The sequence below is a fragment of the Lonchura striata genome, chromosome 11, assembly GCF_046129695.1.
Source record: "Lonchura striata isolate bLonStr1 chromosome 11, bLonStr1.mat, whole genome shotgun sequence".
In the NCBI taxonomy this organism is placed as follows: domain Eukaryota; kingdom Metazoa; phylum Chordata; class Aves; order Passeriformes; family Estrildidae; genus Lonchura; species Lonchura striata.
In genome coordinates this window covers 7,315,945-7,568,735 of record NC_134613.1, presented here as the reverse complement: position 1 = coordinate 7,568,735, position 252,791 = coordinate 7,315,945, and the positions used below count along the sequence as shown (strand labels likewise).

At 50.7% G+C, this 252,791-nt stretch overlaps 8 protein-coding genes across 14 annotated transcripts; 4 read left to right on the top strand and 4 right to left on the bottom strand.

Moving 5' to 3' along the window:
- Positions 1-20,206: 20,206 nt before the first annotated feature.
- OAZ2 (ornithine decarboxylase antizyme 2) lies at positions 20,207-32,724 on the top strand. Its single transcript, XM_021554251.3, is given in 6 exon segments — positions 20,207-20,379; positions 23,523-23,598; positions 23,600-23,680; positions 28,299-28,474; positions 30,279-30,364; positions 32,120-32,724. Coding segments are annotated over 6 exon segments (573 nt in total). The 5' UTR covers positions 20,207-20,359; the 3' UTR covers positions 32,254-32,724.
- A 1,658-nt stretch (positions 32,725-34,382) lies between these two features.
- ZNF609 (zinc finger protein 609) lies at positions 34,383-95,087 on the bottom strand. 5 transcript variants are annotated; one of them, XM_021554249.2, is made up of 10 exons: positions 94,992-95,087; positions 80,575-81,439; positions 48,037-48,262; positions 41,411-41,498; positions 38,694-41,049; positions 37,923-38,289; positions 37,588-37,763; positions 36,891-37,107; positions 36,742-36,820; positions 34,383-36,592 (listed from the first exon to the last, which is right to left on the bottom strand). In XM_021554249.2, exons 2-9 carry the CDS (start codon positions 81,319-81,321, stop codon positions 36,747-36,749), a joined length of 4,251 nt encoding a protein of 1,416 aa, XP_021409924.2. In that variant the 5' UTR covers positions 81,322-81,439; positions 94,992-95,087; the 3' UTR covers positions 34,383-36,592; positions 36,742-36,746. The 5 variants fall into 5 exon arrangements, with proteins under 5 accessions (XP_021409924.2, XP_021409921.2, XP_021409925.2 ...); XM_021554246.2 differs by having other exon boundaries at positions 36,751-36,820; XM_021554250.2 differs by having other exon boundaries at positions 36,751-36,820; positions 80,590-81,439.
- Positions 95,088-98,379: 3,292 nt separating this feature from the next.
- Positions 98,380-126,598, bottom strand: TRIP4 (thyroid hormone receptor interactor 4). The gene is made up of 13 exons (XM_021554199.2): positions 126,469-126,598; positions 125,949-126,115; positions 125,616-125,752; positions 123,494-123,727; positions 122,237-122,315; positions 120,197-120,326; positions 119,696-119,911; positions 119,267-119,393; positions 118,398-118,585; positions 116,955-117,079; positions 116,555-116,646; positions 102,430-102,532; positions 98,380-98,623 (listed from the first exon to the last, which is right to left on the bottom strand). The coding sequence occupies exons 1-13, from the start codon at positions 126,552-126,554 to the stop codon at positions 98,556-98,558; spliced, it is 1,752 nt and encodes a 583-aa protein (XP_021409874.2). The 5' UTR covers positions 126,555-126,598; the 3' UTR covers positions 98,380-98,555.
- A 350-nt stretch (positions 126,599-126,948) lies between these two features.
- PCLAF (PCNA clamp associated factor) lies at positions 126,949-128,986 on the top strand. The gene is made up of 4 exons (XM_021554200.2): positions 126,949-127,001; positions 127,084-127,173; positions 127,603-127,744; positions 128,542-128,986. The coding sequence occupies exons 1-4, from the start codon at positions 126,956-126,958 to the stop codon at positions 128,597-128,599; spliced, it is 336 nt and encodes a 111-aa protein (XP_021409875.1). The 5' UTR covers positions 126,949-126,955; the 3' UTR covers positions 128,600-128,986.
- Positions 128,987-135,041: 6,055 nt separating this feature from the next.
- Positions 135,042-231,315, top strand: CSNK1G1 (casein kinase 1 gamma 1). Of its 3 annotated transcripts, XM_021554254.3 has the most exons (15): positions 135,042-135,117; positions 154,747-154,851; positions 175,178-175,593; positions 180,174-180,214; positions 184,454-184,523; positions 201,539-201,690; positions 207,280-207,514; positions 209,806-209,891; positions 211,366-211,450; positions 213,067-213,215; positions 214,815-214,919; positions 219,095-219,202; positions 222,779-222,885; positions 225,098-225,121; positions 228,064-231,315. In XM_021554254.3, exons 3-15 carry the CDS (start codon positions 175,416-175,418, stop codon positions 228,116-228,118), a joined length of 1,395 nt encoding a protein of 464 aa, XP_021409929.1. In that variant the 5' UTR covers positions 135,042-135,117; positions 154,747-154,851; positions 175,178-175,415; the 3' UTR covers positions 228,119-231,315. The 3 variants fall into 3 exon arrangements, with proteins under 3 accessions (XP_021409929.1, XP_021409930.1, XP_077641991.1); XM_021554255.3 differs by lacking the exon at positions 225,098-225,121; XM_077785865.1 differs by lacking the exon at positions 154,747-154,851 and having other exon boundaries at positions 135,073-135,117.
- A 1,407-nt stretch (positions 231,316-232,722) lies between these two features.
- Positions 232,723-234,611, top strand: PPIB (peptidylprolyl isomerase B). Its single transcript, XM_021554264.3, has 5 exons — positions 232,723-232,892; positions 233,281-233,394; positions 233,516-233,609; positions 233,985-234,169; positions 234,282-234,611. Exons 1-5 carry the CDS (start codon positions 232,737-232,739, stop codon positions 234,402-234,404), a joined length of 672 nt encoding a protein of 223 aa, XP_021409939.1. The 5' UTR covers positions 232,723-232,736; the 3' UTR covers positions 234,405-234,611.
- Positions 234,612-234,788: 177 nt separating this feature from the next.
- SNX22 (sorting nexin 22) lies at positions 234,789-239,072 on the bottom strand. The gene is given in 7 exon segments (XM_021554196.3): positions 234,789-235,105; positions 235,107-235,167; positions 235,296-235,372; positions 235,483-235,577; positions 235,685-235,789; positions 235,880-235,963; positions 238,953-239,072. Coding segments are annotated over 7 exon segments (564 nt in total). The 5' UTR covers positions 239,025-239,072; the 3' UTR covers positions 234,789-235,035.
- A 554-nt stretch (positions 239,073-239,626) lies between these two features.
- Positions 239,627-252,403, bottom strand: SNX1 (sorting nexin 1). Its single transcript, XM_021554283.2, has 15 exons — positions 252,260-252,403; positions 249,097-249,199; positions 248,133-248,266; positions 247,532-247,604; positions 246,445-246,488; positions 245,368-245,509; positions 244,140-244,218; positions 243,812-243,887; positions 243,022-243,135; positions 242,823-242,916; positions 241,724-241,929; positions 240,976-241,119; positions 240,527-240,607; positions 240,167-240,238; positions 239,627-240,043 (listed from the first exon to the last, which is right to left on the bottom strand). The coding sequence occupies exons 1-15, from the start codon at positions 252,389-252,391 to the stop codon at positions 239,993-239,995; spliced, it is 1,545 nt and encodes a 514-aa protein (XP_021409958.1). The 5' UTR covers positions 252,392-252,403; the 3' UTR covers positions 239,627-239,992.
- Between the last annotated feature and the right edge of the window lie 388 nt (positions 252,404-252,791).

Here is a 252,791-nt window from a genome sequence, read left to right as displayed (position 1 = left end):
GCACCTCTGGCAAGTCCTGCTCGGCCAAATCCTGCCCCTTCCCTGCTCTGCAGTTGTTTGAGTGAAGGTTTGACCGGTTGCTCAGTGAAAACATCGGCTTCAGGGATGTGGAGCAGAAGGACAGGACATGGCTTGACCCAGAGCACTGAGACAGTCAGTGTTATTGGTGTCCTGAGTGCTCATGTGTGGTCCTACCCCCAGGATCTGGCCCAGGCTCCTCAGGGTGTCAGGAGATCCAGCTTTGGATCTCTCAGCCAGGTGCCACCAAGTAGAGTACCATGTCCCATCCTCTCCAGAGCCACCTCTGACCATCAACAGGGCTCTGCAGGCCTCATCCTCTACTACATCACCTTCATCCCTATTAACACATATTATGGATCATATGGAAGGGAGAAATACTCCCAAAGTTTGCCCTTAAGTATCTGGACAGCCAAAGAGGGCCACCTCTGTAAGGGAGGAGATGGGCAGCTTTGAGCTGTGCCATGTGATATGTCCCCTGGCCACAGCAGAACACACCAACCCAAACTCCCTGAGAGGAAGGCATCCCATTTTCACCAAGGTTATTGATGTTCAGCCCCTCTGCACACTGGAGGCCTTGTCAAACAAAACAAAAAGACTTGTTGTGGAGGAATCCTTGGCAACACGACCAACATACACATGACCTTCCGACTTGGAAAACAGATTGTCAAAAACCCAAGCGAGCGCTCCCGCCACCCGTGGCATGGCTCAGCTCCCCAGCCACTGGCGCCAGCCTGGGATGCACAGTGAGTCCCAAAGCCTGCTGGAGCATGCCAGAGAGCAAGAGGGGATGTGTAGGATGGACATCACTCCAGCCTGGATGTGGCACTTTCTCTGTGGCAGCTGCAAGCTTGGAAAAGCTCTTTATCAGCTCACTTATGATGTCTTTCCCCAGGACACTCCCAGCTCCCATGGGTGCCCCTCAGGCAGCCCTCTGCACATCCACTCTGGGGTATGTGTCCATGGGTGCCCTCAAGGGTAGGAAAGAAATCTCCTTGCAGCTTCCTCCTGTGCTGTTCTCCCAGTGCTGAGCATTGCAGAGCACAGCTCCATTGTTAGACACCCTGTGTGATACTGCCCAGCATGGGGGAGGTCCCAGCATGGATGTGGCACAGAGGAGATTTCCTGCTGACTCCAGCTTTCCATCTCCTCTGGCCAAGCAGGACCCATGCTCCCCTCCTGGAGATGACACTGCCCATCCAAGGGTGCAACCTGCTGTGTAAAAGCCGCTGCCAGAACTCTGAAGGCTGCTCCTCAGTCATGTGAATAAAGAGAGGTATTAACTAGTTGGGAGGATGAGAGCCAAATGAAGCATTGCCTTGCAAGAGGCTGCTCCATCCATCCTGCTTGTCTTTGGGGAGAGAAGGGAAGGTGGAGGGCAGCACTGGGGCAGGCCAGGGATGGCAGCATGGCTCCACTGTCCCTCCTGCCCTCCTTGAGCTGGGGGTACAGTGAAAGACAATGTGCTACAGCAACACCCTTCCCAGTGCTGTTTCCACATGGGGGATGCACCACAGCCAAGGCTCCTGCTCCACCTGCGGGGTTTTCACACACTCCTCAGCTTGGCCACAGCCCGGAGCTCCCGACAGGCACAGTTAGTGGCCCGTCCCCATCCCCAGGGCACCCCAAGTCTCACCCTTTAGAGTTTCCAGCCTTGGCAGCAAACTAATACATCTTCTCAGTTTTCAATCCCAGCAAGGCCAGACTTGTTTAAATTGGGTTGTTTAGAAGACTTGGTGTATGTTGGACACCCAGCCTGAAAGACTCAGCTCATGATGAACGTTTGGCAAAGTCCTAAAACCAGGGAAAACAAAGAATTTTATAATGGGAAGCACTGATCCCTGAGATGAGCTGTAATTATTTCTGTCCTGCTTTGACCACAGTGCATAAACACTGAGGACTGACGGCACAAGGGCCGATTTTCCAGAGTTGATCCCTTTGGCTGATGGGACAAACTGTGGTGCAAAGTGCCCGTGTTCCTGCAAGGAACATGCTGAGCTCTCATCTGCAGTCTAGGCATTTCCCCCCAAACCCCTATGAAACACCCATTGCATCACTGACCATCACCAGCGCAAACCTCCCTGTAAAAATTCATTTTCACGCAAGGAATACAGCTTGGAAAATTCCAGCCTCAGTGGGGAACAACAAGCAAGGGGCTGTGATGGAAACTATTTTGCAACCTTAATTATTTTACCCCAAAGGCTGGCAGCCTGTAATCACATTAGTCTCCTTGAGAAAGCCTGCCCTACCAGAGCCCCTCTTGCCCTCTTATCACTCCCCCCAGGTCCTGAAAAGAGCTTGCAGGGAAGCTCAGGGGCCTGGTGAGCCCCTGCATGCAGCCTGCCAGGCAGATCCCGGGAATGCCTGATTTATAGTGTTATGCTTCATTCTGTTTACGCCAGGCGAGTTATTTAAAACGAGGAGAGTGAGAGGAGCCCGGGTTTTGTTTAAAAGTCCAGCAAGGAGATTTGCCTTAAATAGTCAAGAGCTGAGGTTGGAGGGGAAGCCGCCCAGCAGCATGGACCTCCGGGATGGGAGAGGAGCTGGCACCCGCGGGGGGAGCTGGCTGGCTGAGGGAGAGGTGGCAGAAGCCTCACGTTTAGCCCCAGGGAGTTAAAGCATCCTCACAGCCCCGGCTTTGAGTGGCCTGTGGCACCCAGGGACATGGGTCACCTCCACAACATGAAACACAGTTTTAGAGGAGAAACAGCACTTGTCTCACAATGCTCTGAACTCTCGTCATGGCAATCCAAAAAGCTGCTCCATAGCCAGAATTGGCACGGTCATCCCAAAGGAAGCCATGCACAGACTGGCACAGCCCCAGCTCTGAACCCTCTGGGCAGCCCCTGCCAGCCCTCGATGCCTCCTCCTCCTCAGGGCAAGGCTCAGTGTGAGGCCACACTGCTGGAAGGGCCTCCCTCGGGGGACTGACATGAGCTTGGTTTGCTCAGTGCTGTGCACAAATCTGATTGCTCTCTATAAATACATCCGGGGTCAACACCAGGGACGGGGAAGAGCTATTTAAACTCAAGGGGGATGCTGGCAAAAACAAAAGGCTATATATAAACTTTCCATGAGCAACGCCAGGCTGGAGGGAGGGTTTTAACTCCTAGAGCAGGGGGGTGGAGAAAGAGCCCCACAAGGAGTGGGGTGAGGCAGTGGGATGGGGCCAGACATGTTTCACTGTGTCCCCAGGGTGGGTGACCTCAGTTTCCCTCTATCCTCAAGACCAGTAAAACCAGCTGAGGGGCCGGGAACCACAGAGAGAGCTCCCAGCCCCACTTCAGGCAGGACAGCAAGGGGCAAGAAGCTCTTCAGATATTTTTCAACTTTCTTGACTTATTTGGTCAAAACTGCTGAGGAATTAATCAGAATAATAAGTAACTGGGGTGCCTCAACACACTCAGCAGCAAGGATCAACTGCTGAAAGGCTGAACTGTTGTACCAAGCCTGGCACCCCTTCCTAAGCCTTTCCCTGCATCACTGCTATTGCCTGTATCCCACAGAATTCCTGATCCTCCTGCCCATCCTGCACCCTGAAGTTCTGCACCCACTCTTAGCACATGCATCATCTGCTAATCCCTAACCCTGGCAACCTTGCCCATCCCTGAACCTCTCTGATCCTGCACCCCAAGGAGCCATGATGTCTGCTCCCAGCGTACCCATTGGATCCACCTCCCAGATGCTTGAACACCAACAGTGGCTTGTGAGCATGGGTGAAAAACATTGTGTTTGGGAGGTGTTGTGGAGATGGTGATGAGGAGGACAAGGAGCTACATGGGGGGCAGGCTGGTGTCATGGCCCCAGTTAGCAGTCAGGCTTGTGGGACACTAACCTGACAATTTTTGGAACTTGTCTCAGATGGAACTGAGGCCAGGACATCACCAACCCCAGCAGAACCATTTGCAAGGTGGGGGATTAAATATTCAGAGAGGTTAAAGCAATTCAGTGTCTCCCATGGAGCAAGGATGAATATTTCAGAGGAATGAGCACCCTAAAGAGGGCTGGGAGCCAACTGAGCATTGCAACAAACAGCCACCTGGTCAGCACAGTGGCCATGGTGTGGTCTGGCAGGGATGCTTCTGGCAGGGATCGACTTGGAGCAGCCCATTGGAGCATTGGCCAAGGAGGACACTTCTTCTGGAGATGTACCACGTCTTCCCGCTCTGCCCCCAGGGATGCTACAGCCGTGAGGGTTTGTTCCCATGCACACAGCTATCCATTAGGTATCCCAGTCACTGCAGAGTGGCTTCCTGGCAAGTGCCAAGGCAGACCCTGTCTTCCCAGTTCCCCCCAGCTCCCCCCATCTCCCTCACCCCCTCCAAGCAGTGTGGTCACTGTGCTCCCACACTGTTACCCCACATGCTGGGCTCGCTGTAGGGGGAAGGTGGCAGCGGTCAGTACAGAGGACATTCATTCCATCATGGGAAATCCCTCTCCTCACCCCAGTCCACATAATCTGGTCCTTTCCAGGCTGTATGAGGAGGGACCTGACTACATGGACAGTGAAGTGTGGGCTGTACCTAAAGCCCATAAACACTTGTCACTGTAAATTAAAGCAGACCTGCCCCTATCTGCCACTCTCCCAAATCCCCTAAGCCGCAGCCCAGAGAGCAGCCCCACCGGCGCCGGTTTTGCAATGACCAGGGGAGTGTGGGGAGTCACGTCCTGGGTGAAAGGTTCAGGTCCAAGCCAGAAGAGCTTCTGGAGTAGAGTAAAGGCTGTGGGATTTGGGATGCACTGCCAAAGGATGCGCTGGCACCTCGCTGTCCCAACCTGGCACAGAGGTGCAAGGCACTAATGGACACATGCCCCCTTTGCTCTCAGCAGAGTCAGCGCAGGGCAGAACTCCAGTGTGTTGGGAAGGGGTTTTAACTCCTGCTACATCCCCCAGGAATGACAGCAGCAGGTCCAGGAGCCAGCAGAGCAGGGATGTCAAACTTTGGGGTAGCAGGAGGCAAGGCAGCATGGCTGTCGGCACTGCCGCCAGAGACTCAACCAGCACTGGGGCCACATTCCCCAGGGAGAGATAAAAGCAACCGTAAAAGGGGAGACCTGTCACTCAGGCTGGCCTGGCTTGTCTCAGCACAGCAGGGAGAGTGGAGCACCACTCAGCAAGCGGGTGCCACTGCAGCTTCAGGGGCTGAGGGCCACCTTATCAGCTGCATGTCACAGCCGAGTGCTCAGGGATTGCTGAGTGATGCCAGGGAAAGCACCAGTTCACCAGCCACCTCTGAGCAGTCTCAGCTCTGTCCCCTCTGTGATGGCAACCTGCAGCCTTATGCCCAGTTGGAGCCATCACATCCCATCCAGCTCCACTGGCCACCTGGTCCACACACCACATGTCCCCGAGCCACTGCAGCCCTTCAGAGGGAAGTTGGGATGGCTCCTGGGTGAGCCCAGGTTTTCCAGGGGTACAGCCATCCTTGGTTCCCTCCACAACCCTCTGCACACAAGGGAGAGGGAGCTCAGACAAAGGGAAGGCAGGAGAGAGCAGCCCCCCTCCAAAGGAGTAAGAAATGAGACCCTCAGCACTCCCAGGGCAGAGTATTTCCAGCAGGAGCTGGGGGAGAAGCCACCGTCTGCAGCAACTTTTGCTTACGATGAGCAAAACACTCAAGATCCATAAGCAGGAAGAGGCTCTTTTGGAGTGAACTGCAAAATATTGTCTTTGCATGGCTAAACTCCCCCGCTTGTGCCTTCTCCTTCTCTCGGGGAGAAGGTTCCTTCCTGCTCACCCATCCGCCAGGGCAGGGTTCCTCCTCACAGTCAATTAGTGAGCCGGGGTCGGGGGTCAAGGGGCTTCCCGAGTTCACAGCGCCTGTCTTTGAACGGCTGCTGAGCGACGCCAGCACCGAGTGGCACATCGAGGGCAATCCCCATGGCTGTCCTGGGACACGCTGGGAACAACCAAATTGTGTGTGTGTGTCCCAAGGGCTGCAAATTCCCCTCCTAACCACCAGCTGCTGGGTCCCCCTCTGCACCCAGCTCCCTGCTTCATTCCTCCCTCAACCTGACAGCCTCCAGCTGCCGGCCCGGCCCCCACACATCCCTCTGAGAGCCTTTGCGGCCACATCCCACTACTGGCAGGTTTGCAGGGGTGGAGGAGGAGCCCACATCTCTCCAGTTCCACCTCAGCACCAGCACACCGATGTGGGCAGCCCCACTACATGCCAACCCCATTGTCAGCCCCCTACAGCCCTGTGCCAGCACCATCCCCTTCCTCTGCAGGCCACGCTGCAGCAGGCCAGTGGCCGCTATCAAATATTGATGGTACTGTGTGGTAAATAAGCATTATGAATTTATGACTTGCTGAATTAAACAGGCCCTGCTTGGGCTGGCTGCTGTTCGGCGAGGCGGAAGGAACAGTGCCACTGCTGGCACATGCAGCGGCAAGGCACGGCCCCACAGCCCTGCAGACCCAAAGCAAGCCCGGGCTTTGGGAACACCCAGAGCCCTGCAGCCCTGGGTTGCACCAGGCAAAGGGTTCCTTCCCCTCCTGCAAATGCCTCGCTGCCCTCTGTATTTCAGCTCTCCTCAGGGCAGCTGACAGTGCAAACTTCCCCCTCCTTGGAGCTGCAGTACCTCGGAGCAGAGGGAAGGGAGTGAATTGAGGCTCAGGTTCACCGGTTTAAACAACAGTGAGTCCAACACTATGGTTATGTGAGTAACTGGGTTAATTAATAACATGGCAACTGTTGCCCGACACAGGAAAGAAGCACAAAATGATTCTGCTTTGTACAAAGGGGCTGGTGGAAAGTCACCTGTGGAAACCCCAGGCATTGGAAAGGAGAGATGTCCAGTTGAAAGAGGCTGGTTTGCCACAGCCATTTCAACATGCTGGATGAAAAGAGAATCACAGACTGGCTTGGGTTGGGAGGGAGCTTAAAGCCCACCTCCTTCCAATGCCCTGCCACAGGCAGGACACCTTCCACTAGACCAGGTTGCTCAGATCCCTGTCCAACCTGGCTTTGAACACTTACAGGGATGGGTGTGAGAGGGTGGCATGGCTTGACATCTGAGCCTGGCTGCCTCTCTGGAAGATGTTTGGGTGTCCTTGTGAACACCTTCACAAGAAGCGAGATGTAAGGACAGGATGGTGGGAAAGGAGATGGGATAAACACTGCAGCAGCTTGTGAGACACCACCGAATGTGGGCCAGGGAGGTGAGTGCCAAAGGAAAAGCCAGGGGATGGGATTTCCAGGATTGACACAAGAGGGAGCACAGGGAAACATAAAAGCAGCAAGAAAGGCTCCCTGCCAGCACCATTTCCCAAGGGAGCACCATGCAGGGTTGGTCCTGTTTATCAGGACAATAGAATCACAGTTTGGCTTGGAAGGGACCTTCAGAATCATCTTGTTCCAGCCCCTGCCACTGGCTGGGATACTTTACATTAGACCAGGTCACTCTAAACTCCTTCCAGCCTGACTTTGGATCAAACTCAGAGAAGGAAATATTTTTGCCCATCCTGATATGGCCCTTTACACCTTTTACACCTCCCTGCCACACAACAGATTGGCCACTCAGTTAGGCCTGGGACACTGTTGTCACCATGTCTCCTGTGAAGTGGCAGCAGGGTGTCACCAGGCCTGGCTGGACCCATTCTTAGCAGATGGGACCCCCACCCTCACTGTTAACACAGCAAATGATCTCCTTAGCCCCCTTGGTGTGCCAGGCTGGGGTTGGCTCCCAGCACCGAGTACATCCTTCAAGGATGTACTGTGGATGTCCTATCAACAAAGCCACTATCCTGGAATTGCAAAGTTCCCTGCACTTGGGTGACCTGCTTCTCAAATCAGCCCTGGCATGTCTTCTCCAAGCTCCTCTTCCTTAAGTGACAGTGGAGTCACCAAGGAGGATTGGCAAAGGGGCTGGCTGGGGTTGCTGCTTTGAGTCACTGCGACCCCCTTCCCACCCCATCTTCCTGTCCCCATTGGGTGTCCAGGGCTTTGCTACCCAATGACAGCAGGAACCACAGATGCTCCTGGCACACTTGGCTCATCACACATCAGGCAGAGCCAGCTGCACTCTTTCACCACCACTGAATTTATCCCTGAAGACCCCCTCCGGGGTACAATCAGTTCCCATCACCGGGTGATGCTTCACTCCCACCCCCGCAGTTCCCCCAGCTCCTCCCCCAGGGCAGGACGTTCCCATGTGGTTGTGCTGGCTGGGCTGGGAGCAGCCCTGTTCACACGGGACAGGCAGTGGGGCTGGATCCCCGAGGATGCTCCAGCCTGACTACCAGGGAAGAGCCCACAGACTTCAGCCTAGCACCGGGGGGGGACCTTGCTGTGCCCCTACAAGCCGGCCCCATGCACCACCAGGGCATCAGCTCCTCTCCCTGGCTGCGCAGGGGCCGCAGGGTGTGTGCTGGCAGACCAGGCATGGCTTCGGTGGGTCGGTGCCCTGCTCACACCGAGAAGAGGGGAAAACCAAACATGGCATAAGACCACCTCAGGTGGTCCAGCAGGGTCCTGACATCACCTCACACTCCCCCTCATGAAACCACGGAGGGTTTGGGGTGCTAAGGAGGCTGCAATGAATGCCATGGCATATGCTCACATGCCAGACCTGGGGATGACTCCGTGAGCTTAAGCCACATCACTCCCTCCCCACCGATGACCACCGGGAATGGCCAGACAAAGAGCAGAGTCCAGCTCCCCTGCTGGATCCACACCCGAGGAGCCCAGGGAGCTTTAATGCTAATTAATCGAGCTTCTAAGACAACAGAAAAAGCTTATTCCTGTATGACTGCAGTGTTAAAATCAGAGATATTGCTGACCCTGCGTTTGTCCAGTGAAGAGTCCTGGGAGCTTGAAATTCCAGCCAGCACAGGGTGCAATGCTCAGAGCTCGTCCTATTGGAAAGCGCAAGCGGAGCTCAGGAGGAAAACGCTCGTTGAGAAAGAGTGACCCCAGCTGTCGCGATGGGAGGAAACCATTGCTGGAAAGCTCAGCCGGGCTGCTGCTCAGCTGTGTGACGCCAGACAGCGAGAGGTGGAATCTCTGGGGCAAAGCGTGAAACCACTGTGGGGAGACACAAGACAGGAACACAAGTTACAGGGTCTCGCAGGGGACTCGGCTCCCCATCCTTTTCCAGCAGGAGTTTGCTGCAGGGAGAGTAAAGCAGGGTGGTTTGGCATTAAAACATTGGAAAATATATTTGAGTCACAAAAATTCAGCTGGGATTTAAATGCACTGAGCTCTCCATTTTCACTGTCAGCAACACTGAGACACAGCACTGTTCCTGGTGTCACTTCCTGGGACAGGGCACCCTCCTGTCCCACACCATCCATCTGTAGCCTTACAGAGCCACAGGAGTTGACAGGAACCCCAAAAAGGGGAATACAGTCACTAGTGGGAATGTAGGGGATGAGGACCAAGGGAGGGACAAAAGACCAGTAACAGATGAGGTGACAAGTGACACTGACAGGGGCTGCCTGGAGATGTACCGCAGCAGGAACAGGGTGGCTGCGGGGTGAAGATGAAGCCTGGGTTTGGTCTCAAGGACCCCTCACCCCACAGTGCTCCCTTCTGGCTGCTGGGCAGATGGGGTACAGCCCCCTCAGCATCACTCTCACACACGGATTTACTCCATCACAGTCTAGGACACCCTCAGCAACTGACACAAGCCAGGGAAATACGGACTAGCCTGAGAACACTGCAGAATATAACCCACCAGCTGCCTGAAAATCCATCCCACACCACCCAGAGGCTGTGATCATTGTTCTGTGTCTCAAGGACCAATGAAGAGGGCAACCACAGCTTTGGGTAGGAATTTTTTCACTGCCACAAATAGAAATTTATACAGGAAAAGCTCTGCATCTTGCCGTTGCTTCCCTGCTCTGTTGTTGCTCCCTTTGGCTTCCAAGCAATCCCCCATTCCTGTCCCAAATAAACCACCTTCTTCACATGCATCCAGCCCTGCTGCAAGAGAGTGACCTGGAAATGCATGGAGAAAACAGCTGGAAGATGGTGGCTGAGCTGAATGTCCCATAAAAGCCCCACAGGGCCATTGGTGGAAGCAGGGCTGGCAAGGCTGCACTTGGGACAGGGCACTGCTGCACTCATGTTTCTGGGGCTCTTCCTGTAGGATAATGGCCCCAGCAAGTCCTTAGAGAGATCTAAAAGACAAGGAACTCTGAAACACAGCCCTTTTTGAGCAATTGAAAGGAAAACTTGGCAAATAGTTTTAAAAATGCTTTAACAAAAATGCTGTCAGGGCTAAAAGTGACACTTTAATAATTCCCGAGCAATCAGAGGTTTTAGTGTTCAGAGGTGGCTCCTCTCTTAACAAAAAGGAAAACACTCAAAGGCACGTGAGGCATTTCAGCTGGTCCATAACAACCCGCCCAGCTTCACACAGCATCCAGCGCCCGCTCAGACAGGGGTAGGGCGGGGGAGCGATGGCTGAGGAGGGAACAGGGTGCAGGGTGAGCCGGGCACCCACACTTTGGTGAGGAGCACATGGGTGCAGTGATGGGAACACGAGGCTGGGCAGCGAGGGGCCGTGTGCCCCAGCCGGAGGTGTGTGTACCCCGTGCACCCCAGCTCCCCATGGCGCTGCAGGACTCCTCGCCCGGGGAGCGGAGGCAGTGCCGGGTGCTGCTCCTGGCTCCCGGCGGCCCAGCTGCTGCTCCTCGGGCCAGTTCCCACGACCTGCTGCACTTCCTGCGGCTGGCGGCTGTTGGATGGCTCCGGGACGTGGTGGCGGAAGCGCTGCGATTTGGGTGGAAGGGGAGGCCGAGAGGCGGCCTCAGCCTGGGAACGGCCTCCATGTGGTGTTCCCCACGGCCGTGACACCCGGGCTGGGATCTGCTGGCGGCCAGGAACCGCTCTGCCTGCCCCCAGCGGGTCGGTGGATGGATGGCCTGGGAGAGAAGTCTTGGGAAACTTGGTCCCGAGTGATTTCTGCTCCGTGTCCTGCACAAGGCTGTACCCTAAGCAGAGCCATCACATGAGTTTGTAAAATGCCCAGGGTTGGCTCCAGCCCAAAACCACTTCCCCTTGTTCCAGACGGGCCGGCTGAAAGGGGCATTCCGGGAGGCAGGTGCTCCCAGCCTTGCAGTGGTTCCCCTCCCTTCTTCGAGAGATGTGCAGGAGAAGGCAGGGAGCAGCAGTGCTTCCCTGCTTAGACTGGGCACCAGAGCTCATAGAGACATCTATCTTAAGTATGTTCCACACTGACTCATCACACACATGGCAGGGCAAAGCTATCCAAAAACAGAATTTGGGAATGCCCTCCATGTACATATCTTGGGAAGCTTTATATCCAGAGCACTACAGATGGCAGCTCATAAATGCCTGACTCAGCTGTTTGATGGGCATGTTCTCAAGTTTCTTGCAAAACATTTAGATTTTCAGGAGCTTAGGATCTCTTGAAGCTTAGAACTGGAGCTCCAGGACAGCAGGCTGCCCCTGCACTTGGTGACAACAATTACAGCCCAGTCTGCACCTCGTTTGGGTCTCCTGAAGGAAAGAGGTCTCAGGAAAACTGTTTAGCTGTGGGCTCTTGAAGACTAACATTTGATTTCTTAGGGATTCCTCCTGATGGTCAACACACCAGGATGAATCCAGCTGGAGTCACCTGCAACTCAAAGGTGTTCCTGTCCCAGATCACAAGCAAAGCCATGCAGAGCCTGGGAGGCCCTTTTCCTGTCTCCCTGTTGTTTCTTTCCTCTCCATTCTTTGTGCAAAGCTGTGTTGGAATAACACTTCCGTGGAACAAGGAGAACTGCAAGGTAATTGGGATGAAAAGGTTTGGCATCTGGCCATGTTCTGAGCTGACAAACCCTCACCCTGTGTCCCACTACAGTTACAACAATACTGGAAAGCTACACTCAGAACACTCCCCTGCCATAAGCCCCAGGCCTGAGTGGCTGCAGAAGACAGGGCTGCCCAACAGGCAGAGGAGCACAGAACATCACTGCAGGCATCCACAAACACTCACAGGAGCTCTGAGAATAAAGAGCTCTTCTCCTACCTCATGGAGGCACAAAACTTTCCCAGCTCTGTTCCTTGCTCCCAGGCAGACACACACGCTCTCAGCTTGCTGTGGATATGTGCCAACAACCCCCAAAAGATTTGCAGTCATCTTTGCGAGGTAAAAACCAAGTTATTCATCACTTATCGTAACAGGAAACTGCATGAGGAACCTGATTTCACTTTCTTTGTATCAGTTTGGCCCCAGAGCTCCAGGTGATGGGAGATTTGAGATTTTGAGTCTTCTATGATGGTAGTGTAAACTTTGTCTGTAAAAGAGCTCATGGTATTTTGCTCATTCCTCTCCCAAACTTATTAAATTTCCTAAATTAAACTTTTAGCTCCTCCAGAATCCAAGCTTTTTCTCTCCCTCTGCATGTCCAAGCAGTGGTTTCTTGGAGAGATTCAAATAAAGGTAATTTTATAAGAGTAAATTAATTGGATCTTAAAAAATCCAAAGCCACAGTAACTTTGAATCACAGGGAAAGACATATTTGGTGGGTTTGAAACAGGAAAGGTCCTAAGTTTATATTAGATTAAGATATTTAGCATATTGTGAATAAATAACTGAGCTGCATCACTTGGAAGAACATCCATTAGGCCAAAAAGCACAAAATGCAAGGAGACAAACACCTACATACACAGGCATTCATAATAAAACTATCCAGAGGACAATTTTAACAGTATTTGGGTATTATAAAGGGGCTCATCTCCATAAAATGAGCGACCTGAGGAATAGCAGCACCTTGGCTTGTGGTTAACACACTGCAGCTGCTGACAAGAGCCAGAGGCTGGAGCATGGCAGGCAGCTTTGCAGAAAAATTTTCTTCCATCAGCCTGTTGCCTCTGCTTGCAAATGGTGCAGAGGGCTAACACCCAGCCAGCCTCTGCAGGGAGCCCCCAGCGATTTCACTGAGCCTGCAAATTCCTGTGGGACTGCAAAAACAGGAGCTTTATGAATCCAACTGCCCTGGAACAGAAACGTACCAGCAGACATCTCACACACAGTGAGGCACGGAAAGGAAGAACCCATACAGATTTGGGTGTTTTGCAGGGAGTGCATCCCCAAACCCAGGTGGCAAAATCCATGTTTACATGTGAAAGAGAGAAACAACATGGAAAGAAACAACACTACCTTTTTTCCAGAGGATGGGACAGGGGCATGATCATGTTCTAGAAATATCTGGATCTCAGAATGAATCCTCTGAGTGAACCAGTACAGTGAAACAGGCCTGGACACATTATTATGGGGGTGTAGAATTGAGAAAAACAAAATTATTAAAGCAAAATGAGGTGTTTTGCCTGGACAGGTCCTTGAGCTTCTTGGCTCTTTGTTTCCAACGGCTTCAGCACCAGCACAGGAGGTGTCAGCAGACAGGAGCTCTGCAGCTGGGGGTGATTCCTCAGCCCTGAACCACTGGTGCTGCCTTGCAGCATCCCCAAGAACCAAGCCCCTGTGTCAGATCCATGGGACCCACTCCTTGGTTCACTCTTTAAATCAAACATGTAGGAAGAGTGAGGCTTTGGGTGCTGCTGGTGTCACCTCACCAGGGAGCTCCCTCTGCTCACAGAGTTTTGGGGCAGTATTTTAAGGATTTCAGATCTGCAGGGACTCCAGATTTCCAGATTTGGGGTTTCCAAGATTTCCTATTTTATGATACAGCCATAGGTTAAGATGAATGATACAAAACAAGCTCCCCCAAGACGCAATTCTGAGTTCTTGACATGTGAAATTTCTAAGAAGCTTCACTCAGGACTGTGAATGCCATGGGCAGACACAATACTTTAATTTTTTTAGTGTCCTTGCAGTGTGCAGTCAGCTTGTCATCTTAAAAATGCAACTCCAAGAGGCCTTTTGGATTTTTGGCTGGAGTAGCAGTGGCTTATCACAATGTACCAACACACCACCCAGTCTTTTCCACAACTCCACCTCTGCTCATGGGAATGTTTCCTAAAGTATTGACCAAAAAAAAAAAAAAACCAGCTTTTGTGCAAGTCCCACTGCTGAGAGGCAGCACACAGGCCCTGTTTTGGCTAAGTTCAGACAGCTCCATCAGAAACACCTCCAGTTCCATCCATCCCACCTTCACACAGTGCCTACAAGAAGCCAAGACAAGACCTCTTTTTATCTTTTTTCTCTTTTTCTCTTTTTCTCTTTTTCTCCAGGGACAAGCAGCAGAGCTGCTTTTCCCAGCTTATATGTGAATGACTAGAGAGAGGTGAACAACACCTGCCATGTATGAAATGCACAGGGAGCAAGGATGTGCCAGGAAAGATGAACTCATTGTAAAAATAATTGAAAGAGCTTTTAAAGGAATCAATACAAAGCCCTGGCTGGATTCAGATGTGCAAATGCCAGCAGCAAGGCACCTCCCCACCACCCAAGGGCTTTCCTGTATGCTCCTTTTTATCAATTTGTCCTTGATTTTATCCCTTTTTTGTCTCTTTGTGCCACCCACCAGACCTTGCACTGAGTATCCTGGAGTGTGTCGTACTCCACAAGCAAGTATGGAGAAAAGCTTCAAGCCCAGAGCAGCAGGGATGATGCAGAGGAGCTACAGGCAGTGGAAACAGGGACAGAGAATCAAAGAAGCATTTATTTTGGCCAAGGAAGAAGTGACCTCCGGAGCAAAGCCCAGCTCCCACAGATATTCCTCCCTGCCAGCTCGGCTGACGCAGTCCAGAGCCGGAGCTGCATGCCTGAGCCTCACATGCACACGTTCCTGGCTTGCTGGAGGCTCTGGACTCCATGGATTACTTCCTCCATCATACCCCACTCCCAGGTTCTGCTGCACCAGATCACCACAGGGGGAGGAAGTGCCTTTTTTTTTCAGTGATTGCCAGGAAAACCCCTCTGCCTCTTCAGGGCAACCCATCCCAACACTCACTGCTTGGAGGGACAGTCAGGGACTTCTCTGGCATGTCTTCCACACGGCCATCTCATCATCCTAACAGAGTCCCCTCCAAAGGCATTGACACTGGCCCACAGCATCCTTCTGGAGCACAGGGCTCATCAATGACACAAGCTTGTGACAGACCCCTCTCATGGTTTGCCATCATGTCATATCACCAGCCTATCCCCCTGACACCATCCAGCTCCTCAGCCCACCCCAATAACACCCAAATTCAGGCTGCACAGGAACACCTTTGCTTGGTGCTGATGCACATCCCACTGGCATGAGGAGGGACAAGGTCTCCTCCGAGCACAGCAGTGGGAATTCATCCCTTGTCATGATTTCTAAGTTTTATTCTGCCCATTCCCTGGCTGCAGGCCTTGGACACACCAGTTATTGCTGTTTCCTGAAACAAGACGTTCCCTGACCTCCTTTTCCCTCATCACTAATTCACACCGAGCAGGTTTCAGCTCAGCTCATGCATGAACTCCACGCTGGCACCACTTAATGGCTAAAGAACGAATTCTGACAAAGCTCATTAAAAAGGAAAGCCACTGATGTCAGCAACATGCCTTAAATCTGACCCTCGGCTCCAGGCAGGTCTGCCAAGAAATCAAGTCATCCTGCTGGAAATATAAAGGGAGAGCAGAAAACTATCAGCACGGTTTGGAAGGAACCTCATTTGCTGTTACAGATGTGAAGGAAATCAAAGACACAGGTGAGTGACACCAACCAATTTTACTGTTCAAACAATTAAAACCCACCTTACAGATTTACAGTTGCGCTCTCAAGACAATTCCAGACGCACTGATGGGCCAGCTTTAGGGAATTTATGCACAGCTTACCTCAAAACACAGGAAGCCAAAATCCCAGGAATGCTCCTGGTGCTGTTTTGGTTGTAACAGACACAAACATGTCAGCACAGGAAGACCAAGCTGGCAGAAGGGCTGGGTCTGAGGTATGAAAACAAAATTCTCTGGCAGGGTTCATTTTTGTTTTTTCCTTAGGAAACAAGATCCTCACATTAAAACGAGGATCAGCCACGGAAGGGGGATGAAAAGGCACTGTTGAAAACTTAATTACATCCCCAGATACATGTCCAGCCCTAGAAAGTTCTGAATGACACATTTCTAACAATATTTTAAAATAACTACAGGGTATTAATTACACTAAAATCTACCAACCCTTTTCCCTCTTTGTCTGGAAACCTTTGGAAGTGTTTTCCATTAGGCAAGGCTTTTAAGCAGAGCCAGCTGTGCAGCACTCCTGCAGGTACCGAGGAACTGTCTGTGTCATGTGATGCCCATCACACACCCCAGTGCTGCCTGCACTCCGCTGCAGGGAGGACGCAGCAGGAAGGCACAATGCAGCAGTGCCTGGGGGAACAAACACAGGGAAAGGCTGCCTCCATCCCAGTGCTTCCCTGGTACAATCCCCTCTCCCTTTTCTGAACGGCCGCACCACCGCGAGGTCAGCAAGAGCCGCGGTGACTGCATGGCCACGAAGCCACTGAGCTGGTGAACTCACTCCTGGCACTTTCTCATGCGCAGGCAGGGCCAAGGAAGAGCACGGAGAGAATGTCGGAGGGACAGCCTGTCCTGCAGGAACCCCACTTGCCTCCATGGCCCCAAACATCTGGGCAGCGTCTCTGCTGTCAGCCCTGTGCTCAAGAAGGCCGTGACCGAGCGATCTGGCCTTGGCCTCACCTCTCTCCCACCTTAGAGTTTCTGTCCTGGTGGCAGGCAGCCCTGAGAGGCCAGAGCCACCTGCCAGCCCCAGCCCGAGAGTGTCACTGGCTCCAGGCACAGACGGGCTCTGAGTCTCCACTCCCCTAGCTGGGGAAAAATTGGTCATTTCTTTCCATAGTTTGTCCTCATGGGAAGTATTTTTAAGAGCTACACGGTCCACATTTAATCACAATAGTTAAGGAGATGGTCAATTAGTGCTTGCAAGCTTCTAAAACAGAGATGTTGCAGACTGAATCTGTTTTGCATCTAGAATTTGGGATAGTCAACCCCAGAACCCATTGTGACAGAGTAAAGCTACTTGGAGATGTCTGTCCTTCATCAGACTGGCTGTGGCAAAAAGAAACTCTCCAAAAATATGGTGCAACAGCATTTCTCACTGCCAAAATCCTGGGCAGGGTGATAAAACCCGGGGAGAGCAGGAAGGCCCTGAGGCACAGAGGGAATGGAGCAGTGCAGGACCTCGCAGGGCAGGGAAAGAGAGAGCCAGGAGCATTGCAGGCAGTGTGGTCAGGTGACAGTGACAAGGGAGAGGACAGGCAGGACATGAGCCCAAGCAAGGTGTTTTCTGCTCTGTGAGATGCCTGCCCGGGGGCATGGGAGCACAGGGGCAGCTCTGGCCATGCCCAAAATATCCCACGGCAGCTCCTTGCAGGTTAAAGCCTCACATGGCCAAGACTGGCAAATAAAGAACCTGCTGGCCTCTACTGGCACAGGCGCCACACAAACAGTGACCCTGCAGCCTGGCTGTCAGGCCCAGTCTCATGTGGCAGCTCTGCCACCCCAAAACTGTGGTGCAAGGGCGTGTCCCGATGCCAAACCCCAGGCAGAGCAGGAATGATGAGCCCATTGCTCCCAGCAGGGCTCTTGGTGCTGTCTCCTCTGCACTCGGGACACTAAGGCACAGAGCAAGTGACATGATTGGTGCTCCATGGGTTTGGCACTGAGACAGGGGATATTTCTTGGGGGCAATGTCCCTCTTTGGCCTCCATCCTCATGGCTTGCCAGGACCCCTCTCAGTACACGCAGCACCCTCCCTGGTGGGCTCATGGGCACAGACCCCTAAACCAGCACTGACAAAGCATTGGAGAGCTGTAAGCAGCACCAGACACCTTGTGCTTCACACACTCTCCTCCTCAGCACAGATGGGGACAGAGTGACACGCAATAAAAAATAAAAACCCTTCCCAGGGAGATGCAAAAATAATACTATGTACATTCCAGCTTCCCAAACAACAATCGCCTGAGAAGCCAGCACTGTGGGAAAGTCTCAGTTCGCTTTTCCTGGGCATTATAAATAGAATCAGAGCTTCAAGCAGGGCTGGAAATGCAGAGGAAGGGGGAAAAGGCCATTTAACGGGCTCTGTTTGAACTTGGGCCCTGGCTGATGTCCAGCTTTCTGCAGAACATCTGGTCCTTTCCTGCTGAGCACGGGGCAGCGCCACTGCACTGGGAACCAGGAAGCCCCAGCCCAGGGATACTTGTCAGAACCCAGAGGCCTGAGCCTACTGGGGCATTGCTCCTCAGGCTGCTGCATGTGTCAGGAGCTGCCTCTGCCATGCCCAGGTGTGAGATCAGATGGGTCAGCGTGAGATTCTGCAGGATTCCAACCCTGGGGGCTGGGCTGGCATCCACAGGGACTCCACAGCTTCTCTTCCAGAGGGCTGCTCAGTCCCTGATCCCATGGGACGGCTCAGCACCCAGCAAGCTCTCTTGCAGGACTGAAGCCCACAAGTTCTTCCATCTTCCTGGTTCTCCAGGAGCCTCATCTTTGGCTCTATGACTCCTTTTTTCTCATGGATACATTCCTCACCAAAAGCCCCTGCAGAATCCTGTCATGGGCAGCTCCACATTCTGTTATCCATGTATTTATTCTTTACACTGGCCCCTGTGTTATGGCTGGCTCCTACTTACTGTTGCATCCCAGGCCACATTTGATGCATCAGCAATGTACTTTAAGCAGAATGTAGGATCATCATGTGAGGAGATGGTTTAGGTTGGAAGGGACCTTAAATCCCATCTAGTTGCAACCCCTCTGCCATGGGCTGGGACACCTTCCACTGTCCCAGGTTGCTCCAAACTCTGTCCAGCCTGGCCAGGGACACTTCCAAGGATGTGGCAGCCACAGCTTCTCTGGGCACCCTGTGCCAGGGCCTCCCCACCCTCCCAGGGAGGAATCTCTTCCCAATCTGTTACCTCTGCACCAGTGGCTTCTTCTGTGTGGCTCCGCTGTCCATTCCTCGGCTGTGTCCCCAGCCTCTCGTCCCACCGCCTCTGCCCCTGCTCCTGCCTGGCCCTTGTCACTTCCCGCAGCCTGGGCCTGGGGCTGCGGACACCTGGCACCTGGGAGCCGAGGAGGGCTGGAAACCTGAGGGGGGGACAGGGACCCCGTGGGGAGAACCGGGACCCAGGAGATAAACGGGAGCCCGAGGAGAGCCGGGAGCCTGAGGGGAAAACCGGGACCCTGGGGAGAACCAGACCGTGAGGAGATCCGGGAGCCCGTGGATAACCGGGACCCTATGGATAACCGGGACCCCGTGGATAACCGGGAGCCCGTGGATAATCGGGACCCCGTGGATAACCGGGAGTCCGTGGATAACCGGGACCCTGTGGATAACCAGGACCCTATGGATAACCGGGACCCCGTGGATAACCGGGAGCCCGTGGATAACAGGGAGCCCGTGGATAACCGGGACCCTGTGGATAACCGGGACCCTATGGATAACCGGGACCCCGTGGATAACCGGGAGCCCGTGGATAACGGGGACCCCGTGGATAACGGGGAGCCCGTGGATAACCGGGACCCTGTGGATAACCGGGACCCCGTGGATAACCGGGACCCTATGGATAACCGGGACCCCGTGGATAACCGGGACCCTGTGGATAATCGGGACCCCGTGGATAATCGGGAGCCCGTGGATAACCGGGAGCCCGTGGATAACCGGGACCCTATGGATAACCGGGAGCCCGTGGATAACCGGGACCCCGTGGATAACCGGGAGCCCGTGGATAACCGGGACCCCGTGGATAATCGGGACCCCGTGGATAACCGGGACCCTATGGATAACCGGGACCCCGTGGATAACCGGGAACCCGTGGATAACCGGGAGCCCGTGGATAACCGGGACCCCGTGGATAATCGGGACCCTGTAGATAACCGGGAGCCCGTGGATAACCGGCACCCTATGGATAACCGGGAGCCTGTGGATAACCGGGGCCCCGTGGATAATCGGGAGCCCGTGGATAACCGAGACCGCGTGGATAACCGGGAGCCCGTGGAAAACCGGGGCTCCCAGGCGCGCTCCCCTCAGGCGCGCTCCCTCAGGCGCGCTCCCTCAGGCGCGCTCCCCTCAGCCCCTCCAGGGACGCGGCCGGCGCGCGCGCCCTCGTGGCTCGGTGACGTCACGGGCGCGGGGCGTGGCGAGTCGGGGGCGTGGCCGGGCGCGCGCCTTTGTTTGGGCGGCCGGTTCCCAGGCAGCCCGCGCGGCGCGGGGCGGGGCCGGGGGCGGGGCCGGGGCGCGCGGCGCGGGGGCGTGTCCGCGCGCGGGCCCGCGGGGTCAGTCGGAGCGCGGCGCCGAGCGGAGCGGAGCGCAGGAGGGGACGGCCGGGGCACCGCCGGGCACCAGCGCCAGCAGCGCCGACAGCGCCGACAGCGACCGCAGCGCCGACAGCGACCGCAGCGCCGACAGCGACCGCAGCCGCACCGCAGCGAGCGCACGATGATAAACACCCAGGACAGGTGCGCAGCGCGCTCCCCGCCCTCCCTCGCTCCTCAGCGCGGCGGCGGCGGGCGGGCCTGGGGCGCGGGCGGGCGCTGAGGCGGCGGGGAGGCCGCGGGACGTGGGGAGGCCGCTCCACTTTTCCCCGTTTAAAATCCCCATCAAGGCGTTTCTTCCCCCTGGAGGAGCCCCCCGGGAGTGGGTCTGGGCTCGCCAGGGCCTGAGCACCTCTCGCTGAGCAGCCCTGGCGGCGGCGGGGTCCGAGCGCTCCCTCCCCGCGCCCCCCGCACCTCTCTCTGCCTAGAAGGAGGTGGCTTTTCCAGGCGGCTTAGGTGTCAGCAGCCACGAACTTGCAGGATCTGTGTATTTTTCTCAGCTGACCGATTTATCTTGTATGTCTGTTCCTTGTTTGGAGTCCCCCGAGTGTCATTTCCTGCGCCTCTGTCGCCGATAAGAGCCCAGAGGATGCGTATGAAGCAGCCTCGGTTCTTGCCCGTTGCCTGTGTAGGAGTTGCTTGAGCTGTGCTGTGTTCATCAGATGGTTATTTACAATTTACTCCTCAAATCGGGCTCCTGAATATTTGTCTAACAACAATAATAATAGTAATAACAATAGTTGTTATATTATTCAAGTGTAGCTGGATCTCCAGAACCTGTTTTGGGAAGGGGAAGAGAGGAAAACAAACAAAACAGTCCTTTCTCCAACGTCAGGAGAGCTCTGCGGATCCTTCCATCTGGCCTAAGTGTTCAAAACAAATAAAACCCCCAAAACACAAGGGAATGTGTTCGTTTCAGCCCCTGATGTGCTGGTGATGGTCTCAGCCTGGCTCTGTGTGCCGGAGCTGCTTAGGAGCAGTGATGATGGGGCTCTGAAGTTGCTGAGCTGCCCTTTGCACTTCCCAGGGACAGGGCACGAGGTTGGGATCGCTGGGAGCTTAGCGAGTTAAAATTACACCCGCGGGATGAGAGTTTAACACCGACTTCCAGCTCCCCTTTCGGGCAGGGCACAGACCAGCAGCTTGTACTGAGGAGTTTCTCCAAGGAAAGGCCTTGGTGATCTAAATGCATCTTAATTTCAACCAAGCTGCAGGAAAGCAGCTCCTCCAAGGAGGACAGACGTCAGAAGGGAGCACAAGCCTAACTTAAAGCTACAAACAGACCTCGGGGAGAGTTGCTGTTTGCACAAGGATGGATGAAGGGATCAGATGTTGGTTGTTTGCATGAATTTCTTCCCAGCGAGCTGAAGCACAGCTGGAGAAAGCAAAAGTCCTTTTAATCTGTGCCCTACACACACTCTCTTCCCTGAGGGTGCTGGTCTCAGAACCCTAATCCTTGTGGGGGATAGTGGTGGTGTGCAGGGACCCTGATTTTGGGGGGAGGATAGTGGGAGGTGTGCAGATTTGGGCCAGGGATGTGCAGGCAGCAGCTGAAGGGGGCTGGTGTTTTGACTTCTGCATGTGCCAGAGGAAGTGAAACCGGGAAGTGTCTTTGGCTGCCTCTCTGTTTTAATTTTTTTTTCCCACAACTCCACTTCATTATCCAGTTTCTCTATGCCTTGGCCGCAAGTTGGAAAGAGCTATCAATAGTACATTGTTGGCTGGAGGGTAGAGGGAGGAGGGAAGGGACTAACAAAGCTGCCAACAGCTTTCGGGGGTGGGGAAGCACAAAGTGCTTTGTCATCCTCTCGACATCCTCTACTACTGAACACACACTGGCCCATTGATAGCCCCAGGCACAGCAGGGAGCACAGAACACCCTGCTTTGCCCCCAGACATCTCCTGGTGTATTTAAACTGCCTTTTCTCCAAGATAATGCCTGCTCTAGCACATGGGAATGCTGCCCCAGTGCCCCGTCTAGCAAACCTGGGGGAGGGAATATGTGGAGGAAGAATATTAGTGTTTCCTGTAGAAAGATGGTTTTGGTGGTAGGTGGTATGCAGAGATCCATTCTGCCTTGTGCATTTGCACGTTATGTTTTTGGCACTCGGAAATGCCAAACTACTTGTAGAAGTTTGTTTGCAACTGGCACAGGCAAGTTACAAGGCCAGGTTAGATGGGGTTTCGAGCAACCTGGTGTAGTGGAAGGTGTCCCTGCCTATGACAGGGGTTGGAACTGATCGGCTTTAAGGTCCCTCCCAGCCCAAACCAGTCTGATTCGTTTTTCTAGGCATCTGAGGTGGTTCTAACAGTGCAGCTCTGCACTTGGTGTTTGGATACTTAAGCCTGTCTGCCTCGTGGACAGGGATTAGAGTGGAAAAACACTGCATTGGGAACCGCTTCAAGTGAGAAGTTTCAGGGCAGACCGTGGTTGTCAGAACAGCTGCAGAATTTATCCACTTCAGCCTCGCTCCCTGCTCATGGAAGCCCTCCCTGACGGTGTTGTTTTGGTGGTGCTTCCATAGCTTTGTGCTGCTGTGTTTCACAGTGGCAGCACTGGAGAAGGACTGGTTTTCCTACATGGCTTTTGCAGGCTGTGCTAGAGGAACATCACTGGGCCTCAGCACAGAGCTTTTGTGGTGCTGAGAGAGGAAACAAGGCTCCAGAAGTCAAATAATTTGCTTTGATGAGCTTCCTAAAAGCCAGAGCCTGCGTCCAAAGCCATTCTGGAGGACCACATGTAGGATATCCAAATAAACTTGGAAACTGCAAGGGAAGTGTGTTTTCTTGCTGTTCAAAGTAGCTCTGTGGGGTGAACTTGTAATTTTTAGGGTTGGGGTGGAGGATGCTTGCATGGTGCTTCATGTGGGTGTGAAAATGTTGCGATGGACATTGTGGAGTGTATTGAAGAACCAGCCCTTTCATTTCTCCTGGGTTTGAAAATGTGAAACTTAAACCTTCTCCTCCTGGGCCCTGTTGATCTATTTGTAGATATTTGCCTCTAGAAAATGTGTGCTCATCTGGTCATGTGTTCCCAGCCATCTGCTCCTGGCAGCCTTCCAGGCCTCCCTTATTAGCATGAGGTTGCTCAGCACTCTCTGAGTTCCTGGCCCCTTGTCCATTCCCAACAAAACACTCTGGGTCTGGTGCCACTGGGGCAGTTCGATGTTGATATCTGGGTGCTGTGAGGAGCAAGGATACAAATGATTTGGGGGTTTGAGAAGCTGGAGCCTCTGAAATGTGACCCCTGCTAATGTAACACGGTGCTCTCTCTCTTTTTCTTGCAGTAGTATTTTACCTTTGAGTAACTGTCCCCAGCTGCAGTGCTGCAGGCACATCGTTCCAGGGCCTCTGTGGTGCTCCTGATGCCCCTCACCCACTGTCGAAGATCCCCGGTGGGCGAGGGGGTGGCAGGGATCCTTCTCTTTCAGCTCTGATATATAAGGTGAGATACATTTAACGTCTAAACACTGACCTGTACCTGTGCTACAACTGTATTCATTTCCTTTCGCAGTCTGATGGGAATAAATGCAAAGAACTCCAAGATAATAAGTGGGAGAACAGGTAATTTTTCAGGGACTGAGCTGCAGATAGGTCTCTGCTGCTTAAATATCACCTGTTTATTAAGAAATGAGAGACCATTGTACAGCAGATCATTCACTAGCCTGTCCCAGGGGCCTGCTGCAGCTATTGTACGTGGAGTCTGTATTATCCAAACGTGAAAGGGCTTCTGAAATGCCTGGCAGAGAAAGGAAGTGAGAAGCAGAAAGGTGAAATGCAGCAAGGGAGGGGTTGATAAGCTCCTTCCTGCACCCTGGTCCAGAATGTGAAGCTGTCAGGGCCTGGGAGCTGCCTGAACCGAGGTGCAGGTGGGAGAAGCAGCTCCCAGACAAGGCTGTTTCTAGAACGTTTGCACAGGCAGGGCAAGATCAGGAATGGTTTGTGTCTGCAGGCTTGCAGCTGTCTCATTTTGTGCTCCTCTTCATTCCATGGGACCTTTCCTTTAGAATAAGGAGACCTGGCTGCTCCTTCCTCTAGAGTAATTTGTGTGACTTGGCTCACATCTGTCTCCCTTCTGGGACAAGGGCTGCTTTTAGATTCAGGTGAGGCAGACTGAGTTTATGCTGACCTTGCAAATTTGGCTGTTGACCCAGGGGTGTTGTCATAGGTGTCAGACCTGATTTTTAATTAACCTGTGGGTGGCACACAGACATCACCTGATGAAAAGATACAGACCCTTTTGGGCCACAGCTCCCAGAGTCTCCTCCTGGAGTTCCTGAGAGAATCACACACCTCATGGTTGCTTTCAGAGTTTCCTTTGTTGAGTTTTCAGCACTTTCCTCACCTGCTTCCCTTGCAAAATGCCAGCCTCTGAGCCTCCAGTGACAAGGTCCCATCAGTTTAATGCTCAAGGTGAATTGTCACAGATGTTTGGGGGGTACAAACTCCAGAGAAGCAGCACAGTGGGCTTCCTGTCACAGAAAGAAGATACAAAAATAGCTTCAAGAGGGCTCAGGACAAGTAATGAATCCCCTCTGGGTGGGAAATGGGACCCTGCAGCCAGAGCTCCTGCCAGCCAGCTTTGCAAAGCCTTGTGTGTGCACCAGGCAAGGCCCTGAGGTAGAAAACAGGCTCAGCATGGAGGAGGAAGGTGGAAGGAATAATGATTTAGAGACTTTGGAGTGTTTGACTCCAGTACAGCCCTAAACTTGCACAGATTTTGGCAGTGGTGTGTAGGCAGGAGGATGTCATCCAGATAGCTGCATCCCAGAAATATGGATGGAATTCCTCCTGGATTTATTGCTTGACAAAACTAGCAGGCTCTGTCAGAAAATCAGCCCCATCTGTAACAAAGAATTATGGAATAGTTTGGGTTGGAAAAACCCTCTAATTTCATTGAGTCCAACTGTTCCATCAGCACTGCCCATGTTCACCACTAGCCCATGTCCCCAAGTGCCAAATCCACAGGGCTTTTGAACCCCTCCAGTGATGGTGATTCCACTTCTCTGGGCAGCCTCTGCCAGGGCTGGACAGTCCTTTCAGTGAAAACATTTTCCCTAATATCCAACCTGCTCTAGCCTGGAAATGGTTGAGGTTATTTACTCTCATCCCATTCCTTGTTCCCTGAGAGCAGAGCACAACTCCCACCTGGCTGCATCCTCCTGTCAAGGAGTTGTAGAGAGGTCCCCCATGAACCTTCTTTCCTCCAGACTGAGCCCACCCAGCTGCTCCTCGTCAGGCTTGTGCTGCAGCCTCTTCCCCAGCTCTGTTCCCTTCTCTGGGCATGCTCCAGCCCCTCAATGTCTGTCATGGAATGAGGGGCCCAGAAGTGACCCCAGGATTTGAGGTGTGTCAGACCGCAGAGCGGTGACAGGGTTCTGTCTGCCCTCTCGGTGACCTGCTCGGTCTGGCAGTACTGTAGTTACAGCAGCTGAGCTTTTCAGCCAGCAGCCACCGGCATGACCTGGAAAGGCATCTGGATCTGAAAGTTTAAATCCCTTTTCCAGCTGTGTCAGCTGTTCCAGTCCAAGGGATGGCCTTTCCCAACACACCTGCCTCTGCCGGTGCATGCAGCACTCAGATACACCACTGCCATAAACTGGGGCTTCCTGTAACTGTTGGGATTTTTGTGTTAAGAGACTTTAAGCTCAGCCCTCCATCCAGGGAGCTTTGCTGGAGCTGGGAATACCACAGTGCTGCCAGATGAGGTGTGCCCTGGCTGGCAGAGTTGACAGGAGGCTGCAGGTGTAGCACCTGGCAGCAGTGGGTGCTTCCACAGCTTTCTCCAGCCACTTGTCCAGGGTGGATCGTAACATCCTTCCTTCTGGCCTTGCCAACATACCAAGGCCTCTCCCCATCCTTCCTGAGACATCTGAGGAGCAGAGCAGGGCTGGAAAATCTTGTGTTCAGTGAATTGGAACCAAGTGGAAGTTGGTCTTTGCAGCTTTGTGATGCTGAAATGGAGCTGGAGGGTTGGGGAGCCAGGGTTTGGGCAGCTGGGTAAAATTCAGTCTGGTGGCAGGGGGTTTTGACCACAGGAACATGGCAGGGGGATTTTGTGTGGGGATTTTTCCAGGGTGAACTAGAACCAAATGCTTGTTGTGTAAATAAGATTTTGCTTTGAGCAGCTTCCAAAGAATTTTGGGCTGTTGTTGCTGCTTCACAGCAGCAGCTCACAGAGCCCTTCTCTTCCCTGACATCTCTGTTTGGATACCTAGAAATAAAGTGTCAGCTGCCCCAGCCAGGCTGTGTAAACGCAATTCCCACTGAACCGGGGGAACTGGTTCTGCTAATCCCTGTGGTCGTGCTGCCTTTGGCTCCTGGGCTGTCACAGAGGGGTTTCAGTGGAGCAATCTCACTGGACATAATTTCTGGTGACAAGGAAGTTCTCGACCAAACGGCTTAGAATGCTTTTTCCTTCCCATGGCAGTGCCAGTCTTCCCACTCAAAGGCACACCTCCCATGTGTCAATCCCAGCCTGCTTTCCTTCCCTTCCTCACCTAGTTTTAGTTTTGTGAGCATGGGAAAAGCATGATCTGTGAGCTTTTCTGGAGAGAAGGATGTTTTCTGGAACAGAAACACTTTCTGCACTGAAACAGCTGTAAAGTGTCCTGTCAAGTCACTGCTGAAGGAAATGCATATAAGCCTCTTGGATTTGTTTTTTGTAAGAACTTCTGTGTTCAGCCCTGCCTCTCTCTGCTGGCTCCATCACAGCCACAGCCTGACCTCACTGGAACAGTTCTCAGTGCATTTCTTGGTGTGCTCAGCCACTCAGACTTCCTTCAAACTCAATGAATAAACTTGTTTCCTACAGGATATTTATTCTGGTGAAGTGTAAACTTGTTTTTCAGCTCAGCTTTGTGAGCTTTCAATGAAAGGCAACTTCCTCTGCTCAGCTTTCAGAGGCCAAACTGCTCCCACTTTGCACATGGTATTACTTTGTCACCAATGTGAATGTCCTCAGAGTCTTCTCTGTCATACAGTAGTCAAACCAAGGGGCATCTATTTTAAGACAAGAGGTAATAGGAATTAAAGCACTGGGACAGTGGCTTGAGGTGCCTGTAAGGGCTTGTAAGGAGCTGCTGAATTAATCAGTCTGTTAAAATATCTGGAGGCTGGACAGCGCTCACCCAATGACCCAGAGGAGTGAAGCACTGCCCACCCACCTGCTGAGGAGGGAGGGACACATGGCTCTCCAGGTGCTCTCATGACTGGGTATCTGCTTTACTGCTGCCCTTCAAAGCTGCGCAGGTACCAGTGAATGTGAGGGACAGGGACACACGAGCTGTCACCAAGTACAGGGGACAGCTCAGCTTCACTGCAGTAACAGCGTTAACTCAGGGCTCCGCTTCTTTCGCTGCGGCTCTTTGCACTGAAACGTGGAAATCATTACTGGGCAACCCAAGTGCCTGCAGGAATTGTCCAAAGGAATGGGGCTTTAACCACTGAATTGTTTTCTAGGAACTGCTGAGCTGATCCCAAGTAATCTGCATGCTTGGCATCCTCATGGGGCAGGACTGGGGAAGGACATGTGCATTTGTGGTCTCTGGAAAAGACCTCCTCGCAAGCTTCAGATCTGCTCTGGAATTTCCCTGCACTCTGTGTTTTTCTCCCTTACACCAGGAGGCAAACCATAAAATCTGGGAAAGCAATTTGTGGTCACTCCTGGAACAGAAAGGCTGTGTTGGGGATGGGGGAGGCACCAAACCTGGCTGGGCTGTGGTAGCAGAAGCTCTGTGTTGGGTGTTGGGTCCAGTTGTGTTCTTGGAAGGGCAGTTCATGAAGCACCACCAGATGTGGCTGGAGCCTGCAGTGAAGGAGTGGAGTCTTCTAGTCAGAAATTTAATATTATGTCAATATGTAAAACTACATTCCTGTAACAGGAAAACATGGCTAGAAATCACTCTGAGGGCTGAGAACTGTGTGATGTGTCCATGAGCCAGCAAAAGGAGAAGGGAAAAACATAATCCTGTTCTCAGTAAAACCCTAAGACAATTTCTTTACATTTGCTTTCTCCAGTTGTCCCCTGGCAGTTCAGGACTTTACATTTTTCATTTTCCCAGGATGAGAAGATCACTGTTAGCCAAGATGTCCCAGTGCATGAAGGGAAGCCTCACATTGTCCACTTCCAGTACAAGGTCACAGAGGTGAAGACCTCCTCCTGGGATGCAGTGCTCTCAAACCAGAGCCTCTTTGTGGAAATCCCTGATGGATTATTAGCTGATGGAAGCAAAGAAGGGTAAGTTCTGATCCTGATGGTGTAGCCATGGCTCCTGGAGGACAGGACTTCAGTTACGTAACTGTGGATGGACACCCCATCCCTGGAAGTGTTCCAGGCCAGGCTGAATGGGGCTTGGAGCAACATGGTCTAGTGGAAAGTGTCCCTGCCCATGGCAGGATTTGGAACAAGATGAGTTTGAAGGTCCCTTCCAAACCAAACCATCCTGGGATTCCATGCTGTGTGTGGAAAATGGGCTGCGCAATAGCAGCTCTGTTTGTGGTTTGTGCACATTCTGCTCCCTTGTCTGCGGAGTCCCCCACAGGAATTTTTTCCCTCAGTGATATTCCAGATGAGTTACCATTTTTTGAGTCCCAACACTAATGAAAAACAGGCAATAAATGAGCAGAGTGAATCTTTGTATACTTTGGTATAGAAAGCCAACAAGATTTTCTCTGATATTTTATTACTTTTTAATTTTATTTTTCTGCTGGCCACTTGGCAAGCCCATCTTGGCAGATTTTCCTCTCTTTCAGGGAACTAAAAACCTCTCCATCCTATGGATGCTCTCCTCGTTAGTAGGTGGATCTGCTCTTGGAGCACTGCTGCACTGGTGCCGGACTCTGCCAGGAGCTCTGATTTTTCTCTTGGCAGAATCCGGTCATGTTTTGTCCAGACAGCTCTGCTATGGGAAGTTTGTGTAAATGCAGCTTCCAGAGCAACTCCTTCCTGCCAAGTGCTGTGCCAGAGGTCTCCGCTGCAGTGTAGATGTGGCTTTGCTGGATTCGTCTGCAGAGCAATCAGCTCCTCCTAAATCTCCAAGTAGGCTTCATCCCTCAGTGACACAATCCAATTAAAGAAAAACCCATCACTGGGCACCTGCAGGAAGTGGCAGTGTGGTTGCTGTCTCACACTTGTCTCATTTGACTCTGAGTCCAGATAGATGTTTGTGTAGTTTCTCCGGTTGGCCCGTAAATCTCTGGGCTCTCCCTGGAATGGGTCCTTCTGGGAGGGGATTTATTTGCCAGTGTCATTGTGACTTAAAGCGCAATTTTGTCAGGTTATTTTTAGCTGGGTGAAACAGCCGAGGAGAGGCCAGAAGCCATAATTAAAGTAGTTCATTAACATATTAACAGAACCCTTGCAAATTTAATCTCCTGCACTGCGCTGACAGCTGGTTACTGAGATGTGGAGTCTGTCACTGCTCTGGCAGCGCCAGTGGTTGCAAGTGACAGCAGTCGATCAGTGTGCCACCCTGGAGGCTCGCAGAGGGGTTACTGCAGCACTGCTTCCATCAGGAGGTGGCAGAAATAATCCAGCTGGAAAGGCAGGAAGCGAGGATTCAGGGGGCAGCAGCTGTGCCATCCAGCTCAGGAAATGGATTTGCCTGCACACATGTTCTCTAGGGATGGTTTGTTCTCCTTTTCTGCCTGCCATGAGCGCAGTTCTGGGAGGTTTTCCTTCCCAAAAAGCACAGAACTCCCAGAGTCCCCATATGCATTGCCAGGGAATGCAGCCTGCTCTGGGAGCAGCTGCAATATTTCGCTTCCTGACTACGAAGGCTTCAGTCCCAAAGCACCACGGGTGGGGAGGGTGTTTGTGGCTGTGAGGACAGGAACTTATCCTACTCGGAGCAAGGACAGCTCTTGAATCTGCAGGGCAGGAAGCCCATTGTTTCAGCACCCATTGTTCGCTGGAAGGCGGCTGTAAACAATCTTTGTGTCCGAAATCATCCAAACAGTTGATAATTTGATAATGCTCAGAGGCTTCCTCAGGACTGGACTTCCCAGAGCTGATGTCCTTTTGTCTTCCCCCTCCTTGGCAGGTTGTCAGCACTGCTGGAGTTTGCTGAAGAAAAAATGAAAGTCAACTATGTCTTCATCTGCTTCAGAAAAAGCAGAGAAGATCGAGGTGAGGGCTGCCTTGCACTTGGGTTCACTCCTGACACCCCACACGGTGCTGCTGAAGCTGTAAAGAAACTTGGTCATCCCAGGGCGAGACCTGCGGGACCCTCCCTGTGCAGGAATTGTTATGTGCATAATTCTTATAGGAATAGTTTTGTGTGGAGGAAATAAGCCCTTTTTGGAGAGTAAGGGTTGAGGGCATGTTGCGGTTTCTCCAGCAGATCTGCTGGATACAAACAACTTAGTCCAGTGGAAGTTGTCCCGGCCCATGGCGGTGGGGTGGAACTTAATGAGCTTTAAGATCCCTTCCAGCCCAAACCAGTCTGGGATTCCATTCATCTGCTGCCCTGCCATTCAATACTCTGGTGCAAAAAGCTGCTCCTGAATGATTTGGGGTGATTTTCTCATCCAGTGCCAGTTAATGTTCCCCTTTTGGTGAGCAGTGAAGTCTCTGTTTGGCACCAGGCTGCTGTGACATGGAAGGTTAAACCAGAGAGGAGTTATTAGATGGAAAACAAGCACTTAGAGCCTGTTGCCCTGAAATTCATCAGCTTTTTAAAGATCTCCTGGCACTTCTGTCCTTTCCAGGCTTACAGGTAATCCTGGCTCTGGCTCAAGATGCTTATGGCTTTGGGGGCTGCATTAGGGTCTAAAGATAGACGTGCTGGGAGAGGGATTACAGCCTGGGGGGGTGGGGGATGTACCAGGCTGGGAATGTGTCACTCTAAATCCCACCAGAGTCAGGCTGTATCCTAGCAAGTAATTCCAACCCAATTCTAATTTTACTCTGCAGCTTCATGAGCTGCCCCAGCTTCTCTGAAATGAAGGGCCTTAGTAAAGCTGATCTGAGCCCAGGAAGATGTCATCATCCCTCATTACCATGCCAGGAGTAATTTCAGAATCAAGTCCTGGCTGTTATGTCACCACTAGCACCGGTTGCATAGGTGGCCCCTGTGGAGGCTGGGGACAGGGGACAGCCAATGCCAGGGGTTTGTAGGAGTTCTGGAGTGGTCCAGATCCTGGGTCCGTGTCTGTCCAGCTGAAATTCAGTGCTGCCATAAAATATCTTCAGGAGCTCCTCTGCATTATCACTCAGTGTCCTGGAGCCAACTGCCCAAGAGTGCTGTAGGGATGGGATGCTGCACTAGGGTGAGTGTCACAGGTCACAGGGCAGCCATTGCTTCAGTGACACAGGCACTTCAGTGACACAGGTGCCACAGAACCGTATCTGTCTGGGCTGGCCCCACTCTTATTCCCACGAGTAACCTAAGTGGCTTTCCTGGGGTCCCACCCCGACCAGTGCACAGTTGTCTGGAGTTTCCAATGAGCTCCAGCACCTCCTTGTGGAGACAGCAAATGTCTTCCTTGTCCCTGAGCAGATTCCTCTTCGCTGCTGTCTGTCCTCTGTCGGTGCTCAAGGGGTGCTGGGGCAGGACAAATCCTATGGGATGGCCACCTCCATCCTGGGAAAGCAGGGATGTGCAGATGGTGCAGGCAGACAACCAACGATTTCACAGGGGATAGAAGAAACATTGCAGGAGAAACATGGACAAAGCTGCACAGCTAAAATCCCTTCACACTTAGGAGCAGCTGCAATCAGTACAGGAGGAGACAAAAACCCCTGCTGGAGAAGACTGTGCTTCTCTCCATAGGAAGCTCTTGATGCACTCACAGAGGGTGTCCCAGGCACTTTGATATTTATGGCTCAAGGGAGAGGGTAAAGAGGATTATTCCTGGTGGTAACAGATCTTCTCTTTGGTAGCTCCACTCCTGAAGACATTCAGCTTCTTGGGCTTCGAGATCGTGCGGCCTGGCCACCCCGCTGTCCCGTCGCGGCCGGACGTGATGTTCATGGTGTACCCCCTGGATCAGAGCTCTTCCTCCGATGAAGAATAGCAGCAGAGCGGAGCTCCAGTGGGACCCTGACATGCTGTGGAGAGGAGAGAGGACCACCTCCTCTCCTGAGGAGAGGGAAGCAGAGCTTCTGTTGGACTGCAAGCGCATTTCTCATTGTTAGATTGGGCTGTGTATCCCCAGAGTTGACTCTCATTGAAACATGTTGCCTAGAGAACTATCTATCACACATGTAATCATCACTAGGAAAAGGAAGATGTTCATGAACTGGCATAGGAGCTCTTCCAATGCACCTGCATGGTGTGGGAGCCCCGGGGTCAGTACCACCTTCGGGACTCCTCTGAACCCCACTGGTGCCTCCTGCCCACCCAGCGTGGGCTCAGCTGGGACACAACCTGTTCATTTCCCATTCAAGACCTTAAAAACAGCCTGGCTTGGTGTGGGGCACATGCAGGAGACACTCAAGTTTATCCTTTAACACTACATTAAACCCCCCATACATCTCCACTCCAATGCTGGTTTAACTGGTCTAACCTTTTTTTTTTTCTTTTTTTTTTTTTTGAAACTTCTTGCTCTTCCAGCTTTTGTTTTACGCAGTCTTAACCCTGTTCCACGTTCCCACTACACTATCACAGCATTCAATAAAAGGGGCATTCAGATGAACTTCACATACCTGGGGCTGCTTATTTGGGAGGACCAGTTTCCTTACCTGCACTCTGATGGTTGGTCCAAAGAGCCAAGAAAAGCTCCTGCCTTTACCCTCTGCCCCAGGATGGGTCTGGAGCAACCCCAAGCCCTCAACTCTGCTCCTACTTATCTTTCCACAGGGATGACCTCAAGGCTTGAGATGCCACCAGTGGCTGTATCCAAACCAAAGCGTTGTGTGGAGCCTGGCATATTCTCCCCATCCAGGGGCTTTTTCCAGGAAAGGGTCATGGTGCCATGGATCCATGGTGCCAGCAGTAGGTCATGCCTCACCCCAGCCTTGTCCCTGTCCTGTAGCACTGTCCTTGTATCGTGGCTGGCTCTGTCTGGCAGCCCCCAGGGAAGGGGGAGGGAAGGGGGCTGTGCCCCAGGGACATGCCCTCAGCTCTTCCTGGCCTGGCTCCTTGTTGTGGGATTGTTCCTGTTGTGCCCTTGCCCTTCACGGATGATTCTATTGGGAACTGGACCAGAGTCATTCCATATCCAGCATGGTGTTTGGTTAGGGAGAGGTGGGGCTGGGATATGAGTGTATGTGAATAAATAATCATAAATTTGGGTCTCTTTTGCCCTCTTTCACCTCCATGTAACCAAGAGGGAAAGGAGTTCTACTCCCTTCAGCAGGGCATTAGACTCTCTACCAGTTTAAAATAAATGGGCTGTACTCAGAAAGAGGAGCCCTTGGGAATGGGTGTTCCCTGGCTGAAACTGCTGAGAGCTGCTGCTGGCTTGAGAAGGGCCCAGTTTTATCCCTTCTTGTAGGAGCTGCACCGACTCTGGCCCAGGACTGGTGGGTGCCTCTTGTGTGTCCCTGCATGTGCCAGTCACTGGCTGCCACTCCATGGTGCTCCAGGCTGGCACATCCCAGCTGATGGGATAGGAACCAATTTGCTGCTTCTTACTGGTAAAATTGACTGGCAAAATGTAGGATTCTGTTCACAGGAGCTGGAAGCTGTGCCACACTGCATGTGTTTCTCTGGCAATTTCAAATCCTCTCCTGCCCTGCCTCAAGTAAAGGAGGGCAAATGTGGATTTCTCAAATTGCCAAATGCCTTCCAAAACACCCTGTGGAAAATCTGGAAGGTGCCTGTGGTGTCCCTGGGTGCTGCTTCCCACATGGATCACCTCCGTGACAAAGCTGGAGGAGCCAAACCCTGCCTTGTGCCTGCCCCGTGCCTCCAGTACCTCCTGTACCCTGGGGCCATGGTGTAGGGCAGGGCCTTGGTGCCAAGGGGTTCGGCCCTGGGGGGTTCTGCCTCCAATCACCAGGTCTGAGCTCAGCTGCAGCATCCACCAGAGCCATGAGTGCTGGGGCAGAGGTGGATCCAGGGGTCAATGAGCACCAAGAGCCTTCTCAGATGCCCGAGATGGGGAAACCCCATCTCCCACCCCCAAAAATAACTGGCCACGCTCTTTAGGGATAAAGGACCAGACTTGGGGGAACAGCAAGAAAAAGCCACCCTCACAGGTTTGTGATTGTCTCTTAAAAAGATTTATTCTCCCTCCTTGCCTAAATGTACAAAGGCAAGAAGAGTACAGTTTGTATATATATATATTTATATATATATATATAAAAAAACAAGGAACTTGGTCATAATGTACACTTTACAGAAGGGCAGAGTCAGGAAGACTGAAATGAAACCCAACACAGCAACGCCAATGGAAACGAGCTATAAACACCAACGGTCTGACACCGGGTCTGGGGGTGGCCCCGTGGGCAGCAGCTGGCCCAGAGAACCTGGAAAATGCCAAACCTCAAACCTATTCTGCATAAACTGTTGTTTCATTTAACACCTAAAGGGAGACTCAACTGGGACCCAACTGGGAAGGTGGGGAGCAGCACCCCGACCCCCTCCGACTGCCAGCAAAGCCTGTGACACCCCAACACCCCCAGGCACTTCCTCTGCGCCGCTGGAGCCGCTGTGGGCCCCGGCCGTGCTGGGAGCCCGGCTGTGCCGGGCCGGCCGAGGCTGGAGGTAGGAGCAGCCAGCGGGACACTCCTCCACGGGTGGGACGTGAGGCTCTCCAAAGCACCCCGACCCCACCAGGCCCCAGTCCCGTGGCTGCATGTGGCTGGCTCTGTGATGGGTGTGGGGTGGGTCCATCAACCCACCTTGTCCCTGCGGAGTGTGCTGGGCCACGCGGCCCCGTCTCCTTCCAAACACAACAAAGTGGAAGAAAAATGAGTCAGACAACAAGAGCAGGCTGGGGCCACCGTGCCGCCGGCACCTGAACTGGGCCGAGAGCAGCCAGCACCTCCTTTCCAACTGGGCACAGTGGGATGGGGAAGAAACGGGGAAAGAAAACAAAACCCAAAACAACAGCTTTCAAACAATTGCTTTTTACAGTATGTACAGAGCCCAGCAGGCAGAGCATCCCCGTACAGCGGCCCTCGGGGCCGGGTGCAACACGGACACACACGACTGAGACCGATGGCCCCCATGTCCCCCGGCCGGGCAGCGGGAGAGGCGGGGGCAGAGCAGGGGCGGCCCGGCCGCTGCGGGGCCGAGGTAGAGTGTCGGCCTGGGGTGAGCCGCTCTGGGGCTGGGGGCAGAGGACCAGAAAGCCCCTGTCCTCAGAGCTGGGGAGCAGGCAGGAGTGGGGACCGTCTTCCTCCAGGACCTGGTGCCCCCAGCCCTGGCGCGAGGCTGGAGCAGGGACCGGCACGGCCCTACATGCCTCTGGCAGAACCTAAGTGTGCTTGTTTCTTGCTGCGCCCTGCCTGCAGCCTGGGGAAGCTGCCCTAAAAGCAAAAGGTGGATAAAAAGGGGAGCCACAGCCCCCCACAGCAGGATGTGCTGCCCCAGGGTTTGGGGAGCACTTGCCATGATAGTGGGGCAGAGGAAGGGCTGGGATTTGTGGAGTTGCAGCCCCGAAACCAAAGCAAAAGCCACAGGCAGGAGCTTCGGGCAGGTCTGGACCGTGCACAGCCTGGGGGGCCCTGGCAGCCTGTGGGGTGACAGACGCAGCCCCCAGCTCTGTCCCCTGCTGCCCCCAGCCCCACGGAGCCTCAGCCCCCAAGGGCAGAGGCTGCTTTCCTGGGGCCAAGAGCTTCCCCAGCCCCACTCTGGCCACTGGCCACATGCTGGTGGCTCCTGCCCACAGGCACAGAGTTGTGGGTGCTGTGGGGTGCAGGACCAGATGAGGGATTGGGAGAGCTCCACAGCTGCCTCCAGCCAGGCTGCCACCCACCCGCCTGGCTCACACTAGCCCCCTGACACCCGCCAAGGCTCTGTGAGCCAGTCCTTCCTTCCTTTCCTGAGACTGTGGCCACAAGGCAGGCTCAGCCCATGTTCCAAGTCCCTGCCTGCCCCCAGTCCTATTGTGAAGCAGCAGCTCACAGAGACACGGCAGGGTCCCAAATTCATCAAGAAACCTCAGTGCTTCTGTTTCCTCTTCATATGCACCAGGCAGGTGAGTCGCCTCCACCCCAAGTGCTGGTGCTCAGTAGAATAAATATATCCGCAGGTACCAGCTCACCACTCCACAAAGAGGGGTGGGGTGGGGAGTCAGTGTGTGTCCGACGAGGGGAGAAGACACAGTCTGCCTCAGATCAGGGCAGGAACGTCAAGCAGTACAATTAACACCATTCAACTGATGTCTAAAGGAGTCTCCAGCACTTCTCCATGTGAGCCAGTCACACGTCTTGTACAGCCCAGGCATCCCGGTGTGTCACATCCTGCCACGACCCAAGGGCAAGTCAGCTCCCGCGAGCCCCAAGGCCGTGGGCAAACCCTAAACCCTCGAGGGCATCCCGTGAGCGCCCATCCCGGCCACCTCGGCCCGGCCCGGCGCGCACGCGGAGGTGCGGCAGGAGCAGAGCCTTACCGTTCTCACCTCCGCGGAGGCGGGTATAGGGAGGGAGCGGAGCCTTGCTGGCTGGCAACGATGGCTGTGGAGGAGAGACCTGGCGGGGAGAAGACTTGTCAGAAGCTGGGAGACAGGGCCCTCCCCCCCCAGCCCAGCCCCACTCTCACCTGTTGCATAGGGCAGGTTGTACTGTGCTGGCAGCAGCGAGTACCCGAGGTGGTGGTGGTGGTGATGCGTCGAGAGCAGGCGCTGGGAGGGCGACGTGCGGGGCCGGTCGCCGCTCCTCTCCCCTGCACCCGCTCCCCCGACGCTGCTGCAGCTCCCACCGCCCCCCACCACCCCACAGCCACTGCGGTCCCGCTCCTGAGACGTCTTCTCGCTTATCTGGAGAGGAGAAAGCAGACACGTGCTGAGGGACATGACCAGAGACCCCGGGGCACGTATCGGGATGTTCCCTCTGCCTTTGCCCAAAAGGTTCCCATGGGGTGAGATGCCAAAAGCCATGTGGAGGACACAGGGCCTGTCTGAGGACCACTCTTTCCTTGCTGTGTCCAAGCTCTATCTCCCAGCTCAACCCAGGAGGAGCCACAGGATGGAGACAGCCCCCACATCCCACCTGCCAGCTCCAGGGCTGAGGAAAAATGTCACCTGGTTGCTGCAGGGCCTGGAGATGCCTCAGCATGGAGGCACAGGCTTGGCTGGTCCATCCCAAAGGATTTGTAATGTTGGAATCCATGGCTGCAGGTCCCCCGCAGCAGCAGAAACAGCAAAACCACATGACAAAAGGAGCTGCTGCCACGTTATTACAGGACCTAGGGACTATCCCACAGAGCTGGGCGAAGCCAGCGCCCTGCTGATGCTCACCGTGGGTGATTTGCTCTTGTAGTGGCTGGCATGCTGCTGCAGGATGTCAAGGGCCTTGGACTCTGAGCTGGATTTACAGCTCACGCTAGGGCTGGCTCGGGACTTGTCACTGTCATCACTGCCAGATGCCTTGCTCCCATACGGTGAGAAGGAATAGCTGGAGGGTAGGTATGATCCTGGGGGAAGAAGAGCAGTCAGGGCACCCAGAGTATTCAGGCAGCACAGTGAGAGCATGTGGCTCTGTATGTGTGTGAGAGGATGTCCCACAGCCACCCCCCACCCTGAGAGCAGGGACAGCTGGGAATGGACACCCGTTGAAGCTCCCAGCTCCCTACCTGGGTAATTCTGCATCATGACGGTGGGCATGGCACGGTAGCTGGGGTGGTTGGGGTCATACGACTGGCTGTAGGAGTAGCCGTGCATGTACGGGATGTAGGACTGATGCTGCGTGAGGGGTGAGGACACGGGGACGTGGACACTGGGCCTGGGATCCTTCCCCACCATGCGAGCCTCCTCGGTGGGGGTCAGCTTGCACTCGGAGCTGCTGCTCTCCTTCCCGTCCTCTTTGGACGAGGCTTCTTTGCTTCGATTTCTTTCTTCCTTCAACTTTCGGTCCCTCTCCTCTTTCCACCGCTCATCCTCTGTCTTGATGTCTGAGTATTTTGCTGGGTACACATAGGTCCACATCCGGGGCTCAGCTTCCTGCAAGAACAGCTAACCATCAGAACAGCTGCCTCCCCCTGGCCCTGCCTGTCCCAAAACCTGCCTGTGTTTGGAGGAGACTGGCAAACCCCATTCCCCTGCCCCGGGCTCTCCTTGGCCTCCACTTCCCACAAGAACAGCCAATCACCAGCTGCCTCCCCACAGCCCCACCTGTCCCAACTCCAGGCTGGGTTTGGAGGAGATCAGCAAACACCACTCCCCTTACTTGGGCTCTCCCTAGCTCATCTGTGGCATCACAGCCCCACCCTTTTTCTCTCATGGAGTCCCACCACAAGCAGAGGACAACATGTGCTCCCTGAGGTGATGGCCCCAGCAAAGCCCGGTGAGTGGCTTCCTCCAGGAGCAAACCCAAGACTGGGCTGGCAGACAGGGCAGGGCATTACCTGTCTGTACCAGAGAACAGGGTCCACCTCCGCTTGCCGGCCACACTCGGAGCCAGCCTTCGTCTCAGCCGTCTCCTTCCCTAGGTGACCAGCCTCACTCAGCTTCACCTTGAGCCCCTCGGCGACCTGGCTGCTGGACAGCTTGGATGAGTCCTCCAACTTGGGGATGATGACGGATTTGGCCATATCAGGGCCTCCCTGCTCCTTGGGCTTGCTCAGCCCCGACTTGACGAGGTCTGTGAGGCTCGGGGCTTTGGTCAGCGTTGGGGGCATGGGTGGCTTCTGCTTCCATTCTTCTTTGAGTGCCGCCTCCCTCTCTTTCAAGCCCAGCTCTGCCTTCTTCTCCAGCCCTCGCTGCTGCTGCTGCTCCAGGCTCTGCCGCTGCTTCTGCTGTTCCTCGTACTGCTGGCGGTAGGCAGGGTTGGTGCTCAGCAGGTGAGCATGGTAGCCCTGCTCGCTGTAGCCATAGGGTGGCACGTAGGCATACTGGTTGTAGTAAAGGGACTGCATGTACATGTTGGGGCGCTGCTGGATGACTGAGGGCTGCTGGCTGGAGCCACTGCCGAGCTCTGCCTTCTTCTCTTCACAGCCTTCACTCTTCACCTTCACCTCCGGGTTCTCCTGCTCCTCGTCCTTCTTCAGCTTCAAGGTCTGTGTATCGGCTGCAGACTGCCCACCAGGGTTCAGAGGTCCCGGGCTAGCTTGGGGGTAGCCAGGGGAATAGTAGGTTTCAAAGCCTTGGTAGAAGGGAGACTCCTTGCTCTGCGGTTGTGGTGGGAAAAGAGCTTTTTTGGCGCCTTCCTTGACTAGCTGCTCTGGATCCTTTGCCTTCACGCTCTCCAGCTTGCCCTCCCCATCCTCCCCAGCATCAGAGATGTCCGAGTAGGCCGGGCTGTTGGTCTTCACCGAGCTGGCCTCTGCCCCATTCTGGGTGACAACGTGCAGTGGGGTCAGGGGCTGGGCTGGGTTGGTGTTCTCCAGCCGGCTGGCCCCGCCGATGGAGGGACTGGGTGCGTTGTCGGTGAAGCTGTAGATTTTATCTGCCTCGGCCTTGATGCTGGCAAGCCGGCTCTGGTGGGGGTCAGATGAACCGTTCAGCAGCCCCTCGCCTTTCATCCCCAGCTCACTGGATTCCCCCCGGAAAGGGCTCTTACCTTCCTCTGCTCTGCAGGCTTTTCCAGGAGTCAAAGGGTTTTCCACCTCTTTGGGCTCTTTCTTCTTCTTGTCTTTCTTCTTCTTCTCCTTGGAAGGAGTGAGGGCAGGATTGACAGTGAAGGGCTCTCCCATCACTGTTGGCTTGGGCTGGATGGGTTTGAGCTGGGGGCTGTTGGGCATGGTCTGGACCACAGTTGTGGCAAGGCCAGCAGAGGAGCCAGGGCTGGCTGTGGTCAGCGTGGCAGTCTGGAAGGTGTAAATCGGCTGCGGGGGGATGGCTGGAGCAATGGGTCTGGCGGACTTCAAGCTTTTGGAAGGAATCTTCTCCTGTTTAGCACCAGAGGCCTTCTTTGACTTGTCCTTATCAATGCACCGCTTCTCCAGAGAGTCAAAGTCATCGTTACTCGTTTCATCGGCCACCGAGGGACCATCCTCAGAGCCATCATTGGACAGAGCACCAAGGTCTGTGTCCCCTTCCCCACCCACCTTCTTCTTGCAGGGGACCTTGGCGCTGAACTTGCTGGATGGGGAGGGGCTGTGCGGCTCCATCAAACGCACCTTGGGGGTGGCCGAGCGAGCAGGTGAGAGGGAGCCCTTCTGTGTCCCGGCAGCACCGTTGCAGCTCCCGATGTCGGCATGCAGGGAGGGCTCCTCGCCATACTCGCTGTCCACATCCGCCTCCAGCTTGCTGTCGTCATCCGTGTGTGCGTGGGCCTGGTGGTACTTCAGCCCATTGATATGCTTGTACTTCTTGTTACAGTTAGGGTGGGGACAGTCGATGAGGATGGGAGAAGGGCAGTTGCGCTCCAGGACAGCCGGCTCCACCTTGACCGTGGCAGGTGGCACTGTGGCCGAGCCCATTGAGTTTGTGCGGATGCGCTTGCTGCCCTTGGAGTCCTCCGAGCTGGAGTTCAGATCCATGTCAGAGAGGGGTTTGCTCTTCCGCTTGGTGACGGAGGAGGGACTGGCCTTCACGTCCTCGGCGGTGCCACCAGGCGGGGTGCGGTGGTCCGAGGAGTTCTGGCTGCCCCGGCGCCCCTTGCTGTTGGCTCCCGCCCGGGTCTTGCTGCTGTTGCTGGTCCCTTTGCTGTCCGAGGCAGCGGCCGTCTCGTTGACCGGCGTGTTGCTGTTGGGGCGCATCCGCTTGCCCCTGCCCCGGCCGTTGCGCATCTCCAGGTCACTGGTGGGAGAGTCACAGAACCTACAGGGAGGAGGACACAGAGGTTTTAACAGAGAGATGGCTGTGCTGGGCTGTGCTGCCCCCAAGGCACAGCGGGGACCCCCTTACTCCCCTCACTCTCAATCCCATAGACTTCTCTTCCCACTGATTGATAAAGAGGAACCAGAGAGGTCCCCTGGGATGTGCTAAACTGTCTCTGGTCCCCAGGACAAGGGACATGTGACTGCAGAGGCAAAGAGTCATGGGAGCAGCTGGGTCGGGCAAGGAGGAGATGCCAATCCCTATGGCAGCCCCATGGGCACAGGGCAGAGTGTCCCAGGTGCCATGGGGACCATACAGGGCCCGATTTGTCCTCAGCGTTAGGAGCCCCCCAGCCACTTACCGGGGAGGTGCCCAGTCATGCTGTGTGCAGTCCAGCAGTGTCCCCACGTATGTCTTGTTCCTCCAGGTGACGTTGACCACCAGCATCCCTGCAAGGCAAGGGAAAAAGATCAGATGGGGCCAGGTGTGATCCCACAGTGCCAGGAACCTGCCCCTCATGACAGGCAGGAGGAAGAGCTTAGCTCTAGAGTTGAAGGAGGGTGGACAAGTGGTCATGGGCTCTCAGAAGAGGTGAGACACTGAGCTCAGGGCTAGAAAGGTATCAAGATGGGAGTTGGAGACTCCCAGCTCATCCCTTCCCTTGGCATGTCTCACCTAAACTCTCTTCCTGTTCCTTATTTTCATGGGATGTTCAAACCCAGTGACCCCCAAAGTGCTGTGGGATTTCAGGGGTGACCTGAAGATCCACATTGGCTCCATGTGTGCTCAGGTAGGATAGGGAATGTGATCTCCAGGGACAAAGAGCTGGGAAAACCCTGGGGGAAATGCAGAAAGCTCCTAGCAAGGCTGTGTACCCCAAAGTGGAGCTGTGAACTCTCCATCAGGGCTATGAACGAGCACGGCCATGAACCTCATGACCCTCCAGAAAAAGCTGCTACAGCCACTAGATGGCAAGCTGAGCCCAGCATTCCTGCTCAGGTTGACTCTCCCTGGCAGGAAAACCCAATCCTGGCAGAATATCCCTCCCTTGCCCTAGGCCACTTTACTTCAGCGTCTCCACGGGAATCCCTCTGCCCTATATTTCCATCTGGAGAACCATCCACAGGGCCACATCCTCCCGTCATGGAACAAAGTCACTGGGTATTCAGAAAACCTTGGAGTTTCAGTTTTTCCACACTGATTCAGAAGAACTGCCTGGCTCACACCCACACCGAGGCTGAGGACCCTCAGCACCTCTTCTGGGAGGCAGAGGGGTCTTCCACAGCACCCCTTAGCACTGTGGTGTCTCCTCCTTGCCACAGATCACTCTGATTTCCGCACAACCGGAGCAGAGTCTGCTGTGCCAGGCACATTTATCCAAGCAAGGTAAAACTCGGGACCGCATTTGCAAGGGCTGATGAGTGCAGCAAGATATACGGCCCTGGGAGATGGATGGAGCCGAGGGAGCCCGGAGCAGCTGCGCCTGAAGCATGTTTATAAATCTCAGCCCACATCCCCCGTTGTGCTATGCCAGCAGCCAGCTGCAGGCTTCGGCGTGGATAATACATGGAGCCAAGGCCCGACACGTGGGGCTCCTTCTGAAAGAGAAATTAAATGCAGACCTTCTCTTTTTCCTTTCCCTCCTGGAAAATGTTGTGAGCAGATTATGGGAAGACATGGTGCCAGCACACGGCCAAGAGCCACAACTGGCTCATCCCAGTGAGCAAGAGATGCTGGGTTCTGCCTTCAGAAAAAGGTGCTGGGGACTTGCCCTAACAAAGACATGGCCAGGATGTGATGATGGAGACAATGTGAGAGAAACCAACTGCTGGGAACCCACAGCCCCATGCATAGAAAGATCAGTGGAACACTGGAATCCTGGTTCCAGGCAACCCAAAGAGGGCATATGGAATGTGGCCTTTTGTTTTTCTTAATGCAGCAGTTTTTGGCAGGCAGAAGCCTGTGCCCCTTTCCTTAAAATCCAAAGAAGCTCCTGGTTGCATCCTGCACCCCAATCCAGCCCCACCATTCCCAGGTGGGGCACTCTGGGGAGCTGCTGTGGGATCCTCCCAGAAGCTGTCCAAGGATCTGGGAGCCACTGAGGAACATGCAGCAATAACCCAGGCCCCGTCCCTCCCAGTCCCTCTGCTCTCCCTGCCAGTTCAATCCCTCTGAAGGCAGAGAAGACCACATGAGCTGCTGGAAGTTAATTGCATGGCAAGCCACTGGAGTCTGCTGTGCATTCTGGGGCCAGTGTGTGATATTAGGTGCTGGCATTTTTCCTCCCCATCACCACAGTCACAAGAGAGAGATGAAAGAGGAAGGAGCAAAACGAGCTGGCACCGTGTCTCCTTCCCTGTTGGAACGCCAGACCTCCAACACACACCAGCCTATATTTAACCCACTGCAACCAATCATACCAAATCCCCTCCTAATCCTCCAACAATAACCCAGGACAATTTAAACCCCAGGATAGATGCTAAGCAGCTTTTTTCACCCACTGTGTCCCCCTCCCACGGCAGGATGATGAGCAGGCACAGGCATGACAAGGGCAGCAGTGAGGAAGCAATACTTTCACATCTCCAAGAACACTGATGCTCTTGAACAGAAGGAATCCCACTTGGGTAATTCCCATCCCACCTGGTTTCATGGGAAGGTGACACCTCTGAAACTCTTAAGGAACCAATATCACTCAAATCTGGGTGCAAACCACTCAGCATCCTGCTCACCAAGTGTTCACATCAGAGTTGTATCCTGGCTGGAAAATTAAGGGTTGGTGATGGTATGAAGTTGCCATTCAGGAAGGCAGCGTATGAGAAAATCCTGGGATTGCGTGGGATGGAGGAGAAGGTGTTGTGAGCACCAGGAGCCATTTTATTGGGGCACATTTCCCCCCTTTCCAAAGATTAATCCCCCAAGCCCAACCAAGAATGCCTCCATGAATTCCTCCTCCACCTGCGTCAGTTCCAGGATACCCTGGCTTTGGGATACCTCAGCTTTAGGATGCCACTTCTTCTATTAATTTCTTCCCCAGCAGAGATCCCACCTGACCTGCAGTGTCCAGGCTTTGGGACACAAGACCAAAGCTGTTCATGGCCATCATGCTCCTGCCAGGAGACAGGGGACACCATGGGGCTGTCCAGCATAATTGTCACCTCGCCCAGTAAGGAGAGATCACTCACCAATTACCATCACGGGCAAAAAAGACCCACCCTGGGTAAATTAATTTAATTTATTGCAGATCAAATCAGAGTAGGGTAATGAGAAATAAAACCAAACCTTAAAACACTTTCTCCTGGCTTCTTCCCAGGCTTACTCCTAATTTCTACATCTCTGTCCCCAAACAGCACAGTGGGGTGGGGAATGGGAGCTGCTTTTTCTCCCCTTCCTAAATACATTATCCTGCCCTCATCGCTGATAGGCTCTGCCTTATCTGACCTTGTCTAACATGGGGGAGGTTTCTGGTGTCTTCTCACAGAGAAGTCCCCTCTATCAAACCTCGACAGGCAACACGAACATGTTTTCCCCGACAGGCCCAGAGGGAGACAGGATCATCCCATCATACCATGCAGGGATGGATGCTCAGATGGTGCATGACTGTCCCTGGCCATCCAACTGCTTTCCAGGGACTGCAGCACATGGAAAGGTCACTGCCCTGGACTCCAGGAGAGAAGACTATGGCCTCTTCAGAGACCTGTCTGACAGAGTTCCATGGGATAGAGCGCTGGAGGGAAGTGGGATCCAAGGAAGCTGGATCACATCCAAGGATCACCCCTAGTTCAGGAGCAATGCATCCCAACAAAGAGAATTCAGGTGGAAATGCCAGGAGGCCTAAAGGATTAACAAGGAACTCTTAGAGAAACTCAAACACACAAAGGAAGCCTGCAGTCAGGATAGCCCACAGCTGAGGGGCTCAATGACTTGTTTGTCTTGATTTTCTCCAGCAACACCTGCTCCAGCCACACCACCTGAGATGGAGGAGGAAGAGACAAGGACCGGGAGTAGGAAGAACCACCCATAAGAGAAGCTACAGGTCAAGAAGAAGACCTTAGAGTCCTTTCCAGTGCAAAAAGGTGATCTAAAAGAAGGCTGAAAAGGGACTTTTTGCAAAGCCAAGAAGTGACAGGCCAATAAGTAATGGCTTTAGCTGAAAGAGGAGAGATTTAGATTGGATATTAGGAAAAAATTCCTTCTGGACAGGGTAGTGACACCCTGACACAAGTTTCCTAGAGAAGCTCTGGCTGATCCATCCATAAAAGTGTTCAAGTCCAGGGTGGATGAGACTTGGAGCAACCTGCCTTAATAGAAAGTGTCCCTGCCCATGGCAAAGGGTGGAATGAACTGGGCTGAGGCCCCTCTCAAACTAAGGGTTTGTGTGATTCTGTGATTCTAAACCTGATGCAAGCCAAGAGCTGCTCCAATGCTTTGGGGTCCTTCCAAGCACTCCAATGAGGCTGCTGCATCCCAAGGAGCAAGGGGAGAAATTAATCCCTCTGGAGACATTGAGGAGAGTCTCCAGATGCTGGAAGCACCTCATCTGACTTTGCAGACATGTCCTTGGTGTAGCTTTCTCCTCTGTTTCCTTTGGGCAAGGGGAGATGGTTGCTGCATCCCTGAACATTTCACAAATTACAGTTTCCAATAGCCAGATCCAGCATCACCCTTGACTCTGTCTTTGGCAATGGGAAGGCAGGGGAGAGATGCCAGGCAAAAAACAGGGATGGCTCCCACCCTGCCTTTACACTCAAGGACGAGAGATGCCATGTGACTGGAGCCAAGGCACACAGCAGACCTAAAGAGACCAAAGGCAGTATCAGGGCTCGCCTTTGTGCAGGACTGGATGCGAAATCCTTGCTCCCAACAGTAACAACCATCAGCAGCTGGAAGAGAAGCATCTCTGTGTGAGTTCACTGAATTACCACAGACTAAAAATATCTGGGCTGTGGGAAATCACAGGACACCTTCAAGGCATGCTCCGAAATGGTGGCTGCGGAAGCGAGGGGCAATGCGGACGGACGGGCAGACAGGCATGGAGCTCCACAGTGGGGTAAAGAGCAGGAGAAAAAAACAGCAACCTCTCCCATGGCAAGGCCTCTCAACCAGGAATTGGCAGGGAGGGATGTTTTTGTGCTCCCTGCCTCAGGCATGCCCAGTTCATTCATCCTGGCACGGTCACTGTGACCCTCTCCTGATTTCCACCCAAAACCACCATACAAGGTCCAAGCTCTTATCAGCTTTGCTGCTGCCCATGGGGCTCTCCAGCAGCCCTGGGATTTTCAGGGAGCTCTGCTGCTCCAGGGCTTTTGGGTTGAGGGAAGTCACACCAGGACAGCAGGTTGATGGAGCTGGAGAGATGGCGGAGCCCCACAGCTGGAGGGTGCCAATGCTCCTCTGTGCTGCTCTGTCTCCCAAAACCCAGCCCAGATGTGCCTCAGTTTCCCCAGATGAAGGTGGTGTATCCTACAAAGTGACCAGGCTCTTGGAGACACTGTTCATGCAATGTTGGAGAGGTGGTAGATCAGTGCAGACCTTCCACATGTTTCTTTGGAGCAGATCCACCCTGCAGATCCTCTGGCCCTGGGATGCACAGAGCAGGGTTCCTGAACTCTCCTGCTTTCTGCTTCTTCTCACAGGTTTTACATGTGACATCCTTCTGCTTTGGAGCAGCAGAAAAAACACACTTACAGCTCCCAGCTGCTTTAATCAGGGTGATTTTTTTATTTCCATATGGAATGAATGGCATAGCAGAGGAGTGTGGAGGTCCCCATCCCAAGCTAGACATACGAGTCCTTCCTGGCATCCACTGCTCTCTTCCCAAACAGCTCAGGTGCTATTCCTCAATATGCTTTTTCCAAGGGGAACAATTTCAGTGCTCACATCCACATCAGCAGCCACTGCAGCACTTGGTCCTGCACCAACCACGGTTTCAAAACCAGTTTGCCAGTAGGAAGACAGAAAAGGCAAATTGGGCCCACCCCCACCTTCCCAAAGCATGGGACAAGAAGAGAACCTCACTGGAAGCAAATAATGGCAATGGAGATTTCAGCTCCACGTCCATCACAGATAATAAAGAGTCTCAGTGAGAAGTGGCTGGGATAAAGGCCAACAGCTTCATTTTCCACACAGAATAGCAATGGAAGAGTGGGAGCAGATGTCCAAGAGGAGGACATGGATGCCTGGCTGAGACGACCCATCAACCAGCCTCCACCACCACTGCTCTCTCACCTTTGTGTTTCTGGACTGTTTCTGCTTCTAGACACAAACACAAGGAGCTCACCCTGTGCCTCCCAAGGCAGAAACCTCCAACATCCCACTCAGGCTAGAGGGAAGGCCAAGTTCCAGCACTTCCCATGGGCCACTGAGCCACCTATTCATCCCTGCATTCCTTGGCAGAGCCCCAAGAGCAACGAAAACCCATCAAAGGACCTGGGAAAGCAAACCAAGCTGTGCATGGATGAGATGAGCTCCAGTGGAAAAAAGATTGGATTGGCTTGGCAAGAGAGCTGAGAGGCTGATCTCCCACTGAGTCGATTTTGAGAGCTCCATTGGGGTTTTTTAATCCAGCAGGAGATTTCTGCTGCCTCCCAGGGTTTGAGTGTTTTTGTGACAGATCTGCGAGTTGCCAAGCAAAAATGAAGTCAACTCTGTTGAATTCCCGTGCTGGCTGGCACGGCCTTTCCCCTGGTACCTCCAGAACAAGTCAGCTCTTGTCGAAGGACAGAGAAATGGCGGCTCAGATTTTTGCCTGCTGTCTGGGCAAAGGGATAACACAACACATGGGGCTGACGCAAGTATTGGCCCATTACTCCCTTTACTGGACTGATTATGGACTGCTCTCACACGGCTCTCCTCTGTCCTGACCCCCCAATTGGTGGCAGGAAAGCCCAGGACATGCCAAAGAACAACACAGCAGGGACATGGGAAGGAAGGGACTGCTGCAACTCCCCCATGATGCTGTCAGAGAGCAAGAAGCTCTGAGACACTCACCGTCCTCCGTCTCCTGCCAGACGATGCCCTCCAGGTTCACGCTGGTCCCAGGCTCGCAGGGGCCCAGGCACTCGGGCTCGGTGGCCAGGGCCACGTCGCAGGTGTTCACCCCCACCGAGCGGGTGCGTACCATGATCTGCTCACACGGCGACGAGATGTCGTTGTTGACGACAGGGACAAGAAGATGCAAGGGCAACACTGCGGGCGTAGAGACCGGAGATTCCATCTGTGGGGAAAAAGAGAAATGTGGTCACCGTCAGGAATACTGTTGGGAACACAGCAAGTATCAACAGACATTCACATTCCTGGAAAACCTCAAGCTCAGGACTGCCACCTTCAGTTCACATCTCACACCCCATCAGAGGACAAGGATCTCACAGAGTTCTGCTGCCCTGGCGTGCCCATACCCATGTAGCCCTGGGGAGCTCTGTAGTAACAGAGATCACACCCAGAACTCCTTGTGCAGGAGATATCAGTGCTCCTGCTTGAAAGAGCTCGTGGCAGGTTCCTTCCCCAACGGCTTCTGTAATCATCCCTGGTGAGGATACCTCTTGGCTATGGCTCAGATGTTAATGCAGTCAATGACTTTGGACCTGATGGCTGACTAGAAGAGCCTCTGCTCAACTGGCAGGACAGGACAAACAAGTAGCAGACTCCTTCCGGCACCCATGAAAACCAACATCCTTCTCCTTCCAGAACTACCCTGTGACCACCTGCAGACACAGGCACTTGGATCATAACCCTCTTCCCTATGCAAGTATCTGCTTCAGAGCCTGATCCAGCCATTGTGCTCTCTCTGCACACAGAAACCAGATCCCACAGCCAGAGCCGGGCTTGGAAAGCCAACAAGCCAACATGCCAAGTGGAAGCTCAGCCAAGCAACCCTGCTGCTGAGAAGCCAAGGTCCTTGGCCGCGATGCCACGCAAGCAGATTACAGCAGTGTCAGGGGGAGGATGGCTGATGGGTTGATTCTGTGGCTGGCCAATGCAAGGTGGAGACCTTCCCATCCTTTGGAGTTCATCAGCCAAGCCAGCACAGCCAGCCACTCGCGCCTTGGCTTGCAAGGACCTGCAGCAGCTCTGGGGTGAGTGGCTCCTCTTCAGCTTAGTCTTCTTCTCTTCACCATTTGTGATCTTTAGACACTGGGCTACCTCAGAAGAGAAGCAGACTGAGGAAACTCATCACATCCAAAGCAAATGCTGACCTGAGTTCCAGTTTCAAGCAGGCAAAGATTCCTCTAGAGCACCCAGTTCTACTCCCAGACCCTCTAAAACTCTGCTGAGGGAAAACAATAGACCTGAAGAGCCCAAGTTTGTGGTTACCAAGTGTGGACATGGGCACCAACCTTGCTGCTGACTCCCTTCCTGGTCCTGACCAGCTGTCAAATTTGCCTGCTCCCTCTCCTGCTCACACATCTCCATCCTTCAAGCACGGGAAACAACTCCAGGAAAACCTTGCACATCCAACCTAGCCTGCCCCACCCAATAGGGTGCCCACAACTACAGCAAGTGCCTGGAGCATCCCACCTCCCCACCAACTCCTGACCCACAGATTCTTTCCACATCCCTGATGACACAAATCTCTAGGCAGAGGAGCAGAGAGGAGGATATCACATCCTGGCTCTGACAGGGCAAATAGATTTGCCCTTCCAGAAGAACACAAAGCACTTTCTGTCTGCAGCCCTCTCCTTGTCCTGCATCCATCCTCTCTCTAGATGGTTCATCAGAGCAACATGCAGCCCACCTGGCACTAAAGATGGCCTAGAGGTCTCAAACAACAGCAGCTGGACCCCACAGTCCCCTCCCCAGCAGCACAGCTTGTCATCCACAACCACCTCCAATCTCCCAGCAACAGAACCAGCTCTCCCCAAGGAACCCATCTCCAGACCACCCACCTCCAAGGCTGCCACAGGGCCAGTGGCCCAACTGCACCCCATGGGACTCAAGAAGACTGATTTTGGCATAAAACCACCTCAGAAGGCTGCCAGAGGAGCTTCCAGAAGACTCCCACAGGAAAATCACCCCCCAGAACACAGCAACGTCATCAGCAGATCCAGGGCAAGATGCTCCAAGGAAGCATGAAGCTTCTTTGAAGGGACTCCTCAATGCCACATTCTGCAAACCACAAGTCAGTCTCCAGCAAAGGAAGAGCCAGGGAAGAACCAGGCAGGGCTGCCTGGCTTGGGTGGGCAGCAGGAAGAGCCCAGGGAGTGGCAGGGATCACTCGCCCCCATTTCCCGGGGAGCGGTGGCTGTGTGTGCACATTGGAGACCTGCTGAGACCGTTCAGCTTCCTTCCACTCTGCAACAGAAACCACAGCGCAGCTCAGGAGCGTTTAATTACAGTTCCAGCTCTGCTAATTATCGCCCGGTCACATTCGTAATCTGCATTATGCCATGGTGCATAATAAGCAGCTCACTGAGATCTCTAATAAGCAAGGCGGCTTGATGGGATTTCATATCTCACCCTGCTCTGTAATAAACAGCCTCTTTCAGCAGCCGTGGGGAGACAAGGCGGCTCTCCTGCTCCCTTGCCTGAAGCTCCAGAGCAAAATAAAAGGGTTCAGGATGGTTCTTCAAGGGTGAGGGCAGGAGCAGAGGTTCCCCACTGGGACACAACCAAAAAAAGCTGAAAGCCATGCTGGAGGAAGAGACATATGGATCAATCCCTGAAATTCACCTCCCCCTCTACGTGTGCCTTATCTCCCCTTGTCATAATCTTTTCACCGTCCTGCTTTCTGAGCAAGGTCAGGAGATGCAGGATGGCTGGGAGAGCCCTACTACCATGGGGCAGCTCCTCTGGCTCTTCCCCTCAGAGGGAGAGAAGGAGTCTGGGGCAATGCTGGCCTGGGGGTGGTGGACAGCACTCACACCCCATGGCAGTGAATTTCACATCACCTCCAGGGCTGTGCTAGCTGAGATCCCTGGCTCCAAAAATGAGCCTTGAACCTTCTGGCTACCCCCCCATACCACTTTTGGGCCGTAAATACCCCTTGCAGAAATAAAATATATTTCTCTTTCCATGCTGGGTAGGCTCTAACATTAAATACTGGCTGCACTCTAATAACTGCTGGAGGAACCTGGTGTGTCTGCAGCCACCCCTGTGGGAGTTACGTGGGGTGAAGCTTCTGTGTGCCAGCGCTGGCCATCCGTGTCCGCCCGCCGCTGCCTCCTGTAATGAAAGCCCTTTGTGTTGCTGGCGGAGGCTTTCCCATCACGAGGAACGTGCTTTCACCACTGCCGAGGACAGAAGTGGAACGGAGCCAAGCCTGGGCGGCAGCGGCCAGCACAGCCTCTGCTCACCGTGGGGAAAGCAAATCCACCGAGACTCCAGAGTGATGCCAATGGCGCCATGGGATGCCAGGCTCTGGGGGATAATTAAAACCTACCCCTCGTTACAGCCCCCCAGGAAGGTGGAACGGGGTGCCACATGAAGGGAAGTACAGCAGTGGGTGCTGGCATGGAGAGATGCACACGGAGCAGTTCCTGCCATCTTAGCAGCACTGGTTCCTCAGCATCAGCTGCCCTCAAGGGGACATCACAGCAGCAATTATTAATGAGAGAGTGAGAAGAGGGCAAACAAGAAATGAAACACCCCACTGGTTTTAATGCCACTCCCTGGACCATACAGACCACCCATTCATATTTATGAGAATTTTGGTTTGTCCCCAGTAATAAATGTCAGGCAAGGAAAATGCATTTTGGAGTAATAAAAGCCAAAAGCAAAAAACCCCAAGAAGAGCAACTATCAAAGATATCTGTGGTGCATTTCCAAGGGCAGAGAGGGTACAAAGGTGTAAGGCACCCCCAGATCTGCACCCCATCTGTCAGGCAGAACTCAGGGTGAGACCACCAAAGCATCTGGCATGGTTCTAGGCTCCAGTGTACCCCCACATGAAGAAAGTATGCAGCACATGTACCATTTTTCTCACCTACAAGGTCCTTTCACTCCTGCAGACACAGACACAAGAACAGCCAAGAGGGAGCCTTTTTACTAGTCACAAACTCATGACTGTGTGAGTATCAGGAGACAGAACATGGACTAAAGGTGCTCCACCACAGGAGCATTTCTCTCAACACATCCCATGTCACCAATCAATTCAACTCAACCTCTGGGAGCTTTGATGTTCTCACTCCTGCTCTGGTCTGTCACTACATGCCCCACAGCTTTGTTTTTTCAGAGTATGAGCTGGGAACGTTAGCTTCCAGCTCCTTGGTGAGAAGGAGCTTCTCCAGGGAGAAGATCCACCCAGGTGACAAGCATCTTCAGTGGGCATCTCTAGACCCCAAAACCACAGAACCACTGTGCCTTTTCCCCTCGCTGACCTTGGAAGGAATTTCAGAGTCTTCTCCAACGTGACCCCCAAAGCCAGGTATGCAGAGCCTGAAGACAAAATCCCTTTGTTGGCTCTACTGCCCACTATGTCTATGATTCCATCTTAAATCCACCTGCAAGCAGAGCTCCCAGTCACATCCCCCAACAACATCCCAACACACTGGAGGTACTTAACCCCACGCCACATGCAACAGGCTCCAGAAGATCCCCTCCCCAAACAGTGCAGGTGCCCCTTAACACTGACTGTTGGCTGGCTGGATTTCTCCAGCAAGAAAGCAGCCAACAAGAGCTTCCAAAAAACACCCACGGGCAGGGAAATAATGGTGGCACAAGCGTCAGGTCCAAGGATGGAGCCAGGAGTGTGGTCTGGGGCACTGATCTCAATGCTGTTGCCCACTGCTCTTCCCTCTTGCTATAGCAGGAAGTTGAGGTCGCTGACATCAAGATGTGAAAAAAGAATTCTGCTCTAGACAAAAGTCTCCCTTCCCTGGATAAACACAAGCTCAAATAAACAAAGCCAGTTATTTCTACAGGCCACAGGAATACTTGGGGAATATATTCCTTAGCTGGCAAATCTGAGCCCACAGGGCAACAGGGCAGTTGCTCCAAGAAAAAGGGATTGACATTTGCAACAGCCTCCTGTTACCAAGAAGCAGTAAATGCCAGAAGGAAGGATTAATGCTTCCATGTGCTTCCATCTGTGCAGAACGGAGTGGGCTCAGCATCACACTCCCTGAGTTCACTCCCCAGAGAGGACAAGCGAGCGTGGGACCTCCTGGCCAGCACCACCACCAAAGAGCCAGGCAATTCAGATGGGAAGTAAGGAGTTTTAAGGAGCAGAGGTCCCAGTTTTCCAGCTCCAGGGAAATTAGCATCCCCCTAAAAACATGCCAAGAGAGGCCAATTCCCCACCACTCTCCTTCACTTGCTCCCAGTGCTCATAACCCTCTGCTTCCACCCGTCAGATTTGGGATTCATGGCATCTCCCAGCTGTGCGGCTGTTGATGCCAAGCTGTAATGGGAATGCTCTACCTACAAAAGGTGCCTCCGTGTCCTTTCCTGGCCATGCCAAGCACCTGTGCTCCAGCTTTGAGATCCAGGAGGGGGTTTGCCTCCATCCATCCAAACACCTGGCTACAAATCCCTGCAGAACGGCCAGAGCAGATGGTGGACAAAAGGATGGCACAATGCAGCACAATGCTGGGGTTGGCTGCACATTCCCAGCTCAGACTCATTTTTATCTGGGTACTTTGGGGCAGACCTGGCTGAGGAAGTCTGTTCTGGCCATAGGTGAGTGGGCCACAGGAACCAAAACCTGGAAGAGGATTACCTGCATAAAGCTCACATTCCCCACTAGCACCACCAAAACCAGACCCAGACATACCAGTTAATGGGAATATTGGGGTGAGACATCCCACCCAGTGACACTGGAGGTACAACCTCCCACCATGGCAGTGATAGGGGACCGATCCAAATATCCAGCTGATGCAGACAGCTGGATGCTATCAACCTCAGCCACACTGCTGGAGAAATGCAAATACAGCCCAGCATGACTTACGACGAGCCGCTTTCTCTCTGCAGAGGAGAGGGGAATAAAATCGCTGTTTGAACACAGCCTGTCTTATCTCAGTGCTTGCAGCGTTTTGAGATCAAGAGGAGGCAGACACCGCAGAGGCATAGTCTTGCATATTACTGTGTCTTCAATAAAGCCAGGAATAGTATCCAAGGCAGACGTGCTGGCACCAAGTCACCTGCTCCAACCACTTACAAGACTATCAGATCTGCTCCTGGAAGGGAAAAAAAGGTGTCTCCAACAGGAGAGAGGTAGTGAAGAGCAGTGATGAAAGGGGACAGGTGACATAAGTGAGAGACATGGGAAAGAAATCCAAGCTGGGACCTCTGTGCATCAGTCCCAGCACATGTCACTGGGTCTCCATTCAGCCATCATCAACCACTGATATCCCACAGATGGGCCATGGGTCTCCTCATTTATTGAATTAAAATGCGAAGCAGCTCAGTTGATGGGAGAAAAGGGAAAGATCCCATGTGGGAAAGCAATGGAGATGCATCTGGGTCATGGGAAAGCAGAGATGATTAGAAACATAGAGCCTGACCACGGATGGCTACAAGCATCCTTCACAATGACCAACCCAGCCTCCAGCCCCTTCTTCAGCACTGCTGCTGCCATGGTCACCAGTCAGCCTGACCTCTGGCAGTGCTGCCTGAGCAGGAAAGCTCTGATGACAGCAAGTGACTTCCCACTGGGAACCCAGGTCTCCCACCACACCCCACAACCTGCACCCACCCTTCTGTCAACACAGCCAACCATAGGTGGTTGGCTTCTCATATTGCTACTTCCTGCATCTCCATCCTCCAGCATCCCCTGCACTGCTGACACCAGCCATGTCTCCTGCAAATCAAGTTTCTATGTGGAAGAATCACTGTAAGGGGAAGTCTTGCTTTTGCTTATTTTCTTTCCACCAAAATAACTAGGCAGCTGCACCCGAGGATCTGAGCAGTGCTCAATAGCTGCCATTAACAGCACTTGCTGACCAGCACATTTAAGCAGGCAAAGGAGAACATAAAAGGTTTCACAGCGCCTCAGTGCATCAATCTCCTGGAAGGAGGATACAAATCTATGAGACCTTTCACAAACCACTGGCAGCTCCAGCCACTGTTAAGAGCCATCTCATAACCACCAGTTCCACAAACCTGGCCAAAGGACACAAACCTGGCCAAATGAAACCTGAATCTGCAAGGCAGGCATGAGAAATTAGATGAAAAAACAGGATTTTTGTGGCAAGTGGCTTTAACTTGTTTACAGGGTCTGCCTTGTGCTACATAGCACACTGGCCAGCATCCTGAGCACCAAACACAGGCCCCACCACCCTAGGGATGGTGGCCTAGGGATGAAAAACATATTGCAGAGCTTGGAATCTCCATTCCAACAGCTCAAGAGGTAAGTCTGGTTCCTGGAGACAGCAAGACCACAAAAGTTACCAACAAACCTTGGCAAGGAGCACCAATCAAGCACTGCAAGCCAAAGTTGACACTTGGTAGGTCAGGGCTGAGCACAAGAAGCTGGCACAGCAGCTCAGCTCTCTGTTAGGCAATAACACGGCTCCACCTGCCTGCCTCAACTTTTCCTTCAGTTTTTTCACCCATTTTTTCCTCTGCCTCAGGCTCACAAATCTAAACCCCTAAAACACGGACAATGTGGCTGCTAGACCTCCAGAAATTCAAGTCAGGGCATAGCCACGTGTGCACACACACCCACAACCCTACATGCAAACTCAGAGCATTAATAATTCAATTACTTTTAATTAATGCTTATCCAGTCACAAAGTCCTTACCTTTGAAAAGCTGCAGTACACAGGAATCAGTCAGAAGGGAGACAGCTCAGGATTTACAAATCATTTCAGTACAAAATTGGATTCTTGTAAATGTAGAAGGAAGAAGATGGATCCAAGCCTTGAAGTAAAAATTACCTGGGCTCAGACCTATCTCATCTAGGATGGGTTCCTCTGCTTGCTCAGTGCACAGTCCAGGGACCAGCTTTGTCCACATCCATCCCAATAGCCAGTGCTCACTTCCAGGTGAGAATGGACAAAGCCACCACGACCATTCTGTCACTATGAACCATGGTACACAACACAACCAGGTGCACAGATGTGGTTTTATTACACCACTAAGAAACCAACTTTTGCCCTCATAAAGCACAAGAGATGATGTGGTAAAAGGCCCTGGTGTTTTCAGAGCAGAGCTGAGAAAGAAGAGATGGAGTGTGGGATAAAAGACGGGCTTTGTTTGGGGGTGTTTTGATCAACCAAGCTGTGAATGTGGTGTGGGGACAGCTGCACCTTCCACAATAGCCAAAGCTACGGCATTGGGTTGTGCCTTCAAGGCCTCAAAGAGGGCCAAAAGCAAGTCCCACTCACATTCAGAATCCCTGTGCAAGAAAACTGGGGGAATATGGACTTACAGACATACATAAAACAGACAAGCACCACCCCAAGGTGATCCTTTCAGTGACCTAGAGGGGATCATCTCCAAGATGCCATCTTAATATCCCAGAATGGTTTGGCTTGGAAGGGACCTTAAAACTTATCTCATTCCATCCCCCTGCGTGGGCAGGGACACCTTTCACTAGTCCATTCATGACAGAAAAGGACACAAGAGACAAACTGAAGGAAGTTCAAAGAAGAGGCACAAAAATAACAGGCTGAGGGGATTGGTTTGGAAGAGGAGATTAGAAGAGCTAAATATGGATAGCTTGGTTCAGTGACAGCTATGTGGGGACACAGCCATAATCTACAAATACATGGGGGATGAAAACATCAAAGGAGAGAGAGGAATTACGCAGAGGATGATGCAGAGGAGCAAGGAGGAAATGGGATGAATCAATGAGAGGAACGTTTAAGACAGACATTGGCCACAGCTTTCTGGCAGGGAAATTGTTCCTAAGTATACCAGTATTTTCCAAGTGAGAAAATCCTTCATCCTTCCATTGCACTGCCCTTCTTCCTTTCCTACAACTCTCCATTAATATCATACAACATACATCACTCCCCACAGCACCCCCTAAAAGCTGCTGGCACCCGAGACCCACCCTGTGCCAGGTTCTGAATCCCCAACAAGTCACATTCAAGGTCTTCCCAACACACGGCAGCAGCCCTTCTCCTTTTAGAGAGCCAACATCCAGCAGCTTTGGAACTGCCCAAGTTCAGATTAGATTTTCCAGGTTTTGGCAGGGTTTTACTTAAATTTTGGCAGAGTTATCTTTTCTTGATGTTCTTCCACACTGCAACCACGACAACAAGCATCTCTGATGGGGGAGCAGCTCCAGCTCTATGGTCCACCTCCATGGCTGGACCAGAAGGTTCATGGCCAAGCAGGTAAGAAAAAAGTCCTTCTCTTATCACATTTATCTCCCAACAAATGACAGTGGCAAGATGGACAAGATGGAACATTTTCTAAGCAGTTCTCCTGCACAATAAGCTGTCTGCCCATGGCTACAAACAGCATTTGGTCCGAAAGTTGCTGTGGATTGTGGACAAGAAGCCAAGCCAGGTGCACAGGGCTCACACCTGTAAAATTTCTTTGGGGAAGGGGTGGGAGGGAAGGAGACAACTCTCAGCCCCTGCAAAGCAGGGTGCACCTCCTGAGGCACCCACACAGTTCCTGGAGGAGGTCTAGCACAGGGAGGATACCAGAGTACCACAGCTGTGACCTTGCTTTGGTGGCACCATGAGAAGCATCATGTCCAGACCACGGGGTACATGTAGCTATGGACTGGGTGAAAAAGAGGCAAATCCATTCATTGGATGCTTCTCCCAGAGACTTTCCATCACATCCCACATACACCACCAACACCAAAGCATTTTTACACATGGGTTGTAGCCAGGTATTGGCAGCTCCTGGAGAGGCTCAATTCCAGGTTGAGACACACATATTTCAGATGCAACAAGCAGCAAAGTCTAGGATGAGTTTCAGATCTATTTATCCCTCAGGCAAAAGGAGACATCTTCCTTCCATCTATTTAATATTAAAAACCTGCTTTGGTATGATGTGCACGTCCCAGCCCCTGCAGGCTGCACGTTTAGGAAGCCGCCCACTTGGCTCTCATCTCCTCTTCTTTGTAGGTTTTGCTCCAGTTGCCAGGAGAGATCCTGGTGCTTTCCAGACACAAAGCCAGCTCTGTTCCATGGCCTGATGGGGAGGTTACAAGAAAAGAGAGAGCAAGAAATGAGCCCAATCACATGACACACAAGAATGTGGGTGAGGAAGATGGTGTCACCACATGTGTCTCATACCAGTGACCACAGAGAGGGGACTGGTGTCTGGAATGTGCCTCTGTCTCCCAGCACACAAGATGGAAACCTCAGGCTAACACGGGAATGACAAATGTGCTGTGTCCCACGACTGCATCACCCCCACTCCCCAAACCCGTTTTCCAGCAAGTTCTTCCAATAATACTATTTTTAAAACAGCACAATTCAATATTCCTGTTCTGTCCGATAAATGCTGGGCTCACCCCAACACTTCAATCAACAGTTTGCACCCATGTCCATCAGCTCCCATCAGGAACATGCAGGAATTGGTGCCTGCAGAACACAGCAAATTCCACAGGAAGTTTTTTAAAGCCAATTCCCAAAGTTTTATTAATTATTGAAATCAAGATGCTGCCTCACTATCCCTGCACAGAAGAGTGCCTGGGCACCGACCCTAAAGCAGCAAAACGTGCTCATATTGCCATGAAATCTCTAGCTGAGCTGCAAGAGGAGCAGGAACAAGTTTTCTACATGAACCCACAGGGTCCCATCACCTTGCTCTCACTCCAGACTTTAATTCCAGCCTCAAGGATAAAAAGCAGTTTTCCTGTCTTTGGCTCAAATGCCTCCTGGTGCCTCTGTTCTGATCACAGAATCACAGACTGGTTTGTGCTAGAAGTAATCTTAAAGCTCATCTAGATCCAAGCCCCCCACTGCGGGCAGGGACATTTGCCAGGAGGAGGCAGAGCCGATGCTCCCGTGGGAGCCAATGCCTGGCTGCTGGACACAGCTGGGCTGTGATGCCTGAAGGTCTCACCTGGCAGGTTTTGTGCTGACGACCAGCAGCCGCCAGCGGTCGAGCAGCAAGGCTGGGGAGGATCGATCGCTCCCTGCAGGGAAGCTGAGCAGTGGGGGAGAAGAGGAGCTGAGCCAGAGCAAGGCTGAGTGTAACTCATCACCTGCAGGCCACCTACAGCCAGGGAGCAGCGGAGCCACAGTGGGGCTTTCACTACATCTCAGAGAGCAGAGAGAGCTTCGTGATTCGCATCACAGGACTGCCGCTCGCAGCCATGCTCCTCCTTGAGAGTACTCCACATAAAAATAGAAAAATAGCTTCAAGTAGCTGCTTCATCAGCTCCCCATACCAAGGGGAAGAGCTTGCATTGAAATCCAAATCAGCCTCCACCAAACAGGGATGGATGCTGACACCACCCATGGCTGAAGCTTTCCGCTAGTCCAATTAAGCTCCAGGAAGGTTTTTAGCTTCTAACCTCGCATTCCTCAGGCTATATGCAGGGATACCCATGGGTCACCAAATTCCATCTAACGAGAAATTGTTCCCCTTTGCCATAAAACAGTAAAATGAGAGCAAAACTGTCACCACTGAAAAAACACCATCCAATGCCACCTTCCACTCAGCAGCACCTTAGACAGCATATAGACATGTCAAAATGAGATGTCAGGGGCTGGTGGACACACAGACCAGAGAGTAGCAGCGCCAAGTTTATATTCAATCAACACTGTATTTTTAGCTGGCATCCCTAAAATATGGCAAAGATACTGCTGGAGTTAGATCCCTCAAAAGCAAGCCCAGATCTTCATAAATTTCATTTCTTGCCCTGCCATAATTTCTTTGATTCTTCAAATCACCAGCCAGCTATGACAAAACAATCCTAATGGCATGAGGAAGAGTGGAATAATAATAAATAAGTGAGTTTTAGCCCCAAGGATGCAATGCTCAAGTACTGGGGTTTGCTGGCCACCGCAGACCCGAACCTGGCCACACATCATTAAAATTCAACTGCTCCCCTGGAGGCCAGAGACCATGGTGCCCTCAGCTCAAACAGGCAACCCATGGAGGATAACACAAGTCCTGTTTGGAAAGACAGAACAGAGTCATAAATCAGAGCCTGGAAGGTTTTTATGCCCAGCAAGTGGGGCACAAATAGAGGGCAGGAACGGGAAGGGATCAGGGAGCTCCATATCTCCTCTCCAGGGCTCTCCATGCCCAATGGTTGGCTTTGAGGGATGATAAAAGAGTAATTTTGACAAAAAAAAAAAACAAACACCAAAAACTAAAAAAAAAAAAAAAACCAACAACAACAAACAAAAATACAAAGTCATGGTAAGCAGGACAAGCAGGATACCAGAATTCCACCCCCCAGGAATGCCACTTGCTCAGTGTCATGATCTAATGGAACCCTGTAAGAGATGATTCCTCATTACCAGTGGGACAGCCTTCCAGAGCCTACTCTGGAAGTTCCAGAACCCCCGCAATAGTTGTCCAACAGCTTCTGATACCTCTACTCCAGCCTGAAGCAGCCAAAATGCATTTCTGTCTGTAATAAATCCATATGACCTTTAATCACACCGTCTCTCTTGAAAACACAAAGGCAGCATGCCCATACACATCCTCTACTCCCGCTCATACCTGAGGAAAAAGAGCAACAGCTTTTTATCGATAATAATCACAGCAGATGTTGTTTGGACAGAGGGAGAAGGTTCCCATCGTGCCAACCAGCAGGATGGTCAGGACATGTTAATAACCTGCTGGTCTGCAGGTCGGGGCTAAGAAAGCAGGCACTGGACAGGGAGAACCAGGCCTTTGTGCAGCTCTGCAACACCTGGGAGCAGGCAGGAATGTATGAAGGCAAGAGATTGGATGGACAGATGCATGGGTGGATGGAGGATGAATGGATGCAACCCCTGTGCTTAGAGTGGTGTTGACAGCAAAAGTCCTCCTTGCTCGCCCTTACCATCATTTAGAATCTCTGCCCACATCTGACCTGATGCTGGCTTTTGCCAAGCCAAAGCAGGTGACTGGTGCCTGTCTGAACACCACACAGGTCTTCTCTACAGCAGAGACCATGGCAATGTCTCCTAAACACCACATAGCTCATGTGGGGATAACCAAAGAGCTTCCCAAGGGCCTCTAAGAGGCTGCTGGTAAAGGAGAGGGGCACGGCTGAAATGGCAGATCCCAGAGATGCTTCTTGCCATGGAGACTAAAAACCAAACACTGGCATTTGAAGGGCAATGTCTCAGAGAAGGAAGTTGATGACTGAAGCCTGAGAAAAGCTGCATGGGCACTAGGAAAGGTCCTGGGGCTGGGAGGGGCTCAATGGAATTAAAGAGTTGAAACTTGGTAAAAAGCCTGGAAATCACTCCTTTCACATGGAGGAACACCAAGAGACAGGAGGAAGAAGGGGACCTGAAGAACATTCCCGGATATGGTAACAGTAGCTAAGCAAATAAGTAACAAATAAGCATGGGAAAAGTCATGGGGACACACCAAACTAAGTGGAGAAGTACTGACATCCCAGAGGAGCAAGTGAAGAGACAGAGCTGGCACGCAGCTGGAGTCATGCTGAGGACACTGCCTTGGGCACTGCTATACAGGCAGGGAGAGATGTGGGAGGCAGCTTGGCAGAGGGAAAAAGCCTTTCTTCATCACATCAGCAACTTCCCTTCCCACCCAGAGCCGAGCAAGTGTCCTCTCTGCCCTCTGTGCTGGCAGTCTCCACAGCTGCCATCCTCAGAGACTGCTGAGCCAGGGTCCTGTTCCTTTAGCTGAGCATCTCCCATCTCCTGGAGCAGGGTGCTGGCAGCAGCGACTTCTCTCTGAGGATACCTTCAGGAATGGGGCATTTGGCACCCCCAAAGGAAGCTTTCACTGCTTCTGTAAAAAGGCTCAGCAGCACAGACCCCCTTCCCAGCATGTGGCTGGTCCCAGGGTAGTTTGGGAATGAGCACAGCAGAGCAGTGGAGACCTGGGTGAGTTTAACCCCCATGAAGCAGAAACCTGATGCATCCCATGACTAAGCACCAGCATTCAAAACCTGGAAAAGCCACCCTATATCACCAATCCTTGGCTTTTAAAGACTCAGGCCATTATCAGTAGGATTGGGCAGGAGTCCTGGTGTGTGTAAGGAGCTGTGCTCCCCAGCACAAGGAACACAGCAAGACAGCAGTTTATCCAAGTTTTCTCTGTCTGAGGAATGGCATTAAAGGGGGTGAGGGGACTGGACAGAAGAGGACACGCCAGAAGGGGACACTGCTCTGCCTCCTTGCCCCGCACAGACACTGATGCTCACCCAGTGACAAGGAGCCATCCCAGAGCCTGCTGCAGATACTGAATTTGCCAAGAAGCTGAAGAGAGGCGCAAGGCACGGGCAGCAGCAGGCAGTGATTTATGGAGCTGACGTGCCTTCCCAGGTCACACATCCATGGGAGCCTCACCTCCTCTGCGGGCCAGCAGCCAGGCTGATTATCTGTCATATGCTACAGGATGCAGCGCCAACAACCGTGCGCAGATCACCCAGCTTGTTTGCAAAAAAATAATACGAATAAATAAAACCCTGTAGGTCCAGGTGACTGGCTTTTGCTCAAGCCCATGCTTGCCGGTGGTAGGTGATCATCCTGCAAGAAAGCATGTAATGCCTGGAGGCTGACCCTCGCTGGAGCTCCTGGAAAGCACAATGGCAGCCAGCAGCAGTGCTCATGGGAGCAGCCCTGCAGCTGCCTGGCATCTGCCTGTGGATCTTCTCCCACCTCAACTCACCCCAAATTCAGCACTAGGGTTTTCGTGGTGTTACAGGCGTCGGGATAGAGTTGGCTGCTCCATGAATCCTGACACTTGTGCAGAGCTAAAAAAGCAGGAAAACAGCCTATGCAAAGAGGCTGCTCACAGGGCTGAGTGCACAAGCCACGTGCCTTTTACAATTAGCCCCTGCTGACAAATGCACTTTTTTTTAAAAAATCAATTTTAAGAAATCAATTTTTCAAAAATTTAGATTTAATATGGTGTTTCCTCCAAATCCCTCTTCCTCTGGCAGACCTGAGGGATAAGCTGAGAACCACCAGCACTCAAGTCACCGAGCTGAATCACAGCAGCCTGAAGGACAGGAGCTTCTGGAGCTGCCGGCAGCCAACACTGCATTAACCTTTTTTTCCCCTTCCTTCTGTTTTATTGAGTAATCCCCAGATGCAGCCACTCGGCAGCAAGATGACATTCAATATTCCTCGAGGAGTCTCAGCGTCTTTCCTCCCTCTGGGATCAACAGTGGAAAAAGGTTTGTGGTTCTTATATGACAGTCCTGTAATGAGAATCCCACAAATTCTAAACTGTATTTCATCAAGAGTTTTAAAGGAAAAAACAAATTTCACAGAAGAGGAACTCAAGACATGGGTTGAGATTTTGAGAAATCAATTTTTTTGTTCTCTTGGATTCTGCCAAATGCCTTTTGAAGGACAGGATATTCAGAGATCCTCCAAAAGAAGATGTACAACACCTGAAGCTCCTAACCTAATCACCAATGAAAATACAGCCCAAAACAGTGACCCAACATTGTGCTTTTACAGGCACAAACAAACACAGAAAAGACAAACAGTCACCTCTGAGAGCAAAACAGCAAAGATGTGAGAGTTTGGATGCAGACAGATGAGCATGACCATAAAAAAGCTTTACTCTTAATTTTTAGCCCATTTTAGCCCCATCAGCTGCCTATCAAGCTCATGAGGCAAGAAACAGGGCTAACACACTCTGTCCCACAGGACAGGCAGCTCCTCAGAGAGGTGAGACTTCATCCACATGGAATCTAAGGAACATATTCTCATCTGTGACTTCAAACCAACTGATACACCTGGACCCCCTCATTAGGTAATCCAGAACCTGAATGTTTTTACATCTCAGATATGTCATGGAAGACCACACACAAACATGAGCCATCCATTGCTCCACAGCCATGGTGAGAAGCCTGCAGTGCCAACCAAAACTGGGACCAGGAAGGACCAGAGGTGATAATCTGGGAATAAAAATGAAACTTTGGGGTTGTGAGCCAGACTCCATCCCAGCCGAGCTTGCGTGCTAGAATTTTAAGAAGGGGGCTGTTTGCTGACAGCTTAAAGGATTTATGGGAAGGATTAACCATGGCTTTGCTGATGAGGGAACCAGTGGCAAACTCGGAGCAATCCCACAAGCATGGGGAGAAGCTGGAAGAGGACAGGGAAAGGGCGGATGAGCCTACAACAGCAAAAACAATAGGGACAGTTTGTTTTGCACAGTGAACTCGACCAGGAGCAGCTCTTCCAGGCATTAGCAACCTTGGTTTGGTGCCACCAAACACAGGACAGCCAGCTCTGGAGTTCCACCTTCACAGCGTTGGATCATTGGGTAACTGGAGGTGTCCAGAAGTCATACAAGTGAGAACATCACAGACCTCAGCCATGAGGAAAGACACCCATAAGAGTGCAGAAGGCCTGGAGGAGAAGGACGTGGTGGTGGGAGTCCTGCTCTGGAGGTGGGGGAGGAGGGAAATCCTGCTGTGAGCAGCAGAAACAAGGAACCACAGATCCTCAGCGCTGGAAAGCTTTGTGCTCTTGCTTAAGAACTCTGTGAACTGTCTACAACTGAATTGGGCTTATACCCAGGTGAAGAACACAGATAAAAAGCAGGAGGCTACAGATCTGCTGCTGACTGCCAAAGGAACATGAACCTGGAGGCGTTTGCTCCAGAAAGCATGGGATGCTGGTTACCAGGAACACACACAGACAAATCAATGCACTTGTCTGGCAAGCTGGAGTCCAGCAACAAGGGCATGTTCCAGCTATGAACAGCTAATCCACCCTCTCAACCCAGTGCAGCTGCTCGGCAAACAAGCACGGTCCCCTTAAGAGGAAGCACAATCAGCCCAGATTTAGCTGGAAGAGGGTGGGGATATCGCTGAGCTCCAAGCCACGGTCTGAACCTTATCTGCTGCTTTAATACCTATCAGTGTTGATACAGATTAAAGGATTAGTCAGGATTACTAAAGGCAACCCCCCTTCGCCCCAGGCAGTGAGGATGGGCATGGGTGCACTGCAATTCCAGTCTTCCCCTGTGACCAGAGCCCTTGGCTGCACCCTTGAAGAGAAGGAGCCTGAGAAATGTCTGATGAGAGGCTCTCTACGAGCGATGGCAGCCACAAAACAGACACAAGGGAGTGAGACTGGGCTCCCTGGGAAGAAAACAAAGACACACCAGCCAGAACTCAAGTGGGAGTCAGGTTTGTTGTCCCTACAGTTGCCTACCAACACAGGAAGCCTTCATGGACGAGCACCACCACCAGAAGACATCATCCCACTGCAATCCACCCATGGCTGTTTATTCCTGCTGTGGTCCAAAGCCCTTTTTTCCTAACAAGAGGCATTTGTGGACTATCAGGAAACTGCCTGGTTAAAACCTGCTTTCGATGTCACTCAGCACAGCTTTTAATTGGATCATGTTCCTGACCCAATTCCCCACATGGTTGCACAAACCCTTGAGCGTCGATGCGGGAAGGGGTGGCCAGGAGCAGGCAGGACACCTCCTGGGGGCTCAGCAAAGCTCCAATGACTGCACTAGGAGGCAGGAAGGTTCCTGTGCCCACATTTAAGCTGAAAACAAACCTGTAAGAAAGCTCTCCATTGAGATCTCCCATCTTCCAAGAGATCATCACCAAATACCAGCTGTATCCAGAGAGCATGGTCCGAAAACCTGGCTGGGCTGAAAGCGGTTCAGGACAATGGCAAGATGATGAGGTGAGTTTAAAAGACCCTTCCAACCCAAACCAGCCTGTGAGTCTATGAAACACTAAGATGGAACCACACCTGGCTCCTCCAGCTTTCTTGCTTCTCGACCAGGAAAACAGCAAGGAATGGCAGAGGCAATGAAGCTGTCAGCAACAAGAAGACAGGCAATGCTGGGGCAAAGGCCTACAGAGAAGGGCATCACTGATCTTAAATGATCACCTGCCAGAGCCAAACTCAGCTTACAGAACCACAAAAAAGTTTGGGTTGGAGGGAACCTTAAAGTTCATCCAGTTCCAAACCCCAGCCATGGGCAGGGTTTCATCCTGCAGTGATTCAGGGATGAAACTCTGGATCAAGTCTCAAGCCCAATGCAGTACCCCTCTCCATCCCCACTCCCCCCAAACCATCTCCTCTGCAGGATGAAGCCCAGGCAGCTGCTTCAGCCATTAGTTTCTTCCCACTAAAATACTACCAGGTTACACATGGCTCAGGAAGGAACATGGAGCCCTGGCCACAAAGAACACACTCAGATAAAAGACTCCTTTCCCCATGTGCAGAGAAGATAAAGTAAGGGAGAAGACCAAAACTTTCACCAAACTGGTCACACTTCGCTCAAAAGCACACACAGTACAATCACCTCACCACACGAAACCAGCTGAAGACTGCAGTGTCAGACATTCAAATGATACTAAAAAAGCCTAACTATGCCGAGATGTTAATTTTGGCCCCATAAAAGCAAGCAGGGTTCCATAAAAGCAAGCTGCACTGGGCATTCGGGGGCCAACAACAGTAAACCTGACACTGGAAGAGCATGCCAGCCCAGTGCCAGGACAGGGTGATTAAAACCTTAGAAATTCTTGGCCCAGATGGAAGAGTGGCTACTTTCAGCCTCATTGGGTCACAAGCCAGCTGGAACCCTTCAGTGAGTCTCCAGAGCCAGGGCCCCCATCCTGCACCATGACCTCAGGCAGGAGCCAGAATGGCTCCCAGCCAGCTTTGATGTGTTCAGCCATCCTGGGAATTTGAGGAGCTCTGCAGGCAGAGACACCAAGGTGGTTTTTGATGATGCTTTCTGATAGTGCTTTCCAGAGTTCCTGTTTCTAGAGCCAAGAGAAATCCCTGAGTAGGAACATTTTGCGCCACCAAAACTACCTCCTCCAAGTTAATATCATAACTGTTTATGCAGGCAAGCCTACTAGGAGTTGGACTTGATGATCCTCGTGGGTTACTTCCAACTCAGGATATTCAATGGGTGATGAATTCCATCACCTGCTCACAGGCCACGGTGTGATTCCCAGGTGGGATACACAAGCCACTAGCCAAAAGCCTCAGAGAAAGTCCTCCTATGAACGTGCTTTTAATAGTGCCTTGTTGACTGTGAATTAACTGACTGACCCAGAGCAGCCAATCCCAGGTCCTTTGGGAGAGGCACGGGGCAACATATGGCCCATAGAAGCGTGTTAAGCTTCCTCCAGCAGCTCTAACTCTGCCCTTTAGGAAGCAGATGGCATCCAAACCATATTTTGCTTCAGGGCCATGCAAGTTTGGAGAACACATGCCACATATACCTACATATCTCATCAAGGAAGAAGTTCAGCTCCCTGTCACTGCACAAGTTGTCAAACAAAGTCACAGCATAAGGACATGTGATTTTTAGGAAAAACACTGCCAGAAGGAGAATGACAAAGGGGGCAGCATTAGGGCTGCTGTGCTTTGCTGAGCTCAGCACCTTGGCAGGTGCTGAGAGCCAAACTACTCCAATGAGGCACCAACTTACTTTCAGATGGATCTTCATACAAAACCTCACGGATTATCTGCATCACACTGCCACCATCACATCCTCAACACCTCAAGTTACACCAGTTATCACCCTCATTACATCAGCTCCTCACAGGAGATGACAACCCATCCATGAGCAATCCATTGTGGGGTGTGAGGAAGATGAATGTGTGCATCAGCAGTGTTCCCATCAATCCAACCACACTGCATGCAGATCTCTCCTCTCAGGGATTCAATCACTGAGCCACAAACTCCCAAAACTTCCCTGACTGCTATTAGATCACCTCAGGCAGCACGTGACAAATTCAAACACTCTTGTGGAAAATTTATAGTCCTCCAAACCCCCAGCAGGAACAACAATCTGGAGCATTTGGGGCTTCCTAGGATGGTTCTTCATGCTCACCCACAAATTGTTTTACAAGACAAAGTCCTGAGAGCGGTATTTAGTCTCAAGCAAAGATTATTTTTGGCAGCTTTATCAGAACAGTTCTCACTCCCTTAATCTCTCCTTGGATGAAAGCACATTTAGGAAAACAGTCCAGATGCTGGAATATCAATAAAACAAAAAGCAGTGGTACAATGCAGTTTTGAAAAGCCCTTTACAAATAAACACAACTTGGGGGGGGTTCTGCTCAGCAATTTCTGGTTTCTGCCAGGCCCACACTCATAAACCAGAACTACATGCTCCCCCCTCCCCAGGAATCAGAAAACAAAAGCTGGTTTGGGTTACCCAGCTGCAGGACACACATGCAAGAACTGCTCTTGCAACTCTCCTGCCCCTAAATGGTCAAGCTACTCATACCACTCCATGGATTTTTAATCAAATATTCCAAAATAACAATTTACAAAAGGACTTACAGCTGAGACAAGAAACTTGGGCTAGGAAGATGTTATGGGAAACTTGCCATTAGCTCTAAGTGAGGATCTGGAGAGCTGATGAAATCTCCCATCACAGCAACAGGTTTGTCCACTCCTCAGACGTCTTAGTTTGAAACCGGACATCATCCACAAGGGCTTTGAACCTCATAACCAATTTCTTACTCCCAACAGCACTCACCAGCAACAGCTCAGCACCACTGAATCACAGACCAGTCTGGGTTGGAAAGGATCTTCAAACTCATCTATTTCCAATCCCCTGCCATGGGTAGGGGCACCTTCCACTAGACCAGGTCGCCCCATCCAACCTGGCCTGGAACATGTCCAGGGATTGATGCAGCCACATCTTCTCTACTAAATATGTGCCAGGGCCTCATCACCCTCACAGGAAACAATTTCTTCCCAATATCCCATTTAACCCTGCCCTCTGGCAGGGGGAAGCCATCCCCCCTTGTCCTCCCACTCTAGGACTTCATCCAAAGTCCCTCTTCAGCTCTCTTGGAGCCCTTTTAGGCAGTTGAAGGGGCTCAGAGGTCTCCCTGGAGCCTTCTCTTCTTTAGGTGAGCACCTCCAGCTCTCCCAGCCTGACTCCAGAGCAGAAGAGCCCCAGCTCTCAGAGCATCTCCATGTTATTCTCTGGACTCACTCCTGAAGGTTCTGATGTTGGACCTCCAGACTGGAGGCATCTTTGCAGGTGGGGCATAACCTGAGTGGGGCAGAGCCTCCTTCCCCTCCACTTGCCAGATAAACTCCTCTGAATGCAGCCCAGGTTGGCTTTCTGGGCTGCAAGCAGACATTGCCAGGTCACATCCAATTTGTCACCCACCAGTATCCCCAGACCCTTCCCCCAGGGCTGTGCTCAATCTATTCTCCACCCAGCCTGTTTTTGTGCTAGGGATGGCACCAGCCCAGAGGTAGGACCTTGTACTTGGCCTTGCTGAACTTCATGAGGTTCACACTGACCCACCTCTCCAGCCTGCCAAGATCAACCTCTTGAAGAAATCCAACCATACCACAAGACTCTCTTGAACTCCAAGGCCACTATTAGTAAAAATTGCACTAACTCCTCCTCCTGAACCATGCTGGCCATCTCCAGCAGGTCTGGGATGACTTTCATCATCCACTCCCAAAGGACTCAGCCTTATTTCCATCTGACAAGTCTCCAGCATACTGAAGAAGGTTTATTTTCCCCCTCCCCTCCCAGCCAGGGAGGGCAGGAATGCTAATGGCATCCCATTAAACGAGCCAGAAGAAACCCAACCCACCTGAGCCAAGGCCCTGTATTTGCCCTTCCCATTCACTGGCAATCTCAGCGTCAAGTGCGGTTGTCAGAAGATTTCTTGGGTTTCCTTAAGTTCTTCTGCCAAGTTCTGATTAAAATTCTCTTAAGTGGTTTTCTCTTTATTCCATTTCCTAGAACTGAGAAGCAAAGCGGACCTGAGAGCAGCTCTGAGTGCTGGAGCTAACAGCCCCCAACACAGCCAAGCCATCTGAATCTCCCACATTGGCTCATTAGGATCAATAGGAAATTGAAAGCAATGCTCCTTCCATCTCCCATATCAGACCATAAGGTCCCAGAGGAGATTGGGTTTTAATGGCCTCACTCACTGGCAGGAGGCTGGGATTGCTCAGCTGACAGGGACTGCTGAGGCACCCCACTAGGTGCTGCTTCAGTGTCACGTTTGAAACAGGTCAACCAGGAAGGAACGTTCCCAAAGGCTTTTGGGCAACACACAACAGTGGAGCAGTGGTAAGGAGTAAAGCACTGCACTGTAACACATCTCCAAACCCAAAACCATTACATTTATTCCAGTCTCTCACCCCTACTCGACATGCTCTGGTTTGTGATGGTGACTTCAAAAGAGAAGGTAACCTCCCATCGCAGGCTCCTTTTGCTACTGGCTTGAGATTTGCACCAAGCTGGATCCCCTCTTTGCCCAGAAAAATCTGCCTGCTTTGGTGGCCTGGAGGATCATTGGTTTCTTGCCCAGAAACAGGCACCTGCAAGTCTACTCACTTGTTCCTGTGGCCGAAGGCTGGAGGCCATCAGGTCACCATGAAGATGGCTCCATCCTCCCAGCCAAGAGCTGAGCAGAGCTCCTTCCCTGTCAAAAGGCAGATGCATTTGGTCCTGGGGCTCAAGCACACTGAGAGTAGAGGGGTGGTGCAAGGGAACCCCAAAACAGCCTCTGTTCACAAGAGAAACCAGAACCAGATGTGTTGCTGCCCTCTCTGCTGTGTCCTCCTCCTTTGCAGGGCCCCACAAAGGGAGCTGCTCCATCCAGAACCAAGCCATTACTGAAGACTACAGCCTGAAAACCCCAACACTTCAATTTTTTAATGCCATGAATCTCCTCGTGGTCCTTAGGGGAACTGGAAGACACTGACCCTACTGAGAGACAATGTGGACAGGACACACACTGGGTCCAAGCTCCTGTTTGAGGGATCTATCACAGGGAACACCAACAGGTCCTGTTTTCTTGGTCTGAAGGAAGCAGCAGGGGTGGGGGGAGCACAGGCTGTGAGCCCCTCTAAAGCAGGGCCTTTTCCTGGGACCTTGTGGCTCTTCCACAAGCCAGGAAGTGATCTGGCAAAGCCATGGCGTATTTGGTCATGGTTCCACATGCAACCTTGACTTTTTGTAGGCAAGATCCAGACCCAGTCCAAGAGCTAAACTGCCTGCTCTCCCCACTACCAAAGGGCTTCCACTCTTCCCCCAGGTTAGGCAGCTCTGCCTGTGGCCATAGGGGTTTGACCAAAAGGCTGGTTTCCTTCAAAGGGCCATTGGCCACTCAGCCCCTCCAGCTCCCTCACCCTACCCACAAAGAAAAGCATTAATAGCCAGCCTGTGAGACCATAAAACACTAATGCCCAAAGAGTTCCCGCACCTTGAAATGTTAATGCTGAGCAAAGAAAAACCTTCCTGTCAACAAACCTGTTCCATGATACATAGACACAGTCACCTTCCTCCCCTCGAAGCCACAGAACAGCAAACAGCCCTGGAAACCCTGAAACCTTGCTCTGTGTACAAAGCACCCCATAGATCCACTGGTCCCACCCGGGCGGGAGAGGCTTCGCTAGCACAGGACAGCTGTGCTTGATGACTCTGTCACCACCTCCAAGAGCTGCCTGGAGCCCAGCCATCTTCCCCTTTCAGCCCTGGAAAACAATTTCCCCTGGCCTCTGAACACATAGAGCCCAGACCCAGTGCTCTTCTGTTCCTACAAACCTCTCTTAGCCATTTGATTCCCAGAATTGATTCGAGCTTTCACAGATTCATAAAGACTGAAGAAGACCTGGATTAGTGGCTGGACCTCTAGTCCAGTCATTAACCCAGTGCCACCATGCTCACCACCAAACCCCATGTGCCATACACTCTTTGAACACTTCCAGGGATGATGATTCCACCACCTCCTTGGGCAGTCTGCTCCAATGCCTCACCACCCTTTCACTGAACCCTTTCTTTGTTCTCTTCTCCTGCAAAGGGACATCCATTCTTCACACCACGGTGGGTCAGAGGGACACAGAAGTGCAGACCTGGGGCTTGGTGTCCCACCAGGGAAGGTGGGACAGGATCCCAAGCTGGCAGGGCAGCACCAGCTGGAAATACTTGCTTGGAGTTGGTGTAGTCACAGGAGCCATGGCCCTCAGTGTGCACCATGTCTGGTGCGGGACCACATGGACATCGCAGCCTTCCCTCTGCACCGCAACAATGATGGAGAATCCCTGCTGCAGTGGTACCAGTGATTTTTGGGATGGCCTTCCCTTTCAGACAACAAATCCCAAGACTCCACTTGCAACCATCCACAGATGACCCACCGGGTACCTGCAGCTCTCCCTCCTCAATTCAGGCTTGAACACAGAACCAAGATCCAGCTCCAGGGTCCTTTTTCTGAGGGCTGATCCAAGGATGGTGACCACATGGCATGCAGTTGACTCCAGAACATGCCACAGCCATCTGTTAACCAGATGAGAGGGCCATTCCCAGTGTGGGAGGCAGTGTACCAGCACCTCAAAGAGTGGAGAGAGGGGTGGGAGGGTGAGTGGGAGGAGTCTGGGAACAGCGTTCATTTGCATTGTACCTGGGGAAATATCACAACACTGCATTTCCGTGGCTAACTGGGGGAGTGAGCAAGCTTCCCAGAAAGAAATTACTTTCTGCCTTGAGAAAAAACCCAAAACCACAGTACGACAAACACAGGATATGTAGCTGCAACGGTGCCTTCTCTATCCAGAGCAACCCTCGTGTTCCCCCCAGCAAACCCCATGCTCAAGCCTAACAGGAGCAGCCAATCCATGCAGAGGACAGGGGAAACTGAGACACACAGGCTCCAGCATTTGCATTAAGTGAGCACAGCCCAGGGGGTTCTCTTACTCCCTCAGCACTAGACAAAATCCACTTTTGAGCTTTATCACATCCCATCCCCTCACCAAAACATGGTAACCTCCGTATCTATCCACATCCCAACCAGAATTCCAGCTCAGGCCTGCAGAGCAGGCATGCTCTCTGCACTATTCATCACAACACATTCCAAGACATCCCAAGTGAACAAGGACCAGACAGTATTTTAAAGTAAATCTAAATACCAAGTTTTAAAGCCACTTCAGTGTCAAGGACAGGGGAAAAGTCAGCAGATGTGAGTACATGCCATCACCACACAGTACGAAGCTCCATGGTAGCATCTTCCTGCAAAGGGATTTATCCTGCCCACAAAAAACTGGGATGGAGCTTGCACCATTCAGCTGGCAAGGCTGGGGGCACAGGAGGAAGATGGATGGGGAGCACAGGCATCAGTGTGCTTTCCTGGGTTAAGCAGAGCTACCCAAAGCTACTATGAGCCCTGTGAGAGGCCAGTGAGCCCCTAAAACCTTTACACCACAGCATGGCCCCAGCAAAGCCCCCATCTCCAGCCTCAGGTGCCACCATCACTGTCCATGCTCACCCATCCATGTCAGCCCACAACCTGAGCTCACCCCAGAAAACCCTGAGCATATTTATTTACATCAGATCAGTTCCCTGAGCTGGTCCGTGGGCAGGAATGAGTAACAGGGACAGGAATATCTCGAGCAGATGTTGTCACCAAATACAACATATCGTCAGGCTGCTGGTGGCTTTAAATCATTCCGGAGCCCAGCAGTTGCTTCCCAGCCCTGGGCTGCTCTCCCAGCTGCTGCTCAACAGCTCTGAGCCCTAGGGTGGCTCCTCTTGCACCCAATGAGCTGTTCAAGCTCCAGGCACTGATCACCAGGAGGTAGGAATGTCACAAAACCACCCCAGAAAGTCCACAGCAATCACCACTGCCTTTTCTCCTGCCCAACTTCAGCTCTGGGGATATAAGTACCCTCTTGCCTAACACATCTCCAGGGTTGCCTGAACACAAAGATTCACAGGAAAGGTGGATTTCACAGCTCCAGCCCAAAGCATCCTCAAGAGTAGCAGCAGAGCAATGCAGCACTGTGAAAGCAATGGCACAGAAGATGTTGTGCCTGTAGCAAACAGGGAAAAGGCAGTGAATCCCCATCCAAGCAGCCTTTAAAAGCATAGGAGGGGAAATGCAGGCAGCCTGTGCTCTGCTGCCCTTTCCTGTGGCCTCCCTGGCTGCCGGGTGGAGAAGCAGCTTTGCTCATTAGCGGGTTATTCCTGGCACACTCCCCCTGCATCAGTTCCCCGGCAGGGCTGCGGGAGCAGCTCGCTGGGTTTTGAAGCCTTCAGGGTTGCACAACGCTCCAGAGGCGCAAATCTTCCTTTAAAGAAATCTCCCTCGGCAGATAAATGGTGCTGGGTAACTGGGGTCATTAGGCTAATGAGCAGCTACCGCCAGCCTGGAAGCAAAGCAAAAAAACACCACCGAGTCTACCAGAGCCCGTTAGCCTCAAAATCTGACCCATCTCTAGCAGTTGCCATCACTCTCAAGGGAGGAATCAGGTCCATGAGTCAGCAGGATCCATCACCCGCCGGCCTTCCCATCAAAATCTCTCATCAAAGCACTGAGGGAGCAGATTTGCAGGTCACTTGCACCAAGGAAGCTGAGAAGGGACTGTTCCACCTCTGTCCCCCCTCTATCAGCCCCTTCCTTATCACGGTGTCGTTCCACTGTCACGCTAAAGGAGTGGAGAGGTTTTTTCTCTTCTTTCCCAGCGCTGCTCCATTTCCTACCACCATGTCCTTGACAGGGTGCCACATGTCCTGCTGCCCATTCTGGTGGAGATTGAGCCATGTTTTGGCATGACAGCCAATTCACTGTGATACAGCAATGCTGATGGGTCTGGCATCAAAGCTAACTCAGCCTTTTAGTCCTTCCTAACATGGCCATCTGGGAAAACAACCAGGGAGAGATGCAATTTTCCCTCTGCAAAGCCTTCAGAGGTGGGATCAGCTGGAACTCCCAGCCTGCTACATCCAGTGGTTATAAAAGAAAGCCCACATATAAATAACCTCTCAGCAGGAGCCAAAACTCCAGCAGTAACCCCATGGTTTGAAGTGAACGAGGCCAATTTCCTCCTTTGTAGCTCTTGACACATGTTGGCTGCGTGCCCCCTTCTTGCCTTGTTCCTAGAGCAGAAGGCTCTGGGCGGTGGAGCCGGGGACAATAAGGAAACGAGTGGTGTCATTCCCAAGGTCTCCCAACACAGCTCTGTCAGCAGCTCTGGTGGCAGTCAATTCCAGCACGGCTGGAGAAAAAGAACCATGGCGAGAGGATCAGGCAAGAGCCGGTAGCTGCCTGCACGTCCCTGCCACCTCCCTGAGCTGCCCATGTCACATTTGCTGCCACTGCCTGGAAAGAAAAGCCCTTCAGAGCAAGGGCTGGGAAACAGCTTCTACCTAGGGTTTTGGGCATGAACAGGTCCCTACCCAAGCACTGGGCTTTCCACATGCCCTAAAAATCCCTGGGGAAAACAAAGAACAGGGTGAACACCAGCTCCAAAGCCAGCTTTGGAGGGGCTGAAAAAGCAACAACTGTTTTCACCATAACATCTGCACTGGGAGTTTCTCCATCCAAACTCTGGCCCACAAGACAACCCTCACACGAGTCAAAATCCCAAGCATGTCTTCAAAGCAGAAGGCTGGGACCACCCCCATCTCATCCTGGTTCACTCCCACATCAAGAAATGTTCCTAAGAGTGTCTGTGGCCATCTCCTGTTGGGCTTGGACCCAGTAGAGGGACTGGGAGATCTCAACTCTTCGAACTGGAGTCACACAGGAATCCCTCACCTCAATCATTGCTGCTGCACGCACAACCAAGTTTCATCCTGTCCCCCAACAATGGAAAAATGGCTTTAAAAAGGCAACCATGCTTTCACTCCAGGTAAAGGATTAATGGTGCAGGACAACTGGCACCTGGAGGTCCCACTGAGGCTGTAGGACCAGCACTGGAGGCACCATGCAGGTCTGCATCCCTGAATTAAGGCAAGAAGGTCCACAAAGGTGACCCCAAAGTCACCCTGCAAACTGCTGGATAAGCAAGCAGCAGCAGGGACAGTGCATAGGTGTATTTTTAAGGTGTATTTCTTTTTTGGCAGCTGCCACTGGTGTGGTATCACTCTCTCCATTGTCACCTGACCCCAAGTACTCCTTTTTTTGCCACACTGTCCTCCCACAGAACTGCAAGGGCATTTTCACACCAATTTTGGTGTGAACACACTGCAGTGTCTCCCATCTTACAACAGCCCCCCTCTATCAGGTCACCCTAAGCAGGGATATCTGCTCTGAGCACACACAGGGCATCACTACACTCTGTCTAAGGAGAAATTCAGGAGAAGAAAATGCACCGGTAGCTTCCACGCTCTCTCCCACCCAGGGACACGGATGAATCCACCCTCCTGGCTGCCCAAAACCGCAGCACACGTGACCCAGAGAGGATTTTCAGAAGAGTCGAGTCTCCAGCGGCTTCTGTTTGCCTTTCCCTTGTCTGCAGCAGCATCACATCTGGATGCTCGTCAGAAGAGAAGGGGAAAAAAAAAAAAACCCCTCCCTCCTCCTGCTGAACAACCTCTCAATCAAAACAAAGCCGGAGCGGCAGCCAAGAGCTGGGAGGCTCTTTTGTTTAATGCTCAACATCCCTCGGCCGGGCCAGCACGCCCAGAGCGCCGGAGTGGGTGCAGGGGCCCGGTGTGGGCAGTGTGGTGGGCGCAGGGCTGATGAGGAAGGGGCCAGCTCAGCCGCCAGCCCCAAGGCCAGCTCGGCCACGCGACGGCGGCTGGTGGGGCAAAATCAGCGCTGCTCCTCCGTGCACGGCCATTTTGCTGAGCTCACTGAGAGCTGCCATTCCCTCCCAGCACCAGTGTCCCCGCAGAGCAAAGCAAAGCAAACTGAATCCCAACTCAGCTCCAGTCATCCCCAGTGACCCAGGGACTGACCCAGCCACTGCTCACCGTGCTCATGAGTCCACCAGCACAAGCTCTTTTCTCTCCCTGCTGCAAGTATTTTAAGCTCCCACTGCTGCCCCTCCAAATATTTTTTGGAGCTCCAAGGACCTGCCCAGGCACTGACCACAGCCAAAGGGAAACCTTCTCAAAGTGCTCAGCCCATCCCAGAGACCCTGTAAAGTCTCAGCAGGGTTATCACCAGTGGGTTTCATCAAGATCAGCCCCATCCCTGGAAAAGTTGTCACCTGTGCCCCAACACACTGATGGCATCAGGTTTGAGGAGAGCAAGTAACAAGCCAGGACACAGCTAAGCTCCACATCAAAAAAAAGGATATTAGGGATATTCAGGTCTCAAGGCTTCACCCCAGGAAGTAGCAACCAGAGCCATGGGGTCACACTGGCAAAATACATCCAATGGAGCCCAAGGGCTGTGACCACAGGCTCCATTACTGCTGTGTCAGACATGGGAGCAAGGGTGAACTCCCCTATGGACAGAGCCACGGATCACCAACTGACATGGTAAAGTATCTGGCAAAACCCAAAGCAAAGCTTCTTCCTACACCCAACAAGAACTCAATGGCTGCCAAATCCTACAGCAAGATATTGGAAGAACACAAAAGCAGAAGTAGAGGCAAGTGGGGTGAGCTAGCTGGGGCAAGAGCTGGCTGCAGCATTGAAGCACCTCATCAAGGAAAAATACTCCCTGCCAAAATGTTCGTTATTACAGCCATGGAGATACAACAGAGCCTCCTGGCTGGCAGCTACTGGTTCAGCACACATCTCTTTTGTCTGACCTCTAGGGAGGTCACCCACCCCAAGCTTCAGCAGTGGAGGGACAGACAGTCTCCCTTTCTTCATCCGCAGATGGAGACCAGCTTCCCTTCCTGCAATGGAAGTGGGAGCAGTACAGGGTTAAGCAAAGGACAAGCTGACGGAGACCAAAGGTTGGGCTGAGTCACACTGTGGCTGTTCCTGTTTCAGTCTGAGCAAATTTCTCGCTTGCCAAGCAGGGTTTGTCCCCAGGCCAGAATGAACCTGCCACCTTAATCCTCTCGATGCAGATGCACTGCCTAGAGGAGCTGCCCTCCCTCCCACAGCCAGCACATACCTCTGCTCTTGGCTTGTCCTTTGGACTCCAAATGCAGTTTTTGGGCTATCGCTGCAGCTTTCAGGAGACAGGACAAGCCCAAGGCCACATCCCCCACAGCATCCCATTGGTCCTCCACCCTCCCCCAGGTATCCACCCAGCCTCAGTCTCTTCCTCAAGACACAAAACTGCCTTCCCACCCCATACCATGCAGACACCTTTCTTCTCCTCGCCCACGGCTTTCCCGACCCAAATGAAGCCATCCAGCTGCCCCCAGGAGGCTGACGAAACACAGACAATGCTTCCTCCTAAGTGACACATGTTCCTGCAGATCCAGACATCAAATCCCTTCTCAAAAGAGGGATCAGCCATCCAGCCTGAGCTTTTAGTAAGGGGGTTATGCTTGAATCTGGACAAGTAAAATGGCAGCACCATCCTCACTGAGTGTCAGCATGGAGAAGATAGAATCATTTGGGTTAGGAGTCACCTTAATGCCCATCTTTTTCCACCTCCTGCCATGGGTAGGGACACCCCCCACTAGACCAGGCTGCTTCAAGCCTTATCCAACCTGGTCTGGAACACTTCCAGGGATGGGGCAGTCACAGCTTCTCAAGAGAAACCTGTGCCAGGGTTTCACCACCCTCACTACCACAGGAAAGTGTTTCTTCCCAATATCCCATCTAACCCTGTCTTCTGCAAGTGGGAAGCCATTGCCCCATGTCCTGGCACTCCTTGATTAAAGCCCCTCTCCAGCTCTCCTGGAGACGATTTAGGCACTGGCAGGGGCTCTGAGGTCTCACTGGAGCCTCCTTTTGTCCAGGTGAGCACCCCCAGCTCTCCCAGCTTGGCTCCAAAGCAGAGGGGCTCCAGCCCACAGAGCATCTCTGTAGCCTCCTCTGGATTCACTCCAGCAGTTCCATGTCCTTCTCATGTTGGGATGCCACGGCTGAAGGCAGCTCTGCATGTATAGTCTCACCTGAGCAGGGCAGAGGGGCAAAATCCCCACCTCCCCTGCTGCCCACATGGGGGGACAAGCCCAAGACTCAGAGGAGTTTCCAGGTGCCAGCACACATGACCTGTGGAGCTTCTATACCACCAACACCACATATCACATTGGTATCTCCAACTGCAAAGAGTTTCTGCAGCTGTATCAGTGAAAGAAATCAATCTTTAATTGATACCATGCACGGTATGACCCAAGGTCCAGCCGGCTCCAGTGCTGGCTGTCACAGCAGCCAGCACAGATGGCTATGAGGGAATAAAACAGCCAAGCATGTTGAGGTATTTCCCAAACCAATTCCCAAGCTTCTGTCCTCCTCATGCTTTTCCCAAGCCAAAACACATTGCCCTGTACACCCCCCTGATGAGTTTCTCCTTCACAAACCCACTCAGGTGGCCCAAATCATAGGTGGACTTCCAGCATCCACAGCTTTTAGCAGCAGCATCCAGTCCATCATGCAAAAGAGCATCTGCTGCTCTTCCTGGTTTCATTCACTTTGGTTCCACTGCCAGAACAGACAAAGGAACAAGATGTCTCCACACCGCTCCTGATTTTTACAGGTGTCAATCACCTGGCCCAGGACGTCACTGTGCCCTCCCCACCCATCCCAGTGCTCACATTGTGATCCCAATGCCAAAGCAGAAATCCTCCCAGGGAACCTCTGGCTACAAACATGATGATGATGCTTTTCATATTCCCCAGCCACTGTCCTGACACCCTGGTACATGTTAATGGCAATAGGGCCAAGCCAAGACAAAGACACACACACTTGTGATGCTCACCCTGTGCATGACATACACATGGCTTCACAGGCACACACCACCAACACCCCGTGTGCAGCTGGCACAGAGGAAAGCAAAGACCACCACACACTTAAAGCCTTCCCCATCTGAATCAAAAATCACATCAGCTACTGCGATTGCTCGAAAAATGGCCACGTCTGGACACAGAGTAGCCACCCAGCACCCAGCACCACCCAGATGGCCAGGCAGCCGCTCACCCTGTTGGCCATGTGCCACTGGCAGGGCTTTTTGTGCCTCTGGTGACCTGGAAGAGCAGCTTGTCCAGCTCAGCATCACTGCCATGTGCTAGTAGAGGAGTGACACGTCAAACATTACCCACAGCCACCCACCAGCCCTGGATCACCACCACAAGTGGAACAGAGCCCATGTACCATCAGCAACCTGGGAACGAGGCAGTGACTCCTGTTAGCCCTGCTCCTTGTTCTCACCCAGATGCCCATGCAGATCCCACATCCACTAAATGTTAAGGGATCCTATTCTGCACATGATGCAACTGGAGATAAATACATTCCTTTGGGAGATGCAGGAAACCAAGCCAGCAGAACACAGAGCACAGCACAGACGCTTTGTGTCCCCTTGGGAGATGCAGCAGACAAAGCACCAGGATATCACCTTGACTTCAGAGTGACAGAGGCTAGAGAGGCCTGGACCTATTCTGCACAGCCAAAGCTCTAAGGAAAACCAAATCTCAGCAGGATGGCACAAAGAACAAAGTATGCAGGTGATTTGCTCACACACGGTTCCCAGAAGCCAAGCTTGACCAGTGTCATTCCACTGCCATGTCCAGACACCAGCGCATCACACAGCCAAACCACACTCACACCAAAAACCAGGAGGCACCAGCCACATGTCAGTGCTGGCCCCAGCAGTACAAGACACGCAGTCCCACCCCCTTGTCACCCACAATGTCATGTCACAGCAACGCCATGTGAGCAGCAGCAATGGCACCCATGCCCCAAAAGCTTTCTTACCTTCTCCGACTTCACCTTTTTCAGCTGCCGGCACTCACTTTCTCCATCTTCCAGCTCTGACTTTACTCCCAAGGGATTGAGTGCAGCTCCCGTGTCAATAGCTATACTCCCAAGCTGCTCAGCAGCAGCAGGCTCTGTCCCCTGGCCCCCGTCATACTGTCCCACCCTCACTGCCAGGGCCAGGGGCTGCAGCACGCTGGGCTCCTTCTCTGCCGCAGTCCCCGCGCCCTCACTCCTTTCCTTCTTGCTTTTGGATGAGCCTCCCTCCTTCTCCTTCTTGGAGCCAGCCACACTGCGAGACGCCTTGGCTGACTTCTCCGAGCTCTTCGGGGTGACGGCAGGCACCAAACCACCTGAGTTCGCACCATCCCCAGAGCGTCCTTGAACCTCCTTCTTGCCACCAGCTCCCTCACTGGGAGTGAACAGGGAGGACCCTGGGGTCGGCTTCCCACTGTCCTTACCAGTCTTGCTCCTTTTTGACTTTGATTTGCCCTCCTTGCCTTGCGGGCCTGGCACTGGGCTCACAAACTTGATGTTATCCGGTAGTGTTGCCACTGCGTTGGGTGCCGGGAGCCCCACCTCCTTGGAGCCCGACATTTCCAATTTCTGCTGATCCTTCTCCAAATCAGCGTCCAGGTCAATGATGAGATTCCCTACACCAATGTCCCACTCATCCCCACTGTCATACGTCTCAACCGGGTTCGCATCAATTCCTTTCCCTCCGGAAGCTCCGCTGCTCAAGGACATCTTAGAGTTAACGGCCCCTCACGATTCAAGGCTCTTCCCTGCCTCTACGCCCTGGGGGTCACCTACGTCCTTGGGGGGCTTCCAGTGGTCCGGGTCTGCCCAGGTGACGGCATCGCTGCTGGAAGGGAGAGCAAAGAGAACACGGTTACATACAAAGAGCCATGGGCAGGCACACCTGCAGGCAGGAGAGATCTGGGCAGAGTGAAACCCCCAGCCTCCCAAATCCCCCTCACAGCATCCTTCTGTCACCCCCTGGGCTGGGGCTGCTCCACAGCCGCCCCCGCAGCAGCGGCCATCTGGCACCGGTCCTCGATCAATACCAGCCCTGGCAGGTCACGGCTCTCGGCTCCAACAAGACATTACTCACACATTTCCCTGCTCACCATTTCCCTCTGAATTATCGAGCGCTGCCCCTGGGAGGGAGGATTGATTCCTCTCCTGCCAATGCCACCCAGAGGGAGGGCTCCTCTCCACGCCAGCCTTGCTGCAAGGGACAAGAGCTGCTCACTGGGGAAGTCAAGTGCCTTGGTGGGAAATAAATCACAGGCTTCAGAGTGCCTGTGACACTTGGGAAGTGTCAGAGCAATCACCAAAGGCCAAATTGCAGTGGGAAGCATAGGGGTTCTCATCCCACACCTCTAGGCAGAGCAACACAGTACCCAGATTTGGAGTGTTTACTACTGTCGCCTCTGGCCATGATAAGCGTCCAGTGGGAAACAGAGATGGAATTGTATAAGTAAGCAGTCTTAACTGGGAAGAGGGGACTCAGCCCTACCTGCCCATGCCACAGCTGACCCCGGTGAGCCCAAAATATCTCCTCCCTGCTTCCCAGCCTCGCCCCCAGGGAGAGAAACAAAAAAGACACCCACGCGCAACCTGACACAGCACCCTAGTCACGGCAATTACCCTGACGAGACATAATTAACACATGTAACAGCTTCTTCCCAGCACCGCCCAGCAAGGCCACCTGCTCTCCAGAATCCTTAAGAAATCCTTGACCACCCATTTGGATAAGGCTTTTCTCCAGCAGCACTGTCCTCCCTGTCCCCACCAAGATCCAGGCCTGTCTGCTCCTGGAACTATTTACAAGTGACACTTCAAAAACAGGTGACTTAAAGAGAAATGAGAAGGGAAAAAAAAAAAAAAAACAACCCCCTAAAAGCCTCACACCACACACACACAAATTTCTTCAAACCCCAGCAGGCAGGAGCCTGGAAAGCAGCTTCACGGTGCGTTTCCAGAGACACAAACACTGTAAAAATGCCAGGGATTCTTTCATCAGCCAGGCTGCCGCAGCCAGACCATTTTCCATCTGCTCCCCACAGCATCCTCAGCTCTGTACAGCTAATAATCCGCTCTCTGACAGGTCATTACGGAGATTTTTAACCCCAGGAGCTGGGGGGCTTGCGTGCAAGCTGGAAATGAAAAGCACTGACCTCTCATTTCAGTGGCAGGGAAAGTGCCGAATCAGGAGATCACTTTGTGCACCAGAGTCGCTAACGGCTTCCCAAAGCTGACCTACGTGTTTCTACGGCCGCCTACTCCTCCTCCTCTTCCTACTCCTGCTCCAGCACCTGCTCCCCAGCTCCAAGCTGGTGTGTCCAATCCCATCAACCTGCCCCTCCAGAGTCTCTCTCCAAATCACTGATGGGGCCCACAATCAGCAGCAACCACCTCATCCCTGCATGACACTCTTAGTGTCATGGATCCAAGGCGATTCCTTTGTGCAGGTGGGCAAAGCCAGTAACAAGCTGGAGGAACCAGATTCTTGGCTGATACGAGTCCCTTCCCAGCCCTAAACTGAGGCACGGAATCCAGGAACAATTCCAGTGAACCAGTGGGCCACTGATGACCACAGATGCCCAGGAAAAGCCCCCAGGAGCTGAAAGCAGAGGATGAAGTTCAGTCTCCAAATCCAAGAGTTCCTGATCCAGACTTGGAGCAGGCAAAGAGGCACAGCAAGCTCACGTCCGAGGGAAAAGCAGACAAAGATCTGACCTTTCAGTGACAGGAGAACAACAGACAATCTGCGGGGTAGTACTGCAACATACATCGCATCACCTGCTCCATGCAACACCTGCACAATGCCAGCGTGGCCAGCTCTCCACTCCCACCACAGAATTCACCTTGCTGCTCCAAACGTGCACATACACACGCACACACATCTCCATAAGTATTATTTATACATGTAGAATAAGGACAGCAGATGAACAGGACTTGAGTCTGAAACTCTGCAAACAGCAGCAGCTTTTGCCAATTCCTACCACAACAAAAGGAAGAAGGAGCCCAGAAGTCCGCTGGGTCCCCAGCAATTGGAGAGCCATGAACAATCAAAGGGTTAGAAAACAAGAGGAGCAAAAACCCTCACCCTACGGAGGAGGTGCCAAGGGAGCCCAGGCTCTGCTAATGCAGACAGAAGGGAACCACAAACAGGACGGACAGGAACATGCTGGATTGGCAAGAATAGGGTAAAGGCACGTTGTGACGAGAGTGAGGCAGAGAACTCAAGACATGCCACCACAGGAAGAGGGACTGGGGCAGGGATCAGCCCTTTCCAGAGGAGAGCTGGAGGCTGGGACCCTGGAATGTGATTTGGGGGGGATCTCCTAAATATGCTCCACTGCATGTGACTCTAAAGCATTTCCCACAGCTTTTTCCCTCCCCAAAATTCCCATCCCAGTTCCCCATTTCTCTACTTCACTACTGCAGGCTCAGCCTCTGCAGGCAGCGGAGCATCTGGAGTCCCTCTCCCAAGCCAGACCCAAAGGAACCCCAACTTGACACACTATCATTATTTTAGGTGCACAGGAGCCCCTGGCTACCACACCTCATGGCCCAGAGAAAGAGGTGCCTCTCCCACTGCCTCCTTTGCCCAAGCAGGAGAAGCACCGGGTGGTATCCAGATCCTTCCCACTCTCCTGCCGGGGGAGTAACGCTGCCACAAATCACAGCATCTCAGAAAACAGAGCGAGGAGATTGATTCAGCTGTAAACGTGTCCTTCCCCTTACCTCCTGCCATCGCAGGATTGATCCCCGCACAACATGAAAAGCATGTGCTCACTTGTTGGCCTGGAGACCTGCCAACAAAGCGTTTTAAGAGCAGTCCTGGAGCGCAGATCCTACAAGGAGACAGCTTTCTGCTTGAGAATGCTGCACACACACAGCACCAGACATGAATAATTCAGCTCCATTAGGTGCTGAGACCTCTATAATCCACATCTACGGGCTGGGATAGAGCCAAACCATATTCAGACACAAACCTGAAAGTTCACTTTCAGGGCTGCACACACACCTAGAGACAGCTCTTCCACCAGAACAACTCCACTTCCAAAAGGCAGCAAGGAAATTGTGCCAGCCCCTGGCTCTATGTGCTAAAACCAGTGGAGGATGCTCAGAACCTGCCGAACCCGCGCCACTCCGGCTTTCTCTGCTGGTTACTGGAGGCCAGGAGACCAAAGCTGGGAAGGATTGACCGCCCAAGGGCGACAAGATGTAGGAGAAAGCTCTTCTCCTGGCAGCAGCCAGCCCACACATAGGGAGACTGACTGTCTCATAGCCATGTGCTCCAGCCTGCAGCGCTCCAGGATTAGCCTCTGGTGGCTTCCAGACATGACTGACTGCAATTTTCACCCTGATTAACTTTCAGGAATGCCCACAAGAAGGAGCGGCAAAGAGGACAGGGAAGGGGGGGAGAAAAATCTGCAGGATGCAGCATTTCCTCCAGCGGGCACAAGGCAGGGAGCAGAAGGTTTGGTGAGATGGTTGCTCTGGCCAGCAGCGACCCATGAGAGCAGAGCCCTCTGCTCCCTCCCTAAAGAGCCAAAGGCAGTGGCCTAGAAGGGATGCCCCCCCAGCCTGCCAAACCCACAAAAGGCTCCCCAGAAGCCCCCAGCTGAGGCAGCAGCACTAGGGGCTGCAGTGCTGAGGCCCTTCCTCCAGCTGCTGGCAGCCAGTCGGCTGCTCTCCCCATCCACTGCCTCTGCATGAGATCCCTTTTTGTTTCCTTTTACGACTAAAGAAACTCAGGGAGGTGGCGGGGGGGGACACATTGCCTTCCCCACGCTGCTGCACTCATTCCCCACTCAGCTCCTACCACCGTGCCTGTAATCCCCCAGCTGGGCTTGTTTGGGTTGGATTTTTGTTAAGTAACTCCCATGTCTTTTCTGCAGATTTCTTTTTAAGATGTTCCCTTTCTCCCCGCCCCCTCTCTCTAGAGCTGGGGGAGAGAGAAGAGAAAAAAAGAGAGAGAGAAAAAAAGAGAAATGTTGAACGCGAGCCAGCTGGCACGAACAAGAGGAGACGGAGAAATCTGCACAAAGGAGCTTCCTCACTCACTTGCTGCTTTCAGCTCAAGAAATCACGCAGGGGAGGAGGGTTCACTCTCCCCCAGACATCAGTCAGGCTGTAGCAGACAAAGGAGATTTGCCATGACACCCTCCAGAACTGCCACCCAACGGGGGCAGGATCCCTCCACCGCCTGCACCCTGCGGGAGTCCGAGCTGTTGCAAAACACGCCAAGGAGCAGAGCTTCAAAACAGGCTGTTCAATGTGGAATTAAGCAAGATTTTGAATGGAGGAGTTGTGCTCCCGCCTCTGCACTCACACAAGGCACCCAGAGAACTTCAGTGGCTCTCAGGGCTGAGTGGGACAGTGTCAGCAGGCTGCCAGGAGGGAGAAGGCTGAACCCAATTTGAATAAAATGGAGCCACCCTTCTTTTTTTAATATGGAGGTGCACCCCAACAAGACTACATCTTCCAGCATGCACTGCAGCCAGAGCGCTGAGAGAGACGCCAACAAACTTAGGCCAGGACTCCCAAGTTTCTGAAGGCTGAGCCTTGACACTGGAGATGAACCTGAGACAGGGCAGCACTAGAGTGATGAGTCATTTGTTGGCATTCTTGAGAAAAGCTTGAAACACTACAGTCCAGGCATGAAAAAAGCCGGACATATAAGGTCACTGTAAGAGGCTGGATGATGGAGGAAAGTGGAGAGGTGAGCAGAAACCACTTCTGGGCAGGGAAGCCAGGCAATCACCCTGCCTGAAGCAAAACTCCAAACACCTATCAGCCACAACACCCACCTGCTCCCAAATACATACTCAGACCTCAACTTCACATTCATCATCAGGCAAAAGATGCTCTTGGGATCAAAATTCCACCTCACACCCACTCCCATTCACTCATGACCTTAAAACATGACTTTTCTAGCAAAACTCCACACAACTGCAGCAGGTGACAATGTCCAGCAAAGCCGTCAATACAAAATATAAACACACTGTGCCAGTGTGTTTGAAGAAAATACCAGAATAAGCTAAAACCTAGCGTCTGCTTCTTATTGACACTTCCTCAAGTGTCCTCAATAGAATGAGGATCAACTCGACATAGGGCGGAAAAACCCAGGGTTCTTGAACATGTCTGACTAGCAAAGATACCCTCTTGAGAACTCCTCACTTCAACTCCCAACAGACTATACACAGTCCTGATACATGAGGCACACAAAAAGGGGGAACACAAAGAGAACCAAGAGTTTCAGGTTTTCCTTTATACCATGAAATGGGGAAAACTGGAACAAGTACCTCTTTAATCTTCCCATCAGTTTTGCAAGTGTCATCACCAAAGTCCAATTTTTTGTCTATTAGTGCCTTGAGACTCCGCAGTTCTTCAAATTTACAATTATTTGATTCTGATGTCTCTCTTGTGCATTTTTTTCAAGGTACCACTTCTGTATGTACTTCTGAATAAAACACAGCTCACATTTCTTCCACCAACTCACAAGGACGTCCAAGAGTTTCATATTTCAAGAAAACTATCAGCAAGAGTACCATCACATGGTCCTCAGCACATGGTCCTCAGGTCAAGCAGGAGGCACATTGATACCTACACCAAATCCTCCATTCCATTCCTGTGAAGGGTGGCTGGCAAACAGCCCCTTCTCAGAACATCTGCTCACTCTCTGCTGAATTGCACTGCTGGAGTCACTTTTTCACTGGGAAGCTGAGCAAGCACAATTGTTACACACAAGCTTGAACATGTGTCTTCATGAGTCAGGTCACAGAACCATAGAGCAGAGCAGGTTGGAAAGGACCTTGAAAGGAGACCTGCTCCAACCTTTTGAGAAAAAGGGAGATCGGGTGAGATTACCTAGCACCCTGTCCAGTCACATCTGGAAAACCTCCACCAGCATGGATCCTTACTGTGTCCTGGAGGGGGTTATTACAAGGAATGGCTGTAAAAAATGTCTTTCTTATGTTAAGATGAAACCTCTCCCAGTGCAAATTTTATCTGTTGCCCCTTGTCTTCTCCATATGATTCCTCACTGACCTCCTGCCAGGCAGGAGCCAGGTTTGCAGGAAAGGCCATGGTGCTTGGACAACACAGTGGCATGGACTGGAGTAGCATCAAGCACAGCATGAGCAGGCAAGAGTCATGCCAGTGCTTTGTTACAGCTCTGACAACAGGGTCCTTCCTGAGCGAGCCACATCCCCTTCCCAAGCCTTTGCCATGGAGATGAGCAGTAGCAAGGTTCAGGCTCTGGATCACAGCCTGTTCATCCAAAAACACCAGGATAGGCATCTTCCAGCAAGCATGACCTTGCAGACTCTAAAATCTCAGGCAGCTGAATATGGCCCAAATCTTACCCAAATCCACAAGCGCAAACTGGTGCCCAGCATCTAAACTTTCTGCTGTATAAGAAAAGAGGAACTGAAAAATCCACATGTGCGGGAGAAAAAGTATTCAGTAGATAAAAGGACAGAGCAGCTTCCTTCCTGCAAGCTCAGCTCTTAAACCTACCCTGAATCAGGGCTGCCCAACAAGGATTTACCCCTCACTGTTGTGTCTGCATACTGGAAGACACCCCTGTGTAACTGCCATGCCCAGACCTGCACACGTTGGTTTAACAAGAATCAGAAACACAGCCCCATCTTCACCCAAAATTTGCATCTGCTTGCCCCATGATCCTCATGAGCCACCCTGTGGGTGTCATGGCATCACTGGCACCTAGAAAGTGCCCAGCAGACACTGGCAGTGCCAGCGGAGCACAGCAGCAGCACCACACACTTTGGCTGTCAAAGGCTGACACACAGACCACTGGCAGCTACACAGCAGCAAAAGCAAAGCAACACCATGAGCAATAACCAGTCAGGATTAACACAGAAGCCCTTTGGGTGAGTCCACCCCAGACAAGCCAGTGCATTCCGGCAGCACCAGACACGGCCCCGGTGTTCCTCTACCACCACAAAGTCCATTCTTGTTGAGCCCAGCCAGCCGTGTCGCTGCTGGCTGGTGCCAAAAATAACATTAAACACTCAAAATGAGACATCTGAGCCAATCTGCTTGGCACTGCAATGCTTCCCATAGTGATAAACCTGGGGAATGACTGTCCCTTGAACAGAGCTGGTTTTGACTGGGAAAGTGGAAGAGCCGTGTGGATTTAAAACCAGTTCAGTTACATCCTTGCGAACCCCAACACAGAAGTGAACTGATTTATGGGAGGCTTAAAGGTATCTAAACTGGTGGTCTGTCCTTCTGCGCAGCCTAGAAGGGAGGAGAGGGCACATAAAAATAACCCAAGAGGTTCCCAAACTTCAGCACTCCACGGAGGCTGGAAGATTGCCAGCAGTGAGAGGAAGCAGCAAGACGGATGTGACCAGGAAAGATCCTCAAAGCATCAGTCACAGCGACAGGAGGAAAGAAGACCTGGCGAAGACCAAAGACAACCAGTGGGCATAAATAACCACTAGAGTAAGCGCCAGGAAAGGGAGCTTGCCCTTTTCCCCTGCTCACCCAACGCTGTCAGCAGGAATGCAGGAAGTCACCCAGTTGTTGGCAGCATCCCAAGCTCAGAGTGTTGGTGGGAGCAGGGTGGGCACTACTGAACCAGCCATTTGCTCACTTTTCTCACGGGGCTCCAGAGGCAGCGTGGCTCCTCACTTTGCTCCTGGTTGCTCTGCTGTCCCTCAGGCCCATCGCTGGCCGAGTCCCAAACTGGGTTCTCATGGTCGCAGAGATGCAGGTAATCCAACAAGGATCACCCTCCACAGAGGCAGACAGGAACAGCAAACCACTGGCTGCGGTGCCACACTGCACCAAAGTCAACATCTCCTTTCCATCTTCTTCATCCAAAGGAAGAGCAGTGGAGTGACCCCAACTGAGCAGTGTCTCCCAGAAAAAGCCCTGCCTTGACAGGAGTGGAGCACAGCAGTGTGGGTCAGAGAGGACGGACGGCCATTGATTTGCTTGCTCCCAGGGAAGGAACAGCTTCTGGGCTTTATTTCCTTTATCCTTCCTTTTAGAAGCAGAGCATGCAGCCAGCCTTGGCTGTTTCCCAGCCTTCAGAAGACGATGAACATCTCTCCACTGCTCCAAAACTGAAGGAGCTGCCACTTCACCTATTAATGCCTTTAATTCCCTTCATTCGATAACCAATTAGGGCACCTTGGCTCCCAAAGCTGAGGCTCCCTTTGTAGCAAGGCCAGTGCGTGCGGCTGTAATCCCTCTTCCTGTCACATCATCAGCCTGGGAACACTTTGGGAAAAAAACAACCAGACTGTGAAGTAAAGGAGGAGGGAAGGCAGATGCAGACAGGGACAAATGCAAGCAGAGCAAGAACCATGCCAAGAAATCCCTTTTTTTCCCTGGGAGGGATAATAAATAGGTGTATCTCCCAGATTAATACGGCACATTTGTGGAACTCTGATATCCATCAGAAAGTTGCTAATTCGTGCTAATGACCCATTGCAAATTGCCGAATTTTGTGAATTAGCCAGCGCACAGGAATACAATAAAACCCAATGAAAACCATGCATCAAAGCGGGCTGGGCTTATTTGGGGAGTCCTAGTGCACTTGGAATTATTTGTGGCAATGGATATAAGAGGGGATGTACAGATGGGATGTGAAACCCCCTCAAAGCCAAACAAGAAATCCTCAGGACGAGAAGAAATTTCAACAAGGCTACTAAACCTTTGGGAAAGGAGAATTAGTTCTCCCAGAGATGAGCAAGATTCTTCCTCTCCTATTGGATTCATAGAGGTTACTGTCAGTGAAGTCATTACACACCTCCTTTTCACACCTCTAAAGCCACACAGCACACTTCTCCTGATCCACCCTTCATCCCCTTGGAGAAGCACTAGGAAAACTCCAAGTCAAATCTCTGGACCCACTTGAACCAACAACACTCTGCCAATCCAAAGCACAAATGGGCTCAGCAAATTCATTAAAATCAATTTTTTTATCATTAAATCAGTGTAGCCCCATCACATATGATGGAGCACTGTAGAGGTCTCATCATTCCAGCCACTGGAAGAATGAGCGGTCCAAGAACAGCTTAGAGGAAAAATCCAATGCCACAAAACCTTTCTGTGCTTGCGGAAAGAGAAGCATAAAGCAACATCATCTTTCCTTTTCTTACACCATGAACATGGCAATAAATTGTAGAAGTTGGGCATTTAATGTTTCAATACAAAATATCAAGGCTGTCCTGAAATTATCCTTATTCATCCACAAAAAACCGCACTTGCATCCTTTCATACCCCTCACACCACATCTGAGCTGACGCTCAGCAGCTACGTCAGTGGGTTTTGTGCATGTGAAGGACACTCAGCTGCAGGGAAAACAAAACAACCTCTTGGGCTCGTCATAAAAACTGATTTTTCACCCAAATGCAGATGGGAATTGGTTTCCTTTAAAGAAAAACATCAATCACAAGAGGAACTGGAATCCCAGAGCAAGTTTCCTGGTCAGGCAACCATTCCCTATTTTCTTACTAAGATTGTAAGATTGTTCAAGCTCAACTTCACTCCTTCCTCTGACACAGTATCATACCTCAAGGCACCGACCCTCGGTAGCAGGAAAGTGCATCTGCACAGCAAAATAAGCCATATCCCATGAGGTCTCTTTTCCTGCCCTTTCCCAATACAAAGGAACACCCTTCCTCATCCATGTCAACCCAACATGGGGACACAAAGCAGACGGGTTGCTGCCAGGGTGCCCAAAGCTCTGGTTCAGGAGCCACATGTGGCTACCAATATGCTCCCAGGACAGATGCATGCTCTAAGCCAGCTCATCAACTTACCCCAATCTTAGAAAAGGTCCTTCACACCTACATGGGCTCAACATACCCCCGCCCCAACTCCAAACCCTAACGGAGTCAAGCACCCCCATGCAATGCATCCTCATCCCTCCACCCACTGCCACAAGCACCCATATTAGGACCTTACTTGGTAAGCAGTTAAGACCCAAGAGAAAATTACAAGCTCTCCCTATGCCCAGAGAGCCCATGAAGCATCACAACAGGAGTCACGGAAGAACTGCAAACAGCCCAGGCCATCTCCAGGTGCTTCAGAGGCTTTGGCGCTGCCCAAAAAATACCTCCACAAACCACCATCAGTTGCAATGGAACACAGGTTTCAGGACATGACTCAGAAACCCCCAAGGCTGGGGAACCAGCAGTCCATATCCTGAAGGAAGCCTGCTATGATAACCATGGACTTCTTCATGACCTCAGCAGGCAGCCACCCCACAGACTCCAGCACCGATCCACTCACTGCCTTCATCACGTACAAGCAACTGAGCACGCTTAAAGTGCCACTGGCTCCTGGCAAGGTCACCTGGAACCTCACCCCCTCTCCATAGGGAGCTGGCATGTGCCACAGAAGCATCTGCCCCCAGCAGGTCCCCGTCTCTGGCCAGGAACACCTGCAACGAAGCCAACGCTCAAAGGGCATCGCTGCGCACGCAGGATGTCACACAGCCCCGGAACAACATACCTGGGACCATAAATACCATCTTATTTACATAATGCTCTGGATAAAGGGGACAAAGAGGCTTATTGCATTACATCTGGGACTAGTATTGCATCAGCGCCCACAGGCCCTAATCCCAGTCAGAGACGCGCTGCGCAGGGCGCTGTGGGACAGTGCCAAGGTGCATCCCCACTCCAGCCCAACCAAGGTCGAGCTCAAGACTCTTCCCACCACAAGCATGCACAGAAAGATCCCTACAGCCTGGAAATGTCAGTTAAATCAGGCACGACACTTGACTTTGGTCCTCAACCACCATCAGCTGAGCCCAGAAGTGGGATCCCAGTTGTGGGTGTCCCACCTGTCAAGGCCTAGACACAACACACAGATATCGACTTTGTCTGGAGAATGATACCCAAGTGGAAGCACTCAAAAGCCAAGGTAGCTCCTGGTTTTCTTTAATTTATGCAATCACAATTAAGGATACACTGTAAATATAACCTGGAGGCAATTTTTGATTCAAGGCAGTCCTGTTCTCCAAGAGAATAAACCAGACGACATGAACTCTGGTCTGTCCTTCTTGTTAATTCAAAATAAACACACACACACATGCTGTTGGGTAGATCCAATACCATGTGAGAGCACCTTTGTGACCACCTTTCTTCCCAGAAAGCTTTTCAGCTCAATTTACAAGGAAAAAGCTTTTGAGGCAGAAGAAGCGATGTCATCACCACCGGCGTAAGACAAGCCAGGTGCAAGGAAGTTAGGGGACTTTGCAGCTGAGGCAAGGGAGGGATTATTTGGGGCTACCACCCAGCACAGGGCCCCAGACAGACAGATGGATCCCCCCCAAAAAATCACACCACTTTCAGCACGAAGAGAGATAACAAGTATGTTAAGAGACACATCCATGCACACACACACTGGCCCCTGAGGCTATCGAGCCTAATGGTGACTCACCAAACACACAGACCAAGTCAAAGTGCCTGGCTTGGAGAAAGGAATAAAACCCCCTCCCTGAGCTCTGGCCATACTCAATTACAGGTCACTCCAACTTGCTTTGTAATTAATTTCCTCCAGTGGCTCTAACCAGAGGCAGCCCTTGCTCTGCATGCTAGGCCAGTCCAGGTGAAACATTAAATCCTTGTCCTTTTCCACCACAGAGACGCCACGCTCCTGGTGCTGTGCACATCTCCCGTCTCCTCCTCACAGGAGAGGGGGAAACCTCACTGGATGAACAAGGGTGTAAAAAGGCAAGGATTTGTGTTTTGCGACTGAAACAGCTTCAAAATCATAAAATATAAATTATTTTTGGTCAAGAGCTAATCAATAAAATCAGCTGCCTGGATTTTCTGAGTGCCGTGCATGTGCGGTCGCGTACTGCCAACAAAGAGCTAGAAATGTGCGGCATAATCTGATGCTGGAGTCATCACACAAAGCGTGGAAATAGGTTTTCCTGAGGATGTCCAGGCGAGGAACTGCCTGCACACGATGGAGCCCAAAAGCCAGCCCCAACACTGGCATCCTCGGACATTCCGGAGGAGGGGGAAAGAACCCACGGGGCTATTCGGTGCACACTTTGGAAAATGAGTCTCTAAAGCCTCCTCTAAGGGAAAGGGCCCTCCCAGAAAGCGGGGAAAAAGGAAAGGGAAGGCAAAAGGAAGGCTGCTGGGAGATGGAGGGGAGCCAAGTCTCGCAGACCAGACCTGAACCTGTGACCTTCCCCGTGTACACAACGGGTGGGAGAGCGCACGGCAGGAGTGCTCGGCCCGCCGGCCGCCCCAGCCCTCGCGGGACACCCGGCCACGTTGTCACCGGCGGGGTCACCTCCAGATCGGCCCCGCTGGCCAACGGGGGCTCGAAGGACTTGAAGGAGGGTGGCTCGTACTGCGGCACACGGCCGCCGGCACACGGCCCGGCCCCGGGGTGATGCCCGGAGGTGCTCCGCTCTCGGGGTCTGGCCCGCCCCAAACTCACGGGGACTCGCTAAATGCGTCGGGGAACATTCAATCTTCCGGGATTTGTGCGGAGAACCCCCTACCGGCACTACAAAAGAGCTGAGGTCCAGGGAACCTCCGCTCGCGCTGTCCCTCTGCTCTTGTGCCCCCTAAACCCTCCTTGCACAGAGACGGGGGTCAAGAGGGGTGGCTCCCGCCTCCGCCCAGGAACACTGCTATCCCCTCGAGAACCCCCTCCCCGCCCGCATCACCACCCGCAGCCCCCATCCTTCCCACACAACCTGGCATGACGGTGACCCCACGCAGGGGCCATCCCCTCCCAGCCGTGGGGAGCCCCGCGACGGCCAAGGCGGGCCCCGCAGCGCTCGGGCGGACCCGACCCCAACGGCCGCAACACCCGCGGGGCTCCGTCCCAACGGCCGCGGGAGGGACCCGCAACCGCCCCGGGCCCGGGGAGGGGGGGCAGGGCTCACACCCGCGTCCCCAGCGCTCCGGGGGAGGCTCCCCGAGCTCCATCCCCACGGCCAGAGATGAGGGAGGGGGAGGCACATATCCTCGTCCCCAGTGGTCGCAGAGTGGAGGGGCACACAGACTCCCCAAGGGACCGGGGGGGCGCACAGCCCCATTCCCAGGGGGCACAAGGCGGGGGGGTGGCACTGAAACTCCCGTTCCCAGTGTTCCTGGGGGAGGGGTACTCGGATCCCCGTCCGTAAGGGAAACGGAGGGAGGCGCGGGGGGGGGGGGGGGAGGGCACAGCCGCCTTCCCGGGGGTCACAAGGAAGAACAGGGGAGGGAACATATCCCCGTCCCAGCGGTCACGGCTCGCGGCGGCGGCCCGGGCCCGGGCCGTGCAGAAGGGGCGGGGGGGGGTGCCCGAGGCCCGAGGGGAGCCCCAACCGCCACCCCCCCCACACACACCCCCCCCGCCGCGGCGGGGCGGCGTGGCGCGGGCCCGGCCGGGCGCGCACTCACCCGGTCGCTGGGGCATCCGCCCTAGGTGCGCTCCATGTGGGTCGCGCCGGGGCCGGCGCTGCGGGCCGGGGCCGGGGCCGGGCCGGGCCGGCCGGGGCCGCCACGCGCTGAGGCCGCGCCGCGCAGGCCGCGCCGGGTCCGCCGGGCGGGGCGGGGCGGACGCGGCGCAAAACGCGGAGGGCGGAACGTGGAGCGGCGTCCCCGGGCGGCGGGAAAACACGGAGCGGGTACCCCGCATGAAGCATGGGGAGCCGGAGACAGACAAAGCCCGGAGCGGAGCGTTGCCTGCCTTAGGAGCCGGAGCCGCCGTCATGCCTCCTCGGAAATGGCGGGGGGAATCTTTCGGGGGTGTTTCACGATCTGAGCGGTGTCTTGTGACACCTCAGCCCAGCACGGCCCGCCCAAGGCGCCGCTTTTAGCTCCCAGAGCCAGCTCAGAAAGGCAGGGGGCGGGAGTCATCCCCACCTACCTCAAAATCCATCACACTGTGCCCCACGCTGCCACTTCTCCTTTCCAAACAATCTTCTGGACGGAAAGAGCACCTGGGTCCCCAGCCGTTCTCATGCACTGGAGGTGACATGTCCCCTAACTCTCTACTTCCCACCTAAAGCCTCAGCACAGACCCTGCTGACCAGGGAGGAAATTCCATCTCATCTCAACCCTAGACCCCAGACAATCCAAAACTTCTGCTCCTTTTCCCAAAGCCTCAGCATCAGCCCCACTGTTCGGTGAGGAAATTTCGGTTCAGCTCAGTGGGGATGTGCCAGTCCTGTCTCCATGACACCCCAAAACCAGGAAGGTGAACCAGTGCAGCAAGCTGTGCCAATGGGGGATGCAGGATCGCAGCTGGGATCCGTCAGTGCTGAGCATGGAGCAGGAACACGCACGAATCTGCAGAGGGAGAGCTCAGCACCAACTCCATCCACCCAGCCAGGGTCTGCTGTAAATAGTCCAGCCCGGAGGTGCCACCATTCCTTGCGTGTGCCACCATCCTGTGTGGTTTCAGGAGATCACCAAAGGAGATTTCTTCTGGTGCTTTTTGCCCCAAACAAGGACAACACAAGACCCAAACCCCTGGCAAGGGAGGTGATGCCAAGAAGGCCAGAGGTTTGGGTGCCTCACCAGCTTCTGGGGCTAGGGAAAGTGGGAGGGAGCCAGAAGATGTTTAAATCAACAGGGAAAGAGGCATGAGAATTCTTACAGTCCAAAAGAGAGAAAGGAGAAATCCTTCCTTACCATGATGTGGAGAAACTGCTCTCACACAGCACAGAGCCAATGTTAGCAGGCTCCAAGAGAACCTGTATTAACAAAAGCAGGTCAGTTTTTACTGAAGTATTTTCAAGGACTGGGTAAAAGGTTTTATGGGCATTTGGTGTCGATGTTCAGCAAATCTCAGATCAGGAATGGTGCTTCCAAGGGTGGAAAAACCAGCGTCAGACAGGAACATGGGATGAACCAGGGATGGGTCAGTGCATCCTTCCTGGCAAAACTGTGATGCCACTAACACAGGAGGAAAATAAAACCCCTGCCAGGCAAGGCAGTTCAATTAGGAAAGATTTCAGCATCGCTCCAAGGACGTTTTGCCATCACCACGAGCAGGGCCTGTGATCCAGCCTGCCTGCAGCTGCAGGAGATCCCACAGAATCCTACAGACAACGGTGGACGTGAAACCCTTAGGGAGGAAACCTGCAGGCACCAGGTAGCCATGAGCTGTGAGTGACAAAGGACAAGGAGGTGACAAGGCAGCAGCCACTGTCAGAAGTGGATGCAGGAGATGGATCTGGTTTAATATGGAGCCAAATCATGGGCTCATATTAAGGCCTGACTCAGGCATGGGATGGGTGATCCATCTGGGGAAGCAGTCTCTTGGGATGGGGATTTTAACAGGCACTAGGTGTAATGGGAAGGTGGAATTTTGTGGGATCACAGAGTTGGTACAAGATCCCACTCCGACAAGGTCTTGTCTGATGGTGCTGCACTCGTGGGACAGAAGCAGGAGCTGCACCACCTGGGGCCAGCCTGGCACCTCCTCCCTGAGTGCTGACCTCTCCCACACAGCCCACGAGGAAGGCCTCTCCTGCCTCCTGCTTCCCAAGGCACCAGGACCCCTGGATGACTCCCCAAGCCCTCCATCCCTCTCCAGCTCTGCTCCTGTTGGCACCACAGATATTCTCCATCACTCTCAAGGGACGTCCACCAGGACAGTAGGATCTCCATGTAAGAAGAGAGCAGGGAAGTCTCCAGGAATCCCAGCACAGCTGACTGGACCACAGTGGTGGGACACAAGGGACAGGGGGAGGGGGATGCAGCCAGAGGAGGAAGGAAGCAGGAGAATCCCATCACCCTTGGCCACATTGAACAACAGCTCCCACACCATAAACTCCGTGCCAATCGCAGGCAGCTCAGAGCTGAAGCATCCGTGAGGGTTTTCCCAGTGAGAAATAACGTGGGTGGGCATTGGATCCAACCCCATTATTTCCAGCACCTCAGAGATCCCACAGGTAGCAAATGGAGCCAGAAGACAAATCCCAAGGCAAATGGCATGGGACAATTTCCAGTGCTGCAGCACAAAGGTTTTGCACCCTCTTCCTCCTCCATGGGACAGAGGGCTGGGACAACCTACATCCAGGGACTGTGTCAAGCAGACAAGCTGGCAGCTCCCACTGCATTCCTGGGAAAGAGGAGGAAAAGGGCTGCTGGAAGTGCTGGGGGATCACTGCATCCCCACCAGAGCAGGGCAGGCTCAGGGTAATGAGGAGGAGCTCTTAGACCACGGCAAGGCAGAGCCTGGAGCACAAAGGGATCACAGCCAAGTAACACTCGTGCATAATGGGCATGGACACGGTAATGTGGGGAGAGGCTGAGTGTGAGGGAGCAGAGAAAAAGGCAAAATTCAACTTATTCCAAAGGTGTTCTACACATAGCTGCTGGGGGCGAGGTGTTAGGGGTTGGCTGCTACTTTGGTAAAATCAGGAGAAGGATGTATGGTTGGGCACTCAGCAGTGATTCCAAAGGGCTGGAAGAGCACTTGTGAGCTGGCACAGAGCCCACCTCTAACCCCAAACCTCCCATCCCCACTTGGCAGAGCTCAGCCTCGGTGGCTGTTGGGAGCCTTCCCCTCATCCCTTCAGCTTCTTGCCATTCTTCTCCATGTGTTTGACCCCATAGAGCCAAAAACACCTCAAAGTATTTTTTGGAGAGGGAGATCCTGCCAAAACCAGGATGCAGCTGGGCTGCCTGATACCAGAAAGCTCCCCATGCCCATTCTGGACCCACTGCTCCTGCGGGTGCTGGAGATTGCAGAACTGCATTCTGCCAAGCTCCATCTCCCACCCACCCTTGTCTGCAGCGCGAGACCTCCCTGGAAGCACAGGGCTGCTGGGCCAGGTCGTGGTGAAAACAAGTCTCTTTTAATACTTTTGGAATACAAGAGAGAAGGCAATAGCTAAACACAATCTGAGATCAGGGATCCATCTTGCACCTGCTTTCCAGAGCTGAAGATCATCCTGGCTCCCTTCAGAGGCAGTTGGGTGCTTCATGGGAACCAGTGCTGCTCCCCAGCACTCACCCCACGGCTTTCTGCTTCATTAACCCCTTCTTCGCTCCCTGATGGATCTTTGCATCCAGCTTCCCTGTAAAGAGGGGATTAAAGAAAAAAGAAAAACACAACAAACCCTCATCACTCTTTATTTTTAAATGCTATTTGCAATGCAAATGAGCTGGAGGCAGCGAGGTCTCCTAGTTAGTGTGTTCCTGTCACATCCAATTATCCTGCTTGAGGAGCCAGGCGTTTCCAGCCGCCGCGGCCTCCCTCTGCAGGCGCGACACCGGGGAGCCAGGGGCAAGCGTGTCCGACGGGCCAAGAGATGCCAGAGAGGGAGAAATCCAGCGAGGAGAGGAGTAAATTAACATCCAGCACTCGCCTGCCACTACCAGGGGGGAAACCGATCCCTGTGCCTGCCCACAGGATGCTCAGAGGAGATGGGGAACCGTCCAGCAGCATGCCAGGGACATGTTTCTCCACGGTGTGGCAAGAGGCAGGACTGGGGATAACAAACCCTCAGCTTGGGATGATGGTGCAATGGGTACCCAGTGTGATGGGGACACCTGCTCCGTGCTGCTATGTGTCAGGCTGCTGGTCTCCAAGGCCATGTGCTGCCTTTGCCACCAAGGAAAACTTCAGCCAGCAGCTCCAGTGGGACCTGGAGAAAACACTGCCTTTTCCTTGTCCTTCATAGCCCTTGGGGGCTTCACTGCAAGCTCTACTTTCCCACCTAGGAGAGGAGCAGGACACCAGAACATGGGATTTTCAGCAACTCCTGCTGAAGAAGCCAGAAGCCAAGCATAGTGATGTGCTTCCTCAGAGGAGTGTCCTTGTCCTTTTCTTCCTGTCTGTAAAAATGCAAGGATGCTCCTGCTCTCCCAGCTCCCAGAGCCAACTTCCCAGAGAGGCTCTGCCAGCAACCAACACTTGTCACCTCCTCTCCTCAAATGCCACATCTCCCCAGGACTTGCCTTCCTGCTGCTTCCCTGCATCTTCCCATCCTCCAAATGCCAGCCTCATCCTGTCTCTGTAGCTGGAAACAGAGATAGGGCAAGATACATACACCAGGCTCCAAAGTTCTACTTCGGCCACTGCTCCAAAATCTGCTGGTAAATGTCCATGTGCCATAAGAAGCAGGTGCTTCTCCAGAGAAAATGGCTCCTAACCAGCCAGTGATCATCACCTTCTCTTCAAACCAAGAAAACTTCTCAATTCCCATTCAACAAAGACAGTTTGCAGATCACCAAACTGAAACAGATCCACAAACTGAAACATGGCTTGGAAGATGTTCTGGGAGATCCTCCATCTCCTTGGCCACCCAGAGAAGACTTTCCCCCCACTGCCTAAGGACGGGGAAGAAGGACCCTCCTTGCAATTGCTGTTTTCAGTCATTGGCACTAAGCAGGCTGAGCCAGCCCAGCAGTGTGTCAAACCACCCTGTACCCCTGCCAGGGGTGGTTTTGGCAGGAGAAAGGCAGCAAGTTCACATTCTCTCCATACTCTGGTCCCCCAACACCACCTACTGTCACCAGGGCTGTTATATTTCATGTGCCTGCCTGCTTCTCTTGGACCCCAAAAACACTGGGAGGTTAGTCTGCTCTTCCAGCTCACAAACACCAAACACCACACAGGTAACCTTTAAGAAAAGGCTAAAAATAAGGCAAAGCCTCAGGGTTCCTAGCTCTTTCTGCTCAATGATTCAAGGCCTCTTGTCTCACACCATGTCCTCTGCTCCTCTTCACTCTTCCAGCCACTGGCTGTTGGAGGGAGGCTTCTAATCGATGCCTCAGGGTAGCTTTGCCTGGATTCAAGGAAATTTCCCATGAGAAAGGCCAACAAGCTTTGTCCTCGTGCAGTAAAACTACATGGGGACGTATCTGGGGAGAACTGCGCTCCCAGATGCAACACTGTGCACCCCTTCCACAAAAACAATTACCCTGGCAGCAAAACTTGAGCCATGTTAGGGCTTTTTTCCCATCCCCAGGCTGCTAGAAACAATTTGCAACAGAGAAGCATCCGGATGTCACTGTGGAGAGGTCCATGCTGCTATCTGGCAAGGAAAACTGCTCTGGCTTGGCTTCCCAACAGGACAAACTGGCATTTTGTCATGGTTTGAGCCAGGTTTCAAGGAGACCAGGGCAGCCAGCAAGCCCAAGTGGGGATGTGAGCTGGCACCTTCCCTCTGCTCAGCTTCCAGCTGGGAGAATTAAGCTTCTGACTGCCTGGGTTGCAATGCCAGCTTCTATTAAAACAGCGCCTTGCGCCGATGAAAGGTCAAAGGCTTCCCTGCTCCTTCCCTAGGCTGTCATAAACATCACCCAGACGGACCATGTCCCTTCCGGGAGGTGAACACGCAGCTCCACAGCCCTGCTGTGCTGCTCCTGTGACGGCTCCTATTGGGATGGAGGGCAGGGAAGGCAGGGCCAGCAGCACGAGTGGGAGCACAGGCAGCCGCCAGCACAGCCGGCTTCCTTCCAGGCTGTTAGACTGATCCTTCTCCAAGCAGGGAAGTGTCACAACACAAAGGAGATGATGTGACAGATGGGGAGGGGACTGGCAGCACCTGCACCCGGCAAGGCAGACGCGCAGGAGCTGCAGAGCAGCTTCGCCCTCTCCCAGCCACGGCCAGACAGAGGCAGAGGTGGGAGTGAAGGAGCACAAGAGCCTGGCGAGAGCAAAGGAGAGGTTAAAACAAGAGAAAAAATGGATGCAGTGGCTGCACCAGCACACAAGGGCCACAAGGCTAACCCACAGCCAAGATTTGCATCCTAAATTACTCCTGCCTGCTCACTTGCACTCGGAATAACCCATCTAGGGGGAGGACCATAAGCGAGATTTGAGTGCTTGCAGGACTCCAAGCATTGGTCGGCATTGGCTGAATACACCTCCCATTTGCTGCTCAGAAAGGCAAGGAAGAAACCAAAGGGTTTTGCAGGACATCCCAACACCCAACTGTGGGAGAAAGGTACTTCCCTGAACAGAGAGGGAAAAAGACCCTCAAAACCAACAAAAATAACCCTCTGCTGTGCTTCAAAAAAGCCCTTATTAACCAGTCCTGAGAAATCCCAGCACTCCTGAGCCCCAGGTACTAGCCCAAGGATCCATGTGGAAAGGAGGGAGATCACCCAGTTGTCAGCTCTGCTAAATAAACAGCCAAGACTCTTCCTGCTTCTGCTGCTTTTAGCCCGTCAAATTAATTTTTCACATCCCCTGCAAGCGCGTGCGGTGCCTTCCCCGGGCTGTGTGGTGGGGAGGCTGCTAATAAGGACGGAGCTGACTGCGGGCTCCCCAGCTGCCGCATTCCCTCCTCCATCCTTTTTATAGCAGCGGGCAGGAATAACTGGCAGCCTGTGGAGGGGCTGGTGGCTCGTAAAAGGGACTAACAACACTGGCAAGCGGAGCGCGGACAGATGCTGCAGCACTTCCCCGTGCGCTCTGCCAGGACATCCCATCCCACCGGCCTGCAGATGGGGAGCATCCATCTGGCCCTGCAGCTCTTGCTGCTCGAGCTCTCGCTGTCCTCAGGGGCAAGAGCGTGATTTGGAACTACAGGACACGGAGGTTGCCTGGATCTACCTGGGCATTGCTGCACCAACTCCAGTCCTGACCCAGGCTAGTGCTGGCAGCAGATCGGCCACCGACACAACTGCTCTTTGACTCCCCGAGTGTTTGCAGAGGCAGGAAGAAGCGTGTATTTGGAAGGAAGCAACATCTGGGGAAAGGGGAACTGAACACAAAAAATATTGCAGATGTATTCGAGCCATTAAACAAACACCTCCAGATCAAAGAGCAGACGGTGAAGGCTGGGAACTCATCTGGCAACGGCAAGCTGGGGTGGCAAGGGGAGCCGGCTCCGAGGGCTGGGGGGGCACCTGGGGAAACTTTACTACTTACAGATTTTGTGTTTTCCTTTGATGGGAAACTTCAGAACCATCTCCTGGGGATTAGTGCAGATAAAGACAAATGGAGACCCAGATTCCTGGCTCAGGTCGGGATACTGTGAAACACGGAGAGACACAGAGAGCAGAGTCAGGACGGCTGCATGGGCACAGAAAGAGCTCAGTGGGCAAGAACAGAGAGATCTTAGCCAAGAAATGGGTTATATGGAGGCTGTAGCAGCTCAGACCAAACCACTTCAAGAACTTCTAATGGAAAAAACAAAAAAAATTCCAGGTTTGGGTCTTATTCTGCAAGACCCTTTTTCAGGTTCTTCTCACCCCACCTCTGCTGGAGCTCGCTGCTTCTTTGGATCCGCTCACCCTGGGTGTTCCCAAACCCCTTTCAGCCCCCTTTAGCACCAATCTGTGCTACCCCTGTGGTTTTTACACTTGATTTAGGCTGATCAGAACCCTGGGGTGCCGAGAGGGAGGTGGTTTGGGCCCTACCATCACCAGCCCACCTGTTCACAGGGACAAACAAGGGACAGATTTTCAGCCTGATGCATCCCCGGATTCAGATGACCGGGAATGTGAATATTCACACTAACCCATAAGTGGTCATGGACAGCACACCAGCACCACAACCAAAACAACCTGCCAAACCCAGCCTGAAATAACCACCAGAAAGATGGTCACCACCAGCTGTCCCAGCTACAGATACATCCCCAAATGTTCCCCACAAAGCTCAATTCCAAACACAAGGATTTGAGATTTGGAGAGTGTGCACAGTCCTGCTGTGGGACATGCATTCCTGGATATTCGCTTGCATATAAAGGGTGAGCAACACACCTGCTACATACCAAGGTGATAGCTCAGAGAGGCCAGCTCAGAGCTGGCTCCATTCACAGAGTCAGTGGAGGGATTTTAACACGCTGAAGACATAGAGGAATTTTATAGGAAGGGAATAAATAGATTATAGCATCACAGAAGCATTTACATTGGAAAAAGACCTCTAAAATTGTTTCTCTCATTAACCATGTGGGAAAAAAGGAGAAAAAAACCCACTCCATGCAAGAAGCACACCAAGATCCTAGCTGGCTGCAGCTCAGTCTCCCTGGCATTCAGAGGTGAAATGCAAAACAGTCATAAAAAATGCATGTCTCAGCTCTCACCTCAGATTGTCCATGAGCTGCAGAGCTGGTGCTGACAGGCGCTGAGGCCAGCACATGCCATGAGGATGCTCCAGCCCAGGAAACCCTGCTCAAACAGACTGCGGAAGTGGTTTTCCTTCCATGGGAAAAATGCCTTCTTTTTTTTCCTGCTCCCCTGCCTTCCTCAAGCAGATCCATCAAGGCTGCTGGAGGGGACAGGATGCCAGACCAGATGGAGCTGCGTGTCCTGGCAAATCCCCCATTTGTTACTAACAAATGACTCCTAGGCTGAGTGTTTGAAAAGCTCTCACCGACCTGCCAAAATGAGTTTGGATTTGCCCTGGAACAGCTGGGCACGGCAAGGGAAGCAGGGAGCGACCTGCTCTCCCCACACTGCAGCAGGGTTTGGCAGCATTGCCAGCAGTTCAGGGAGATTTACAGAAGCCCAATGCTGGGATTGGATCAACCAGGGGAAACGTTTCCAAGCCCTCTCATTTTACAACAGCATGTAAGAGCTGTGCACCGAGTAAAAGAGAAGTACAAGCACTCAGCTGCTCCACGCAGCTCCGTGCTGGGAAGGAGGAGCCGCCCTGATCCGCACCATGTGCCCATGCCCTGCTGCACCAACCCAGCCTTGGACAGGTTTCTTCCTCTCTGTTCTTTTTTGGCTGAGTCACCTTACTTGACTTGCTTCCACTGCTCCATGCCCATGCCAAGGATTTTCATTTCCCATCTGCAGGGAAGGATCTTGGAAGTTAGGAAGAGCCAATGTGAACAACCCCGGTCAATGCCTGGAGAGTGTGAAATGCTGGCACTGCTCTGTCGCTCTCCGCATCAACCGGGTGACCAGTGGCACCTCCGTGGCTGGGGGACCTGAGGACAAGCCAAAGGAGCAAGGTCCTTCAAGGCTGGAGGACCAAAGGCTACCCAAACCTGGCTGCAGAGGTGATCCTTCCTGCTCCACTACACTTGGTTCAGCCCATGGGTTCTTCAGCCAGGTGGGGCAGCCAGGACGGGTGTGTTGCAAAGGTCCTGCTGCTGGAATACAGGTGCTTCCCAAATCCCCTCAGCCACATCTCCCAGGTGGACCTAGGCACCACCATGTTCCCCCTCACACCTCTTACAGCCCCATCCCAGGAACATCTCCCAGGTCTGGTTTCTCCACTGGCAGCTTTCATTCAAAGCCAGGATCAAGCCTTCAGCTCCAACAGCTTCCACTCAATCCAATTTCAAGGCCAAGGTGGATGCCACAACTGTGACTTGAATTCCTGCTTGTACACCACAGCCTTTCATCTTTGCTCCCAGGGTGCATGTGTGAGCCAAATCCTTTTGTGTCCTTCATTTCAAAAAGCTTTGGTCCTTCCTCTGGCATCTCACTTCAGGAGGCAGGGAAGGAGCCCCTCATCCAGCCACTGCATTTATGGCTTCCCATTGTACCTACCCCAGAAACCTCTTATCTCATCTTGGTGAACAAAAATCCAGAATATTCCTGTGGGCTGGAGCCAAGAAAGAGTCATAACCCTTTTCCCTGCCCAGAGTCAGGTGAGGAAGATGAGGCTGAGCTCCCACAAGATGCTGAGCCAAGCCAACAGCCCAGCTCCCCTCTTGCCCCAGTCCCTTCCACGACTACATTCCATTCATTCATCCCACAGAAATTTAGGAAGCTCCACTCTCAGAGGACATGCTGCCATCAAGACACCAAACAGGTCTATTTCTGTTACATTGTTCAAAGCTGCCCAAATTTAAGTACCAAAACCTAATTTTTCACTCTTTCTGCTGTGAAAGGTCAGTCGTATTACTCTACTGTCTGAAAAGCCAGAAATTTAGGAGACAGAGAAAAAATTTATTCCCAACTACTCCACCCCACAGGTAGCCCATTGTCTCTTCAGTAAACCTGAGCTTGGAACAAAAGCCCAAAACCCAGAGCGGGTGTGGCAGAGGGAGAGGACAGAGCATATCCTGTCATATTGTTCAGGTTGGACAGGGCTTGGGGCAACTGTATCTAGTGGAAGGAGTGTTTCACCCCATGGCACAGGATGAAATGAACTTTAAGGTTACTCCCAACCCCAACCAGTCTGGGATTCTGTGATCCCTAAAGACAATCTCCAAGAGCAATTTTTCAAATAAAAGGTCAGTTCAGAGGGAACCATGCTCCCTCTCTTCCAGAGACCAAGAATCAAACCCAGCCAGGAGTCTGATGGGGGATGTCCCTTCCTAAATTCAACAGCACTCATCTCTCTCATATTGGGGTGTTAAAAAGATAGGTGCTGATACTCCAGGCTTTACACTGCCTCTACGTGGAAGCAACTTGGCATTTAGAAGGTGGATACAAAAAACACAGTCCAGAGACCAGATCGTCCCTCAAAAAGGAGCCAAACCTACCCTTCTCCAATCCTGCAGATGACCAGAGAAGTTCGATAGAGAGAGGTTATGCAATGCAAGTACAGTGTGAAAAAAAAGATTCAGCCCCCTTTCACACCTTCTGCCACCTTGTAGTCAGCAGGCAGCAAGGCAGGTGGGAGGCCAGTGGTCTCTGTGGGCTGCAAACAGCTGATGTGGCTCACCAAGAGCTGCTCCTCCCACTGCTTCGCACCAACACCCCACAGACGCGCTCTACGCACAGCCTGCACACAACCACTGCCCCCCCTGCTCGTCCCACCTCTCCAGCTGGGCTTCACTTTGCTGCTAACAGGTCTGGAAGACCCCAGCTGTGAGGAGATTAGATGGGAGGGAAGAGAAAAGCAGATCTCAAGGCAGTTTAACACCTGCAGGAAGAGCTCAAGGTTAAATGAAGCTGGAAAAGGGAGCTGAGCGCTGGGCTCCTCCAAAAACCAGCCACCAGACTCACCCTCATGCCAGAGCCAGTGCTTTGAACATGTATTAAGTGGCTATCAGATGTACCCAACAGCCACACAGCTCAAGCTGCAAGCAGGGATAATTGCTAATGAATGTTCCCTACACTTTGTTTTCACCATCCCTCGTCTCCCATCACCAGCTTGTCACCACCAGGAATAGCAGCAGGGCTGCCAGCCTCCCGCTCCACAGCCCACAGCAAAAGAGCAAAGGAGGGGACGAGCCAGCTCGGAGCCAGCAGAGACACAAACCCACCTTCTCTGACATCTGAGAAAAAAAAAAAAAATCCTGCTATATTTTTCCCCCCCACACCAATCTGTTACACTTTTTTCTTTCCCAATTTAGGTAAAGCCTGCAGCAGGATGCTGGGGCCATGCAGGCTCACCCAGCATCACTGGTACCAACGCAGCATTTGGGACCCTTTGCTCATCCTGATTCCATCACCACAGGAGAAAAAAACATGGAGAAGGGCCATCCCAAGCCCCTCAATTGCTGCACCCCTTCCCAATAAGCTGCACTGGCTTGAACCCAAGTGGCGTGACCCGAAGGCAGGGGAATGGAAAGAGCAGAAGGAAAACGTCCTGGGGGGAAGCCAAACCATCACTAACAAGATGAGCTCTGCTCCGGTGCATCCGAGGCAGGAACAAAGGCGCCGCGTGCGTGGAGCAGCAGCTCTGCACAGCACAAAGCCCCACTGCACCCGGCAGCTTCTTCAGCGACCCTCCAGGAGAATTCTTGCTCTCATTAAGGCCTCGAGACACAAAGGGGTGGGAATAGTCCTGGTTTCACACACGCCAGCCTATGGAGCCCTGCAATGCAGCCTGAGCTCTCCTCTGCTTTTCTTGCCATGGGAGTGCACATCCCGGTTAGCCGGAGCGCGGCGGAGAATTGCACGCTGGAACCTGTGGTCCTTCCCCTGGCCACTGCCACTCTCTCCATCTTACAGCTGCCGGGGGCACCAGCAGCAAGGAGGTACTTGAGATGCTCTGCAAGGTTCATGATGGAAAGGGGTGAATCATTTTCCTGGCGTGGCTCCTCGGTGAACAACAGGGAAAACACGGCTCGCTCTGCCAGGCAGCGCCGGGCCAGGACACCCGCTCCAGCCTTCATTTCCCTGCTGCTCTCCAAGAGCCTTGAAATAAAAGAGACAGCACTGGAAAGCAACGCTGTCTGGAAAGAATAAAAGCAAGCAGACCCCATGTGTTGGCAAGAGAGTTCACCATAAAATGCATTCAAAGGGGAAAAAATCATCCTGGTGGAGGCAGCATCTCCTCTGACAGAGCAGGGCTGCTGGATCCAGCAGTGGCAATAAATCAGCGCCGCCCAGCAGGCAGAAACACACACTGGGCTCGTCCTGGGTGTTGGAGACACCCTTTGGCCACGTGCAAATAGAGGAGTGGGATGCAAGGGATCCCCTGGAGCCCAACTTCCTTCACCCTCTTTTCTTGGTGATTTGTGGGAGAGGCGGATCCGCTCTTCTTTCATGCCTCATAAGCTTCATCGCTGTCAGAGACACGTAACAGGTAATTAACTACTAAACAGCCATTTTCTCCTCCTCTCCAGAGGGAAATTGCTCACCATCCAGCTAGAAAATATTTCTTCAGTGGTTTGCAAGAGGGAAAAAGAAAATGGGCAGCTTTTTGGGAGTGATGGGGGTGCTGCGGCCAAATAAGGGCACTTGCAGCAATGCCTGCACCATAAACACGGATCCAGGAGAAATGAAGCCATCAAATGTGAGATAATGCTTAATTGGATGTGATGCCAATGTACCCTAGCCACATTTGGCCTGTCACTTTCCCAAGGAGAGTGGTTTAGGAGCATCAGCTCCTGGTCTGTTGTTCTGACAGCAGTGGTCTTCATCATCTCTTTACAAGGACGTTCCCTTTGGGGAATTATCCAGCCAATTTTCCCAAGACAGCCTCCACCCTGAGTGCTCCAGGGCACATTCACCCAAAGGTGACACCCAACAGCAAACAGCAGATCCAGGTTTACCACCACTGTGTCACCTCCTGATTCAGCCCTCCAGTCCTGAAAAGTGCTTGCAGAGCGCCAAGCACTTCACTGAGTTTTGATCACCCTCATGACACAGTCTTGCATCACATGTCCAACTCTAAGCATGTTCCCAAGCATCATCTTTTAAGGTCCTAGGCCAGCCAGCCTTTGGCCCATGAGAAATGTAACATTTTCCTAAACAGAAACCCTAAAGCAAATTCAAGTCTCTAAAAATGCCAAATTTTCTAGCTTGAGGCAGAAACATCCAGAACATGCACCCAAAGAACACTACAAGCTGTCCTTGGCCATGAAAGAGCTCAGGGATGCAGCAGAGCTGCTCCACAGAGGCTGTGTTAGCAAAGGGATACATGTTGATGTTCAATTCAAATCAACAGAACACAAAAAGAAGGAAAAAAGTAGGATCACAAAGAAATCCAAACAAAAGCCGTCAGCCAAACTTTTGTTTGAAAGCCTGTCAGGTCTAGACTGCAACGTGTGAGGAAGGAACAGCTCGAAACCACAGCTGCTAATGGTTATGGATTTGGCAATCAAAATGTCTTTGTTAAAAAAAAGAAAAAAAAAAGTTAACTGCCTGACTATTGAGGCTACAAACCGCAGCCTTGATGCATTGTTGCAGTCAACATCCTCCCTGCTGTTCCTGAGCGCTTACAGCTGCTGCTGGCAGCTCGTGTGCTGGCACATGCTCCCTACACCAGGATGCACAAGGAATTTTCTAAGCCTGCCTTCCTTTCTCCTTCTTCCCACCACAATGCCTGGCAGCCCTCGGCTGCTCTGCCCCTCGCACACCCGGCTGGTATGCAACCAGATCCAGGCACGGCAGGCTGGGATCGCCGCGGGACCCTTCCCTGGTGGGGCAGATCCATCCGGTGGGTGTTCTCCGCCCCCAGCCCGGCTCTCATCGAGGTGTCTCTCCACCACAGGCTGTACTTTGATTTGAAGGGCAGGGGAAGCAATTAAAACATAGTAAGTAATAACAGGACTTTGAAATGTAGATTTAAAATTCTGACTTGTGCTGGTGCACTCCGAGCAGTCTGCCAGGGTTTCAGAGGACTCAGCAGTGCCAGCAGCAGCTGCTGTCCCTGAACCGGCAGTGCAGGACCTACAGCCACCAACACCCTCCTGCCCTCACATCCCAGCCCAGGACAACACCCGCCCATGGTAAACCCTGGAAAGGCTGGAGATATTTATAGAGTGCCTGACGACCAGTTCAGGAGAAACTGGGTGGACTTGGAATAATATTTGGGAATTACTAGGCTGAAAGGGCTGTTTTCATCCCCCCGTGCCAAGGGACAGCAGGAGCAGGGCTAAGCTCAGCTCCAACGCGGCCCCATCGCCCACACCATCGGCAAGGAGAAGGGAAAAGCAACGGGGAGGAGGAGATGAGGGGAACCAGGGTACCTCATGGAGCTGCCCCTGGCTACATACAGTCAGACTTCAAGGAGCTTCACAAAGCCCTTTCACAATCAGAGCTGGGAAGCACGGGGTAGGACACGCAACCAAGCCGGAAAACCCGAACGTTGGGAACACAGCCCTGCCCCTGCCCTGGCTCACTTGGGCAGCTGCCTCTCCCCATGCTGACCCTTGCTGCTGCTTCCCAAGGAGGTATGATGCCAGCACCTGCTCCCAGGACTGATTCAACCCCTCGAATGGGATGGATCTCTCACAAGAGCAGGAAATGCATTGGAGCGACCGGTCTGTTCAGGGTTGGGAAATCAAGGACACACCAACAAAAGCTTAGGCAAGCACAGTCCTCGGGCATCTGCATGTACTGTGGGGGTTGGATTCTGCAGCTGACACATCATTTGGGGTCACCATGGAAAGGGTGGTGCCCCACTGCCTTCCCATCTCAACCTGGATGGGAAGGCAGTGGGGCACCTGACCTGGGGCTCCAGGTCAATTTTATCTAATCCTCAGTTTCAAGATTAAATAAAACCCAAACATTGAGAAGGCAGCAATCAGTGACCACATCTGAGAGAGAGAAAAGGCCCTGCCAGCTCATGAGTAGTTTGTGAAATGGTAGCAGAGGCAAAGTCCACAGTCATCATTAATTAAGTCATATGCTTCAGCCTTGGCTTTGCTTTCTCCCTTGGGTCTAGGAAACCAGAGGAGAGGGCAAGCAGGCCTCTATCATTCGATTTCTTTGGCATGCTAATGCATTCCTAAATTAATCATCATCAAGTGACAATCTCTCCTTCATCTTAACAGCCTGAGCAGTGACCTGAGCAAACCTGCTGGCTTATGCAAGGCAGCTGGAGCCTCAGAAGAGCCTCTGATGAAAACCAAAGCACTTCCCATATGGAAAAACTCCCACATCTCTTACCGTCTCTAATCCAAACCAGCTGCATTCCTGCTCTGCTCCCAGAACCACAAATCAGGGGATTTTGTGGGGTGAGAACCTGAATTAAAGAGCTGCATCACCCTGTGAGCCAGCCTAATGCCTGACACCACTGGATCTGGCATCTGGCTACACAGAAAAGACAAATTCAGCTCAGGAGAATGCAGGGCCCTGTAAAGTTCAAAGGCCTTTTGTGGTTGCAATCATTAACAGCCAGCTAGACTGCTCCAGAAGGAAGGATATCTGACCTAGCTAAAAATCCTTCACTGGGAGAGGTGCCTCAGGAATGAGAAGGTAAATATCCCGGTGATGGAGGCAAGGAAGGGGCCAGGACAGCCACAGCACCACACAAACAGGCATTTGTCTCACCCGGAGCCTGCACTAGGAAACCTTTCCCTCAGGGACCACGTCCTCATAAAAAGTCTCTATGCATTTATACTGTTCTTAGAAGTACACATCAATGTCTATGTTTGTGTTCTCCCTCCCATTAACTCCTTAGGAAAATACTCCCAGAGGGCTATTGTTCCTTTATTGGGAGATAAGCTAAACATGCACCTTCTGGAGTCTAAATATAGAAAGTCTCTACCATTCTTCACTCCTATTTAAGAATCTAAACCAAGTTCTGTACACTGGGCACCTGAGTTCATTTTTTTTTTGTTGCTTCTTTCACCAGAGAGGGAAGAGGAGGCCAAGAGTTTAAACCCAGATTTCCTGAGTGGGAAATCTGGAGCCTATTTAAATGATAGCTGCAATCTTGTGGCACAAAAATAGCTTCTATATGTTCCCCCAAGCAGATTTAGGACACTAAGTGATCACCTAGAAATGAAAAATAAACACTTAACTCCCATCAAACATAATTAGCCAATATTTCAGCCTGGTATAATAGCTCCATCCAGGTATCGGTGTGTGTCTGCACTCGAAAAAAGCCAAACACACCTATCAACCACCAAAACAGCAGCAGGAAACACTCTTTTTCCAGTTAAAGAGTCTCTCAGATCAAAGTCATTAGCAAAATGAACATGGACTACAGAGCACATGGAAATGGCATCAATGTAAACACTTCCCTGCTGGCTTTAGTCCTGTGCCAAGCCTTGCCTGCCCCATCCCACAGATCCCAAGTGGGCACTGCTGAAGTCACTGACACCTCGTGCAGGAAAACAAGGGCAGCTCCTTGCTCTCCTCAAGGTGTCAGTGACGTCAGCCCCAGAGCAAGGAAAAGCTGTAATGAAGGCTTGGATCTCCAAGGGGGAAAAAAGTTTCCAGGTCACCTCTAGCTGAAAAGCATAACAAAGGAATCATTCTGGTCTCGAGCAGGGATTTTTGGGTTGCTGCCAGGAAGAGAAGGAAATGAGCCCAGAATGTACTCTGAGGAGGGGCAAGATGTGCAAAGCTCAACTGGAAATCCTGAGATTTCAGAGGGATCTCCAGGAACCAGGCAAGCAGGGCTGAGTTCAGGCTGCAGCTCCTGCTGCAGTTCCCTGCAAACAGAGCAAGTGACACTGGACACCTGGGCTGGACCCTCCTACCTGAACACAACTTCTGCTGCCAGAGCAGCTTCAAGCCAAAGATCAGAGCCCTGAGCAGCAAAATGTGGTGTAAATAACCTCTGACTGAAAGAATTGCTTTATTTTTCATAAGGAAAAGAGACCCAGAGGAGCAGATTTTACTAGTTCATGCAATAGGCAGCATAATTGGGATTAGGGTACCTGACGTGCCACTGATCCTAATCCCAAGGACATCTCTACTCTTCCTCTGCTCCCTGCCAGCTCCAGCAGTACAGATCATGTTCCATCATCACTTCCCACACATCCTCAGGATCTGCAAACCATCTCAACAACGTCAGTCGGGCCTCAAATGCTGCAGGTAGGGCAGAGGAAGGTAGGGACCGCCCCCGCTCAGTGGTGATGAAAGGCCAGGCTTACATGTGCAGTAAAAATGTGGTTAAATAACCCCTCCCTGGTCATAACGCAAGAGCTCTGGCAAGGAATGGGTCTGACTCTGCTGGGGCAGTGTTGTTTAATTTTGGTTTTTTGAGCACAAGTGTAAAAAAAAATAAATGAGGATAATGATAGAAAAATACCAGTGGGGTGCCACAACATCTTCATTAGCAACTCGAGAGAGGATACAAACAGCAGAGAAGTTAAATCTGCAGACAGTGCTAAACAGGGAGTGGGTGACACAAGTGAAAGGGCTGAGAGGTAATGGGAGAGTCACAGTGTGGACAGACCACACCACCATGGAATCACAGACTGGGTTAAGCTGGAAAAGACCTTACAGCTCATCTCTTCTCACCCCCTACTATGGGTAGGGACACCCTCCACTGTCCCAGGTTGCTCCAAGCCCCACCCAACCTGGCCTTGGACACTTCCAGGGATGGGGCAGCCACAGCTGCTCTGGGAAACTTGTGCCAGGGCCTCCCCACCCTCACAGCTAGAAATTCTTTCCCAATATCCCATTTAACCCTGCCCTCTGGCAATGGGAAGCCATCTCCCCATGCCTTGGCACTCCTTGTCCCCAGTTGCTCTCCAGCTCTCCTGGAGCTTCTTTAGGCACTGGAGGGGACTCTAAGGCCTCCTTGGAGCCTTCTCTTCTCCAGGTGAATACCCCCAGGGCAAAGAAAAACAGACCTAAGACCAGGAAGAATCTCCCTTGCCTATGGGAACAAATAGTCACAAGAGTCAAACCAAACTTCTGTGGCTGCCAAGAAACACTGGATCACCATCAAAACACCAAGAGCAAGCCAGGAACTATTTCATCCTCGAGAGGTTGGTATAACCTGCAAGCGAGGCTCGCCCTGCACTTGTGAAATGATTTCTTCTGGAACATGCAGGAGCCTCAAACAGGAGGTGGTGAGGAGGAGAGGTGTGAGTCAAAGCACAGTGCCTGGAAAAGCTCCACGAGAGCTCAATCCCCGAGAGGTCTCTGCTCTGCATCACCTCCCCTTGCCTGCTCACACATTCCCTGAAAATACCCAATGTTTCTGCACGCCCTAAGTGCTGAAAAAGCATCATGTTCCTTGCCTTTCTCCCAGAGCTACAAGGAATCTTTGCACACTGGGAAATGGCTGGATCACAGTGCTGACCCTGCTGATGAACCCAGGCTGAAACACCCACGTGAGCAACAGGAATTTCTTACTCCTGGCGAGACCCAACTCAGATTTCTGAGCTGGTGCTGCACACTTTGTCATATTGCTGACAATTGCAATTAAATTCAGTTCAGCTTCCTTCAGATGCACTTGCTGCTCCTGAAAGCCCAAAAACCAGACATTTCCTCAGAAAGCAACAGCAGAAAGGCCCACATCTCTGGATTTTAGCCCACAAGCGAGGGAAATTACTGCTGCTTAAAGGAATCCCGGGAAAAACAGCCAAAATCACCATAGAAAGGCAGAAAATTAAGGATTATCAGTAGTTTGCAATACAGGAGCAGCAAAAAGCCAGAGAAATGCAACCCAGGAAATGCCACTGCATTGAGGAGAAAGGGAAATCTGTCACTAACAGGTTGGATAATGGTGCTCCTGGAATACAGGAATATACAGGAATGCTCCTGCTCTGCCTCCAGTCCCTCTGCAGCCAAGCAGTGCCCACAAACTGGGAGGGATTTCCAGATAATGTGGTTAATTGTGTAGGTCCTCCATGGGAAGATTCATGCTAGTTACCTGCAGCACAATTCCCAGATCAGAGATGCTGCCACAGCCATTCTACCAATGCCTGAACAATACATCCACAAAGGAAGAGGAGGGATTGTGACAAACAGAAAAGTACTTGTAAGAGACCAAGATCTAGTTTTCCACCACTGCTACAAACAGCAGCAGATGGACAGGAACCTGCACTGAAGCCCAATCTGCAAATTAGTGGATGCTACAAAAGAAAATCCCTACAATGACCTCGGTGCCCCTTCCTCTCTCTCTCCCAAGACTTGTTCCCATACAAAGCCAAATATTCCTGTAGGTTTCATGGTATTCCAGTCCAAAAGCTCCCTCTGCTGCTCATACTCTAACTTCTCTGCCTTCCTCCTGTGATTAAGAGACACAACCTCATCCCTGTCTTTCCAGGCATCTCTCCCAGGTAAAAACCTCACAGGGTTTGGGAAAGCCAGAGGAGCACTTCCTGAAAAACAGCCCCATCTCCTGCTGCCTCTCCAGTTTTTCACAGCAAGACCATCCTGGTGGATTCCTTCCCAAGGAAAACATCTATTCCATCACAAGATGGTCGTGGTTCACTACCAAGCCCTACAAATGTTTGGTGATTCAAACCTGACATGCACAAGGGGCAGTGGAGTGAACAGGGATGAAATGGGATTAGGAGTAGCCATGCTGTGCTTGGTGCTAAGTGCAGGTTTTGTACGTCCCTAGGAAAGCTCCTGCTCTGGATTTTGGGAGCATGGAATCGGTCACAGCATCAGACTCGGGTCTCAGAAGGTCTCTAGTCCAACCTCCCACCCAAAGTAGGGCCAACACTGAATTCAGGTGAAGCTGCCCACGGCTTTGTCCTCTTGGGTCTTGAAAATTTTCCCAGGTGAAGACTGCTCAACCCCTTGGGCAATGCCTGCCCCACTGCTGGGCCATCCTTATGGTAATTAGTTTCCTTAAGCCACACTGAACCCTCCCCTTTCAATTTACGACCCTCCTGCCATGTAGGTCAGCACAGAGCCTGGCTCTGTCTCCCAGCAATCTCCTTGCAGGAAGTGGAAGATCTCTGTGTCTCCTGCCTCTCCTCACAGAGCCCCAGCCCCTAACTTCCCTGGTGGTCTCCATGGGATTTGCTCCAATTTACCAATAATTTCACGGTGACCCAAGTATTCTAGATGTGGTTTAACCAATGCATAGAGTTACTGGTTTCTACTGGTTACGACTCCTCTGGGATTCATGCCTACTCCAGGACAGCAGGCTAATAGATACTCTCCACTCTACCTATTGGATCCAAAAAGGTAATCAGGTTAGTAAAGCATGAGTTTATTCTTAGGTAAGTCCACACTTGCTATTCCTCATATCCTCTTCCTCCACGTGCCCAAAACTGCCCAAAAAGCAATCTCTCTACGTAGTTCCCAGAGACCAAGGTGAAGCTGACTGGCCTGAAGTGTCCAGATCTCCTTCCTTCCCTTTCTAACCACGGGTGCAACAGTTACAAAGAGTCCTCTCCTGGTTTCCATAACCATCCCAAGCTAAGAGTGGCCTCACGAGGCCACCTGCCAACGCTCTCAGCAAATCTGGACACACATCATCATCACCCATTAACTTTTATGGGTTGAGATTTCTTAAAAGACTACTGATTCCAGCCTTGCTTCACTATAGGTAGTCCTGTGGCTCTCCTGTCCATCCTCCCTGGTGGGAAAGAGCTCACCTTTCCATGGCTCCGTCTCCAGGTCACTCAGTGCCCCAAACAGGGCACAACACTCACCAGTTAGGTCTGTGTGACATCACCAGTGAGGCCACTGTGACCTCCAGCTCCTGTAAGAAGCACCAGGCAGATCCAGCAGCTCTGGACCATGATCCCTCTGCATAGGCCAAGCCACCCTCTCCTATACCAGGGCAGTCAGTGCCACTGGCACCACTGGACAAGGTTCCCAAGGCACAGCACCACCACTGGGGCAGAGATGTCCATGTTTCCATGCTGTCCTGAATTGCCAGGCTCCCTCATGTCCCCTGCCACATAAATCCCTGCAGTAACTTGTGTCTTCTCAACACAATCTAAAATTTCTACTCAATGTCTTCTCCAGAGGCAAGTTCCACCTTTAAAAACCTGCTGGTTAATGCAAGCGTGGAAAGGTTCATTTCTGTACTCTGTACTCACCTGCTCCTGAAATTGCTCTTGTGATAAACAATCAGTCACGTCCACACAGCCCAGGAGGCATCCTGAGGGATAATCACTTGGAAATTCCACATCTGCAGCAAAAGAAACATGTCTTCAGGGAGCCCATATTCCCACACACAGGTGGGGTCTTCCAATCCCCAAGTGCCCTTCCCTCTCTCCTCCGGGCACCTCTACTTTTTGAGACACAAAAATCACATACAGCAATTTTAACACTTTTTTTATGCCTTTTCCAGGTCAGGATCTTCCTCATGAAGGACTAGGGCTGGGAAATCTAATTTTATATATAGCATTCCCTACTCAGCAAAGAGAGATTTCTGGCATTGCTCATTACATGGCTCCATGTACCAAATCACTCCAAGAACCAAGGAAAAGAGTTCACCTTTCCGGAACAGCATTCTGTAGGTGGCTTCCAGTTCTGAGATTTCCTGAGGGGAAGGTCTTTTAGCAGTAGCTGCAATCCATAACCTCCCTCGATGAGATGTGTACCAGGTCCTGCCCTCCACTCTAAAGAACAGAGGAAAATGTAGCACTAAAACTTCAGCAGAAATCACCCACATTTTCATTCAAACACAGTCAATTCCTGCTGCTAAGCTTTGTCCTGATTATCCCAACTCGACCAATGTGTCAGGACCACAAAGAAAAGCCGACATAGGCAAAAAATAATGTCACAAATAAAGCACAGCATGTCCTCAGGGCTTAGGAGGACATCAATCCCCAGCAGGACCAGCAGAACACAGACAGGACAATCTGCCCACAGAAGTCCCTTACAAGCTCCCAAAGTCACACAGAACAATCAAGGGAGAAATAAGGGAGCAGGTCTCTGCATGGAACAGTTGTCTGGAGATCCTGGAATTCTGCAGCTGTACCAGAGTGGCTGGAGCATCCCCAAAACACTTAGATGAAAAATCCTGGCACATTAAGAATTAAAGCAGCCTTAGTTTGGGAAGTGAAAAAGCTTTGGCCTCCAAAATGAGAAATGTGGTGAAGGGAAAAAAAGGCTAAAGAAGATTCTTTGTTCGTTATTAATAGTACCAGCTCCTTTTTGTAACCCAATTCCCAGCCTGGAGCGGGAAAGGTAGTGGCAAGGGTTGGGTTTCTTTTAAACAAAGCCTGGTGCCACTGTTGCCTCCTTTATGCTGAACAAAAACCCAGAAGAACATATTTCAAGTGATTACCTTATTTGCTTTTCAAATTCCACACAGGAACGCCCCAACTGTAGCAGTGAAATCTCAGCCTCTCTCTCCACTCACCTGTTATCCTGATTTTTAAAAGTGTTTTCTTTCATAGTTCTTTTAAAAGTTTTAAAGTTCTTTTAGAAGTTTTCTATGCCTTCTGATGTTTACATATGTGTACTAGAGTTCTCACACACTGTTCATGTAAATAATGATTGTTCTACATTCTTCTTTGTGGGAGGAGAGAATTGATGGACTGTTGGTTTGACCAGTGTGGTTAAAGAGGTGACAATTTCATCCTCCAATCCACTGTCACTTTAGAACTCTATATATTACGAAGTCAGAAATAAAATTAACTCTTTTTCTCTTTTGAACTTACCAAGCTTCTGCATACTCATTTCGTGTCCAATAACAACACTCACACACTGTGAAGAAACTTGTCCCTTACAGGTTGAGTACTACCCCCCCAAAAAAAATTATTCTCCAGCTCCTCAACCCATCAACCCATGGGACGAGGGAGCACAGCTTCCACACCTGGAGCTATCACAGGTATCAGTCAATGCACAGGGCCCATGGCTCCACAGAGATCCTTTGAGGAACACAACTTCCCACCTCCCCTGTGGAGCAGGAGCTGCCTGGGATACCTTCACCTTTTGATTCCTCTCACGAGCAAAGAAGCCCAAGGTTGGTGCAGGCTGAGGCACCAACCATCATCCGAGATCTCCTGCAGCTCTCGGTCCTGAATCCGCAGCCGGTTCCGCTCCGAGCCAGACTCACTTCCAGCCTCCGTGGAATGAATAATTTTCCTTTGTGGGAGCAAACCAGTTTGGTCCACCCACTTGAAAGTGTTCAAAAGAAACAGGAAAAAGGTTAGCACCTCTCCAGGAGTAATGTGTGCAAATCAATGCAAATCCTATCTGAAGTTTTCCTTCATTACCCTTATGCTCTTTGGAAAATGGGAATCTGGCAGAAAAGACCTCAAAAAATAGAGGTGAAAGCTTAGGCTGACTCTCAGAAACTCTTCTGCATGCCTGAAAAGGAGGTAGGATGCTAAAACTCCAGTAAACCAACCCACCAGGAACAGGGCATTGTCAAACCTTCTCTATCCCAAACTGAGATAGCCAGTGAGGGACACAGGGAAGGAAAGAGGGGGTGAGAAACAAGGGAAACAGGGGGAATGTCTTCCCACTGGCAGAGGATAGAGTCAATTGGATATTAAGGAGAAATTCTTTACTGTGAGAGCTCTGAGATGCTGAAACAGGTTGTCTAGAGAAGTCGCCCCATCTCAGAAAGTGTTCTTGGCCAGGTTGGACAGGGCAACCTGGTCTGGTGAAAGGTGTCCCTGTCCATGGCAGGAGATGGAATGAGACTATCTTTAAAGTCCCTTTCAACTCAAACCATCCTGTGATCTTTTCCCCAAAAGATCCCCTTCTATAGATGTGCTGCAATTGACAATTCTCAAGCTCAACTCCCCAAAATGAGTCACTACTCTGGAATAAACCATGGAAGCCGCACTGACCAAAGGAGCAGGCTGGAGGAGACGGGGATTCACCAAAACCCCAGAGTTTGGTGTCATCTCTGCCCCAGGGCTCCCGGCTGGCTCGCTCAGTGCACCACAGCTCATGGCTGCAATGGTCTCATCTAGTCTGCAAGCACAAATGAGAGGGATGAACATCCCCTGCTTCCCCTGGGAACACCTCCCTTCTCCCCACACACTCTGACTCAAAGTATTTTTGCCCCATTCCCCCCACCTAAATGACTTTGTTTGAGCAGTCACTGCTCTCTAGTGCAGAAACTCAGCTTGGTGAGACTTTGAGCTGAAGTGGTTCTGTTGAGACAGGCCTTCTGAAACACCTCTTTCCCAGGCAGCTTTAACAGGCATGTCAGACCACTCTCCATAAGGATTTGCACCTCCTTGTTCTCGGGCACGCTGCCAGCCCTCACTCACTTGCTGTGGTACTCAGCCATGTTGTTGTCTTCCTCCAAGATCTGCCTGCCAGCGAAGTCGATGGTGATTTTCTTGGCCAGCCGAGAGGCGTGGCGCAGCTCCCGCAGCTCCTGCTCCCTCTTCTGGAGCGCCTCCCTCTCCTGCTTGGAGAGCCACTGGTTGGAGTCCGTGGCAAAGTAATCCGACTCATCATCAATGACCTGGGTCCGACGCACGCTGAGAAAGAAGATGAGCACAGTGAGACCACAGCAGAGCCTCAAACCCACCCTCCAACCTGCTCTTTCCCGTCTCTCTGGGGAGCTGGACTGTCAGGGACAAAAAGCAGGGGCACCCAAAAGGGATCTATTCCAGAGACTCACTCCTGTCCCACCAAATGCCATAGTTAAGGTGTCAGTGGCTGCAGTCTGGGTTTTAGAAAGAATTCCCAACATTTCTGCTGAAGGCACCTCACCTGCCACATCATTTATGCTATTCATGACAGTCTCCCACTTAGTATCTTACCTTGTCCTGTCAAATTCCAACAGCTTGTCTTTGTGCTTCACAGCCATCTCCAGGCCTGATTTGAGTCTTGCTTCCTGCTGGGGCAGCAAGCCTTTGCTTATGGCATCCAAATTCCCTGAACTTTCAACACCTGAGACACAAAACAAACCACAGCTCAGCATTCAGTGTGTTAAAGCCATTTGGGCAGGCCAGGCTGCAGAAACGCCCCCTAAACTAAATGCCGTGCCAGGAGCTAAAAGTAAAGCTTTGCAGCAAGATCAGCATCTTTCCGGGGAGGTTGAAGCCACAATTTTCCCTCAAGCCCATTTCAAAGACTCCTTCCTCGAAAGAGGAGGAATCACTTAAATATCACTGTGATAAAGTCTGGGTAGAGCTTAAGGAGAAGCTCCTGGCCTTTGGTTTTCCTTCACCCTTCCCTAACAATTTGGGCAGTCAAAATTCCTCCCATCACCAACCACAGGTCTCAGGCCATAGAATCATGGAATGGTTTGGGTTGAAAAGGACCTTAAAGCTCATCTCCTTCCACTCTTTGCCATGGTGGAACACCAAGGACACTTTCCACTATCCCAGGGTGCTCCAAGCCCCATCCAACCTGGCCAGGAACACTTGCAGAGATAGGACAGCCACAGCTTCTTTGGAAAACCTGTGCCAGAGCCTCACCACCCTCATGGAGTAGGATTTCTTTTCCAAAATCCAATCTAAATTTCTCGTCTTTTAGTTTTAAAACCATTCCTTCTTGTACTATCACTATCTGCCATTTAAGTAGTCCCTCTCCCTCCTTTTCATAAGTCCTCTAAGCACTGGGAGCAGCTCTAAGGTCTGGAGACTTTTCTTCTTCAGTAACAACCCCAGCTTTTTAGGAGATCCCTCCTAAAAGCCAAACCCTTCCCATATGTTGTTATCCCCACAAAGAGCCTCTTGCCCAGGACAGATTCCAGGGAGACCCAGAGCCTTCTACTGCTGTTTGTGTCTCCCACAAACAATATCCTGTTCTGACACACCACATCAGACTCCCAAACCAGCTATTTCCAGAGGTGGAGAAATCTATTCCCAGCAAATGCTCTTCCTTCTTACCCCTCCTGGCAAGGGGCCCAAACCCATCCAACCAACAGGGAACAACCATAAAATGCCACAAAAAAGATTTTGAACCCAGGCCATGATGGAACAAAGCAGTGCATTTCACCACACTGGGAAATGCCTTCATTTCAGGAAAATAATTGTCTGCATTTCCCTTTAGTTGCTGATCCACAATTTTTGCTCCCAAAACAAACAGCAAACCACATTCCAGCTTTTACCTACACAGATAACAAAACAAGAGCTGGCAGGGGCAGGAGGGAAAGAGATAACATCTGTATTGGAAAGATAGAACAGATTGGCTGGTGCTCTCAAGGACTTCCATCCTCCCACCATCTCCACAGCTTTAAGGAGAAACCAGATCTGGAGTAAATATTTCCCCAGTTCCTCAGCAAAGTGTATTTTCCAACCAAGAACACCACGACCTTGGCTGTAGTTCAGCTAAATTCAGACAAACATCCCCACAATGTACAGGTCTTCACTGGGATACTGGGTAGCATTTCCTCTTGCTTTCCTTGGCTCTGTTCCTATTTCTAGCTCCCAAGGTAAGTGTGAGACAAGAAGAGCCATTAGAAAATATTAACCACCACCTCTCTAAGCCCAGCAAATCAGACAGGAGCACTTTATCTTCCACAGCACACATTCCACAGGAGACTTATCCTAATTTTCAAGGACTGCTACAACAATCCAGTTCATGAGATTCTGGAATGCCAAATGAGCAGCCCTAGGGCCTCAGGGAAAGGACACTACACGCTGCCATTTGACACTTGCCACTGCCACCTCAGCTGAAGCCTGGGAATGCTGCCTAGGGCTTGCAGGAGGAACCAAGGAGCCAACTCCCAATCCACCCTTTTAATGCCAGACAAAGGGCAGCAATGAGGGCAAGTGGATCAGTGAAGTCTGAAGGAAATAATGCACACAAACCATTTGGATTCATTCTATTCCAGGTATGCAATACCTACTGACCTGCCATGAGCTTCTTCAGCAGCTTCTGGCTCTTGTTGGAGTCCCGCTGAAGAATGTCCTGTTCTTCTTTCGTGCACACCTGAGAAAAAGAAGGAAATGAAGGCTTGGGAAGGACATCACATGTGAAGGATGTCACAGCTTGACCAGTTTCAGAGCCCTGGACAATAGTTCAGGCTGTTTAAAGTGGTAGTGACAATCCACACCTCCTTCTCTTCCCCACTGACGTGGGGAGAACCCTGGAAGCTTGTTCTTTACTAAAAGAAATGTAGAGTTTGGTCTCTCCCTGTTCTGTGGGTGGACATGTTGCTGACTGAGCTCAAAGGACAAGAGATGAGCTCAGAATCATCCCAGACAGAACCACAATCCTTAACAGTTTTTCTCTCCCTTCTTGGCCACTGGGAGTTAAACTGATTTTTCAAAATAGCAACCAATCTACTTTAAAACATTTTGCTCTACCCAACTAACAGTTTCCTCTCACATGAAGAAAAATCTCCTCTGCCATCAATAACTTGTCCCCTTTCTCCAAAGGGTGTCCTTTGAACTGAATCTCAGTGTTAACAGGTATCCCAAAGGTGTGCAAGTGTTGAAGGAAAAGGAGGACGCTGCTCCTGACAAGATGACCAGGGGCTGAAGTCTTGCAGAGATTTTGGACACTGCAGTGACACACAGGAGACTGTCAGAAACCAGACAAGCTCCAAAGCCATGTAAATTATGGGAGAAACCTCCTAACGGGTTCTTTCCTGAAGGGCTAATTCAGCCAACTTTTCCAGGTCCAAGCAGAGCAAAGAATTCACAGAATTCACAGAATCACTGGGTTGGAAAAGACTTTAAAGATAATTGAGTCTAACCCATGCCCTCAAATAAACACCTCAAATAAACCATGGCATCAAGTGCCATATCCAGTCTTTTGTTAAACACATCCAGAGATGGTGACTCCACCACCTCCCTGGGCAGGCCATTCCAGAATTTCACCACTCTTTCCATGAAAAACTTTTTCCTAATATCCAGCCTATATTTCCCTTGGTGCAGCTTAAGGCTGTGTCCTCTAGTTCTGTCAGTTCCTGGAGAGAGAGACCAACCCCACCGGACTACAGCCACCTTTCAGGGAGCTGTACAGAGTGATGAGGTCACCTCTGAGTCTCCTTTTTTCCAGGCTGAGCACCCGCAGCTGCCTCAGTCGTTCCTCACAGGGTTTGTGTTCCCAGCCCCTCTCCAGCCCCTCGCCCAGTAAGTTGCAGTAACTCCCTGGTTACTCACCAGGGCCCCACAGAACAGGCAGGGCCCGGAGCCCTCCTGCTCACAGACAATGCGCCCGCACTCCAGGCAGTTGTTGATGAGTTTGTGCTTCTGGCCCAGGCACTCGCAGGCGTGGCGGCCCGGGATGAGCACGGCCAGCCTGTCCTGCCCCTCCCTTGTGTACAGGCTGACATATTTGGGCTTCTTCTTAGAGGAAATGCTACTGCTGCTGACTCCGCTGCTGCTCTCCTGGGCCTGGGAAGGAAAAAAAATAAACAAACAAACTGTGCTCCCAGTGCAGAAAAGGCAGCAGAGAGCCAGCACTGACCCCTGGGCAGGCCAGGAGGCTCAGACAAGTGTTATTCTGCCTCACTGGAATGAAACTTGGACCAGACCCCAGACCGAGTGGAAAGACAAGCTCAGGCCTGCCAGAAAAGCTCCAAGAAATCCAAACAAAGCAAGGACACCAGGATGCACTCGAAGTTTGCCACCCATGCCAGCTGGAGCTGGTGGGATTCGGGCAGCGAGTGCTGCTTTCAGGCTCTGCACAGCCTCACACCTGTTTAACAGCTCCAAACAGCAGCTCAGCTACTCCTGATGCCTCAGCTTTAGCTTTTCTATTTTTCAGACTCTATTCTGCTTTAGTGTGGGGGTCTGGGCTCCATATTAGGAGATAGTAGGCTCTCTTCACAGAATAGACAGACAAAACAATTCCTGCTCTAGCTGAGGAACCACGGACAGCCAGTGCAAACCCAAGAGCATAAACAACGTGAGCTAAAGAGAGAAAACAAGCAGGATGGGACTTCATGGGCTGGAGCTGTAATTGAACAATTAACTCCAATATGCAAATGGGCCAAAACTCATAAAAGTGTGAGACCCCATGACCTGTGGTCCATTTTGTGGCCATTTGTTTTTTGGTTTTTTGTTTTTTTTTTTTTTTAATTTTAATTAAGTTAGAAGGTAACTACAAAGAAATGGAACATCACTGTCCACTTTTAACCCACCAATTCAAAAATGTTATGGTTTATCCTATAAACACTTCTAAAATACTTTCAGCTCTTGCAGCCTCCCTGCTCCAAAAAGTTCAATTTAAAAACATGAATTCAAGATCCACTCCTTACTCAGGAATTACAGCATTTCTCAGGTTTTAGTGTCTCTATGTTCTTATTCCACAGTTTCTTTCTTAAGTATTTCAGTTGTTAATTAAAGCTTTAATTGGTGTGACTGAGATAATTTAAATACAGTAGGAAAGGATGTTCTAACCACTTGGTGGTTTAAATTCCCCATCCTCATATCTGATTTAAAGAAACCCCTTTTATTCCTAATTACATCCTCAACTTCCTTCACCTGCTCTCTCCTCTCAGGCTTTCTGGGGGAGAAATCCATGCTGGCATATTTGCTACCTGATGATTATTTTATTCCCAGTTATAGACACAAACAGACACAACCTTTCTCCTCAGCCTGGATATCAAAAAAATATGGAAATGGTTAGGTTGGAAAAGCCCTCCAAGATCAGAGACCCATCAATAACTCCTTTCTACTCTCTCCCCCTCCCTCTTCCTCCTTCCCTTCTCTCCCTTCCTCCCTCCCCAAGTGCCACATCCACAGGTTTTTTGAATCCCTCCAGGGATGGTGACTCCATCACTGTCCTAGACAGTCCATTCTAGTATCTGACCATGGTTTCCATTAATTTTTTTTCCCTAATATCCAGCCTAAACCTCCCCTGGCACAGCTTGAGGCCATTTTCTCTCATCTTGTCCTCTGTTTCCTGAGAGCAGATGACAACCCCCACCCAGCTGTCCTCTCCTGTCAGGAGTTGTGCAGGGCCAGAAGGTTCCTCCTGAGCCTCCCCAGCTCCCTCAGCCACTCCTGGTGCTCCAGACCCTTCCCCAGCTCTTTTCCTTTCTCTGGACACGCTCCAGCCCCTCACTGCCTTTCTTGTGAGGGGCCCAAAACTGACACCAGGACTTGAGTTGTGGCCTGAGCAGTGCCCACCTGGCCAACCCAGTCTGACGTGTCCCAGACACTCATGTCCACTTTCCAATCACATCTTTACCAGTGTTTGACACCCTCTTTCCCCAGGCTCAAGGCTCCCAGTCTTTCCAGTGACCCCCAGCCTCCCTGGCGTGCCCCCCACGCTCACCTTGGCCAGGTCCAGTGGGGTTTTCACCTCCTCCCCGTGAGCACAGGGCTCGGTGTATGCCAGGGTCTCCTGCTTGTTCCGCCCTTTGCGCTTCCCCTTCTTCCCTTGGTCCCCGCCCCGCAGCACTTCCGAGGCCTCTGGGAGCGTGAGCAAGCACAGAGAGAGCTGGGTTAATGCCAGCAGAAAAAAAGATATCCCTGGACTCTACTTCATGACTGAAAATGGGCTTTGAACTGTCCCAACAGTCAGGATTGGGATCCACACAGGGATTCTGGCATGGAATTGTTTGTCACGGCAATGACCGAGTTTATTTGAGAGCTCGGCACCACTCACCGTCCTTTTTCCGATAGGCGGGGAAGGGCTCGGACGGCAGCTGGGCGGATTTCCTCCACCTGCTCAGCAGCTCTTCCACAAACCAGCTCTTCTTCCCCTCGGTGCCCTGAACAAGGTCAACCACGTACTCCCGGATCTCATCCTCGTTCGTGATGGACAAGATGTACCTACGGCGGGCCGGGGTGGATAGAAATGGGTGAGGGGCGGGTGCTCCGAGGTCTCAGCGCACAGGTGTGTCATTAATCTTCCCTTTTCGGATCAGGTTTCTGTGGAGACCGTGGTAAGACCATGGCAGGAGGCGGAACGATTTGACCTTTAAGATCCCTCCCAACTAAGAGCAATCTGTATTCTGTCACCCCACATCCCCCCTCCCGCCATTTCCCCTCCCCACATCTCCACCTGAGCCACAACCCCGAGCAAACGCCCGACAGCTGCTCTGACACACCGTGTTCCTCCGTGCTGGACCGAGGAGGCCCTGCCAGAGGGCAGGAGAGCCCCGCACGGCCCCGGCCCCGCTCACCTCACCACGTCCTCGCCCACGTCCAGCCCGAAGTCCCCGCGCAGGTGTTGGACGCACCAGGCCAGCAGCGCGCTGGGCGCCGCCATCTTCCGCGGGGGACGGGAAACGCCGCCGCACCGCCCGGCACCCTCCGCTTCCTTCCCCTTCCCCCGGGAACGCGGCCGCGGAGCGACCGTTCCGGGAGCGGTTTGTGGAGCCCGGGAATGGTTTGGCACCGCCCGGGAATGCCCGGGACCGTAAATCCCAGCCCGCTCCAGCCCCGCGCCACGGGCAGCGACACCTCCCGCTAGAGCAGGCTGTCCCAAGCCCCGTTCAGCATAGCCTTGAACACAGAGATGGGGCACCACAGACGCTCAGTGCCAGCGCCTCTCTCCTCTCCCAGGGAATCTCTGCCCTGAATCCAGCGGGAAGGAGAGCGGGCAGGGCAGCGGGCGGGGGCGGCCCCGCGCTGCACTGGCGGGCGCGGCCGGGGCGGGGCCGGGCCGGGATGGCGCGGACCAAGGCGGACCAGCGCGGGCGCGCCTTCCGCAAGGGTGCGGGGCCGCGAGGGGCCGGGGCGGGCTGAGGGGGTCCCGGGCGCTGCTGACCCTGCTGTCCCCTCGCTTCCCTTTGCAGTGTTGGTCGGCCGCGCTCCCCGCAAGGCGCTGGGCTCCGGCAGCGGCTCCGGCAGCGCCAGCGCGGGGCCATCGCTGCCCGGCCGGAGAGGTGAGCACAGCCCGGCCCCTTTCCTCCCTCCCTCCCTCCCTTCCCTCGCCTCTTCTTTTCCTCCCCTTCTTTGCCTCCCCTTCTTTTCCTCCCCTTCTTTTCCTCCCCTTCTTTGCCTTCCCTCGCCTCTCCTTTTCCCTCCTTTTCCCTCCTTTTCCCTCCTTTTCCCTCCTTTTCCCTCCTTTCCCCTCCTTCCCTTCTCTCCCTCACTACACTCTTTCTTCTTCTTTTCTTCCCTCCCTCTCTCCCTCTTTCTTCCTCCTCCTCTCCTTTCTCCCTCCTTCGTTCCATCCCTCTCTTTTCCCCCTCTTTTCCTCCCTCCCTCCTCCATTCCATCCCTCTCTTTCCCTCTCTTTTCCTCCCTCCCTCTCCTCTCTTTCCCCTCCTTTCCCCCGCTCCCTCCGGAGGCTGACCCGGCGCTCCCCGCAGGAGACCGGCGCCCCGTGGGGCTGAACCGGGTCTGTGTCCGGCCGGTGCCCGCCTGGCAAAGGGGCATCAGCGACTTCCTGAAGCTCCAGTCCAAGGAGAGCCGAGCCCCCGACGGAGACACGCCTGGGACCAGCGGCCTGGAGTGCGTATTGGGGCAGGGGGAAGCAAGTTGGGATCACTTGTTCTCTGTGAAACTCCAGTTCATCTTTGAAGGGGCAAGGGAGTGCTGGCAAGTTGACAGTGTGTGTCTCCTGACCTGTGTATCCTCATGGAAATTATGTTTCTCAGCAAAGTTTTCAGCCACCTTGTCGAGGTTCCTGAAATGGGTGGAGTAACTGGTAGTTGAGGCAAGTTCTTACTGCTCAGGCGTAACTTTGCCAGCACAGTGAAGTTTTGGAAAAGCTTAGGAGAGCACTAAAAATTTCCATGTGCCAGGAATTGAATAGCTTTTCCAAGCTGGAACCTCAGAGATTAACCTGTAGGCTGCACTACTGACTAAAAAGGCAGTAGTATAAAATATTGTCTTACAGACACTCTGTTTTCCATAAAGAATTCTGAGTTGAACCTCCATTTTCCCAGCAAAGATAGGTATTCCCAAACTGCCAGGGGGAGCCCATAAGAATCAGCCCCAAACTGTCCAGCAGGACAAGCAGACAAAGGCTTTTAAGTGCATCCCACCTGTTGGTGAAACAGAAAACGTTTTCTGTAGCACAGGAAGACTTTGATCCCTTTAATTTGGAGTTTATTGGGCCAAGCAAAAACAAGGTGGTGAGAAGAGAACACAAGATAAAGTAGCCCCTGTCAGTCCTGATGCCCCAAGGTGCTGTCTGGGGCTAACCTAGGTCATTTGGGTCACATGGGCTTTGGGAAAAGGGCTCTGTTAGCCTTTCAAACCAGAGCTGGTTTCTGCTAATTCTTCTGAAATAATGCTCCTTACAGAACTCGGCCCCTGCCACTGGATCCTGCCGAAGAGGGAGAGTGCTCGGAGGAAGAGTAGATGTGATCTGACCTCAATTTTCATGTTAAAATGCTCCTGTTGAGCTGGGTTTTATACATTTGCATAGTTCTTTACAGTTTTTTATGGCTTCCTTTCAACTTTTGTACAAGACTAAACGTCTGAGAGATGGCACAAACACTGGAATAATTAAGTAATTTTTACTGTTTGGAATGTAACGTTTACTTTTGAAGCTTAATGTTTATTTTAAGCCACTGTAAACCACAAATTTTTACCTTTGTTTGCTTGAGTTCCTCCTGCATGTTGGGCAGCTTTTGTCTTTCATCTTCTGCCTGCCTTGTGTTTGTGCAAGACTTGCATGATCCTGGTTGTTCCGTTACTGAAAAGCAGATCCTCCTTTTTTAAATAAACTGAAGCGTTCTGAGCACACACCTGTGTTGTGTCTTAATTGTAGTAAAAGCTGTTAATGAAGATTTCTTTGCCCAAAGATGGGAAACTGGATTTGGAAAGACACCAGAGAGGTGGGTGAGCAGCTGAAACTTGCTCTGATTAGAGGTGAAGTTTACCTAAAACAAGCTAGTTGTTCTAAAGAATCAGAACTCCGAAAGCTGGGGGAGCAATAAATGGCTAAAACTAAATAAAACTTGTTATGGTGGTTGTTACAACTTTGCCACATAACTTTTGGGGTAATTCATAGGAAAAAAGCAAGTGGGGCCTTGTGACAGGTCTTAATGGCAGGGGTTCTGCTTGTGCTCACTCAGAAGCTCCCTGAAATAATGGAATATTGCTGAGCAGATGAAAAGGGGAATTTAGGAGGAGCTTGAAATTTAAATTTAGCACATCAGGAGAGTTTAGTGGCAGCTCTTGTAGGTCAGCCTGGTGGGGAAAGCAGTGAATGCTGTAAAAACCTCTTCCTAAAAAGTCTATTGATAAAAAGGAGAGTTGTTACAGAAAAGCAATTCAAGTTTGAATGAGAAGTAGCAATTGATCATTCCTTAACAGAAATTTTTAAAAGATTATGTAAATTAAGGGGGAAAATCTGAACAAGCCACAGACTTCTTTGCCCTAATACCCCACAAAACATCATCACAGTGACAGGTCCCACATTGGCATTAGTGGCAGCTCTTTCCTGTCCCTTTGACCTGCCAAACCAGCGTATCCTGAGTTCCATTTCTCCTCTAAAAATGCCTGGGAGACAGGAAACACCTCGGGGCTCTGATCAGATCTGCTCATCTCCTGCATGCCCTCAGCTGTGATCCATGATCAGCTGCTCCATCAGGGCTGTGCAGCTGCCGGGTGGGAAGGGGGAAGGATGAGGAGCTGCTCAGTAAGGAACAATTCTCATAGAGACCTGAATCACAGATCCAAGAATGGTTTGGGTTGGAAGGGACCTCAAAGCTCAGCCCCTGTCATGGGCAGGAACACCTTCCACCAGCCCAGGTTGCTCCAAGCCCTGTCCTGGCCTTGAACACTTCCAGGGATGGAGCATTTTCTCTGGGAAATCTGTGCCAGGGGCCTCCACACCCTCACAGAGAAAAAAAATTCTTTCCCAATATCCCATCTAACCCTCCCCTCTGGCAGTGGGAAACCATTCCCCCTTGCACTCCAGACCCTTGTAAAAATAGTCTCTCTCCATGTTTCTTGCTGCCTCTTTCAGGCACTGCAAGGCCACAGTTAGGTCACCCTGAAGCCTCTCTTCTCCAGCCTGAACAATCCCAATTCTCCCAGCCTTTCCTCCCAGCAGAGCTGCTCTGTTCTCTGACCATTTTGGTGCCTCCTCTGGACTCACTCCAACAGCTCCATGTCCTTCCTGTGCTGGATTGCTCTTACACATCATTAAGCAGATAAAATCTGATGGGGCTGGAACACACGAGGCTGTGGAGGGATGTGAGGAGCTTGGGACCAAATACGTGCCTCTGTGGTATGCACCCACCCTGCTGGGAACCTCAGGAAAGAGCAAAACTTGGTACTAAGGAGCAACTAAACTGCTTTTGCCTCTAATAAACAAATAAATGTGTTCCATCTGCACAGATAAAATCCAAATATTTACAACAGGACCTGCAGTCTTAAAGCTGGGTTTTTAATAAGAACAAAATGCAGGAGAAGATGTTTACTTGGCTTCTTTCCTGCTCCAAAGGGAATACGGGAGGGTGACCTTCAGCCCACCCTCCCTGGAGCTGGAGCTGGTTTAGCTCCAGCTGTGCCCCTGCTGCTAATCTTTGAGTCTATAGGGAAACAGGAACAGCTCCCAGCTCTTCTGAAAATGAGGGGAAAAATTCAGAAAGAGAGATAGTGCTAAAGCTCAGGATTGAGAGGAATTGAAAGATTTTTCCAACCCGATCCAGCCCGGGACTCCACTTTTGAACACCAGTACCCCAGGCTGACCATAGATGTCAGCAGCAGCTTCAGCTACAAACGCTGGGCTGTGTCAGGACCAGACACGGCGCCTTCTGCCTGGGACCAGTTTATTTAGGAAACGTGAAGAGAATATAGAAATGCATGGACGAGAGACTGGAATTGCTCATTTCCTGAGTCTGTGTTATCTTGCCAGGTAAGGAAATGGCTTCAACAAAATCCCATGTCGGCAGCTGAATCCCCATGGCTTCCTCAAACCCAGCAGTGCTGGAGGGTCAGGGATGGGCACTGAGGGCAACCCACTCCCCCCAGCAGATTTTATTTCCATCCCAACACATGCAATTTTCTTCCAGTAGTCCAAATTATTTATCTGACCCCTGACCTTGAGAACATCCCAGCCCTGAGAGCACTAATGAGCAATAAACTGTTCTCAGCTGAGCCTGAAGGTCCAAGAGCTCCTTTTGACCCAGCCTGGGGCACCCACACTTTTCCCCAGGGGATGTTGGATGTACCCACATCACAAATAAGAGCTCAGGGGTCACTGCTGGCACAACTGGGCATGTGGTTCAGCAGGAGCTGCTGGATGCTCCAAAAACAGCTGCAAAGTGAGTAAACAAAGTGTTTAGGAGAGGAGATGGAAGTGTTTAGGAAATAAGAATTCCTGAGGGCCTAATATATTGAATTTTAAATCTTACAGGGTAAAATGATCTTTGGGCAAGAGACAGTGATGAAACAGATGCCATCCTATCTCATCCCCATAGCCTAAGGCTTTTCCTTTTCTTCATAGGGATAATTACAAATTGCTGCTGCTCCAGAGCACTTTTGAGCTTTTCCTGGCAGACCCCTTCTCCCCTCAAGTCCGGAACAGGACAGACAGCACATTTCTGTTGGATTTAGCTGGAAGGAAGGATCTGCTGCTGCTGTCCTGCAGCCAGGGCTGCACAGGGGGGCAGCTGCTCGGCGGGGACAGCAGATGTCTGGGCCGTGGGGACAGAGACAGAGGGGAGGGGAGCAGGGCCATCAGCTGTCAGGCTGCTGACCTCTTACCCTGCCATGGGAAATCCACTGCCAGATCTCAGGGATCTCATCCCCAGATGAGGGGGTTTCATCGTTTATTCTGATTTTCAAGGCTTTTTCTGTCACCAGACCATGTCCCATTTAGAGCTGTGATTGTTGACTTCCCAGTCTTTGGAGGGCAGCCTCCCTGCTTTAGAGTTCAGGTGTTGCCTGCTAATGTTAAGGGAGATAACACTCGACTCCTTTTAGAGCACTACTAATTTTGGTAAATTCCAAACCTGTTTGTGTATATTCCTGCTCTGGATTGAGTGGTTACAGGGCTGTTTCTATTGGAAGAGAGATGGGTGAGCCCTTGGTACCTCCTATATTCTCACCTCTGCCAAAACATGCACTTTTAAGCTTTGTCTTTCCTTTGACTTTGCTTTTTTCCCCTTTGGACATTACTCAGAAGGATATGAAGTCTGTCTGTAGGGTCCCCCCTGCCCACGCTGGCATGTTGGGGTGGTGCCTCCCTGTGCCTGATCTTCAACAGGAGCTTCTTTGTCCTTCTCGCTGCTCTGGACAAAGGGGAATTGTCCTGCCCACCAGCTCCACGAGCCACTTCATCCCAGCCAGAGATGCAGCAAGAGAAGCAGGATGTTTCCTTTCTGTTCATAAGAAGGTGCTTGGGAATCAGGCTGGAATCTCACCTGTTTGGGCTGGGGATGAGGAGGCAAGGAACCTCCTTTGCTGTTCTCACTCACCCCAAACGTTTTTGGGTCAGCTTTGACCCACCCCCACCCCCTTCATTCAACACGCAGGCTGGTTCAGATAAACTCCCAAGGGATTATCACAGGGCTAATGAGAATCCACACATTTAATAGGACTTAGCAGAAAAACAACTCAGACTAAAATTGATGATAAATCATTTTTCAGAATTAAGATGCTCTTTGGGAGTGCCCAGATGGTTCAGAGTAGAAAAAATGGGAGCTGAATTGCAAAAATACCTCTCCCTTTGATCAAAGATATTGTCAATACTGTGATATACACATTATTATTATTTTCCACAGATAATAGCACAAAGAATAAGCAAAATAAACTCATTGTGGAGTAGAGACTCAGGCTAGGGTTTGACAAGATGCTGCCAGGACAGGCTTTTCAGGTGGCTGGATTGAGACACTCTACTTTTGATATTGACAATTTAAAATGTTTAATAAGAAATATTAAGCCTTTATTAAACCTGTACTGAGTCAGGCGAGTGCATATAGTTCTGAACAGAGAAAGCAAAAACCTAAAGTGAAATGTCCATTTTGATTAGATCTGGGCTTTTTTTTTCCGGCTAACAACAGCATCAGGGAAAAAATTCCAAGCTCGGCCTCAGGATTACAAGGTAGTAGGAGAAATAAATAATTGTAATGCCTAAATTATGGATCTAAACACATTTTCCAAATAAACCTTTGGTTTATCCTTGGTAGGGCCCATATGCTGGCAAGCTGTTATGTGTGTGGCTGGATAATGGAATTGTCCCCAGGCTGGAGGCCTGCACACCGGGGAGGAAGTTTTTCCTCATGATGTTTTCAACCATTTTCAAGGAATTAGTAACCTGGTTGGGTGGAAGGTGTCACTGCCTACAGCAGGGAGGGAACGAGATGGTCTTTAAGGTCCCCAGGGAGGGAACAAGGTGGTCTTTAAGGTCCCTTCCAACCCAAAGCAGTCCGTGATTCCGTGATTCTATGAATATGCCAGTTTAAAACATCCATCTGGAAAACGCCAAGTTCTTCACCAGAATGAGCCTGGGAGCATCCAGGTGACAACCCCAGTGGGTTTCTGCTTCTCTTCCACAGACTCAAGGAATGGTTCAGGTTGGAAGGGACCACCCTGGCGGATGCCGAGCCCCAGGGGGTGCTGAGCTGAGCCCCAGAGGATGCAGAGCCACACTGGGTGCTGAGCCCAGATTTGTGTGGAGCCTGATGGATGCTGAGCCCCGGAGGGTGCTGAGTCCCAGTGGATTGCCAGGCTGAGTCCCAGAGGATGAAGAGCCCCACTGGGTGCTGAGCTCCAGTGGGTGCTGAGCCCCAGAGGAGGGTGAGTCCCAGTGGATTACCAAGCTGAGCCCCAGAGGATGCAGAGCCACACTGGGTGCTGAGCCCAGATTTGTGTGGAGCCTGATTGATGCTGAGCTCCGGTGGGTGCTGAGCCCTGGAGGGCGCTGAGTCCCAGTGGATTGCCAAGCTGAGCCCCAGAGGATGCAGAGCCACACTGGGTGCTGAGCCCAGATTTGTGTGGAGCCTGATTGATGCTGAGCCCCGGAGGGTGCTGAGCCCTGGAGGGCGCTGAGTCCCAGTGGATTGCCAAGCTGAGCCCCGGAGGATGCTGAGCCCCACTGGGTGCTGAGCCCCGGAAGAGGGTGAGTCCCAGTGGATTGCCAAACTGAGCCCCAGAGGATGAAGAGCCACACTGGGTGCTGAGCCCAGATTTCTGTGGAGCCTGATTGATGCCGAGCCCCACTGGGTGCTGAGCCCCGGAGGACGGTGAGTCCCCAGTGGATTGCCAAGCTGAGCCCCGGAGGGTGCTGAGCCCTGGAGGGCGCTGAGTCCCAGTGGACTGCCAAGCTGAGCCCCGGAGGATGCTGAGCTCCACTGGGTGCTGAGCCCAGATTTCTGTGGAGCCTGATTGATGCCGAGCCCCACTGGGTGCTGAGCCCCGGAGGACGGTGAGTCCCAGTGGACTGCCAAGCTGAGCCCCGGAGGGTGCTGAGCCCTGGAGGGTGCTGAGTCCCAGTGGACTGCCAAGCTGAGCCCCGGAGGATGCTGAGCCCCACTGGGTGCTGAGTCCCGGAGGGCGCTGAGTCCCAGTGGATTGCCAAGCTGAGCCCCGGAGCATGCTGAGCCCCGGCTGACGCCGAACGCGGCGGGTGCCGAGCGCGGCTGCCGCCGAGCCCGGCCGGGAGCGGAGCCCCGCGGCCGCCGCTCCCCCTGGCAACGCCACGCGGTTTCCAGGCCCGCGGTGCCCCGGAAGCGGCGCGGGCGCGGCGCGGCCATAGGGCGGAGCCGCGCGGGGCGGTGCCGGCGCCGAGCGCTGCCGGGTCGGGCTGTGGCCGTCGAGTGCCGTGAGGGAGGAGCTGCGGCGGGCGCGGGGAGAGCAGCGGCGGCTCCGGCCCGGCCCAGCCCGGCCCGGCCCGCCCGCGGAGCGCAGCGCCGGCGGAGCAGGTGGGGGCGCGGGGCGCGGCGCGGGGCCCGGGCGGGGGGCGGCTCCCGCGGCCCGCCCGCGGCGGAGGCTCCGCCGGGCTCGGCGCTCCCGGTGCGGCGGCTGCGGCTCCGGCCGGCCGGCGGAGGAGCCGCCGTGGGGCGGCCCGAGGGACCCCGGGGGTCGCAGCTGCCCCCGGTGTGGGTCCGGGGCGCTGGGCTGGTGCTGCCCGCGGGGCGGAACGGGGGGGTTCGGGTCGGAGCAGCCCGAGCTGAGGGACTGTCCCGGCGGTGCCGGGCAGGGACCTGCCGGGGAAGGAGCTGGGGGTGCCTGGGGAACTGCTGGACCCGGTGGTGTTCCCGGTCTGAGGGAGCGAAGTGCTCTGTGTAACTGGAGGTGTATCAGCAACTTATTTGTGTGAAGAAGTTATTTATCCCCTCTACGTCTGGGAAGAATTTCTGTATGCTGTTTGGCACACTGTGAAGCTCTAAGGGCTGGGGTTTGTTGTCTTATCCAAATCACGGAATCGGGATGGCTTGGGTTGGGAAAATCTTAAAGGTCATCTCATTCCACCCCTTGCCGTGGGCAGGGGCACTTTCACTAGACCATACTGCTCCAAACCACGTCTAAGCTGGCCTTGGACACTTCCAGGGATGGGGCAGCTCAGCTGCCTCAGGAGGGTTAGTTACATCTTCCCTTCCAAATGTCTCACGGCTACCAGCAGTCCCCTTTAGCCTTTCTTGACAGTGACTTCTCTGTTCCTGGGAAGTCTTCTGAGCAGAGTCCAAGCTCTGTTGGGCTGCCTCCTGTGCCTGACTTCATGTGACATTTTCTACCTCACTCATTTCTGGTTTCTATGACCTGCCTGAAGTCCCACTGTCACGGGTGTGACCTCAGACTTGACTGGTTTTTTTTTACTAGTGACCTAATGCCTGTCAGCTTGTGCAGCCACTCCCCAGGTTCTTCAGGATCTGCTTTTTCATTCTCTCAGCTCCCCAGCTGCTGGCTGTGATCTACCCAGATAAACCATCCCTACATCCCTGGTTCAGTGTTGTGTTGGTAACTCTGTTGGGAGAGGTTGATGGGTAAACTGGGAATCACGAGCTTTGTTCCTGTTGAGAAGCCCTTATCAAATATTAGCAGCATTTTCCCACAGACACATTCCAAAAAACACAAAGAGTGCCTTGGAATTATGAGTTTGCAGAGATTCAGGCTGCAAAATTCCTCAATGCTTGCCAGTTGCTCAAGTTTTAGAAGTGCCACCTGGATGGTGAAGTGTTACTGATGAGAGAGTTTGGGTTTCGTGACATTGCTGTCGTAGAGAGATGCACACACCGGTTATTTGCACAATAATCTGGGTTCACACTGGAGCTCTTGGAGTCAGGGATGAGCTGGAGGTGCTGCCAATGATAAATATCAGCAGGAGTTCTTGTTCAGGGAAGGTGACCGCTGGCAAGGTGTGACCAGATAAGAAAGAATTTAAATATCATGGTGTGTAATAAAAGAAATCATTATTAGTAAAAAACATGCAGATGTACTTAGGAAGAGTGGAGGATGGAGGTGAGAGGTGCCAGGGAAATCTCAGTTTCCATGTTGAAGTTCTGGTTGCTGGTGTAGCGGCTCCCCGGCACCGCTGATATTCCAGCTTTTTGGCAAAAATCTTGCTGACTCCAGTGCAATTTTAGACTATTGGCCTGATAAAATCAGGGCTTTATGCTCACACCCTTCGTAAGCACCTAAGCTTTTTTCAGATACAAGTGTTTCTTTAAACAGTTCCTGCCCTGAAATAACTTTTTCTGGACTGGGCTGCCACAATTTGTATTCTTTAGGAGCTGTTGTGTGGTGGGGAAGAGGAGTCTCATCTCTCTGCTTTCCTCTGCAAATCTATAACTGTGTGTTTTCAACGGCTGGCCAAAAGCCCTCACAAGTTTGGGCTCCTTGCTGTACTTCGTGTAAGTTCTGTTTTCTGGACATGAGGGCTGGAAACTCACACCAGATTCTCACAATACATTTAACTGGGACATACCTGCTGGTGTTTATGCCAGAGCTGCTTCCTATAAATCAGCTCTTCTCTCCATTGGTGCTTTCGAAAAGCTTGGCCCAGCTGTTGGCTCTCTATTTTCGAACCACAGTCACTCTTTTCTCTGTTCTCTGTTGCTCTCTTCCCTGCACATGTTTGCTCAAAGCTAATCCCTGAGGGGAGCAGAGCAGGGAATGGCAGGGGAGGGCTCTCTGGGATGCTGTGCCGTGTCACGGAGAAGTCCTTTGTGCTGATATCCTTCATGTCTGAGGCAGGTTGGTGGCTCATGGGACATGGCAACAAGCTAATATCCTGTCTCTCTTTTCCCTGGATTAAAGAGCTTCCTAGTTCATAGTAGTGTTTCTTGTGAAGTTTGAAGTGTGTAACCTTGCCTCATTCCAGCCCATCTATCTTGCTCTTCTATAGGAGTTTTCATGCTGTTCCAGTTCTCTGTGTGGGCAACAACTTGGTTTGCTGTGCTGGAGTCACCAATGGAAACTATTCAGGCAGGTTCAGAACTCCACTCTGAGGGGAGCTGTGAGCTGGGCAAGTTCCTAAGTCCATCCTAGTCCACAGCCACTTGCAGCTTTCCCTGCCCTGACACTGCTCCCTTTTCCAGCTCTTAGGAAGCAATCAGCCACTGTGTATTTTCAGGTTAACAGATGAAATCCTGTGTAATGCCTTAAAAAGTGCTACCAGATGAGACCAGGAATCCATCTGGCCTGGTATCCTGCTCACTGGTAACCAGGAGCAGATGCTTGGGGAGGGGAGAACACAAACACAGCAGATCTAATCCAGGGAAATAATGTTTTATTTTTCTCTCTCCAGCAGTTCATGACCTCCCTGAGCCAGGTGTTGAATTTAGGAACCTTTACACTTCTCTTCATGATATTAATGATTTTAGGAAAATACTTTTTCCATTCCTGATAGTCTCTTGGCTGAATTGTCCTCATATATTTAGACTTTCTGTAGCTCTCCTTGTATTTCATGTCATTACCAGCTCTGCTTCAGCTCTGCTTCCTCCTTGAGACAGGTAAGGCAGGAGGAGTGGGGCACAGGACAATGGAGGACATTGACAGAGGTGCTGGGTTATATTTATGGTGCAGATACCTTTTTAGAGGTATGTTATCCTATATTATTGTCTCTGTAATTACAAATGTTGTGCTTGTTCATTAGTGATCTTAAAACCCATGGAGCCATGTTTTTTGGTGGAATATTCTGCTGTAGTCCTGCTTCCTAGGGTTGGCATGAGTTCAGTCTGTCATGTTTCTTGAAGTTGACGTTAGGGTGGTTGTTCCTGATGTGCTGCTCTGTGAATTGTATCACCCACTCATATCACGAGATTTTACTGCAATTCCTTGGAGTCATTGCTCTTATTTACTTCTCATCCTGAATTATTCAGAGTAGCAAATGTTGTCATCTTAGAAACACAGCTCTGTGTAAAGCAGAATCCTTTGGTGAGTCCTTGCTGCAGAATGGACCAGTGATATGTTCTTCTCCCTTCTTTACCAGTTATTTCTGTACATGAAGGATTTTTCCTTTTATCCTGTAGTTTTTATCTCCAGAGATCTTTGGTGGATTCTGCCTTGTAGTATTCTTGCTTTTTTCAATGGAGTGTATCAGCTGATTTTCCCTTGTTGATGTGCTCCGTCCACTGCAAAAGGAAGAAGGAGAAGGGTAAAAAAGACAACAGCCCCTGACTTCTGAGACACAGCTTCATTTTGTACAATATAATTAGCCCTGCAGCAATTTAGGCTGGTCTTTAGGCCAGCTCTGGTTTGCCTAGCATGGCTGCCTGAGCTGGGTTGTCCAGACTCTGCTGAATTGTTCTGTGAAAGCTGGGCCAAGAGACTTTCTAGTACCAGCTTTAACCAAGGGCACTTCCCCATCTCCTCCTGTGTGACTTTGGGTTATAGTGAGGCTGTTACTGTCACCTCATCATATTTTGCTACCAAAAGCCAAGCTCAACATACTCAAGAGTGTGTATAAACACAATTTTAATTTTTGGGAGATGTTGACTGATGATTTATTAACACAATAATAGATCATGTGGCTTCTAACCTTTTTTCCCTTACTAAAAGCTTGTAAATTTAGATTTTGTTTCCTTCTTGGACATTTAGCCTTGCTCTAGAGATGGGTTGGCTTTGATTGCTTGGTCAGATCACACTGTAGGGCTCACACCAATATTCCTACTGCTATCCAAGGTGAAGTCAGGAATTAGTTTAGATTAGATGTTAAGATGAAATTCTTCTTTGTGAGGAAGGTGAGGCCCTGGCATAGGTGGCCCAGAGAAGCTGTGTCTGTCCCAAGTGGAGTGTCCAAGTGTCCAAGGCCAGGCTGAACAGGATTTGGGGCACTTTGGGATTGTGGAAGGTGTCCCTGCTCATGGCAGGAGATGGAACATGATGAGCTTTAAGGTCCCTTCTCATCCAAACATTCCATGGTTCTATGAGTTGCTGCTTCTCTCATCCACTGCTGGGAAGGAATCACTTTTTGCTATTGAAGAACTTGGTCCTGGTGTCACACACACTGACCTGGCATTTGCTCTGGTGACATGTGGGACATGGAGCTTGGTTAACACTGTGTGTTTTTTTAATGTCTAGTGGCTCCTCTACTCTCCACTGTGTTTTAAATGAACTTGCTATGTCCACTTGCAAACCAGACATTTGAGTTTTTCCATCATACTTTTAGACTTACAGCATTTGTGCAGAAACACTCCTGACCCTTGTTTTTGTCTTTCCATCTGACTTGCACTGTGTTGATTCTTTTCTAGCAGGGGATTTTCACATGGCTAATTCTTGTCCCATCTGTAGGAGTTCTTGAGGAGATGAGGCTCTTATGAATCACCTTCTTTCCCCCCAAAGATGCATCCTCCTCAAATATACTCTTCTCTGGATCTGCTGGCTTTCCTCTTCTGCAGTGTGAGAGAAACCTTTAATTTTGATTGCAGGGGCCACTGTCATGGTGCTGTTTTGATACATTCAGTCCTTGTTCTTTTACAGGCTTCCAGTTGTCCCAAAACCTTCTCAGATCCTAATGAATCCAAGCCCAAGTGTGGGAGCCATTCTTTGGGATGCTGTCACGCAACTCTTGCTCATTGCCTTCCTATTCTCAGCCTGAATTTTGCCTCTGGACATTTCCCTCCTCTTTTGCTGGCTGTACCCTTGCCTGGAGTGCCAGGACAAGGGGGAATGGCTTCCCACTCCCAGAGGATGGGGTTATTTGTGTTCCTGGAAAGAAATTCCTCCCTGTGAGGGTGGTGAGGCCCTGGCACAGGTTGCCCAGAGAAACTGTGACTGCCACACCTGTGGAAGTGCCCAAAGGCCAGGCTGGATGGGACTTGGAGCAACCTGGGCTAGTGGAAGGTGTCCCTGCCCATGACAAGGGGATGGAATAGGATAGGCTTTAAGGTCCTTCCAACCCAACCCATTCTGGGATTATATGAAGCGGTAAAATCTCAGAATTTTTGTACCTACTTCATCTCTGTTCCACATTAACACCCCCCAGCCCCCAACCTTTGTTTTTCACTTGAGGGAGGAGATATTTGAATTCCTTGTTAAATGGCCCATTTAATTTCTGGTTCATCAGACTCTTCCTACCTTTTAAATAATTCCCTTTTTCCTATAAATTGGCAAAAGCAACAATGAAACTCAATAGGGGTGAAATTACCATTTTCTCCTGGCTTTTTGTAGGTTCTTCCTTCTTGTCAGATCCATTTGGAGCAGGCCATCTTCTGCAATGGATAGGTGTCTCTTACCTGTCTGAATCTTCTGGTTTGCTTTGCTCATCTTCGAGCAAATCTCTTCAGGAGAACAGCTTAACAGCCTGAAAAGTTGACAGTGATTCCACCCTCAAGATCAGCCTGACAATTTCTGTGTGGTGGAAGACAATTGAATAGCTTGGATTTGCTACTCTGAGCATTTAATGCAGGAATTGGGGATATTCACTAGGGAGATGGGAAAATTGTTTTCCTGTCTGCCTCTGCTCTCCTGCTCATTTTTTTTCCTTCTTCTTACAGTTATATTATGACATTCCTTTAGGTTGGGAATATTGTGGCTGTTTACAAAGATGTGAAGGTTTTTTTGCAGTCCCAAATCTTTTTCCTGAGGTCATCGTGTCTCTGTAGCTCTCTTAGATGAGTTGGCCATGTTGTGTGGGGTGCATTAGAGGAGACCACATAATTTATTAAATATCCTGAGTAGCTGCTGTCCTATATACATGTTTTAATGTCTAGTGATAAAGCCTGGGGAGTTCATGCAGTTTGTGCTGAGGTTAAAAAAACTCTGAAATACCTGCTTCCTATAGAGCTGCTCCTTTTTCTCAGCCCACAAGAAATTGCTGTGCATCAGTGCCAGAGGTAGTTACATCAAGTTGTAGGAGAAACCTATTTGAACTCTGTGAAACCAACCTGTCTGACATGTTTCCTGGAGCTATTTATTTTATGTTAGAAAATATAGTCTCTTCCATCCTACTGGTTTGCTGCGGATCTCAGTTCATGATTTAACCCCTGCCATGCCCTGGGCTGATCACCCAGTGTGGGCAGCAGGACAGGGGTGAGGGGGGATTCTGTCCCTCTGCCCTGCTCAGGTGAGACTCCACCTGCAGAGCTGCCTCCAGCTCTGGGATCCAGCATCAGAAGAATGTGGAGCTGCTGGAGCCAGTCCAGAGGAGACCAAGGGCATCAAGGCCGGAGTCCTTCTGCTCTGGAGCCAAGCTGGGAGAGCTGGGAGTGTTCATCACGGGAAGGCTTCAGGGAGACCTCAGAGCCCCTTCCAGTGCCTAAAGAAGCTTCAGGAGAACTGAAGAGGGAGCTGGGACAAGAGCCTGGAGTGCCAGGACAAGGCAGAATGATTTCCCACTGCCAGAGGGTAGGGTTAGCTTTGATATTGGGAAGAAATTATTTTCTGTGAGGGTGGTGAGGCCCTGGCACAGGTTATATCTTGTTTGTAGAAATAAGCCAAACTCAATGTTTCTTTGTTTTGCACATTTATTTCTGCGTTACAGGTCAGAGGATAGATTCAGACCATTTCAGCTGTCATTGTTCACATTAATGGAGGGCTCACAACAGGGAAAACTAACACAGGAAATCTGTCTGCATCTGTCTAATGTTGTGCTCAGCAAGGAGGGATACATAAATCGACTCATTGGCTTGTTCAGGTTGGCATCACCTTTAAGATCATTGAGCCCAGCCATTAACGTTATTTCTCATGTCTAAAATTCTTTAGGTGGGTTTTGCAAGAGTAGCAGTTTGAAGTCTCTCAGACTTGCTGGATCTCCAAGCTTTCATTCCTCATCACTCAAAATTCCTTCTGGATCTGACTGCTGTTTGTTTGGGTCTATTACAACAAATGAGAGGCAGTTCTCTAAAATCCAGCTTTAATATTGTTCATGGAAGGCAGCAGATCTGACAAGTGTAGTGGAAGAGTTTGACCCTGCCCAAGGTTGGAAGAAGCTGTTTTGTTGTGCAGCAATCCCATCCTGCCCGATCTTGGCCGTCCTTAGTTTCCTTGTAACTGTCTTCCTTTGTAATGCACAAGGCCAGTTTAGTTTCTTCAGCTTATTTTTATTTCCTAGATCTTAAAAGAACAAGTTTCAATGAGCAAATGAAACTTAAGAACCTTTAACATCTTATTTTAATGAAGCAGAGGCCACAGGCTTTGTAGTTGTCTCTTTTCAAGTCCGGGTTAGACTTCAAAGGTCTCGCCTGTAGGAGTTTCATGCGGACTCATCCTTGCTGTCGCTTTTTGGCAGGTCACAGCACTCTGGTTTGTGCTGGGGGAAGGGACTGGGGCAGCACGTGCTTTAAGTAACTTCTTAGATGGAAATAAACACTTCCAAAACACCTGCTGTGTGTCATTCCTCCAGGTAGTGAGGTTCTTGAAAGTGTTCAAGTCCATGTTGGATGGGGCTTGGAGCAGCCTAGTCTAGTGGAAAGTATCCCTGCCCATGGCAGGAGGTGGAACAAGGTGGTGTTCAATGTCCATTCCAACCCAAAACAGTCTATGATTTTATGATGCTTCCCCACCCTGAATAATTTTCATTCCCTGGTTGTTCTTTCGTTTTTCTAGCCACAGCCTACCTCAGCTGGCTTACCTTCAGTGCTGGGTTGGGTGCTTTGGAGGCCCTTGTGTTCTCCAAATGATCATGCTGCAGCTGACATCAGACCTGTAGCCACTTTGGCATTTGATACTGCTTCCCAGCTGTCCCCTCGTTGGAAAGGTTTTGACCAGTTTCCCATTCTGAAGCAGCTCTGTGCAGTGTTGGCAGTGCTGAGGCTTCAGTTTGACTTGTGATAGATGCAATGCCAGTGTGGTAAATCATCTCTGGGGGGAATATCTCTGCTCAGATCCCTGATATTCTGTGATTAAAATCCAAAACTGGCGTTAGGCTCCAACACAATTCACAGATCTTTGATTTTGTGTGGATTTGCTGGGTGCAGTGCTGGTACTTGGTGGTTTTTATCCCTTCTAGGTGTTAGGAATTACTGGGCATGCCAGAATGCCTTTGCCTGTCATGATCCATGACTGGCAGTGGGATGTTTTGGAGCCACTTGTTCTGTTCTTCCTGGTGCTTTGACTTTAAGGAGACAATGTGATTGAAGATGGGGGTTTGGGGGGAACGTGGCTGCTGTGGTGATAACAGGTTTTGGATGAGGGACTTGGGGGTCATGGCATCCTCCTGGCTGGGACCTCTGCAAGGATGGGTTTGGTAAGAGCAGTGATGTGAGCAGGGTGACTATTGGATGTTCAGGTAGCCTTCTGTGACACCATCTGTTTGCAGAGGCATTAGGGGATGGAGCGTGAGTCCCAGATGCCTTTTGGACCATATACACTCAGCATGTAATGTGAGAAACCTTGTGCCTGGTTGGACTTGGTGCAGTCATCTTAGTAATCCTGGCTTTGCATGCTTGAGCTAGTCCTCCTGTTTGAGTTTCTGGCATGAAAATAGGTTCTTGAGCATCTCTGAAGGCCTGTCATGCTGAGGCAGATAGTTCAGAAATTCCTCAGTGGTGTCTTGAAACCAGATTCTTGAAATTGTTTTTTCCTAGGGATAGAGTCTTGCAGTGATCCTCGTTATCAAACCTCAGCTGGCTGCTGAGGTCCTTCCATGGGCTTGTGGTTGATACTGATCCTGAGACCTAACACAGTTGGAACAAACTGAGTCACCCCTGCCTCTTTGGCTTGGAAAATTATTAAATATTTGACAAAACTGTTGGCTGATACACCTTTTGGTGAGCTGGGGCTTGTCTTGACAAACTGTTCAGTCAGCCTCTGCTAAGATTTACTGAAGCTTGGAATAATCCCTGAGTTCTTGTCTATCCGCTCTCGTGTAGCTGTTAGAACTGTAGTGTGAGGTGAGGTAGAGGAGGAAATGTGCTTGCTAAGGAGGTGTTCTGAAATATATTTGCGCTGAAACCCCATCTGTTACATCTTCTTGAGCTCCTCTTGCTCACTCTGAACGTAGCAGTTCCAAGCAAACCAGCCCTGACAGGATCACAGTGTCCCAGTGCTGAGTTTGTGGGGTACTCGGAGACAGCTCCTCTTTGATGGATTGGGATTGGGCTCCCCATTAATAGCTTCAAGATCATTTGCAATTAAATGGAGTTAAGTCTTCCATGGGATTTACCCTAGGAACAGTGCTCCACACCAGTATCCAAGCTTCCCATAACTAACAGACTTGCCTGAGGCACAGGTGGCTAAATTTAGTCTTCCAGCGAGCTTGGTATGACCTTGTGCTGCAAGGACTTTCTACTTGTGTCTCTCTCAACACGTAAACAGTATTTTTGTGTGGTGGACGGAGCTTTGAGGCTCAAGGATGCCAAACAGCTTTTTGTGTTTGTCATTGGCCAACGCTTCCAGTGTGGCTGTTGGCAGGAATTAAATCCGGATCTGAATACAGTGCAAAAGGTTCATGAGTGATCTACTGGTACAAAGCCATCCTCACCAGTGGGTATTAAGGCTTCAAAGGAGACAGACACGTTGTGGTGTGTAGAGCAGATTACTTGGTAACAGACATTTCTAATTGACAGCTACGCTGAAGATTAGAGCTTGAAAGCGGAAGTTGAGTCAAAGCAGCTTCATACAGATGCAATTTCCTAACTGTGGGAAATGTAATGTTTGCCTTCAAGGTAACATGAAGCTTATCTGTGCAAAATAACACTTTACTTTAGCTTCTGGGAGAAGTTTGTAGTATGTGTGAGATGGTGCACAGAGGTGGCCAGTTCTGGCATGTGCTTCCTTGTGTGAGTTTGCCTCCTTGTGTGAAGTGAGACTTATCCTCCATGTTCAACTTTAGCAATTTCTTGTTGAAGCTGTTACTAATTAAATATGTAATTCAACCTACAAGTATAATGAAGAAGATGCCTTCAATGTGTACTCAGGAATACTCAGAGTACTTCCAGAGTTCTTCTGCCATCCTCCAAAAATGTCAGACTCCTCTGAAGTTGGCAGCACGCTGCCAGCTGAATGGGAAGAGTTGCTGGGAACTCAAACAGGATTTTTGGGTGTCTGCCATGCTGTTCAGGAGTGTGCTGAGTGGTGTGGGGGTTTTTGCCTTGTGAAAGAAACCCCTTTGCAGGTGAGTGGCAAAACCCTTTTGGTTGGCATGGGCACGGCTTGGAGCTGCTGGGATTCATCTCCCTGGCAATGACTCGGTTGTTGTTGACGCACTGGTTTCTTGCTTGCTACAGATAGTACACATGGTTTGATTTTTTGGTAGGCTGAAATATTAATCTGATTAAGGATTAGAGTTGTTGAATAATACACCGAATAAATTGCAGTGGGTGAGTGTGTGACTGCTCCTGTTGTGTTGTGCATTTCTGGTCATTGCACTTTCACCACGGTTGGCAATGATAATGGAGAGAGAAAGTGGAGTTGAAGGTGAAGAGAAGCTGTCTATCATGGGCAGTCTAAAATATCTGAGACACTTGGGATTGGGAGGATTTCTTTAAAAGGCAGGCAGCAAACTTCTGAATGTTGCTCTGGGGCTGTGTAGAAGCTGTTGTTTTAGGAAGTTGGACAAACAAAAGTGATGGGACAAACCCAGGATCAGCATGTCCATAAAATGAATGCTGGTAGGACTAGGCAGTTGTGTCCATGCCAACATCTGTAATCCAGCAGTGGCAGATCCTGGAGCAGACTGCAGAAGTCTGCTGTTGCCTGGATCATCTGCAATTGTCGTGGATAGAATTGACACAAGTGTTCTCCTCCTATTAATTCCACCTTTTTGAACCTCCTGCCTTTCCAGAATCCTGGGGCAGCATGAGGAGGTGGTATTTCTGAAGAGCTCTGGAGGATGCCTTAGGGATTCTTACAGGAGGGGAAATCTCCAGCTGTTTCCAGGATACTGTCCATATCTACAGGTCTCCCATGCTGTGCTGTTCAAAGAAGATTTGCTGTACAATGTACTGAGAGTTATGAGTAAAAGCATTCCAGGGAGGATAGGTAGAAATGGAAAGGAGGGAAATAAAATTAAAAATTAGAGATGAAGAAAGGAGTTGAACATAAAGTTCTTGGTCCCTTTAAAAGGGAAAAATTATTGAAATTCCACCTTTTTAGGCAGAAAGTGGGAGGAGGTGATCATAATGCCTCTCTTCAGCTTTCCCAGTGTGGGATCCAGCAGGCAGCAGGGCTGGCAATCAGCTGATAGCCCAGAATGGGGCAGGGACAGCCAAGAGTGAAGCAGCACAAGTTAATGTCCTAGTCCTGCTCTGTGTCATACTAATTACATTTACATGGAGTGTATATGTGTGTGTGTGTGTGTATATATATATATATATTTATACACACACACAGGGGTGATTCCAGTATGTCCCTTGTGTTCATGTTGTGGCTGACCAACCAACTGTGGGTTGCTTTTTTAGCTTCCTAATCCATGCCTGCTAAAAATCTAGTTTTAATCAGACATTGACCAATTAAACTAGTAATTTTAAACACGAATGAGGAGCCATTAATGTAGTTTCATACCTAAACATGGAACTTAGTGTTTCAGTACTTTTCCTGGGATTGAAACATCCTATTGTGGAATGTTCAGTGGTTGAAGTCTTTTCTGTCACCTCCACAGAGGTACCTGCTATGCTCAAAAGGAGAGATTTTGTCCTGCCTTTCCCATATAGTGCTTGTCAAACCTGTTCCTGAACTGCCCTGAGTTTCTGACCTGGCACAGTGTTTCCCAGGTATTGTTGCGTTGGTTTTCTCCTGTTGCTGTAATGAGTTAGACCTGCTCAGCAGTGGGTGTGATAAGGGGAGAAACCACAGGGGGTTCCTGCAGCTCTTTGGTTGCTCCAGGGTACGGAGAGCACGTGTGGGTTTTCCTTCAGATGTGCTGTTTGATTCTGGTGTCAGTTCTAGGCTGCAGGCATCTCCCTAACATTTGGGGCACATCTGGGTTGTTGTGGGGTTCACACATGGAAGAGGAGAACCAGAAGGAGCAAAACTCTGAGGTCCTAAAAACTTGAGGAGCAGCAGCAGAGGCCCTGAGTAATGGGGACTACTCAGCTTAATTTAGTGTTGCTCCCTCTCTTTAGAGAGCCATGGTGTCACCTGAGCGTGTGATGAGCTCTCTGAATCTCTTGAGTAAGGAAAGAGGATCTTAAATATCTGCATTTAGGTTGCTGGTTTGTGCTTAGGTCTGAAGAGGTGTGTGTATGAGCTGAGCTGGCTGTTTGAAAGAGCACTACACTAAATCAAGAGTCTGTTAATGAGTGAGTAATCCCATGTAGTAAGGAGGGAATGTGGAGCAAATCATCATTGCTGTGCAGGTTGGGAGCAGCGAGTGCTCCAGCAGCTCTGTTATCCTTTCTTCAAAAGAATGGGAAGAACTGAAGCAGCTCATCTTCAGATGTGACTCAAAGGGATCTTGCAAGTAAACTCCTTAGAATAGGGGGGATTTTTTTTTTTTTATTTTGTTTTTATTATTATTATTTTTCAAAGTATTACTGCATGATGGTCAGGGTTGAGGTTGACACCCAGAGTGTGAACTCAGCTGTGTCTGACACCAAATGCCATTTAGTATGACTTTAAACTTAGGAGGGCTTTATCCCTCTTCCCAGAGGCACTGGGAGTGGCAACACTTCTTCTGCAGATAATAGAAGGCTATTAACTGTGTGATTCATGTAGCCCATAAAGGGATCCTTGGAAAAGAAGAAAATAATAGTAATACAAAATATGAGCAAAGTGCAATGTGACAATGGTAACAGAGAGTGTGTGAGCTGCATACTGTGTGCTTCACAGGGTGGTATAAGGTGAGTGAGTGCTGTGTAGAGGCACTTGGGGCAGATCGTGATCAGTCTTCCTCAAAGCCTTTTTCCATAAGATAATGAGAGTTCAAAATCCCACTTTTAAATATTTTTCATAACTCAATGTTTAGTCAAAGTGGATGCTCTGTATTGACCATTCTCTGTGAACTCAGGGCACTCAGACCCTTACTGGATTCTGTCGTGGGATACCCTCTGCTCTTGCAGCGAGGGAAACCAAAAGGGAAAAACTCCATTTCTCTGCAACAAAAAAAGAGTAAAAAGCAGGTGTTTCATATTAAGATATATGGTTGTATTTCCCTGAGCCACACACTCTCCTTCTTCCAGACCACTGTTCCTTGCACAGTATCTGCAGCTGCTGCAGGGGGAAAGGTTAAATCATCACAAAGTGAAAAGTAAAATACTCCTTGGGTGGGCTTCCCCTGTTTGAGTTTCAGACTCTGGAAGCTGTACCAGGCAGGTCAAGGCTTGGGATCAGAGGCTCTCATTGAAAGGATAAATTAGAGCTCTCTTCATGAGCGTCCTCAGCCAGGCTGTCACATCTCTGTGCTCCCAGGCTGAGGTGTCACCAAACCATATCATATGGAATGATTGCTGCTGGAAGCACGCAGTGCTGCTCCATGCTGGGAGCACCTCAGGTAGAGTCAGGGAAAACATATCATGAAGTTTAATTTAGAAAAAGCAGGCCTCTGTTCCTGATGAGTTACAAGATTTAAAGAATCTCATTCCATGATATTCATGTGTTGCAAGTTGACTCTACCTGAAGTTGCCTTCATGTTTTCTCTGAATTTTTTATTCTTGTCTTATTTGAGGCACTGTTCTATTCCCTTTGATCACAAAGATGGTTGGCATCAGTTTTGAAGCCTTCAATATTTTGCTGAAGTATTTAATGAAGTGTAGGCCCCTGTTATGTGTTAGGGACAGGCAGCTTACTGGGAATATCAAACCTTCATGTACTGGGGTTGCATTGGACATGGCATTAGGACTAACTCCAAAAAATATTTGCTGTTTTCCTTTTGTAAATACAGAATTGAGATCTAGACCTGTTTGCAGCATTTCCTTGCTGTGTTGGAGGTATGCAGGCTGCTTATGAGTTAAGGGAATTGGGAGAGAGCTGTCAAATGTGTTTTGTAAGCCACAGGTTTGTATAATTTAATTTTTTTTTACCTTGGTGTGAGCTGATAAAGGCTGTTCTGAGCAGTACAGTGTGTACAGCCCACTGTACAGCAGTACAGCCCAAGTACAGTTGGGATAAAGGCTGACTGTCTTTTTCTTCAGCTGAGCAGAATGAATGTATATATCAGCTTTGGGGTGTATTCAGGGAGGAATTTGCAAATTACTGAGCTTTGCTTCAAGTGCAGTCATGAAGGCATTCATCTTTCTGTCCATCTCTTCCTCAGGCATTGAATGTGTTTGGTTTTGGCAAAAAGGCAGCAAAATGTACTCAACAACATATGACTTTCCCCCTTTTGACCCTGCTACATTCCATGTTTTGAGGGCAGACAGCCTTAATGTGTCATTGAGGTCCTTTCTGCTTCACTGCTGCTCTGCTGGTTTTGATACCTGCTGATAATCAGCAGATGATGTCACTGATTTTTTCACAGCAAAATGCTGTTTATTGAGTCCGTGCAGTCAAAGTTCATGTCTCTTCCTCTTCTGCCAAGAAGTGTTTATTTAGACCTGTCTGACACTCAAGGGTCAGCAGAGGGGTCGGTCAGGTCACAGAACCATCAGGGGTACATGGGGCAGGACAGTCCACTCCTGCTGCCATGAAGTCCAGAAGGGGTTAAATGGAGCTGACAGGAGATGAGTTCAGATGTTGTTCAGGTTGCCAGGGACTACTGTGGCTACAAAAACTTTGTGTGAGTCCAGAGAAGAACTGGACACACTCATGAAGAGGTTGCACTGACTGTTCTTGATAGAATTGTAGAATGTCCTGAGTTGGAAGGGACCCACAAGGATCAGCAAAGTCCAGTTCCTCACCTTGCACAGGACAGCCCTAGCAATCACACCCAGAACGTTCAGATGACTAAACTGAATTGGGGAGGCCCAGAAATACAAACCACTGGAAGTGGGGAAAATGCAGTGTTTTTACTCTCTTCCTTCCCTTCCCAAACATGTGTGCATGGGTGCTCTTCCAAACTGGAGGTCAAGCTAGCTGTGCCTATTCTTTGGTTCGCCTCTTTGCCTCTTGGAGGATGTGACATGAGGTCTGAATTGGATCATCAAATCCAGCTCCTGGTGCTGCACAGACAGCCCAGCAATCCCACCCTATGCCTGAGAGTGTTGTCCTTGATCTCTGGCAGCCTTGGGGCTGTGACTGTTCCCTGGGGAGCCTGTTCGGTGCCTGACCACCCTCTGGGGGAAGAACCTTTTCCTAATATCCAACCTAACCCTCCCCAATACAGCTTCAGCTTCATATATTTAAAGGTTTAAGCTGAAGCTGTCTGGCAGAGTTGAGGTGTCCTGAAGAAGCTTTACCACACACCAGAAATGGTCTGCAGAGACCTTGTATTTTTCCATATGAGTGTGGAATGCTTTGATTGAGAACCCCCACTGACCCAGGACTGATGGGTTGCTTTTCAGATAAGTCACTTGTGTCTAGAATTACACATCCTGGGCACTGCTAAGCTAGATTCTCATTGTCTGAGCTCAACACAAGGGCTGGAGCATCATGTTAGCTCTTGAGGTTCCATTCCATCATCTAATGCTGGTGGGAGCCATTGTACCTTTTCTAGTGTGTTCAATGGTGTGAACACTTTGAGGTAGGGCAGTGTCCATCAGGTTGGAAGTTGAATATTGTTCTTGTGCTTTAATTTGGGAAGAGTATAAACACCTCGAACCTAAAGATGAGAAGCTTTTTCAAAGTGCTAAAGAGTTTTGTGCTGCTAACTGGTAATAAAATAATAATGAGCTGAAGTACAAAAGATCCAGAATCTGTGTACCAGCTTCCTGAGAGAACTATGGAGAAGTGGATTTGTAGAGTCACCTTCCCTGCTGTGGCAGGAGCCATGTCCTCCTTGGGGAGCCAAAAAGTGGCTGTGCTGTACTCCCACCCTGGAAGCACTATGCCACAGAAGTCGCTCCTCCTGGTTCAGGCTGGCAAGTATTTCCCTGGCCCTGGAGGAGATGAAAGACCTGGTTGTGTACTCTAGGTAGCAAATGCTAGCTTTTCACACAGTGCCCTCAAGGATGTTAGTTTTTGCTCTGGAACTGAAACAAACTTCTTGTCTGCTCCTTGCTTTGAAAAGTAATGTGGAAAATAACAGCAGGGCTTAAAGCTTCTGGTGGAGCCCTGTTCTCTCACACTGACAGCTCAAAGAGTTTTTGGGGGTCTTTGTGGCTCCTCTGGCTGGTGTGGTGATGTGTCTGTTACTCTGTGATCTTCAGATAATGGTTTAGGTTGGATGGGCTGTCAAACCTCATGTCATTCTGACCCTCCCGTGGGCAGGCACACCTTCCACTAGACCAGAGCCCTGTCCAACCTGGCCTTGAATACTTCCAGGGATGGAGAGTCCACAGTCTCTCTCTTCCAGTGCCTCACCTGGAAGAAGTAAAGAACTTCTTCCTCAAGTGGCCTTTGAGGGCTGACCAACATTCTGCTTGTTGGCCATGTGCTGGGAAGAGACCACTTTGTTCTGTTGACCCATGCAGAGAGTCTTGTCCTGAATACAGGTGTATGGGACCCGTGCCCAGCTCTACATCTGTGAATGCTTCATGTCCTCCTGCCTTTGGCACTCTGGAAAATAGGTAACTTCCTGCTGAAGTGCCTGATACAAAGCAAAGCATCCTCAGGGAAGGATCCTTCATGGTTGAAAAACATCAAGGCCTGTTCAGCTCCAGGTGTGGCCTGAGGCCTCTCTGGAGCCATCCATGACAGGACATGTCACAGGAAATGGGCTCAGAGTCTCAAGATGCTAATTAAGTGCAAAAAGGGTTAATTATTTGTCAAGAGTTAGAAAGGGTCCCACTTGCCAGCCATAGTTTCAGGCTTCCTCTTTTGTTGCCATTCTTCATTCTGCCTTATTCTTCCCTTCACCCAGGGACGTGGTCCCTGCATTCTCTGTAACATGAGGCTTTGGACATCAAGGCTGGATGGAAATGGAGAGGCTGGAGCTCGTTACCATGATAAACTGGTGCTCTAACAGGGCTCTCCACACATTCTCACTTGCTAACTATTGCTTTCTGCTGCTGCCAGAGGTGTCTTTCTGCTAACTATTGCTTTCTGCTCCATGCCATGGGCAGGATTTCTGGGTGTATGGCCAGGGAAAGGATGGAGACCAAGTTCTGCTTTTTGAACCTGGGATTCTCTCAAGATGCTGGAGTCACACCTGTCTGAATAGGGGAGTAACCTTTGCTGTGCTTCAGGTCAAAAGGTCTGTTAAAAAAAGGTTTTGAATGAGATGGGGATGGGTTTTGTCACTTGGCCTTGCCAGTAGGAAGCGGCAGAGTCTGTCTGGCACTGGGATTTTCCCACGTTGCACTTTGATCCTCTGTAACGTGCTGGTCGTCTTGTTCTTTGAGCAGAACATGAATAATGCCTAACCCCTGGTTCAAACCTGAACCTTAGGATGGCATGAGATGATTTATTTACCTTTATTTCCTAAAGTGAATCATTGTACCATGGAGCGTATTATAAATAGAGTCTTCTGTTTCGCTTCCTTGTTTGGAGTCACCACCAAACATTGAGAGTGGTGTAAGGAAACTGAGTAAGTTTCTGGACAATGAACCCATCTGGAATTTTTATGCACAGCTTTTAGTTTTTCTTCTAAATTTAAGTAGGGCCCGTTCCAAGTGACAAGACAGCAGACCTGCAAGGGTGTTCAGCATTTAAATATATGGACTATCATTTTAATGGGATGCTCCAGGTTTTTGCCCAGGAGTGGATGGCAGGTGACTAAATAAAGCTGCAATTTCTGTTTTCCTGTGAATAGGTGTGTGTGTTTTCCCTTTCTTTTAGGTCTTGTTTTGGTACAAGTTTGGCTGGTTCTTCCTTGCTGCAGCCTCTGACCTGGTCAAATAACTTGGAATTACTTTAGTATCAAGTAGAACAAAGTTGGCCTTAAATGCTTTACAGTAAGTTTTATATTGAGGCCTACATTCAGCACACTAATACCTTTTCATTTGAGAGGTGTGAGTGTCACTGCTTGTACACTGGAGTAGTGGTATGTGTTCCTCACGCTGGTGGTTGGCTTCATTCCGAAGCTGGTGCTGGATAATTGTAGAGGAGGATTAATTAATGATAGCTGTTGGAAGCTTGTGAGGGCTTTCAAAGCCTGCTACACCTCTACTGAGCAATCCTCCAGGCTTCTGGAGGACAGAAACCATGAACAACTTCAGAAGAGCACAGGTGTGACTTGGACAGCATTGACCACAAACTCCTGAAAGGACAGGGCAGAGGTGGACACCAAATTCCTACGTGCTTCAGTCAATGTGGTGTCACTCAGCAACACAGCCACTGTGGCTTTGGTCTGTCTTGCACTTTGTGTTGGAAAACGCAAAAACACCCTCTGTTTTCAAGATATTAATATGGACCTTTATTGTTACTTTGCTGTAATAGTTGGAAAAAATAAGGATAAAACTGCTAACTTAGCTTAGAATATCCATTGGGGAGTTGGTTGCTTGTAGCCTGTGTAAAGGAATTTCCCATGGTGTTTTAGAAGAATCTTCTTTAGATAACAGTCAGAGCTTCTCAGAACTTCAAGTTGCTTTTTAAAATTTTCATTTTTGTTAGAACTATCCATGTGTTTTCTTTCAAAGGGTGTTACATACCCAAATTTTGAGTGCAGAACAGAACAAGCTGTCTCTGGTTGCTCTGGGCAGAGTTACCCAGAAATAGTTTCATTTCAGTTTGACTTCCACACGTGTCTTACAGTGCACTCCCATTCAGAAATTGCTGTTTGGACCCTGTGCTCTGGAGGGTGTTTTTGAAGGAAGAAAGTCACAAACAAAGAAAGCCCTTTTGCTTCCTTCTGACCAAAGTGCCTGGAGCATGGCAGGAGATGGAGCCAGCCCAGGCACACTGCGTCAAGGGAGTTCAGGTTTGGGAACCTGTTTCCCAAGGTGGGGAAACACAACTTACCAAAAACTAAACCTCCAATTACTGAAGAGACAGAAAGGTGTATTTTTTTAAGAACACACTGTCTTCTGAACTGAAGTTCACATTATTTAGAAAGGTATGAGTTTGCCCTGACATAGGGTGAATGATTTTCCTATGAGCAATGGGGTTTGGCTCTGTTTCATCCCCAGTACTTGGATGCTGCCATATCCAGCTGAAACCAAATAATGCCTTTTTTGTTTTTAAGTAGAATACAGTAAGATTTGAAGTCACAGGTGTAAACTGTTACATGTTTTCTAAAATGTTTTCTTCCTTACCAGGCTCGGTGCAGATATGAGTGCCTGGCTGCTCTGCTGCTTCTGTGTCCCAGCACTCCCTGCCCTGTGATTTTGGATAAGCCTAAGAAGTGAATTACACATCAGGTGGTGAGTGTCACATGCCTTTGTTCTGGAATGTCTTAGCTTGGAGCTCAAATATTCCTTCCTAAAAAGCCCAAACTCACCTCAATTTGAGAAGAGGTACCTCCATTGTGGAAACAGGGAGAACTGAGGCTGTTCAGCCTGGAGAAGGGAAGGCTGCATAGACACCTCAGAGAGCCTTCCAGGATCTGAAGGGGCTACAGGGAAGGTGGGGAGGGACTGTTCATTCAGAACAAGACAAGGGAGAATGACTTCAAACTAAAGTAGGGGAAATTTATGTTAAATACAAGTAAGAGTGGTGAGACCCTAGCACAGGTTGCCCAGAGCAGCTTTGGCTGCCCATCCCTGGAAGTGTCCAAGACCAGGACAGGGCTTGGAGCAACCTGGGCTAGTTGAAGGTGTCCCTGCTTATGTCAGGGGGTGGAACAGTGTGATCTTTAAGGTCACATCCAACCCAAACCATTCTGTGATTCTTTGATTCTCTATATAAGGCAAGACACTAAAAATCCAGTATCTTACCCGGATTAACAATAAAATATCTCTCAAGCCTATGGAAAGATGCTTAGAGACCCAAATGTAAGTTGTTAAATTCTTATTCCTTATTTCCATTTTGATTTTTTTTTACCTCTCAGTTTTTTCAGCATTTTTCATCTGAAGTAACTTATCTGGGAACTTACATCCCTGATTTCCTTTCCCTGGCATTATTTTTAGAAACAGACGTGTAGAGCTGAGAAGTAGGTAGCTGCAGTGTTGCTTGTCAGTGACTAAGAAGGAAATTGGGCAGAATTAAAGGCAGGGAGAGTCCAGAGTCTCTTGTGGTGAACTTGGAGCAGAGTTGTGTTGTGTGTGTAAGTGTGTTTGTGTGACAAACAAAATAAGGGCCAGGTTATCTAATCTGTAACAGCTCACCTATGGAATGAGCAGAAAACTCTAAATTTGGGAAAATTTTCCTCTCAAATCAAATGGAATTGTACTTGTAGGTAAGAGTGTTGGACTGATTCCAGTGGGGGTAGATCCCTTGATTTCATGAAAATAAACCAGTGAGTGTTCTAGTTTGGTGAGGGTGGTGACCTTTAGGGAGTGCAAGTCCCTGCTTAGCACAAGGGGTTTTTGGGGTGTGTATCAAGGCTGAAACTGGCACCAGAGTTCCCTTTCTGGATTTCTGAAAAAGCATTTATGTAATGATAAACAATTTTTTTTCTGTGCAGACTAAGTGATCCTGATAAATCATTGGGATGTTTTGTTTAGGGCCATAATTGTGCAGCATCCTTTGGGAATGTTGTTTCTATTTTTGGCCAAAGTGATGCAACAAACCAAATTCTTTTAAAACTGTAATTTCCATTTAGAATTTGCTCTGTAGAAAGTTTCATGAGCTCTTGGCTTTTGGTAATTTCAGCTGGGAGTGGCGGGGGAAGGGGGACAGTGGATGGGTCACAGTTTCATCCTCCCAGCAGCTTCCAGCCTGGAGGAGAAATCTGGTTCCAATTTTACTTGATATTGTATCTCAAATAATTTTTGCAGCTTCATTCCCTAAAACCAATTTGTCTATTTTTGGTGACAGTAGTAGGAGTGTCATTAATTGTTGAAAAGTGTTGCATTTGAGCAGTTCAGGCTGGTGCAGTACAGTGCTTTAATATCTTCTGTGAGCCCAGCAGAGGCTGTGTCATCTTCCTAGGCCTTCTTTCACTTTTTTTTTTTTTTCTCAAAGAGAAGCTCCTGCAGTCTAAAGCTTTGCTTTTGTGGTATTGTGGAGGGTTTCTTTTGGAGCTGAAGTCACTGGCTTGTTTTTCTGTAGCCTGCCTATAAGATGTCTGGGATCTTGGGAAGATTTTTTTGCCTCAGATACACCTATTTCCCAAGGTTTGCATTCCTAGCATGCTTTTTCACTTGGGTGAAGCTTGTTTCCTGTTCTGCCTCCTTTAATCTTTCTGTATATTTTAATTTAATATTTAAAGATGTGCTGGTTTTCCCATTCTGTGACTTCCACAGGTGCTGCTGTGAGCCAACACTCTGCTCATGCCATCACTTGTCTGTGTGTGTCCTCACCTGCCTGTTCCCTGCCTCAGTTTCCCCAAGGTGCACTGGGCTGACTTCTTCCCAGCCCCAGTGAAACCAGTGCCAGGTGCTTCCCTCCCTCATTCGTGCTGCAGAACCAGACTTTATCCATGTGAGTGAGGAGCTGGCTCTTGGCACTGCCGTAGTGACCTCAGTGTGCTCAGTCAGCCACATCGAGCTTGAGGAATTTGGCCTTAGGTACAAATTTTTTTCCCTGGATGGCATAAATGAACAAGAGCAACAGCAGCTGCAGCCTCAAGCTGATGTCCAAAACCAGGGAGACAGCTGTGAGGGCCACAGGTGCCTCCTCTCTACCCTGCTTGCATCCTGAGAGCAGCCCTGATAATGTGGGGAAGCCTAAATTTCTTTTTGTACACGGAGCTTTCTAGTTGTATTAGTCATCCATCAGGCTTCTGGATTATTTAAGTGCTTAAGCACTCCTCAAAAAACCAGCAATATCTATTTGTAGAAAGGTACATCATGTGAAGTGCAATTCCAATATATTAGGGCTGCCTTCTGGAGATGTTCTTGGGAATTTTGCCCTTCCAGTTGTGGGACTTCAGGTGAGCCCCCATCAAAGCTCTGAAGTGTTAAAGGCTTCTGGTTGGTCTTGTGGATGTGTATGGTGATACATGAGAGCTCCTCTCAACTTCTCACACAAAATCACTCCTCCTGTTCAGCCCAGTGCAGCCTCAGCTGGTCAATATTGGTCTCCAGACACTGAGAAATCCTGAGGAGAAGGTGATCTGTAGCATTAATGGGAAATATTCTTCCACTAGGCATAGGAGAACTGACTCAAACAGTGAAAGACAAAACCCTCTTTTCTAACTCTTGAACTTGTTCTGTCTTGAACTGAGTCTGAAAGTGCCAAAAGCTGAAATGGTCCATTTTTAAGCTGTAATTCATCTGTCTATGCTGTTGGCAGAAAATCTTTAGGACAGTTGCTAGCTAGAAAGTTAATTCCTATACTGCATGATTATATCCTCATAAACTTAGAGAAAACTCAAATCTTCATGGGTTTTGTAATGCATGTGAGTTGATTTCATTGTGTTATAACCCAGAGATTAAACATGAGGTTTCATGTAAGGTTTTGAGATTTACAGACTGGCAAAACACTTGTCCTTGCTTATGCAGTCTGGCTTTTATGTAACTCATTATTTTTGCTCAAATGTTGCAGATAGTCGGTTTCCTCTAGCAACAGCCACCAGATGTTTCACTGAACAAGACTTTAATTCTTTAAAATTGACCTGTGAGAAATGTGTGAAGGCGAACAGGGAGGCGGAACAATTGTATGCCAGTGTGATTTCCATTTCCTTGCTAAAATTCCACTGCAAGCCATGCAGTTTGATTGCAGCAACCATGGCTCCTGATTTTTGTGGTGAACTATGAGGCCTTGTCTGTGGTTTTTAATGTTTCCATAAATGTAGTGTTGGGAGCTGGGGGGTGGGATCAAGCTGTCTTACAACTGTTAGTGTTACCTGGGCAATTAGCTCTATGTGGACTAATTTTGTTTGGTGGATATGCCACTGTGGGAATCCTGCTGTTTGTAGGTCTTCTGTGATCAACTGTGTGCTTTGGTAGACTATTTCCTGTTTCATATTTCCATGGGAAACCAAGTCCTACCTCAGTTTTCCAACTGCGGGAAGAGAGTGACCCAATGGGTTGAGTGGTCCTGGTGGTCACTGCAAGAAGTTCCCAGCAGCTTTTGTCTCTGAAGCATCCCCATTCTGGGGGTTTGTCCTGTCCATCCAGGACCACTTTGTGTGGGAGAAGATTGCACAGGGATTTTTTGCTGGGGGTGAATTATCTGCAACCTGGGTTTTTGGGTCTGTTGTTTTATTGTCCAGGTCTGCAGAGGCTACATAAATCAAGGCAGAGCTGTGCCATTTCCCTTCCCCACAAGGACATCCTGCTCCCATTTGGGTTTGGGCATGGATGTGTGCACGGAACAGATGATTTTCAAGAGGAAATTTACTGCTTTGTAACTGGGGGTACTGTTGACAGCTCTGTACCTGAGAAGTAAGGATTGAGTAGAGAAGTTCAGCTCTGCAGATATTTCAAAGATTCTGGAGATGAGAGTATCTCAAGGCCAGGTTGGACAGGGCTTGAAGCAGCCTGGGCTGGTGGAAGGTGTCCCTGCCATGGTAGGGGGATGGAACTGGGTGAGCTTTAAGGTTCCTTCCAACCCAGTCCAGTCTGGGATTCAGCTGGCAGCCAGCCCTGCAGTTCTGGAGTTGACTCACTGAGAGGTCAAACAAGTGCCAGAGCTGGTGTAAAGGAGGGACTTGAGAGTGTTTGATGGATGGAGGACCAGGAAGGTGGCTTTTGGGGTAGCGGGGTGTTAACTGGGATACACGTCTGATGTGTGTGTACCAGGCATGCCTGTTTGGTAACCTGGGGGCTGCTCAGCTCTTCAGTCAGAATTATCTTGTCCCAGAATCAATTAAGTTGGAAAAGACATTTAAGATCAAGACCAGCTTTTGACCAGTCACCGCCTTTTGGACTAGAACAGAACCCTGAGTCCTACCATCAGCTGTTTCTTTAACACCTTCACCTATGGTGACTCCACCTCCCTGAGCAGCCCATTCTGAAGCTTAATAACTCCTTCTGAGAAGAAATTCCTCCTGATGTCCAACCTGAACCTCCCCTGGCACAGATTGAAGCTATGTCCTCTCATCCTCAGCCCCAACAAGACACCTAAAGCCTGGCTTTGCCTCCCACTTTCCTTCCTCATTGTAACCATGGCAGGATGGGGCTCTCACTGCTCATGAAGCTGGGCTGGAGTTGCCTTGTGTTTACCTGGTTTCAGCTTTTAGCTTGTCTCAGCCTGGCTGCTGAGCTACTAATGCTCTGCTCATGGTCTGTTACATCCCTGGAATGGGCTGGAGGAGCCTGAGCTGCTCTGTTTTAGGCCCGTGGGATGCTGTGGGGTCATTTGAGGGGTCACCTGAAGGCAGCTATTGGGAAGTGCTTGTAGACTTGGGATAGACTTGTTGATGGGATAAACTGATTTTTATCTGGGAAGGTTTCCTTGCTGCTCACTTCCTTTGGGTCACGAGTCTGGAGGTGCAAACACTTAATTGTTTCAGTTCTAAGGATTTGGAGCTTTTTGTCATCACCTCAACCCGTGTTTTTGAGCTTCAGCATTTGCAGATGATTGAGAAGGAAACACTTCCCTGTGTTTCTGAAAGACTAAGATCAAATCCAGAAGGGACCTATCATAGTGAGTGGCATCCCTGCCAATGGCAGAGGGTTGGAACAAGATGAGCTTTAAGGGCCCTTCTCACCCAAACCATTCCATGATTCCACGAGTATGTGGATCGCTGTACATATGGAGCATTGACTCACACCCAGACTCTGTGGCTGTGCTGTTGTAAACAGAGCCAAGAAGGCTGGTTTTGAGCTGTGCTGGAGGCATAGTGTCACTGATAGCTTTCCTGGGAAAAAAAACCCCGCTATCAGGAAAACTAAAGCTTGATTGCCAAGTTTTGTACCTGATCACTGCCTAGATCAGGTATAAGCTGCTTTTTGTTTATGTATGTGAGCTGGGAAAATTGTCATACAGTACCACTGACCTTTCCTTAGAACAAGGTGGTGGCTCAATCCTTAGAACAAACAAACCCCCCTGCTAACATGCACCTATCACAGTAATCCAGGGAATAATCCCTGGAAAATATTATTAAAATCACATTAATCCTTTCATTTTCTCAGCATGCAGGTGTGTAAGAGATGTCAAAGAATACTTGGACATCTTCACCTGTATCTGGTAGTGTTTCAGGGACACCAGAAGAGCCTGGCTCCTAGAAGTGGTATCTCTCCTGTTTCCTGTCAGATGTCCTTTGGTGTGAGTGGTCCCAGGTTGTGCTGTGCAGCATATGCACGTGTGGCCTGTGGAAGAGGAGAGGTCAGCTGCAGAAAGGAACTGTCCAACCTCCTTCCTGGCCAGCTGGCAGGTGATGTGATTTCTACAGGCAAATATATGGTTGTTGTAATCTTCTCTTCCTCTAGCAGCAGCAGAGGTTTGCAGGGCTGTAAATCACTTCAGAGAGTGCAGGTAATGAAGCCAGGTCCCTTGGGGACGTCAGGCTGATACTTTATAGATGTGGCCAAGCAATGATCCATCACAAACAAGGGGTTGACTATATTTAGGTAGGTTGTTTCCTTTTCCATGTGCATCTTCACCTTGTCCTAAGATACAGCCTGAGAGGGATGACAGCCAGACCAGCATGGTTGAGAGTTTGCTTTGCATTTTAATGTTGCCCTCAGGTTCTGGGAGGTCTAATTTTTAACATTTCCTGTAGTAGGAGGCAGATGGCCCTCAGTTTTCTTATCACCTAAACTTTCTTCTCCAGGTGAATGAGAATCAAATTTGTGCAGTTTCTGTGACAAAACAGCATTCTTCCAATTCTTGTTGTCTTGTCTATCCATGGAAATGGAAAATGGGTTAGAAAGACCTTTCTGATGCAGGTGTTTAAGTTGGCCATGGTGAAATTATATCAAGTTTTGCTTTTTCTGGGATGCCATCTTTAGAGACATGGAACTGCTCCATGTGAACAAGGAGGGTGGTTGACATCAAATGAGCTCTGAAGGTCACAGGTTCAAGAAGGGATGAGCTACCTCTCATGGTCCAAGCTGTAGGGCACTATTCCATGAGCTGTGGGAACAGGAGGTTGCACGGGTTCACCCAGAGCAGGGCGAGTTGAGTCAGGTGGTGAAAACCAGTCCAGCATGGTAGCATTGATGATATTACAGGCTCTGAGATAGTCTCTAACTCCTTCACTCCAGCACGGAGATGTGCTCTTCCTGTGCTCCCAGGGCCTTGGCTGGCTGGTGCTTGTCCATCACACCTGCACTGTCATGGCTTCAGCTTCTCAGGAATAATCTGAAATGCCCTTGTGCCACCTGCCTGTTTTCATGATCTGACTGAGAAGACTCGGCTAGAAATAGCCTGAATTTTCTTCCGCATGTGGTGATTCAAAAGGGTATTTTGTGGCTGAGTACAGAGCCATTTTTGGGTTTCAAACCACAAAAAACAATGTTTGAAAAAGTGCCTGAAGTATGGGGCTGTTATCTAGAGGTGCGATCAAGAGGTGCTGTCTTTCCCTGTGGAAGAACTGCCTTGTAGGCAGAAGAATTTGGCTTGTTTTTCCAGCTTTCTCAAGGTCATGTTGTTAGCATGGGAGGGTGAACAGGTGCTGTAATGGAGTCATTACTCTTGGAAATAGAGTTTAAGATAGCACCTAAAGGGGATCTGTGATTGAAGGAGGCAGGGTTCCAGCAAAGGATTCTTAGAGCTCAGCCTGTATTTAAGTGAAGATTTGGTGGTGGGGGAGGATTTAGATGGGAGGTTTGTGCCTCTCAGAGGGGAAAGAAGCTCGGTAGCAACTGACTTCTCCCATGGTTTGGAGGCAAGTCCTGCATGGGACAGCCCCCCATGTCTTGTTTAGATGATGGTGTTAAACCTAATAGGGTGGAAAAAGGTGTTGTGTCTCTGCTCAGTGAGGTTACTGCTTGTGAAATAAGCACTGAAGTTCAGTGAGAAGAAATGTGCCAGCTGTGATTAGTCCAGGGCCGTGCAGTGCAGGATGAAGGAATGTTTTCATCAGGATGTGCTTCCCTTGGCTCTAGATCTCTGTGAGTACCTGTGTGGCATCTCTGCTTTGTTTTAAAATATAAACTTAACTCTGAAGTCCAGATGAGTGTGAGAGGTGGAATAAACAGCTTTTTCCTCCAGCTCCAGAGACTTCTCTGATCATCATTCCTTGTTCACTGTTTTCTTGCAGGGCATTGGCTTCAGTTTCTCCCATTGCTAATCCAGGGAGTCCATAAGGTGTTTTATGATCTCTTTGAACCAAACTGTTCCTATATCACAGATTTGGTTCTTGAGGTACCTTTAGGCTTCTCTCTGCAGTGTCACTAATTTTTAAGTCATTCTAGAATGAGAAATAGAGTTTAATGTAGCTGCACACACTTCCTATAGCATCTGCTGCTGGAGTAAGTGAATTCAAGGATGTCTTAGGAAATGCAGTTTCAGTTCTTGGATGATCCAGTATCTAATAAGGCCCAAGTTCTGAAGTTCTTTTTCTGTGAACAGGGATGAGAAATTCCATCCCCATGTGGATTCCTTTGTGTTATACTACACAGCTGAGCTGGTACTTCATTATTTTCCTCACAGAGGAAATATGTGTAGAGAGGTCTCCTATGACTTTATCATAATGGTGGAGAAATTAATGGTCTTTGAATTCTTTGTTAAGTGGGATTGATGCCAACTTTATGTTGTCGTCAACAGGCTGGTGGGAAGGGATGGCATGCAGAGGGACCTGAAGAGGTGGGAAACTCATGGAGCTCAACAAGGCCAAGTGCAGTGTCCTGCCCCTAGGCCAGGGCCATCCCAAGCATAAAAACAGGGCAGAAAAGGGATTGAGCACAGCCCTGGCAGCCCCAAACCCCGGTGCTCTGCAGCTTGGGCAGCAGGGCAGGGTGGGATTCTGTCCCTCTGCCCCACTCAGGTGAGACCCCCACCTGCAGAGCTGCCTCCAGCTCAGGGATCCCAGCAAAGAAAGGATGTGGAACTGCTGGAGCCAGTCCAGAGGAGGCCAGGAAGATGCTCTGAGGGTGGAGCCCCTCTGCTCTGGAGCCAGGCTGGGAGAGCTGGGGGTGCTCACCTGGAGGAGAGAAGGCTCCAGGGAGATTTTTGAGGCCTCTTCTAGTGCCTGAAGGGGTTCCAGGAGAGCTGGAGAGGGACTGGAAACAAGGATCTGGAAGGACAGGACACAGGGAATGGCTTCCCACTGCCAGAGGGCAGAGTTAGATGGGAAATTGGGAAGAAATTCTTCTCTCTGAGGATGGGGAGGCCCTGGCACAGGTTTCCTGGAGCAGCTATGGCTGCCTCATCCCTGGAAGTGTTCAAGGCCTGGCTGGATGGGACTTGAAGCAGCCTGGTCTAGTGGGAAGTGTTACTGCCCATGGCAGGGGGCAGAACAAACTGAGCTTCCAACCCAAACCAGCCTATACACCCAGGAAAGGGTTAGAAACTTCTGAAACAGGAGTGTCAACATATAATTCTAATGCCTTGAGGAATGCAGCAAAATCCTTCTTTTTGTTAACCACAAGCCTTCACTCTTGTCCATACCAGTGGGTATTTATAGCTTTAGTGATGTGTGCCTTGTCTTTCCTTCCTAATGGATTGCTGGACCACAAGTGGGTGGAAGATTTGTTTGTTTTGGCACAATATTTCCTTTACATAGGCACGTCTGGAGTTTAGAGCAAACGGAGCCAGGCCGTGAACTGTGCAAAGTCCTTAACGTGAGGGAAAGGAGAGAAGCAGGAAGAGTTGTCATGTAAAATTACCTTCAAAACTGAACCATCCCTTCAGCTTATTTCCCTGCTGGTTTGCAGGCTGCTTCCTTGAGCTGACGTTGCTCCATTGGATGCACTGTGAGCTTGAGCATTTGCTGTGGGCTGGTAATCCAGTATCCCTCCTTTAGAGCATTGAGTAGCTACAGTGGTAATGCTCTTCTGGCACAGACTGTAATGGATGTAACCAAAACAGCAAGGTGACCTCAGAAAGGGAGCTCAGGTGTTCAGTCAATCAAGTGCCTTTGACTGAGCTGTCAGATAAGCATCAGGCAGTGACACCATGCTGAGGTGCACATAAAGGGTTATCAGTGTCAGTGACAGAAGCTGACACAAATTAAATCCACTGCCATGACCTTAACACAGCAGCACTTCCAAAATTTGAAAATAATGAAAATAAATGTGCCATTGAAGCTAGATATAGCTTTGGAGTTATTGCTTGTGAGTTGAAAAATAATAGCTTATCGAATATCCTGAGTTGGAAGGGACCCACAGGGATTATCGAGTCCAACACCTGGCCCTGCACAGGACACCCCAATAATCCCATGTCCCTGAGAGCATTGTCCAAACACTCCTTGAGCTGTGGCAGCCTTGGGGTCAAGACCATTCCTTGCAGAGCCTGTTCAATGCCTGACCACCCTCTGGAGGATGAACTTTTTTCCTAATATCCAACCTAACCCACCCTTACCATAGCTCCATGGTATTTTTCTCGCTATGCAGGGATTTTGGGGATTGCAGATGTTCTTGTAGGCATTAACACCCTCTTGGGCACACTGTCCATCACCAGTGCAAAGGCAGGTGATGTCTGACCACGCCTGTTTGCCAGCCTGTGTTCAAAAGACCCAAGAAGGGATAGTGATGTCTTAACCAGGCTGATTCTTCACAAATTTAAATTTGTCTTTTTACTGTGAGTTTGAGGAGGGAAATTTTATGACATTGGTGATGCCCATGTGAGAGCTGGATGGGTATTGGCAAGAAGATGTCTCTGAAACTTCTCCAGACTGTCACTTTGAGAAACCAGAGTGTGTTTGTTGCCATCTCTGGTGGTGCACGTGCCACCCAGACGTGTTCTGGTGTGTACAATGGCTCTACAGGAGTACCAGTGCAGAGACTCCATCTCTACTGATGCTGCTCCACCTGCAACATATGGACCTCATTTTACAAAGAAGCTGCACCTGTGAAAGCACAGGTAGAAAAATGACAGGTCTGGGATGGTGCTTCCTAGTACACCTGGAAGGAGCTAAAATACCCATCCAGTGTGTGAAGACTTCTAAGGAGCTGACAGCTTCAAATTTGGGGAAGACAAAACCCAGAAAACCAACCAACAGCACAAACCTTCAAGTACAATGATTTTTTTAAAGCCATGTGGCTGCTCTTGGAGTGGTGGTGGCTCCTGCTTGGCTTCCCCCTGCAGGAGGGTTCCACAGGCCACTTCCTTGCCAGATTGAGGAAGGAGCTCAGCACAAACATTTAGTTTTTGTGCACAAACGCAACTGTCTGTCTGTGTATTTTGGAATTACAGTGCCTAATGACCCTACCGAGGAAGTGCAGGTTTTTATGGAGCTGATGATGTTTGTGTGGGTGTAGCCACCAGCAGAGAATTAGACCAGTAACCAAGACTGGACCTTGCACTGGGGAGGAGGTAGCTCAATTACCAGCAAACTGAATGACCTTTGCTTCATTTAGAAATAAGTGAAGAAAAAAAAATTATAATAAATGAAAATTTAAAAGGCAAGAGACAGGATCTAAACATCTTCTGGCCTGCCTGCAAGGGGGTTGTGCTTCTCCAGTGGGTATCTTGCTTGGTCTGGATGTAATTCCCAGCACCTTTCAATCACATAGGTAATCCAAATCCTTCTTACAGCTGATCTGCTTCATCAGGACACAGAGCTGGGAGATCTGGGAGATACAGGGAGTCTTATCAGAGAGGAAGGAAGTAATGGCTCTTTATATGCCATAAAGAGGCTGCCCTGTGGGATAGGTGAGTTTTGGGGTGGGACAGCTTGTTTTGGGGCTGTTGTGTTGACATGGAGTTTTTATAATCCCATACCAGGAAGGGGATTGCTGTAGAAGGTTTCAGGCTTTGAGTGTAACAGTGCCTTAAATATCAAATTCTGGCAGTTTTAATGGACATTATCTATCCTAATAAAAACCTTCTCCTCCCAAAACAGAGGTGGAAAATAATCAGCGTGCTGGCAACAACAAAGGTAGCCAGGGCTGGGGACCTGGAGCTTTCTTAAGCTGGAATACAAAGACCCTGCATCTGAATCCCACCTCACTGCTGTTCTGTTATGACACTTTTTATGGATATTGGATGGCACTTGACAGGAATGTGTCCTTCCATAGGGGAAACACATACCTATTGGATGCTGGATTGACTTTGGATGGGGCCAAAGGGCTCTCAGCATCTCAGGGCTTCCTGAGGTCATCCCAAGCTGGGTTCTGCTAGCACAGCTTCTACCCACCCTTGCCATCAAGGTGTCTTCAGTTTTCTTTGTCCCTTCACAAGGACTTTTCTTCTGGTGAGAGGCCTTTCCCCACCTCACACACACTGTGAAAGCTGCCTTGGCTCTAAACTTGGTATTTGCATTCCTTTCAAAGCAGAAGAAAGCACTTCATGGTTTGGAGACTACCAAGGTTTTTGGGGGTGGGGGGAAGTTGTGTTTGGCTGCCAAGTTCACCAGTCTTTTCAGGCTGAGCCTGTCTGCAATTTATCCTCTGTGCTGCTTTGCCCTGCCAGACAGAGCACAGATAAAACAGTCATAGATGATTGAGGTGCATCTGTGTTAAATTAGGCTGTAAATCTGAATAAGTGATGTTGCTGCCAGTGATCCAAGGCTGCTCCACAGCCTAAGCTCCTGGGGTGGTCTTGTCGAGAATTTTGATACCATTAACTGCAAACTACATCCATCAGCCACCATGGATGCACCTGAATCCATGTGCTGTGGATTATTCCTTGATGATGGATGCACATGGTCATCTAGAAGTCATCTTTGCCCATTTCTTCTTCAAATCCACTGCCTGAAAGGAAAGGGATGGTACAGGGACATCTGCACCTCTCTTTTTGCTGTTAAACAATGTGGTATTTTAAGAGGAAAAATACACCTACAGGTTTGTAATGCCTGGATATCAGAGAAGAGAACTTCTGCAGGGACTGTTGTAGAGCTTTTGCTGCTGGCAGGTTTCTCATTTCCTCTTCAGCATCCCCATCAATACATATTTCTGCTGAAATCTGATCTTTTGTGGCCTGTTTTGTGAGCAGAGATGGTATCCCAACCACCAGGCTCTTTGAGAAGCTGTTCAAAGATTGGACTTGATGATCTTGGAGATCTTTTCCAACCTTAGTGATTCTAAACACTGGATTGTAAAGCTGGGGTCAGTTGCTGTATTGTCAGGAGGTAGATCCTGAAAGTGCTGTGGATGTGAGAGTCCCCTCCAGGCAGGGACAGCAGGATGCAGGACCCCCAGGATGCAGGGAATGCAGTCCTGGGTGTATGGGCTGAGCACCTGCAGGGATCACAGGGGTGTGCTGCTCACAGCCAGACATTGGCACTCCAATGGGATTTCTACAGAGGGTTGTGAGTCTGATATCTTTTCAAGCTCAGAAGATACAGACGCACTGATCTGGCAGTTGCACTTCAGCTTTTACTCTACCCAGCCTAAAAAAAAAAAAAAAAAATATTAAAAAAAAATGTAGAGCTCAGGTTTCATGAGGGGGGGATTTTTTCATTTTATTCCAGCATTCAGCTGTTCCTTTAGCTGTTCCAGCGTATAATCTCCCCATAGACAGCACTAGCCCTCCTTTTCTGACAGATTATGGTCTCTAGTTGTTTTTACATCTCTAGGAATGTGCATCCCTGGCTGCTGGCACACATTTGGCCGGGACTCAGTTCGGGGAGAGAAGTCAATGGAATTGATCTCACATCACACAATGCACTTCCCTGGAAAATGCTCTATGCTTTGGTTTGACTCTGCTCATGTGGAAGAACTAAATTTCCAACTAAATTAGTTTTTCCCTTAGAAACATTCCTGGCTTTCGTGCTGAGCTTCTGTAGAGGGGATTGGGAGCAAAGTTCAGGAATGAACTTAGAGAATGGGTGCTTGGATCACCCTCAGTGAAACAATCAACTGAGATCACTTGGAAAAGTAACTTGCCAATGTATTTAGTTGGGGATTATACAATTAATGTGTTTTAGCATGTTCACAAGGCCTTCAAGGAAAAGAGGTCTTGGAAGTTCACTTCACTTGGCTGGAAAAAGGCACGGGTTCGTTTGGGTTCATCCCTGTTTGTAAAAACTGTAATTGGAGAATGCAAACTTGACAGTCCTGGGCATTCATGAGTAATGAATGAGTATAGCGATCCACAGTTGTCCATTCTTCTCCCTTCCCAGCAATGTGGACTTAAATATTATTTGTGTGCTTCCTTATTTCCCTTCTGTGAAACACTGAACAAAACTAACTGCACAAGCTGAAGATTAAATTGTTGGGTCAAATGATTCAGCAGAAGCAATTTGTCATGTTTAAAAGGCATCTGCAACCTCCAAGGCTGGGAAGAATCTCCCAAGTGAGGGGCATCTGACATGATGTGCACCTGCTTGCTGCAGTTGGCAGCCAGCTTTGTCACTGCTGTTCCCAGATCTAAATTGCAACAGAGAATTTTGACCTACTTTCTCAGTTTTTCTGTTGTTTTGCACAACATTGAGGACACTGAAAGCAGGTCAGTGTAGTGCTGGTTGAGGAAGCACAGATAAATTATGATCTCTGTGTAGAGGTGCTGCTGGGGTACAGTGGGGGAGTTGGAATATGTCCAGTGGAAGATCCTTAAAGTAACCAAAAAAGATAATTCTCGTGTCTGAGTGGGGAAAGTATTTGACCTTCCATCTTCTCTTCCTTGGCTTGGGTAATAGCCAAGCACCAAAGCAGGGCCCTCTTCCAGGTAACACCAGGAGTGTGGATCTGCTGGAGGGCAGGAAGGCTCTGCAGAGGGATCTGGACATGCTGGACCCATGGGAAAAGGCCAGTGGTGTGAAGGTTGATAGGGCCAAATGTTGGATCCAGCAATTAAGTCACAACAACCTTGTGGAACGCTCCGGGCATGGAGATGGTGTCTGGGAATCTGCCTGGTGGGAAAGGACCCAACATGGTCAACATGAGCCCAGGTGGCCAAAAAAACCAGCAGTGTTCTGGCTTGTGCCAGCAATAGTGTGACCAGCAGGACCAAAGTAAGGATTGGCCACCTGTTCTGGGCACTGCTCAGGCCACACCTGGAATCCTGGGGTCAGTTTTGGACGTCTCACAGCAAGAAAGACAGTGAGGAGCTGACATGTGTCCAGGGAAGGGAACTGAGCTGGTGAAGGGTCTGGAGCACCAGGAGCAGCTGAAGGAGCTGGGGAGGCTCAGCCTGAAGAAGAGGAGGCTCAGGGGGGACCTTCTGGCTCTGCACAACTCCTGAAGGAGAGGACAGCTGGGGAGGCCTCAGGCTCTGCTCCAAGGGCACAAACAGCAGGACAAGAGGAAATGATCTCAAGCTGTGCCAGGTGAGGGTTAGTTTGGATATTGGAGAAAAGTTCTTAATAGAAGAGTTTGTCAAAGATTGGAACAGGCTGCCCAGGGCAGTGGTGGAGTCACCATGCCTGGAAGTGTTCAGAAGGTGTGTGGATGTGGCACTTGGGGACATGGTTAAGTGGTGGTCGTGGCTGTGCTGGGTTAATGGCTGGACTCAGAGAGCCTTTCCAACCTCGTGGATTCTGTGATTCTAAGATTGGGTATTTGGTAATTTGTTTATCTCCTCAGGAGCAGGGAAAATCTCAAATCTCTTATTTCTCATTATTAGAACAGTGACTCTGCCAGGAGTAACAGGGTGGCTGCAGAAGAAGAATTTTTATTTTTGTGGCCAGTAGGAAGGACAGAAGCAGGATAAGAAATGCAACATCATCATGAAAGCAGGGAGATAAAAAACAGTGGGATGAGAAGGCTTTAAGGGATGTGAAGCCTGTGGAGATGTGTGTTCATGCAGAAGAGAGCAGAGCTGGGAATGAAGGCTTTACTAATTGCACTTCAATAAAGGCAGAGCACTGACGCCTTGGAAGCTGTTAATGCACACAGTGAGGCAGAGCATACAAAGCCTGCTTGATCCTCTAAACTTAAGGGTGCAAACTCATAAAAGGAGTTGGTAGATGCTAAAAACATGAGTGAACACATTGTGTATGTCCTAGTTTCAAAATGTTTCTCCTTACCTGCAGCTTGGCTGCTCTCCCTTTTCCAGAGGGTAAGTGCTTTGTCCCAATCTGTGGCAAAGCCAGTGAAGTTTTCTGGTGCTGAAGGCTCTACTTTTTACTCAGTGTGAGGGTGGAAGCTGGTGAGCTCATATCTGTGTGTTTATAACATGTCAGTTGAGAGCCCTGGAGGATTTTCTAGTCTTTGAAGTCATGTGGGAAGTAGCAGATCTTGTCTGGAAAGTGCTCTCCACATCAGGAGACGTACCAGACATATTTACACAGGCACGTGGGGTGGATGTTGGAAAATCCAGTGGGAAAGCATGTGCCTTGTCCTAAAGCAATGATCTTGGAGCTGCTTTGAGGAATTGTGGTCCTGTGTCTGTTGAGAGCAGGATGAGTTCACCTATCCCAGCAGAAAATGGGGCTTTCTTGGATGTCTCTTCTTAAAAGATTTTAAAAAGAATTATGGGGCTGAATTCCTGCCTCTCAGATTGTTGCTTCATCCACAGGCATTTTCAGTTTTATTTCTGGCATGTAGCGACTCCTTCAGGGATCAAAACCACAGAGATCTGGAGCAGGCCTGCTTGCTTCAATTTGAAGATGTTCATTGACTCTTTTAATATGGACAGATTTCTGAAACTGTGCCACAAATCAAGACTTTGAGAAAAACTTGTTCCTGTCATGGAAGGGTCTCCAGAGTAACTCAAGGAGGTCAAAGAAGGCTTGAGTTCAAGGGAAGCGAGCTTTTCCTTTGGGAAACAAGGGAAAGGGGGAACAAGAATGGCTTTGGCTTCTTTACACCAGCCTCTCATTTGTGATGTCCTTTCCTACATCTGAAGGGCTCCCCTGAAAAATTGTGTGGCTGTGAGCAGGTCTCTGTGCCATTCATTAAACACTCCTTTACACTGGATTGTGGATATCAACACAAACAGCAGCTGCCCTCCAGACCTGCCTGGAATTGTTCCAGTCCAGGCTGGACCAGGCTTGGAGCAACCTGGTCTAGTGGAAGGTGTCCCTGCCCATGGCAGGGGATGGGACAAGATGGACTTTAATGTCCCTTCCAACCCAAACCATTCCATGATTTAATACCACCTAGAAGCTGTTTTCTAGCTGTAGTGCTGCAGGTTTATTAATGGAGGAGAGGTCATGACAAAGATTTGGGTCCAAATGTTTGGAAGCGTGTAGGATACTGTGCTACTGTTTTTTACTTAGCTAACTGTGCTGCAAGTAATTTCCTTTCAAGCCTGTGTCTTTCATTAAATAACTGTTCCTGTGTCTCCAACTGTATTGTAGTGAAATCAATCCTTGGAATTGGGCTGATTCACCATTAGGGAAATATCTTCATGCAGCTCTGTTCAAATGGAAGTAACTTTGAGGAGCAATCTTGCTGAGTGGGTGGAAAGGTAGGAAGGAATCATTATAAAAAAGTTTGAATCATGGCAGGAAGTCATCCTGGTGTTCTGAGTAGTCTTTAAATATTAATGTGACTGACAGCCTGGTCTTCATTCTTCTGCTGCTTCCCTCCAAAGCCGAGTGCTGTGCTGGTCCTCAAAGGCCATATTTGGTGCCATATTTATACTTTTAGTAGGTGGTAATGATGGTGCAAGATCTTTGTGTGATGGAGTGTGCCAACAGCTGGGCTCTGCTCCTCGGCTTGGCTGTGATAAAGAGCTTCTCAGAGGCGTGGTTCACTTACATATTGCTGCTCTGAATTCCTGTTTGCAGGAGTCTTTCAGCTGAGAGAGGATAGTTAGTGTTTGCAGACTGTCAGGCATGACCTTTCCATCCTCCTCCCCAGGGAGACCTGATCCAGATGGGGAGGGGGGGATGGACGGAGGTGTAAGAGCTCATAAACGTTAACATCTTCCTTTGTGAGCCTGAAGATGTGTGGTGGGATTTGTGCTTAATTTGCCTGAGGATAATGGGGCTGCTTGTCCCATCTGAGATGTGCTGAGCAAGGTATAAACTCGGCAGGGTTTGTGCTCTTGCTGGAGATTTCTTTCTGTTTCCATTTTTGAGGTTGTAGGTAGTTCTCTGTCATAAATTATTCAGTCTTGATTGAAATAATGACTTTGGTCTCCAGGGGGAAAAAAAAATTCTTCTCTGGCTTTGGCAGGTTCGAGTTTGTTTTCTAAAGTGTTACTGTTTTTTTACTCATAGAATTCCTATATCCTGCTCATCTTTCTTAGTGATCCAACCCCAGGAACACTCCAGCATCCTGGAATCATTTTGATGGGAAAAGCCCTGTGAGATCACAGTGCTGGGAGCCATTCTCCCAGCACTGCCAAGCTCATCACTAAGCCACGTCCCCAAGTGCCAGACCCATATGTTGTATTACATGGAAGATGATAGCTTTAACTGGAAATAAAACATTTGACTGGAATGTTCTGGGTCTACTTCCCTTGCCATAGCAGAGATAGACCAAATAGACCAAAACTTCCCATGCTTCAGTTTTAGTTTTTCAAACTTGCCAGAACGACCTGTGTGAGTAAATCCACCTGCTACTAGAAGTCATTCTCACGTTTGGTTGGAGTTCAGCAGTAAAACTCCGTAGTTTCACTGATGGTTCTTTTTCATGTTGTTTGTTTTGAAGCCAGTCTCTCCTCCCAGGACAGCCTGGGGTGGAGTCCAGTCAGAGTGATTTTCTGATATCTGATAGAGCCTCATCACTGCTCCTGCTGACTGGTTTCGCAGGGCAAACACAGCTCTGCTGTGTCTGTGCCAAGTGTGGCAGCTGAGAGTACATGGGGATGTCTGTGATGGAAAAACCAGTTCAGCCAGTTCACTGGTAACGGATGCCTCCTGCTTATCCATATTCAGTTCTGAGTATTAAATCTGGAATTAATTTGAGGCACAAGTAAGGCTTGGTAATGCTAAATAATTTCTTGCACATGAACATCTCCAGCTCTTTTGTCTAGGACAGAGGTGCAAATGGTGTTTCACACGTTGCTTGGGAGCATGTTGGGAGCTTGCCACTTTGGTTTATGGCCAAACTGGTGGTGTGGCTGAGACATGGAGGTTCTCAGGTGACCTTGTGATTGCCAGACCTCCTAGATATGCTGCAGTCATGCTGTGTGACATTTTCTGCAGGGATCCACAACTGTCCTAGGTGACAAGGAGAATTCCAGTACCTGAAGGAGATGGACATACAGGAAGGATGAGGACAGACTTGTTATAAGAGCAAGAAGTGATAGGACAAGGGGACTTTAAGCTGAAATTATGTGCTTGGGTTGGATATTAGGGAGAACTTCCCTGTGAGGGTGGTGAGCCTGTGGCACAGGTTGTCCAGAGCAGCTGCAGCTTCCCCATCCCTGGAAGAGTCCAAAGCCAGATTGGCTTTAGACGAGTACTGTTGCAGGAGAACTGAGCCAGTTGCCTGAGTAAAGTGACTTCTGAGCCTTCGTTTACATGGTTTTGTTTTTGGGTGTCCTTCCATGGGACTCTTGGTTGGTTGGTCTCATTGAGCACTTGTGTGGTTGCTTTGGAGGCATCAGAAGTAGGACACAAACCTTGTTGGTAAAATTATACAGCAACTATTCTAGTCACACCTGGAAAATCTGAATGCAGCAGTGCTCCTGTAGGGCTACAATCCACTACTTTTATATCCTGGATATGGGGGGTAGTTCTATGTGTGTTTATTATAATTCTTGATTTTGATCTGCACCCCAGGAGTGCCCAGTACCATCTCCTGATGCAGCACCTGTGCAGACAAGACATCCTGCAACCTTTCCCTTTATCCTGCTGATTTCTTGGGAAGTGTGGGGAAGCTCAGCCACCATGCTGGTACCTCTGGACTGTCCTTGTGGGGCAGGACCTCCTGGGTCCTTGCATCTCCTGCCAGTCTCCTTTGGTCTTGTTCCTGAGCACAGAAGAACCATTTGACCTGCAAGGGTTGAGAAGCATCTATGTTTTGTCCCCTTTAGACTGAGTTATCAGCTTTTAAAAAATAATTAATCATGCTTTGGCTCTTCATTTTGGTAATCTCTGTAGGACCGCAGTTTGAATTAACAAATATATCTGAGGTCAGTTTGGACTTCAGTGATCCTCGTGGGTCCCTTCCAACTTAGATTATTTAAGATAATCTAGATCAACTTGAAAAGAGGTAAAAGAAAGGAGAATTTTATTAAAGTGCTATAAAACTTTCTTCTTCTCTTGGCACCTTTCATTGGCCCCTTTGTTTTTGTCTGGCTTTTCTGTAGTACTTGATAAATGTATGAAGTGAGGAAAAAACCAAACCTACACTTCACAGGGGCTTTAAAGGTGGGATGTGGTTTCCTCACAGTGTCCACTTGATGTGCTGGTGTAGTTGGAGTGACTTTGGTTACTGCATGTGGTGTCAGTCCAGTGGAGTCATGGAATTGCAGACTGATTTGGGTTGGAAGGCACCTTAAATCTCAGCTGGATCCACCCACAGCCACAGGGAGGGACACTTCCCACTAGACAGGTTGCTCCAAGTCCCATCCAGCCTGGCCTGAGACACTTCTCAGAATGGGACAAGTAGCAACAGTGGATGGGCAGCACTTACATTTCTTCATGACATCAGGGCTTTTTATCAGAACATTGTTAAGAAAATGATAAAGTTTTCATATAGCTGTTAAATTCCACGAGACCAGGAAAGTTCTGGACATTGGCCCTGTTGTACCTTTCTCACCTAGTATTTTAAAATAATTATTTTTATTTCATGTATCTCTTCTTTTGCCCAGGTAAGAAACCAAAAGCAACCTGCCTCTATTGAATTCTCAAGAACACAGCCGACCCTTTGGTACATTATCAAGATGCGTTAGAAAACTGGATCTGGTGCCAAAAGAACTCCATGAGTTTCCATGACTCTCCTGAACTCCAACGCAGATACTTTTGGATATAAATTTCTGTTCTAAGGAGAAGAGTGTGTGCTCCAACTCCTTTCTGCCAGCTTGCTGGCAGAGGTATTTCACTAAGATCATGGACCATCCCAATAGGGATAAGGATGAAAGGCAGCGGACGACGAAAGGAATGCCGGGAAGGAGCGGGCACGGTTCTCGGCCAAGCTCATCGGCGTCTTCTGGCGTTCTTATGGTGGGACCCAACTTCAGAGTGGGCAAGAAGATTGGGTGTGGGAACTTTGGAGAACTCAGACTAGGTAAGAAGCAAGCATTTTAGTGGGCCTGCATTATGCAAATTAGTATTTCACCACTGGAATATAAATACATAAAAACTTACCTTGGCTCGAGAAATGCATGCGCTGTCTTGTTTCCCAAGCGTTGAGCTGCCTTATCCGAAGCTTCTGACTCAGAAGATGTAACTCTTAGCATGATTTTGATTTGCATAAAGTCAAAGGGAATACACTGGAGAGGCCAAAGATGCAAATTTTGAACAATCCCAACAAATGACGACTGTTCACAGCGCTGAATATCTTGCCTAAGGTGAAAGAAAAACTTAACTGTGAATTGTTAAATCTTGCTCTCAATTTTTTGTTCATAAGATAAAACACCCATTTAAAGAAATGGGTGAGACTCTTTCTCAGCACTCAATTCCATGTCCTTCTCTGACCTCACTGCCCTAATTTCAGCCCCATCACTCTCTCCCTGCTCTATGTGTTGGACTTGCTGGCGAGGAGCAGGATGTGCCAAGTGGCCATCTGGCTCCCTCAGCCAGCCCGGCATTTGTTCATGGTCTGTTGGTTTCCTAACCACATCTTGCAGCTGGTTGCCCAAAACAGATGGTTCCACTGATGCATTGTTTGTTTAGGACTACTTAAGAGACCAATGCAGAGCGCTGCACTGGGCTCTTCAGTCATCCTGAAAACACAATGGTTGTGTTTTAAATGAGATGGGTGAAGCAGCTGGTATTGCTTCAATAACTCAAGGGTCATAACACTACTGATAGTGTCTTTGTAGATTCCTGCTCAGAATCTGTCCTCTTAAATGGATCTGTGTCATTTCCCACTCTGAGGCTGGGTTATTGCATCAATACATGTGCTGCTGTTCCATGGTGTGAAGATCAACCAGCTCACTTCTGGTGTGTCTCTGTAAATGAGTATTTTGGTTTCAGCATTGCATCAGAGAAGCTATATTGATTCATCTGAGTAGAGATAACACTTCTAAGGTGGAGAGAAACCAAGGCCAAGGGTGGAAGCTCCCACCTTCCTGCACATGAGTATAATTGGCAGCTAAGGATAAATTTGGATCCTTACAGTGACATAACATCAATTGCTCTGTTGGATTCTCAAACCCCACCCCCAGCAAACATCACAATCTCAGGATCCCCAGGGTGATGTTGAATTGCTTTATAATCCAAGCTCTGCTCTGAGGTTTAGCAGCTGTAGTGGATCCCTCTGGATATATGGCTCTTGAGTTTATTCAGCTGGTGCCCAATTCACAGAATCACAGACTAGTCTGGGTTGAAAGGCACCTTAAAACTCATCCCATTCCACCTCTGCCATGGGCAGGGACACCTCCCACTAGCCCAGGCTGCTCCAAGCCCTGACCAACTCCCTTGGACACTTCCAGGGATCCAGAGGGAACCCCAGCTGCTCTGGGCAGCCTATGCCCAGGCCTACCCACCCTCACAGGGAGGAATTTCCTCCCAGTTTCCCATCTAACCTTGCCCTCTGGCAGTGGGAAGACATTGCCCCTGCCTGTCTTGTCCCTCCAGGCCCTTGTCCCCAGTCTCTCTCCAGCTCTCCTGGAGCCCCTTTAGGCACTGGAGGAGGCCCCAGAATCTCCCTGGAGCCTTCTCCAGGTGAGCACCCCCAGCTTTCCCAGCCTGGCTCCAGAGCAGAGGGGCTCCAGTCCTTGGAGCATCTCCCTGGCCTCCTCTGGACTTGCTCCAGCAGCCCCATGTCTTTCTGCTGCTGTTGGACCCTGAGCTGGAGGCAGCTCTGCAGGTGGGGTCTCACCTGAGTGGGGCAGAGGGGCAGAATCCTCCTTCCTCTGCTGCCCACACTGCAGGGAGGCAGCTCCTGTTTCCAGGATTCTTTTTCACATTTCTCAAAATTTTAGTGATATTGAGTTTGTGACTCATGTAAAGTTTCATGGACTTCACAGAAGAGATTTCACTTCTGAAAATGTCCGTTTACAGAGAAATTCAGTTTTAAATTGCAACACCTGTTAATTGTTTCTTTTTTTTTTAATAATACATGTATTGTTAATGCTAGTTTACTAAAAATTTAGGCAATGAGCCACACGTACTGATAACAATTTGTTGTAAGGTTCTTACAGAAGCTGTATTTCTCTCTTTTTTTCATTTCTTTTGCTTTTTTTCCTGTCACTATCACTTTAAGAGTTCCTGTTTGCTCAAATAGCAGCTATTTCTCTTGCACAGCCCATGGTAATTATCGCTGGGGGGAAGGAGAAGCAGCAGCTGAAATCCGAGCACACAAGTCTCTGATAACAGTTTTGTCCTGCAAAGATGAATGATGTGCCCTCTGCTTTTTGCCTATTTTTTACATGGTTTCAGAGCAGTTAAGCACCAATATCACAGGCAGAACAAAGTCACACACTGATAAGCAAAGGGAAAATAGGCTTTTCCAATTCCCTGAAGAATTTCTCTTTTTCAAGGTGTTGTATTTTCAGTTTAAGCTTCTCTTGTTTGATTCTTCAAAAAGGAGATGGCACTTAGCTAATGAAGCTGTTTGCTGTGTCTATCCAGCTCACTGCTCAGGGTTGATCTTTCTTCCTGAAAATACAGATCACCCAAGGATAGATGTAAAGCTGAACATGAAACTTAGCATTTGATAGGACAGGGGAAATGGCCACAAGTTGTACCAGGGGAGGGTGAGGCTGGATATTAGAAAAAAAATTTTCACTGAAAGGGTGGATGAGCATTGGAACAGGTTTCTCAGGGAAGCATTGAAGTCACCATCCCTGGAAGTGTTCAGAAAATTGAGGAGATGTACCACTGCACAATGTGGTTTAGTGGGAATGGTGGGACTTGTTCAAAAGTTGGCCTTGATGATCCTGGACGTCTTTTACAAAATTAATGATTGTGTGATCTGGCCCAAAGTAAAACACTGAAATGGGGTAAAGCTCTTTCAGTGTTTTCTGGTGTCGGCAGGTTCCTGATGAAACTGCAAAATCTCCTTTCTACTCTTAGTTTCCAATCTAGGTGTAATATGTCTTTTTCTAAAAGATGGAAAGGAATACATGGAAAACCATCCTGTGTGTCAGGGGTTAATGCTGGGGCTCAGCTCTGCTGGCAGAAAACACCCCCTCTGAGGATATTTAACCTTGCATTTAAATCCCTGTCCTGTGCATCACCAAGTACCTAAACAAGTTGGAGCTATGATGTCTTCTGTTACTGAGGGATGTTAAAAAATCTGCTTGGTGCAGACTGGGCCTGGGAACACCCAGTCACAGATTTAGAGGCCAGAAGTACCCTGAGTGATACAGCAGGGAAAGCATCAAAAGAAGTTAAATGCAGAAAACATGAAGCTGTTGTAAACGAAATTTCCCCTGATACTTCAGGATTTAAAGATGACTGTGTGTCTTCTCCCATATTTGTAATGTCTTTAATTTTATTGAGCGTCCCTGTGCTGTTGTATCCTGTGCTCAGGAGGACATGGAAGGTTTTTTAATGCTGTCATGTGGATATGGAAGAGCTGCTCCAGCTCCTGCCTGCTCTGAATGATGTCACTCCATGTCCTGGGCTTTCTCAAGAGCTGGGCTGTCCCAGCATCAATATCCATTACAGGAATTAGAAAATAAATTAGTAAGAGAGCTGAGCAAAGCTGATGCTACAAATAAGCCCGAATAACTTCCATCCTGCATTGCTCCTGAATTTTGGTGTTGCTCAGTAAAAGCATGACTTGTGCTGTGACACTGATGACAAAGATCAATGTTTCCTTAAATAAATCCACAGGGAGCTTTTGTGGTGGGGGCTTCCTTCCTCCAAGGGGATGGTGGGACAGGGACAGAGGGGTCCAGGGACTGCCCAAGCATCGTTCCCTGTGATAGCTCTTCCAGGAGAGCTTGCTGTCAGGCATGAGCCAGGTGGAGGGGGGTGATTGCTCAAATTCCCTGGCAGGGGAAGCAGAGGACGTTGAGTGATACGATAAGTGGCAGTGTCAGAACACAGGGAGAGATGCTCCGTGACATGGAGCTGTGCATCACTGCCTCAGATCACTGAGGAGGCCCAGGGTTTGCTTCAAACACCAGACAGGCTCCTGGAGGAAAATTCCCCTCCAGCTGTAGCACACATGGGTCTCAGCTCTGGTTCAGTGCACCTGAATTTGAGCTTGGCTTGTTGTGCTCATCTCGCACTCCTGCCCTTCCTGCTTCCCAGGGCATGATCAACCTAGTGAAACTCCCTGCATATCCCAGGATTAAACTGTTCAGTGTCCAGCAGATCCAAGACATTTCCAAAAGAAATTACTCTCTGACTCTTCATTTTTTTGTTCCCCAGACTTTTTTGGCATCGTGGCTAATGAAGCCTAGCGTGTCTGGGATACCTCCTTTAACACGTGCATGGAGCCAAAGTGCTGCCATAAAATACAATTGCCTTGTGCTGAGTGGAAAGTGTTATCTTCCTGCCCTGCTAAACTGCTGCACACTGTTCATTATTTTGACAATTTTCAGTCTTATGCTTTGTGAAAAGCAGGAACTTCAGGGGGAATTGGGGAAATAGCCCTTTGGCATCAGTGTCATTATTTCTCATTGTGCCTCGAGCTGCAAGTGTTGAATGTAGAACTAAAATATTTTTTTCCTTCTCCCTTTGCTGCAGGTAAAAATCTCTACACCAATGAATATGTAGCGATCAAACTGGTAAGTAGTAGCTTCAAGTGTCTTGTACTTCATCTTAAAAATTCAAACCAAAAGTAAGTTTTTCAGTTTGGGCTCAGTGGTGCTCCTACCCTCAGCTGGGAATGACTTGTTAAAACTAAGCTAAGTTCTTAAAAGCACTAAAAGCAGGGAGAAAAACCATCCTTCCACCTGCTGAAGGTTTTTGGATCCTAAAGGATCTGTATCTGTCTTAGAGCAGTGAGAGCCTTGTTCCTCTGCCCAAGTCCCAGTGAAGGGCACTGGTAGCGGGTTTGCACCTCCTGCTGCTCCATGGCTCAAACCTTTCCATTCAGGACTCCATGAATTCTCCAGTTGTCAGAATGTTTGGTTAGGAGCATGGCACTGTGCAGCCTGGTGGTCCATGTTTTTAGAGTCAAGAGGCAGGAAAGAGGGTGTTCCTTTGGTTAAAATTTCCTGGAGGAGCAGTTGGGTCTGGTGTGATACTGAGAGACTGCAGGTGCAACAAGCACAAGATCCAATTTGGTGAAGATCAGTCCTTCCTCTGGCTGCCTTGGGTGGCCAAGAAGATACAGTCTCATCATCTGTGGAATGGGGAACTCCCTAACTTGTAGCTCTTCTGCATTTATAAACTCACAGCCTAGTAGTTTGTGTTTAGGCCTTAACTTTTCCTATCTGTAAACTCAGACTTTCATTAGTCCCTTGGTGTTTCAGATTCCATGTCTTCACCTGATATGCTGAATTCTCATGAGAACATTCTTTAAACATAATCCAATCCCTAAAATCTGAAGTTAGAGTTGTGGTGTGACACTGCAGCAAACCCCCCAGTTTGCCCAGTTGATGCTGTCTGGCAGAATGACAGAATGAACCACTGGTGTCAGGAAATCAGGTTGGACTTGGTGGATTCATTGTGATCACGTTTGAGTGCCTCAGATTCCATATCTCTGGCATTCCCATAATGCTGTGTAGTAGATGAAAAATAATTACAGCTTTGCAGGAGGAACTTGTTCTCACACCTGTTGGCAAATGTGAGAAGATGTTCCCTAAAGAAAATAAATAAATGCCTGCAGAGGAATTCAGGAACATAGTATCCCAGATGGGTTTGGGTATCCTGGAAGGGATCTTAAAGTTCATCTCATTCCATCCCCTGCTATGGTGGAACACCAAGGGCACTTCCCACTATCCCAGGTTGCTCCAAGCCCCGTCCAACCTGGCTTTGGACTCTTCCAGGGATGGGGCAGCCACAGCTGCTCTGGGCAACCTGTGCCAAGGGCTCACCACCCTCACAGTGAAGGATTTCTTCCCAATATCCCATCTAATCCTGCCCTCTGGCAGTGGGAAGTCATTCCCCCTTGTTGTGGCACTCGAGACCCTTGTTCAAAGTTCTTCTTCAGCTCTCTTGGAGCCCATTCAGGCACTGGAAGGTGCTCTGAGCTCTCCCTGGACCCTTCTCTCCTCCAGGTGAACACCCCCAGCTCTCGCAGGCTGGCTCCACAGGAGATGCCCTTGAGATGGATGCACATCAGAAAGAAGAATTGTTGCTTTTAGGCCATAGAAAATGTGCTGTGTACACAAAGTGTTTTATTGAAGCAATAATGCTTCTAATTTGCTTCCACAGATAATCCCACTAAGTTGTTGCATTGGAAACCATAAGTTGAAACACAGCTGTACTAGTCCAAAGGGTGCTTTTTTATCTCAGAAGAGTGGCTGCAGTGATGCCTCTCAGTAACCTGAAGCTTTTCCATATGGCAGGACTCAATGGCATTGCCTCATGGCTGCTTCAATCTGACCTGTTTTTCTGGTCACATTCTTTCTTCATTTTTCTTACTACTTTTTTTCCTCCAAAAAACTGAGTGTTAAAGCAGTTGCACTGCAACACTCTCCAGTTTCATTTAACCTGTTGTGATCCAGGCTTAAAAATCTCGGGTCCTTCTTGTGTGAGGGACTGCAATTGCCATCCAGTGGCCATCCAGGTGTCCATATATATGATCTGTTTTGGAGAAGTTTAAGGAGGAAGTAGTAGGAGAAATGGGGGTTTCTCGGTCTCCTAATCTTAGACAAAATTCCACAGGAATAAGAATGACTCATCTCCTCAGCAGCAAATACACTTCACTTACATGTGCACTTAACTTCTACTTTCTTTATCCTTAAAATAATTTGTGGATTAGTGGTGGAGTAGCTGTAAGATGTACTTAGAGGCAACATTTTCTTTTATTTTCATTGTTGGACCAAATCAAAGCACTGCTCCAAGTCCTTCAAGCTGTGAGATCCTCTTGTGTTACTGCAGCCCTGCTGTCTCAGCTATTCCTGCCTCCTATCACAACGTTAGAGCTGGGAAATGAAGGAATTGTGTGATGGATACCAACAGCCCATCAGAAAGTGCTGTGAAATTCCATGCTAATGCCTCATGGTTTCTTTTATGGGACTGAGGCTACACCTTGGAAAACTGCTGCCAGTGGAGATTGGTCCCTGTGTTGATTGGTGTGGTGTCACCATGTGGCTTCTGGTCCTGCTCTTCAGCTGACTTACTTGGTATGGGGTATCTGGTATTCTTCTGAGGGTTTTCAAAGCTGCACTGCCCACGTTAGGAATTTCTTCCCTGGGAGAAGCCAGCCTGCTGCATCCAGCTGCAGTCAGAGCACAAGTACCAGGCCATCCCCTCGCAGCAGTGATGACGCCACTGGTTTGAGCTGTGGATTTTCTCTGTTAGGCAGTAGCAATTCAGTTATTTTTACTGCAAACACAAAATCTGCCATCATCCCTAAGCCCTTGGCCTACAGGACAACCATCTGTGCTGGTATGATCTCCTCAGAAGCTGCCATGACTCTGGCAAGTGTCCAGAGCTCTGGCTCCAGCAGCTCCCGATGCAGACGCGGCTCAGGGCTGCCTCCCCTGATTTTGTCACGAGCAGCATCATGTCCTGCTGCATCAATCCTTCCCCTTTACATGTCTGGATAAATAAACTACACCCTGAACATGCCAAGTTCCTGTTGCCCTGAATCCCTGTCCTCTGCAGGTGTCTGTAGACCCTCCCTCAAGCCACCAACAATTACCTTAATTTAAATGTGACTTATATAACAAACTTGTTTGTGTGTTGTTTTGTGTTTGCCTTCAGTGCAGGTTCAGTTTTTCCTCCAGAATATTTTTTTCACGTTGCTTGATGAGTATTTGGTCATTTTAGCTTTAAAACATCATGGATTTGGTGACCTTGGAAGCCTTTTCCTACCTCAATGATTCTGTGATTAAGCTGAGAAGTAACCAGGAGCATTCATTCCCCTTGCTGGGAAATGGATGGGATGACTTGAGCTGATGAGGAACAGCTTGGCTACAAGTCAAATTGCCTGAATTCCTGTACAGAATTCCTTCTCCACACTTAGAAAGAAGCCTTGACTATGGAGTTCACAGCCAGTGTGAGCATCAGTCTTACAGTGCAGACAAGAGGTCAACAAAAATTGAGGCCAGTATTAACTCCTATCTCCAGGCTGCCTGGGCAGTTGGTAAACCCACATCCATGCCTATCCCAAGTGCACAGTTTTATTGCAGATGTAATTACTCCAGTCTCTTAATCCTCTCCATATTAACTCTATATTTTTAGAACCTCTGTAATCTTGCACGTTAATGCCTTGATGGATTGTAGGCATTAAGTCTTGTATGTAAAATGCAGATGAGTAACAGTTAATGAATGGGATGGTTTGGGTGCATTGCAGACTTACAATTTTATTTTTTTGCATTTTGTGGATAAAAATAGAATATTATTGAGTGTTTCAAGATGTTTGACTGACAGCTGCCAGAAGGAGGGGGAGACTTCTTCCTTTTTCCCAACTGTCTGGCTGCATTGTGGTGCTTGCTCTGAGCAGCTGTGGTCTGATGTAAAACACACTCGTTTGACTCAACATTTTTCAGAAATACAGGCTGGAGACCAGCAAAAGTGCTGTGGGCAGTCACAGTGCCCACAGAATGAATTTGAGCTTTTGCAACCTTGACTTCCCTCTGCCAATGTCCAGGGTTGTTCTTCAACCATGGAAGGATCCTTGAATTTCACTGCAATGAATGAGCTTTGTATTTAAATGAGAATGTTATTTCTCCTCCAGAGAGCAAATCTTACTGCTTTTTGTTCTTTTCTTATTTAAATGACATTTAATGGTGAAGTCTGTTGTTAGAATTTCAATTTGGGGTGTTTTAATTATGCACAAATCTTCAAGTAGAGGACAGAACTTCTTTTAGTCAAACTGATTTTAACCAATTTATTTATTTCTGTTCTAGGAACCAATTAAATCCCGGGCACCACAGCTTCATTTAGAATACAGGTTTTATAAACAACTTGGAAGTGCAGGTGAGTAAACCTATCTTAAGCTTATCAAAAGTTTTATTAAATTTATTTAATTAAGAGATTTCTTTTTTAAATCAAACACCACCATAGTATTTGTTGTGTAACTCTGACTTGAACTTAGGGATCTGCGCCAATTCCTTTTAGCCTCACACAAGTTTTGGAAGCTATTTGGTGAGAATTGGATCATAATATGATATTGTATAATTGTGTGGACCTAAAATGTTGAGTTTGTGTGGATTTGCTGATATGGAAATACCCCTGTAAGTGTGTTTGCAAAACATAGGAATTTTCAATGGATGGAAAGTTACTTGTGTATAGAACAACACCCCTTAAGTAGGTGATCTAAAGTCTTTAAACCTAGGAAATGGTTTTCATTTTTACTTGTTAAATCATAAGAATGTCCACAAGCCCCATGGCTCCTCTGTGCAATCCTGGTCTACAGCAAATAGGAGAAAAATAGAGCAGGATCAGCCAAAGGTGGAATTTTTTATACATTTTTTCTGGCAGTCTCTGGTTTCCCTGATACAGAGCTTGAGTTGTGTCTAATAGTGTTTGGATTTTTCTTCCCTGAATTTATGGTTGTTTTTTAAGCCTGAAGAGCCTTTAGTATGTGCTGTTTCCCATGACAAGGATTTCCACAGCCTCGTGCAGGGTGTTCCACTGCTCAAGAAAGTCTCTGTGAAGCAACAACCTTCTCTGCTCCTTCTGTGCCTTGATCATGTGTTGACTTCAGGTTTTGACAAGTTTCTTACATTACTGTAGTTTTTTAATACTTCTGATTTTATTTTTCCTGTTTCCTCTGAATGGACCCAGCTTCCACTTGCAGAGGATGTCTGATGGGCATCCAGAAATACTTTGGTAATAATATAGTACCAAAATACTAAGTTAAACTTCCTGCTGGAGTTCTGTTGATGCTTGTGATTTCTGGGATACCCCAGCCCACACGTCTTGTGACACATGAGTGAATCCCAGTCTGCTTTTTCTACACCACTTGGCTTCCTTCCACTCTTTAAAGATGTTATTACGGAATTATAAAACTGATCAAAATTTGAAGGAATGGCTTTATTTGGGTCAGATTAAGTATTTTGAGGTTTTCCCCTGTTCCTAAAGAATTTAAACTTTCCATCCTGTAATACCCACTCAGAGCATTCATGGAATGGTTTGGGTTGGAAGGGTCCTTAAAACCCATCTCGTTTCCCCCCTGCCATGGGCAGGGACACCTCCCACTATCCCAGGTAGCTCCAAGCCCCTTCCAGCCTGGCCTTGGATCTTTCCAGGGATGGGGCAGCCCCAGCTTCTCTGGGCACCCTGCACCAGGGCCTCACCACCCTCATGGGGAGGAATTCCTTCCTAGTCTTGAATCTGCTGTCTTGGAGCATTTGTCAAGGGACTGTTGGGAAGGCTCCTGAGCAACCTGGCTCTGTTTCTCTCTCTGTGGTCCCATGGGTGTCGCTCTGCTGTGTTGTTGGATGTCTTTAGAAGCTCTTGTGCTACAGTTTTGCTAAAACTATTGGAAATTGGCCAAGTCTTGAGTGGAGGATGTGAACTACAGTTCTGGTCTCACCATGAAACCTGGAATCCAAGCAAAACAAATTTTGGTGCAGTCAAGCTGCCAGGAGCAGGGAGGCTTGACTTGGGAGGAGTGTCTGGCTGGAAAAACAGATAAATAAGTGCCAATGTTGGGGTAGTAGAGGAGTTTGTTCTCAGTGACGTTGCTAGTGCCAGGCTCCCCATCATGGTCATTGCCATGGAGCTGCTCAAAGAGCCAGGCTTGAACCTCCAATAGGGATGTCTGGTTACTTGGAATTGTCCTACACTTGCCAAAGGAAGACTAGAAGTGTCCGAACACATGTTGTGCATGACTCAGAGAGAGCAACAGTAGCGTTGCATGTGACATTCTGCTCAATAAATTAGCCAATTAATCCTGCCAAGTGACGTGTCTGGCTGCAGCTCCCACCATTAGCTGAAGGAGGGAGAGCAGAGGGAGCCTGGTTGTGACACCACGGGAGCCACCTCGTCCCCTCAGTGGCCACGTTCAACTGCGTGTGCAGCCAGATGGTCCCAGTGAACTCTGAGATACCAGAATTGTCATCACCTGCAGCTCTGGGAGAAAAATGGGGGATTTTTCCTAATCAGAAAAGTTTTAATGGTGATTTCCTGTTGGATGTTCAGAATAAACATTTTTAAATGTGTTACTCAGAGGAAAACTTAGGCTGGAAGGGACTGACCTACTTGGCCAGTGCCTGAAGGATGTATGTGGGTATCAATAACCTGCTTCACTTGACATCATCAAAAACTAGTGAAAATAGTCTTTTTTTTTTCTTTTTTTCTAAGCTGTTCAGTCAAGTTTTGTATTTGCCTTGGTGCAGTTGGACAAAGTAGCAAATAGCTCAGTAATTCAGAAGCTAAATCCTGAGATGAGCTTCCATGTGAGATGTTTCCACATGAACAGAAGATGTGATAACTGCCTCTTCCTTAGCAGTGACTCTGTGGCTCCCTGTGCCACGTGCTCCATGAGCTTCCATGTTCCAACACTTTCTGACAGGGCACTGAAGTTGCATCTGTTCTTTCCCAGCAGCACCAGTTTCTCTGCCTGCCATGTGGCTTGGATGAGGATCCCTAGTCAGCTCGGATTAGCAAAGGAGCAGACTGGATTTTATGTGTCTCAGACATCTTAAGATGCTTCACACTTAAGATTAAGTGATGGAGCAGGGAGAAGTTTGTCAAAGGGATCTAAACTGTAGGGATGTGGCTCTCTTGGTGCGTCTCAGAACTGCTCAATACTGGTGGATGTATCAAATGGATTCAGAGAAAGTCCTGAGTCAGGAGTAACCAACTAACAGATGTCTCTGATGTGCTGCTTTGGATATTTGATGCTGTCTCAGCTGTTTTAGTGCCTCCTGTAATTCCCTTCCTCTAACTGGAGGAATGTTTGCACATAGAAAAGGATTTTCATGATTCTTCCTTGAACATTTCTCCCCGCAGAAGTCGAGCAAGGCCCTGCTGCACAGTGACCATCTGCTAGCTTCTTCCTTCTCACTGTGGAATTAAATATCCAATAACCTAAAATAGTGTCTGAGCACTTTTCCTTCATGTGAGCAGCAAAACAAAAACAGCAAAGCATGGGCACGGAGTCAGAGACCTGATGGTCAATCCATAGGGTGTCTCAGGAAAGGACATCTTTCCTTTAGCAAATGTAATTCATTCAGGTTTTAAGTGGTCTGGGCTATGATCCATTTGCTCACCAAGGTAACTGAAGTAGTTTTAATAATCTCTTTGCAAACTAGTTGAATTGCTCTCATCAGTCCTCTAATGCCAGTGTTGTACTGAACTGTTTAATGATTGGTTTTTGTCCTAAAAGCCACATTGCTCCAGCATCCTGACTGGAGTCAGGATCATTCAAGTCTCCAACATGTTTTTGGTACTGGATAAATCATTTGAGCATGTAATTTGTCCTCTGTACTTGAAGTTTGTGGAATAAACTGAGTTATTTGTCCATGGTCAAACAGACCCAGCTCCTGGTATGGTTCAACTTCCTGGGCAGTTACCAAAGGACAAAGCTTTGGCCAGCAGCATCCCAGGACCCTCCTGCTTGGTTTGGGATGAGTAAAAGCAACTGCTTTTCCCATGGCTTGCAGGAGTCCTGCAGCAGCTGGGTCCTGCTGGTGGCACACCATGGTCTCAGTGATTCCATTGGCTGTGTCCTGTGGGCTCTATCTGCCTGTGGATAACAGAAATGGTCTTTTTGTTTTGAGGCTGGTTCCAGATCAGAAGAACCTAATCTTCTTTTCAGAAGCTGCTGGAGCAAGTCCAGAGGAGGGCACAGAAATGTTTCAGAGGTTGGAGCCCCTCTGCTCTGGAGCCAGGCTGGGAGAGCTGGGGGTGCTCACCTGGAGGAGAGAAGGCTCCAGGGAGAGCTCAGAGCCCCTGCCAGGGCCTGAAGGGGCTCCAGGAGAGCTGGAGAGGGATTGGGGACAAAGGATGGAGGGACAGGACACAGGGAATGGCTTCCAGTGCCAGAGGGCAGGGATGGATTGGATATTGGGAAGGAATTTTTGGCAGTGAGGGTGGTGAGGCCCTGGGAAAGGTTGCTCCATCCCTGGAAGTATCCAAGGCCAGATTAGCAGTGGCTTGGAGCAACCTGGTGTAGTGGAAGGTGTCCCTGCCACTGAGGGGGTAAAATGAGATGGACTTCAAGGTGCCTTCCAACCCAGACTGTTCTGGGATTTTTTAGCACATTTCAAAGCACCTCTGGCATCTCTCCCTTTTGAGGCTGTATGGAATGCCTTCCCTGTAAGCATCACCTCTGGAAGGTAAAATGGAGCACTGTGTGCTTCCGAGTTTCTTCTGGCTGCATGGAGCTGATGCTCAGGTTTCCACATAGTGACAGCTTCTGCCTGTGCACATCGTGTGCAGAAGTCATGCATTTTTGATTCAGTAGTAGTTTATTTTTATATCAGCTGGCAGATGAGTCACACCTTCCCCCACCCCTGACAGTCCCACCTTGGCACATGTGATTCATTCAGACACGTGGCACCCTGCACTGAGTTCTGTGCCGTGGCTCTGTAGCCATGGTCATTCCCAGCACGGGCAGGTAACACTGGCAAGTGGATGTGGGACGTCACAAGCCTCCACGGTGCCGTGGTGGGAAGCAGAAGAGGAGTCTGATACGCTGGAGAATCCCAGGAAACCGAGATCTCTGCTGTCCCCAGCCCACGCAGTGGATGAGTCACAGTGTAGGAGCAGAACATTCTGAGTCAGGGAGGGCTATGTCGGTACATATAGAATATTGACGGATTCTGTGGTTTTGTTTTAATTCCTGCTCTGTAAACAAGTTCACCTCTAATGAAGTATGGAGTCTGTGTGTTTACTTCGGGATCTCTCTGTGTTGCACAACTCTCCAGAGCGAAGCAGTCTGTTTACTTGTCAGGAGGTAGGACTGAGGGAAATGAAGGTGTTATAAATAACCAATCCTTTGCATAGTCTAGTCAATATTTGCATATATATTCCTCAGTGTGGCTGAGCTGTCTGCTATCCATGCTGTTTATGGAGTTCTCCTGTCGGGATTGCTTGTGTCGAGCACCTTTCTTTGTGTTGCTCTTGCTTTACCCACACACACTTTGTATGTATTGGTGTGCTTTATGAAGAAATTCTTTCCATGCCAGTTGCACAATGCTGCCATTGACGTGGCAATTATGGGTCATTTTGGTAAAGCTCGTTATAGGGTGGATGTAAACAAGTCGCCGTGGTGGAGCTGCCAACGCCACAATTTTATGGGGAGGTCATTGTGCACAACTCTCTTCCCCAAGGGAGCAGGAATAACTCCAGGCCATGTGAGGGAGGGGTAGTGCAAGTGGTCCCCACCCTTGTTTAATTAAGAAGTGGGAACATACCCATTAACAGTGGCCACAGTCACTGTAATCTTCAGAATTCCCACTCATATTTGCCACCTGGATGGAAACATTGCTGTGGCCAGGAGCTGAACCAGGTCACCCCTCAGCTGGGGGCTGGTTTGGGAGAGATGGAGCTGCTGGGTGGGGATGATCAAAAAATCATAGAGTGGTTTGGATTGGAAGGGACCTTAAAGCTCATCTTGTGGCCATATGGGCACACCTTCCGCTAGACCAGCTTGCTCAGAACTCTGTCCAACCTGGCCTTGAACACATCCAAGGATTGCCCTCTGCACCCCAAAGTCAGTTTGGACTTGTGTGGAGCAACGCCTGAGGTATTTTGTGTCCTACTTATTGTATGGGTTTGTTCATACCTGTCACACTACAACGCTCTGGATGAGCATTGCAGCCTCCTCCTTTTAAATACTGGAAATACTTAATGTTGCCAGTGTTCAGTGACTATAAGTATTTAATAAATGATTCATCTGTGCAAGGTGATACAAAACTTTCATCTCTCTACAAGGAAACAGCTTTGGGTCACATCTCATGTCAGTCATGCCCCACCTCAGATGCCTGCAGTAGACCTCAAGGTTTTTAGATGTTTAGGTTCATTTTCTACCAGCCATGAAAAACATCTCCATTCTCAAATCCTGCACAGAAATGTGCACTTGGCCAGAGGTGGGAGATATTAAACAATGGAGATTCAGTTTCATTCTACTGAAGATGGTTTTTTTTTTAGGCAAAAATTGGAGACCCTAATGCTGAGCTGCATATTAAGGAATGTGATCAGCAGCTTCATTGTAAAATCAGGGTAGTCCAAGGAGCTTGAACTTGAGGGATTCTGGACTTCCAAGCTTTTGAATTGCAGAATGAAATGTAGTGGATTACTGTAAAGTGCTCAGTTAGACCCTCCTGCTTTCAGAGCTGGCTTGCTGTTGATCTCCAGAGAATTATGTTTCACTATTTAAAAATACATGGCTTTTCTTTCATGTGGCCATTCCCTTGTTAGGAAGGGCTTCCTGAATGTGCACTTTTCAGCATCTCAGCATCAGAAGTTTTGACTTTCTTGGGCTAAATTTAGGTTTTGTCAATTGGAAGGTATCAGATGCTTTTAAAGCAAGGCCATTAATATTTGAATATGAGATTAAGGCAGTTTCCTTTTCATGTTCCGAAAAGTCCTCGTGCATCTCTTTGTCTTCTGGTATTTGTGGCACTAATCACAAATCAAACACCAGCAACTCCAGGCAGTACGTGAAGGGGAGCAGCAGGATGCTGGGAAAATGGAAAATGCCTTTCCTGGAGACACTTTTCCTTGAAGCCTGACATGACCATAAACCTGTAGCATCTGGACTCATCCAAGTCATCCCAGATGCCTCACTGTGTTCTCCTCATGGTCAGCAATGTCCACTGAGAGCAGGCTGTGGGATGTGCTTCTGCTCTGAGGATCCAGCAGGACTCCAGGAGAGGGACAGACATTTAATCATGAAGGTCTCTGTGCTGCTTCTGGTGCCTTCTAGCAGACCCTGAGCTGAAATATTCTTTGCTGGTTATCAGCCCAGGCTGTGCTTGGAAACTGGGGTTCCTCAGCTATCAGAGTGGGGAGGTGAAGTCCACAGAACCACAGACAGGTTTGGTTTGGGAGGGACCTTAATGCTCATCTCATTCCTTTCCCTGCTATGGGCAGGGACACTTTCCACTATCCCAGGCTGCTCCAAGCCCTGTCCAGCCTGAACTTGAAAACTTCCAGGGATGGGGAGTCCACGTGATATGTGATGTTTGAAGATAAACTTTGGACTTTATATTTACATGGAATGAAAAACCCAGTTTGGCAATGAGGGCCAGGATAATTAACAAGGATTAGGAGCTGATTGTCTGTTCTGCTCATCTCCCTTTCCTATCCCTTCTGTGAACATTCTTCAAGCCACGGGGATGCTGCACTTAAAAACTAATTGAGATCTAATGCTACAAAATTAGTTTTGGGGGGGGGCTGCTGTGTCAGGTGCTGAGCACTGCCTTGATCCAAACAAAGCTCTTTCCCCTTTGGAAGGTGGGGGCCGGATTTAGTGGGATCCCTTCCAGTGCAGCAGAGGCATGCTACACACACTGGAGATTTCTAAGGTGAAACACTGAGCTGTGCCAGGGAAGTCCTGTTATGGAGGGCTGCCCACCTCCCAGACAGGCTTTCCAATGGGTTTAGAATCTGTGTTCTGGAGCTGTGCCCTGCCTGCTGTTGAAAAACCTCCTCTCATTGCTAAAAGATAAGCCACAGGCTCTGCCTGAGTGTGATGGGTCAGGCTGGAGTTCTGAAGCTTTGCAATAATTTTTCTGTCTGAAAGTTCCTACCCGCTCCTACTCAACTCTTTTAAGGTGAAACAGAGATGATATCTGGAAGTAGGATCTGATTTAGCACTTCTGAACTCCTGTTGGCAGCAGGTTCTCCTGCGATTAGAGGGAGTGGGAGGTTTTCCCTCAGGCTGGAAGGACCGTGTGGATAACACTTTCCTACTCATGTGAAAAATTGCTTTTTCCCTCCAATCCTCCAGTAGTGATGGGACGGATGGATGCCAATCTCTTGGTTTGTTGTGGAGAGTTTACGTGCATTTGATTCTTATCCATCACTTTCTGCTTTGATGCTGCTGCAGGGGCACAAACCTGCAAAAATCCACCCTCCCAGTGGGACCAGTATGAGTACTGGGGGCCTGAGTTGCACCCACAGCTTTGCAGGAAGACCCCAGCACAGTTCTTGGGTGACACATAGGGATAGGCTGCCAGAAATGGCACCAGATTGTCCCACCACAGTCTGGTGGGAATCAGGCCTTCAGCTGCCTGAGCAAGGCCGAGCATCATCTTCCTCCAGAGCACCCAAAGGTGCCTAGTACCACTGTCTGCTTTGTCCAGCTGGATCCGACCCCTGATCTGCCATCCAGTTAAAAATGCTGTTGGATCCAGGACAAATCCTGCCTCTTGTATGCCAGTTTGGCCTTATGCCACTGTGCTGTCCTGGTGGCACTGACTGTGGCCGCTGCTCGGTGCTGTGGCTGCACAGCTCAGGCTGTCAGACCCTCCCTGCATTGTCATCGTGAAGGTGTCACCCCTGTGTGCACTGGGGAGGACGCAGGGAGAAGCTCTGCCTCCAGCCAGCAGTCTCCTATGGAGATGAGCTGAGGAAGAGCAGGAGCCATGCAGGACTTGGTGTGGTCAAACCAAAATGGTTCTCTGGGCAGCAGAGGAACAATTCAGCACAAGCAATTTGGTTTTGCTGCTTTCATGGCATTTTTCATCTGCCCAGAAGTAGCTTCTTCACTGGCACTGCTTCTGGAGTTAAATTTTGGTGCTGCTGAGCAACCAAGAACTCTTGTTGATTTTTCTTGAGATTATACCTGTAATGTCATAACATCACTTCATGTGCATAACGTTGCTGAGGGGCAGTCCTGATCTCTGCTCCCTGTGACCAGGAACACCACCTGAGGAAACAGCTGGAGCTGTGTTAGGGAGGTTTAGGCTGGATATGGGAAAAGGTTCTTCCCCCAGAGGGTGGTGGAGCACTGAACAGGCTCCCCAGGGAACGGTCAGGGTACCAAGGCTGCCACAGCTCAGGGAGTGTTTGGACAATGCTCTCAGGCACAAGGTGGGATTGTTGGGGTGTCTGTGCAGGGACAGAAGTTGGACTTGTTGGTCCTTGTAAGTCCCTTCTAATGCAGGATATTCCATTATTCTATGAACTTGTTCTCAAAAGAAAAGAAAATTACCAAGGGGCCCATGATTTCATCTCAACTTAACTCCCTCTCAGCAGGTAGGGCTGAGCAATTGCACAGCAGAGGAAAACTGATCAGGAGCAACTTCCAATTTTTCCTTGGAATTTTTTTTTTTTTTTTTTTGGATGGGGAGGGAGGGAATTTGATTATTTGTTGGTTTCTTTCTTTGTTTTTGGTTGGGTTTTTGTGGGTGTTCTACACAGATGAGCTCTGGCAGGGCTCACATGGCTATGTGACCTGCAGTGGAGCAGGATCACAGAATTGTTTAGACTGGAAAAGAATCCCTCTCAAACCATCAAGTCCAACCATACCCCAGCACTAACAAGCCCACCATGAACCCCTCTTCCCAAGTGCCACATCCACATGGCTCTTAAATTCCTCTAGGAATGTTATTGAGTGGCTCCACCACTGCCCTGGGCAGCTGTTCCAGTGGTTTTCTTTCATATTTGTCCTTGCATTGCAGCTGTGTGGGAAAAGGTAATGAGGATAGAACTTAAGCTAGAACTTTTTTGGGTGGTTTAAAACAACTTTTCTGAAATTATTTACTGATTTTTTTTCCTTCTTTTAAGATGTTGTTCCATGTGCCAGCTGCAATCCTTACTGGGGCAAGTAAAAAAATCCAACAGTAATGTGGAGATTTGAATGTAGTCATTTCCCCTAAGCCCTAGAAATGTGAATTCAGTTTTCTGAAACTTGCCAAATAAAACAATTTATTGTGTTGTGCTTTATTCTTTTGTGTTTGTCAAGAGCAGAAACCATTTCACTTTACTTATTTAATTGTCATAGCTAATAAACTGCCTGTGAATGGGTGTTTCTGGGTAAATTTCCCAGATTTTGAAAGTTTTCCTGCTTTTGACCTTACCAGATAGGGCTGATTCTCCTCCCAAACTTTTTTTATCTTTATGAATACAAATATGAATATCTCCTTGGTACCCCTTCCTCAAGTGCTTCTTGCTTTGTGGATGTGAAGAGTTGTTTAATTAAGAGAAGCCATGATGTCAGGAAACCATCTTGTACCACTCAAGGAAGATGCCACTGTTCTAATGCCACCCTGTTCTAATAACACAGCGATCCTGAGATTTGTTTTTCTGCAGTTGAAGTAAAAATCAAATTGTTTGGATTTTTACCAGCATCAAGAACAAATATGTTCTTCCTTCTGTCTTTCCCCGGTCTGTTTTTCTCCTGTTCCTTTTCCTGTACATTTTTCTTTTTGTAGATTCAAATACTACCAAAATGAAACAAAACACAGCAGGGTTTAAATACTTCCTGCATATCCTGAGATAAGCTGGAATGAGGCTGGAGTCTTGAAGTCCACATGGAACTCCCTGGAGATGACAGTAGTCTCTTCACAGCTCATTCACAACTATTACATGCTTAGTGTTTTCTCTTTCCATTAGAAGCTCAGCTTTCTCTGCCGTCATCAGGGGAGAAGGTGTTGATCCAATATCTTCCTGAAAGTGTTCCAGGCCAGGCTAGATGGGTCTTGGAGCAACCTGGTCTACCAGGGGCAGTCCCTGCAGCTTTGAGGTCCCTTCCAGCTTCTGATGTTCTCCTTTGAGTTATTTACTCTTGAGTTCAGAGAGTGTTTGAGCTGCACCTTTTCCATGTCCAAGGCCAGGAGTAGGGCCTTGCCCTGCCTCTCCTCCTCCTCCTCACCCACAGAAGGGCTAAAGCAGAAAGCCCTGCTGCAGAAATTCCTGCTAGGCAGCAGTGCAGGAGCATTCAGCATTTGCCAGGAGTGATTTATTGCCCAGACAAAGCAAGAAAAAGATGCTGTGAAAAGCTGGCAGCAGAGCAGAGTGTCTGGAGCAGCTGGAGCAAACGGAGCAGGAGGATTTTCAGGGACAGAAGATGTGCCAGGGGTCTGGACAGGTCTGGCTGCTCTTCACCTTGGTCAGGTGAGTGAGAAAGAACTAAAGGGAAATTGTGGGCTCTCAAACCACAATATCAGAGCTCAAGAGAGCAAGGAAATTATTACAGGCTGGAGGCACTCATGGCATGGTGGTCCCCTCTGTGGATCACTGTTGGAGGTGCCACGGTGCCGCCGTCCTCCGGCTCCTCCAACCCCACTTCTCCATGTGGACATTTCTGTGTATGGTTGTTGGATTAGATCCCTGTTTTTAGGTTCTTTCCCTAATCTTATGCCAGTTCAAGGTTTGTGAAGCCGAGGAGTGGTTGGTGAGATTGTGGCAGACCTTTTCGACCACCTCTTTTTCCACCTGCAGGTGAGCTGGTGCTGGAGTCAAATTGCATTTTGTGCTTGTTTTCCTTCACATCTCAACTGCTGTTACTCAAACAAGAGAAAACAATCACCCAGAATCTCTGTCCTTCCCTGAGCTCCTCCAGGGAAGACTGAAGGTGAAGGACTGTATTATAAAGCTTTTGTAGCTGTACTTTGAAGGAAGGTATCTCTGAAAGGCATCCATTCAAATATATAAAAGACCCTTAGGACAAGGTTATTACCAGTAATAAGCCCAATCTCAACTTCTCTCCCATCTTTCCATTTTTGAAGCAGGCTATTCCAAAATCTGAGGGGCAGAATGAGTCTTTTTACTTTCAGCTCACAGAAATAACCTGTTAACTAACATGCTCAGGTAGATTTACATGGGACATGTTTGAAGAGGTTAAAAGGTGAGATCTTGGCCCAGTCGATGTTGATCATAAATCTTCTCTTTCAGCCAGGATTTTATTCTGATTTGAAAATTAAGAGAAGGGTAGATCCTCATTAGTGTAATCAGCTTAAATGGGTTGACTACTCTAAAGCAATTTGTCTAATTTGTTTGGAACATGTTTAATTTTAGCTATAGATATTCAGCCCTCTCACAGTTGCTATTTATGGTGTTCATCTTGTAATTTTGTGTTCTGTGATTTGTAAAAATAAACTTTCTACTCTGAATGAGAATTTTGTGACAATCTACGGCCCATTCATCAGAGCCTCTTTAAAACCACACAGAACTTTGTGTGCACTGATGTTTCTAGTGTGTGTCTGCATCTCTTTCAGTGAGAAAGAGTTCTTGCTGCCCACACAGAGCTTGGATTTGCGTCAAGCATCAGCTTTTTTGCTGGGCCTTGGATTCCTCCCCGCTCTGGGTGTGGAATTTGGGGCTCTTCAGGAGTGCAGTAGAGCTCAGTGTCAAAACCTGCATGAGGAGAGGGTCTGAATTCTTCTTTAATTCTTGATATCAAAGACATCAGCTTCTCTATTTGGCTACACCTCATCGAAGGGCAGTGAAAAACAACTCACCATGGGAACAAAAGCCACAGGTGGTTCAGAAATTACTAATATTGATCACAAGCTCTGGATGTTTCCTGGTGATTTGCTGTATGGGGATGTTGCACTTATCCTTCCATTGACGTAGATGCCACGTGCAGCTTCCTGTACTTGCTCCCTTGTTCTTCCTTGGGTGTATTTTACTTGCTGTTGATGAAGTTTATTCATAGTCTCTCATGATGCTTACACAGAGCCTCAGGCCAGGTGCTCTTCTGGAGCAGGTGGGTTCTGCTTCCTGTGCTCTCCGTGCAGGGCAGGTGCTGCAAACTCTGATTTCCCATGGGCATCACCTTAGATTGGCATCTGTACCCATCATTGGTTCATAACCAGTCCTGGAAATGGCTTTGGATGTCTGTGTGCCTGAACTAATGTGGTTTTTTGGAGTATGTTGGATGTCTGAGGAGTTTTGTGGCCATTAGTCATGCTGTAAAACCTATGGCAGCAAGATAACATTACTGGAACCATCCAGGGCGCTTGATCTTTTGATGGAAGTTTCTGAAAGGTGCTGCTCCAGCTTGGATGAAGCTCTCTGGAAGAGCAGTGATCCTGCTCTTTGTTACTGTTCCCATTCTTGTGTTCAAGCTCAAGCCAAGTGGTTTTTGGGTTGGTCCAAAATATTGCTCAGCCACAGAGCATGAGGAAAGATGGGAAACTCCCTTTTGGTGGCAGCCCAGGAGCAGTGAGAGTTTAGCATCCCCAGAAAACCAAGGCCAGTCTCAGGAGTGTGGGGGAATCAAAGTCTTGAGTTTTTGGCTTTGATGTCTGCATTTGCTCTCATTCCAGCAGTGATGCTTTAATCTACAAAATGCTTTGCTAGGTTTTCGCTGTGCTCAGCTTGAATTTCTTCCAAGACATCACTCTGCTGAAATAGCAGAATTTGCCTGTGGATTCCGGTGCAGCAATCAGTCTGTGTTTATTGGGGTGATAAACTTCCTGTGAGAGTGAGGGTGGAGTGGGCCCTTTTCCATGTGGCTGAGCCAAATCACTCAGCAGCGAGACCAAAGCCGTTAAGCAAATTGAGATGATTTCTGCTTGCAGCAGTCTCTGCTGTAATAAACTGGTTTTCCTGCAAAGGAGAACCTGCACATATCATGCCTATATTTTTTTCCCTTAGTGTATTGCTCTTGTTTGATACCATGGAGAAATTCCTGGTTCTGATATGATTTCATGCATTAATTCATTAAACAGATCATGGTTTGTATTTCAAGTGTTGAGTTGTACCTTTGAATCCTCAGTATGAGACTCTGCTCTGCTGGTGGCTTTTCATCCCACAGTCTCTGAATTCAGAGCTGCTCACCTACAGCATGACACCATGGCTTTGTGTGACCTTTCCAGTCCTCTCCCAGTGCAATTATTTTCCATTAAAAACCTCAACTGCCCAGGCAAAAAAAAGTCCTCTTTCTTCCATCAATCTCTTTAGTTGGCAACATCCTTCTTAAGTATTTACAGATCTGCTGGTGATATTTATGGAGTTCCTGTGGTTCACTGTGACAATGGACTCACCACCAGGACACAATGCTTTTTGCTGAAATAGAGCCAAGCTACGTCATAAATTATGCAGATGGACTCTGAAAAAATAAAATTTTATGCAGATTTTAGTAGGCTGACCCTTTTTACTGTTTAGAATGGCTCTGGAGCTGCCTGTATCTCAAGTTTCACCCAGTTTTATCTGCCAACACACCTTCTAATGTGTACATCAAGTTCATCTTTCGAGTTTTTCCTCTTCCCAAAAAAATGGTGAACGTTGAGTTGAGTTTGAGTGAGCTGAGTATGTTATGCCAAGTCCCTCCCAACTTTATTTCCATAACTAGTGTGGAGCTGAGGATTCTTAGTGTGGGCTGGGAGTTCCACAGGGCTCATCAGCGATGCTCCTTTGGATGCAGGACACAGCAGTGCAGCCTGGCTGTGGAATTCTGAGAGATGTTCCAGCAGCTTTATCCTGGCAAAGGCAAGAGGCAAGTCCTTGACTGCAGAGCTGGCAGTCAGAGAAAACCCTCAGGGAAAAATCAAACCCTAAAAATACGCCTGAAGCCAATGATGTCTCCTGTATTCTGACATTTAGGATGCTTTTTCATGTTCTTCACTAAGACCTCACTTTGTCAGAGCTCCCACACAAAGCAGAGCTTTCCTGAGGGTTTAAGACAAAGGGTACACCAAGCTCTGGGCTGGAAGCTCTGAGTAGGTAAAGCTGAAGAAATTGGGATCCCAGAGTGCACTAAGGGATGTTGCTTCCTTTCCTATGTGAAATCTCCACCTTTTGGGTCTTGCTGCAATCTGTCTTCCTGGGTCTTATGCCCAGTAGGAAATCAATTTTAATTGCAATGCTCACCCCTTACAAATTGAGATTGTAAATTAAATGTTCTCCCTGATCTGCAAATGGGCTCCTTCACCTTCTTTAACAGCCTTTCTGCAATTTTATTCTCCTGCATACCTTTGTTAGCAGAGTCCTAAGCCAAATTCCTTCCTCAGTTCCATTATTTGAGACTTCTAGAAATTGTGGTAGAGGTACTCATTGTCTGTCTGTATCTAGAATCTGTAACGGGCTCAGGTTTAAACTTTGCATAAAACATTCTGTTACTCTCTTATTCTCTATTATTATTCTATTATTCTCTAAAAAACAGAGATGCTTATCTTGGTGTTAGAGGTGACTTTGTAGGTAAGTCCTCATCAGACTTTACTAAAAACCCAGTGGCTCACCATGAGTCACTTTGAGCTGTTGCAATTTTTCCAGCCTTCAGCACTAAGCTGATGACATTAAATTGCCATTTGTGTTGATTTGGGGATATTTGAAATCATCTTGGAGCTGCCTGGATCATATCCCATCATTGTTTGGCTTTCTGGATTGCTTCTGCATCAAACCATCCTGTGTTCCTAGAGGATTTAATGACTGTTACTGCTTCTTAAAGCATGGAGCTCTGTTAGGAGCAGCAGCCTCCCAAACCCAGGTTGGGTCTGTTTTACGTGGGACACAAAACACTGGTTAGACAGGGAATTCCTGCAATACTCTGTAATATCCCATTAATGCATCCTGATGACAGATTCCCTGAACATCTAAATTAATGAGATTAAAACCCTCCTCGGGTAATCCTTGTCAAACTGCATTCTGTTCATTTGGAGCAGGACTTGGGAGCACAAGTGCTGTGATATTTACAATTTAGTGACCTCAGTGCTGCATTTGTTATGTTGTTGGCAGGTTGCAGAGTTACCAGTGCCCAGAGTTCCTAATTGGGTGGATTAGCAGGGCTTCTCTAAATCTGGAGTAGGACATGCACTTATTGTGTGTCTGACACACTCTCCAGCCTGAAATGTTTCACTGAGCACCTCACAGAGCTGACACCAAACTGTGCACTTAATTAGTCAAGTATTTTGCTATATCTAACATTGATCACTTATGCAAATCCAGGTGTGTGCCTGCACTTGTTTAAAACATGCCATAAAATTAGTAATCACAGTGCTTTCAGGTCCCAAGCGCTGTAATTTGTGGATCTCTGTGGGAAAAAACACAGCAGAGCTCCCCTTGCCCAGCCTTTACACTGAATAGCAGGACGCTGTATCTTTGGGCATTCAGGCAAATATTTTGTTTTGACATAAGACAAAGCCCTGTATTTCAAAACAAAACCTTTCTGTTCTGTTTTGGAGCTCTTATGAGTTGTAGACTGCAAATACATAGATATTTAAACGTGTTCCCCAGCTTGGTGCTGATGCTGGGACGCCGAGTGCTGGTGCAGGTGCTGATTAGCAAAATGAGCAGTTGGGCCTGCACTGAATTCCTCCTGTATGGGCTGCTGTGGTTTCCTTTTGACTCAAAGGTAATTCCAGGAGTGCTGTGCAGCTCTCTGAGTCTTCCAACATCAAGACTGTTTTTTTCCCTTTCCTTCTGATGCCTTTCAGAAAGCTGATCCACCCAAAAATCCCCTGCCAGCTGAGTATCAACACTGTACTCCCACAGAGAGTCTGTTGGGTGGGAAGATGGGATCTGGCTCCTACCAGTTCAGTGTTGATAGCTGTGTGTATGCATATATGCTAATGAACATGATCACCTATTTTTGTGTGGTGATTGGTCAAAATTTAAAACTTTTCCCTATTTTAAAGGAAAAGATTTTTTTCCTTTTTACTGAGTGTAAACTTTGCGTAAGGTTGTGCTGAAAAACAAGGGCTGGGTGCTATTTTGGTGACAAAGCAGCCCTTTATTGGCCATGCTTCATTTTCTCCAAGGACTGTCATCTTCCTAAGTGCTCCAACAAGTGCTAGCCCACATCTGGGGCTGTTCTATGCCTGGTTTTTAGTGGAACACAGGGAACTCCGTGTCTTGTTCCCTAAATTCAAGCCTTTAAGCTGCCAAAGCTTGGTGCTTTCAGGTGGATTTGTTAATTGCTTTGAAATCCCATTTGTCTGCGCAAAGGTGTAGCTGAGCAGAACCTGCACTGGTTTGGCCTTTGGTTCACTCACAGTTTGTGCTGGAACTTATTTCCTTGCTGGGCAGCATCAGATAGAATACTGAAGAAGTGACAATAAAACTGCCTAACAAAAGGTGTGCACGCAGTGGGAGGGGAATTAACTTTGTCCCATTGACTGATTCCAGTTCTCTTCCTATTCTTCCAGCTGAAGGGCTCCCCCAGGTGTATTACTTTGGACCCTGTGGGAAGTACAACGCCATGGTATTGGAGCTGCTTGGTCCCAGCTTGGAAGATCTGTTTGACCTCTGTGACAGGACCTTCACTCTGAAGACGGTGTTGATGATCGCCATTCAGCTGGTGAGTGATGGCAGGGCCCTGCCCTGGGATGTCCTTGGGTGTCCATCCATCCCAGGGTCAGCACAGTGCAAGGATCAGGGCTGAGAGAATCTTCTTCCATCATAGAATCATCACTGGGTGGTTTGAGTTGGAGGAACCTTCAAAGATCTAATCCCACCCTCCCTGCCATGGGCAGGGACACTTTGCACTATCTCAGATTGCTCCAAGCCCTGTCCAACCTGGCCTTGAACATTTCCAGGGGTGGGGCAGCCCCAGCTTCTCTGGGAAACCTGTGCCAGGGCCCCACCAGCCTCACATTCTCCCCAGGATCCCATCTAACCCTGTGTTCTGGCAGCAGGAAGCAATCTCCCCTTATCCTGTCTCTCCAGTCCCTTGTCCAAGGTCCCTCTCCATCTTATAAAAGAAAACTTCTCAGGGGTGAGAAGGACTCTTGCCTGTGAAGGGAAGGTCAGATTATGCTTGTGGGGAGCTGGCTCCCTGCACAGCAGAACAAGTGAAGCTGGATTCCTACGGACTCACATCCCACGTCCCCTACACGCCCCTGCCCCGGTACCTGCCCCAGCTCCCTCCCTCTGTTTGGACATCCCAGGAACATCTCATTTCTCACCCTCTCCGTGGGACACACACAGCACAGAACCCTCCCACACTCCTACCAGTTCTGCTGGTTCTGGGCTGCCCATAGACTGAAACCTCACGGGGCAATGGGAGCTGAGCCCTCCTTAGCCAAAATACCAGCATTTGAGAGCTCTGCCTCTGTCAAATTTGGTCAAAAATTTGGTCAACCAAATGGGTTTAAATTACTGACACTTGGAATATAATAGTTCTATGGGCAACATCACAGAGCCTTTAATGTACCTGGAAAGGAAAGGAAGTCAAGTTGGAAGGGATCCAGGCTTGGATTTGGGTTTGTGTTAAAAAGTGAACAACATGAAAGCTGAACATACTAAATGTGGAAACTTCCACGAGTCAGTGGGGCCAGCCAGTCAGTTTGGCTTTTTTGGTTTTCATACTGGTTTGCAGATTCCCAAGTACCTAAATATCTGCAGATATCCAGATTTTGCATAGCTGGATCTTGGAATCACCCAGATACTCCACAGCAGAGATGGGATTGTATATTCACATTAATAGCTCCATGTATAGAAGCATGGTAGGGAAGAGGAGATGTAAGGGATGAGGAATGCAGTCCTTTCCAGATAAACTGAAGTTTGACATAGCAGAATCTCAAATGGAACAGTGAGATCAGAACTGCAGAAGTTTTAATAGCACCTGCCTGGTACTGAGGCCTCCCACAGCAGAGCAGTCAAGTTCTCTTGGTTTTGAGTGTTTATTTATCAATGGAAAACCAATTTATAGTATTGACTTCCATTAAATCAAGTGGCAACAGATGGCAAAGCCTCAGATACAGCTTGTGTGACCTTTGCAGGGAAAATAGAAAGATGTAAATTAATTCCCAAGGGATTGCTGGGGAAATCAAGACTCACAGCCATAGCTGCTGCCTTTTGCCAAGTCCCAGAGCTGCAGCTCAGCTCTGGGTTTGGGTGTTCTTCACTGGCATCACCTGTTGATCTTGTGGCCAGGCTGCAGCTCACTGGGACACTGGTGCCAGGTGGAAAACACGTGCTGAGGCTGATGCAGGGGGACAGCAAAAGCAGTTGGAAATGGAGGAGCTGATGCTTTCTCAGAGGATCAGGTGCTCCTCTGGCCATGGGGAGATGTTGTAGAGCCTTCTCAGTCTCCTCAGGGAGGTTACATGAGTTGCCACCTTGGAGTGTGCACATCTAAGGGGACAGATCCAACATCCTCAGGTGTGCCACATCACCTGGCCTGGGAGAAGTGTTTTCCAAAGGGGCTGGCACTAACTGCTCAAATGAAATGAAAATGCTCTGCTCTAGCCTCAAGGCTTTAGGGAAAATTGTCTTTCTCCCACACTAAATTGCAGTCACTGGGTCACACTCCAATGTGAGACACATGAAAAAGGAAAGCTGGACTCTCAGACTCCTTGGGTTCACATCAATGAATTACATTTTGTTCCTGCTTCTGCCTGGCCAAGTCTGCTTAAGCTCCTGTAATTCTAACTGTGGGCACTTGTCCCCTGATCTTTCTCCTCATACTTTGGATGATCCCCATGTCTGTAAGAGCATCCAGTCCCGTGGTCAATTTTTAACCAGGGACATCCTGGAAAGATATTTTTAAATAGGTATTTCTGTTTGACTGGTGTGAATGAGCTTGACAGGTTGCAGCAACTCAGGACTGGGGTGGATCCTTTACAGATGTTAGAAAAACAAAGGCAGTGTCTCTTAAGAAGTGCCATGTGGGATTACAGAAGAATTCAAACACAGTTTTACATCAGGAAGGATCTCTTGGCTGAGGGCAAGAGAGACTGGATGACGAGTCTTCAAGAAAGGCAGCCTGTTTCAGAATTGTTCAGACTCTAACTGCTTCCTTCTGTTCAGACTCTTAACTGCTTCCTCCATACTCTACATGCTGCTGAAGACATCCAGTAGATCAGATCCAGTGGGTGAAGCTCCTGAGCAAAGCCAAGCTTGGCAATTAAAATGTGGTCACTATGTCAGGAGAATGTTTTTTTTATTCAAGCTTCTGTTTTTCACTCTTGGCCAGGCCCAGCCTGTACAAAGCTCGCTGACAGCTTACAACAAGCTCTGTTGTGCTGCCAGGAAAAATACTCCGGATGTGATCTGGACCAAGTTGTGGCAAGATGTTTTTCTACCAGTGACCATCAGAATTGCCTTTGAACAAGATTAATTTCATTCTCTGCTGATCTGATCTATGTTTAAGCAGGTGATGTGTGGAAGAAGGGCTCAAATTTATCAGGAAGGTCTAGAGATGGAACTCCTGTGAAGATCAGTCTCTTAAGAGTTACCTTTCTGGCATAAGAGGGTTTGTTACACTTGCTGCCTTGGCAGGAGGAAGGCAAATGAAAGCACGGGTTTCTTTGGCACCTGCTAAATGTCACAATATCCTCTCATTTCTCCACTACAGCACAGGAGTCCTGCTGTGTGCCAAGGGATTCTCCCCCCTCCTAAAGGTTTCTTTGACATCTGAAATGGAAATTTATGGCTCCAAGGATGCACTCAGCCGGCCATGGCCATGGAAATCCCTCTGTAATTCAGTCTTCTGTCTACCCTAGTGCACACGTGCTCACTGTGTTTCTAGTGTTAGAGCAATTCCAAGTTAGTCCCAGTTCCTCGAGTGCTTTCTCTGCCTCTAAAAGAAGGAATTCAGAGTGTTGGAGCCTGTAGTTCAAACCCAAAGGAGTGGGCACTGCACCTCTGCATCCAGCACAATTCTGGAGTGGGAGCACCACTTCCCCTCTCCTTCAGCCACGCGATGGGGTTGATGCCGGGGTGGTGCCACAGCACCGCTGCTCGTGTGTGCTCAGGCAGAGTCTGGAAGGGAGATGCAGCCCAGACACTCCACATCACAGCAGCCACCAGCAGGGAAAGTGTCTTGTCAGGGTGAATAAAGCATGGAAGCTACTCCAAGAAACATCTTTTTGACTCGGGGAGTGTCTTTCAGCTGCCATGGTTGAGCAATGCTCTCCAGCATGAAGTGTCCAGGCAGGTGGAAGCAAAGAAGGAATATGAAAGACCCCACAGCAGCTGTGTCTGTGTGTGGCAGAAGGAAAAAAAACAGGTGGGAGGAAAAAAGGCAGGAAAATAAGTACCCTTGATTGCTGCTGGAGCATATTGGCTCACCTGATACCTCAGCTGTCCAGGTTGTTGTCCTGCCTGCTGCAACTTGCCGAGAGTTTTTAAAGAGAAAAAAATAGGCCCTTTTCAGGCTCTCTAATTGCTGTTGGGATTTCAACAACTGAGCTGCTTTGGTAGCAGGAACAAATCAAATGAGCCAGTCAGGCTCCACTTGGAAGCTTGTTATGTGTGGAGAGGCAAGGAAACTCTTTGTTCCACTTTCAAGGGTTGCATCTTCATTTGAATTGCCTCCCAACATGGCTTTTTGTCTCACGACCTGCTGCTGTGTCCTGTAGGTGATTCAAAATGTGAAGAATGACTGAAGAGCATCTGCTCTGCTCTGCACCAGCCTGTAATTGATTGGAAATAATGGTTGTTAGCCGTGAAACCCATTTTCTCGGCACATTGGAATCAATCACTGCATCGAGGGGAGGGAGCGCCAGCACGTGCTGTTCCCTTCTTTGAAGAGTCTTAAAGCAAATTCTGGTTTTTAAGCCTGATCCTCCTGCATCAAATGTTTTCCTGTCTGCTGCCCTCCCTGTACAGCTGTTTATTTTATAAGGAGAGCTGCCCCCTCCTGCCTGCTACTTCTTTCCGCGGGGTGGAAATGCAGCAGATTTTCCTTTAAAATAGGGTGCATGGTAAGGGCCTGGGAGTGTGATGGAGGATCACATGCATGTGGATTTTTAAAACCAGGTGTGGGCCCAAGATCTGTAGAGAGAAAGAGTAGTCTGGGTTTGCCAGCTGGGAACATGTCAGGATTCAGTGAGAAATGAAGGAGCAGTCAGGGTCTGCCAGCCCCACGGAGTGAGCAGGGGCTTGGAAGGGCTGGCAGGGGGTCCCCGCTGCTTGGCTGGAGGTGACTCCAGCCTGAGAGCTTTCCCACCAGGATCGACGCAGTGCGGGTGACCAGCTGGTGGCCCTCACCCTGGACATCCCCCAGTGTCCCTTGCAGCGGTGTGGCAGTGACCTCTGGGGACTGAGGCTCCTTAGTGCAAAACTGGGAGTTGGTGGAACTTTGCAGAGCTTTTGTAGCATTGCTGGCCCACAAATATCTGGGTCAATTCCAGCAGCCTTTCCTAAGAAGCATCTTGTTTAAGCCACTGTGCCCTTTGGCATGCAGGGCAGCTGTGATCAGGACAGCCACAAATGGGGGTTCACATGTGTTCATTTGGAACATATAAAGGCAATTAAAGGTAATAAATGAAGTGAAATTGAAAATTATTTCCCACTGGAATCATCTCCTAAGTTCAGGACCCAGGGGAGAACTGACTTGACAATACACCTGCAATATGTTTGTTTTCAAAAGCAGTTTTAATGATGATCTTCTGAGTAAGGTGTGTTGTTCGAGATACTCCATCACCTCAGAAGTGAGGTTCCTGCCCTTTCACCTTCCCATTCAGTGAAACTTCCAGAAAAACATTAATCAAAAGCTGAAAAATATTCCAGCTATTCCTAGCTGACAGCAGTGAGATTAATTATTATTATTTTAGTCAGCTTTGAAGATTGTAAAGCTTCTGCCTGCCCAAAAATCCCCCTCCATGAAGAATCTGGCATGTCTAAGACAACATATGGGTCGAGGGAGGAAGGTGGTAAGACACAGAGCAACAGGGGAAGGAGGTGGGCAAGGGAAGAGCTCTTGGTAACCGGTTTAGTATGTTTAAAATCAATACAAAAAGGCTGCTGCAGCTCCCCGTGGCATCCTGCCAAGAGCTGCATCCCAGTGGTAACGCCTCAGAAACAGCCTTTGCTACTTCCGTGGGAATAAAGCAGGGAGCACAGCATGATAGCCTTGGAAAGGAGGGGATGACACATTCCTCTTCCAGCTCTGCTGGGAGCCGGGGCTCTGCTCACAAGTAACATTTCCCTCCTTTTGCAGATCTCTCGGATGGAGTACGTGCATTCCAAGAACCTCATCTACCGGGACGTCAAGCCGGAGAATTTCCTCATTGGCCGGCAGGGCAATAAGAAGGAGCACGTCATCCACATCATAGACTTTGGATTGGCCAAGGAGTACATTGACCCAGAAACCAAAAAACACATTCCCTACAGGGAGCACAAGAGTCTCACTGGAACAGCGAGATACATGTCCATCAACACACACCTTGGCAAAGGTTTGTCTGCATGGAGGGAGCTTACAGAGTGTCCTTTAGGCTGGAGAAGCTCTCTGAGGTCATTGAGTCCAACAATTGACCAGCCCTGCTGTGTTCACCTCTAAACCATGTCCCCAAGTGCCACATTCACACATCTTCTGAACACTTCCCAGCGTGGTTACTCCACCACTGCCCTGGGCAGCCTGTTCAATCCTTGACAGCCCTTTCAGTGAATTATTTTCTCTAATATCCAACCTAAGCCTTCCCTGGTGTTGCTGGAGGCTGTTTCCTCTTGTCCTTTGTTCCTCTGTCCTTTGTTCCCTGGGAGCAGAGCCCAGCTCCGCCTCCCCAGCTTCCCTCTCCTGTCAGGGAGTTGTGCAGAGCCAGAAGGTTCCCCCTGAGCCTCCCCAGCTCCTTCAGCTGCTTCTAGTGCTCTAGCTCCTTCCCTAGCTCCAGTCCCTTCCCTGGACACATTCCAGCTTGCCATTTGAATCCTGCAGACCTCCCATAATATCTTGGCTCAGCTCTCTTGCGCCCCTGAAGCTATTTGTGAACCTCCCAATGCCGTTTACAGTTGTGTGCCTTTCTTTTTTTTCTCCCTTCTTTTGAGGAATTGAGCCAGCTGAAATGTTGGAAGTCTCATAATTACAGTTTTTATTAGGAACTAAATAACTAGGAGCAGCCCTGCATTGATAAAAGACAAGCAGGCAGGCGGTGATTGCTGCACTGGATGATAGACAAATAGATTTTTATAGCACAGCACTGTCCCAATGCCTTCCAGTTCCAGGTGTTAAGAGTTGGATGTTTCCTGACCTAGTAATTGGTTGGAGAAAATGAATGATTTAAATAACTTTAAATCTGGCTTTCATCTCCTCTCCTCGCTGCTTTCTGTCCTACCAGAATATTACATTTCTGTGGCTGAAAGGCAAAAAATAACTTATTAAATGTTTATATTCTCTTAAATCCATACAAGCAGTGAGATAATGGAATATTCTCCAGGAGGCCTCCTAGCATGTTGGCTCCCACTTGGAGAGCTCACTGTCTTTGGGGAGTAAGGAGGGATGAGCTTGGTTTCTAATTTTGGAAAGTGAAGAGTCAGGCAGGGATGAGGAATGGGAGGGTGCAGTGGGAGCAGGCTGGGAAGCTGCTGGTGCAGGCGATGTGGAGGGAAGATGTGTTTGTGTTTGAAGTGCACCATGTGCCTTCCTTAGGACCCATTTCCCACAGGATTTCAGCTCCCACCTAGGCTCATGCAGGGGAAGGGTCCAAATGAGTTCTGGGGGTGTATTTGAGGGGGCCATCCCTGCCCAGAGGGGTTGTGAGGAGCTGATTCTTCCCTGGTGAGACCAGCCCAGGTGGAATTAATCCTTTCATCTTTCAAACTCAGAAGTCTGACTGCAGTTTTTCAGAGAGACAAGTGCAATCAACCATCTTCCTGGAAGTCCATCTGCATCACTGCACTAAATTACCCAGGGCATCCTCTTTTTTTCTCCTTTTTATCAGGATAACTGCAGGAGCTGTAGTTTTAGTTCCCTGTGTTCCCACTCCCAGCATCTCCTGTGGGTTAAGTGGCTGCAGTGTGGTGGGCTGGATCTGCTCTGGATCATGGATCATGTTGTTTGGAGCACGTGGGGTTCAGAGAAGAGAAGGGTGCACCAAATGAGTCCACGAGCTCAGTGAACCCTGGAGTGCAGCTCAGCCCAGTGTTGCCTCCACATCTGTTGTTCTCTTCTATCCTCCCCTGGGGTTTAGGATATATTTTGGCTGCTTGTTTTAGGATATTTTTCCTTTGGCTCCGTGCCTCTTTTTCCCCCCTTCATTTATAATTACAACATCTGCATGTGGCAGCAGCAGCAAGTGTTCCATGGCGCTGGAAGGAGCTATTTTTGATCTGCTCTGATGAGCAGCAGAGGAAATTGGGAAAGGGATGGCACTGTGCAAGGGTAGATCCCTGCAGATGGTTGTGAGTATCCTATTCCCTTTTAGTCCAGAGAAAATGATCCAGCACCACATGGCATCATTGACACGGGCAGGTCAGAGAAGAATTGAGGCTCTGCTTTATTCCTCTGCAATTAAGAGTTGTCCATTCTACCTCAGGTTGGATGTGTGTTTTGCAGTCCCTCATGGCTTTTGGCTGATTTTACACATTTTCTGACTTTCTGAAAAAGCTTCTGGTCTTGCACAAGATCTGAGCTGCAGACAGTGAGTGAAAGTCCCTGTGGTACCTTTATCAGGTACAGGTGTGGCTGCTGCTGAGATCTCAGAGCCATTTCTGCTTCTGCAGCAATAATTTGTCATCTCTTCTCTTTTAGAGCAAAGTCGTCGAGACGACTTAGAAGCCCTTGGCCATATGTTTATGTATTTCCTCCGAGGCAGCTTGCCCTGGCAAGGATTGAAGGTAGGTTCAGGCTTTAGGTATTGTCCTTTAAAACTCTGGCTAGTCTCTACCCAGAGGAGAATCTGCTGGGGAAACATTGGCAAAATCCAGCCAGAAATGCTGTCCTCTCTTTGTGTCCTTGCACCCTAACACCGAGACATTAAGTTTAGCTGCAGGGAAGATTTTAAGGTAGAAGTACATTACCTGGCACTTCAGGTTGCCAAATTGTGTACGATTTTGGAGAGAAGGTTAAACAGAGAGACAGAGAGAGCTGTGATTGGAAGCTGCCCCGCACTGGAGCATGACTGGGACACAGTGATTGTTTATGAAATTCCAGTTACGGCAACACAATCCCCCAGCTGCATCTGTGATCCGTGTTTATAATGGAGTGGTTTGATGGGTTTGGATGCACAGATGGACTTCAGCTTGAAAAACTGGTTTTCTGGCACAAGTATTGGACTTGGCTTCCCTCCAGAGACACTGGACACTCAGTGCTGGGGAGTTTATGAGATGCTGTGTACAATGTGGAGAGCTGCAAGAAATTGAGTTGCCGACTGCTGCCAACATCCATCAGCTGAGCTAACAAGGAGTAAGTCATTTGCTGGCTCCAGAGCTGTTGGAAGCTGCATCTTCACTTCTCCATCACCTCCCTGATGATTAAGCTACTGTGTTCAGCTTTGGCATTGAAGGGAGTGAAGGGACTGATCAGGTTGGGTTTATCAGGGAAGACAAGAGCTCCTGTTGGAAAAAGGAGCCAAGGCTTTGGGTTCAGGAGCTGCTCTGTATTGGTCAGTGGGAATAGACCCAGTTGCATTGATAGACCTTGTTCAGCTGTTTTTTACCACCTATTGAGTTAGTCTCAGCTCAGCTTCATCAGGCACATGCCAAAAATGTTGGCAACTGCTCATAAAAGCAAAGAAGGATTTTTCAGACATGAAAGGCATTATGAAAGAAATCAGACTCTCTGATTTTATGTTCACGCGTCTCTATGTTATTCTAGTATGTATTTCCTTTCTGGCTTAGTTGAACTCATCTGCTTTAAATTAATCCTGTAAATTATTCTAAAATAATTCCAAGTTTATACAAGGTTCTACAAAAGTTCCTCAATTCAGTGCTGAACTTGGTAAGAATTAGTTGACTCCTTTTTGAGGTCCTGATGTGCCATCACAGTTCATGCATCTTTATTTCCTTCTCCCATGCAGCCTCCCCTGCACAGTCCTCAGGACTGGGCTGTGAGAAATGAGCCTTGAAAGACACTAATAAGGGTCCTGCCTTTCATGAACAAAGATGTTGTGAACATCCTTGGATGTTCTCTCCCAATAGCCTGTGAAATATTCCTTCTGGTGTAGTCCAGGATGCAGTTCAGTTACAAGTAACATCTCTTGATGTCACCCAGAATGGGCATTAAATACCTTGTTTTTCTTCCCATACAGCATGTCCTTTCTTACATGGTTGAACTCTTTCTCCACAACTGTTTTGTCTTTGTGCGCTGCAGGCTGACACCTTAAAAGAGAGATATCAGAAGATTGGGGACACAAAGAGAAACACTCCAGTTGAAGTTCTCTGTGAGAACTTTCCAGGTAAAGCCCTGATGGGATTGTGTGAGTGCAGCTGGAGGTGGCCATACCTTGTTAAATAGGATGGGCCTGACTCCTCTGTCAGAAAATATTGGATTATGTGTATCCATCACGTCGTTCCTCAGACTGGCAAACAACTGAAGCTGCTGCTGTAAATTAGCAGGGCCTGAGGTTTTAAAATGAACAAAACTCTTCTCATCAAAGAGGCTGGACAGTGCTCAAGGGCCTTGTATACCTGTTTTACATGTTGGCTTCCTTCCAAAAGAGCTCCTCATTATTTTCCCTCTCCCAAACGACCGTGCTGGAACTACTGAGTTAATTCTTTTCCAAATGGAAGGTTTCACAGGTGTTGCAGGTGTAGGTGGCCAGCTTAGAAGATGGGATGGTGTGTCCAATGAATTCCACCTCCTAGGAGCAGTTTTAAGGAGAGTGTTACTGAAGTGTATTTCTAGCCAAGCTCAACATCTGGTCTCCAGTTTAACAGACATTGGAGCTGGGAGAGCAGGGTACAGAGTTAGTGCCTTCCACAGGGTCCCCTGGCCACAGAGTGGGCATGAGAGGTTTTGTGGAGTGCTTCTCAAGTCCTGACACCAGGGAAAGCACCCACAATTAATCCTATTCCTGTAGGAGCTGTTGTGCCACGTGTCTTTCCCAGCATGAGGGAGCAGCAAGTCTGGAATGGGATCATTGTTCACTCAAGTCACTGTAATTCCCCAGATGTCTCATTCCAAAATCCACCTGGTTCCAAGCAGAACAGCTTCAGGTTGGCTGTTCTCATCTTTTTGCCAATACTCCTCACAGTTGCTTCAGGTCTGGGCTGATAGGAGATGCGAGAACTGAGTTCTGTCCCTTCCTTTTCCTGAAACCGATTGTTGTCCACCTTCTGGAGGTACTCAAAAAAGAGGATTCTTTCTTGTCCTTTTTTTCCCCTCTTTTATCTCCATGGAAGCCACAAGCCACAGACAGAGTTAAGTATTAATAAACAGTCCTATTCTTATTTTTTGTCAGCTGAAGTCAAGGCCATAAGCCAAGGGAGAACTGGGAAAAGGCAGGACATGAGGTCCGAGGACTCAATATTCTGTGCATGCGAAGTGCGGCCCAGATGAAGGAAAGCAATTAATTATCTTAACACCAAACCCTGGTCTGTAAATTAACCCTCTTCAGGTAAATGAACCTTGGAGACTCCCTCTCTAGTCTAGTTTTGAATATTCAGGTGCTGCCAATGTCATGATGGGACACCTTCCACTATTCCAGGATGCTCCAAGCTCCATCCAACCTGGCCTTGGACACTTTCAGGGATGAGGCAGCCACAGCTTGTCTGGGCAAGAGCATTCTAAATGTCTGTGAGCAGCCTGTTGTCAAGTTCAGTGAGCTTATTTCTCACTCTGTTTATTTTTATACAAATGTATAGAATAAGTCAAGGTTTGCTCAGAGTCAGATTTGAGCAGAGGTGGGACTTCCATCTTTGCTTGAATTGTTTTTCATTGAGGACTGTTGCTAAAAACCATGACTTGTAGGAGAAAAGCCAGAAGTAGTGCTGGCAGCCCAGGCACTGGTTTCTAAGAACTCATTTGGAGGATTCAGGATAAAAGCTGCTGCATTTTCCTCTTTTCTGACAGAGGAGATGGCCACGTACCTCCGCTATGTGCGGCGGTTAGACTTCTTTGAGAGACCAGACTACGATTACCTACGGACCATCTTCACGGAGCTGTTTGAAAAGAAAGGCTACACCTTTGACTACGCCTACGACTGGGTCGGCAGGCCAATTGTGAGTTGTCCCTGCAAAGTCCCGTGCCTTGCCTTCCAGGTGCTGCTTCCCCACCATTGCCTTTTTGTTGCAAATAATCCCAGGTAATGCCAGTGAGTTTAGGATCAAATCTTTCAAATCTCAACACGGTGAGATGTCCTGACTTTGTGTTCAGGGGGTTCTTGCAGTGCTTTGAAGTTTTCCTGAGGGACAGAGGCCCCATTCACCTCTCTGGACATTCAAGCCTCATTTTCCCATTTGTGAGAATGATCATGATGAGACTGAATTCCCTCTAGTCTAGCACAGGATTGGAGATCAGTATCTAAAATCCATTTTAAAGCAGGAAAACCACAGAAACCCCCTATAATGGTTATGTTCCCGTTGGAAAGGTACAGGAGATTGAGGCAGGTTTCTGATGGATGTTCAGTGGATAGTAGAATCTCAGAATGGTTTGAGTTTGAATGAATAGTAAATCTCATTTTGTTCAACCCCTTGCCATGGGCAAGGACACGTTCCAGTATCCCAGGTTACTCCAAGCCTCTACCAACCTGGCCTTGGACACTTCCAGGGGTGGGGCAGCCACAGCTTCTCTGGGCAACCTTGCCAGAGCCTTGCCACCCTCCCAGGGAGGAATTTCTTCCCAAATATCTAATCTAAACTTGCTCTCCTGAACTCGGAATATCTTGGAGGACACTCAGAGGCTGAACCAGCTCTGTACAGTACATGGCAAGGAAATGTGGGAGAAACCAACCTCCATTTAGCAGTTCCATGACTCCATGTGGACCATCACCCTGATCTCATTGTCTCACTTTTATCATCAAAACCCAGTTAAACTCAGGAAGACCTTGGCCAAAGGATGTGTCATGGGGAAATATGGTAGAAGAATCTAAAGCTCTTAGTTTTGGATCATTCTGCTCACAGTTCACCCCAAAGAGCAGTAATGACATCTGTAAATGAATTGTCACTGGTGCCAGATCAAATGCCATCAGTGCTAAACTTGGTACCACTGCCAGTGCTTTAGTGTCCCAACTACATTTAGTGTTCCCCATGCTCACTGTGCTCAACAGAATTCCTAAGAAATCATTCCCTTTGTGAATCAAGATTTTCTCTTCATTTTTCTTTAATTACAAAGGCAGTTGATAAAGAGCACCTTGTAAGACAAGTGTGCTATTGCTGACAACCACGGAGGTTGCCATGGAGATCTCGATGTTGGGAGCAGGGATTATGACTTTGGTGAGAAGAGAGCAGATGAAGCTTTAATTTTAACACATCCTGTTTCTATGCAAGCGTGATTTTTACAAGTGGTGAGACAATGGGATGAGGAAAACAAGTCTGTATATTTTCAGTTGTAATAATTCTGTGTGAGACTCACTAGGTGTGATCTGACATCGAGACAGGCACCTAGCTGTATCTTCTTAATTAATTTTTATACAAGACATTCAGTGCTGGTGTCCACCATCAAATTTCACGTCTGTAAATCACAGGGATTTTATAGCCCTGGCTGTAATTCTCCTTGGCTCCTTTGGGCAGCGTTTTGATGTTTTTATTCTTCCTACTGGCTTGACAAGGTGAGTTTGTGCATCTGGGAGTCCTAGCCCTAACCAACACCTTATTTTCCAGCCTACTCCCGTGGGATCTGTCCATGTAGATTCTGGGACCTCTGCAGTGACAAGAGACAGCCACATGCACCGGGACCGACCATCCCAGCAGGCCCTTCGCAATCAGGTGCGCTGCTTGGCTCCTCTCTCAGTTCCTCTGGCACTGAGCAGCAGAAGCCACATGCCATTATAGATGCTGGGACTGATACTTGGGCATAGCATGGGCAATTCCTGCTTAATTTAGATGGTGATTTGAGGAGAATTTTGTCAAAGCAACAGGTTGTTGAAATAAGGTATCAGCCGGTGGAATTCCTCGGTATCGGGAGCTAACCGGAGTCCAGTTTGGAATGGGGTTGTTTTGCTGTAGTTTGTGGGTAAACAGGTTAAAGTCAATCATCCAGCCTGGTTAGACTCCCTGAGTACCACATTTTTTGAGGTGCTTTTTCTCATAGCACATGGACCATGGAGCAGACTGAGAGTTGTGCTGATGGCAGCCTATTCCCAGGTGCCCTCTGCCCACGGGGCATGCAGCTGTGACAGGGATGAGTGTCCCAAGAACATCCATATGTCCTTCTTGGAGTGTCCAGTTCACAGTATGAGTGTTGTAGAGCACAAATGACAGGCGGGACAGAACCCTCAGGAAGGCATCACAGTCTGGATGAACTGCCATGGGGAAATTGAATTTCCATTTTTTGCTTTCTTGTTCTGTTGTTTGTTGGTGTTGAGAATTTGGGTTTCCTGTGTTAACAGAATCCTCAGACTTGCAGTAGATCTCCAACTGCAGCTTCCAGCTGGAGCTGTTGCTGCTCTTACTCTCAGAGAGTGGTTCCAGGCTTATTCTGCTCCCCCAACCTCCAGGTTCTGCTCAGTTCCTCGAGCTAGGGTTTGTGGGTGCAGAACCAAGCATGGGGTGTAACAACCTGCCTGGGCTCAGCCTTCCTGGGCTCTGAAGGGTTGCACGGCTAAGGTAGGATACATCCCAGTGCATCAGCTGCAGTGGAGATGACCCCTTCTTGGTGGCAGTGTTGCTGTAGGAGGCCAGGTTGTTTGCAGCATGTCTACGTGGTGATTAGTGTGGGCTGGTGTGTGAGCTCTGATACAGCTTTGCTTTAATAAATAACACTGATGGATGCAGTAACCCCCTGGTTTTGAGGGAATTGTTCAGCCAGTCTCCTATTGTCCACCTTAACCACAGACCTTCACATTGTGTATTTGTGAGGCATTGTGTTTCCTTGACAGCACAGTGACACCTGGCTTCCTTTTCAGGCATTTTAGTTCACAAAGGCACAAAGAAATTCCAAAATATGAAGGCAGCCTGCAGGCCTTGTTCTTCTGAGCTGCACAGATAGTCCAGTTCTGGATTGCACAGCAGCTTTTGTCATATTTTCACCTAAACATTACTTAGGATGATGAATTGTTTAATATGCCATGGAGGAAATCAGGTTCTTCTCACCAAAACACAAGCTATTCTCTTCTGAGGGATGTTCCATTACAGTCTTGAGCAAAGCATTCCTCTAAAGGATAAAAGCAAAAAAATAAATGTCTTGAGAAGTGAAGTGGAGGTGTGGGTTTGGGTCTCTAGATTTAATGGCCTAATTTTTGTTCTTGGGTGTAATAACTGCAGATTCTCTCTTAAAATATTTGACTCCTAGTAAAGAGCTAATGTGGAATCCCCTCTTTGTAGCCGTTTCCTCTGGAAAGTGAAGGGTTTTAATCAGAGATGAGTGAGCTTTTCCCTCCTCTGTCTTTAGTTTTGCCATATGATTTGGAAGGGTTTCTGGAATCTTTCCATGGGTGCACTTTCACTGCTCACAATCTGGGTTTATTAGCTGGAGCCTCTTGTTTCCTGGCTAGATCCATGGTGTCTCGTTCAGCTGAGGCCAACACAGATCTGTTTGTCCCACACTTCCCAGTCTTGGGAAGCATTCTTCCCACTGGTCAGTTGGGTTCCGGTGTGCTGAAATCCTCCTGAGTCTTCGGTGAGCACTGGATGTGCTGTCACAAAGCTGGGTGACTGTCTTGGTTTGAAGGCAGGTGGCTGCCAAGGAAGGTGAGAACTTCCCTTGGGATGGAAAATATGACTCTCTTCCCTCCCAATTATTATAATCCAGGGGCTTTCACGCAGAGCTCTGGGAAAAGCAGCTCCTCACGGTGCGTGTCTGTGCAAAGCCAAGCCCGGCTCCGGCATCAAGCCCGGCTCCGGCACCGGTACCGAGCCCGGCACCGAGCCTGGCTCTGGCTCCAGCACCGAGCCCGGCTCCGGCACCGGCACCGAGCCTGGCTCCAGCACCGAGCCCGGCACCGAGCCCGGCACCGAGCCCGGCTCCGGCATCGAGCCCGGCTCCGGCACCGAGCCCGGCTCTGGCTCCGGCACTGAGCCCGGCTCCGGCACCAAGCCTGGCTCCAGCACCGAGCCCAGCTCCGGCACCGAGCCCGGCTCCGGCTCCGGCACCGAGCCCGGCTCCGCCACCGGCACCGAGCCCGGCTCCGGCACCGAGCCCGGCTCCGGCACCGAGCCCGGCTCCGGCTCCGGCACCGAGCCCGGCTCCGGCACCGAGCCCGGCTCCGCCACCGGCACCGAGCCCGGCTCCGGCACCGAGCCCGGCTCCGGCACCGAGCCCGGCTCCGCCACCGGCACCGAGCCCGGCTCCGGCACCGAGCCCGGCTCCGCCACCGGCACCGAGCCCAGCTCCGGCACCGAGCCCGGCTCCGCCACCGGCACCGAGCCCGGCTCCGGCACCGAGCCCGGCTCCGGCACCGAGCCCGGCTCCGGCTCCGGCACCGAGCCCGGCGCGATCCCGGCCCGGCCGCTGCGGCTGCGGCGCGCTCCGCTGGCTGCAGTTCCGGGCACGGCCGCCAGGGGCGCTGCTGGCTCCGGGCCGCCGGCCCCGCCCTGCGGGGGGCGCTGTGGCGCGGCTCGGCCCCGCCCTGCAGGGGGCGCTGTGGCTCCCGCAGGCGATGGCGCCGCCCCGCGCAGGCTCGGGGCCGCGGCGGGAGCCTCGCAGCGGCGGCCGGGCTGGCTGGGACGGGCAGACCCCGGAGCCGTGAATGAAATCTGTCAGAAACAGCGCAGCTGGAGCACCGTGAGGTGTCCCGGCAGACGGGGCTAGGCGATGGCAGCCGGGCTCCTGAACACGGCCACGAGAGGTTCCCTTGGAACAGGGATGGGGCTCACGGTCCTGGCTTTTCCCCTGAGGCACCCGAGTAGATATGAGGGTCCTTTCCAGTGAGGCAGGGTGTTAATAAGGTCCCAGTCCTATGGCTGCTCTTACGAGCAAAGGCTCACCCTCAGTAAGGAAGAAGCAGGGCTGGGCTCCAGCATGGCAGTGAATTCTCCCCACAGTAAGCGACAGCTCGACCGTTCTCCCCTGATGCTGACATGGAGAGGGAGTTAGGAGCTGCACCCAGCCCCTTCTCCCAGCCTAAAATCTCCTGGTAACTCTGCCCTTCCCAAGAGAAACCCCTCAGGTAAGAGAGTAGCCAGCTGAACCCTTCCCCCTCCTCCTCCTCTCCCAGCCACATCTTTTGTTCTCTTAAGTATCTTAGCAACAGACGGGACAACATTCCGTGAGAGAAAGAAACAAAAGGAAAAACCCTAACCCCCAGCAGTTGACCCACCTGAGCTTCAAGTGCAGAGTGATTCTTCTAAGTAAATAAATGAAGTTCTAATAATTTAAATCACCTGATGTGTTCATATGTTGGAGGCAAAGAGGAATCTTATTAGCCCAAGCATCTTACCTACTTTTCTGCAGAAACCCAAAGAGTCCCCAACCCTCTGCAGTCAAGCAGGTGTGGATGTTTCCTTCTGCACTGCACAGCTGAATCAGTGTGTGGAACTGCTTTTGGGTAAAATTAAAGTTTGGCTTCAGTTTATGTTGCAATTTTTAGTTTAAAAATATGTATTTGAGGGAGGTAGAGCTTGTGAATCCCATCTTGCTGCCTGACAAGTGCTCTGGTGTGTGCAGCCTGACAGAGATAGTTGAATACTGTTACTGTAATTGTGGCTGTGCTGAAATCCATGGAAGAGAAGCTGTTGTAAAGAAATTATTTCCAGAATAGATCTTTCCCTTCATTCAGCAGCTAAAGGAGATGAAATCCACTCCCACAGTGGATCACTGCAGCCATTATGGAAATAAATAATGAGGTGCACTTGGTAAAGGGGAATTTTAGCCCAGCTAAAAGTATAAATACCTTGCTTTCTGCAATTAAACTAACTTACTAACCAATACACCTTTATTTCTTCTCCTCGTTCACCTTTTGCCCTCCCTTCTGTTTCTTTCATGCTCCTGAACTCCTGAGCAGGCATCATCGGATCGCCGAGGAGAGTGGGAGATCCAGCCGAGCCGGCAGACAAATACCTCGTACTTGACATCTCATTTGGCTGCAGATCGACATGGAGGATCAGTGCAGGTACCTCTTCTTTGTTGTGTGCAGCCTTTGTGTTAAACCCCCTGAATTCTCCTCAAATTGCAGCAATGTTGCAGTCAGGAGAGCAATTTTATTGGTCCTGTCCCGTACGTCCTACTCAAGCCATGGTTTGGGAAGGAACCAAGCTGTGATGGCCAACACCATGGCTTTTACTGTTTCAACAAAAATTGTGAGGCTGTTTTGAGCCCAAATTTGTTAAACTGAAGACAGAAGGGAGTGGCATTAGTAGATGTGGTCTATAAAGTACCCTCTACCCTACCTTGGAGGTGCCCTGGGGCAATACAGGCAGCTGAAGTAGGATTTGTTGTACACAGTCCCCATTAATACTGGGAAAGGAGTTGAGCTGTTCCACAGCAGATCACTACTAGTTTGAGGGCACGGTGGGCACAAGGTGGATCTCCAGAGGGCTGCAGTGAAAGATGAGCAGAAGATGTGCAACAGACAGTGTTGGAGCTGGCACTACCAGTGTTTTTAAATTCCTAAAAAATTCCTTTTCCTGTCCTTGTTGTTGCTGAGGAACCTTCTGGCACTAAAGCCAGAGTGAGCTGGATGGACAAGCTGGAGAGAAGGTGCAGGAGTCATCCAAGCAAACAAGAATTCTGCTATCCCTGCCTCTTTGGCAGAGCTTTGCTCTTGGAGGTGGCTCTACTGACAGACACAACACCCTGAACAATGGCTCTGGTGAAATGGGAATTAGTGCTTGGAGCAGGACAGAGCTGAGCCAAGGGGACAGGTAGTGCAGGATGTCCCTAAGAAAAATGCAGATTATGTTAACATTTTTACTTATTCTTGATACTTAGTTGCATTTAATGTGGTTTTAGCTTGATTAGCCTCAGTCCTCTTTTAGTTTAAAGATATTTTACTGAGTAGGAGAAAGACAAAGATGAGGAGGACCTGATGAATGTGTAGCTCTGCTCTCAGATGTGAGCAGAGAGTAAACTAGAGAAGTGTCCAAGGTCAAGTTGGGTGGAATTTGGAGCAGCCTGTTATAGTATAAGGTGTCCCTGCCCATGTCAGGGGTTTGGATTAGATGAACTGTAAAGGTTCTTTTCTGACACCATTCTGTGATTGTACAACTTCAGCACTCAGTACAGAGTGGATGTTTTTACTCATTTTTTTATGTGAGTGTCCCGTTCCACAATAAAAGGATCCTACAAGCGAGCCTATAAGCCCTACAAGCGAGCTCCCACTCCCTCCTAGCAACCCAAAGCAAAATGGCTCTCCTTGTGTCATAGTCAGCTGCTTTTATGTGTTAAGGTTCCTTCCACAGCCTGAATTCCCTGGGCATTCTTCACAGGCATCCAGGCATGTGCCCCACTGGGAAGTGGGGAGAGGTCACTCACAGTCTGATCATGGAGGCTTTCTCTGCCCTGGCTGGCTGTCAGGAGAAGCCTCCCCAGGGACAGGGCTGTTAGCACAACATGCACAGCTCTTTCAGGAATCTTTCATCTCATGTATAACATATGTTGAGGCATAAATAAAAATCAGATTGGTCCCTCTCAGTAAAGGGAGTGCTTCCTTGTGGCAGCAGCACTGAAGCAGCCCTAGGAATCAAATGGGAAGAGTTGCCAACCTGAGCAGTTTACGAGCTCCTTGTGCTACTGTAAGCATTAAAATTCTGCTTATCTGCAGTTGAGAACAGGAAATGTGCTATGTGTGGCTGCTAAGCTGCAGAGGCTGGAATTGTTCCTCAGCAGACACCCCAGCTCATGCTGGACCTTGGCAGGTCAGCAGCTTTGAGTCACCATTCCCTTTAAGGCAGAATTTACCACATGAAAATTAAGTGGTGACATGTGAAAAGTGAGGAGGAAAATCAAAGCATGTAATGAATTTAATATGGAATTTTACAAGTAGCTGAAAAAAGTGTGGGAAGAGCCCTGGGAACAATTCAATTAAGTGCCAGCGCTCTGCAGATCTGCATGGGAAGCATGGGGGTCTGGAGAACCTGAGGCAGCCCAGGCATGATGAGTAAGGGAAGGCATGAAGACCATGGAGTTGTCACTTGAGGAGAGCTCTGAGCACCATATGAGCCGAATTCTAACCTGTCCTGGCAGAGCCCAAGGGGCCTGGCTGGCAGAAACAGCAGCTCCTGGTGTTCAAATTAAGTGTGTGTTCAAAATTAACATAATGTGCTGACTAGAGGACATCCGCTCAAGAGCTTCCTTCCCTTCATCCCTTGTGGTCAGATCATCTGGAGCCACCAGGAGTTCCAGGTACCACCCCTGCCCCCACCCCATGCAAGATGTTTCATTTTACCTCGTAGAAAGGCTAAGAGGAGGAACAGGATGGGGAAACCAGGTGTACTTACAGCTCTCGAGCCAAGAGCAGCTCCCAGTTTTCACAGCAAGATGCAGGAGCCTGTGCTAACATCCAGGTGAAACACGGAAAAGGCGCTTCCTTTGCAAACCCACTGGGGCAGCAAGTCCCAGTGCCTGTCTGGATGGTGAAATGAGCTGCAGCAGGAACGTCAGAGTGGCTGCTGGAATGGCAGAGGCAAGCACACCTTGGGGTGGCAAACAAAATGTAGCAGAAACTCCACAGCCATAGCAGCAGCTGCGGGGTGTCCCAGAGGGCACCTGGTGCTGGGTTAAAGTGGAACAGAAAAGCTCCAGGCAGCAGCAGAAAACAACTGGGTAGAGCAGCAGCAGAGATGTGCCCTTTGGGAAGGGGGAGGGGTTCAGGGTCCCGGTTTTCCCCTGAGGCACCCGAGTAGATGATGAGGGTCCTTTCCGGTGCTATTGGATGTAAGGTCCCAGTCCTGCAGCCGCTCTTACGAGCAAAGGCTCACCCACAGTAAGGAAGAAGCAGTACAGGACTGGGCTCCACAGCACAGCAGCTGTGACAGCAGCTTCTCCCCACAGTAGCAGCAACTCTGCTGTTCAAAAATCTTGCAGTATCTCTGCCTTTCCCAAGAGATAAGCTGCCAGCTGAGAGAGTAGCCAGCTGCACACTTCACCCTGCTGGGCCACTTATTTTGTCTCTTAAGTTCTGGTTGTTACCATATCTTAGGCAACAAATGCGACGAAATTCCCTGAGAGAAAGAAAAAATAAGAAAAATCCTAATTTCCCAGCAGTGAAGTGCTGGGAGCTTGTGAGCTGAAGGTTATCCCTGTAATGGAAAAGCTGGAGTGAGCCATCATCTCAGGTATGAGGCAAAAAGAGATGAGAGATTACATCAGTAGCTCTGGGGCGAGGACATAATTCCCAAAATTGGCTGTGTTGAGAATGAGACTTGAGGATTAAGGCTTCTCCCCATAAGTACTGTCAGGCAACAGGACTGAGCTGCTCACCTGTAGAAGTGTCAGGAGAATGCATGGTGCAGCTCATGTGTGTAGACAGGGCTGGCAATCAGTGCTGCCACCAGTGCCTGCACTCCCAGAGGAGCCTCTCGATGCCAAGTCATGTGCTGGGCACAGGAATGTGAGCTAGGGAGCATACACAGGCCCCTGCCGGCTGTTCTGCTTTGGCTGCTCCAGCCTGGAGACTCCAAGACACCCACAAAACTCAGCAGCCCTTGCCAGGGGAGCCTCGTGAACGGGGTGTTCCTTTGTGTTGCAGGTGGTGAGCTCAACCAACGGGGAGCTGAACGTGGACGACCCAACAGGAGCACACTCCAACGCACCCATCACAGCACAGGCGGAGGTGGAGGTGGTGGAGGAAGCTAAGTACGTTTGCTTTACAACAGGCTTTCCACTGGGTGGTCATTATCCTTCTCCTGGGAAGCGACTGGGGACATTTTTCTGTGGCAAAGTCCTCAACGCTCGTGTCCCATGCCCTTTTCCTTGCGTATTGCTGCTTTTGTGCATGGTGCCTTCAGTGCTGCTGCTGCTGCTGCTTCTCTTTGACACTTGTCATGCCTGGAGAACATAACTCTTACTCAGAGCATGTATTGCCAGATAGACATTTCAGAAGCACAGATACCAAAATACCGGGAGCAGATCTCAGGAATCCCGGTGAGCAACCCCCATTGCAGAGGGAGAACACGATGTGCTTTTGTGCTGAGAGTGTAGGAGTAGCTCGAGCATAGCTCAGCAAAGAGATCATTGGTCTGAGAATTTTCACTTCATTTCTAGCTGTGAGAGGTGGGTGACATGTATCCATAACAGTCTGGAAGTAACTCTTGCAGGGATGGGTTGTTCTCCCTGGGGGTTCTCTTGGTTCAGCCCTAAGAAGCTGAGTGAGAGGAACCAGAAGCAGCATGTGGAGGAGAAAGTGCTCCCTCTAAGCTGACCTCTCTTGTAGCTTGAGGTCAGATGTGAGAGCTGCTGTCAGAGCTGCTGCTCTGACCATTTTGCCTCCTGTCCTGTATCCGGCACCATCAAGTCACCTTTTGTACCTTCTCACTGCCTCTGAACTAAACCAGGACCTGTCACTGCAGGGTCACCACAGAGTTCTGGCACCACCCAAATGAGGGGCCAGTACACCCAGGGCTGCCTGTGAACTGGTCGGTGCTGAGACATGGCCCAGCTGCCTATCTATTGTTTGACTGGGTGATACTGGTGACACTTGTCCTCCGTTGTTTGCCTCAACCTTTGCGGGCACTTCTGTATGAAGAGGAAAAGTGGCAGGTGTAAGGAAGGGTGTATGGATGGAAAAGATCCCTAGGTATGTGTCATCTGTGCTGGTTGTCCTGAAGGTCTTCTGCTCTCTATTCCCCAGTTGCTTGGGGATTCCCCAGCCCTTTGGGAAGCCATATGTGTGGGATGTTGCTCACTGGTAGCTAGCCTGGCCTTGATCCCAGCAGCCACAGACACACCTTCTCCTCCCAGCCCAAGAAGCCTTGGATTTGGTGTAGGCTCCTCATCAAGCTGGGAGGGTGGGGGAGATCTTGAGGATCAACTTCCAGAGTGGGCAACATTCCTCTTAGATATGGGTTGTGTGGCCAGCAGAGACCACCAGCTTGACATCATGGGCTCTGGAGTGGGCTCCCCCCAGGCATGTGGCTCCTAGGATGGGGCAGATTGTCATCCTCAACAGTTCTGATCCAACAACCCAGTGCAAGGAAGATCCAGGAACAACTCCAGCCCATATTTGTGCAGTGAGGCCAGGTCCAGCCCCCACTTCGTGTGCTGGGGAGACGTCAAGCGAGATGGGAAGGAGCTGTGCTACCCAGGCCCTATCCCACAGCACGTGGAGCTGTCCTGTCTCTCTCCAGCCCTGGTTTGTATGCTCCCAGATTGGTTTTGGAGATGCTGGGAAGCAGAGCATACACTGCTTTGCACTGACAGGTTTGGGGTCTCTTGTAATTCCCAAGCATATATCACTTCATTCTCTTTGCCACAGGGAGGGCTTTGTCTTTCCTTACTTCGCTGATCACAAATCCCCTCAGGCACACAAAAAGGGCCAAGGACTTTGGGATTCTGCTGTGCAGAAAAGGGTGCCAGAGAAAGCTGGCAGGAGCTGGAGCTGGGCTCTGTGTTTTGAGATGATATGCAGTAGTGAGATGGGCTTTCCCTGGCACTCCAGAGACAGAGCCATACCAATGGAGTGTGCTGGAGAAAAGCTCAGGATTCTGGCAGTGGGTGTCGCAGGTGGGCACGTCCCAGGTGTAGATCCATCATCAGGCCCTTGTGCTGCTGGAGCTGCAGGGGACAAGAGCTGATGGTGGCTCAGAGTTCCTTTCTGATGCCAGCCCCAGATAAGAACTGAGGGTGTGGTGCCTCCGTGGGGAGCGGTGTTGGTCAGAGGCCTCGCACCATGGAAGAGGTGGCGAGGGCAGAGCGGTGTGAGTGCCGGGGCGGGCGGCGGGCAGGCCTGGTGTGTGTCTGCCGCTCTGCACTGCATGTTTGCATGGCTGCAGTGACTCGCTTCCATCCCACCTCTGTGAACTAATCGCTCTTTCTTCCTTTCTGTGTTTTTTCTCTATACTCTCTGTAGCTGCCTGAAAATGCTCAACTTGTGGTGAGTCCCTCTCTCCAGTCCACATGCAAGGGGGAGCGGACCAGACTAGACTGGGGTTGGCAAAACCAAACCCACCAAACGCTAAAAAGGCACAAAGTCAAAGCCAACCCAGAGCTGTTTTGATTTTAGGACCATTTGCAATACTGGGGAGGGCATGGGCTTTGTCTGGCCAGCCACACTAGGCTGAGGGATTCGGCTGATCTCTGAATGGATGGATGCAAAATCAAATTTAAATCCTTTCCTATTTGGCTTTCCATCTCCCCCAAACGTTTACGTCTGTGAGCAGATGATGCCTGATGGAGTTGGGCAGAGTCGGGCCAAGGCTGGCTGAGCCTCTTGCAGGAATTCCTCACGCAGACGGTTACAAAGGGAAAACCCTGCACTGAGTATTGAGGGGAGGGGCCAGTCACTTCCTTGGCAAGCCTCTTCTTGGAGAAGCACAGGCCAGAGAGGATGGAAGGACAAGGCCAGGGAGTCCTCATTAGTGACAGAGCCCCTACTCAGAGAGGGTAGGTGGGAGTTGGCTCCTTTCCAGCCAGCTGAGGTGCAGGTGAATGGGCTTCTCCAGGAAAGAAGAGGTGGAAAGGTTGGGATTAGCACTGGTCTAAGCCCATCTTGGGGCTTTATCAGAGTTTTGAAGATGCAGCTGTAGTGTCCCAGTCTCAGGCTGTCCCAGGAGGTGCCCCCTGGGGAAACCACGTACCCAGGAAGTGAAGGACCAGGCAGACACTCAGATGAGTTTGTAGGTTCCACAGTGGGCTGATGGGTGGAAGTTGTCACAGAGCAAGGGAGCCAAGCCCGTGTGTGGCGAGGAATGTCCTTGTTGGATGGGAGACTGACTCTGCCCTGCTCTCCATAGGCATTGCCTCCAATACCTCTGGCATCTCTGGCTTCTCTGTATGTCGTAGTCTGGGGCTGTTCTCTTGGGCATCATCTGCATGCAGAGAGATCACGTTCTGTAATTGTCAGCCTGCCTTATCCTTTTATTTTGGTGTTTTGCCTCTGCCTGTCTGAACTGCCAGGACTTCCTTTCCTGAACCCTTCCCTGGACCTCTGAGTAAGAGCCTAAAAAGACAGTCACAAGGAAAAACAGCCAGAAGTCAGTCAGCTCCCTTTGTCTGGTGCCCAAGGAGTCGAGTGCTGCTCAGCCCCTTCTTCCCTTACCCGCTGCATGCAAAACCATCACTCCTGCATCCTCCATCCTCTCCCTGTGACGTCCCCCTTACTCACCATCGCACAAGCCATGAAGGAAGGTGGCCACTGTGGGAGAAATATTGCAGCAGGCTAAAGCAGGACATGGTGGCAGATGGCCCCAGACAACAGAATGCCAGAGCAGCCGTGGGGTGGGGGTTCCAGCCTGGGATGGGGGTGCTGAGGTGTCAGAAAAACACCTCAGGGTGGGTCGGCAGCAATGAGGCATCACTTGCCCTGCAAGGACAAGGGCTTTGCATTTCTCCTCATCCCACCGCCAAACTGGGCCTTTTCGGGAGCCTGGAGACAAATCATGGACATCAGTCCGTGCACTGGGAGGGGTCCCTCCTCTTGTGGGGCTGTGGGAGCTCTCCATGTCACAGGGAGAGTTGTTTGTTCTCCCAAGCAGTCAGTCTGTGCTGGCAGGCTCAGCTCGTGGCAGTTGTGCTCACACATTGCTTTTGCACTCCAGAGTGAGGCTTGTGCACCCAGGAACAAGTATCTGGGTGAGTTCCTCCAGTTCTGAGAGGACAGGGGTGTAAAGCTGACATTCCATGAAGGACCCAGTGAAAAATAGTTTGGAGAAGATGTTAGAGTGGTTTGGAATGTTTTTAGCCTACAACAGATTGTTGTAGGATAAAACAGACTTTGCATCCTTACGTTTGCCTGCCAGAGCTCAGGGAGCATTTGAACAGCACTCTCAGGCACGTGGTTGGATTCTTGGGGCTGTCCTATGCAGAGCCAGGACTCAATGATCCTTATGGGTCTCTTCCAACTCAGGATCATCTAAGACTCAGTGGTCTACTCTGGTTGCTTATCCAGGCATCCCTTCCAGCAGCCTGAAGGAGCAGTGTTCCAGCATCACCCAGGCTTCTCTGGGGACAGCTGTCCCAGCAGATGGAGAAAGACGCTTAGCTTGGGAGGACTCACACAGATGTGCAGGGCATTCTGACAGTGGGCTGAGGGTAGAAAGGTAGATACATTTTCAACACCAAGGAATTCTGCAGGAAGCCAGGAGGAGTTTAGGATCTGGACAACTGCTCCCAGTGTATCCCACAGGGAACCCACCGCTCCTCACGGTTCAGCTGCGTTGGGCGTTCCTCTCCCTACCTCAGCCTCCACTCTCCATCCTTCTTGCTTCCCCTAATCCTGTGCACCACCCTCACATCGGATGGGGGAAGAAGCAGGGGTTCTGCATCCCAGCACTGAGTGATTGATCCAAGGTGGAAGCTCTGGTTACTGTGAAAGGTTCAGTAAAGAAACCTGGTCTCTGAGCCGAGGTCTCTTTGGAACTTGTTTTTTTAGTGAACAGTAGTGAAAACCGTGTGTCTCGTGGCTGGCAAAAGCAGCCAGAGCTCACCTTCCCAGTCCACTTCCTCTGGGGTGGGACGGAGGGAGTGGACACCTGGGTCCCTGTTTTACTGCTTTCCCAGATTGCTCCTTGTGTTCCAGTGGAGCCTGGGAGGGAGAAGCCCAGCTGGGAGGAAGAAGCCTGGCTGGCACCCTGCAGCCTGGCAGTGAGACACCCCAGCTGGCCGTGGCTGCTCTCCCAGTGCAGGCTGGTGGTGTCATCCACCCACCAGCACCTGCCCCTGGTCCCAGCAGTGTGGTGGGGCCCAAGACGGGCAGGCAGAGATGCTGTTGCATGAGGACAAGTCAGGGGATGGCAGGGACATCATGGGGACATTGTGGGGACATCACAGGCTGCTGGGCGCAGGGCTGACTCTCCCTCCTTGTCCTTTGTGCCCCAGGTGCTGCTGCTTCTTTAAGAGGAAACGGAAGAAGACGGCTCAGCGTCACAAGTGACCGGTGCCTCCTGGGCCTTGCAGGAACCACCACACCTGCATCTCCTGCCCTGTCTTACTGGAAGGGGCTTCTCTTTAGGAGGGAGGAGGAGGAGGAGGCATAGGAGGAAGAGCGGAAAATGAAAACAAAAGAAAAAAAAAAAAGTGACATTTTAAACCAAAAAGAGAAGAAAACGTTCCAAAACAAACCACTCTGGGGTGGATCTGCTGAATGGTCTCCCTCATTCACTCCAAGCCTGAAGCCCCTTTTGGGACCAGGACTGTGGCTGGCTCAGGTCTTGGTCACCCTGGGAGGGGGGCTGGCTGGCTGACCCTCCTTCCCATTGTTTACGGTGAAGGCATCGTTGACGCAAACCTGAGGACTGTGCTTAGTTCCTGCTCACTTTCCTCCCCTCCCTCCCCTGCACTCAGCTCCTCTGTCCTCCTCCCTCCTTAATTAAGTGAAGAAATTCCATAGGCTCGATTGGCTGTGGAGAGGGCAGGAGGATGCGGGGCAGGCAGGAGAGTTGCTAGGAGAAGGGCCTGACTGCTGCAGCAGGAAGAGACAGGTTCTCTCTGTGGCTCCTTGGGAACAGTTACACTGTAATGTGCAAGCTGTGAGAAATTTGCAATCTACTGTTCCAGTTAGGGATTTTTCCCCCGGCTCCCTTGACACCTCCCTCCTGTGACAGTAACAGAGCAGTGTGGATTGTTTTAAAGAAGCTGACGTCGTTGCACTTTTTATTATTTTTAGCATTTACAGATGCACATTGTATCTGTGGATCTCTGCGTGGCCACGCCAGCGCAGGCAGACATCCAGCGGGGAGGATGGTGGGGTGCACGGAAATGCCCTTGGGTGGGGATGTCCACAACCCTCGTGCCAGTCTGGGGCTCCTGACGCCCACCTTGGGCCACGCGCTGAGGAAAGCATACTTGAATTTCCAATCACCCTTCCTAGCTGCCAGTGAATGTCCTTTCCATGGTTTCCTACACCGTGCCTGACCCAGCTGGCCAGGAGAGGTGAGGCTGATGCCCAGCATGGGCTGGAGGGAGCGGCATGGCCTTTGCCAAACTGGAGGAATTTGTGCTGATCTAAGAGGTAGATCAGGATTGAGGTTCCTGAGAAACAGCCATTTTCTGAAGTGTGGGCGTTTCTTGGTGTGGATAGCCAGGAGCCTTCCCAAATCCCTCCTTGGGCTGGTTGGGAACCTTCTGCAAGAACATATTAGTGGGAGGAAAGCATCTCCAGCAGGGGAGAGGATAATTCATGCCTTAACACTGATCCCATCTCCCGATGGTCAAATAGGCTTGCTTGGAATTGCCTTCACAACCTTTCTGTGAGCATGGGGCAGGTGCAAGTTCACCCACCCGGTCCCACCCCCACAGCAGCCACGGTTCTCCTGCACTACTTTGAGCCAAACCAATAGCAAGGAAAGGGCTTGGGGTGCTTTGCACACCCAGAAAAACAATGAAATCTTGCATCCAGCTGCAATGTTTCCCATATTGGAGATGAGGCTGACAGGGGTTACTGGAGTGGTGGCAGGGCTGTGGGAGAACTCAAGCAGCTTTGGGGAGGTTGTAAGTAGGTTCATTGGACTTTGTCTTTCCATGTGTGACACCAGATCAGGCTGGAATAGTTCGGTTGTCATAAACTTGGGCCTGGCTTATCCAAAAATCGTGGAGAGCATAGAGGGAGGAAAGGGAGACACTAGATCTCATTGTCGTTTAATGGGTTTGATGCTAATCCATGTAGCTTGGAGTTCACAGAGCAACATTGCCAGGAGGTTCCATTTCCCTGGCTGGGTAGGAGCAGGCTTAGAGGGCAGGAGATCAGCCTGGGCAGTAAGCTCTGGGCTTGCTCCTCATGCATTCCTGAGTCAGGCAGACACTGGTGTGGTGCCAGGGTGGAAAAGTCTCCGTCCTGGCCAGGATCCCTGCAGGGCGTCTCTTCCCCATTCTCTGCTGCGTTCTCTCCATGCCTTATCCCGGTGAGCGTGATGGAGGCGCAGAGCCCTCGGTTCACGCATGCACCTCCTTCCCTCCCCCTTAGCAAAGCGCTTTCCTCCAGCCAGGCCATGGGCCAGGGCGGGAACAGGGCAGGAAGGGCACCACTCACCTCCCGCAGGGACACGGCCCGTGGGCACATTCCACCTTTATCTTCCCAAACTCCTCCGCTGCCAGTGGTTCCCAGAAGCTGCGTCTCTGGCACAGGCATTCCTCTCTCTGCTGTAGGAAACCATGGTTTGGCATCTTGGGAGGGTGTCCAGGGGCACAGGTGCTCCCTGGGGAGCCGCCCTGCCCGCTGCCAACAGAGCTGGCCCTGAGACACTTCCGTTGCTGCCCTCCCAAGCCCCACTAAGTGCCTGTCACCAGAACTCGATTCCTTCTGCATCTCCTGCCGTGTTTGGTCATTCCTCGCTGCCTCCACTCAAGGAGCAGCTTGTAGTTGCAGCATATGTAAGTGTTTGCAGGGTGAGGGAGGGCGGGGGGAAAAGGGGCCATCTCAACAGGTTTTGTTCCTAAATGTTTTTGGTTTCTTTTGTTTCGTTGTTTATTTGGGGGTTTTTTGGTTTTTTTAAGTGAATGTATTTGATCGTTTAGAAACTTTCCTGACCTTGTTTTTAAGTGGGTCGGTTTGAAAGCTGTTTCATGGTGACCCACTACAGCTTCTCTCCGGAGATACGGTGTTCTTTTAATCCTACAATGATGTGTTTGTAGGGGAGGACTGTCCCCCCACGGCATGCTGGTAATGCTCACTTGTACCAAGCCCTCTTGCACTATAATCGTACGTTGGACTCTTCAAAAAAAGGGCAAAGATGTGGGGTGGCTTTTTAACAAAAAAAAAGTAAAAAAAAAAAAAAGAAAAGAAAAGAAAGCAGGTTATCAGCAAGTCCTGTGCTTGAGGGAACCGCTGTCCCCAGGGAGCTCGGAGGTGACAAGGAGACACAGCCAGACTGAGCCAGCCATGCTGTGGTAGGATGTAGGGCATTAACCCGGGCAATCCCTCCTCTCCTTGCTGGGAGCAGTTGGCAGCCGGGAGACCCCAGGCAAGGGGAGGGCTCCTGGGGGCTCCTGGCGCAGGTGCCTCTGACACGGCTCCCGGCCCTCCAACGTTGCGATGCAGTCTTCTGAGGTATCAAGTGAGATTTTTTTTTTTTTTTCCAATAAAACATTGCACTGCTGCATTGTTCTCCATGAATAGAAGTATTTATTACCTCAGCCTGACTATGGCACTTGTGTTTTGTCTTCCTTCGGCTCTACTGGGCGCTTGTGTCACCCTCTGCTCTCCTTGGAGGGGACAGTGCATGGGTGGGACTTTGTGGGACCTTCTCAACACTTTGTGCTTTACAGCTGTGGGTGGTTCAGCCCGATGGAGCTCAGCCAAGGCATGGTGGTACTGATTTCCTTTTTCCCTGGGCACAGCACTTCAGACATCCTGGAATGCAGGATGCCTTGTCCTGAGGCAGAAGGGACCACGGGGAGACCTTGGCAGGGCTGTGGAGAGTGAGAGAAGGCCTAATTCCTCTTAAATACCTGGAGAGGCCAGGCTGGAAGCACACAGGATTTTCTGTGGTGTTGCAGATGCTTAGCACCATCACTGATGGTGTCACTGCCCATGGCAGGGGTTTGACTTTGAACCCAAACTGGTCTGTGATTGCAAATTCTGGAGTTAGTTGAACATGTGGGAATTAGGTTTTCATCAGGTCTGGGTCAGTGTCAATCCCCAAAAAAATAAATCTCTAAGGTGGAGATGTGGGTTCCAAGGGTCAGGGAGGGAACCTTTGAGGTTCATCTCCTTGTCCGAGTGCATGCGTCCCCAGAAAAATTTTTGTGAGGGGGAAATTAAAGCTTATGCTAAAAATGGTACATTCAAGGCTGGGAATTGGGGGGGGAAATGTCACACGAGAGATCACAGTGTGGAACGGGTTCCAAGCATGGGAGCATTTTGGTTCATGTGTCTCTGAGTGGGTACAGTGCCAGCTGCTCTCGAAGGTGGTTGGGCTCTCGGGTGGCATCTCTTCAACGCGACTGCTCCGACACTGACCCGCAGCCACTGAGCCCGCCGGGGCTCGGCCACCAGCGGTCACCGGCTCCGGGAGCTCCGTGTCCCCCTGCGCCGGGGGCCGCGGCTGCTGCTACCGGGGACACACCGGGCCCTGAGGACACGGCGGGACACGGGACACAGCGGAACACGGGACAAAGCCGGACACGACGGGACACAGCGGGACACGGGACAAAGCCGGACACGACGGGACACGGGACACAGCGGGACACGGGACACAGCGGGACAAAGCCGGACACGGCGGGACAAAGCGGGCCAGCCGGAACAGCACCCCCGGCTGCCTCAGCTCCCGCCCCCGGCCGTGCCCATTGGCCGCCGCCACCCTCGGTCCCGCCCCCCTCCCGCCTCCTCCCCCTCATTGGCCAATCATCGCGGCGTTCTCTCATGATTGACAGTGCCGTTGCCGCCCCGCGAGGGGCAACGTGGCATACGCCCGCATCCCGCCCGGCCGGAAGGTGCTGCCTTCCCCCCCCGTGGGACCCTCTTGGTCGCGCCCGGGCGGGCGGAGCGGGCGGGCGCGCGGCGCGGGCGGTACCAAGCCGCGGCGCGGGCGGGGGTGCGCGGCGGGCGTGGCCGGATGCCGGCGGCGCGGCGGGCGCTGTGGCCGGGCTGCGAGCGGCGCAGGATGAAGGTGCTGGTGGCGGCGGCGGCGCTGGGCGCGGCCCTCCTGCTCCTGCTGCCCGCGGCCTCCCGCGCCGACGAGCGCAAGAAGGGACCCAAGGTCACCGCCAAGGTCGGGGGGGGCCGAGGCGGGGCCGGCGGGGGGATTGGGAAAGGCTCGGGGGGCAGAGCCCGCGTGGGGCGGGGGGCCCTGGAAGGGTCCGGGACGGGCAGGGTGGGGCAAGGCCGGGGGGAGGCAGGGAGGGAGGCAGGGAGGGGCGGGCGCGGGGCCCTGAAGGGGGAGGCGGCCCCGCCACAGCTCGGCCCAGCCCGGGCTGCAGCTGGGGTGAGTGGTGAGGCTGCCGGGGGGATGCAGCCGGGGGTGTGGGCACCGACCACCCGCACCTGGTGAGGTTTTGGGCCTGGGTGGAGTTGGTGCCTCGGACTTTCGGGGTGGGTTGGCCCAGCAAGGTGAGTCTGACTCACCTGATCCCCCCAACCTTCCTCCGCCCTCCCCCAAGGTGTTCTTCGACCTGCGGATCGGTGAGGAGGATGCGGGCCGTGTCGTCATCGGGCTCTTCGGCAAGACAGTGCCCAAGACGGTGGAGAATTTCATGGCCTTGGCCACCGGAGAGGTGAGGGGCCCGCGGCGCCCTGGGCCTGCCCTGCTCGGGTCCTGCCCTGGGGCAGCGCTGGGGGCACGGAGCTCTGCTCTGTCCCTTCGCCTCACTCCATCTTCTCCCTCCACACCCCCAGAAAGGATTTGGCTTCAAGGGAAGCAAGTTCCACCGTGTGATCAAGGACTTCATGATCCAGGGAGGAGACTTCACCCGCGGCGATGGCACTGGAGGTAACTTGGCAGATCCAAGCTGCTGTCTGGGAGTGAGACAGCAGCCGCACTTCATCCACTGCAGGGCTGTGCCTGCGACCAGTGTAGAGCTGGAGCTTGGTGGAACCAAGTTGGCATGGAGCTCACAAAGACATGGCCTCAGAGCAGAGCAGAGCTGAGTGCTGGGAGCCTCCTGCCCTGGTCCCTTGGCGTGACACCCCTGCCCAGCCCCTGGAGTGCTTCCCCCAGGCTCATGTATCCCTGTGGCAGCAGTGATAGTCCCTGCTCTGGAATTGCTCATTCCCCCACCCAGCTCGTGCTGGAGCTGCCACCATCATCACCCCTACCCCAACATATTCCATTAAACCACTTTGGCCTTTTTGTCCCTACTTCTAGGAAAAAGCATCTACGGGGACCGTTTCCCTGACGAGAACTTCAAGCTGAAGCATTACGGGCCAGGCTGGGTGAGCATGGCCAACGCTGGCAAGGACACCAACGGCTCCCAGTTCTTCATCACCACCGTGAAGACGCCGTGGCTGGACGGGAAGCACGTGGTGTTCGGCAAAGTGCTGGAGGGAATGGTGAGGGATGGCAGAGGGAAAGGGGTCGGTGCTCCGGGGAGAGCGGGACTGGGCAGGGCTTGGCCGAGCTGGCTCTGCCCACGTGTCCCACTCTCACACTCTGCTCCACCAGGACGTGGTGCGGAAGGTGGAGAGCACGAAGACAGACAGCCGGGACAAGCCCCTCAAGGACGTCACCATCGTTGACTGTGGCACCATCGAGGTGGAGAAGCCGTTTGCCATCGCCAAAGAGTGACGGGACCAGGCCCTGCCAGGCTGTGAGGGGCTGTGGGACGGGGCTGCTGTGCTTCCCCTGCCCTGGGGCCACCGGCTCCTGCAATGTCCCAGCGCCCGGCCCCTCTCCCTGCTGCCTCCCAGCCAGTGGGACAGGGCACAGGCTGCTCTTCCATCACTTTTGTAAGAAGCACATGCACCAATAAATGTGACCAATGTGTTTTTTAAACAGCTGACTCTCTCCTGCCTTCGGAGGGGTGCAGATCACTCTGCATCCCCCACCCAGATGCACCCCTCTCAACCTTCGCGCCCCACTTCCAACCTTGCTTCTTCCACATCTCATCCAGCTGGGAGCAGTGGCACAGCTGGCCCTGGGTTTGCTTTGCAGAATTCCACAGCACAGCACTTTGCCAGTCAGTCAAATCCAGGAGATTTATTGCACAAAAGCCTGGATGCAGAGAGGTTTCCAGCACCATTCAGCATCCAAAGGCTCATACTGCAAGCCCAGAACAGCAGGGGGGAAGGCAGAACTCCTGCTCTGCCAACAAAGGCACTTTGCATGGTGGTGAGAGAGCAATTCCCAACATCCCTTTGGCTTCTCCCACCATTTCCCTACCCCAGCCCGGCAGGGAGGAGTCAAGGATCCTTTTCTATCACCACTGCATCCCTGGGTGCTGGGTGGAACTCATCATTCCAGAGGCTTGGGGTGCTGCTGGCCAGGGAGCAGCTCAGGGGGAGGTAGAGGCCCTGCAGCACCCCGCTGACGACGGTGTTGGGGAGCAGCTCTGTGAGGAAATGGGGGTGCTGCAATAGCTGTTCCCTCCTGGGCCCCGTTAAAGGAGAAGCACCTTCACAGGGCCCAGAAGAGCCTCTTGGAGGTTTTGGAGATCTGCTCCACAGTTCTGCTCCTTACCAGTGCCGTGAGGCCGCACGTAGGGATCCCAGCAGAAGCCGACAATGGGGCGCTGGGAGGGCAGGAGTGTGGTGCTGCTGTGGAAGAGGGGACATCAGTCCTCAGCCTGCCCCCACCATCCCCACCCTCTGTACCCAGGGTGCCTCCACAGGGGTAACCCAGGTGCCAGCAGAACTCATCTACTCACAGGGGGCTGCTGGCCTTGGGGTGCTGCTGGCACCACCGCACCTTCAGGAACTCCAGGATTTCCTGGGGCAGCTCCTCATTGTCATCCAGCACACCCTGCAATGCTCCAGGGGGTTCAGCACCCCAGAAAACCCCTCCCAAACCCACCACCGTGTGTTCCTCAGCCCTAAAAACTCACCCTGAATCTGCCATACACTCCTCACCTGCAGGTAAACCTCCAGGCCCTGCCGGCGCTGCTCCAGCCCTTTGGGCATCCACCTGGAGACATGGTGTGCGGGGAAGTTGGGGACCTTGCAGGTCTTCTTGATCTGGGGAAGAGTGTGGGGGGATCAGGGCAGGCCAGAGGGGATGAGGCCAGGCCCCCCATGTCCCCTCCCTGCAGAGCTGGGGGCTCTCACCTGCTTGTGCAGTGCCTGGAACTCGCTGTAGCGCTTGGTCACCGTGTGCCGCCGGCCATTGCACAGCACCTCCACCCGGAACACCTGTGACGGGGACAGGCAGCGAGTCCTCCTCACCAGCCCCAGCCTCATCATCTTCATCATCCTCACCATCCCTCATCATCCTCACCATCTTCATCATCTTCATCACCCTCACCATCCTCAGCCTCACCATGCTCATTGTTCTCACCATCTTCACCATTCTCATCATCCTCACCAGCCCCAGCCTCACCATCCTCATCATCTTCACCATTCTCATCATCCTCACCAGCCCCAGCCTCACCATCCTCATTGTTCTCACCATCTTCATCACCCTCACCATCCCTCATCATCCTCATCAGCTCCAGCCTCATCATCTTTACCATTTCCATCATCCTCACCAGCCCCAGCCTCAGGACCCTCACCACGCTCATCAGCCTCACCATCTTAATCAGCCTCCCAGGGGAGGTAGGGGCTGCTAACTCACACGCCTGTGGAGAGCACTTGGGACACTTCACCTCCACTTCTCTAGGACAGGCAGAGACCTCCATCCCCCAGGACAGACCCCCAACACCCCCATGGCCAATGGGGCACCATGGGACCAGGCAAGACCCCCAGAAGCAGATGGGACACAATTCTCCCCTCCCAAGGGGAAGCTGTGACATCCCAACCCCCACCAAACCCTGCCAGGCAGTTGGGACCCTGGGGCTGCCAGGGACCCCCAACACCTTGGGGTGTGCAGGGGCACCAGGAAGGGGCACATGAGGACCTCAAACCGACGGGACAGAGGGAGATGACCCATCTTTCCCCAAGACAGGTAAGGCCCTCTACCCAGCGATAGTCATGGATCTCCACCCTCCTGGGGAAGGCAGGAGAACCCCTTCTTTCCCCACACAGCCAGGGGTCCCCCCACTCCACTCCCCAGGCCAAGGACAGCTCCTGCTTTCAAGGGTGGGTCCCTGCAGACAGACAGGCATCTCCATCCCACAGTGCCACAGAGAACCCCCCAGGCCAACGTAGAAGGGCAGAGGATCCACCTCAGACCCACGTCAGAAAGGAACGCTGTGGGGATCCCTGCCCAGCACCCCCTGGGCCAGGGACCCCCATCCCCTCCCTGTCAAGGGCTTTGTGTCCCCTCCCAGAAAGGAATCCATGAGGACAGTTGGGGACCTCTCCTCCTCAAGGCAGATGGTCCCATCTGCTCCTCTCTCCCCTTGCCTCCTCACTCACCCACACAGTTGGGACCCTGGGAGGAGGTAAGGGCTGCTGGGAACCCCCCAAGCACTTGGAGCATGTGGGGACACCCTGGTGGGCACATTAAGACCCCCACATCCTCCACCATCCAGGGCAAGCAGGCACCCTCGTGCCCAGGGTAGAGGGGGCACCCAGACACAGACAGGGACCCAACACCCTGGCCAGGGGCCATCCTTGCCATTGCAGGTGTAAAGTTCTCACAGGGACCCCTCAGGGGCACTTGGATGCTGCACTCCTGGGGGAAGGACACAGCCCCATCCTGGCTGCACAGGGATATGACAAGGACCCCATGGGAACAGAGAAGACACCCTCAACAGTGATGCCCCTTCCCCACCCCTTCCAGGGGTAGAGGATCACTGTCTGTCCCTCCCTCTTGCCCCAGCAGGGATCCTCTGGATTCAGGCAGGGACAGCCACTCCTGGGCATTTGGGGACAGAGGGGAGAAACTTGGAGACATCCCACCCCCAGGGCAGATGTGGGACACACATCCCTGGGGAGGATGGGGGTACCCAGGGATAGACAGGGACCCCGTAACCCTCTGGGGTCAGAGGGGATTCCCAGGGTAGAGGAGCACCCCCAGAGGGTGGCCCGTGGGCTACCCCTGGGACAAGTGGGGTTCCTCAGTCCCCTCAGTCCCTGACACACATGGAGACCCCTCCCGAGCAGGGGGGGATCCCATGGAAGCAACAAGACAAGAACCCCAGAACAGAACCCCGGGGAGGGACAGGAAGAGCCTCCAACCCCTGGGGCAAGTGGAGGCACCCCTGGGATGTGGGAACCCCGGGGACAAGGCAGGACCCTGCACCGCCAGGATGAGAGGGAAGCTGCAGGACAGAGACACTCCCGACTTCCAGGGCAGAACGTGCCCCCAGCAGGGACCCAGGGCAGGCAGAGACCCCTGGGGCAGGCAAGGACCACCCAGGGATACTTGAGGACCTCCAACCCTTGAGGCTGGGACACTTCAGGGTCGTCTGGGGGAACGAGGGGACCTCCAGTCCCAGAGCAGGTGGGGTATCCCGGGGAAGGAAGGGAACCCCCAGCCATGGGGGACACAGGGACCTCTCCCCTTTCAAAGGTAAAGGGTCTGTGCTCCCTCCCGGCTGGGACCCTCCAGGGACACGCACAGCCCTCCTGCCCCGTGGCTCTCCAGCCCCGTAGCCCTCCCCCAGGCCAAAATAATCTCACCTTGCCCACATCCCCATCCCCTCCTTCAAGGACAATGGGTCCCCATCGGCAGCGACCCCTGTGCGGATCTCCGGTCAGGGACCCCGCTGTGTCTGTCGGGGGCTCTCCCAGGGGTGCCTGGGGACACCCCCACGCGGGGACAGAGGACAGTGCTCGGGGACAAACAGGACACGGGGGAGGTGGAACACGGGAGCCCTCCCGTCCCTGGCTTAGGGTGGAATCACCGCAGGGCAGGGACAGACGCCTGGGGAGAGGCAGAAACCAGCCCCCGCAGGCAGCGGGGACAGCGGCAGGCAGGGTCCCGCACCCCCGGGCCAGAGGAGGCAGCGGGTCCGTGTCCCTCGGCAGCGACCCGCACTCCCGGGGCACGTGGAAGATTCCTGGAGCGGAGGGAGACAAATCCCCGCGGGCGCACAGGGTGACCCCCACGGGAACCCGGGGCCGCCTGCCGTGCTGGGGCAGCTGGGACCCCCGGGGAAAGGCAGGACCTGCACTGCCGGGCGGGGGACACGCGGGGACAAGCGGCGACCCGCAGCTGCCGGGGCAGGAGGAGCCACCCGCGCCCACCCTTCCCTGCGGGCGGCCGAGCCCGCAGCCGCGCGGCGCCGACCCTCACCGTGTGCGCCCGGCCGGGGCTGCGCGGGGGCTCCGCCGCGGCGATGGACACGGCGATGGACGCGGCGATCATGGCCCGGGGCTCGGCGGGGCCGGGAGCGGCGGCGGGAACGGCGGCGGGAACGGGAACGGCAGCGGCGCCGGGGCCGGGGCGGGACCGCCCCGGGCGCCCATGGCGGGGCACGGCACAGCCCCCGGCCAGCCCGGCACAGCACAGCCGGGGGAGCAGCGGAGGCGCCGCGGGGACCCGGTTTACAAGGATAAGGGGAAAGGAAAGAGGGAAGTCAGCCCAAGCTGCCTTTTCTCTTCTTTAGCGGGTATCGGTTTTGATAAAACGCACACGCGAGGCTGGGAACGGGGGAAGGGGCAAAGCTACCCCCGGTAAGGGTCGGGGGGTAGGAGCACCACAGCCCCGAGAGCTCCACCATGGATTTCTGGGGAATGCCACGAAGTGGGATTGCTACAGAGCCTCACTGGGCTCGGACCCTAAAAACGGCTTCCACTGAAGGAAAGGCAGACAGCCAAAGCCTAATCAAGAGCGAGGACAGGTGGCCAGAGCAGCGTCCAAGGTCACCTCTGTCCGTCACAACACGGGGGAGGCTCTGCTGCTTCCCTCGGCTGCCACGGGATCCACCGTTACCCCTCCCCACTCCCACCCTGAACACCCAGAGCCTGTTTGCCCTGATAGAAGTTTTATTACAGAACTTTAATGGCACTGCAGGAGTAAGATAATTCATTAGAGCCTTAAAACCCAGCCTGAAAAATAGATATTTGCCAGATCTTATTAACCCCCTGTGGCTGCAGGTCTGATCTGGAAGCAGGAAACTAGTTTCTCTTCAGTAAGAAAATATATGTTGCTAAATGAAAAATATACAGTTAGAAGAGTTACTGGCTCGCAAGCTGTTCTTCTGGGGGTGCCACCTCTACCAGCTCCAGCATGTGGAACGAGGGGTCGCTCACGTGGAAAAGAGGAGGAGGTATAGTGTATATAAAAAAAAAAAAAAAAAAAAGGCAAAATTCAGGTTTGTTTGCTCAGTCCAATTAAGAAATGGCCTTGGCTTCAGGCAGGAACGCTTCCCAGTACTTCACCAGCTGCAGGGAGGAGAGGGAGAGAGTCAGGAGCCTTGAGGATGGAGCTGTAGTGCAGGGGGTCATGCTTGAGAGTCGCAAGCATGGCCTGAACTGGGACATAAAACCACATCAGGGACCACTCACCTGCTGCTGAGAGTTCAATAACGTCTCAAGGTATTTCGTGACGTGGTTTCTGAAGTCCTTAGATTTCTCTTTCTGCAAGAGAAGGCCATGAGGCTGGACCAACCACCAAAACCCTCTAGATTTTGGGAGGGGGAAGGAGAAACCACCAGGATTTTCCTGTTCCTCCTGGGGTCCCATGAGGAGACCAGCATATGGGGCACAGAGGATCTCTGCCCACCCAACTTTAAGATTCCCTGTGGGGAAGTCCCCTCAACCAAAAGCCCTCAGCAACACTCCAGCTCAGTCAGGATTTAGGGATGCTGCTGTGGCAGGAGGAGGGGCAGGAGCCCAGGTCAGTGCCAAGGGCTGCCCTCCACGTACCTCAAACCGTATCACTTCCTTGCGGATGACGGCAGAAATGCGCTCAAAGTCCCTTTCGTACTGTGTCACCCGGGACTCCCACTGCAGAGACAGGAAGTGCAGCTGGGGACAGGAGAAGGAACTCCTGCCCCCCTCTCCATGGGGGCCTGGAGCCACGACTGTACGTGTGGGAGGTGCTGCTGGAGCAGAGCTCAGTCCTCCCAGCCCTTGTCACCACTGTGGCATGGAAGGCACAGGAGGCAGGGCCACCAGCAGCCCCTCCTGCAGCCTCACTCAAGGATGGCTTAGCCCTTGGGGCAACTTGGCCACAGACACCCGTCCCTCCTGCTCAGGAGGTGTCCCCCAGCCCAGAAGGTTCCTTCTCCAGCCCAGAAGGTTCCTTCCCCAGCCCAGAAGGCTCCTTTCCCACTGAAGCATGAGGGCAGGAACAGAGCAGCTCCGTTCTCTACCTCCGAGATCTCATCCTTGGCCTGCTGCAGCTTGTCGGGTTTGTTTGCCCACAGCAGCCTGGCCTCCATCTCCCTCTTCTTCTGGAGCATGGTCTGGGCATCCTGCCACCGCTGCCAGGTCTTCATGCGCTGGTCAAAGGCTCCCTGGAGGGAAGGAGGGGCAGAGATCTCCTGACAAGGGGACACTGGAGGTCCTGGACCAAAGCTGAGCCAGAACACAGACTGGCTCCTGCTCTGGAGCATCCACAGCTCCTGTATGGACCAGTGGACCAAGGATATGGTGGTCTGGCCATTGGGGCAGGAAGGGGTCAGCCTGCTGGACTTGCTGCTCCCATGGGATTGCTTTTTCCCAGTGCACTGGTTGGGCTGTGTGGACTTGACGCTCAAGTTTAGGAGCACTCAGCACTCAGGCTCTGCACCAGCAGGCACTTGGCAGGTCAGTTTTCACCCCCTGTATCACAGGTTACCAGTTCACAGCTTCAGCCTTCACCTCTGGAAGGGTTGGGGTCACCCACAAGCCATGAACTTGCTCCACATCCCCTCTGGAGAACAGCAGCATGGCCAAGCCTCACCTACAACCATTCTCCAACCTAACCAGTGCACACCTGGACAGTCAGCAAGTCTTCCCTCTGCCTGAAGGGGCCACGCCCTGCATGCCCTCTGCTCTGTCCTGTGCTCAATTTGGAAGACCTTCAGGCATCCCTAAGCCTACGATGGGTACGAGGAGCAGGAGCAAAGGAGTCCTTACCCTTACAACCGAGAGCAGGCGGATGTAGTCCCCCAGGAGCTCGGCCAGGAGGAAGAAGTCATTGTTAGCCTGTTCATGGTGCAGCTGCTCAATCTTCTCCTCCACCTCAGCCAGCTGGGACAACGCCCGGGACAGGGCCGTGTTGTCCTCTGAGCTGCCCAGCATGGCCAGACTCTTGGCAAACTGGGCCGTGTTCAGTGCCAGCTCTGGGGAACGGGAGGAGGGTCAGGAGATGGGCCTGGCTGCACCAGGAGCTCCCTAGCAGAGGGTTCAGCTCCAGGAGATACCAGCTGGAAGAGCCAGCACTGGCTCAGTCAGAGCTAGCAGCTTCCAGCCATGAGGAAAAGGGAAGCAGCTGAGCAGGACAGGCACAGCTTTGCAGAAGTCAGTCAGAACATGCAGAGGAAGGAAAACATCCCCACTCCCAGAGGTCAGCTCTGCTCAGGTTTGCTACTGAGCCTTCTGACCCATAGGCTGAGGGAATGAGGGTTGATCAGCCTGCAGAAGAGAAGGCTCCAGAGAGACCTCAGAGCCCCTGCCAGTGCCTAACAGGGCCCCAGGAGAGCTGGAGAGGGACTTGGGACAAGGACCTGGAGGGACAGGACAAGGGGAAATGGCTTCCCCCTGACAGAGGCCAGGGATAGATGGGATATTGGGAAGGAATTCTTCCCTGTGAGGGAACTGTCTGAGCAAGCTGTGCAAGGGCCTCAAACTGTGGCTGCCCCATCCTTGCAAGTGCCTGAGGCTGGACAGGGCTTGGAGCAACCTGGGATAGTGGAAGGCATCGCTGCCCATGGCAGGAAGGGGTGGAACAAGATGGACTTTAAGGTCCCTTTAGCCCCCAAGCCATCCTGGGATTCTGTGATCCCACAGGACACAGGTTCCCTTCCACACTACCATCCCAAGCTTGTGGAGCTGGACAGAAGAACTGGAGCGACCATTGTACATCTGTCTCCCAGAAGGAAGGGACAGAGAATCCTTTCTGGCACTGTCCCAGCTCCCTGGAAGTGTCCCTAGGACACTGGTGAGCCCCTCCAGGCAGGGCCCAGGGGGGCTGTCCCAGCCCAAATTCCGGAACGCGCGACGCTGTCCCGGTCACCTTTGCGGTGGTTCACCAGCGTCTCCACCACAGCGTGCAGCTTCCGCAGCCGCTGGTCCTCGCACTCCACCTCCTGCAGCTTCTCCTCGAACCACTGCAAGGGGTAAATGCAGAGCTGATTCCCACAGGTGGGGCTGGAAGAGCTCTATGGAGCTCTGGAGCAAGGACAGGGACGGCCCAGAGGTGCCCCGACACTTACGATGTCTGACTCGTTCATCTTGATGGTCATTTTGCTGACAGCATCCGTGGCTTTGTTGAACATCTTCATTATTCCTGCTCCACTCAGGGTCTGGGTTCCTACTGCTCTTGGGAGCTGGAAAGGAATGGAACAGTTTGCTTTGCTGTAGGAGACAGAGCCAGGCTGGGAGAGCTGAGGGGGTTCACCTGGAGAGGAGAAGGCTCCAGGGAGACCTCAGAGCCCCACTGAGTGTCTAAAGGGGCTCCAGGAGAGCTGCAAAAAGGGACTCTGAACAAGGCCTGGAGTGACAGGACAAGAGTAAATGAGTTTCCACTGCCAGAGGACAGGGACAGATGGGATATTGGGAATAAATTCTTAGCTGTGAGGGTGATGAGCTCTGGCACAGGTGTGGCTTCCCCATCCTTGGAAATGTCCAAGGCCAGTGGATGAGGCTTGGAGCAACCTGGGATAGCAGCAGGCGTTGCTGCCATGGCAGGGGGTGGAAAGAGATGGGCTTTTTAAAGTCCCTTCCAGCCCAAGCCATTCCATGATCCTGTTTTGCCCATGAGGTAACTGCTGAGTGATCTCTCCCTGCCCTTACCTCAACCCACAAGCCTTTTGTTTGTTTTCTCCCTCATGTCCAGCTGAGGGGATGGCTCAGCAGCTTTGGTGGGCACCTGGTACCAACACCAGCTCCCAGTCTCACAGGTTCTGCCACTTCCCACTGAACTTTGTGGGATCCTGCCTCATTAACTGCTCAAGAACCATTTCCTTCAGCACTTCCAAGGACACCTTACTCCACCCCACTGACCTCCTCCTTCTCCAAGAACTCCCTGACGTCCGGGTCCTGCAGCATGGTTGGATGGCTGACCACTCTCCGTAGGTACCTGTGGGAGGAACAACTCCAGGAGTTACTGTGGCTGTAGCAAATCCAGCTCTGAGCCATCACAGCAATACACACTGGCATTTACTCCAGAACAGCAGCTGGGGGGCTGGAAATCAGAGCCAACAACTGTTCTAATTCACCCACCAGTTCCCCTATCTCCCTGGGGAATTTGGTGATGCCACCACAAAGAACAGACCTGCCAGACCTCCCCGAGGTCCCTCACTCAGTTCAGGGACAGCTGATGGGGTCATACCTCTCTAGAGCAGCCCGACGTTTTTCTAGGAACTCTGCAGAGGAGGAATCTTCTTTCCCAACTTTCACTTTGGTCATGCCTAGCACAGAGGGAAGATGTGATTCATGAGCTGCTCTGAACTCTACACACAAGGTAAAGTGGTTTATTGCAGACTATCAGGGTGACAGTGGAGGAATCTTACAACAGGAATTAGACTTCAGAAATTTGAAATCTGCCCGCACCCAAGGAAGTGACATGCAGGAAAGAGGCAAATCAATGGGCTGAACTCAAGTGAACAGCAATTCAGTGACACCACACAGGTTTTACTCTTCACCAAGCAGGTGAGGAGGCATCTGTGAACTCCATCAAGGATTTAAGTCCAGAGCTCCAATTATGGAGCGAGAGCTTTGTCCATGCCACAGAACCCAGATTATTTTCCTTGTCTACTCTGCAGCTTTCCCCTCAGCTCAGAGACTGCTGCAGGCCAATCCTCGGGCACAGAGCTCACCATCAGAAGGACTCACGAGAGCTGCGACATGCTGCTGGAGCTCACCCTGGGTCAGGGGTGGCTCCGTGTGGTGGTAAAGTCTCTCCTCCAGCCCGTGCTTCCAAAGAAAGGCTCAGCAGTCTCTGTTGTTCAGTCTCAAGGCAGTTTATTGCAAGTTATCTAAAAGATTTTCTCCTTGGGCTGCTGTGGTTTGCTCACAGCTCAGGCAGAGGCACACACACACCCTGACATCCTCTCTGACCCCGACTGCTTCTTCTCTCCCTGCCCAGGGCTGCTGCTCTCTTTTATATGGTACATTAGGTGTTACATGTTTACAATTTTTCCCCATTGCGTATTACCTATATTAAATGGTGTTTTTTTACTCTAAACCAATCTGTGAGTGCCAACATCACCAAGAACATGGAGGTAAGGGAGAAGAGAGGGAGGACACGGCAGATCCCTCCATCTTAAAACCTCTGACCCCCATGTACAAAACCAAAACCCCCCTGTACAGCACTCAGAAATTCTCCCCTCCACTTTGTGACTACTTCTACTCTAATATCTAAACTTTTGTGACTTCTTGTTCTTCCTGCAAGGTTGATAAATCATTCCATGGCTCAAATCCAAAATCACAGCTGTTTCCAGCTGCCTGCCAGGGTCTCAAATGCTTCTTACCTGGACCCGGAACATCCAAAAATGTCTGAGGGACATTCTGAGTTCTGACAAGGTGCCAGCAGCGCTGCTGTGCAGCTCCTCACTCACCTATCAGGCTCTTCTCAGGCGGCGGAGGGACAATGAACCCGTTCTGGGCGTGCTTCTCCGACAGCTTCTCATAGAGCCCCAGGAAGTCGCTGAACCTCCTTTTGACTGAGAACTGCTTGCTCCTGAACATCGGCATGCTGGTCTGGGGAAGAGATGACACTTGGGTTACACTCCCCCAGGAGAGCCTGGCCCTGCCAGCTCTGCCTGCTGGCACCTCTGGAGTGAAGTGGGACAGTGCCAGCTCTGCAAGATGTGAGCAGTGAACAGAGCAAGTTTTGGCCCAGGTTTTCCACAGTTCTTCTCCCAGCTGGGTTCTCCCTGGAGCCAGCAGCAGAATTAATGGCATTAAATAAGGAGCAGCTGTTCCTACAGCCATGGACTGCTTAGTAAGCCCTGCCCACTGCCTAATCCCATCATCCCTGCTCCACACAGGAACAGGGACACACCCCTCAGGCCACCTAAAGACTACAGAGGCCACCAGTGCTTTGGGCTGAGTTTGCAGAGCAGAAACTAAGGACAACAAGTCCTTTTGTCTCTTCCTCAGACCACACGTTGCCTGTAGCCCAGCAGCCATGGTACAGGCAGCTGGAGCAACTTTCCAGAGCTCAGAGCAGAACTCCAAAATATTCCAGCAGCTGTATTTCTCACAGAAACTGAGTGAATGAGGTCCTGATGTGAATGCAGCTACAGCAGCAGCTCTGCAGAGAGTGTTGAGCTCAGGTCAGCTCAGTCTAATGCTGCCACTGGCACAGAACCTTCAGCAGCAGCCCTGGGCTCAGGGACTCTCCCAGTGGATGTCATTCCTGCTGCTCCCTCCAATGCTGAGCATCCCTCTCAGCCAAGGCTGCAAAGAGGTAGCTGGCTGTGAAAATAAAGCCAGTCTCCTTTCAAATGGATTCCAACACTGTTCCTCAACCAGGCTCATCCTTTGTGGATTATAACTCCTGAATCCACAGAACAAGGCATTCAGGCTTCCTGCTTATTTAGGTCACTGCTGCCTTGGCTAAGGACATACAGTCCAGTGCCTTTAAGCATGGAAAAATAATGGACATTTAGACACAGAGGGGCTAGACATACCTGTGTTGACACTTTGTAGGCTACATAGGCGTTCATGCCATCCCCTAAGGAAAACAGAAACGAGGTGTTGGGATCACAACATCAGCACTTTCCACTATTCCCTGAACACAAAGCACGAGGCTCCTGACCTTTTCCTGCCTCGGTGATCCCGATTTTGGGTCTGATGGAGCCCTGGATTTTCCTGCAAAACCAGAGGCAGCATCCTGCTGCATGGCCCTGGACTCCTGCCCAGCAGCCACTTCCCAACCTGCTTATGCCTACCCACACTTCCTACGGGAGCCAGCACTGACAATTGGGCACTTGTTGTGCCAGCAGCCTCTGGGCTGGCTCCACACATCTGCTCAGACCCCAACAATTCGGAGGCTGTGGGGCACATGAAACAGTCTATTCACAGGATGCAAGTCGGGCTGGATGGGGCTGGATCCTGGAACACCACAGGCAGTTTGCTCCAGCTCACACAGAAATCCACTTGTTCACCTGGCAGTTCATCTGAAGGGCATCCTCCGAGCTCCAGTGCTACCCTTAAGATACATCTGATTTACACCTCCCAGCTCCAGAGATCACAAGCCATGGAGTGGGAACAAGCTGCCACTCGTGGGGCTGCTCTGCTGTCTGGGATCAGATGTCACCTTGGGTTTTCTGCACCCCAGGAACTTCCACACAGCTGGTCATGACACTCTGACCCCTCTTTCAATAGACAGAAACCCATTTTGAAACCAAAGTTGTTTCCCTGGCAAACTCAGCTTCCAGGGAATGTGCCAGAGCATGGAATAATGCACTCAGTTTCAGGCTAAGGGAATTTTGCTTACTCCATGCCAGCTCCACACAGTGCAGTGCTGCCTGGAGGTCGTGCCAAGTTGGTCACCACAGTGCCAGGCACCAAGAATCCCAAAAACCTGGCTCTGGGCTTTCTAGAACCTGCCTCTCACCTGGGCTTTGTGCAGCATCATTTCTTTAAGATGCCAGAGGAAGCCTTGGAAACGTTATTCAAGGCTCTGGTTTGTGCTTAGAGACAGCCCCGAGGCAGGAGCTGCAGGGCCCAGCCCGGCTCCCCCAGCCCTTTCACCCTGGCAGGACTGTAACTCACCAACTTTCTCCGGGTCACTCACTCCCACAGTCAGGTCAAATTTGTCTTCCTGCTCCTCCTCCTCCTCCTCTAGCTGTTTGGAGAAAGCACAGAGGGACAGCAAGTCAAACCCAGGAAAGCAAGGATAACCCACCCCAGACCATTATGATGAGCTTGTCCCCCTGCAGGGCACCTCTAACACCTCAGTCTGGCCAGGACTGTTCTATAAAGCCTTCCAGCTCCTCATCGTGTCCAGGCAAGGATTCCAAACTGGGTTTGTTGTTCCTACCCACTATCTGCCCAGACTGATGCACACACTGCTCAGCCCCAAGAAGAAACTGCAGAGTTCCAATTCACAGCTTGGACCTCAGGACCACATCCATCACTGTGATAGCTCTGGAAGGAATCTGGACCTCCACACGAGCAGGAATGCCACCAGGCTGACCTGAGCCCCACTCCCATGGTATCAGTCTCAGACTAACAACCCAGACACAATTCAGGGCATTCGATAAGGTAATTACATATTAATTACATCATTTAAGATTAATGTTTACAACTGAGTGCACAGAGGAGTTCCTGCCAAAGACAGCTTGAAACCCTCAGGACAGTTTGGAATTCTCACCTCCTCGTAGCTCTTTGAAAGGTTTCTAGAAGAACTTGCTGCTACATCAAATGAGGGCAAAGGACTGGATGCTTTGGCCACCTCCTTCTTCTGGTTGTTCTGAGTGTTATCAAGGGACAGCTCCACAGTGGCATCTGTCAAAAGAAGTTTGCAAGGGTCAGCCTCTATCTCGGCATTTCTGGAAAGGCAATTGCAATATTCTCTGATTCATGGGATCCAAGTAGTAACAAGTCTTAATTAGCAAAGAAATCCATAGGGAGAACACCTGTCAGCACCGGGAAGAGCACAGCAAAGCATCATCACTGCAGTAAGAGCATTTTATCAATCCTGCTGGACAACATCATGTTAATCCAATGAACTTCTTATTCCAGAAGGAGCCAGGCATCACCTCTCACTGATCACCTCCTTGCTGCATGCTTGAGGAGCTGCACACCGGAGCAGCTAAAGCCAAGACAGATTTTACCTGGCACATAGGCCAGCCTAGGAGGAAGGCTCCTTCCCAGGCCACCTCTCCACTTGGAGGACGTAAAAACTTCCACCTTTTAGCAGAAGTATCCAGAATTGACTCTCAGCCCATCATGCCAGGGCTGGGGAATGTCTGAGCCACCTCATTTTCCCCTGCTGAGGAGGGTTGGGAACAGCCAGGTCTCTGCTAGAGATGCTTCCTTCACTGGCTTGGAGTCAGGAGAAGGTGGAGAAGGAAGACCCTTTAACTCTGAGGAGACACTCAGCACCTCAGGCCTTAAGGCAACAAAAGCAAGCCTCATTTTAATCCCTTCAGCTCCCAAACAGTTACTGCTGTGGCAGGATTATCCTGGAGACCTGGCAGAGGCTGCTCCCACCTTCCTGAACACAACACCAGAGCAAGTGGATTTGAATGTGTGTTTGAGACAGGGACTTTATGGATATTTTAGGACTATCACTCCAGACCTGGAGCTGAGAGAGGCCCAGAACACAGACTCACCTGCAAATAGGTCCTGATTGTCCTGCTCCACATGAACTCCATTCTCTTTGGAGGAGCTGCTCACAGGGAGAGGAGGTTCTTCTTTCAGGGCTGGGGAGTTGCTCTGTGAGAGGATTAAAAGTTCAAAGACAGGTCATTTACACTGAGGGATGGAGAGGAGCAGATGCATCACCTTCCTTGTCCACCCGCCCTGTGCCCTTCAGCATCACCCTTTCTGCCACTTTTAAGGACAACAAGAGTCACAACAAACTCTGGAGCCAGTTTCCACCCAGAAAGGACCAGCCTGGCTGCTGGCAGTAGGCTTGGGGACAAGGGGATAGCCCACCCAAGAGCTTTTATGCCAACCAGTCCCCCCCACCAGAAGACAGAGGTGCTCCAGCATTCCTGTTAGAGATGCCTGCATCCCAAATCATCCCTCATTTTGCAGGCAGACAGATATCCCAAGGAAGAAGGGGACAGCAAGTGCTATTCTGTAGGTCCCAGCAGAGAACAGAACAGGTCTTTGATGGGCAGTAAATGGAGCTCTATTAGACTCCAAACCAGCAGCTCCTTGGCACTCTCTCCAGCAAGGAAGTGCCATCGGATCACTGAAGCTGTGCTGAGGCAGCTTTTCTTTAAGGTGGGCTCATGCCTTTGGGTGGTAAAAACAAAATAGCCATCAGAAACACCCACTTGATGGCAAGAGCTCCTGTACTTTAGGATGTTTTCCTAGAGGAGGGACTGCTCCCAGCTTGGATTACAGCAGTTAAAGGCACAAGCTACGTGTGTTAGTGATGGAGAGTGGGGACACTCCATGCCAAACGTCCCCCCAGAGTCCTTCAGACTAGAAGGGCTCACACAGCTCCTCTGCTCCCCCAGGAAATATTCAGGCTCATAAAGAAGCTCACTGCGCATGGACAAAGTAGTTGTCTACTGCAACTGCTTCCCAGTTTGCCTTAAATTTAGTTCCTCAGTTCCTTTAGTTCCTCAGGCATGAAAGCACCACGCCCTGTTCCTACTTCTCCATCTGCTGCTACAGAGGAGCCGTGGCCATACACAACACCAGGCATCTCTGGGGCTGGACTCAGCACCCCCCAACACCCCACATGTGGGCAGAGGTCCTCCCATGCCAGCCTGATGTTCTCCAAAGGGAAACAGAACTTGTTTGGGCAGAGCTGATCCTTGGAGGCATCCCTAGAAAGGGCTGTGGTCACACGGGGATCCAAGCTCTGTCAACAGAGAGATGAGGTCCAGCTCTGGTTCTGCTCAGCTCTGACCCAAACACTTCCCTGCTGGCGATGCCCAGGTGCTGCTGGGCCTCCTGAACGTTGGCAGCCAGGCAGATCTGCCTCCCCTGCTTCCCAGAAAGTGTTTTCCTAACCTTCAAGGGCAGAGACAAGCAAAGCCACCAGGTCACAAGGACAGGCATGTACTTGTTATGACAGTGGCTTCCACAACAAAGCCAAACACCTGATAAGCTGCTGTGGCTCACCAGCTTCCCCTTGCAGCACAGGGATGTGTGATTCCCATGACATCCCACAGAACTCGGCGCTTGCCCCTCTTGGTGGGCCACAAACCATCAAGCCACCTCCTACATCCTCCATTTCTTCACCAAAGAAAGGTACTGAGAAGTTCCAGACCACCTCCATGACCTGGTGCCTGCCATAGGTACCAGCACCTTCCTCTTGCGAGGCCCAGAACTGGACTTTCCCAGGTTTCCAGCCCAGCTGCTGTTTTGCTCAAAGCAGTGTGAGTTCCACCCTCACAATTTATCCACAGTCCCCCAGATCTCCCTTTTTCCCTGCTAAAAAGGGGAAAACACAAGCATAGCTCAGACACCAGGCAGGAGCTGCACCAGAAGCAGGGCAGAGACAGCTCTGGCTTGGTGTCAGTGGCAGGAGAAGCTTGGCCAAGCCATCCCCAGCAGGTTCATTTGGTCATGGCCACAAGTGCCTGCTCGAGGCCTCCCTAGGCTAGAAAACTGCAGAATGTTCCTGGAGAACTTCCTGCCACAGACACCAACTCTTCCTGTGCCACCAGCTGGATCAGGCAGGCTGGAAAAGGTCTGGGTGAGGTGGGCAGAGGCTCCTGAAGCTTAGGGAATCAACCCCACAGCATTCCAGCCTCCAGAAAGGGCCTCTGTGGCTCCTCTAGGTGAAATCCTTGCTGCATTAAGATGCTGATCCCAAGGACCAGAGGCCAGTGAGGAAATTCAGCTGACTGGGATTCAGCCTGGGAAAGCAGCAGTCGGTTTTAATTCCCCTCCTGCCTGCTGGTCACTTCCTGGAGCAAACCTAGGACAATGTCAGCACGAGTTAACGCCAACAGCCTTCAGCAACCTGGACCTGCTGCACAGGAGACTGCTGGAAACAAGGAAAGCTGCTGACACCCTTCACACCTCCGCCTTCGCCACAGATTTGTGCAGCAGCACCTGGTTTGCTGAACAAGCACCACCAAGGCCTCCAAAACCCTCCTGCATCCCAGCACAACGCAGTGAGCAGGGGACACTGGCTGCCTCCTGTCACCTCACCCCCCCACACCACCCTCAATCTCAAACTGAAGGTACCATGGCAGCCACACCAGCACCCTCTGGATTGCTGGGGGAAGGCAGATGGGGCTTCTTCCCCCAGCAAAGCCTCACAAGCTACGCAGTAAAGAGGCTGAGCTGTGGCTGCCACTGCAGGATGGTCGTGAGGGACCCTGAAGCCCACCGCGTTCCAGCAGCTGCCATGGATAGGGACACCTGCCACCGGAGCAGGCTGCTCCAAGCTCCACCCAGCCCGGCCTTAGGCACGGAGGAGATGCAGCCGCGGGGAACGGGGAGCAGCCGAGCACATCCTCTTCTCGGCCCCACAGCCCCGGAGAACGGGGAGCAGCCGAGCACGGCCTCTCCCCGGCCCCACAGCCCCGGAGAACGGGGAGCAGCCGAGCACATCCTCTTCTCGGCCCCACAGCCCCGGGAGCCGCTCCGTGAGCCCCACCCGGGCCCGCGGCTCCTTCTCCGCAGCTCCCCCACGAAGGGACACGAGACCAGAGGCACCGCCCCCACCCCTTTACTCTGGGGGATTCGGGGGCGTTTCGCACAATTTTCACCAAGCCATGAGGATGCCCCGGGCAACTCCTCGCGCACGGGCCCGGCCCCGCAGCGCCCCCGGGACGGCGCGCCGCCCGCGGCCGCACTCACGCTGCCGGTGAAGATGTCCTCGCCCTCCGAGTCGCTGTCGGGGGCCCCCAGCCCGCGGTGCTCGGGGAAGGGCGGCGGGCGGCGCTCGGCCGGGGAGGGCGAGCGGGACCCACGGCTGCCGCCCGACGCCATCGCCGCCGCTTCCGCCCGCGCCCGCCCCGCCGGAAGCGCCCGCCACGCCTTAACCCGCGGGGCGGGGCCGCGGCTGCGGGCGCGCTGCGGATTGGGCAGTGTCTCTGCACGCCCCGCCCCCGCCGCCAGCGACAGCCAATGAGAGCCGCCGCTGGCAGGCGTCGCGCTGTCACCATGGTAACGGCGGGAAGAGGCGCGCGCCCCCCGCGCCGGCCGGGCTCGGGGCGCCGCGTCCCCGCAGCGCCCGGCGGAGGGGCCCGCGGGACCCCGGACAGCCAGCCCCGCCCTCGCCACAGCCGGGGAGTACTCCTGTACACTCCAGGCTGCGCCCCTTCCCCCCAGAAAACAGTTCCCGGAATGAGCCACATAACCCAGAGATGTCCCAGCATGACTCCCATAC

Excerpts from the sequence above, each read along its gene's own strand:
- ZNF609 (XM_021554246.2), bottom strand. The coding sequence starts at position 81,321 with ATGTCCTTGAGCAGCGGAGCTTCCGGAGGGAAAGGAATTGATGCGAAC. Across the intron at positions 37,764-37,922 it reads CATGATGCAGAATTACCCAG|GATCATACCTACCCTCCAGC; the intron begins GTAGGGAGCTGG and ends TTCTTCCCCCAG. Across the intron at positions 36,821-36,890 it reads CAACCTGCCCTATGCAACAG|GTCTCTCCTCCACAGCCATC; the intron begins GTGAGAGTGGGG and ends TCTCCCCGCCAG.
- TRIP4 (XM_021554199.2), bottom strand. The coding sequence starts at position 126,554 with ATGGCGGCGCCCAGCGCGCTGCTGGCCTGGTGCGTCCAACACCTGCGC. Across the intron at positions 119,912-120,196 it reads TTGGAATTTGACAGGACAAG|CGTGCGTCGGACCCAGGTCA; the intron begins GTAAGATACTAA and ends CTTCTTTCTCAG. Across the intron at positions 119,394-119,695 it reads ATGGCTGAGTACCACAGCAA|ACTAGATGAGACCATTGCAG; the intron begins GTGAGTGAGGGC and ends TTGTGCTTGCAG.
- PCLAF (XM_021554200.2), top strand. The coding sequence starts at position 126,956 with ATGGCGCGGACCAAGGCGGACCAGCGCGGGCGCGCCTTCCGCAAGG. Across the intron at positions 127,002-127,083 it reads CGGGCGCGCCTTCCGCAAGG|TGTTGGTCGGCCGCGCTCCC; the intron begins GTGCGGGGCCGC and ends TTCCCTTTGCAG. Across the intron at positions 127,745-128,541 it reads CCTGGGACCAGCGGCCTGGA|AACTCGGCCCCTGCCACTGG; the intron begins GTGCGTATTGGG and ends TGCTCCTTACAG.
- CSNK1G1 (XM_021554254.3), top strand. The coding sequence starts at position 175,416 with ATGGACCATCCCAATAGGGATAAGGATGAAAGGCAGCGGACGACGAAA. Across the intron at positions 184,524-201,538 it reads TAAACAACTTGGAAGTGCAG|CTGAAGGGCTCCCCCAGGTG; the intron begins GTGAGTAAACCT and ends CTATTCTTCCAG. Across the intron at positions 213,216-214,814 it reads ACTGGGTCGGCAGGCCAATT|CCTACTCCCGTGGGATCTGT; the intron begins GTGAGTTGTCCC and ends CTTATTTTCCAG.
- PPIB (XM_021554264.3), top strand. The coding sequence starts at position 232,737 with ATGCCGGCGGCGCGGCGGGCGCTGTGGCCGGGCTGCGAGCGGCGCAGG. Across the intron at positions 232,893-233,280 it reads GACCCAAGGTCACCGCCAAG|GTGTTCTTCGACCTGCGGAT; the intron begins GTCGGGGGGGGC and ends CCCTCCCCCAAG. Across the intron at positions 234,170-234,281 it reads GCAAAGTGCTGGAGGGAATG|GACGTGGTGCGGAAGGTGGA; the intron begins GTGAGGGATGGC and ends CTGCTCCACCAG.
- SNX1 (XM_021554283.2), bottom strand. The coding sequence starts at position 252,391 with ATGGCGTCGGGCGGCAGCCGTGGGTCCCGCTCGCCCTCCCCGGCCGAG. Across the intron at positions 247,605-248,132 it reads TTTCAAAGAGCTACGAGGAG|CTAGAGGAGGAGGAGGAGGA; the intron begins GTGAGAATTCCA and ends TTCTCCAAACAG. Across the intron at positions 244,219-245,367 it reads GCCTGAGAAGAGCCTGATAG|GCATGACCAAAGTGAAAGTT; the intron begins GTGAGTGAGGAG and ends CCTCTGTGCTAG.